Below are 251,111 nucleotides of genomic sequence, written 5' to 3'. Positions count from 1 at the left end.
GCCTATGTAAGCGTCTTTCCTCCTCTCCGCTGTGCGGATCACCTTGGGGATAAAAGCCAGGTTAGGACGCAACACCGATCTTGTTCGATCACCTGAGATGATCAAACAATCTGCGAGTGTTGACAAAGCACACAAGTCACTCACTCGCTTAGCCGTAGTCAAGGCGAGGAGCACACGGAATGACACACTGTCTATAGCAGGCTTGAAAATGGGTCAGGGGTGAAAAAGGTGAGAAGGATATTACCCCTCTAAGGGGGTCCGGGTGCATGCTCCCCCATAAGAACAATTTAAATATTCCATATTTTAAAGCATCAATCTGATGCATTTTGAGATACTTTTTTGGTATGGTTTGGTAATCTGAATCTGGCTATTAAAAACAGGCTTGATCGGCTTGTCAGAGTGGCCAGTAAAGTCATTGGGGTAAACCAAGTCCAGCTCTCTGAGCTTTATGTTCGGCAGGTCGCAAGGGAGACCCAGGCCATATTGGCTTGTACTGACCATCCCCTGAAGGGGGAGTTTGAGCGCTGGCCTTCAGGAAGAAGGTGTAGAGCTCCCACACCCAGAACAAAAAGATTTGGGGACTCTTTTGTTTGTTTTGTTATTGGGAGGCTAAATGTGCATAAATGAATGGCATGAAGTTTTTTATGGACGGAATTTATTCTGGGTTTTCAATATTGAGTGATCCTTGTACTGTATTGTGTGTTGTCTTGTGTGGTGTCAGGTATGCTGTTCATTTAGTATTTTATGATGGATTGAGTGTTTTAATACCTGTCTACAAGCAAATTCCCCTAGTGGGATCAATAAAATTGACTTGACTTTTTTGCCAACCTGGGGAGAGCTGGAGAAATGTAACTTAAGCTATGAGTAAAAAAATATCATAGTATCCTTACTACTTATGCAAGCCATTTCATGCCAGCTTGTCACTGGGTCTAACATTTACAGAGGCACAATGTGTTAAGGGCACCACAAATGGCTTAATGCATAACCCCCACGAGAGACGGTGGACATGCTGTAACTTAACTTGTCTACTCTTCCATCATGATTGACAACCAATACAAGTACCAGCGTACTTTAAAGTCAAAAGGCGTATCCGCTACAAAAATTGCATACAGGTTGGCAGGTCTGCTTCTTGATAAAACGGCAGGGACGGACAGGGAGTAAAAAAAGGCCCTGGACTTTGATCCAGACCGGCTCACCAGAACCGGTCCAGTATACGCCACCACAACAAAAGCCCTGCTAATGCATGCAAATTCTGTGCCTGATGTGATAATAGTTAGGGACTTCCATGCTTAATGTGAGCGCGCGTAGTGCGCAAGCAATTTTTTTAGGCTGATTTGAGCAAAAAATCGTTTTTGGAGCTCGATGTAAAACAAACAAACATAGCCGTTTGTCCAATTGGTAGAACATTGTCTAATGAAGGTAATTACGTTTACGTTTCTTAGCCTGGTTTTCCATCTTTATATTGTGTAGCTAGCCAGCTTTCGATCTGTCAGTGTCACTGTTGTGTGTAAGCGGCACCAAGGGCTGCATTCGTTCATTTGGAATAGACCAACCGTCCTGGGGGAAAGGGGGGCCGGCCAACCGTGTTGCTGGCCAAACGTGTTGCTGGCCAATTGTGTCGCTCAATCTTCTTGCCGAAAGGCAAGCGGCCCTCCGGCCCAGAAGTGTTTCGGCCCATTGGGAATTCTCCCAGTGTTCCCTATGGCCAGTCCGCTACTGTAGAACGGTGGACCACTTTACCTTCTGGAATTTTCCACCGGAGCTTTAGCTAGCTGGCTAACATTGCTTTCTCTCCGGCTGTGTTCAATGACTCAATGTATCAAACTGTAGCTAACGTTATCTAAGTATATGTCAACAGAGTTCCTGGGTAACTTAACTTATACCAAAAAATATTAAAAAAAATTGAAATTCACCAAATTTAGTCAGGTAAATCACCGAGGCCAGGAGTGCTTTCAGCTTCTGATGGTGGTATGCACTGGTGATGCAAGGCACTTCGCGTTAATATTTCCATGCACTCGTGCTCCCTTCTGACACGCGCACCTGTTCGCAGTTCACTGAATATGAATTACCCCCCCCCCCCCACCCCCAAAAACAATTTCTCATCGAATCTACACGATTCACGTAGGTCACCTATTTTGGTTTCAAAACGGCAAATTTCGCCGAAAGGTGAGGTATTTTTATTTATGCTATGGGATCGAAATGCGGCCCACACAGTCTCTAACACCAGAGATAAATACCCTGTAAGTGTTGACGTTCTCGGAGGTGGCCTGAGCCTACATACCCCGGCCAGAAAATGCTTGACCAGCGGGTGGCTGAACAGTGTTGTCTTGGCGAACCCTTCTTGACATGCCGAAATGGCAGCCGCGTAAACACAAACAGTGCTTGCAGCCAAGCCCTCGTCAAACAACGACTGTAAGAAACATAAGAACGTTTCGACCCAACATGAGACCAGGTCAAAGTTCTGTTTTCCACACCATTGTGAAAAGGCTCGCCAGCGCGACGCGTACCCTCTAGCAGTAGATTGTGCGCGCGCACTCTGAATGGTCTGAATGACAGCATCAGCTCTGCGCTCTAAGAGTTCCCTCTCAGTAGCCAAGCCATAAGTGGGCCTCCGATCACTGGAGGGCTCTTCACCAGGCCTCTAGCCTGAGAGCGCGCATTCATCTGGTGAGGTATGTGCCGAGGCCCTCCTACCAACATCCCCATCATCTCCGGGAACCACGGGGCTCCGGGGCGATCAGGGGCTATCAGAATGACCGACAGCCCCTCCGACCTCACCCGAGCTAGCAAGTGGAGGATGGAGACCCTAGGTAGAAATGCGTACAGTAGACCTCTTGGCCAAGAACGGTGTGCGAACGCATCGACTCCAAGTGGAGGCCTGTCCTGTGCACGCAGCGAGAACCATAGCTGACACTGTGTTGGTCTTGTGACCCAAACAGATCCACCTGTGCTCGGCCGAAGCGTGCCCAGATCAGAGACACGATGGACGGTTTCAACCTCCACTCGTCCTTTCTTGGGCCGCCCCTTGACATCAAGTCTGCTTCTTCTGCAGGGGCATATGCCCTAGCTGGTGCTCCCTCTGCTCCTCCAGTCGCGAGAAGCGTTTAGAGGCTGACGCCACAGCCAGTCCAAACAAACCCTTGCTAGCCACTAGAGCATTGAGGAGGGGGTTGTGTCCGCCTCCCTCATGGCTGTGAGAAACAACCAGAGGTGGCGATGTACCACCACGCTGTTGCCCATCACTCTACCAGCGCAAATCGCTGGCCCCTGATTCAGATGTAACACTGGGGACGCCATCCTGGCGACCCACAACTTTTCCTCAGCCGACAGCCCCTCAGGTCTTTCTGTGGAAAGCTTCGAGACCACCACCGTCAAAAGGGCAATGTTTCCGGAGGCAGCCTGCGCACCCCGGACATATGCCTTGTCTGTCAGAGAGGCAGTGAGCTTGTCAAGGGGGGATGGCAAGGTTGCTTTCCTCGCTGTCTTCCAGGTACTTGCCCAAGTACACCACAAGCAACGGTTCCAGGGGTGGGGGACCTGATTTAACTGTCTCTCCCAGACTATTCACTGTCTTGAACGTGAGAAGCTCCTTGACTGGTGCGTTAGCCAGCAACGAAGCATCCCACAAACCCTGCACATAATTAGCCAAGGGTTTTGAGGCTCTCATGCATTTAGCATGGGGGCCAACATCCCACGGGTCCTCTTCCTCCACAGGATGAGAGGCCGGCAGGGGAACGCCCATGATTGCCGCTGCCTTTGCTATGACAGCAGGGAAGTCGGCTCTGCGAGACAACATAGAGGAGATGGGAGGGGCGGGAGCCGGCTCCTCGTCATCCTCTGAGGCTGAGCTCAACACGTGCCCTTTTCCCTCAGAGAAGGGCGAGGGTGTCAAGTGCAATGCGTCGGGGAAGAAAGCCTTCACAGGAGGGTCCCGTGTAACAGACGTGGTGTTGCAAGGTCTGTCAGAGGCATACTGGCCAATGTTTGCTCCCACAGGGAGTTGAACCTGCCACCTCTCGACTTACAAACGCAACCACTACCAACTACGCCAACAAAAAACTAGCTATTCGTTGACATGGGTGGCCTGTTATATACTTGAGTGAGCTTCACCATACACCGGCTACACCAACCCAGACGGTTGCGCCTCATTAGCCGCCTCGAGGTGATCCTCAAACTCTGAACTCTCCTCGTCGGAAAGCAGAGCAGAGACCACACCCTCAAGGGGCTCCTCCACCTAAAAGAAATCGTAGCACAGCCACCTCTCCGAAACGGAGAGACCAGCGCACGACTGACAGACAGGGGAGTCCACCAAACCGTCCCTGGCATGCCGTGGTCCCATGCATACAAAACAAAACGGTCTCCATCGGCATCCAAGTAACGGCACCTGCATTGGGCTCCTTAAAGCGTCTTACGCGGGAGCAAAGGAATGGAAATCCTAATTTAGACAATTCTTCAAGCCACCAAATTCAGAACTAACCCGTGCAGACTTTTTTGGGAGAATCAGTGACAGCTGTCACCCCCTTATATAGGGCACCAGTGTGAGTGACAGGTGCGGATACATTTTGATCTTCAGTCATTAGTTGCACTAGGCAGCGGGTAAACCAATAGGAGCAGAGCTCCCTATAGGGCGGAGCTCCACAAAATAGAACCGTTCCTTCTCCCACTTATCAAGGCTTATTAGCCAGCAAGCTACCTGGTGAGCGTGGACAAATATTTTATTCAGTCCACATTGTCAAGTGACGTTCAGCCCAAACTAGCTAAATTGCGAAAATATGACAACAGTTATATCAAAGAGTATAGAAGAACAATATAAGTTATTTGGTTATATTGAGTTATTTTATTGAGAACAGCGACGGGAGACCTAAATGCGTCATGTCCTCGCGTGCTAGCAAACGAAGCCATGCAGCCAGCCAAGCTAAAGCGGCATCTGATGCACAATACAGACAATGCACCCGGAATATAAGGGCAAAACAAAATAGCTTTTGAGTCAAAAGCTTGGAATTATTTCTCTGAAGCTAGCTATTGAATCAGTTCTTGTACATTCGGGATTGCATATCAATAAGGCACCACTAAATGTGCAACATTTAGACCAGAACCAAACATTGAAGAAAAAAAAACTACAAATAAGAAAAATATGAAAAAGGCAACAATCAACATTAAGTTTTTAAATTATAATTTCAGAATATTTGTCAGGTAATTTCCCACTCCAAATACCCCAGTTTTTTAACTTTTTGTTCCTCACTCAAAATTGTCCTCAACTTTTTTTTTTTATGAAAGAAAAAGGTGCAGTGGTCTTTTTCAAGAGCTGTATTTGTCATATACTGTTGGTGCACAGTGCTTACCTTTTTTGGAGGTCAATGGGAGATTAAGGCGAGCGGGAGTTCAGGGATCGTGCCGATTTATCGGCCCACAATGATGACAGGTTGAGGATATCCGAAAAGCCATTCTTTTGGACCTCTGTACTGAGTGAGCTGGGCCCTGTGTTAGAATGCCCAAGTTAAAGTCAAGCACATCGACTGTGAAAGTTTTCTGCAACTAAGACTTTTCAGCTGGAACTGGTAGACAAGTCAGGGAAAAGACAATCCACCCTGTGGGATGACATGATCTGCCTGTCCCCAAGGTACATTATTCGCTTTCACTGCAGAGTTGACGAGGCCAACATTAAAACGGTTTCCTAAATGTAATCAGTGTTATCGACTGCACACATGCTACGTTAAGGGCAGGGTTGATTAATTATTTTTTTGTAAATTACCCAATCTCAGGTCAGTGCCTATCAACAGAAGTGCTACTGAAGCTCAAATTGCAGAAAAGGTTTATCCTAGTTCTGATATAAAGGTGTCAGAACACCTTTATAGAAGAAAGAAAGCTGGCAAAGGCAGAGCAATGCTTTGAGCAATGTTCTGAGGTGGAACCTTGGGTCCTGCCATTCATGGGGATGTTACTTTGACACGTACCTCCTACCTAAGCATTGTTGCAGACAATGTACACCCTTTCATGAAAACAGTATTTCCTTATGGAAGTAGGATAAGGCTAGCCTGGTCCTAACCAGATTCTCATAGGTTTCATTTGTACAGAGTCTGGGATCGCTCCATTGACAAGCGTTAACTTCCTTGAAGGCGGGTACTCTGTTGAATTTTAGAACTATTGGATCTGCCCAGAGCCACCCAAACTAGGGCACGACATCCACGTCCTCGTTCTCAGCCACTGCCTTTGCTCGCTGATTGGACCACCAAAAATACGTCTGGCAAAAACCGACTAATATACCAAAAGTCCAGACCTAGTACAGAAGCTAAATGAAAATTAAGCAGAAGTACGTAGGAGGGCAGAGGCAGTCAAGGATAAGGCACCCTACCATAAAGCAAAAATTGATCTGAAATGTTTTGAGGGACACAAGTTTAAGGTTTTGACTTAGCCTCCAAGATCTCATTTGGAGATTTTGGACTTACATGCAAACAGGTCAGGGGTAAAAAAGGCGAGAAGGATATGGCGAACCCTGACCCTCTAGGGCAGGGGTGGGGAACGTCCGGCCCGCGGGCCGCATACATAATATGGTCCGGCCCGCCCCGCCATGGCACTGCAGGAACCATATTTGGGTGTGCTTTGCCTTCGGCAAGGGCACAACCATTGTTATCTCACGTATATATTATTATTTATTTATTTTCCCACCCCTAAAACTTTGTCAATATTTGGACTACATAGGCAACCTAGGTGTCAAAAGTTTCGTCTTGGTAGCGATTGAGTTGCTTGTATCGGGATTTACGTTCCGTTGCACGGTTTAGTAGAAATTACGTTTTTGTGACGAAAAGTGAAGCTAACGGTGGCTAACTTGCTAGCCACAGTCACTGACGCCACTAACGTCACTAACGTCCCAGTCACTGACGCCACTAACGTCACTAACGTCACGAAAACTCGCGTGACTATCTCTAGCTGAACATTAGTTTAGCAGCTGGTTAACTTCTGGGAGATGGCTAGGCTTAGGCTAACTTCTTTACAGCAAGGCAGCTGCAGAAACGCCACAAACAAAGAGGCCTGGGTGATAACTATTTGCTCATTTTACTTTGTGATATGACACACAATTGTGATGTGTAATGTACAATATAAGGTAATATTATTAAGAAAGTACATCTACTTTCGGAAACGGTAGTCTACAATTTCACTGAAGCATTAGCATCATGACATTAGCCTCTGTTGCCCGGGCAACACATACTACTGCGGTCTATGATGCATCTGTTTTCAATCGTTAAAATAAACATTCCTCACAAATACATTTTCGTTGTAGGATTTATTATGACATTAGATTACAACTAAACGATTTGTTGGTGAAATTATCATTACCTGTGGTTTCAAACCAGTGTAGCTCACTGCAACGCTGTAGCCTACCCGAGACACTAATGAGTAGTTAGCTAACAAAAACATCTCCAGCTGTTTAGGAAGTCAAACGGCGACGGAACATGTTCGGCTTTCCCCTTACTCAAAAGTTTTTCAATAGGTGAAAGTATCTGACTACTAACCTGAACTTCATTGCCACAGCCTAAACTTTGTCAATGTCAAAACTTTTGTCTGTTCATTAAAATAATTCATGTCAGCCTGCTTCAGCCTTGCTTAGCTGTAGGATATACATTTCACTGGGTCTTGCAGCGCTGCTTGATTTTTTCTGAAATTATTATGAAATGTTATGTTTTACTAGCCATTTGCCTTCTTCACAGTATTTCCCACCCCTCATAGTGTAACTGAGACGACCGTAAATAGCCAAATTCATCTTCCAAGTAATAAGCCCCCGTTGAAGTGTTGAGCAGAAAATTAGCTGGTCTGTATAGATCTTGGGTTGGTGGTTTTACTGATTCAGAATTCGCTCAAATAAAATCGATAGACGTAATGAGTGGCACATAACGTGAAGTAGGCCTAACATTGCATTTTATTTTGTTTGAGTTTTAATAACTTGTCCAGTGCATTGGGGCAAGTAGCACTAGCCTAAATTGATCTTCCAGACTTGCCGTACAAAAAAAATCGACTCTTCCCGGACAAGCCTTAGCTACATGGCTACTGTTGATACAGATCAGAATCCATCATATCTTGGACACTCAAAATCAGCGAATCTTGCTGCCAAATCAAGTAGCCTATATATATATAGGCCTTTATATGGCTACAAACTTCTGCTCGGTTTCTAGCTGGCTACTTGTTACCAAGTTACAACTTTGTTGCAGGAGCATTCTTTGTCTACATTGCGAGCTAACAGTGTCCGGTAATGATGTCGCTATAAATAATGATGTTAAACCGAGACCACTAAGCCCTCAAAGAAAATGTAAGGTCATAGAAACAAAATAAAGGTTTGAGGTTACTCTGAAAATTATTAATAAAATAGGCTTGTAATAATAAAACTACTAAATCCTCATGCATAAGGAAACTTAACGTTTTTTAAGTAATCAATAAGCCTGCGCTTGCCCTCATTACTCAAATGATGCCGTTCAGGGCGTTAAAATTACATAATAGGACGAGTGTCTCAGAAATAATATAGAGCTATATTTGTCTTCAAGGCCAACCAATGAGAATATTGTGAATAAAAACAACACAGACACAGGCGGCAAATAAACAGGCAGATGTTAGCCTTGCATTGTTTGAAAAAGAAGAAGCGGGAAGCCAGCTAGTATATAAGAGGCAGATGTTGGATGTTGGATCATATCACACCATGGAAAACCAAAGTTGTCCCCACGTCTGGATCGTTGGCAGCTCGTTGGTCTACTGGCTTGCGCGGCACGCGGAGGAGGTCGGACTGTACCCCGACCTTGCACTGGAGTGCCATATTGAATGGGTAAGGTTGGGGGGCATGAGGTGGGCAGACCTTGTGCCTATGCTCCGTGAGAAGTGTGGCATGCTTCCCAGCCCGGACATAATGGTGCTCCACGTCAGGGGAAACGACCTCGGCCAACTGACCGGGGTAGACCTGACGAGGCAGATGAAGCGAGACCTGGGGGCCATTATGGAGATGTTCCCAAACACTCTGCTGGTGTTTTCGGACATCCTGGAACGCTGCGTCTGGAGGTATCAGAGGAGCACCAGCGCTTCTGGTATCGACAGGGCAAGACGTCGAGTCAACGCAGTGGTGTCTAGCTTCCTGGCCGACCGTGGGATGGGGAGCATTCAACACCCCCAAATAAGACACGGTTTCGTGTGGATGTACCGACCCGACGGTGTCCACCTTGATCACGTTGGAAACAATGTGTTCTTGGGAAACATCCAAGACGGTCTCCGACGACTCCTGTGCTAGCCACAGCACACACAACAACGGCTCTTTTAAGACCCACCCAAAAAAAAAAAAAAAAAAAGAGCAATTAGACCGTTCAAAGTGCCGTTGTAATTTTACAACCATGGGGTCTTACAGGGTTAAATCGCACCATCTTTGAAGTGTGTCATAAAAAGCGGCGTCACGTAGGCTAGGTCCGGTAGGCTACTCTAGGCCTATATAGCGAGCAACTTTACATTCATACGACTCTGAGCTTGCTTTAAAATAACAGAAAACATTAATATATTGACGTTGATAGGCTACATTTAGATGCTTTTATGAATCAATATGTCCGAGGCTACACCAGCTTGCGATCCACTTTTGGGTCGGGAATCGTTGACCCACCACTTGAGAAACATAGTCCTACACATTATTAGACAAACTGGAATATTAAACGTCCCATAGCCTACAATTTACCCTTTAACCCTATAGCAAAGACGGCTATAGGGTTAAAATCCACTCGTCCCGGACAAGCCTTAATGTCGAGCCCTGTAGCTACTGTTGATACAGATCAGAATCCATCATATCTTGGACACCCAAAATCAGCTAATCTTGCAGCCAAATCAAGTAGCCTATATAGGCCTTTATATAGCTACAAACTTCTGTTCGGCGTCTGGCTGGCTACTTGTTACAACTTTGTTTCACGAGCATTCTTTGTTGGCTACAAACTTCTGCTGGGCGTCTAGCATATGGTCTAGCTAGCTATTTGTTACTAAGTAACAACTTTGTTGCTGGAGCATTCTTTGTCTACATTGTGAGCTAACAGTGTCCGGTAATGATGTCGCTATAAATAATGATGTTAAACCGAGACCACTATAAGCCCTCAAAGAAAATGTAAGGTCAAAGAAACAAAAGAAAGGTTTGAAGTTACTCTGAAAATTATTAATAAAATAGGCTTGTAATAATAAAACTGCTAAATCCTTCTCTAACTAGGCTCCTCTATCATGCATAATGAAACTTTTTTTAAGTAATCAATAAGCCTGCGCTTGCCCTCATTACTCAAATGATGCCGTTCAGGGCGTTAAAATTACATAATAGGAGGATAATAGGACATAATAGGGCACCCAACAAGTTGTTTATATCTGATTACAATTTAATAAGTTACCTAGCGCTGCACCTTTATGAGCTACATTTGGCCTCCTTCTCTTCCAACCAACCAGTATCACCTCTCCTCCATCTGAGTGATGCATGTCATTTTTACAAACTTATTATCAAGGAAACACAATGGTCAGAACTGTAGTCATACACTTAAATGCTTTTTGAAATGTGTAAACACCAGGAGAGTATGGGCAGCTGGGGCAGCCGCAAGCACACCCTCACAATTTCCCCAGAAATTGTATGCTCTCTAGTATTAGGTGCATTATTCTTTGGCAGCAGCACTATTTTCAAAATAGTTTTTTAGCTTTGTGTAAAATAAACAGCCATTTTTCGATTGGTAAAACCTTGTCCAGTGAAGGTAATGTTTTTTTGTCAACATTTTTCAGCCCCACCCTTACGTTTCTTAGCCTGGTTTTCCATCGTGAATTTATAGTAGTCCGAAGGCTGTGGGTGCTGAAAACAATTCACTGCCAGAAAAGTAGGTGGCGCTGCACGGCGATGCTAGCTAGGTTATTGAAAAGTCAAGAGTAAATTTACAAATTAGCCGTTTCATCAATAAAACAAGCACATTTTCAGCAACTACACTGCCCATTTCTTGTCACATTTTAATTCAGATGCTGATTTACATGTACTGTTTAGCTGAAATATGAATTGGAAACTTACAGCAATGGCAGTCAAAGGATTCTGTTCGTCTTGTTGATCATGACAACCCCGCCCCTGACAAGTGGTTCTTAATACGGACCAATCACAGCCAAGGGGTATCTGTAAAATGACGAACGGAACAGGAAACCCCCAATTTGCGCTCTTGGTGGGCCTAGGGCGCCAAATGTGCTAGGACCGGCACGGCATATCAATATGTACCACCAGCAGATTTCTCAATAACCCTCCAAGCCACTGAAGTGTGAACCAGATGTGACAAACCTGCTCTCTGGGGTTCATAGGGTGCCCCAATACAATTGTTACTGAATAAAGTGCTATGTAGGCTCAACTTTATTTTAAAACAAAATAAAATGGAATGCAAGGTCACTGATTCTCAGTACAGACATTTATTTTAGAATGAATCTAGGTACATAAATCAAAAGAAGAAAAATATACAGGTTTGAGAGACTTGGCGACAAAGGTCATGAGCACTGAGCTGAAATTGACCCAAGGTATTTACTTCCACAGTTTCTTGATAGACATGTTCTTCTCACTGTCCTTCTGCATCACCTGCAGCACATACAACATGAGTGTAGTTATTAGTCGGTACGTGTGAGATAAAAATTATTATAACATTTTGCACATAACAATCAGACATCCCAGACATATTCCTATATTATCAAGCAAATTGGCTTCTGATACACCAATGAGAAAGAACAGAGCGCCTATTTAGGCATTGTACTATAATTTAAAACATGGTCAAAATAGCCAGTAGTTCCTGTGGTGTTCATTTAGACCACTACTTTGCACACAGTTCACCTTCTACATCACCAGTCAAGTGTTTTAGAAGATCACTACACCAGTTAGGAAAATTCATCCCAGCCTGTTAAAATATAATGAACAAGAGACAAACCTTTGCAACAGCCATCTCAAAATCCTCTTGGGTGACATGCACTCTCCTTTCTCTGAGGGCATACATCCCAGACTCTGTGCACACCCCCTAAGAAACACCAACACAGTGAGACAGGAAATTGTGTATTGTTGTTTTTTATCCTACTTGGTCTCGTCCCCAGTATCGTCCAATACTAACAGTTTTCCAGCATCGTACCTTAACTTCAGCCCCAGAGGCTCCTGGCATGAGTTCAGCGATCTTCCTCAGGTTGATACCTCGAGTCAAATTCATTTTACGAGAGTGGATCTTCAGAATGTCCAGTCGGGCCTAGGAGGGGGACAGAGAAATAACATGGAGTCATGAAAACCATTATACCTGCTATGATTCATAGAACTGAATACATATACACAAGCCAATTTTATTAGATACTGCATTACAATATAAATCCAAAATAAAATAAAAAAGTCTGGACTGTACCAACCTCCTCATTAGGAGGGGGGAACTCAATCTTCCTGTCAATGCGTCCAGGTCTCAGAAGAGCGGAGTCCAGAATATCAATGCGGTTGGTGGCCATAATGACCTAAAGGACAATTAAGTGATAATAACAAACATTACATTTATGCATTTGGCAGATGCTTTTATCCAATGCGCCCTCCAAGAGAGAGCTTTACAAAAGAGCATAGGTCACTGATCATAACAACGACATGGCCCCAAACATTGCGAGCAGCCAAAACATGAAGCAGACATTGTAAAAAAACAAACAAGTGCCATAGGGAAGAACCATAAGAGCATGCAGTTAAACAACATGAAACTGCAAGAGTGTACCTGTAGAAAAAACAATCAACAGTAAAATAGTTCACAGCAAGTACAAGAATTTTAAAAACCTTTACATATAACCAACAAGAGCAACAAGTCTCATTAAGAGTCATTGTGATCCTGGAGGAAACTAACATCAGGTCCAGCATCAGGTAACATTACAGATGTTACGTTAATTCATTCATAAATTAATAATTTAATTACTTTTCAAAATAAATAAAATTAAGCAATCACAATAGTTACAAACGATTCAACTACATTTATATCAAATAATGACGGAGGTCAACGGAAATCAATAATAAACTATTAAGTTCTGCTTTTCCTACATATGCCCCACTAGTTAGCTTAGCATTGAGACATTTACTAGCAGGCAGGTTTATGTCCAAAAGGCTACTGCTAACCTAGCTATGTGCACTGTGATGTCATTGTTAAGCACAGTCTTGATTTACCTCAGGTGTAATGCTTGCCATTAACAATGACTTTTTCTTGTTTCGCTAGCAGTGCTTCCTATGATAATTATTTAATGTGATGTATGTCTCTGCCCTTTGTTGTTGTTCAAGTCCCTATGCACAATTTACACAACACACATTATTTTCCTTTAAATGCATTTATAATTTTAGTTGATTTAGTTACCTTGAAATGTTAAAGATCCTGTAAAGTAAATTCCATGTTTTGCTTCTAAGTACTTTATATACGTGTAAAAATTAGTTCCTGAAAGCATGTGTAAAGGGCTAAAACGTTGTCGCACTGAAATGTGGAGTTAGACCAAAGAACAGTTTCTCTTCCGTTTTCAGATCAGGTTGTAATGAGCGGAGCCAATAAATGCCCTATCTACGTCATTTTGTCCCATCTACGTCAGATCACTGAATGGCTCCTCCTGCTGTACTGTTATTGTAGCTTACATCAGCTAGCTAGCTAGCTTCAGGATGTCTCCCACCACCCACAACTGCATCTTCCCTGGATGCAAGAACTCCAGCTGCGCTGCAACGCCATTTAAGTTCCCTGTTGATAATGAAAGGAAAAATAGGTGGATAGATGTTGTGAAGAGCAACGCTCATGGAAAGCTTCGGATAAACTCCAACAGCCGCCTCTGCGCCAGTGACCATTTCACAGCGGACAGTTTAAACATGGACCAGAGACAGACGGGGTTCACTAACAAACGGCTTCTCTTGCAGCGCGGAGCCGTACCGAGCATCGCCCCCCAGCCATTCATCCTCCGGTCGCACCTGGACCATCCACCGCCGCCAGCAGTTCATCACTCAATTCTGTGTGCTTGTTATAATTATACTAGATCACTTTTCCAGAAGTATCTTTGCTATAATTATTGCAAACTAATTATTAGTTTATATTATTATAGAATTATGGTATTTTGGTGAAATGGTAGCTAATGTACTAGAAGTAGTTGGAGAGCTCACTGTCTGCTGTCTCTGCTGTAAATGTTTACTCCTGTGTTACAGCTCAGGGGAATATTTCATTTATATGCATCCGTATGTTTCACTCATTGAACAAATACATTATAATTTTATACAGTTTTGTTCGGCTTGACGTAGCATCCATTATCTGGGTCGTAGGTAGATTACTTGAGAGGCGGCGCCTTCCAGCGAGGGGGCCAAGCTTCAGCTCCTTCAGGCGACACGCCCCCCCCAGTCTTGAACAGAAAAGACTGCAGATTTGCTTACAATTTCAAAGCCTTATTTAACATACTTGTCTGTTTTTTTTCATTCGAATTTGGATGGGTAGTTAATAAAACATTATTCTGTGATGTGGTGAACTTGAAACTCATTTTTAATTCCACTTTTACAGGATCTTTAATAGTATTTGTATCTTATTTAGCTATTTATTTAATTGTTGCAACGTTGTTGATCAGAGTCTCATCTTTCTCAGAGTCTCAAGTATTTCACTATCCAAGTGTCACTCTATAGTAGCAAATAAAACACCTATAACACAAACTTCATTCAAATAACACATCCAATATACAAAATGTGCATACAATATAATCAGGGCCGTGTCTGCTGCAATGTCTGACTCAGCTGGTCTACAATCCTTTAATTCATAAAGGGTTTCTGCAGGTTTCAGTAAGTCAAATTTAAGACATTTGACATTTTAAGACCATAAAGATTGAAATTTAAGGCCTACATCAGCTACATCACCTTTTTTGCGCCACGAACCGGTTTCATGTAAGACATTTTTACAGACTGGTCTTAAAGGTGTGGCGGGTAACTAAAATCAAATGATACGACCAGCATGAAAACAAGTTTCTAATAATATATAGCCTATAATATGAAAACAAATGCATGAAAAACATAAACGATGTATTAGTGGGAGCCCTGCACTGGTTTCTTCGCACCAAATGTCCAGTTTATTCCGTGATTTTGCTTTATTTGCCGTTACGGCAGAAAATCAACGGATCATTTTTATAATAAAAAAATTATTGTATACATTTTTACATAAAAACGAATGTCACCAACATTTTAATCGATCCCGCTGCCTCAGTCATCTTGTCTGCTTTCTGTGTCGAAAGCGTAGGCGGGACTAGCGTCTCCACACACACCGACAGGTGAAGAGAAGGCGTGAACCCACTGTGTTATAAAGTGTTCTGTTTCATGACATCTACAGCTAGTTAGGAAAAACAAGCAGTGCTTGAAGTGGAGAAAAAAAGGTGCCGGTACTCTCTTGCATTGGCAAATCATTATGGAATTTGAGATTTCTACAGTGAAAAACTAAACTTGGATTGCTGAAAAAAAAAAGCCTCGGGAACAAATTTTATCAGGGGGGTGGCTTAATGTTGTGGGGCGGCAGGGACGGACTGGGAGTAAAAATAGGCGCTGGACTTTTATCCCGACCAGCCCACCAGAACCGGCCCCCGTATAGCTATAGGCATATGCCACCACAGCTGCCTGCTAATGCATGCATAATCTGTGTTTGATGTGATGCTAGTTTGGGAATTCGATACTTAAAGGCCAACTTTTTTGGCCTTTATTTGAGCGCAAAATAGTTTTTTGAGCCTTGTGTAAAATAAAAATGGCTGTTTTTTAATTGGTAAAACCTTGTCTAGTGAAAGTTATGTCTTTTTTCTCTTTATTTTTCAGCCCAACACTTACGTTCCTTATCCTCGTTTTCCATTGTTATCCGCTACTGCGGGGCTATTCCGCAGTGGTGGATTTTTAAGTCATATCATTTTTAATTCTCGTGCTGTCAGGGGGTGCTGCAGCACCCTCCTAGTTCCCGCAGCCATACATAGGGCCTGAATGTATATATTTAAACAAGTTTGAAGCTCATGATAGCCTACCCGATGTTTCTGGTTGGACTTGGACCTCTGTTGACGTGTCTGGCTCTGGCACACGCGTTCTTTTAGTGCCTTTCTGAAGCCAGGCTAACAATTAGGCTACTTACAAACGAAAGTCGTTTAGTTTATAGGTTTGAAAAATCTGTTTTACTCAGGCATCAGTTGATGCTGTCTAGATAACTTTTTAGAATCTAGCGTACCGGCACGCAAGAAAAGGTGGCGGTACGCTTAAGAGTAAAATGTAGAGGTGCCGGTACTGCGTACCGGTGAGTACCGGCCCACTTCGAGCATTGAGAACAAGTAAAAATTGACTTGGTTTTAAAGCCGCAATCTTCAGCTCCGGTGTGGGAACATTTAGTCTTCAAGCCGAATGAGATAAGAGGCAATTAACGTGAACAAGCCGGTATGTCTACTGTTTGAAAACAGTGGAAACGAAAAGAGGCAACTAACCTATCATCTTACCTAAAACATATCCCACCCAGTTGTTCAACCTGTGAACAACAACTGCAGCTAGAGCTGGAAAGGGGTCTTCCATACAGGTATATGTTACATACGCCTTTTCCCACAGTGCAAATATAAACGTGACAGCACAAAATGGCGCACACTCACGGATAGCGTAACTCGCTATACAGCCAAAGAAATGCAGCCATTAAACACAGTTGAAAAACCAGCATTTACAAAAATATAAAAAGTTGTGAACATCAACCTAAGCCAGTTTCTCTTTTTTGGTAACCTGCTGTTGAAAGTCAAGTCATGGCTGCTTGGCTGGTGTCGGCAACAATGGCAACGCCAACCTTTTATCGGCGTCAGTGTCACTCAGGGTCCGGGGATCTTTAGCTACTAGTCTTGAGTTAGCATGTTGCCTTTCAAGATGCTTTGACAGATTAGAGGTTGTGTTCGCGGCGGTGGAGAGGTGTTTTTGGTTGGGCACAATATACATTGTACAGTTACGCGTTTGTCCTTTTGCGCAATTAATATGAAGCAATGTGCATACCTCCATCCCTCAAAAGACGTCCTAAGCGACTCTGCCATTCTTGTTTCGCCTTTCGAACAATGGGGCTTAGTCAATTGACGAGTGTTCCGCAAACATACGTACGTTTTATTTTTCTCCTGCCGATATGCAGTAATGCAAGTAACGCAGTAATTTTATTTATTTATTAGTAACTAATGGAATTACTGAAGTTAAACAGTAATGCGTTACAGACAAATGTAATCTGATTACGGTAACACGTTACTTTGTATGTACTTTGTAACGTGTTACCCCCAACACTGGCTACAACACAATACTTTTTATGCTACTTTGTAATAACTTTCCGCGGCCAGCGTTTCTGGAAATGAACGAGGGTACCTTTTTTAGACCTGACTAAATTAAATTTAAGACCTCAGATTCAAATCGGGCTGTTTTTAAGACGTTTTAAGGCCTTGAATTTAAAGTTCCGAATTTTTGACTTTTTAAGACCACGCGGGAACCCTGTTTATAGTAAGCCATGATGTGTGATTTTGCCTTTATAGCAAGGTGTATCAAATAATATGTCCATTTCTGTTCCACCATCCCCCATATACTGCTCCATGTTCACTCACATTCCTCCTTACATGGAACGACAGGCCCCGTGTGTGTACGCACCTTAATGTTCTTAGTGGCCTCAAAGCCATCCAGCTGGTTCAGAAGCTCCAGCATAGTCCTCTGTACCTCACTGTCACCCCCAGAGCCACCCTCTAAGCGCGAGGAGCCAATCGAGTCAATTTCGTCCATGAAAATGATGGAGGGTGCATGCTCCCGGGCCATCACAAACAGCTCCCTTACCATGCGGGCACCTGGGCAGAAAGTAGTGAAGGCACACAATATGTATCTAGTCTTTTGGTATCAAAGATGTTTACGTGAGGTATGAGGTACCTTCAATCACAATAACAATGCAGGTTGCCTGCCTTAATTGTGAATTAGTGACTTACCCTCGCCAATGAACTTCTGCACCAGCTCAGAGCCAGACACCCTGATGAAGGTGCAGTCAGTGTGGTGAGCCACAGCTCTGGCCAGCAGAGTCTTCCCTGTGCCAGGAGGCCCGTACAACAGCACACCCTGGACACACAAACACACAGATGTACAAATCATTCACCTTTCAGTTCCACAACTTCTGTTTTAATCTGGGCCACTTTTGTCATGTTATTATTTAACTTATTTCCAATACTTACAAAATGTCAGAAAACCTGTTTATAATTCAAACAACTGTAGGGCTCAACTCGGTGGTGGTGGTGGTGGGGTTTCTGAAGGACAATTGTCTAAAAAACCTACTGTCAAGCTCTGATTACAGTCTATGGAATCAAGTATTCAATAGAATTACTTCAATGGGCATAAGGACTTTTCGGGCCATAAGGCAGGGACATTAACAAAAAGTGTTATATTTTCCCAAAAATCCATTATTGTTGTAGACCAAATTATGCCAATTTAACTTTTTTGTGGAACCAACAATGTATAACACACAAAATGCAAAGCTTAGAACTCACTCACTGTGGTTACATGGATTCGAATTACTGGCTTATTTGGACTGAAATAGAATGATCCCTTTCTTGTAAACGCCTTAGTTTGAATAATTGCGGTCCGACCGTCATCTCGAGATAACTCGAGTCAGTTGACAATTAGAACATTGCATGCATGTAAACGGTGAATTGGGCTACTAACTGGACTCTGCGTCTTTGAGCATGCTTGAGATCCCTCCCTCCCTCCCAGGTCATGACCTGAAGTCAAAAGAGACGATAAGTTTTTGCTGCCGGGAGCCGGTCATGCAGAAACACACAAACAAAGCGAGCATTCGCAGTACTCCTATTGTCATCATGCACGAAATGTAGAGGGACGTAGCTTCACCTTGCTCTCCGTCTTTCTCGAAATGTTGATGTTGTTGGTAGCGGTGAAGAGGTTAAGCGGAAAGGGCTGTATCACCTCTAGTTGTAATGAAAACAGCGCCACGTATCGTACTGGGATATGACATGCTTTCGGCCAATGATTCTGTTTATTCACTGCCATATATATTAGGATAATAGCAGTTGCCCCAAAAAATAGCATTGTCCGAATAAGGCTTGATTCGAATTGATACCATCATGGAAATGCAGTGACTGCCTGGCCCAGTTACCCACCTTTGGCTGTGCAATACCCAGTGCCTCAAAGAGCTCTGGGTGCTTGACTGGCAGTTCTATCACTTCCTTGATCTCTTTGATTTGCTTGTCAAGGCCACCGATCATCTCGTAGGTGGAGTCAGGCACCTTTTCTACCATCATGAGTGACACCAGAGGGTCAACTTTATTTGGCAGGATCTTGTGAAGGGTGTAACTATCATTGCGTAGAGCCACACGGCAATTTGGGGTAACCTTGTGTGATAAAAAAAAACAACAACAAAAAAACATGAAATTGTTATAAATATTTTGTTAAACACAGTTTAGTTTCTTCTTGACAACATCAAAATAACAAAGCAAAAAAAACATTCACAGATTCTCCACATTATTTTATACAGCTTGATAATTTCAAGTAATAATTGAAGAACTACCTAAATCTAGCAGGTTTTCCCAAGAACACATACTTACATCATTGATGTCAATGTTCTTATCCACATCAACAACAAACTTTCCCTCTGGATGCACCTAAAATGGACAAAACCGTAGTCAGATTGGTGAATTGTGCACAATGAAAAATAGTTTGCACAATAAGTAGCCACAAAAAAAATGCTCACTTTGACTAACACTTTCTTCTTGTCCATTGCCCTCACTACCTCTCCCACATAGGATCCTTGTTCCTGTAGCAGCTGCAACTCCTCACGAAGCAGGCGCACTGGAAACATATTACACAAGACCGATTGGTTTGTTATACATTAGTCCTTTTGACCTTAAATAAGCAATTGGTAGCTATTATGTTTTTTCTTTTTTCACTTCAAAACCAATCTAAACAATGGAGTATATATAATGCACACCTTTTGCATTAAGCTCATTCCGCTGGGCCTGCAGACGTCTCAGATTCTGGCTCTTGTCATTCACGGTCAACTACAGAATGGAGACACAAGGGAAGTTTCTCATCTCAAGAGTTACGTTTTTGCTGTGCAAAATGTTTTGGAAAACCTGTTAACTCACCTGCAACTCCTCAATTTTGGAAAGATAATACTGCCTGAGACCAGAACCACCTTTATTGTCCTCCATCTCCATCTGCCAATAAAAATCAGGTCCACAGAGTTTAAAGTGAACTAATTTGGCTGTTCTTTTTATGAACACTTGACCGGTGGGGATCTCACTCTAATATTACTGTAATTGTTAGCTGCTCCTGGCACTCTAATTCCTGCTCTCCTCTCTTATTTTTTGTGTTTCAACACCCATTGACACTTCCCTGCTGTATGACTATGTTAAGCCTGTGTTCTGCTCCTCTCTTTCACCAACCATTTCTGGAGGAGGGGATCCCTCTCTGAATTGCTCCTCCCAAGGTTTCTTCAAAAAAAATTATTCTCAAGTTTTTCCTTGTCTTCCTAGAGGGTTTAGGTTGGTTGAGGGGAAGTTCTATGGGTGTATGTGAAGCCCTCTGTGATCTTGGTTGTAAAAAGGGCTATACAAATACATTTTGATTTGATTTGACAGCTCTGCGAATCCCACAGTCCTAAGTAGCCAACTGGACACTTGATCTGGGATTGGATCAGCCTGGTTGGGTCACCTGGAGGTGGGTGTGTGATGTTGAAAGACCCAAAGTACACTATATAAAATAGTTTCCATTGACAAATTATTTTTAAACACCAAATTCTGTACCCTATCAGCATTATATCAGTTATCACCAAAATGTCCAAATAAGGTTACACTTATCTGTGAGAGAAATAACTACCATAGATGGTACTCCTGAGGTGACACGGGCAAACATTTTAACAACCCAGTTCATGTAGGTGTTCTTTAGGTGTCTATCTTTCACCTTATGATTATTTATAACATATTTTTACCTGTGTTTACTTAGAAATAGGTACTTCGTAGGTAAGTTGTTAACCAGGGGCGAATCTAGGTTCCCCTAGATAAAACGTATTATTTTTCCTATGACCCAGCAAAGCTAGGGGGGGTCTGGGGGCATGTTCCCCCAGCAGAAAGTTTTGAAAATATCCTTTTAAATATCCTTTAGTGTCCTCTAGTGGGTTTTAGGAAGATAAATTAACACATTTACATTTAAAATAAGAACGTTTATTTTTATTGTTATTATTATTATATAAAAATATGGGGGGGGGGGGGGGGTAATGAAAGTGTTGTTAACCCTCACTGCAATAATATTGGCGTGGAGACCCTTGGTCATAGATTGTACCTGTATCCTTAGGCATATTTAAGACTAGACAGATGCAGCTTTTCGTTTATGAAAATGTAACAGAAAGCACACACCAACACCATGTTTTAGCTATGCTACTAGTTAGACAGTTTTCCCTGTCGTTTAATAGCATCTTGGAATTAATGCAGCGTTTGAGTTGTCTATAGACTACATGGACATTTTTAAATAAGTTGTACATTGTTTAGGGATTTTTATTATTATTATCATTTTAAAGAGTTTTTTCGCTTAAATGAATACGGATGACGACGTTAGGTACCCATCTGAATCTAAATTCGACAGAAGTAAACTTAATACCTTTTAAAACAGAACTGTTTTTGTTTTTTTGTTATATAGCTAGAGTAATATCTGTACTTTATAGTAGAGCTAGTTACATTATACATGGTTTCCCTGGGAATGACTAAAACCCGCATTTCTCTCAAACTTGTTTTTCGTCCCTAACTTAGAGCTAGTTTGGCTTTAACATTTAGGCTACCAATTTACCAAACTACTATGAAGATCACAATAATCCACAATCATGCATGAAAGTTAGAAAGTTAGTAACAACCATCCAGTAACACAACAATGTTTAGCTACTGTAGCTAGCTAGAACGCTTACAGTAGTACTAGAACTAGCTAGTGCTAGCTGTTTAGCTTAGTCAAGCTACAATGAGACAGCAAACCGTCAGGATCCATTGTCATGTTCACTATCCTCACACTAGACACAAAAACCAAACATGTTACGAGCACCAATTTAAAGAAAATCTTGTTTTTTTGTTAATTATTCATGTTTAGCTATTCAATCAAATTGTTTAACTCTAAGAATTTAGAATTTACAACAGAAAATGACTTACATGGTCCATTCCGTCCAACGCCATGTTGAAATCTTTAGCTTCCGGTATGGCGGAAATCTTCTTCTTTTGAGTTTGTGTCAGATTGCACAATTGAACGTTTATGAGGTGCATTGCCGTCTCCTACCGTTAGGGAGTGTACGGTCGGTCCTACAAAGTCGGAAAAGAAACCAAACAACCAGAAAACCCTAAACTATATTCTCACCCCTGTTTCACGAAGGACGGTGAAGAAAGCCCTACACATCTCCCTGCTGCTAAAAGGAAAATTCACCCCAAAAGTTAGGTGTTATTAAATAACTAATTTTGTGCAATTTAACTGGCAGTTGTCAGCCATCTTCAAATTGTTCAGTAGGCCACTGCAACCTGTATGTAAGTCTATGACTGCAACCAATTGGGCGGGTGTTGCAAAAAGATTTATAGAATAAATGGATAGGGTGAACTGGTGTGGTGTCACAGAAAGGGGCAGGGGCAGGGCATGAGTCAATCAGGAAGCTCTATGAGAAAATGCATGCACAAAATGTCCCAGATTACCCGAATTCACCCTACGTAAATAAATACACAAGGAGGTGACTCCCAGATACAAGAGTGTTGACAGCACAGAGATCCTCACAATATTACAAGGCCTGACCTGGTGAGAGTGGGACCTGTGTAGCAGGTCAACCTGAATTTGCAGGTAGGCTACAGTAGATGACTGTCGTGCCTAGTAAAGGTCAGTAAAATATAGGGAGTAAAGATATGTCGTCCCAGGGTTTTTAAATGAGCCAGGACCAGCGGTTCCATAGCCTTCAGTTGGATATATTTTCATCATAATAGATAAATATTGATATTAATAAGATATTCATTTTACAAAGGTTAGTTTCTAAAAACACAAAAGCAAGAACAATGATTTTAAAGTAGGTTTAATTTTCAGAATATACCACATTTACAAATTGATAAAATATGAAAGCTTTTGATTAAAAATATAAAACAAGCAAAATATGTTTAAAGTGTTTCAGCTAGAAATTTCCTGTGACATAAGCACCACCACTGTCAAGGCAACAATTTTGGCACTGGCTGAAACTTTTACTTGGAATGTTACTGAGCATTTGGAGATCTTAATCCAGTAAAAGCTTTTTTGATTATTAAAATGTATCTGACAAAATGATAATTTAATACAACCACTTTTTGCTTTGTTAAGTAAGTTACTATGGTATGAATTCATGTTTCAACAATAACAAATTCAAATTTAATGATAATCACTTCATTAGTTCAACTCTTTGTGTTGATTAGCCCCACCAAAAAAACACCCAGAAATTGTATGCAACTTCACGCCACACTCTTCCCAGTTTAGCAAGCGGTACACTCAATTTTGGTGTATGAATAAAAAACACCATTACACCATTTCAAGATCAACAACAAAGAATTACTCTGCTCAACATGTAACTAAAGTTACGTGTTGGTCACAATGCTTGTACAAATCATACATTTTCATCAAGTTATGGGAGATTTACTATGCCAACATTGGTTATTAAACCTGTGTGGTGTTGTTAAGCCATTTTAAATGAAATGTATTCCTTTTTTAAGTACACCCTTATATGGCATACAGACAGTGAAAAACACAAACATCCAACATCCATACAACATTCAAGGGGTAAATATAAAAATACTCTTAAACAGTAAGCACATGGTCTGGTTTCCTTACAGAATTTAGATTTCCTGTGTGCCCTGTCCAAAACTGATTCTAGTATTCCTACTTTTAACAATCAAACAGAATGTAGGTATTGGTTTGAAAGATTATCTTAACCACTTCCAAAATGACTCTCATTTAAACAACTTACAGGGCTGTTTCAAACACGTTTCAAAACAATTTAAGCAACATATTAAGGACAATGCTACAAAACATTTGAAACAAGTAATAAAGTACAAAATAACCAAAAAGTTTGTCTGAAGAAAGGGAAAAACATTAAAGACATGGCTCCCATGCAAATTGACCTTGAATAAATACCAGAAATTTGGGATGAACTTTGACATTTTGGGAGATACAGTGCAAGACATATTGGCTAGATTATTCAGGCTGAGACCAGCAAGCCTGTCAGAAACAACGATGGGTAAATACCTTTGTTCACCTTTCTTTGGTGTGCACAGACATATTTAACATGTTGAAACTTCCCCCAAAAATGTAACTTTGATTATATTAAGAGAACAACTAGCTAACTTGACAGTAAAAGTATTTTTTATTTTTTTTTAGGCCTGAACAATGCAACTACCTGCACAGTGACACATTCACGTGCAATATTTACAAAGAAACTAACAAGATATTTGCATTTGCTACACTGCACAATGGCAAAGGATGAAAATATCTAAATTGGACATGGCTGTGAAAATGTAAGTTGTGTGTTAGTTAGGTGTTAATTTCAAGCTAAATGTTTTTGTGATGATTTTTTCCAATTCAGATAGGCCATGTCAAACTAAATGAGGGCACAGCCCCCTTCTTTATTGATGCAGTGATTCAACAGCATCGCGGATGTCCCATTTTCCCTTCGTGAAATCTATATAGGGGCTTGGCTGACCCCTCAGCTGTGGACACACTTTGGATCTGGAGGTGGACAGTAGACAAAATGAGATAAAGAAACAGCAGATCTAAATTTATTATGTTACATACTGTGTGCGAGGAAAGGCTTAAATTTGACCCTACACCTCAGCTATTATAACCCATTGGTGTCTTTTGGTGTGTCAGGATGTGAGTAAACATTAAGATCCTAGCCGGTTCCATTTCTGTGGATGACATGCCGATCTATGATTGTGAAGGCTCAAGTGAGCCGTATTCCCAGCACCTGCTCCAATTCTTGTCTTCTTTGCTGCACCTTAGCAAACATGAAAAAAGGTGATCAGCCTTTCTACAGGTGAAATATGGTGTACTAAACATGTGGGTCCTCTAATATAATAATACTTTATTTATATAGCACATTTCATACAAGAACTGAAGCTCAAGGTGCTTTACATAAAATCGATAAAAATAAAATAAAAAGTATTAAACCCTTCTGAACACAGGCCACATTCTTTGCGGTATCTCGAGCCACAGTCTTTGTGGTTTCCCAATATAAATATAACTCAGCAAAAACACAGGCCGCAGTCTTTGCGGGAATCCAAAACACACAAGCCAGTCTTTGCGGTATCTCGAGCCACAGTCTTTGTGGTTTCCCAATATAAACAAGCTGCAGTCTTTGCGGTATCTCGAGCCACAGTCTTTGTGGTTTCCCAATATAAACAGGCTGCAGTCTTTGCGGTATCTCGAGCCACAGTCTTTGTGGTTTCCCAATATAAACAAGCTGCAGTCTTTGCGGTATCTCGAGCCACAGTCTTTGTGGTTTCCCAATATAAATACAAATATAACTGACTTCTGGTGACCGCTTCCGGTGACCTCTAATAGGTCTGCATCTGATGATCGCAGTGTTCTAGGTGGTGTGTAGTTAATAAGAGAGTTGGCAATGTAGCTAATTCCTTGTCTGTTTAGAGCTTTGTATGTGAGGGAAATGACCTTAAAGTCAATTCTGAAGGTAACAGGGAGCCAGTGTAAAGTAGCTCCTTTTAGTTTTGGTTAATAATCTAGCTGCAGAGTTTTGAATGGGCTGTAGTCTTTCAGTGGTTTTCTTGGGAAGACCAGTGAAAAGTGTGTTACAGTAGTCCATCCGGCTGGATATAAAACTTCTCTGCATCCTTTTGGTCTATGAATGGGCGTACTTTTGCTATATCCGAGGTGAAAGAAAGCTGTTTTGGTCACTTTATGAATGTGAGAGTTGAAATTAAAATGTGAGTCCAAGATTACACCGACACTTGTCACCTCTGGTTTAAGTCAGGGGGTAAAACCTCCTAGATTATTAGTTAGCATCTCTCTTTTGAATTTGGGAACACATAGTAGGACTTTAGTTTTGTCTTCATTTAATTTAAGAAAGTTAAGATTTAAGATTGCCGACAAGCAGTTGGTAATGGAATTTATGACTGTTGCATCGTTGGATTAAGAAGATATATAGTTGTGTGTATAGCTATGGAAATCTATATCATGTTATCTGATTATGTCACTGAGTGGTAACATATAAAGAGAAAAAAGTAATGGACCGAAGCAACATCCTTGAGCAACCCCGTAGCAGTTCTAATGTTTCTTAGACCTATGGTCTCCTAAACAAACATAAAACCTCCTTCCTCTAAAATATAATTTCATCCAGTTCAATACACTATCCGTGAAACCAATAAGCTTTTCCAGTCTATTGATTAGCATGTTGTGATCAATCGTATCAAATGCTGCATTAAGATCTAACAGGATCTTTATTTGCATCAGAGTTTAGTCTGAGGTCGCTAATTATTTTGGTGAGAGCAGTTTCAGTACTGTCATATTTCCTGAAACCTGAGAGACTTCCAATATGTTATTTTCTTCAAGAAAATAATTTAATTGGACTAATACTATCTTTTGCAATACTTTACTTATAAATGGGAGGTTTGATATTGGTCTGTAATTTGCAAGTGTATACTGTTATCCACTGTTAATAGGGGCTTTACAACAGCTGTTTTTAAGGCATCTGGGAAAACGCCAGTTTTAAGGGATGTGTTTATAATCTCTAGCACCGGACCTGAGACACCATCAAACACCCGCACCCACATTTTCTGTAATGTTGGAAAAACATTTCCTTATAAGACGGATGGTTTTGTTCAAGGTGGTTAGTGCATCTTTATATATACTGTAGTGGATAGTCTATAATATAGTGTATTTTATCTTCCTGCAGCCGAATTCGCAAGCGGCTCGCGAGTAACTAGCTAACGAAACGATAGCTGCAGAGTGCAAGCCGATCACGGCTCCTTGCAGCGTTTCACAGCCTGCGTGGCCGGTCCGATTTGATAACATGGGCGCCAAAAGGAAAAGGGCTGCGCTTCCAGGCGCTTGGCAGCCAATTGCAGCGGTGTGCAGCCAGTGTGTCCCAGACTTTTTTCCTTTCGGCGCCAAACAGGACAAATTTTCTCACCTCCACCTCTGTTGTTAGAACCTCGATCTCACAGTCTGTGAAATGTTTCTTTTTTGAGTGTTTAGCCATTTTAATTCAGACAAAGAAATGACCTCAGAAGCTCATTTATAGACCATCTGTATATTCATTTATGGGAGGAGGCAAGGCGGGGTCAGTGGCTCGTTCACGTGCGGTCAATCTCACATTGTTTGTTATTTATAAAGGAAAGGTGACCATCTTCTGGTATGAAAGCTGCGCAATCGTTTATACACAAGGCCCCAGGTCAGCTTTGGGAGTTCAGGAGTCTGATAGCAGAGGGGAAGAAGCTGTTATTGAGGCGCGTCGTTCCAGCTCGCATAGATCTGTAGTGTCTTCCAGAAGGCAGAAGTTACAATAGGGCCACTTTCTGAACCGGGCGATGGTATCGGAGGGGTGTTGCTGTCTATGGACACTCTTTGAATGCCCAAGTGTGTCCCGACATAGTGCCGTTGTCTCTCTTTCACGTCTCACTCCAGCTCTGGTACATCTTCTGTGCCTTCGTATCTCCACAGAAATATGGAGCAGGGGAGTGCTCGCAGCCTGGCATCTTAGGAGCGTCTCTCTAGAGTAGCACAGCATTATTGGGGTGTGCTTGCCTTTGGCGAGCACAAACCATTGTTATCTCACATATATATTTATTTATTTATTTATTATGGGCCAAGCAGCGAAGCTGCGAGGCACCTATTGTAATTGGGGTGTGCTTGCCTTCGGCGAGCACAAACCATTATTATCTCACATATATATTATTTATTGTTTCTTTTCGCCCCCCCTAAGGCTCAGTCAATATTTGGACTACACTGACAACGGCTGTGTCAAAATGTTTGTCTTGGTCTCGATTGCGTTGCTTGAATTTGGATTTACGTTCCATTGCACAGTTAAGGAGGTTACAACGTTTTTGTGGGGATAAAGTGTCTTACGAAGGGTAACCTGTGCTAGCTACGTCACCACGTCAACAACCGTTAGCAACGACGCATGGATACAACGTGATAGGCTTTCTAGCTCGCAAATTGGAGCTTGGATTACGAGTGAAAAATACCACCCACAAAAAATCACAACCATTTGGCTTTGTAGAGAAAGCGATTTAGAGTGGAACTGTGATCTCGGATTTTTGATTTAGGTCGTGAAAGTCTTTGAAATTTGAGCGAGTGCGGGTCACCCGTGAGACCGCCTAGCCTTTTAGGCGGCAGCCATGCTAGAAATCGTCATAGTAGTATTTTTTGTAGCTAATTTTTTAGTTCATTTTTACACAAAAAAAACAGAAAGAGGGAAATGTTATGACGATATGACTATTGCGAAAACAGCCAGGTGGTGAGATTTTAATGTAAGTTGCTGTAAAAACTTTGATTTGTTTGCTATGTGAGAGCCCCGTCAGCCTCCATTGACGATTGCGGAAGCAATGTTGTCAACAGTGTTGACACTCAGTCAACTGTCGATCTGCGTGTGGTGAGTATTTTCTTAATTTTGTACCAGGGTCAATTCTACATCTAAATGGACAGCAGTGTTAAAGATATGGCGATTGCGAAGACAGCCAGCAGGTCAGCATAGTCTGTGTTTTGTGTAAAACTTGGAATTTGAGTGAGACTGCGTCTTGTTTTGACGTTAGCCACAGAGTCGGCTCGCCAACTGGCAGTGTAGCTACTGTACAGTCTTCAATGCCACAGCTATGGCTAAACATTATTATGTCTTATTACACGGCTGTTCTTAATGCTGTAGAATGCATGTTATGCATATTTGACCGCTGTCAAGGGAAGTGGCCTTTTTGCCTCGGATTCACGTCTTTTGTAGCACTCCGCAAGTCGTCCGGTAACTTTTCAACCCCAGGGTACTCTGTTGCTTAGCGACGTCAGCTGATTTGAAGCCTAAATAATGCTCAAGGTCTATGAAGTTCAACGTCTTTGGCAAACTATTTCTCTGCTGATCAATACGAATGGTAAAAAGACACACTGTGTTAAGTTATTTTTGTTGGCAAGTAGCCGTGTAATAAGCGGGATAATGTATAGAACGCCGGTCATTAGCGGGGAAATAAGCCCCTTCATGGCGAAACAAAACTGGCGAAAACTCCGCTTTGCGTCGTGCCTGACAACTCCCCTTACCTGTTCTAAAATCAGCGCAAACCACGGCCTCTTGGGGCTTATTGCTTAATTATCTCTTACAAAAGAAACGTTCTAATTTCCTGCGCTTTCAAACAATCAGTGGAGTGTGGATAGCAACGGCAGCTTGCTTGCCTCTAGCAAACTGCTTTTGAATTAGCCATGTCCCCCTAAATTAATATCAAACTTATTTACGCTTTGGGGGGCTTATTTTCAGTTAGCAGACGGTACTATTTGAATCGCAATTCCATCTGAAACACTGCCAGTGACAACGTTGTTACAGTAGCTTGTTTCAAAGGGGGTTCCTTGTTTCAAGGGTGTTCTTAATGAATTATGCAATATGAGTAGGCTAAATGCTTGAAAATATCACTAGAAGGGAAAACGGACCCACTTGCAACTGAAGCAAGCAAGCACACCCTACAATTTCCCCAGAAATTGTACCCTCTCTCGTTCAAATACACGCTTCACCTTGAAAAATGCTAAAATAATCTAAACGATCTATACTGATCAAACTCGTTGAAAACTAAAACCAAAAGTATCAGATGATATAAGTTCACAGTCCAGCAAAGTACAACTACAGCCGTGTTCAGGGAAAAAACAATGAAAATAGTGAAAAATGCAAAAAAAAAAGTAAAGAACCTACTGTAACAGGGTGCCATCCAGGCACCTCCATTATGATGTGTATATTACATGATATGATATATTTGGATAAACAAACATATAATGGAGCTTGAATTGTGTTAGTTTTAGGCTATAGCCGATCACTTTCACCCAACTTCACTACGCTGGCAACAAACGGCCAACCATGTGTTTACCCCGATAAAAACTCATCAATTCTAAAAATTACAACATTTTAAAATGAAAACCCTGAATGATGATGGCGTTGACTGTGCATAACAGGCTATTAGTTGTTTCTAAACAGTAGAGCCCCACCGACACTGCCACTAACACCGTTATCCACATTAACTGTGTAGCGGGGTCTCGTCGTGTTAAAATAGAAATACTTAATTTATCATAGAGTTCGGGGCACCACCCTAATATTGGTTTAGGACATTAGGGAATCCTATATTTAACATGTAATAATTAGTCTCATCTTTAGGAATGAATTCGTTCTAAGTGTAGAGCCAATCGTAACATCAGTGAACACGCACGTCAAAATATCTGTACAATGAATTTATTCAAGTAAGGTAAACAGATCTTATGAACAACTTAGATTATGAGTTTGATATGAGTTATTGGTTTCAATGAACAGAATGAAATGGTCTAACTTAAAGAAAGACAGAAATGGTAAGTCAATGATTACATCCTTACAAATCATAAACAGAGCTCACGCCAATGCCATGTCTGGGACGAAAGAGCGTTAGCCATAGTTACGTTGGATCAGGGGTTGATCAATGAGGTTGAGGGCGGTTTGCGCCAAAGGTCCATTTGAAGAATCGGAAGTGAAAGCGCGGCTGCACTGCTGGGTCATGTGGCTGAGTCTGCGGGACCTCAATCAAGTCGCAATGATAATTGCGTTTTTGGGTTGTTCTGTTGAAACCTCCAGATAGTGTCGCGATCACTATAAAGTTGAATCTCAGGAGAAGCTTAGGGATTTCCTTTGGAACGCCAATCCCGATGGCGTTCATACCATGGTTGGTTTCGCTGGAGTTCGAGATTGATGGTCATCTCAGATATTTATACAGTTCAGAGTTCAAGGGAGGACCTGTCTGGGGTCAGACGTTGATTGGGGGAAGCTGGGTTGTCAACTCCCCCCCCTCCTTCCTTCACACCTACCAAAGGTGTGATCTGGTCTCTGGCTGGTTCCAAAGATCATTCAAATATTGTTCTGTACAGTTACAAAATATAGTTGAATGATTGTTTTATTATGAGAGCTTTGTGTAGATACCAAGAATGACATGGTTATCTTTCAGGAAGAAGGAGTAGTTACTAGAATCAAGATTTCAGTGAACACAACATTAAAACAAAGTAACAAACATGACACAAATATCCCTCTCATAATTCTCCACCTTGTACTCTCGTGGTAAAGGTGAAGTCTGAAGAAACTTTCCTCAAAAGTTCTGATTAAGGTATGTTCTTTGTTCAACTGCCGCCAAAACGGATAGCAAATGGTTGCTGGAGACGTGTTGTCTCAAGGAAGCCCTCTGAAGCTTGCAAGCTAGCAGGAGGGTTGAGATTGGGAAGGTCCCCCCCCAATTCTATGGTTCCTTTGCATCGGCGTTTGGTGGGTAATCAGCATACTGAGGATGTCACAAGGGCTGATTAGGTTTGTCTGATGTGATTAAATCACTCTTCAGGTGTGGCAAGATGTTGGCTCTGTGTGGTCTTGCTGACCTCACTACAGCTGCATCACTCGACACTCTCTGTCCCCTGTCAACCAGGCCCACGCGATCTTGTCCCTCCTGCCCGTGGCTCACAAATGTTATTTGTGAAGAACGGTCCATCCTTTGGGCAGCTGGGAGGAGATGGCGCAAGTCCAAAGACGCTCTGGACCTTGGTAAAGTATCAATCCCTTCTCAAATCCTTCTCTGCCCGCATAACTGATGCTAAAACCCACTACTTTCTAAACAAAATTAACTCTGCCTCAAACCCTCACAAACTTTTCTCCACCTTCTCCAACCTTCTTAACCCCCCTCCCCCACCCTGACAGCAGACGACTTCTCCTTTGAGAAAAAAGTTGCTGACATTAGCAGTCGGTTCCCTGAACCCACCTTTCCTACCCACTCACCCTCTATGACTGACCCAACTAAATGTCTAAACTCTTTCTCTCCCCTGTAAGAGGCAGATCTCTAACCTCATTCTCTCTCATCGACCCACCTCCTGTCCCCTTGATCCAGTCTCCTCCTCTCGCTTTCAAACCATCTCTCCCTCCATCATAAATGTTCTTCTCCATGTCTTTAACTCTTCTTACTTCCGACACTTTCCCCTCTGCCTTCAAACAGGCCAGAGAATGCGCTGTATCTAACCAACAGTCAAACTTTCTCTCTCAGAACAACGTGCTTGACCCCAACCAATTGGGCTTCAAGACCGGCCACTCCACAGAAACCGCCCTCCTTTCAGTCACCACTGCCCTACTGTTTGCCAGAGCGGCTTTGAGGTCATCCGTCATCATTCTGCTGGACCTTTCTGCAGCGTTTGATTTGGTTAACCATCAAATCTTGCTCGCCAGACTCTCTCAGATGGGCATCACGGGTACTGCACTTCGGTGGATCTCATCCTACCTGTCAGGAAGATCCTACGAAGTCTCCTGGGGAGGCAAAGTGTCAGGCCCCCGCCAACTCTCCACTGGTGTCCCACAGGGCTCCGTCCTTGGACCCCTCCTCTTCTCCCTGTACACCACCTTGCTTGGACCAATCATCACCTCCCATGGCTTCTCCTACCACTGCTACGCTGATGACACGCAGCTGTGTCTGTCGTTCCCTCTGACTTTCAAAGGCACAGTTGGGGCTAGCTCTCGCGGGCTCCCTTAACGCAACCAAAGTTATTCTAAGGAAATGGAAGATTACAAGTGCGCCATGTTATAAGGACTGGATTGAGCTCATGACGAGTACAGCCTCTTATGAACTAATGCTGGCCAAGGTTGGAGATTCTGTGTCAAAGTTCTCTGCTATGTGGGACAGTTTCCTGACATATATTAAGGATGGGGGATAAGTAGGAAGGATGTTAAGATAGACCTAATGTACTGTATATCATGGTATGTGTCATGGGAGGAGGAGGTATTGTGATCTGTATCGCTGTTTTTGGGGGGTTTGTTTTTGTTTTGTGTTTGTGCTTTGTAACAATGTCCTTGTGTAATATGGTAGTTGGAGAAAACATGGATACTTATGTCATTGTTATGTTGCATTGTGTGTCAAAAAAAAAAAAAAAAATTGAATTACAAAAAAGAAAAATCCACTGCTAAAGTGAAAAGAAAATACCACAAAGAGTACATACAATTTGGATTTTTTTGGGACTGGGGACAAAGAGGATCCTAAACCACATTGTGTTTTGTGGTATGAATCGTTAGCAAATGAATGCATGAAACCTGCTAAGCTCAAGCGGTATTTTGAGAGAAAGCACAAGGAGTACATGGAGAAACCTATAGGAATTTTTGAGAGAAAACGGGATGAACTGAAGAAACAGATGAAGAAGGAGCCCTCACAGTTTTTTTTAGCTGGAGAAAATGAGTTGACTACAGAGGCTTCATACGACATATCCCTGATGATGGCAAAACTGGGTAAATCTCATTCGCTTGGTGAAAAATGTGTTAAACCAGCTGCGAAGCACATAGCTGAGCTTTTGTTAGGAGGAAAAAAAGCAGGTGATATAGTTCACGAAATAGCCTACCGCTGTCTAATGACACAGTCCAGCAGTGAATAGAATCTATGGCTCAAAACTTTGAAGATCAGCTGTTGACATGCATACGCCAAAGCCAGTTCTTTTCTCTACAACTGGACAAGTTCACCCACATTAGGAATGAAGCAAATCTGCTCTCTTATGTAAGGTACATATATGCAGGAGAAGTGCATTATGATTTTCTTTTTTGTCGTTCCCTCCTGACCAACACAACAGGAGAAGCTATTTTTGACTCACTCAACAATTTCATTACACAGAATGACCTGGACTGGACAAGATACGTTGGCATTTGTACAGACGGTGCAACTGCGATGAATGGAAAACATAGAGGACTAACAGGGCGAGTACGCGCAGTATCACCATTGGCCACGGCAACACATTGTTGCATTCACAGAGAACAGCTGGCTGTCAAGAGGATGCCCCCGTGTCTCAAGGCAGTACTGGACCAGTCTGTGAAAATGGTTTACACAATCAAAGCCAAAGTTCTGAACTCACATCTTTTTAAAGTGTTGTGTGAAGAAATGGGAAGCGAACATAAAAAACATATTTTTCATACTGAAGTTCGCTGGCTGTCGCGTGGAAAGTCCTCACCCGTTTATTTGAACTGCACGACGAGGTGATGTTATTCCTCCATCCTAGTGATAAAGTGTATGACCAAGTGCAAGATTTTCAGTGGCTGGCAAAGTTGGCTTACCCGGCTGATGTTTTCAGCACTCTCAATGCTGTGAACTTACCACTGCAAGGAAAAGCTGTCACAGTCTTCAATGTCCAGAAAAAAACAAAACACTGCACACTTCAAGATGGAATTGTGGTGTGGCCGTCTCGAAGGCCAGGAATATAACAGTTTTCCGACACTCGCAGATTTTCTTCTTACCACGGAAGAGCAGCTGGATGGCGACACTGTTGCAGCCTTCAAGGAACATCTGCAAGACCTTCACTCGCAGTTGGGAAGATATTTCCCAGAGTTAGATGCAGGGCATGAGGGATCAGAAGTCCATTCGGAGACAAAGAACACATCAAACATGTCTGCTCCATGCGTCCACCCAGAGAGGCTGACAGCCTTGTGGAAATCACATCAGATGGGACTGTGAAGGCGACTTTCAGAGAGAAATGTTTGACAGACTTTTGGGTCCATGTCCAACTTGAGCATCCTGAGCTGGCTGGCTCGGCTCTTAAAGTGTTTATGCCGCTTCCAACCACCTACAACTGTGAAGCTGGATTTTCCACACTTGTTGGCCTGAAAACAAAGCAACGCAACCGGATCAACGTGGAGTCAAATATGAGACTGAAACTCTCCAGTCTGGAGCCAGACATCACTCGGCTCATGTCTCAGCAGAAGCAGTGCCATTCTTCCCACTAAGTCAGAGGATGATGGTTGAGTAAGCTGTGCTATATAAAACTTGCGTCAATTTTTATGATTGTGGGGGAGTGGTGATGTTCTAAATGGCTTATAACCTGTGTATGTTTGTTCCCTCGGTGCAGTGAATGACGGTGGAACGCTGTAACAGTGGGTTTTGCGGACAAGGGAGACCCACACGCAGCGAGCGGCGACAGACCAAGCAGCCGAAAGGGTTGAGAGCGTTGCGGCAATCTGGACTTTGTTATTATTATTTGGGACTTGGGAATACCAGCACGACTGGTGGGGGTGTGCTGAGGTTGGATTTAAGTTATTTTCTAGTAACTTTATTTTATTATTAAATACACTGTAATAAAAGGGTGGATCCCAAACTGCAACTTGTTTGTTGACTTCCCTCAGTGCCCTACATATACATTTTTCTATATATATATACTGTTGTAGAAATTTTGGTCATATGCATAGATGTATGTGTATAAAATCTATAAGCTTCTATGTTCATTGGTAAGAGACAGGAAGGGAAGATAATTAAGTTTAGTTCAAAGGAATGTGAGGTGCTGATGGCTCTGTGGGCATTTTACTCTGGGGGATGGGTGAAGCATCTTATATGGCCTTCTGTCTGCTCAGTGTAAGGGGCTATAGAGGCAGTTGCTCTGAACTTTGGCTATAGAAGGACTGTGTCCTGTTTCATTGTTTGTGTTAATTAAAAGTATTGTTTGAAGATGACCACACAAAGGACAGTTGACCATTTGGCTGGCCAACTCCTAGGGCTTTATTATCTTATACCCTGGAGAGAGATGCCACATCAAAGAACAGTGAGACAATTGATGTGGAGATGTATTGTTTCAAGCTGTCACTAAGTTGAGTTAGCCAATCACAGAGTTTGCTACATTGATTGATTGACCTTGTAGAATGCCATTTGATCTAAAGTTTATATAAGGCTGCGCATGTGTGATAGTTCTCTATCACTCTTGCGAACAATTTGTGACTAGCGCACCCTTCGTAATGACTGATCAGCAAAGCTTTGTTTAATCATATGTAATTGTATAGTCTAAATAAATTGTATTGAAACCGCCATCTTCGACTATTCAAATCTACAGTCCAGCTAGAATTTTCTTTCACAATACCTTAAGCGCTGTTGTGGCCAACTAGAAACTCATCATATCTATAACTAGCCTACCGCTATGTAAAAAAGGAGTGCCCACCCGCGAAAATCATGTGCTGCTAACAATTGTATGGCGCCAAGTTGGCATGTTGTCCCAGGGATATACTATTTAGTTAGATGGTCTGCAAGTTTTTTTTTTATTGGCTAAGCTAACCCTTGGTCTGAAAGAGTTTGAGAAACACTGCTCTGCAACATCTGGAAGATCAGGAGATACCTGTCTGAGCATTCCACCCAGCTGCTAGTCCAAGCACTTGTCCTCTCAAAGTTGGACTACTGCAACTCGCTGCTCGCCTGTCTCCCAGCATGTGCAACCCGCCCTCTCCAGAGGATTCAGAACGCAGCAGCCCGTCTGGTCTTCAATCTACCCATACGCTTCCATGTTAGACAGCTCCTCATCTCCCTCCTTTGGCTTCCCATCACGGCCGTATCAGATTCAAGACTCTGGTACTGACGTTCCGAGCGGTGAACGGGACTGCATCCAACTACATCAAGTCTCCTCCAGCCTTACACCCCCACCCGCCACCTACGGTCTTCTTCTGACAACCGTCTGGTGGTCCCACCGCTCAAGAGCGCCCAGACACAACACATCTATTCCTGTCTGGCCCCCCAATGGTGGAATCAACTCCCAACCTCCATCAGGGACACTGACTGTCTCCCCACTTTCAAGAAAAGGCTTAAGACGCACTTGTTCCGGAATTACAACGGCACTTAGGAATGATTGGCTGGACCTGATATTAGTTCCCTCCAGGATCACAATGACTCTTATTGAGAGAACCAATTCTTGCTGGTTTGTTGTAACTATCTTAAAATGATTGTACTCGCTGTGAAATATATTATTGTTGCTTGGTTTTTCCACAGGTACACTCTTACACTTTTGAGGTTCTTGCTGTTTAATTGTAACTTGTCTAACTACGTGCTCTTATTGTTCTTCCCTTTGGGACTTATTTGGTTTTACAATGCATGCTTCATGTTTGGCTACCCGCAATGTTTGTGGCTATCTCGTTGTTATGATCAGTGACTTATGCACTTTTGTAAAACTCTCTCTTGGAAGTTGCTTTGGATAAAAGCGTCTGCTAAATGTATAAATGTGAAAAAGAGCGAGATAGACGAGCTGTCATTGCCTACAATCAAGCAGAAGAGACACAAACCCATAGCCTACATCACAAACCAACTGAGACATTTTGGAAGATTGACGACAAAAGTTAATCATCAAAGTGTAGTAGGCTATGACCCACAGTACATAGCCTATTTTATCGGGCTGGGAATCGATAACAAATTGTAATAATAATAATAATAATCGCACCCTATGGTGTGATTAATTGCATTTTCCCCAAGCTCATTATCCTCATGTACAACACTGAATTAAATCAATTAACACAATTGAGTATATTTTAAATAGAACATATTTTGACATTTCGTGAACTGTAAAGACAGGGAACTACAGAATAGTCATACTTTTTTCTATTTATTGTAACATTGTTTCAAACTGATATTTTTCCAGCTAACAGCCAGTTGTCAGCACATTTAGAGACATCAAACATTTCCATGGAGGGCGCCTATGTACTGATCTGAATGAGGTGCTCTGTGGTGGATGGGTTCAAACTACTCATTAATGGGAAATGTAGTTTTTATGTTGTATTTGCACCGGTGTTCATGTAGGGTCGCAAATGTGCTCTTGCTTTTCAGCATGGCTTGCAGTTGGACAGAACGGGGGTCAGTTGGTGGGTTAATTTTGTTGATCGAATCATTGTTTAAATTTCTATTGTTGAACTTGTGTTTATTTTGGTATGTGTCGTGTTGGACGTTAGTTTGCTTAGTTCTATTGTTCACACTGAGTGTGATGGTTAGCAAGCTAGATCGCTAGCCAGGCTGTTACAGCGCAGGACAGATGCAAAAGGGTATCGCAGGACGCAGCCTATGAGGTTTATCCGAGTCATGATTATTAATAGGCCACAGAATATCCCCTCGGTGGTCACTCTTGAAGGAAGTGAAATAGAGGTTGTTGACTCTTATAAATATCTGGGTATTTTGATTGATGACTCCCTCACTTTTCAGCCACATGTGCAGTACCTGGTGAAAAAGTTTAGATTAGTGATATTGTATAAATGCATGCCTCTGATAACTGTCTTCGTATGGTGGACACAGCTTTCCATGCTTCACTGCGATTCATTACAAATTGTAAAGCTGTTACTCACCACTGTGAGTTATACTCTCGGTTAAGATGGCCTGCTTTGGCCACCCGTAGGCTCTGTCATTGGTACACTTTCATTTATTAGGGCAATACTTGATCTACTCCCAAAATACCAAAAGTGCTGGGCTCCTTGCTTTCTCAGAACTTTGTTATGCTTGCTGTCCCAAATGCCAGAATGGAAATGGGAAAAAGGGCTTTTATGTATTGTGCACCCTTATCATGGAATGTGTTGCAGAATGATTTAAAACTTAGAGAACTGATACCACTTTTAAATCTAAAATGAAAGAAATGGAGGCAGGTTCCCAAAAATATCAATGTTTTTACATCAACCAGGTTATATAACTGACTCAAACTGTTTTTTTATTATTATATATTTTTTTTTTACATTTCTCATTCTGTGTTTTTCTGTCTGTAACTATGTGTTCTTATGTTGCTGCCTGCCTTGGCCAGGTTTCCCTTGAAAAATATTTTTAATCTCAATGGGACATTCCTGGTTAAAAAAAGGTAAAGCAAGAGAAGAAATCCCCCCCAAAAAGGAGGAATGAACATTTCCGGTTGCAAATAATAATGGTTTGAGATGCAAAAAAGGTATTGCGTTAATAGTGGTAAATGTATTTTGAATGGATTAATAATTCGAATTAATTGCTCAGATTAACGCGTTACCTTTTCCAGACCAACTATTTTACAAAGACTAGCCTACGGAAAAAAAGACAAATGTTGTCACATTACGTTGGGATGCTTTTGCGATGGCTGTTGGGGCAGTAAGTTGCATAAATAAAGCCTATACAATGTTTATGATAGCTTTCAATGCGAAAAAGGAAATGTCAGAGGAGGTGAAAGGCTTGGTGACCGGCGCGGAGAAATGCGCGTCTAGTGTGAACAGCATCGCGCCATTCGTAGCCAATTGTGGTGCTTCAGGGCACTTCACAGCTAGTGTGTCCCAGGCTTAACGCTACAACTTGCTCACTGCTATCACAGATGTTTGAAATGTGTAGCACGATTTGTTTAACATTTCAACCGACTTGAATTGTCACAAATCGAATATCAATTAGCTCAGAGTGCATTGTTACATCCCTATTCAAAACCCTTCTGTACACCTAACTCAATCTGCTAAACTTAATATGTGCATTTTAGAACGTTTTTAAGACGCATTCCCTCCTACTCATTGCCTCTTATTATCAAATATGTCAAAACTTTCATTTTTAATATATAAGCAAAAATAGCAAAAAACATGTTTTCAACTTGTCATAATAGGGTATCATATGTATGATATAAATCAAAAAACAAATCTAGGCCGTGATCATGCGGTAACATTTGATAAATTATTAACAAGCCACCAAACCAAGACATGGATAAGTACTGTTGAATGGTGGTTGGCCATGGCAAGGCTGCATTGTTTTGACATTATTGATTTGACATACCAACTCACAAAAACAAAATAGGTGGATTTGCACATTATAAAACAATGAGATCAGTGTTTCCCCTAGGATTTTTTTTTTGCAGTGGGGGAAGGTCTGTCCGACCCCCCCACACACACACACCTTAGGCCAAAATAAAGTTCTAACCCTATATTTTGGAGTAGGTTAATGTAATAGTCTAATAACAAATGTAATATTGCATATATTTGTTCCTATTTTCCGTAAAGCAATACAGTTAGGCTACTTAAAGTATGTTCTAAATGGCAGAAATACCAACACTGCTGATAGACGGCCTAAAATCTTGTACAGCCCTATTTCTGATACCGTGGCGGCAGAAATTTAGCCGTGGTGGGCCGCCACGACAAAATCAACATAGGGGAAACACTGGAGATATTGAAAGGTGAAGGTCGGAATACTTTACGTTCATGGCTAAATGTTCTTCTAGAAGCAAACCTTTGCGTTAACGTATCTGCCCACAGCCTCAGGAACCCACGGGGCCTGGTAAAATTCTGTCCGCCTCTCCTCCTCTGGGTTCCCTGCAACATCCATCATCAGCTGTAAAACAAACACAAATATGACATTATGTAGTATAAAATTTGTAAAGAGGACTTAAAAAATCCTACTTAAAGGGCAACCATTAAATTATTTTAGTTGTATTCTTTTAATCTAACATTGATGTGCTCTCGTACTGTACATAAAAATGAATACTGGATATCGCTAGAAAAAAAAAAGGGAAAACATGGTTAAGGCGGCAGGCGTGTATGGCTTAGGCGGCCGCCCAAACTGAAAAGTGCTGCGGGAAACCCCGGCAGTTTGTCAACAGTCCGAATGTAGCTCTAAAACAGGGGCACTCATTGGACATGGGCTCATTCTCAAAAGTCCCAACTGGAAAATGGCTATTTTCACAGCCCTGTAGAGGAGATCTTTGTGAACAGATTGGCATCAAACTCATTTTCAGAGAGGGCCACATCAGCATTATGGTTGCCCTCAAAGGGACAGTTGTAACTACGATGTAACAATGTTTACAATGTAAACACATTGTTTTTAGCTGTAACTTTTGTGAACATATTCTGCTGCGATTGCAGTCTGGCTTTTAATTCTAAGACAATCTAATGTTTTTCTCGGAAGATAAATTTGGCATATTTATCTCTGTGTTTGCTGTCAAAATGCTGACGGAGATTGTACTCTTTAACAACCGACATTGCCTCATAACACAAAATACATACCGTTTATTCTCCTTGAAGCACAAAAATGTAGGCTATTCCCAGGCGTGGACTAATGCACAGGCTTGCCTAGGCTGCAGCCTAGGGGCCCCACGTGTGCAGGGGGCCCCGGATTGGCCGGACTGTTTTTTAATATTTTAAATGTACTTCAGCTGGAACAAAATAAAGACCCTAATTGGCCGATACAAAACTTTTTTTTATTTTTTATAAGCAAGTTATTGGGTAGATGTGACTTGGGTCACATCTGTCCAATCAGCTGCTGCTGGTCAAATCATATCAATCATATTCATTACTCACTGCTATTGCTAGATGGCACAGTGGCAGAATGACCGAAAGAAAGTATTCAAGGGGTGATTGACTCTTTGATGATTCTTTAACCTTTAGATATGTGAGTTCTAAATATTTCCGACGCTTCCACCAGAGTGAGTTTTTTTTCCAGAACGGAAGCTAGCTAGCTTTAGTTAGCTTTCGTTACCTAGCAACCGAGCATAATACTCGTAGCAATGCTACTACCTGCTAGTGTTACTCGTTAACCTCCTAATTGTAAATTTTGAAGCCATACTATAGTGTTTGTCATATAGTTTTTGTCTATCAGAAAATCGTCGGTTGGAATTTTCTGAATCACACATGTGCGACTTTACTCTGTGAGACCCGCATTCGAACGAAAACAGTCACGGACATCCACTGCTTTTTGGAAGGCCAATAAAGACCCCTTTCCTGTTCTCGCACAAGTAGCACGAGTCTTCCGCTCCTTGTACAAGTGTAGATAGGGGGCGACTTTTCAGCACAGCAGGACATATTTTAGATGAGAAGAGGAACAGGTTAACTCCTAAAAATGCTGATATACTTATACTCATTAAGGCAAATCTGCCAGTGATCCTACTTAATCAGAAGTAAGGTTTGAATACTCTAGTATGCCCCCTTTCCGAGTGAGTGAATGCGTCCGTCCTGAAGAGAGTGAAGTGAGAAAGTGAGTGAATATGAGAGTGAGTGAGTGAGACACTATGCAGATAAATATACACGTTTAGTATTTTTGTTTAATTGCTGACTTCCTGTGCACTATTAATCTTTATTCTGTCTAGCCTGTTTATGTTGCAGTTAAGTTTGTATTATTATTTTTCCACGAGAAAGCTACTGTATAAGATTTTTGGTGGCCAAGCCGCGAAGCGGCGAAGCCACCTAGAGGGTTTCTACTTATTATTATTATTATTACACATCTTCTTCTGCCATGGGAGTCTATGGCAGCCCCTAGAACCACATTGTCAGAAGTTGTGAAATTTGGCACACTCTTTGGGACCAGTCCCCTCATCAATTTCACCAAGTTTCATGTCTCCCATGCCAACCATCTAGCGCCACCAATGGGTCAAAGTTGAAGGTGTGTTTACACATGTTACTTTTGAACCATATGCCCCATTGTCCAAAATGAGTTATTGTTGGATTCCCTGGATCAAGACGATTTCAACGCACTGTATGACATCATACCCAGTTCTATAGATTCTCCGCCATATTGAATGTAAAGAAAAAACATTTTTTCGCTACTCCTCCTCCAATATTTGCCTCACAAAAATCATCCCCTGGAGCTTAGATTTTTGCAACAGTTTGGTAGTTACAGCCACATCAAATTTATGTGGCTGAATTGATGTGGCCGCCATTTTAAATATAACGTTTTTTCGCTACCTCTCCTATAAGGTGTCAGAAGACAAAACTTAGTATTTACCTGGAAACTTGTAAATATTACTACTTAAATACCGCTGGTCGTAAGTTGGTATCTACAGGAGATATATATGGTAAATTATAATGTGTTATTGGGTAAATACCACTGCTACTAAGTAGGTAAAGACGGCCAAGCTCCAGCAGAATTACGAAAAAAAAACTCTATTATTACCATGCAGTTACCTAAGGTTAATGTCGGTAACAGTCCACGTCTAATGAGAATATAAGATAGTACTTTCCAATAAAATACCTTTTCAGATACATTTATCGATGATGGCCTCATTTACTTGGCTGGTATAGCCTACCTACCTTCGTGGGAAGAGTTTTACTCTACTATCATGGTAAATCTTCTTGGATACTGGGTATGTTCCTGCGCATGTTTGGACTATTTACTCAGTAAGTAATCTGAAACTGGACTGTAAAAGGAAGCCGTGTTTGTTTCTATGGTGTTACCAGGTTCTTACCATATTCTTTGTGAGCGAATACCGCTTTGTCAATGTTACCCTTAGTATGAACTTGTACTATACGTTCCAAGGCGACGCCAGGTAAAACATGGCTATGTATTCAGTAAGTAATCTGAAACTGGACTGTAAAAGGAAGCTGTGTTTGTTACCATGGTGTTATCGGGCTTTTACCATATTCTTTTTAAGTGAATACCACTTTGTCAATGTTACCCTTAGTATGAACTTGTAATATAAGTTCCAAGGCGATACCAGGTAAAACATGGTTATGTTCTTAGTAAGTAAGCTGAAACTGGACTGTAAAACGAAGCCGTGTTTGTTTCCATGGTGTTACCAGGCTCTTACCATATCCTTTTCAACTGTTCATTCCCTTTTCATGCAATAAACACAAACTTGGATTATGTTTCAAAGGAAAACGTGACACTTCACTCTGTAAATTGTAACATTATTGACCAAACATGAACAAATACAAAGGTTAAATCTATACAAACCTCCATATAAAAACTCAAAATTCAATAACTTCATACCATAGAACACGTCAGTATTAGTTTGGCCCCTATGGTTTGTCTTTCTACAGCTCCTGTAACATAAAACATAGTCTACAAATATCTAAGATTCTACCTATTTTAGAATAAAGAATAATCGATTGCCACATTTATCTGAGTGTATCCTGTGTGGTAGCCAAGGATGCTGTGGTAGTTTTGGTTCTTTAGAAGTGGTTGCACACTGTGGGCATCATTTTTTCCTTGCCAGTAACCTCTCCCTTTGGAGCCTTCTTAATAAGCTTTTACCGCCTTGAGCCATCCTCTGAAGTAATATTTTTGTAAATGTCATTCTACTAAAACAGATGTTCAATGAGTCTAAGTTGCATTAGCACTCACAAGCTTCGTTTCTTAGCGAGAAAAACTGTGGACGCAGATATCACGCATCGTGAGATTAAAATGGCTAGCAAAGATTTAAATGGCTAATTTTGGCCTAAAAATATGTTCTGGACCAATCATCGTTGTACTGGTAGGTAATGGACGATAATAGACCGATGGTTCATCCAATCACCTAACTAATATATGGAAGTTCCGGGTTTTATTCTGAAAAGTTTCTGTCATCAATGAGTGGTTTCGACAGTTAGTTTGTTTCGTGAGTTAACTCCAGCAGCAGCCTTGCATTACTAGGTAAGTCACAAAATAACACACAGGCTAATTACATCATTTATTTGTCAAGAAAAAGTATAGAAATCCATATTAAATTATTGCATTTTGATCTTGTGCTAATAACAATGTTATTAGCACAAGATCAAATAAAGTTAGGCTTTGGTTAATGATAGCACATTGCTAGACAGCTAACGCTACCTCAGTCGACATTGCCTGGTTGCTCGTCCACGTTGCTAACATGTTTATTTTCTTTTTATGATCTGTCTTGTAGTTCACAGTCCAGGATGATATCCACCGCTATCGTGTTCGGCGCACCAGGAGCATGACCCTCTGCTGAAAACTAAATGTCGACAAGAGCACATATCTTTGACTGCCATCATTGGGGCAATTGTGATTTAACCTTTGTATTTGCTCATGTCATGCCATGGAAACAGTGCTCTAATTTAAAATAATGTTACAATTTACAGAGTGAAGTGTCATGTTTTTCTTAGTAACAATCCAAGTTTGTGTTTATTGCATGGAAAAGGGAATGAACAGTTGAAAAGAATATGGTACTAAGAGACTGGTAACGCCATTGAAACAAACACGGCTTCCTTTTACAGTCCAGTTTCAGATTACTTACTGAGTACATAGCTATGTTTTACCTGGTATCGCCTTGGAACGTATAGTACAAGTTTATACTAATGGTAACATTGACAAAGCGGTATTCGCTCACAAAGAATATGGTAAGAACCTGGTAACACCATGGAAACAAACACAGCTTCCTTTTACAGTCCAGTTTCAGATTAATTACTGAGTACATAGCCATGTTTTACCTGGTATCCTTGGAACTTATATTACAAATTCATACTAAGGGTAACATTGACAAAGTGTCGCTTACAAAGAATACGGTAAGAGCCCGGTAACACCATGGTAACAAACACGGCTTCCTTTTACAGTCCAGTTTCAGATTACTTACTGAATACATAGCCATGTTTTACCTGGCATCGCCTTGGAACGTATAGTACAAGTTCATACTAAGGGTAACATTGACAAAGCGGTATTCGCTCACAAAGAATATGGTAAGAACCTGGTAACACCATGGAAACAAACACAGCTTCCTTTTAAAGTCCAGTTTCAGATTACTTACTAAGAACATAACCATATTTTACCTGGTATCGCCTTGGAACTTATATTACAAGTTCATACTAAGGGTAACATTGACAAAGTGGTATTCGTTTACAAAGAATACGGTAAGAGCCCGGTAACACTATGGACACAAACACAGCTTCCTTTTACAGTCCAGTCTCAGATTACTTACTGAGTAAATAGTCCAAACATGCGCCAGAACATACCCAGTATCCAAGAAGATTTACCATGATAGTAGAGGAAAACTCTTCCCGCGAAGGTAGGTAGGCTATACCAGCCAAGTAAATGAGGCCATCATCGATAAATGTATCTGAAAAGGTAATTTATTGGAAAGTACTATCTTATATTCTCATTAGATGTGGACTGTTACCGACATTAACCTTAGGTAACTGCAGGGTAATAGTAAAGTTTTTTTTTTGTAATTCTGCTGGAGCTTGGCCGTCTTTACCTACTTAGTAGCAGTGGTATTTACCCAATAACACATTATAATTTACCATATACATCTCCTGTAGATACCAACTTACGACCAGCGCTATTTAAATAGTAATATTTATAAGTTTCCAGGTAAATACTAAGTTTTGTCTTCTGTCTTTACCTAATTAGGACCAGTGAAAATTACCCAGTAATAACCAGCACGTTAGTAAATAGTTAATGGGTAAATACTTCAAATGATCTCTGTATTTACCACCTTGGAACCAATCGGTAATACCCAATAATACAGAAAACATACCCAGTAATGACCAGCACGTTAGTATTTAGTTAATGGGTAAATACTTCAAATGATCTCTGTATTTACCACCCTGGTACCAATCGGTAATACCCAATAAAACACAAAACATACCCTTTACTTTCTATGTAAATAGAAACAATAGTAATAACAATATAAATGACAAGATATGTTTAAAAACAAACCAGTTTTAGTTAAATTACAGTTGAAATTACTGTAATTACAGAAAGAATCACTAGCTGTGTCTACTACCGCGCACTTGTGCACTTCGAACACTGACTTTCAGTGCTTAGGGCGCTTCACTCGCAATACCAGCAGAATTCAGTGCACTGAACACTACTCGCCCTAAACGGACGCCATCTTGGATACGTAGTGGAAGAGGAGGAGCCCTTTCGGCAGCTTTTTCCACTTGGGGTGGAGAAGCACGTTCATTTTGCCAGGTTTTGCGGGTGTTGTGAGCAGATTTGCGTCCGTCACTTCCGCCAAGTGTTTAACGTAAGTGTTCCATTTCAGACAGCACTTATCAGCGACGGAGTGCACTGAATATGTAAGTGCACTGTTTTGCAGTGCACTGTATTGCAGTGTACTTCATAGAGTGGAGTAGACACAGCCACTGTTGACGGCTGGCTGGGATTAACGTATAGCAAACCGCAACTTCCGCTACTCAACGGAAGTTGCACCCATAATCATTTCTACAGTAGACCCCCTGAGAATAAGGTGGATACCGTAGCTCTAGCGTAAAAGATCCCCGTGCAGTTTGACCCTCAATTACACATTTGCTCAAACCATTTTACCAAGGACGGTTTTGAAAACCTGGGACCATGTAAAGCAGGATTTGCTTTGAAGCTGTTGCTGAGAAGAGGTGCGTTATCCAACATTAGTTATGTCATCTCAAGCTGTAGGATGATTTTGTCGGTACAGTTATTAGCAATGCTCACGTATCCTGCATCTAGCACCTGCCTTTCTCCAGTTCTTTTAAATGATGATCTATACAGGCGTTAGCAATAGTCTAGACTGCTATTCGTTTTCTGGCTATTTTTTCGGAAGCTTCCCTTCTAATGCCGAATACAGCTAGTCTAGCTAGAGTCAGTTGCTAAGTAATGTATGTTGATGTGTTTAGACACGTATTTAGCATTCTACCTATAGATACAGGAGACATTAGCATTGCTAATAGGCTAACTGTTTGCGATAAAATCATCAATCATAAAAGCTTGCGTTTGTGATGAGCATACGGCTGGAACCGCACCTCTTTTCAGCAACAGCGGCTTAGCAAATCCTTCTCCTGAGACCCCGCCCATTAACTTATGTGCTCTATACTGGACATTTTGTTCACATGCATCTTGCTTTTTTCTTTTGAGCTACTCTATCAATCCCTGTTGTATTTGAAAAAGGACATCCCGGGCTTTCCATTGATATGTCATGTAATAGGGTGGGACTTTGGTAACTTCCTTTTTATTTCCATCCAAAATGGCCACCATTGCCGCAGGCACATTTTATGGAAAGAGGAGAGATAAGTCAATATCGTTTATCTATTTTGTTTTTACTATGATAATTGTATATTTTATTATTTATTAACTTCTGAGGAAATATAGAATTTTAGTTTTGAAAGCAATTAAATTATTTTTGGCTTGAATTAATAGGCCTTCCATGAATGTCAATTATAGTGGACACCAAGATCATCTTAATGTAAAATTGTTGTAGGAAACAGAACTGAAGCAGAGAGGATTCTTTTGTGGATCGTTGAGGGAAATTTAGATTTGGAGCTGTCAGATGATGAAAGAGATGAGGATGAGTTTGAGCCTGGAATAGAAGATGATGATAACAATAGTAATACTTGTCTTTGACTCTTAGTCCATCAGCACCGGATCACCTCAGAGCTGCATCCTTTCCCCTCTGCTCTTCTCCCTGTACACCAACAGCTGCACCTCCAATCATCTGTCTGTCAAATTTCTGAAGTTTTCGGACGACACCACCCTCATCGGGCTCATCTCTGACGGGGACGAGTCTGATTACAGGTGGGAAGCTGACAACCTGGTGACCTGGTGCAGCCAGAACAACTTAGAGCTCAATGCTCTTAAGACAGTGGAGATGGTTGTGGACTTCAGGAAGAATACAGCCCCACTCACCCCCATCACCCTGTGCGACTCCCCAGTCAACACTGTGGAGTCCTTCCGTTTCCTGGGCACTATCCTCTCCCAGGACCTCAAGTGGGAACTGCACATTAGCTCCCTCACCAAGAAAGCACAACAGAGGATCTACTTCCTATGGCAGCTGAAGAAATTAAACCTGCCAAAGACAATGATGGTGCACTTCTATACAGCCATCATTGAGTCCATCCTCATCTCCTCCATCACCATCTGGTACGTTGCTGCCACTGCCAAGGACAAGAGCAGACTGCAGCGTATCATCCGCTCTGCTCCCACCCTGGACACTCTGTTTCAGCTACTCCCCTCAGGCAGAAGGTTGTGGTCCATCAGGACCAAAACCTCACGCCAGTTTCATTTATTAATGTTTTTTTTCCTTCATCATAATAGATTCATATGGGCTTCCTGACTGTCAAGATGACCCTACCACCCGTATTGTCACTCTACAGCCATAATATGTTCCGTTTTTTTCTTCTTCTAAATTTGGCTACCTCTTCACACTACTATGATCCCGTGGTCCACTACAGTGGACATGCTATTAAAAAATATATATATATATACAATTTCAAAAGTCTAAATGCTCAGATATTCTTTTAAGCCTAAATAAACAGGAAACTTTTACTTGGTTCCCAGGAGGTTAAATTGTCCAAAGTTTTCATTCAAAACTGTCCTCAGTGAAATGGTTTGAGCAAATGTGTAATTTAGGGTCGAACTGCACAGATCTTCTCATATAGACAATTACATGACATAGCCCATATTTGGTTCCTTAGGAAGACTCTGAAAAGTGTCAGCATTCCCTGTACAGTCTGGAACACTGCATTTATTCCAGTAGTCCATTTTCAATATGCTAGAAAAACATTCTTCTTTGTAATTCTGTGGAAGTACATAGAGCAGCACGCAGCAAATTTTGGGGCGTGACAAAGGTACAGACCAGAGCCAAAAAAGGTGGAGCCCAGTTGGGACATCACAACAGGGAATTTTTCAAGGACTACTGTTTCACAGCTACATTTTTAAATTGTGAGATTTACATAGGAAAGAGGTGTCAATGGACTTTGAGGTTCACTGTATGTCCATTTTACCCACTGAACTGTTGTTATTCAACTGTGACAAGGTAAATTCGGTTCTGGAATCTATCGCCCCTTTAAAGTGGAGCACAAAAACGCAAAATACAAAGGTTAAAAGAACAACATGACCAAGACATCCTGAAACAAATCTCGAAATTGAATGGATACTTCAAGGCTGCTGAATCTTCATCCAGTCGAAGACGAGATCCACAGCAGGAGGACTGCCAGCTAGCATCGGCCATATTAAAGCGAATTTGGAAGAGTTACGGTGCGTTCACACTGCAGACTTTTTTACCGCTCAGCACCGCCGGCCTTCCCACAGTGCACCACGCTCGGGGGCGTGTCAGACAGATTCATTCAGAGCTGTAGTTCTCTTAAATCACTGTTGTAGTTCGTATAATGTCATGGCAAATGTGCAGACAAAATACAACTTTTACACACATTAAGCAAAACTCCGATACGCATTCTAGATCTGACATGATCTTATCTACAGCACACAATAGGTTACCTTTTTCCACACTTTTTTTAGGCCGAGTGAAAGATTAAATGCCACCCGCACTCTATGGAACGGGTCTTGTGCCGGCTGGAATACAGAGATGGTCCATGTTCTATTTGCGCTCATTTTTATTATTAATGAATTGTAATAATTTCTACAAGCTAGCTAGCACTTTAGCAATTTTTCCAGTAACATTGAAAATAGTTGTATGCATAGGTGAGCTGGATTTATAACCACACCCTGTATTCAAAACCAACGAATTAAATTCCCTCCCGCTCTTTATATATTATTGGAGGGAATACACTGGTATAAATATAGATGCTCTCCATCAATATAGTATCAGTCATCATGAACAACCGTCAGAAGATTGCTGTCATCGCCCTGCTCTAATGTCGGAGAAGACGCCGCCGATGCTTTTGGGTTCATCCCATTCGCCGTTTGCGGGTAGACAACGGAGCTCATCACCGGCTGGTTCAGGAGCTGCGACTGGACGACGGCTTGTTCCAGCGGTACTTCAGGCTGAACCGGGCCGAGTTCGATGACCTGCTGACCAGAGTGGGACCCCGGATAGCGAGGCTAAACACCTTGTTCCGCGAGGCGATCAGCCCAGCTGAACGTCTCGCTATTTGTCTACGGTAAGCTTTAATTATTATTAGTATTTCAGTATTCTCAGACTAAAATATAGTGTAGTTATTTTCTATGCATTATTTTAAATGTATGGTATTTCTTTGTAGATACCTTGCCACGGGGGATTCGTTCATGACGATCAGCTTCAGTTATCGTGTGGGCTCAAGCACTGTGGCAGGTATTGTTGGGGCTGTGTCCCAGGCCATTTGGGACTGCCTGGTGGAGGAGTACATGCCTGTGCCGACCAAGCAGGACTGGAGGGACATTTCTGAAGGCTTCCTTCAGAGGTGGAACTTCCCTAACTGCCTGGGTTCCATCGATGGCAAGCACGTTGTCATCCAGGCCCCTCACAGCTCAGGGTCACTGTACCACAACTATAAGGGGACATTCTCCATCGTTCTCCTTGCGGTTGTGGACGCTGACTGCATGTTCCGGGTCATCGATGTGGGGGGTTACGGTCGCAACAGTGACGGTGGGACCCTGGGCAACTCTGCGTTTGGTTTGGCCCTGAAGAATGGAACCCTGGACCTCCCAGAGAACTCCATCATCCCTGGAGCAGAGCCACGTGGACCACTGCCACACGTCTTCGTGGGAGATGAGGCCTTTCCTCTGCGGAGCAACCTCCTGCGCCCCTTCCCTGGGATGAACCTCTCCAGGGAGAAGAGGCTTTTCAACTACCGCCTCAGCCGTGCCAGGTTGACAGTAGAGTGTGCCTTTGGCATACTCTCCAGCCAGTGGAGAATGTATCGGCGTGTGGTTGGTGTCAACCCAGCAAAGGCGGAGATTTGTGTGAAGACCACTTGCATCCTCCACAATTACATCCGGAGGTCCAGGATAGGTGCCAGGGGATCTCCTGTAGCCAGTCCTGGTCAGGAAGGGTCTGCTGCTCTTCAGGAGGGTCCACGAGTGGGTAGCAACAACAACGCCGCGCGTGCAGCCATTCGTGTGAGAGATGCATTCACTGCATACTTCAATGCAGAGGGTGCAGTGCCCTGGCAGCAACATGTCATATAGCCTGTGGCATTGAAAACCAAAGGTTCTTTTAAGAGCCACACATACTAATCACAAAAAAAGCAAACAGTTCCTAAATGTTATTTTCATGAAATCAGTGTATGGTTGTGTAGTTTCTTATGATCTAATTTGCACTTATAAAGACAGTTACAAAAGCAGTAGCAAACATGTGCTCCTAAATAGTTAAATACTGAACAACAATATTGAACACCCTCCAGTCCAATCATTACAGATTCTTTGTGTATGTTTAAACAAAAATTATACCAACCATTCATAGTACCAATTACATAAAATGGACACAAGGTCTGTTAGTGACATTTTTATTTTGTATAGTAGGCCTGTCACTCTGTGGCCCTCAGCTCAGCCTCTGCCTCAAAAAACAACCTGTGGATGTTAAATTTCAGCTCAGAACGCTTGGCTGGTGGCATTCTCTTTAATGAAGGGAGGAGGCTTTTAAAAAAAAGCTCATCCTCGTCTTCCTGTTGTGGTGGTGGTGGTTGAGGTGCAGGTGCTTGAATCGCTTCAAGCATCCTCTCCTCAAAACTAGTGAGCCTCTCCTTCCGCACCCTCTTCCTAGCCTGACTGTGAGAGGATGCTTGAGGCTGGCCCCTAATTACAAGGGAAACTCCAGCCTCACTGGCAGGCTCATCACTGCCCTGGGTGTCTTGCCCGTCTTGCGTGGCTGGGGGCTCTGGCTGGCTGGCTGGGGGTTCTGGCTGGCTGGCTGGGGGCACTGGCTGGCTGGCTGGGGACTCTGGCTGGCTGGCTGGGGGCTCTGGCTCGCTGGGGAAGTTGCCACTTGTCTCCCTAAATTCAACAAATGGAGCTAGGAAGCTCATGGCCGCAGCGTACTTCCATGGTCTACCACTCCCCGCACCTGCTCCACTCCTGCACCGATCTTTCTCCTTATTTTTTTCTTTTTTGTATCCTGTCCTCAACGTCTTCCATTTCTTTTTGCATACATCGACTAGAAAAAAAAAGGCATCAGACATAAACGTTGCCATGTGTAACCTTTTATTATATTACTCGAAATCTCTGCAAATCAATCGCTAGATTATGACTTGCCACTACACATTCACTGTATGGATAGCGAGTGGCTGCCAGCCAGCATTTCATCATTGAATGTCAATCGTGTGCCGGGTGATCTAGCTAGACTATGCAGCTAGCACAGAAGAAAGTTACGTAATGTGTAGAAACTGAATTAAAGTACAAAATACACACCAGGGACGCCAACAACCTCTGCAACCTTGCGCCAGGCATCATTTTTTTTGTTTACGTCTCTGTAATCGAACAAAGACGTATCGTACAAAACTGGGTATGAAGACACACATACGATGATTAGCTCTTCCATCTTGAAATTGTCAAACCTAGAAATGTTTACCATGAGCAACAGTTGCTACGTTACAAGAAACAAGAAACCAACCCGATTGGCCATCGCTGGCGTTTTCACGCTCCTCATTTACATAAAGTTGAGAAAATCCAACTTTCGCCACCCCGCTCGCCTTCCCACAATGCCCTACGCGAGCGTCGCCGCCCCGCTCGCCTTCCCACAATGCCCTACGCGGGCGTCAATGCCTGGTTTCATTGAAAATAAATGGGAAGCCGACGCCCCGCTCAGCCCGCCCCGCTGCAGTGTGAACGCACCGTTAGTGGTATCGCCCAGAAAGCACACATACGTCTTGCCGACGTCGGCGATCGAAACGTGTGCTATTCATAACGTTGTATAAGCATCGGCAAATGATCGGATTTCTTCACATATCTGTGCTCCATCTCAAACGTCGCAGATACATCGGCTCATTGTCAGCTCATCACTGACTGTTTCAGGAAGAACGTTCCATTATGCTCATTCCGTGTTGTATTGCAAGCATATAGAGCCAGAGACTCGCGAGTCGGAGGCGTTCACTTTTTAAACCGTCATTTATCTTCACAAAGCAGGAGCAGTCGTTGTTTGAGAAGTAAATGAAAGTAGAAAAATATCAACAAGTTTTGCGATAAGTAACCTATGCCTACAAAAACGTGTAAAGTTACTGTAACGAGCTAGGTTTGAGTGAAATTTATGCTACAGAGCTAGAGCAAAGGGACTCCAACCGGCTAGGCTAGTTCGACACGGGTCAGACATTTTACAAAAATGTAGCTACTAACTAGAGCAAAATAACATACACTGTACACATAGGCTAATACATTCTGGTTTAACAGTAGGGCTGTCCCCGACTAAGATTTTCTTTGGTCGACCAAGACTCGACTAAAACGTCTGAAAATCTAATAATCGAAATATGAAATAAACACTTTTGTGATCTGACTCAATGGCTGCTGGACATTGCAGATTCGCTAATAGCCTACTAATAATAAAACTCTCAGGTACAGTGTTCATTTTAGGACATCCTCAGATCTCAGACTCAATTGTCAGACTCAAACGAAAAGGCGTCAAGTCTCATACCAAAAGTCATCAGACTCAGGCGAAACGGCTTCAGTCTCCGAAAAACTCATGGCCTATGTAGCCAATTCATCTCATGTTGCTGGTTGGAGCAGAGATATGTCGGTCTCCTAGCTGTTTTGCCGGATCAATCTACCCAGGTGCAGACTCCCTTTAGTCTGAGAACGATGGCGTTCGGTTTGAGAGCGTTTTGTCTGAGAACGATGGCGTTTGGTTTGAGAGCGTTTTGTCTGAGAACGATGGCGTTTGGTTTGAGAGCGTTTTGTCTGAGAACGATAGCGTTTGGTTTGAGAGCGTTTTGTCTGAGAACGATGGCGTTCGGTTTGAGAGCGTTTTGTCTGAGAACGATGGCGTTTGGTTTGAGAGCGTTTTGTCTGAGAACGATGGCGTTTGGTTTGAGAGCGTTTGGTCTGAGAATGACAGAGGTTTTTCTGACGGCGTTTAGTTTGAGGACGTTTTGTCTGAGAATGACAGACGTTTTTCTGAGACTGAAGCCGTTTCGCCTGAGTCTGACAACTTTTGGTCTGAGACTTGACGCCTTTTCGTTTGAGTCTGACAATTGAGTCTGAGATCTGAGGATGTCCTAAAATGAACACTGTACGCAGGGCTGTACGTTCATGTTTTCACCAAGGAGTACATGAGCACACAACATTTTTTTGGAGCACAGTGTTTAATAATTTATTAATTAATTAATAAATGTTTGTTAAACATGACTTAACACAGGCGCGTGGTTAGACCCTTTTTAAAGGGGCATGTGCCCAGTAGAAATTTGCCGAGCCCTAGTAAAATCTAAAGTTTGAGTTTTAACAATTTACTTTATTAGTCAGTGCATTAATTAAGGTTGATAAACCCCCCAAAAATAAACAGAATATCTCAATCAACGCTTGTAAAATCAAAGCAGTTTAACCGAGAACACAAAGCTTGCATTAAAAGGCTTGGTAGTCAAAGCTAGGTAGACCCAGAGCCATATAAAAAGAGAGTTGGGACACTTCCATAGACTTCCATTGTAATCGAAGAAGGCAGATGTTAGCGTGTCATTTGCGACTTATAGTCCCAAACATTGTATTTTGCAACGTTCAACCCCATTCATGTTCAGTGTTACGAATCAAGTGGGCTGTTTTGAAAATAGTTTTTAAAGTAATGCAGTAATTTGATTGTAATAGTTTGTGAAAGACCCAAAAAAACGGACATTTCCGACAGGGCAAAATCACAGACAATTTTGGAAACCCTGCCGGACGCATTTTTTAGGTCTCAAAAAGAGGACATGTCTGGGTAAAAGAGGACGTCTGGTCATCCAAATGTTATACAACCAGCTTTATTTAAAGTTTATTGTAAGATATAGCTTATTAGATTCTAAATGCACATCTGATTAGAGCTAGCAATACAATGAATTGCAAATTAGAGGTGTCCCCTATCGTCCAGCTAGCTTTTGATGCTCGGCAGGAATTTTAGGTCCACCCACTAAAAATAAACTTGACCCTCTCACTGGACATATTGCATAATTAAATGTTTTATTGAATGCAATTGGTTGCCTTGTATATTCTGTTCTATTTACTAAACTCCTTTCTTGTCTTAAATTGAGCTGGTGTGAGTTAGGTTACGGTATGGTAGCTAGCATAGCCATTTCTAGCTCTGCTTCACAATATTGCTGCCTAGTGTTATGAGTTAATGTTATACATACATGTTAGTAAAGTATCAGACATATACATAATACAACACACCAGTAACCAATTGATATTATGTGTTAATATACCGAAAATGTCAGTAAATCGAGATGCTGCTACTGTCTATCCCGTTGAAAACCATTCAAACAGGTTGCCAGTGCCAGCAGTGTTTTTTTACGAGCTACTTGAACCAAGTGATCACGTGTCGGCGAGATCAGAGAGTGTTGTAGCTCCCTTTTTATATGGCTCTGGCCCATTGGTTGCAAATCGTCGCTCACTCGTCATTATACTATGTTCACATCGTGCAGTCGCGACTCTGTCACTTGCTTTCCATGTGAAATCAATGGTATGCTTCACTTCATCACGCTGTTGTTCTGTTTATTGACAACAGCCTGTCACTCACGCACTGTGCTCCTAAATTATTTCGCACATACCTATTTTTAGGCACAAATGCGAGTGAAATGCTCGCACTGTAGAGCCCTGACTCGTATCACTGTTGTGACCGAATGCCGTTGGTATTTTGTATCTCTTACAATGTAGCACGGGCGGAAATCCCGGGGGGGACACGACCCCCCCAATCCTGGGAAGAATATGATTTGTCCCCCCTAATAAATCACTGTAAACATAACTATGTAATTTCAATAACACTTATAATAATATGCAATGAAAGCGCTTTGCTGATTATGGACACAATGGCGCTTTTTAAAGTTTTAAATGATTGCGAACCCCGCCCTTGGTCCCACAATGGTTTGATCCACAGTCCCAGCCCTCAGCAGTGATGCAGGTGCATGTGTGAAAATCGGACAGTATCTGTTTGTGTCGTTGGTGGCTGATGTCCAGTAAGTAGTTTAGTAAGAAAGGATTGGTTTGACAATTTATTTCTAGCACTCAATACAATAAAACATTCATATCTGTCACAATTTTCCCTGCATTTATCACTATGTTAGCTAGCCAGCTAAGTAACATCACCAGCTTTTTGCATTATAGTCAGTAACTGAGAGAAGCTAGCAATGCAGTAGTTGTGTTCCTTATCTGACAAGGTGACATGAGTGTCTACCATCTGAAATGCACGAAGCCAACGTAAAATTAATCCAGTTAATCGCACCAAAGCGATTTCACTATGTTTGCAGGGTTCACACACACTAAACTAGCTGCATTTGCACAGCTACCAAACAAACCGATGGAGCAAACATTAGCACCTACTCCATTTGGCGTTGTCCAAGATGAAAACTTTGCTATCGTCAATTTAATCCAAGATCAGCACGGATATTGTAGTTCTTCGAAATCCATTTGCCATGGTTAGCGATACTGAACAGAACTATACTATATTCTACCATTTTCATAATTATCTTAAATGGTCTCATTGCAAAAGCTAAATCGTCTCCAGGGACTTCGAGGCACCTGTGTGCCGATCTGGAGTAAACTGGCGATAGCAAAAATGATGACAAATGCCACACAAACGGAATTGGGGCTCGTTAGCTCTGCAAATTCAGCTATTCTGGGTTAGTAAAACCAAAACATGAATTATATTGATATGACAAAAGGTTGCAGTTTGCGTTGTGTAAAAGGTGAACTCATACAGCTGTCAATCCTTGTCAATGCAATCCGTTTCACCTTTCCTAACTGTCTAGCTACCTGGTAGATCGAAGCCTATTCTAGAAGAATCTTAATAAATGATAGAAGCCCATCTCCTACTGTAAATAAACAGCACATTGTGTGTGCGGCCAGCATGGTAGAAAAATTGCAGAAAAAAGAAAGACGGACATCAGAGCATTTCAGGACACCAAAACGCAAAGAAAGAACCCTAGTGGCCTAATCTCAAAGACTAGTTGATAAAATGTTCATAAAAATTATGTGAAATGTGCTAATTGAATGTTTCATAATGATGCCATTAGGCAGAGGAGGCACCAGATGACAAACAGACAATAGAGCTGGAGGTAGGCAGGAACAAACTGGCAGAGACGGGGGGTCTCGGGTAAGTTTGTTGAGTCTCTTGTTTGGCAACATGATGGGTTCTCTTCTTCAGACTTGTAAAATAGGGACATAATTGGACAATGCCATGGATACCCCCACTCTCTACTTGAACTGATGACTGAACCAAGATTAGTTTGAGGCAATGGTATTGTTGTTGTAATTAATTGTGTAGTATTGGGTACTGGTAGTAAGTAGGATGGCAAACACCTTATGTCTTTTCTAGGAGACAGACTGTGAGTCAGTGAGAGTGGTAAAAGGGAAAGAGCCAGAGAGAGACTTCAGATGACCGTGTCACAGCCATGGCAGGACTGGGGGTCAACCTTTTTGCCAGCAGCACCAGTATAGGAGACAGTGGCACAGCACTGTCTAGTCACCTCAGTGGTGGCACAGAACCATATCAGCCACACCCACAATTTATAGAACCGCAAACTCTTGCCAACAAAGTGTTGACACTTCAAGAGGTTTTGCAATTTTCCCCGATGTTATGATGGTTCAATTGAGATTATTTTAGATAAGACTACACCACGCTCTTTGCAATTACATAAACTGCACCCATACAGTGTACAGTACATACGGGCCTTTCTTGGTATTGCTGGTTGTAAATACTGTATGCCTGCATTCATACTTGACTGATAAGAAACACTACTTATAACTACATTGCAGCAATCATTTTGGTGTCCCCCTCAGAAATTGCTCTTGAGAAAATGTCATATAATTGTCCCCCCCAAAGTTGATAACAGATTTTCGCCACTGCAATGTAGGGCCTACTACAAATTAAAAATATTGATTGTTTAGCATGCAAATCATCAGAGCGCGCTTAGGACTATGGACGTTTATAAGACTTTTTTCAAATGGCAATGCATTTGTCAAATGGCAATTCAATGCGCAAAGTGACAATGCAATCCGCAATTCAAATGGGTAGCAGTTGTCAAATGGCAATTCAATGTGCAAATGACAATGCAATCCGCAATTCAGTTTGTATTATTTTGAATACAAATTTTAATGAACGCTTATTGCATTGCATTTCATATTGACAAGGTTTTTTCCGACTCTTTATTCAAATGAAAATGCATTTGTCAAATGGCAATTCAATGCGCAAAGTGACAATGCAATCCGCAATTCAAATGGGAAAGCAGTTGTCAAATGGCAATTCAATGTGCAAATGACAATGCAATCCGCAATTAAGTTTGTATTATTTTGAATAACATTTTGAATGAACGCTTATTGCATTGCATTTCATATTGACACGGTTTTTTCGACTCTTTATTCAAATGGTGATTCAATGTGGTAGCAAAACAGCGCCCCCAGTCTATTGCATTAGCATTTGCTTGTCATCACTCTCTTTTTGTTGCAAAATTCAAATGGCAATGCAATCTGTCAGTCAAGGCGGGTCCTCACCCCGATTGAGGGTAAGACCCAACTCTACTCTGCTTCTGAGTGGCTACCTCTAACACTGACAACCCATTAATTCCGTCGAAACCTAACCTAGCCAACGAAGGTAACAAATACCAGCCAATCAGAGGCAGAGTAGTCTATTGGGAGGGGGGTGGGGGGACAGATAAACTTTGTTGCTACTGTGGCAGTTTTCCAAGCACAACACAGTGAGACTAATGAATGCAGGACAGCTTCTTTATTTTTACTCAAAAAAAAAAAAAAAAAAATGTGCTTATCACAAACCAAAATCACAAATGTCTGTGTCCAATAACCTTCAAAGGGCATAATTACAATTAAGAAAGGCTGGTGGGATCAGCCAATAGGAGACCGACTACACTTGTCAACAGACTTTTATCAGCTTCAGTTATTAGAAATGACGGTTGGTCTTCTGCAGTAGGCTAATACCACATTAAGTTATTTTTATGCTGGCAATCTTGAATTTAGTGAAATGGTGCATTCATGATAAAAGTAAGTTGTTTGGTTGTTGTTCTTAGTCCTTTGATTGTTTAATCTTATTTAATTCTGTAAAGTTTATAAATAGTCTATGTAGCGGTCAGACCAGTGCTGTGGAATGTTTAGTTTAGGACAGTGGTCGGATTTTATTAATATAATGTTAATAGACAGTACAATATTTGTTTAATTATGAAGGCATTGTTAACATATTATTTGTTATATATTCTATAATATGCTGTGTTGGGAGTGTGATGTTAATTGTCTACGTTCTGTGTTGTTTGAGCACCACCACATTCATTCATGTATGTTAAGAAAAGGAAAACTCAGCTAATTTCCTAGCAATAAATCTGGAGCTACAAAAGAAAGCCGTGTCCGAGAATTGTGTTCTAACAGACACCCGGGAGCGAACACAATGCACCTACCACCTATATATATTTCATTTCTCACCTACACCATTGTCATAATAATACAATTAAATAAATAAAAAAACATGAGGTATCGGTCTTTGGTATCGGGGGTATTTTACAAGTACTTGAGCTTAGTATCGGGTCCGATACCGGTGCATCCCTACTTTTTACCTCTTTTGTAGATTTTTTAGAAGTTTGATGTCTTTTATTAGAAATGTGGTTTATTTAAATCTACATCAACAGAGGTCAACTTTTGTTCATATGAAAAAACTCATATGAAATAACATTATATTATATATCATATAAACCATCATCATTGACAGCGTTGTGCACATTCATACTCTTATCACCCAAATAAAGTACCCCCCCGGACAAATCCTCAAAATCTAATAAAAGTAAATTCCCGGGAAATTGCCAAATCAGCAGGCAAACTGTATCCATATGCTATCAAAATGTGTTCCTACCAGTGTAAGTGTGCATCTTTTACTGTCACTTGCAATCAGGAATATAAATGGACAGCAAATGTACCATTGCTAGGAAAAAACTTAAACACTTGTAGTTTGGAAATACATAGTAATTGTTGGAAAATTTCAAGAGGCTGTCAGGTTACAAACATACATGTACTAGTACTATCACTTTTCCTAAAACAGCTTAGAGTCAACATGACAACCACTACCAAATAAAGCATTGCTAGCAAAATGCTTCAATACCTGTAGCTTGGAAATACATTGTTACAAAGCTGTCAAATAAAAAACATGCCATGACTACTGGTACAACCTCAACAAACTTATAGTAGACACGACTGCCGCGCAGCACAATTGCAGGTGCTGTGATATTTCTAATGACATCATCTCGCAGCACCTCATATTGTTGTGCGGCATACAATCCTGAACTCGCACCAGTACTAGTTACACCTTCAAAGTATCTAACAACAAGTTTGCAAATATAAAAAAGTAAATACCCTGGGATTTTTATTTGACGATGAGAGGCTCGTTGTCGATAGGTTGTGACTGTCATCCTGGTGTGCTGAATGGGAACCGTTATGTGAGTGTACAGTAGCTAGAGCAACATCAGAGCCATAATGAGGCTCTGGCTAACATTTACTAGCTTGCACTGACAACCTTCAGTTGGTAGCTAACATCGTTAGCTAATGTAAGCTACTTGCCAGTAGCTAGCTAGCTAAGGTAGCTAACGTTTTCATATCAAAGAGTTCAAATTTATCTTCCCTTCCCAAAAAAATGCATGGAATTTTCTAAAATGATGTCTCAATTTTTCTGCCCAAATTAAACTTACCGTCCAAAATAAGAACGTACTGGGTATTTTTTGGGTAAAAAAAAAAAACGTACAGGTATGTTTATTAGGGAGATAAGAGTACCTCTGATGAACTTGTTCAAAGTTTAGTTCATACAAGTAAACATGAATAGTTCACGTTTTAAATTCTGAACTTGTTCATAGTTCATTTAATTTCATAGTTGTAAGGTGTGTTTACTGTGTGTAAAAATCCCCCCCCAAAAAATAAGGTGCATCAGATGTAGTCGCTGAGTCTGCGTCTCTGCTTTCACTTGCCATTTTTATGAGACCCGAGACCTGTTGTCTTATACGTTGCTTGTTTGGTTACGTGTGTGCGAAAAAAGTTGAGTTAGTTGGTTTAGGTTAGGCTACATGGTGAACATTTTAGCATTCGATTTAGACAGCGTCTCTCCTCAGGAGAAGGAAAACATTCCGTAAAGCTTTAGCCAGACCTCAAATAGAATGAACATGTTCACCGTTCAAATTCATTATTTGTCATTAAGTTGCGTTCAGTTCAGCATTCTTTTGAACTTGTTCATGCACAACACTGATCATTGAGTATATATATATATTTCAAATATAATAATACAAATATAGCTGCAAGCAGCGATGCGGGTTCCTCCGCAAAACATTATCAGCATGTACACTGTAGAAGATCGAGAGTTGGACAACAACAGAGCAAAACTACTTCATGTTTGGCCAACAACAGGCTGAATGGGGATTTGAACTCATAAGCATAAGGTTACAAGTCAGTCTCTATCCTCTCTCCTGCACATCAACTGTTGAGATTGTATGAATAGAAAGGGCAGAGTATTAGCTTTGGTCAGCTTTGGGACAAAGATTAAGAAACGGTTGACATTTCAAGGTGAAATTGCATGAAATTGTGCACGGTATTTCAGAATGATGTCATCCTGTTTAACTAACCAGATAATCAAAATTATGACAGACCAAAACAGACCTGCCCCCACTGCTAAAAATAAAATCATAGGGGAAACACTGCACCTTAAAGCCTATTAGGTTTGAACCATCCTTCAAAAATACATTTGATTTAGTGATACAAACATATTGAGGCAATGTGGACATTTACATAAATACACCCCTTTCAGCCGTATTGTATTTGATTAAATTGCCTGAAGTAACGTTTTTAAATACGTCAATGATACATATCTGTAAAAAATTTCAAGTCAATTAGACCTTTGGTTCAAGAGAAGAGGAATTTTTAAGGTTTTCAAAAATTATCACTGTACAGGAAAATCCATCATGGCGGACCTTATGGGTCCTTGAGGCTTTTTTTGAGGCATGCACAATTCAGAACAATTGGAAATGCCATCACTTAAAAAATTGGACTTTTGGGCGTGGCCTGTCTTGCCCCCTATGGCCCGATGTGGCCCATATTTGGTGTGGGGGTACCCACTTGGATGTAATATAAATGTGCCAAATTCGAAAATTTATGACCAGGGATTTTTTTAGATATTGGGGCGCAAGGAGAAGAGAATAATAACAAAAACAATCGGTTCTCCTACCGGAGGAACCCTAATAATAATACTAACAAAAACAATATGTTTCCTCCTACCAAAGGAGTCAAGCGGCTGAGCAGTTAGGTAATGGGGCTAGTCATCTGAAGGTTGCCAGTTTGATTCCCAGCCATGCCAAATTACGTTGTGTCCTTGGGCAAGGCATTTCACCCTACTTGCCTTGGGGGAATGTCCCTGTACTTACAGTAAGTTGCTCTGGATAAGAGCGTCTGCTAAATCAGTGGTTTTCAAACTTTTCTTTTGGCGACCCACATTTTCAAAGTTACAAACCATCGCAATCCTAATGATATAAAAACTGGTGTTTGCAACTTTACAATTTCCCCATGTTATTATTTATTTGTTCAAGTTTTAACAAAATAATTCGTTCTAATTGTCATCAGTAATAATATACGCCACCACAGCTGCCCTGCTAATGCATTCAAAGTCTGTGTTCGATGTGATGCTAGTTTGGAAAGAAAGATAGGTACTTCCAGACTTAATGCGAGCAACATTTTTGACCTTTCTTTGAGCGCAAAATAGTTTTTTGAGCTTTATGTAAAATAAACATCCATTTTTTCCATTGGTAAAACCTTGTCAAGTGAAAGTGATATATTTTTGTCTCCATTTCTCAGCCCCACCCTTACATTTCTTAGCCTGGTTTTCCATCGTTATTCTTTTCCTGGTGCTCCCAATGGCCTATACTGCGGGGCTGTGAAGGTGGATTTTAAATTCTCGTGCTGTCAGTGGATGCCGCAGCACCCCTAGTTCCCGCGGCCATGCATATGTATGTATTTATTTAAACAAGTGTTTAAATAACTAAATAACTAAAATAATAACTAAATAACTAAATAACTAAAATAATAAATAAATATTAGGTCGTTGCCCCCGCGACCCGATCCCCGGACAAGCGGAAGATGACGAGACGAGACGAGATAAATAAATATGTTTTTGGTTGGACTAGGACCTCTGTTGACGTGTCTGGCTCTGGCACAAGCATTCTTTTAGTACCTTTCTGAAGCCAGGCTAACATAACGACTTACAAACTTCGAAACTCAACACCCTTTTTCGATTTCTAGGTTTTCTGCAGTGAAAAATCTGTTACGCACTTATGCAAACATCAGACAGCTTTGTGGACTAGCGTCCTTGGAGAAGCAAACTTCTGATAGGGTGGGTCAACTGCTTGCCTTTACATGATTCGTCAAGATCTGAGGTAAGTCACGTAGTGATAGGGTCATTGCCAATCTCTCTGACGCTGACGCTTTCTCTGTCAGTGGTAGAGTACCGGGCCGGCTACATGAGAGAAGTAGCAGTACGCAAGCAAAAGTGCCGGTACGCTTAAAAGTAAAATGTATAAATGCCGGTACTGCGTACCAGTGAGTACCGGCCCACTTCGAGCACTGCCCATGACAAAATCATTGTGAAAACATATTTGCAGACCCAATTTTCATCCCCCAGACTTTGAAAAACACTGTGCTAACTGACTAAATGCAAATGTAAATCACCAGCAGTAAAACATGTGGTAGTACTAGTATTGAAGTACAAGAAGAAAGACAGTTGCAAGCCTTTAGAGTTATGTAAGGCTTTGGATGGGACAGTTAGGCCCTATATTTGTGGCGACAACAACTGTGCACAGGGGGACCTAAATTCCTGGTGGCGCCCATGGATATATCTGAAGTCTGTAACTGGAACATATGCATGGATAATATGAGTCAAGAAGTACCTTAAGGTCTCGGCTTTGGGACTTGAGCCAATCCTGGATGAAGTCTTGGGGGTTGTTACTGAAGCTCAACATGAAGTCTCTCTGAGTCTTCAGATGGTTGATAGATTCTATGGTTTCATGGATCTGTGAGGTGTTGAGTGAGACCAAATTCAGACATTGTGAGACCAAATTCAGACACCTCTTTTGTATTTTTTTAAAATTTGAACAGTTCAACGACCTCAGTGTGATATATACATAAACTATTAACCAATTAACATGGGACATTATTGAAATGAAATTTATTGAAAAAACTTTGGGCCACATTTTTCATCTTGGACTACAATGAAAAGACTGAGTAGTGTCCATTTAACGTCTTACTACATTATTATGTACTATACTTATATTACTATACTTATTACAGAAGGACAGAGCTTTGTGGTACTTAAACTTTTTGAGGGAATATACTTCCTGCAATATTTTGCACCAAAACAAAGATGGACGCCACAGCTCGCAATCACTGTTGTTTATGTATTTTAATTTTAATAGCGTGCTGACATTATTCAAACCTTCATAAGTTTACCACAACTCCTAACATTGATCCTTTTTCCATAGTCCACACTTGCCGACTAGTCCATTTCTTGCATTGTGCGTTTCTTGCCTCAAACTGTTTCAGTTTTTCCCTTGGGTTTTAAAACTAAGTTCAGTATGTTTACTCTGGAATTATTGGCAACCCTGATAAATATGACTAAAAAGGGTTATAAAAAATTTACATTTTAGTGATTGAGCTCACCTCATTTCACCCTGAGAAAATGTAAACAATCGAAAAATCTAAACTCCCTTTGCAAACGAAGTGCATAACATCAAGTGAAGAGCCCTGATCAAATTAATTGTGACCTAGCTAACTGGGATTGATTCTTGCACTCACACACACACATTTATCATTACAGAATGATTACCCTGGACTACCGTAAATCATTCTAATAACAAATTGTTCCCAAATCTGACAATTAAAATCATGTAGTGTGGTCCTAGTTTGAGGCAAATCCAGTTAAGTGTGTGGTAAACTGTAAGTCTTCAATAATTTCAATGAAAGAACCAATGTAATGGACCTAGCCTGGAAAGAAAAGGCTAGTTTATCTGGATTTGTCAATGCCAAAGTTTAAATAAAGCGGACTTTGACATCACTGTAGTGGTTGGCTTAATCAACTGTACCTTCATCTCAAGAGCAGCAAACTCCTGCTGATTAGTTGCAGAGGACAGAAAGCTGTTCATCTGAACTTTGAGCGGGTCGTCCACCTCCACGTCAATGTCATAGCATGCGGTCTTCTTGAGGTCATTAGGGTCAACACTAGGCAATAGTGAGAATTTGGCAGAAAAGTACCAATCATTTGATTTTGAAAATTTCTTCCAAAATCACAACCACCATGTAATGTTGATGTATTGACAAACTTGGAATACGCACACATGTGCCCATGGACAAACCTGATGACATGATGGATGATTATGGGGTCAGGATGCTGCAGTAGCCCAGCCAGCTTCATGGGAATCTCAGTAAATCTCAGACGAGGACAGACAAAAATCTAAAGGGCCATCAGAAAAACCATCGAATGATCACCACAACCCTAGACCTACCTACACCTATGCACAAACAATATTACCTTTGTATTCTATGGAAATCAACCATCAATCCCTCTATAATTGCACCCATTGTGTTGTTTCTTGGGGCTAATCAGATCACTTCCTAATAAAGAGGCAATGCTAATACAAGTAATTTTCTGTATTTACAGTAAGAGGAGCATATTAAACACAACAAATTAATGTGAAGTACTGACAGCACAAACTTCATTGTTTGACAAAAACTAAGATTCAGGAACACATTCTAATACACAATTGTTTTCTGCCTGGTTGCATGTCTCATGTTGGTACCTGTCTCAAATAGCGGTTGCAGTTAATGTACTCCTTCTCCTGGCTGTCCTGCAGCTGGTTGACCTTGATGTAGAGCCACAGAGCCTGCATGATGCTGGCACGTGTCTGAGTGTGGATGCCTAACAGTCGGGCCAACCTGGGGTCCAGTTTATATTGAGGTGGCTGTACCAGTGGACGAGTTTGAAAAGCAAACAAAGGCTGGCTTCATTTAGCGGGCTTGATCAACATGTTTCATTCAACATTTTCCAACATTAGAGTGGGTGTTATTAATTGCCCTGTTGAGTTTTTCTTAGAATATGAACTCCTGTGTGCCGCTTTCATTTTCGTCTTTAAAAAAAAAATTGCATAATAGCAAGATTCATAAAATGTATAATTAGTTATTTACCTGGTGATCAAGCACGAGGAGTAAAGTGCATTTTACACTTGAATCTCCGGGTCTCTTCACCTGGAAGCCATCAGTTTCCTGGGTGGTAGGCATCCTGTGCCACTGAGACAAAATAATTAAAGTTCAGGCTTGAACAATTAAATTACACAATTGAGCCAATTATAATTTATGCAATTACATATGATCGTGTATATCCTTATCAAGCATGTCATACCTCTACCAAGTGGTTGTCTGGCCCATACAGCTCCTTGTCAAGCTCAATTACCAGACTTTTAAAAAAAGATGAAAACTTCCGTTTTTGCTTTCCAGTCTATCAACAGAAATGTGAAAGATGAGAGAGAAAGAAGTTTACAAGCATTATTTTGTAGTTGAATGGTTTAATGACGTTTAATGACATCTTTTTTTGTCATTTGTACAGAGCATTGTTTATAGAGCTGCAATTATTGGATCTTACAACTTAGACTCATGAATAGAGGTTAGGGAATCGGGATATTAATCAGAAGGTTGCTGGTTCGATTCCAGGCCGTGCAAAATCACGTTGTGTCCTTGGGCAAGGCACTTCACCCTTGTTTCTTTGGAGGAATGTCCCTGTACTTACTGTAAGTCGCTCTGAATAACAGCATCTGCTAAATGACTGAATGTAAAAGTGACGAAAATTATGACTAAATATCGTTGTCAACAAACCTTTACCATGTGGCAAAAATGAGACTAGATGCAACGTAAATGCTGGTCATGTGACGATGAATATAATTAAATGTATAATGCAATATTGTTGACAAATAAAAACGAGACTAAATGTGGTTTACAAAATCAAAAAGAGACAATGTTATAACGTTATTTTGTCTCGTTTAGTTGCGTTATTATTATTAGCCAACTCATGAGCCTGTGGTTAAAGGGGTCATTGATTGCAGAACCGAATTTACGTTGTCACATTGAACAACAACAGTTCAGTGGGTAAAATGGACATACAGTGAACCTCAAAGTCCATTGACACCTCTTTCCTATGTAAATCTCACAATTAAAAAATGTAGTTGTAAAACTGTTCACACACAAAATCACAACAGGGCTTCACCTTTTTCGGCTCTGGTCTGTACCTTTGTCACGCCCCAAAATGTACTGCGCGCTGCTCTGTGCACTCCACAGAAATACGAAGAAAGTTTTTCTAGCATATTGGAAGTGGACTACGCTGGTAAGTGCAGTGCTGTACAGGGAATGCTGACACTTTTCAGAGTCTTCCTAAGGAATCAAACACTCGACGGGCTGTGATGTTTGTCTATGAGAAGATCCCTCTGCAGTTCGACCCTCAATTACATATTTGCTCGAACCATTTCACGAGGACAGTTTTGGATGAAAACCTTGGACAATTTAAAGAAGGATTTGCTAAGCCGCTGTTGCTGTTGAAGGAGAGCCTTGCCACTCCCTACAAAGCCCCATTGTACCGAATTTTGTTGCAGCTCCACCAGAGTTCCACTGAGAGTGATCGCGGTCAAGTGCAAAATGAATGGGAGTCTATGGAGCTAAACGGCTAAATTGGTCTCTTTCGCCTGATTGTCATTGAGATATTGCAGATTTTATTGTAGTTTTTGCATGTTCAACATGGATTACAGGTCAACAGTTGAATGAACGAATTCTTAGGTCCTTTCGATTTCTTACAGGGTAGGTTGTTGTTTCCCACAGGACTGACTACAACCAGAGATCCCGCTTGATGGCTTCCAAGGCAGAACCAGAATGTCAGAGCATTGGCAACATTAGCAACAACATTAGCAAGCCAAAACTCTTTCTAGCATGTGTATTGACTAGGAGAACCTGTCAGCTGTGTTGTCGATGCCTCGAGAGAAAAGTGGAAGTAACCAGAGCTTGCCGTCAAGCAGGAACTCTGGTCGTACAATGTGTATGACGTCAATTACATTTTCAAAGGCTTTTTAGAACAGAAATGCGACTTAAAAAAAATCTAACACACTTTTTTTTTTTTTTGCCTCCCATTTCGAATTCAGAATTCAAATTACTAGACAAAAATTATATCCTGAGAAAAGTGGATTTTTAGGGCTATAGCTCCATAGACCATAGCTCCATTCATTCTGCACTCGACCGTTAGCGCCCTCATATGGAACTTGAGTCGAACTACAACCAGTTCAGAACCCGGAAGTTTCTCGAGAGTGGCAGTTCTCCCTATATTAGACATTCTCTGGTATGATTTTGTCGCTAACAGTTGGCCTATTAGCTAAGCTAACGTCTCCTGCATCTAGCATAGGTAGAAACCTAAATACTGTAGCGACCATGCTCTTGGCACCCAGAATGCACCGCGGCAGGCAGAAACGCTAAGAATTAAAAGATTTTAGCGTAGTTACATAAGCATTGTTTACAATTCTATTGTTGTGTTCGTTCTGTTTTGATGTGTGTAATGTGATAGTCTGTTTTGGATAGGTTGAGTGTTCACCCTGATTGTGAATGTTGGCTAGTTTGAGCGCTATACGAACTGTCCGATGTAAAAATGTGTGTGTGATAATAAAGAGTTAAAAGCAATATTCCTTCTCCATTCTTGTATGTTAGCCGGCGCTACACTGGTGTCAGAAGTGGGATTGTCATGACGACGAAACAAACACTCGAAGAAGAATTATGGAAGATGGAGGAAGACGTTCAGTGGCTGAGGGATGAGCTCCTAACCCTCCAGATGGCAGGAGAAGGCGGCTCATCAACAGCCCGGCCCTGCAAGCGAGGATCGGCGCCGGGAGAGTCTGCCCAACGCCCAACGACCGGACGACGGAATAGCTTGCCAAGGCGCGAGAAGAGCAAAAGAAAATCCGGGGCGGTAGACTCTGCTCCCGTGTAACAACTTGGAAGCATTACTACTTGTACAACTGCACTTAGGAATGCTTGGCTGTACCTGATGTTAGTTTCCTCCAGGTTCACAATGACTCTTATTGAGAGACTTGCTCTTGTTGGTTAGTTATAACGGATTTAAACTTTTGTACTCTTTTACTGTTGATTAATATTTTACTGTTGATTGTTCTTCTACAGGTACACTACAGGTACACTACAGGTACTCTAGCACTTTTTGGGTTTCATGTTGTTTAATTGTAACTTGTTTAACTGCATGCTTTTATATTGTTCTTCCCTCAATGAATATCTCTACTCATTAAAACATACTTTTTCTGTAATTGCGTCTTGGTTGTCTGAAATTTCAATCCAGAATTACAATATACCCGGCTATAAAGGTATTCATCACTGCAGACAAAGTAGGAGGAGGTGTTTCTCTTTACATAAGAAATGACTTATCATATGTAGAAAGAAATGATCTGGAGTTTGAAAATGTTGGGTCGGAAACTCAGTGTATTTTCATTGAATTGTTCTCAAGTGGCGGTAAGGGAGGAAAAATTATTATTGGCTGTGTTTACCGGCCTCCCAATACAGAAAGCAGTTCAATGACCAATTGTCAGATTGCATGAATAAGATTAACAAAGAAAAGAGTACTTGCTATATACTTGGTGATTTTAATATAGACTTACTTAAAACCTCACATTCCCCTTCTGCTGACCATATTAATAACCTTTTTTCCTCCTCATTCTTCCCTCTCTTCCCCATTCTGCCACCTTAATAGATAATATATATGCAAACACACTTCCAACATAATGGCTGGAATCATGGTAACAGACATATCAGATCACTTCCCAATATTTTTTTATCTGTTATATATATCAGATTTTTTTGTTAATGTTGGCCCTACCCTAGAAAACAAAATATCAGTCGTGGCGAACGATCCTCTAGATCAACACACACTTGAATAGTAAACTAACGTTGTTTGAACCACCATCCATTGACAACCTTTTAATTTCATTTAATAGGAAAAATGCTAATATATTCTTAAAGAACCTTCCACTTTTACCAAACTTGCCAATGCGCTAATTTACATATCCCCCTTCTCAGAACCTCTTTTGCCCAAATTCAAGTGTGTCACATTATGGAACGTTCCTCCCCCCTCTCTCAAGAATTTTACTTCCTCTTTTCTGACCTTCAAAAATGATCTTAAAACATACCTGTTAAAAAATCGAACAACCAAACAAAACCCAAGGACAAGCCTAAGACGCCATTCACCATTGGCCAAGAGCTCTGGCAGTTCCGGGTCATGCCGTTTGGCCTCTGCATTGCCCCTGCCACCTTTGAGATGTTAATGGAGCAGGTCCTGACAGATGTTCCCCGGAGCCAGTGTGTGGTCTACCTCGACAACTTGCTGGTCCACGCCACTGACTTTGGGAAGGCCTTGGAGAACCTCCACCAGGTCTTCAAAGAGATCTGGGGATCCGGACTGAGCCTCAGCCCAAAGAAGTGTGACCTCTTGCGGCAAGAAGTTTAAGTATTTGGGCCATGTAGTCAAGGAGGAGGGTGTGGCTACCGACCTGGCAAAGGTGGAAACAGTGAGAAACTGGCCGGTACCTCGACAGGTCGGAGAGGTGCGCACCTTCCTGGGGCTCGCCTTGTACTACAGATGTTTTGTCCAGGGGTTCGCATGCATCGCCAGTCCCCTCCACTGCCTCACCAACAAGGGGCGGGAATTAATGTGGGACGATGATTGTGCGCTGGCATTCGCTCAACTTCGCGCCGCCTTGACGGATGCCCCTGTCTTTGCGCTGTCAGATCCCAAACTTCGATCGTCGATACCAATGCAAGTGATGTGGGGATTGGGGCAGTGCTGTCCCAGGAGGGAGATGGTGGAGAGAGAGCCGTGGCTTACTACAGTCGGGCTTTGAGCCGCCCTGAACATAACTACTGTGTTACCCGGAGAGAACTTCTGGCGGTGGTCTCGGCACTTTATCACTTTCGACCCTACCTCTAAGGTCAGTCCTTTATACTGCAAACTGATCATGCCTCTCTGACCTGGCTGCTCCACTCTAAGGGCCAAAGGGCAGTTAGCCAGGTGGATTAAGGCACTGCAGAGCTACGACATGGAGATGCAGCATCGGGCGGGACGGTTGCACAGCAACGCGGACGCCCTCTCCCGCCGCCCCTGTGAAGAAGCAGACTGCCGTCATTGTCAGCGCCAACAGGAACAGTATCGCCAAACTCCCCGGGTGGCTACAACTCGAACGGATGAGACAGTAGAAGGGTGTCTGTCAGCAGTGAGTGACCTGGAGTGGCTGGCAGTACAAGCAGACAACCCCATGTTAGCTGCGGTGGGACACTGGGTTGAAACTGGACCAAGGCTTACTACTCACAGTGGGCTTCCCTAGCCCGGCGAAACAGACTGCTCTACTGGATTTGGCATGCCCCGGGTCTCGGGGGCAGCACATGGCAGCTATTGGTGCCCAAGAACTGGCGTCTGTGGGTGCTGGGAGCCGTCTACGGTTCTGTGGGAGCAGGCCACTTTGAAATGGCAAAGAGCCTGAACCGACTGCGGCAACGGTTCTACTTGGGTTGGGTGCAGGCAGGACACTAAACTGTTTGTGCATTGTTGTGATGCTCGCACCGCCAGGAAAGGACCCTCCGGGCGGTCACATGCTCCCCTGCAGCAGTACCATGTAGGGGCACCCATGGAACAGAATGGGGTGGACCTTTCCCTACCACTGACGCCGGAAACCGTTATGTCCTGGTGGTAATGGACTACTTTACCAAGTGGCCTGAGGCATATGCAGTCCCCGACCAGAGCGCCATTACAACAGCGAAGAAGCTGGTGTGTGAGATGTTCTGCCGGTTTGGGGCTCCACAAGAGCTTCACAGCGATCATGGACTAAATTTCGAGGCACAGGTGTTCGGAGAGGTGTGTCAGCGGATGGGGGTGAATAAGACCAGGACAACACCCCTCCGCTTTAATAGAACGCTGGTGGGACAACTAGCTATCGTCACCTCCTAACACCAACGCGACTGGGATTGCCACCACCTAGTCGTCCTGTGGGCATACCAATCAGAAGTACAAGAGAGCACCGGGTGCACAGAAGCTGCTTTAATGTTCGGGGGAGAGCTGCGGATTCCGGTAGACCTTGCTTTTGGAACACCCCCCAACACCGAACTGCCCACCATACCTGGGTACGAGTATCTGCGGGACCTGCAACAGCGCCTGGCTTTGGCGCATGACTATGCTCGACAGCACCAGGCCGAGGCAGGAGTAGGGCAGAAGCAGGGGTATAATAACCGCTGTCAAGGCCGCGCATTCTCATCTGGAGAGAAGGTCTGGGTCTATCAGCCAATACGAAAGAAGGGTGTCTCTCCTAAGATCATGAGCCAGTGGGTGGAACCCTGTGAAGTGTTGGAGAAGATTTCGGATGTAGTGTATCGGGTGAAACTGAACATCAGGAAGCGGATAGTGGTGTTGCATCGGGACCGGTTGGCACCTTACCGTCCCCTGGCTGAACAACATTCTGTTAAGGCCCAGCCCTGCTCACCCGACACAACCTCACCACCACCTAATACCCTGCCCATCCTACCTGACTTGGAAATTGTTGGTGGTGGGCAACAGACTGTGACTCCACGGGCACCAAGACGGAGGGCACAGCTTCCCCCTCACTTTACTGACTTTGTTCTCAGGTAGCATTTTTGTTGCTGTGGACAGGCAACATGCTAGAGGGGGCCATGTAGCAACCATGCTCTTGGCACCCAGAATGCACCGTGGCAGGCCGAAACGCTAAGAATTATAAGGTTTTAAGAATTATAAGGTTTTAGCGTAGTTACTAAGCATTGTTTACAGTTCTATTGTTGTGTTTGTTCTGTTTTGATGAGTGTAATGGGATGATCTGAGTGTTGAGTGTTCACCCTGGTTGTGAATGTTGGCTAGTTTGAGGGCTATACGAACTGTCCGATGTAAAAACGTGTGTGTGATAATAAAGAGTCGAGCAATATTCCTTCTCCATTCTTGTACGCTACGCTATAGACCAGGGGTGGCGAACCTGTGGCTTTCGAGCCGCATGCGGCTATTTGCCTGCTCCTGTGAGGAACGGTTATGCTTTGTATTATGACTTCGTTAGACTTCATCATTAGATCTGAAAGCCGCTGTTGTAGTGCGGGCGTGCAGGTGTGGCTCTTTGCTATGGTGCGTTTTTTGGGGGGCTCTTTATGCTGGACTGGTTAGCCACCCCTGCTATAGACAATCAGTCGCGTCATCAGACCGGAAGTCGCCATATTGGAGGCACTCCGCATCACAACAAAGCACAGGCACTGAAGTATATACCGAATCTCGTCAAGGAAAATTGATACTTATTGCCGTGTTTCAAGTTGTACCAATAGGAAAGATCGAGAAAAACATTTGCAATATTATCGACTTCCAAAAGTTATTAAAAACCAGGGAGAGGAATGTCAGAGATTATCAAAGTAAAGGTTCGCTTGTGGTTGGCAATGCTCAACCAGGATCTACCAGGGAAAAAACACGATTGAGAATCACTTGGCTACACCTTGAGTATCACAATGATATCATACAGTTAAGGTTAGGTTGGTTAAAGACGTTATTGCATTACTTACTTTGGCCTTCACAACACAACGGTCGTTGATAACTTAGTACTGCGTCACACCCATCCACACACCATCTGGCTATAGGCCTCCAAACCTTTGTAGGATTTAAGGTCTTCTGCTGTGTATGGGCTCGGCGAGAAAACCAGGTAGTTGACTATATCGGGATATGCAACTGAATGAAGAATCACCGGGTCGTCACTGATCCAAGAGGGAGCTAATGGTGCGTTCACACTGCAGCGTTTTTTACTGCTCTGCATCGCTGGCCTTCCCACAGTGCACCACGCCCGGGGGCGTGTTAAAGTTAATACAGAGTTGTAGTTCTCTAAGGTCACTGTTGTAGTTTGTGTAAAACGGTGTCATGGACAAATGTAACACACCAGGGACACCGACAACCTCGGCAACCCTGCGCCAGGTATACATTTTTTTGTTAACGTCTCTTTAATCGTACAGAGGCGTATAAAACAAGACTGAGTGCATAGACACACATACGATGAGTTGCTCTTCCATCTTGAAATTGTCAAACCTAGAATTGTTTACCATGACCAACAGTTGCTATGTTACAAGAAACAAGAAACCAACCCGATTGGCCAAAGTTAGCGTTTTCACGCTCCTCATTTACATAAAGTTGAGAAAATCCAACTTTCGACGCCCCGCTCACCTTCCCATAATGCCCTACGCGGGCGTCAACGCCTGGTTTCATTGAAAATGAATGGGAAGCCGACGCCCCGCTCTGCCCAACCCGCTGCAGTGTGAACGCACCGTAACACGAACTCGTAGGGATCTGCACCGCCAATAAATAGTTATATCGAAAAATATCGAAATATCGCGTGTGGTCCAAATCCTTCCCTATATGCTTTTGCATCTTGGACGCGTTTTGATGGGCTTTTCGGTTGTTTGGACATGACTACATTCACTTAAAGTATCCAAAGCGCATAATACTCCATTGGACTCCGTTCAGTTTTTTACACCTCCATAATAGCCGCGCATCCGGGTTACCGCCCCGAACGTGACGTTGGTGAAAACCCTCTATTATTAAGTGACTTTATTTGGTAAGAGTACAGTGCCTTTATTTTGAAGGCCTTGGAACACTCGTGAGTGAGAGAGAGTCAACAAGCTAAAAGCAAACAAACGACAGACAATTTAATGCTCTGACAAAAGTTTAAGATTGTTATAGCTGATGTTAGCGATTGGGGGAAACCTCTAATTCTCTGTGTACAGCATACAACCAACGAGGTATGTTGTTTTGTGTCTGTATTTTGCTTTGGTGAACGTTATTTAGGTTACATGCTGGGCATGTCATTGTATGTTCATATTAAGATAATGTGGTCTTTATTTTCTCGTTATACTGTGGGTTTAGTTCACGGTTGATTTGGATAAGAAGCTTAAAATAAACCTGTAGCAAGAAAGCCACTTGTGTCTGCCAGTGCTTTGGGGGAATGATAGTACACTTTACATGTGCAATAAATACTGTGTTTTAATTTAACCAATTAAATAACCGTTTTCAGATTTTTTTGATGCAGCGTTTAATCGAAGGCAGCGTTTATTTGAGGGCGACGTTTAACTGAAGAAATACTACGGAAACTCAGTTGGAGGTAAAAGGAGGGGGGAACTGTTCAAAGTTGACTGAAGAAACCAAGGAGTTGATAGTGGACTACAGGCGGCTGCAGGGAGAACATGCACCCATTCACATCAGGGGCACGTCTGTGGAGAGAGTCAAAAGTTTCCGATTTCTTTGTATCAATATCAGCGAGGATCTGAGCTGGACACACCATATTGGTGTGGTTACAAGGACAGCGAAACAGAGGCTCTTTTTTCTGCGGCGACTGCGGAAATTTGGCATGGACTGCACTGTACTGACCAATTTTTACCGCTGCACCATTGAGAGCATACTAACTGGTGGAATTACAACATGGTTTGGCAACAGCACTGCCCAAGACAGGAAGACACTACAAAAAGTGGTCAAACCTGCACAGCGTATTACAAGGACTGCATTGCCATCCATTCAGGACCTTTACAGCCAGCGCTGCAGGAGGAAGGCCAAGCGGATCATTTCTGACCCTAGTCATCCCTGCCACAGTCTTTTCTCCCTCCTGCCTTCTGGAAGGCGATACAAGAGTATAAGATCCCGTACCAGCAGATACAGGGATAGTTTTTACCCACATGCCATCAGGATGCTGAACTGTCCTTGAAAAATCTTCTTGCACTACAATTTCTTTCTCTTTTTCCTACCCTTTTTCTCCATTCTCCAGTATTTAATTTATTTATTCTTTAAATTGAACGGACATTGAGCACAAAGAATTTAATTACTGATAAATGCTGTTTATGAGTAAATGATAATAAACTTGAACTTGAAAATTTACAAATGGCTGTTTCAGTTCCTTATTTTGAAGGGAAACTGATCTGTATAGACATCAGGTTGCATGGTGGAAGACAAAGGCCAATTATTTTTTTGAAATTCAAGGACTTGAGGGAATGCTTTAAGGGACTTGAGGCATTTTCTTACAAATTAACATCATCCAAAATACATTTGAAAAGCCTATGGATTCTGTCACACTTTAAATTTAACAAGCAACTTTCAAGAAGGAATATGCACCACAGAGATTTGTACATATATTAACACTCAAATACCTTCGACACAAAATGGCTAATATGGACAACACCATATGCAAGTACTCTGAAACAAAGCAGGTTCTTGCAGGTCACAAGATAACAAAATATTTCAATGGTTAATACTGCTATATTTTCATCAACACTTACATCCTCTAGTAGTTTGCCCTCCATCCTTAGTTCCCAGGATGAAACTTGATCAATTTCTTCACCTTCTGGCTTGCCAGGAGTATAGGTGTTGGATAGGTAAATCCTCAATTTGCGTTTTTGCTGTAGTGGATGGAATTCAGTCATAGAACAAACACCAGACCATGTGAACAGAGCGTCACAGTAACCCTCCTTGGCCATGGCACTTTAAATAACAAATTCAATACAAAAAAGTGGCTAATTAGTTAGCTAGCAAAAGTATTTGAGAAAGGGATTCTGGACAGATGTTCCTCATTCAATTTGAGTGTTGTGTTCCAATATGGGCTCCTATTTTCCGCTGTTTTTTTCTGGGCTGAACTTGCATCTAGAAGTAGCGTTTTAAGTCTATAGAAAGAGCCACACTGGTTTTTCAGATGTTCAAGTTCAAGTATTTTATTGTCAGATGCACAGAACAACACAGGGTCAGACTGGGCACTGAAATTCTTAAGACAAGACAAAGCAAAGCAACCTGGCATAACATAACATAAGTACACAGAACATAGATTACATCTATGATAAGATAAAATATAGTTTACCTCCTAATATACGAATAATATACAATATTCAATACAGTATACAGATGTGTTGTTCTAAGTGAAAATACAGAGCAATATTAGTGCCAGCTCAAATGTAATCTGAATGTTAGGCTGCAACAACAAATCGATTTTTTAATAATAATTTTTATGAATATAAAACCTGAAACAGACAACAGAATATCTTAACAATGTCTGGTATACTTCCACAGCCTTAACTTTTTCAGTTAAGTTTCAAATAAAATGATAGAACATCACAAATCTTTGAAAATAGCTTAATCCTCGCAAATCTTAACTTTTTTCAAAATTATGTCAAAAAATCTTTAATATACACCAGATTTTTCTAATAAAGTCTGGCCTACTTCCACAACCTTTCAATTTACAATAAAGTTTTAAATAAAACTCAAATAAATTGCTCATCCCTGAAAATAGCATTAAATCCACGCCAATATAAATAACTTTTATAAAATTGTGTGCCTGTTTGTGCACATTCAGAAGATTTTTGCACTGTGAATTTGCACTGTCAGCTCTGTTTTTGAATAAAAGGTTGGAAATGAATGTTTTTTTGTTTTTTGATCCGATTCATCGAATAATCGAAAAAAGAATCGACAGATTAATCGATTATTACAATAATCGTTAGTTGCAGCCCTACTGAATGTACTTGTTTTCGATTTTTTTTTATTTTTTTATTTGAACTGTACAAACTGTATTGTATGCTAGATTATGCTATTTGGCAGGTTGAATCTAATGGTTTCAAATCAAATTTCGACATTATATTCGACTTACATGTATTTAATTTTGGTGTAGGCAAATGCAGCCAGCCTTTTCAGTCACAAATGATTTGGTAGTTGACAACACTCTCCCTCTTCCAGAGTGCTCAGTATGAACATATTAGGTAAGCCAATGTAGCCTAACACATTTTTCTCAAACACACAAATCGTTAGCTAGCATATGTGACAGGTGCTGGTATTAGTCCTCATGTACAGTACTGTGCAAAAGTTTTAGGCAGGAGTGAAAAAAATCAAGAAGGCTTTCAAAAATAGACATGTTAATAGTTTATATTTATCAATTAACAAAATAAAAAGTGAGTGAACAGAAGAAAAATATAAATTTACATGTATTCATTTAGAAGATGCTTTTATCCAAAGCGACTTCCAAGAGAGAGCTTTACAAAGTGCATAGGTCACTGATAATAACAACAAGATACCCCCAAAAAATTGCGGGTAGCCAAACAGAGCAACAAGTCTCTAAGCAAGAGTCATTGTGATCCTTGAGGAAACTAACATTGGGACCAGCAAACCATTCCTAAGTACGGTTGTACTCCCGGAACAAGAGCGTCTTGAGCCTTTTCTTGAAGGTGGGGAGACAGTCAGTATCTCTGATGGAGGTGGGGAGTTGATTCCACCTCTGGGGGGCCAGGCAGGAGAAGAGCTTGTGTTGGGACCGGGCGGTCTTGAGCGGTGGGACCACCAGGTGGTTGTCTGAAGAAGACCATAGATGGCGGGTGGGGGTGTAAGGCTGCAGGAGAGACTTGATGTTGTCGGGTCCAGTCCCGTTCACGGCTTGGAAAGTCAGTACCAGGGTCTTGAATCTGATGCGGGCCGTGATGGGTAGCCAGTGGAGGGAGATGAGGAGCGGGGTAACATGGGAGCGTCTGGGTAGATTGTAGACCAGGCGGGCAGCTGCGTTCTGAATCCTCTGAAGAGGGCGGGTTGCGCATGCTGGGAGACCGCGAGCAGCAAGTTGCAGTAGTCCAACTTGGAGAGGACAAGTGCTTGGACTAACAGCTGGGTGGAGTGCTCAGACAGATATCTCCTGATCTTCAGGATGTTGTAGAGGGTGAATCTACATGACCGGGAGACTGCAGCAATGTGAGCTGTGAGGGAGAACTCGTCATCCATGGTAACCCCAAGCTTCCTGGCAGAGGATGAAGGGGTCACCACTGCAGATCCCAGTGTGATTGAGAGATCGTGGGAGATGGAGGGTTTGGCCGGGAGGATGAGAAGTTCTGTTTTGGCGACGTTCAACTGGAGGTGGTGCTTGGTCATCCAATACATGAAATCAATATTTGGTGTAACCACCCTTTGCCTTCAAAACAGCATCAATTCTTCTAGATACTCTTGCAGTCTTTGAAGGAACTCAGCAGGTAGGTTGGCCCAAACATCTTGGAGAACTAACCACACTTCTTCTGTGGTTTTAGTCAACTTCAGTTGCTTTTCTCTCTTCATGTAATCCCAGACAGACTTGATGATATTGAGATCAGGGCTCTGTGGGGGTCATACAATCACTTCCAGGACTCCTTGTTCTTCTTTACGCTGATGATAGTTCTTAATGACTTTCACTGTACGTTTGGGGTTGTTGTCATGCTGCAGAATACATTTTGGGCCAATCAGATTCCTCCCTGATGGTATTGCATGATGGATAAGTATCTGCCTACTTTTCAGCATTGAGGATACCATTAATGCTGACCAAATCCCCAACTCCATTTGCAGAAATTCAGCCCAATGCTTGCAAGGAACCTCCACCATGCTTAACTGTTGCCTGCAGGCATTCATTCGTGTACCGTTCTCCAGCCCAGTGGCGGACAAACTGTCTTCTGTTACAGCCAAATATTTCACATTGTGACTCCAGAGCACCAGCTGCAATTTTTTGCGCAACGTCCTGACGTTGCCCGTTTCTTTGTACTTCCTCAAAAGAGCTTGGACAGCAAATCTGGAAACCCCTGTCTGCCTTGAAATTTCTGCCTGTGAGAGACCTTGCTGATGCAATATAACTACCTTGTGTGTTGTTGCTGTGCTCAGTCTTGCAATGATTTATGACCTTTGAAAATAAACTGTCTTCAGCAACTTCACCTTGTTAGCTGAGTTGGGTGAGTTCCTCACCCAGTTGTATTCCTCCTACACAGCTGTTTCTGTTTCAGTTAGGGATGCACCAAATCCAGATTTTTTGGGTTTGGCCGAATACCGAATCCACTGGTTAAGATTTCTGCCAAACCCGAAACCGAATCCTACTCCCATCCTCAGTCCATTAACACAGTAAACACATAAATGAAGTAAACAACTTCCACAGCAGTGTATTTTTCTTCTTTTTTTTACTACAAAAAAAAGAATTGGCAACATAATGCCAGGAAGACAAACTATTTAGACAATTACCATATGCCTATGTTTACCCTATCTTAAGATCCAATCAATATCCAAAATATTAAAATTTTAGATTTCTTGAATTTCTTTTGGATGTTTCATACGCAAATGTTTTAACAGCGGATATGTTGTGTATTGTTTAGGGTCCTTGCCACCACGAGACAAAGCGGCATTGCATATTGAACATGTAGCTCGACTTGAATCGCCTTTTTTTGACTGAAAGTAGTGCCGAACAACACTTTTTCTGCTCACAAGTTCTATTTTCACTTTCTCTCAGAATACTGAATTGAACGGTCCACCTACGTAAACATCTTCCCGTAATCAATGGCGGCGTCATTATGTCGACCAGCGTAGCGCGCAGTGATGGGCAGCTTAACTACGTTTGTCAGTAGCTTGGCGGTAACGTCTCTATTTCCGAAACCAAGTAACTTTTCAGTAGCTAAGCTCTTTTATTGATCAAGTAGCGCAGTAGCGTCCTCGGAAGCTACTTTCTCCTGGACATTTCTGATGTTCATACAGGTTGGTGGATTATTGTGTTGACAAAGCACTGAAAAAGCATCTCACATATTCCGTTCTGCAGTTCACGTTACAAGCGATCTCACGAGAGCTGAGTACTGCGAGGGCTGTCGTCGTCTTATCTCTACTCACACAGCGCCTGCGCCGCCAGTCTGACTAGATTATAGCAAAATACACGCATACTCATTTTTATGAGTGGTAGGTTCTGTGTAGTGAAGCTGAATTTATAGTAGAGTAGCTGGTAGCTTAGTTCACTACACATATCAAGTAGCTTTCCCATCACTGAGCGCGTGTAGTTCAAGCATAGGGTTCGGTTCAGTGGAAAAAAATTCTAAGGTTCGGCCGAACCAAACCAAACCCTATCAAAAAGCCCAATATTCGTCCGAATCCGAAACCTGGTTTTGGTGCATCCCTAGTTTCAGTTAATTATTTTTGGTACTTTTGCACAGTACTGTAGGTCTTGATACTGTTTCACCTAATGCTTGGGACACACACATTTTTTTTTTTTACCTTATAAGATTTTCAAACTGTGAGAGACCACAAACATGAGGACAAAAAATTCTAGATTTAGCCATTTTCTCCTACAGTGTGTTGTGTGCCATGATTTGACAAAGACAGCACACCACACACAAACAGATTTCCAACCAGTGTCCCTACTGTTAACACAATAAATTTCGCAAAATCTGTTGAGACTTAAGAAAAAGCATGACGGACTATATGCAGGAAGAAATTGTGATGATAGTGTTTGGAATTATTTTCACAGAAAATTCACGGAAAAAAGAAAAGGGTTTGCTGTTGCCACAAATCAATTCCATTTAACTTTGTGTTGCGCCGTTACTCCATTTGTTATGTTTCTGTCTTCTCTCATCTTGCTTTCTGATTGGATATTGTTTCGTTTTACGTGATAAACGTGAACAGGGTTTGTCCTCGGCGTTCCCCCCACACATCAGGATTTCTGATCGCAAATATTTAGCATGTTGAATATTTAGGATTCGCGATCAGAGCGCCACCGACGTCCTTCAGAGCAGATTCGGTCACTCTTGACACACCTCACACCAAGGAAACATCTGATAAAATAATCAGTAGAACCATCAAGATAATCGAGACGTTACCTAGGATTGTCGGAAGGGGCGAAATTGGCCAGATTATCCTGTGGTGTGTCCCCAGCATTAGGAAAGTGCAGCATGTAAGCTTTCAAATGATCTATTATATATTGAATTCAGAACATATTTGAATGAGATATGCTCATTTGAATGTTGGTACCTCTCAAATCAACTAGCGTAGAAAATCCCCATGAAAGATTTTTAACTTTTACACACTTTTGGCGAGTAATGGGTGGGGACAATAGCTTGTTAACTCTACCCCGAACTATATGGACATCTGCACTAGCTAACTAACATTGCTAACAAATGTTTGGGTAAGAAAGGCATACAAACGCATGGCTGTCGATTATCTGCATGTTTAGCACATAATATGCACATCTGGGCATGTCTTTGAAATGTGAGTGTGTTATACTCAGTTTCAAACCCGGCAACAACAAAAGGATACAGAGAACGGTGACAAATTTTAAACTGAAAATGTGTAAGCAAAACATTGTAAAATAAACATTCAGACTTTTTAAACTTTATGTAGATCTTATAAAACTTTTTCAAAGTTTCAGATGAGAATAGAAAAATTTAAAAAGACATTTCAAAACCTTTTTTATACTGCCCGCATAATCATACAGTAGGATGAAATATTGACATGTCCCCATGTCCCCCCATAGAATTACGCCTATGTTGTCAGTCAAATTCTTTTTACTGTTTTTTTTGTGGCATTTCTGCCTTTAGTATTTTATGATGGACGCAGTGGGCCTCATGTACTAACGCTCTTGCGCCCAATTCAGGCGTATTTGTTTCGCAATTTGCACGTAAAAGCATGGCGAGGTATTATATTTAGTCATTTAGCAGACGCTCTTATTCAGAGCGATGTACAAACAGGTATGTACAAACATGCCGCACTGAGGGTAAAGTGCAGACTGCTTGTCGCAGGAACTGAAAATGGCAAATTGCGCTTTTCTGAGTCATACATATGCATTCACGGGAGGGTCACGGTGACAGTGAGAGTTCCCATAAAGAGATGGGAGGAGATGCGTAAAGTACTCCTAATTATGTATTCCGCGGTATGTACAGAAACCGCCCGTGAAAGCGTGCTTCCATTTTGCGGTGAAAGTTATCGCCTTTTAAAAGCAGGCGTAAACCAAGCGGAACTTGTTCATGCAAGGGGACGCGAGACATAGTGCCTCATTAGCAGCGCGTCACTGGCAGCGCGTCATATCACGCAGTAGGGGCACACCTTCTTAGCAGGGCGGGCTGTTTAATCAGGATATCGCTGCACTCTGCTTTGCTAGTGCGACACAGGTTGCTTTCTGTTTAATCTGCTGCCTCCGCCTCCCCTGCCTCCACCCTTGGTTCTGTGTTTCCTGTCGTAGGGGGAATGCATCGCTGCTCGGAAGTCGAGACGGTGTCCCCGTTGGGTGCGGCAGGAAGCCGATGCAAGCAGAACCATAATGCCAAATCAATTGTTACAATGATGTGTTGTACTGTGTGAATAAAGTATCAAGTAAATACTATACTGAGTCCTCCTGCCTGAACCAGGATGCGCATATGCCTCCTGGTGAAATGGCGGCCGTAACCCGAGCAATACGAAGACATAGGCCAAAGGATTTTTGAGTTGAGTGAACACAGAATTAGGGCTGTCCCCAACTAAGACTTTCTTTGGTCGACCAAAACTCGACTAAAACGTCTGAAAATCGACGAATCGAACATTGAAACGCTTTTTTTATTCACACAATCGTACACAAAAACGTACAAACATTTTCGCGATCTGACTCAATGGCTGCTGGATATTGCAGATTCAGCCGCTAATAGCCTACTAATAATAAGATTCGTATCACCACTCCTGTTGTAACCAAATGCCGATGGTATTTAGTATCTTTTACAATGTACTACAAACAAAAAATATTGTTTGTTTAACATGCAAATCATCAGAGCGCGCTTATCACTGCCTGAAAACTTGCAGCATGCGAATTTACGTAGAAGCTGAGTGGGGAACGATGCAACAGAGAAATATTTTGTTGTCTTGGCCGGAGAAGATAATGTCATTCGATTTGGATGTGATTCTTATAATAGGCATATTGATTTTTCAACCCAGCGCGTTAGCATGAGCGAAGTAGGGCTAGGCCAACTTACGTTTTTCAGGTGGTAGGCTACATCATATTCAACGTCAAACTATGAAAAATAAACCGTTGTTGGCAGAGTTAGCGTTCAACGTTTTTCGAGTCACCCAGTACTTTGTAAATGTACTTTAATGAAATGCTGCCATACCACAGATTTCTTTGCCCTTAGACTAATAACACCGAAAAAGTAGGCTACGGCAAAGTTTGTAGTTCTGCAGCCAATTGTGCTTGTGCCGTGTGCAAAATACCAAACCAAAACTAAGCGCAGATTAACGAACACACCTTTTCTTTTAAATTATATATTTTTAGAGTTGCTTTTAGTGTCTTAAATTATATAATCTACAATTTTTGTAGAATATTTTGTTAATGCATCAATGATGCGGGACAAGCGGGAATCAGATCTCACACTGCCATTGGGCAGCTCGACAAAAAAAATCTTAGTCGACCAAGAGCATATCGACCAGAAATCGACTAGTTGACTGAGTGGGGACAGCCCTACACAAAATCATTACACGTTACAGATTAAGCAACCGTGCAATATTACAGTTACTGGAAGAAATCAAAGATTACATCGAATCTCCGACTCAGCGTTCACATTCCATTCCAGCAGTTGTTAAACTCCTCGCTACATTACAAATATTGGCATCATGATCATGTCTTCACTGTTATGTCGTGGCTGATCCATGAAAGAAAGAGAGAAGGAGGCTCATTCAATTGTGCATTTAAATGCTCGCAATGTACGGTGTAGTGGCCGGAGAAAGGCGCTGTTTACCCAATGACCTGCAGGTTTTGTAAATACGACGTAAACTGAAGTATCACAGCGTGCGCAAATTGCGGGTTGGCCATGGCGCTAATAACGCTACGTTTGCAAATGTACGTACATGAGGCCCAGTGTGTTTGGACAGGAAATGTGGGGAGAGAGAGAAAGGGCACAGCCTACATGGTGCGCGCATTAGACTGGTGAGCCACTGGGAAGCCCGAGAACTGCAGTCAAATTCTAGTGGTCTACCCTATACTATGTCTACCATAATTTTTCATTTTTAATTTTCATAAGAATTATTTTTTAAACCACTAACAAGACCTAACATGGTTGGCTGGTGATTGGCAGGTGCTAATGTCAGCTGTAATGGCCCTTGTATACACGTAATCATCAAATTTGTTTGGAGTAGTGTGGTTAGTATGTTTCTATAGAATTGGACAGTTCCAGGGAACAGTTAGGAAAAGGTTGAATTGCCTACCCATAATACGTAGTTAGAATATTAGCGTTACCGTGATAGGCTTCTTGATGGCTTCCTGAATTTCTATGCGCTTGCGTGCGATGGTCTGATCCAGCTTCTTTTCAAAGGCAAGAAGATCCATGTAGGCTTGGGACTCAGGAACAAGGTCTCTGATCTATGATGAAAACAATTGTTTTCAATAACAGAGCTCCGGTTGTCTTTTCCAGTGTGTAGGTCTAATTAGACATGTTAGCAGTATCTTCTTTTGAAGGGAAGAAGTTCGACTCACCCTTTGTGGAAGCACCTTGTCAGCCATCTTGCGCCTTTTTCCACTTACAGGACAAATACACCAATTACAGATATTATTATTTAGAGGTGGGTGGTATGAACAGTATAGAAAGAAACCAGTTTAAATTTAGCCTATGATATGGATTTAGACTATATTGTGTAACCGCGGAAGAGCCTTCTAGAAATAAATGTGTCACAGACCCATTAACGCCAGGCACGACACACAATTACTGCCCAGAACTTTATTGCAAAAATTGCAATAAATCTACGCAAACATCGCAAGCAATCTTATGCATCCTCGTAAGCGGTATTGCACAGATTGAGTGGAGCATAATGACACAACGTTCTAAATTTAGACTACAAAAACTTAAACGTCAAAGATTCGGTATGAAAGAGTATAGCCATGCAAGAAAAAATGCCAGGTTGGATAGAATTATGAAATGTTTATTGTAGGCCAACAGAATTATATTCATCCATGTAATGACTTGTTATCTAGCTCAATACAAATATTGAACTAAGTTCTTGTGATCCCGTAAACGTACTGTTGAAAACTACATATTAGCTATTTTTCCATGGAAAAGCACTGCAAAAATGTAACTTAGACCCACCTGCCGTACCCCATCCAAATAGTAGCCGATGCGGTGCATATTACATTGTCATGACATTTTAAGAAAAACTAGAGTGGGTAAAATTTCTGGGACATTGTAGGGTGTGCTTCCTTGCGTCGGTTGCAGATGGATCCGTTTATTAACTGTAATTTTTACTACTGATATTTCAGTATTTTTTACATAAAAATGCCGACTTATTGTTTATGAAGGTTGCATGGATTTAAAAGCCTACATTTGTTGCTGCTCATTTACAAAAAAAACTAAACAAAAAAAGAAGTGTAGAATGAAGAATGGGAAGCCACCTACTTGAAATGAGTTTTTGCAAGTTGGGATGTCTGAAACAGTACCATCTGCTAACTGAAAATATGCCCCCAAAAACGTAAATAAGCTTGACATTTATTTAGGGGGAAAGGGCTAAGTCACGCTTGTGAATCGTTCGTCTCAGTTCAATCTCTCCGCTCAATCTCTCCGAGCGCGACTACTTAAAGTACCACCTACGCCAACAAAAATCTAGCGCTCCTCTGGCCCGCGTGGATTTATCTTGGGGACTAAATTTACCAATCCACGTCGGTTACGCAAGCACTGGACAAATTATTGTACAGTACTGTAGTTCTAAACTAAATAAGCACATTCTCAGATTGCTCTCCTTCCTGTGTCCCTTGTCACGACATGTGAAGCACTAGCTCTGGTCCCCTGGTGTTCCCCACCACCCTCCACACGTGTGTTCACTATGTGTGAGATAGGCCTAAATAAAGGATTGTCATTTTTTTGTCTATTTTTGTCTATTTTTGTCTAAAGAATCGAAGAGGAGGAGGGCCTACACCCCTCAGGAGATGGAGGAAAGAGTGGTAGAGGTGAGTGGGGGGAGGAGTGTTAGGGAAGTGGCCAAGCAATTTGGCATGCCTGCCACAACCCTTCAGAATTGGGTGACTGGGAAATACAGGCATGGGCCTCACACCAACCTGGCCATCACTCCGGAGGAGGAAGGAGAGCTCATCCGGTATGCCATGAGGATGGCAGACCATGGGTGGCCATTAAAGGGACGGTTGACTGGGTTTCACACTTTTCCTTAAGGCCTCCGAATAGGGTGTGTAAGATTGTTTGGGCGGAAAATTGCCCGGGTGCTGTTCTATGCCCCCTGATACATCCTAAAACATTTTCCCGGGAAAAAAATGCTGGATTTTCTCCTTTTATGGTATGCTCATTAATATTTAGATGAGCTACGCGCTGATTGGTTGGTTTTCAGCGAGTGAAGCTGCGGAAAAAAAACGCAACACGGCCAACAGCACTCACTGAAACACCGAAGGTGGAGACGGAGATTTGAAATAAAAACGTGCAAATAAATCTATTGTGTCTACACAACACTGTTTTCAACGGATTGACTAGATATCATCTGAAATGATAACGTTAGTTTTTTCCACTTCTTTTGTCAAAGCAAACTGGATCGACTTAGGTGGGTAGAACTTTACAGCTTAGCGTCAACCAAACAATATCATGATTCAACTCAGCTTCAGTTACTGTAGCTAGATATCTTGCTGAAAAATAACCTGACACAGATCTGGACAAATATGCATTGTAAATTGTAGATTTACATGTAACACAGGTTATTTATTCGAATGAAACACAGGAACATGAAATTACGTGTTAGCCCCATTGCCAATAAACTAAATTATCACACATTTTACCTATGCTCTTGCGTTGGCAGGCTAAACTAGTTTACATGCCTACAGTCTAAGTGTTTTTGCTATCTAGCTGTTCTTGCATTCCTTGCAAATCAGCGTTGACAAAAAGCAGATGAGCTAGTCTTGCTAACATTGACTAGACAGGCATGGCTGATGTATACTGGAGCTCTAGTGTAGAAGATCCCTGTGCAGTTCGACCCTCAATTACATATTTGCTCGAACCATTTCACCAAGGACGGTTTTGAAAACAGGAAAAGCAATGTAAAGCAGGATTTGCTATGAAGCTGTTGCTGAAAAAAGGTGCGTTCCGACCTTATGTTCATCACACCGCAACAGTTATTAACAATGCTAACATATCCTGTATCTTGCACCTGCTTTTCTCCAGTTCTTTCAAATAGATAATCTAGACAGGCATTAGCAATAGGCTAGACTGCTATTTGTTTTATGGCTAATTGTTTTACTTCCCTTCTAATGCCGACTACAGCTAGTCTAGCTAGAGTTATTTGCTAAGTAAGGTACGCCATGTGGATGTGTTGTGAAACTTATTTACCATTTTACCTATACAGGAGATGTTAGCATTGCTAATAGGTTAAGTTTAGCGACAAAATCATACTTGCAGCTTGCGTTTGTGATGAGCATACGGTCTGAACAGCACCTCTTTTCAGCAACAGCGGCTTAGCAAATCCCTCTTCTCAGGTCTCTACACTGACTGCTGTTTTTTCAGAGAATAGATTTTAAAATTTTACTCTTTGTCTATCCATAACATGGCTCTTCTCTACCTGTCTGAACTTCTTCATCCCTACTCTCCTATTAGAAGTCTTCGCTCATCTGACCAGACTATGTTAGTGATCCCCCGTGCACGGCTCAAGAGGAGAGCGTGCCTTTTCTGCATGCCTTTTCTGTGGCTGGCCCTAGACTATGGAATTCCCTGCCACTGGAGATTATGTATGATCCTATCTACACCCAGCACGGCTTCCACACAAAACCTAATTTGTTTTTTAATGCCGATGAGACGGGGTTTGGGGAGAAACCGAAGTCCAGGGAGCGGGTGCTGGCGCCTAAAGGCAAAAGGCACATCTACCGGCAGCAGGTGACCACACGGGAGCACATCACTGTGCACAGCTGCATAAGTGCTGCAGGGGCCTACATACCCCCCCTTTATCATTTTCACTGGCTACCTCCCGAATGCTCCATATGCCCTGGAAGTCCCCCCTGGTGCCATCTATGGGAGATCAGAAAAGTGGTATATGGACAGTGCCCTGTGGCTGAAGTGGTTACGCCACTTTATAAAACATGCCTCCGCAGAGAGGCCTCTGCTACTTATGGTGGACCAGGCGGAACCCCACATGAACCGGGAAGCCATCCGTTACTGCAGGGAGAACATGGTGGTGGTTGTGTGCCTCCCTGCGCACACCACTCATGTCATATGGCCACTGGATGTGGGGGTGTTTAGTCATCTAAAGAGGATATTTGACCGGATGCTGCCCGCCTTGGCCTGGTGAGGGGTTTCCCCCCACCTTGAGGAAGCTTGGCCTAAGGCTGCAAAGCCTGAAAACATAAGGGCAGCCTTCAGGAAGACAGGCCATAGTTCAATGTCGAATATGATGTAGCCTACCACCTGAAAAACGTAAGTTGGTCAAGCCCTACTTGGGGCCCAGCTAACGCGCTGGGTTGAAAAATCAATTGGCCTATTCTAAGAATCACATCTTAATCGAACAACATTATCTTTTCGGCCAAGACAACAAAATCTTTCTCTGTTGCACCGTTCCCCACTCAGCTTCTACGTAAGTTCGCATGCTGCAAGTTTTCAGGCAGTGATAAGAGCGCTCTGATGATTTGCATGTTAAACAAACATTTTTTTTGTAGTAGTACATTGTAAGAGATACTAAATACCATCGGCATTCGGTTACAACAGGTCTGGTGATACGAGTCTTATTATAAGTAGGCTATTATAAGTATGCTGAATCCGCAATGTCCAGCAGCCATTGAGTCAGATCGCAAAAATACGTTTTTTCTTTTTTTTTCTTTCAAAGTTTGATTAACGATTTTCAGACGTTTTAGTCGAGTCTTGGTCGACCAAAGAAAATCTTAGTCGGGGACAGCCCTACAGCCCAGCCCCCTCCACCGGCCCGATCGGGCCAGTGAGTTGAAAAAAAAATTGCATTGTAAAACTTAACATCCTGCATATGTTTTTCCTGCATATGTTTTTCTATCTGCTGAATGCATAAGAAACTCTCGTGGTGCATACTGTTGGTCAATCGAGAGTTGCTACAGTAGTGAGTGAAGAGTGGTTGTCAAATTCTAATCTCTATACATTGTTTCAACAACCGGCACAAAACTGGCGCAAAACACTTAAGTGAATATCAGAAGATGGCATCAAAGGAGACCTACAAGCTGAAACGCAAGCAACTTTTTATACCCCAGTGGAAAAAATAATTGACCTGGGTTGATTTTGATGGAACTATGATGCACTGTGTCACATGTCGTATGTTCCCGTCTCAGGCAGACAAAAGTGGTCCATTTTACACCGGCACCGACAACTTTAGAAAGCAATCACTGACCAGCCATGCTAGTAACAGACAGCACCTGGTTTGCGTGTCAGCTATGAGGCTAGTTTACAACCCATCTTCCGGGCCGCTGACAATGCTGGTCGGACCAGCCGTTCGCCTCGTTCCCCCAGGTTATTGAACTTCAGCAAAAAAATCGTGTGGACTTTGGGACTCAGTATCATACTGATGTGGCGTGTCGCAGGTAAGTAGATAACTACTTCTATTAATTATTTTTTAGGATGGGCAGATAATGGTTAAAAACATTTAGCTAATTTGCTTGATGTTATATTATAGTCAACGTTCTCTGTGTTCGTGTAGGTGTAGCCTATGACTTAACTCTGCTGAAGTTAGCTTTTTAATCGTCAATATCTTGTCAACTATACCTGCCAGAAAGACAGAAACAGGGGCGGTTTTAGGCACAGACCGACCGGGCAGCCGCCCGGTGCGCCACAAAGTTTCCGCCGAGAGGGGCGGCTCTTTCCGCAATTTTTGGCCTCTGCTGGCCAAAAAATATATTGCGATTGTGTTCGTGCCACTAGTACCGTGCACTCTGTTGGGTGGCACAAGATTTATTCGAGCGGAGCATCGGCTTCTAATTCATTTTTAATGCAACCAGGCGTTGACGCTCCCACAATGCCCTACGCGAGCGTCAACGCTCGATTTTATTGAAAATGAATTAGAAGCCGACATGTCTAGAAATGTTTTATTTTACGATTTAATAACGGAGGTGGCTGATTAAGGCTGAAAGAATTTTGACGGAAGAATGATTTGTTTTCAATTGTAGGTTTGCTATGGTCATCTTCCAAGACCTCTGGGAACCCTTTTTGGAGGACCTGAAGAAGGCAAAATTCATTTGTGTGCTGGCAGATGCCGCCACTGATGCAAGTGTCCGTGACCTGGAAGGGGTTTACGTTTGCATGCTAAAGGAAGGGAGGTCTAAGAATATTTTCTTGGCTGTAGAGGAGCTGCACCATGCGAAAGCAGTTGGTCACCGTGAAACTTTAAATGCAGGTCAATTGCCCATTGTCCCTGCATGATTATTTTTTATAATGTGTTATTTTGTTAGAGTGAAAAGTCAACTCTTGGGAGTCCGTGATAGAGAGCCTCACAACCAGATTCAAGGACCTAGAGACACACAAGATCCTTCAAGCGGCTACAAAGTTGGTGGATCCCAGAGAGTGGCCAAGAGACAAGGCTGAGCTGGCCAGCTAGGGTGGAGAACATCTCCGGGTCTTGACAGACCACTTTGCCAGTATCTTGGATGTTGTGGGCTGGGACAGGCATCAGGCACGGTACCAGGAGTGGCCCAATGCAAAGGTTCTAATTAAACAGCTGCCCCAGGCCCCACAGAACACTGCTTGGACAAACTTCATGGCTGACCCAGACAGACTGGAGACCTTCCCCAATCTACTGATGGTAGTTGAACTCGTCCTGGTGCTCCCTATGTCAACAGCTGCACGTGAACGAGGATTCAGCGCGATGAAGAGAATCAAAACTGATTGGAGAAGCAGCCTTTCAGTATAAATGCTGTGGAAGCTCCTGTATGTTAGCATTGAGGGACCAGAGGTTGCACAGTTTCAGCCAGACAGAGTAGTGCAGAGATGGCTGTCAGCAGGGGAGAGAGCACGTCATGTTTGAGGATATAAAAGTAAATCGTTTTTCTGATTATTATTATTATTTTTCATTAGAAATGTGATTAATAAATGGACGGTTAAACAATGTTAACAGAGCCTGTTTGATAAATTGATAACAATGATAAATTAAACTTTTGAAGGGGGGCCAGTAGAAATGGTCTTGGGGCCAGTAAGTTCCAAATCTTCTGAAAAAAAAAAAATTGCTCAGTTCTGTTTAATGTATTCAGTTTAGAGTTTAAATTTTTTCATTTAGCAGACTCTTTTATCCAAAGCGACTTCCAAGCTAGAGCTTTACAAAAGTGCATAGGTCACTGATCATAACAACGAGATAGCCCCAAAACATTGCGGGTAGCCAAAACATGAAGCATATATTGGGAACAACCAAAATAAGTGCCAGTAGAGTAATAAGAGTTCAGCCAGAAGGCGGAGGCTCCTGCCGCAATTATAGAAGTGTCGCAGTTTCAAGATGGGGTGGAGAAAGGGGTAAATGACGGACAAGAAGATGGCAAGAAGCGCGTTCATTTTGGCAGGTTTAGTTTTCGCGGTTATCGATAGCAGATTTGCGTCTGTCACTTCCCGCTAAGTGGTTAACGTAAGTGTTCCATTTGAGACAGCACTACTCAGCGACGGTGCACTATAGATGTAGGTACACTGTGTTGCAGTGCACTGTATCGCAGTGTTCTTCGTAAAGTGTTCGGAAGTAGAGACACCCCGTCTGTCTGTCACTCACGCGTTTTCTCACTTACGTAGGCCTACTGTCAAAACGTCAGCACACGTTAGCAACAATACATACCTACGCCGTTCTAGTAAGACCGACAGCAATATCAGCGAGCCTTCAGCATTAGTGCCGTAGCTAGAGGTCTAGGAAAGTTGAGGCTACTTTTCGCTAGGTACCTACGGACATGTCTTGATCGAAGGTTCTCTTTCGTTCTTTTGGTGAGAAGTCTCAGGAGCTAGCTACTTACCCGGCGTCATGGCCAAGTGTGCAGACTTGGGTTTACGTACTCGCAACATCAATCAAAATACACAACTGTTTAATAGACATACACGTTGACGTGTAAAAACTAGTGGTGGGCATAGATTAATTGTTTTAATCTAGATTAATCTCGGCTAATCTTGGCATTAATCTTGATTAAAATGGCTCATTTGAATTCCACCGAAGGCATTCAGAATATGTGTGCTACCCAAATAATGACTAAGAGTAGGCTAAGTCTTTGAGAACGGGTTTCTCAAGCTAGGTGGCGCATTAGACCAGGGGCTCATCTCCTGTTTCCAAAATGCATCACAAACTGCTTTAGAAAGCTGTTCTACTATGATAATTGGTGTTGAAAATAAATTATGTTCAATAAGATGTACTTGTGTTTATTAACTGTTTATTAGATTAGTTAGCTTGGCCGATAGAGCTGTGCTGACGGGTAGCCTCGCTTGCACTCAAACAGTAGTTTGACGACAACTCTTCCCCTGCGCTACATCAGTGCTTGGCCCGGCATCTTCTGCATTAGCTAAGGTATACTTTGCGTTTAGGTGGCATTTGAGACTGGAAGAACTACAGTAAACTAATTCCGCATAGCACATAGCATAAGGTGCAAACAACCTTAGTCTTGTCGAGGTTTCCATTGGGAAGTTTCTAAAAAATAAATTTTCCCTGAAGCAAACCAGGCGGCTTCTTAGCTATATCCATGTTAGCACGTCACGTTTGATGTGATAATTTCATACACAAGGCATACACACAGGTTTGAAGACTCGTTCTCGCCCCTTACAGTGCAATTCAGCTAGGTATACATCCACGCTTAAATATCAAGGTGGAAGTTATCATAGCTTGCGTAGTATAGACCCAGCTCCCAACCCATCTTTGAGAATAGATTAACGGCAAAAAAAATTTATCGCCCGATAAGAGTCTCAGTACGCAGCACGTAAACGCCGATAACGGCCCACCACTAGTAAAAACAGTTTATTATATTACTCAAAGCACCGACAACGACGGCAACCCTGCGCCAGGCCTCATTCTTTTTATTAATGTCTTTGTACAAATACAGAGATGTATCGTACAGGACTGGATATGCAGCCACACAGGCAATTAGTTTCTCCTCCATCTTAAAAACTGACAGCTGGAAATGTTTACCCTGGTTGCTACGTTACGAGAAACAAGGAAACACTCCGATTGGTCATCGCTAGCGAAAATCGCTCCTCATTCGCATCAAGTTGAGAAAATCTCAACTTGAATCGCTTGGATTGCGTCGCGTCGCTACCCACAATGCACCATGCAAGCGATTTGCCTGGCTCCATTGAAAATGAATGAAGAGCATGTTGTTGCATCGCTTGCGTCGCTGCAGTGTGAACGCACTGTTACAGTAAGTACAGGGACATTCCCCAAGGGAAGTAGGGTGACGTGCCTTGCCCAAGGACACAAGGTCATTTGACACGGCCAGGAATCAAACTAGCAACCTTCTGATTATACATTTTTATGAGTGGTAGCTTCTGTGTAGTGGAGTCAGGTGGCTGAGTGATTAGGGAATCAGGCTTCTGATCCAACCTGAATCCAACCTTTTGATTACTAGCCCAGTGTTTCCCCTATGTTGATTTTTCCGTGGCGGCCCGCCACCGGTATCAGAAATAGGGCTGTACACAATTTTAGGCCGTCTTATTAGCCGTGATTGTTTGAGCACATGTCGGATAATAGCACAGACGCGCTTCACAGCGCAGTTGAGATTGCGCGTGTGGTCCTTGAGAACTGTAAGACGTATAACTTATGTTGTCAGTTCATTTAAGCCTGTTATTGTATTAGTCTATAGTTCTTGCAAATTTAAATGAAGTTAACTGGTGATTTTCGTTGTTTGTATTCTTCCCCTGCTAGCGAAATTGCACGTCTGTTGATTCGATGGCGATTGCTGCCCTTGCTCACGTTTGTATCTTAGGTGCATTATTATGCTTAAGTAGTTTTAATGAATAAATAGTGGGAATAATGAATAAATACTATATTGTTATTATTTGCTACAGAATGCTTAACCTATCAAGATCAAATGAAGCAGTGACAGTGTACATGCTTCTGAGTGGCCTACCTTAATCAATAGGCTAGGCCACTGACCATTAATAATAAGTTGTGACGTCAATTATTAATTGGCAGCATTTATGCCATTAGAACATATTGAACATACTGCAAAAAAAATGTATAGGGGAAACACTGTAGCCCGATTCCCTAACCACTCAGCCACCTGACTCCACTACACAAAAGCTACCACTCCTAAAAATGTTCGATTCCGCGCTGTGTCAAATGACCTTGGGCAAGGCACGTCACCCTACTTCCCTCTGGGAATGTCCCTGTACTAACTGTAACAGTGCGCTCACACTGCAGCGACGTGAGCGACGCGACAACATGCTCTTCATTCATTTTCAATGGAGCCAGGTGAATCACTTGCGTGGTGCATTGTGGGTAGCGACGCGACGCGATCCAAGCCCGATTCCCTAACCACTCAGCCACCTGACTCCACTACACAGAAGCTACCACTCATAAAAATGTAGCAAGCCAAGTTACAAAAATCTGTCAAAAGTAGTTTGATACATTAGTAGCTACTTTCAGTTTAACAAACTGCATGCCAAGTCAATGCAATTTTTAGTGATCAAAACACCCAATAATAATAATAAAACTAACAATAACAATAGATGTAGAGCCCCTAAATATACAGGTCTCGACAATAACGATGGGCCGATGGCCCGGGGCCAGTAAAAGGTTACGTCGGGACTGTTAAACGAGCAACTCACCGATCGGGCCACTGCAAATTATTGATTGAAAAAAAAATTTGCATTGTAAAAGTTAACATCCTTCATATGTTTTGCTATCTGCTTTGCATAAATAACTTTGCAGCTCGTGGGGCGCACAGTTGGCAAATCAAGAGTTGAGCAGTTACGAGAGGTTGTCAAATTGTAATTCTCTAATCTCGATACATTTTCTAACAACTGGCGCAAGACTGGCGCGAGACAAGATGGCAGCAAAGTAGAGCTACGAGCTCAAACGGAAGCAACTTTTTTTATGGAACGAAGATGCACTGTGTCCTTTGTCGTATGTTCCCGTCTAAAGCAGACAAAAGTGGATATTTTTACATGTTACAGAGGCACCGACAATTTTCGAAAACAATACCTGGCCAGCCATGCTAGCAGTAGCAGACAGCACCTGGTTTGCGTGACAGCTAAGCGGATGGTTGACAATCCATTTTCCAGGCCGTTGACTATGCTGGTCAGGAATTTCAATGTAGATGCCCATCGTGTTATTGCACGACTTATAACGGCACATCACGTAATTAAGACGGGCCAGCCGTTCGCCTCGTTCCTCCAGGCTATTGAACTGCAGCGGAAGAATGGTGTCGACTTGGGTACTTAGTAGGCCTATCATACTGATGAAATGCTATGGAAGCTTTTATATATTAGCATTGAGGGACCAGAGGTTTCAGTTGTGCAGAGAGATGGCTGTCAGCAGGGAAGAGAGAACGTCACGTTTGAGGTTAAAAGTCAATTGTTTTGCTGACCTTTTTATTATTACATGGCTGTTCTTAACGCTGTAGAAAGCTCCATTCACTTGAATGAGGCTTCCCAACGTTCTGCGGTCTGATATCTTCTGATAACAGACAGTTGCTATGAATAACAGACAGCTGTCAATGAAAGTGGCCTTTTTTGCTGCTGTCTTTCTAGCACTCCACAAGTAGTCCGGTAACTTTTCAACCCCAGAGTACTCCGTTGCTTAGCGACGTTAGCTGATTTGAAGCCTAAAGAATGTTCAACGTCTATGAAGTTCAACGTCTTTGGCAAACTATTTCTCTGCTGATCAACACTACGAATGGTAACAAATAAATTGTAAAAAGACACTGTGTTAAGTCATTTTGTTGGCAAGTAGCCGTGTATTAAGCGGGATAATGTTAATTAACTCCGCTTCGCGTCGGGGTGCTGTTCGCCCTGTCGGGACTTATTTTCCCGATAATGACCAGCGTTCTATACATTATCCCTTACTTATCACTAGAAATGTGATTTCATTTTTGTTCTTTTTATATCCAGGTTGTGTGTTTAATAAATGCTTAAACATGTTAACAGAATAACACAACTTATAAGTCTTATGGTTTGTTGTAACAATGATAAATTACAACTTTGAGGGAGGGGCCAGTAAAAATGGTCTTGGGGCCAGTAAGTTAAAAAAAATGTTTTTTAATGTTGAGCCCTGATATATATGTGAGAGAACAATGGTTGTGCTCGCCAAAGGCGTGAGCACACCCAATGAGGTACATTGCTTTTAAAAAGTCACTTCTCTGTGTAACTAGGTATAAGGTATCATAATAATACTATTACTTAATATAATCCTTTTAAAATAAAAGGCCTACTGATATCCGAGGGTAGAGTGGGAGCAGGTTCAGACTGCTCCCTGTCTCCTGTGGTGTTCCGCAAGGGTCGGTCCTCGGCCCTATCCTCTTTATTATTGACATGCTCCCCCTCGGTCGCGTCATCACCAGACATGGGATGTCTTTCCACTGTTATGCCGATGAGACGCAACTTAACATCAAAACTGCCCCAAGCCCCTTTGCTGCCATGTCATGTCTCACTGCCTGTCTTGGGGAGATAAAGGCGTGGATGAGAAACAACTTTTATCCAGTTTAACAGTTGCAAAACCGAAGCCCTTCTTGTTGGCACTCCACAGCAGGTTCAGTTAGGGCTGGGCGGTATGACGGTATATACCCTGCGACGGTAGACATGTGTCTACCGGGAGAGATTTGACTATACCGTTTCAACCGTGGTATACTCTTATACTATATTTTTGTATTACACGTGTCAATTAAATGTCTGGTTGTTGTATTGTATATAAGCCATCATATAAATCGCATTCTTGCGATATTTAGAATTGTAGTTTAACTTTTATTTGATTTGCTATTTTCGTTTGACCTTGAAGCACATTTGCGTTGGTCTGACGGAATTTTCGATGTGGAGTATATTTTGTCTAAGCGGACCACATTCATGCCGATGCTAAGTAATTATATATTTGAGGACCCATTCTGCAGGTAACCAATTTGATTTGTTGTTTAAGTTGTGTCTCGTGCTGTAAAATTATTGTTGTAAAATTACACTGGTGGCGTTGCTAGCATTCTTGATCTAGGATGACGAGTGAAGGCTAACTACTTACTAACTGAGAGTGAGGTAATGCCGGGAAATATCAAACTGAGGTTTTAACGTACCGACCGAGCTTTAACAAGGTTGATCCGAAATATGGTCCTAACCAGAATCTCGTACATTTCATTTGTACAGAGAGTCTGGCCTCACTCCATTGACAAGCATTCACTTCTTTGTAGGCGGGTACTCTGCCTAGAACCACTCTGATCTGCCATGACCAATCGCTATAGCGTTTGCCTTAGCCAATTCCTTCACCACTACTGTAACAGAGCTAGCTGCCGTAGCTGGAAAATCAAACTTTTCCCGAACCCCGTGGGGAGGAGGGCCACAACATCATGGCCACCAACAAAACTCAGCAAGGAATGTTCTTGCTCCAGCTTTAGCTGTTGGATATTCGGCAGCGTTGCCACAATGGACCGAATGGCTTCGTTCGCATCTTTCTCCGCCTCCATTACGGAACTACAACACAAACTAGCGCACATCATCAACGTCATCGTTCTCAGCCACTCCCTCTGTTCACTGATTGGCCGGTTAAAAATAAACCTGCAAAATCTGACTTACGTATTGAATGGCCAGACCGAGAACAGAAGCAAAATCTAAATTGAGCGGAAGTAAGTAGGTTGGCAGAGCCAGACTAGTTCAATGTCGGTTCTATACTGTAAAACTTAAATGTTAATAATACTTGTTTCAATCACTGAATGAAGCCTGCCATATTTGGGACAAGAATTGCAACCTTAAATTGCTTACACAAAACTCTTGATCAGAACTCAGCATTTGTTTATTGTTGTTGTTCATTTTACACCGCTATGTGCAGAGAGTGCGACAGTGCGGGAGAGAGAGAGAAAGAAAGAGTGCGTGTGTGCGAGCGAGAGGTCAAGGTCTGCGGTCTTGGCCATTAGTTCATTTACTTATTTTTGTGTAGGTAATTTGTCTAAACAAATGTTTAGACTTAAATAAATTAGGCCTACCTACTTAGGGGTTTTCCTGGGTCAAAATGGGTCTTCGGTGCTAAAAAAAATAATATATATATATATATATATATATATATATATATATATATATATATATATATATATATATATATATATATATATATATATATATATATATATATATATATATATAGGGTGAGTTCAGATAATGTGGGACATCAGGTAAAGTGGGACAGTTATGCATTTTGATGATTTAATATGTGCAAAACCGACATCCAATCACCAGAGCTGATCTTGACTCGTAAATACAACACTTCTAATCACTATGCAGTGGTTTTTATTTGTCTGACATCATCAGAGTAGGCGTGATCTGGCTTCACAAGAGGTCTATACAGAAAAAACGCATCGAAAGTTCAGCGGCATATGACATTATATTTTTCAATGATAAGGCTGGCAAAGGAATTTAAATGAAGTTACAATGAGTACTATTGCAGCATATTGAAGGGGTTTAACCACTGATTGAAACACACACATTTGTAAAATAATGCTTTATTAGAAGAAAAAAAGCATTTTATGTGACTGTCCCACATACCTGATCATGTCAGTTAATGTGGGACAGCATTTTTAAGGTAAAGTGGGACATCTAGTAATGCTGTGTTTATGCTATAAAATTAATTTAATTCGACAGTTGTGAAATGTTTTATACCAATGCATCATACTGCACTTAAGTTCCCAACTAAATAACAACTTACACTGTCATTGAACCAGCGCTTTCAGACTTGTAAGCGTGACCGCAAACGGTAGTCCAACAAAATGCTAACGCAGAGGGACTAGCTAGCTAGCACATAGACTGCAGATCACTAAGGTTTACATCAGTTACACTTTATGCCTATTGTATAAGTCAACCCCCACAACTAAATGAATCTTGCCACACCCTTGCACCTATTATTGTTGTATATAAACTAATAATTATTATATCAGCAGACTAGGCCGACAGACAATGACTGTCCCACTTTACCAGACAAGCTGTCCCACATTACCTGAAAATGCTGCCTGAGTGAGAGGGGATCATGTTATGTTTTAAAGTGTGTAGCTTCTAAAATATTGTGTTTTCCCATTTCATTCCAGCATGAAAATGTTCCTAAGCCCTAAAACAATGTACAAAAACACCACTGGGGCGAGTTAACAGTTATTTTGTAAGTCTACTGGAGCCTCTACCAAAAAGTGTCCCACATTACCTGAAATCACCCTATGTATATACCTTTTTTTCTCCCCCAACCCAACATATTTTTGTCCTGTTTCCGCAAAGCAATAAAGTTAGGCTACTTAAAGACACCTTACACTCAAAATATGTTCTAAATGGTATAAATCCTGCCAATTAATAATTGACGTAACAACTTATTGTAAATAGTCAGTAGCCTAGCCTATCGATAAAGTTTGGCCACTCTGAAGCATGTACACTGCCTGCTTCATTTGATCTTGATAGACTAAGCATTCTGCAGCAAACAAAAAAATAAACCCACTTTTTATTAATTAAAACTACTTCAGCATAATAATGCACCTTAAATACAAACCTGAGCAAGGGCAGAAATCGCTACCGAATCAACAGACATGTGCAATTTAGCTAGCAGGGGAAGAATACATACAACGAAAATCACCAGTTAACTTGATTTAAACATGCAAGGACTATAGACTTATACAATAACAGGCTCACATAAACTGACAACATAAGTTATAGGCTATGACTTACAGTTCTCAAAGACGCACACACGCAATCTCAATTGCGTTCTCAAGCGCGTGTCCTTGCAATTTTCCGACAACAAAAAATTGTCTAACAATCACTGCTGATACGACGGCCAAAAATGTTGTACAGCCTGATATCTGATACCGTGGCGTCAGAAATGTTGCCATAGAGGAAACACTGCACTATATATTATCATTCCAGGTTAAGAATACCAATGGAGGCTGCGTTTGAAATCATAAATCAAACTTTTGTCAGGATTTTGAGTGGAAATTATATTTGCATTTCTACAGGTGCAGGGGCGGTTTTAGGCACGGGCAGACCGGGCAGCCGCCCGGGGTGGCATTTTTTCATGTCACGTGGGGGGCGCACGAGCATGAAAAAAAAAGAAATCTCTGCGCGTTTTTCTCTTATCGATCATTTCAGTTTGTAGGGAATTGGCATATTGGCGCCCCCTTCAGGCAGCTGCAGGCACCCCTGCTTGCCATGCAGCAGTTTCGTTTTCGTTTGTCGCAGCCAGGTAGTAGCGGTGCTCGTTCCGAGGGCGCTGTCAGAGGGCGGCCGATGGGGTAGGGGGCGGCACACGATTTCTTCCTCCCGAGGGGGGGGGGGGGGGGTAAATTTGCCCTGGGCGCACAATGTGCTAGAACCGCCACTGTACAGGTGTATTTGTGCACGTCAGGCTGGCCCTCGCAGCGGAAAGACAGTTCAGTGGCCACTCTGTCCATTCGCGCACCTCACAGTTGCGTATTGTTCAGACAAGAAGACACGCTTATCAACTCGATTACTAATTGATCTACTAATTTTTTTAAATGTATGATTTACTAATAGCCTGATTGAAACATGCTGTTGAGAACATATTCGCTGACATGCATTGCACGCGTTTTTTTTCTTTTCATTGCAGACTTTTTTTTGCCTTTGGCGCTCGGGATTTGTCATTGGCGCTCTGGAAAACGGTGCGCGCCAAAATTTTCTCTATGCAGGAAAAACCCTGCCTACTGTATACAAGTAGTTATGTTTTGTTATATTAACTTTTATTACTGTTATTGACGTACCTAATGCACAACCAGAAATTCAAATATGTGTTTTTTTAAAGGGAATATTCTAACGTCATTTTTCTGAGCAATTTTGACAGCTGTAATACTGACCTTCTTAAATCATGCACATTAGACAAACTGTGTGCACCACTCACCCATGCCTTGGGCCTGCAAGTCCCACTTGCTGGTGAAGTTGTTGCTGCTGGTGAAGAAACCTCTTTCTGGAGGCGTCTACAGGTGAGAGCCCCATTCCGGTGCGTGAGGGCATGTTCCCACCAAAAGAGGGTCCAGGATGATGACCCCCCATGGACCCCATTTCTATCCTGGGAATCAGTCCAAGGCGCTGAGGAGAAGTGTATTAATTTTTATTTTAAAGAAAGGATAATGGTGTCCCTATTGCCTTCCATTAGCATTGCAACGAAAACTAATAAAAGTGACATATCTCATCCATCAGATACTGAAGTGCAATCATGTTGAAACACTCAAGGGAATTTTCAGAGGTGCTAATTTTCTATGAGAATAATATTAAGGAATGTTAAGTAATTAACTTTGATTGACGTACTGTATGTCCCATGTCATATGCAGACAAATTTAGTAATCAGCAATATCCTAACAATATCCTAAGGGCTAGAAATGTACTTTTTTAATTGGCGGCACAGATGCTCCCAACTTTAAAAAGAGGGGAGCACCAGCAAATATTTAGGAGAACCCACTGACTATTAAGGACCACAACAAAAAATGTATGTTGTACAGCGGTTCCGTATGGTGCTGGGAATATTATTTACATCCTGGCATATATTGTGCTAGCTGTGTTATGATAGCTATTTTCATTTTGACTGGCAGTGTACTGACGTTGCTTGTCCACAAATGCCCTAATAAACGCGTAGAATAGGGTCGCTTCTCTTGCCAGGCTACCTGTTCAGGCTACCAGGTTTCTCACACTGACTTGTGAGACCTGTCACGTGACTTCAAATGAAAATGAATAGGACACACAATTTTGCTAGATTTTTACAATCTACTACCCCCCTGAAACAAATTCTATGGGAAACACTTATCTGCATTAAAGTTGAGAACTTAAAGAGGAAGTTTAATAGTTTATGTAACTTTGGACCGGTCACTGTATACACTACTGTAGTAGCGAGCGTTTTGTAAAGAAATGAACACAGGTCGCTTATCACAAATATATCAGTTCAAACAGACACAATTTCTGGAGCATATGCAACCAAAATGGTCACAATTTCAAGCCCTTTAAAAGCATTTAACATAACATGATAAATCAATTTATAACACGCAGTATATTATTGAAGGATGGCCAAAACTAGGTAGGAGAATGCTTACCTGGTCCTAACCAGACCCTCGTACATTTCATTTGCACAGAGGGTCTGGGATCTTTCCATTGACAAACGTTAACTTCCTTGAAGACGGGTCCTCTGTTGAAGTTTAAAACTATTGGATCCGCCCATAGCCACTCTAATTTGCCATAACCAATCGCAAGCGTTTGCCTTAGCCAACTCATTCACCGCTACTGTAACGGAGCTAGCTGCCGTAGCTTGAAAATCAAACTTTTCCCAAACCCCGTGGGGAGGAGGGCCACAACATCATGGCCACCAACAAAACTCAGCAAGGAATGCTCTTGCTCTGGCTTTAACCTATGGATATTCGGCAGCGTTGTCTTTCTCCGCCGCCATTACTGAACTACTCAAACTAGTGCACAACATTAACGTCATCGTTCTCAGCCACTCCCTCTGTTCGCTGATTGGACCTACAAAAAATGTGTTTCTGGAAACCGACTTCAGAACCGAGCTCCCAGACCAAGTACAGAAGCAAAATCCAAATTGCGCGGAAGTACGTAGGAAGGCAGAGCCAGGCTAGGATAATGCTAGGTAGCTAACAAATCATATCCAAAGCGACAAAGAAATAGTAAATATTGTACAGAGGATCTCACTTATTTTGAGGGTTCGCAAGAGGAGATAAGATTATGATGCATGAAGCTACATATGTTAGCCTGGGTTCTGTAGGTGGGGGGAGGCAGTACCCTGTGACACCAACTTTTGACCCCTTAAATCTTGAGTCTGAAACATTATCAACATGGTATTTTGCATGTTAATGCTTGCCTGTGAAGAGAACAATATGACAACAATAATGGTTAATGTAACTGGCCCCTCTAACAGTAAAACTGGCCTCCTGGCCGCCAAAACTCTAGGCCTGGCCTGGCCCGGCCCCTGGAGGTAGAAAGCTGAGCATGAGAGATGTGATTGTTCCCTTGACATCCCTGTGATCCTGGTTAGCTGATTTAAAAGGATGACCGTAATAAACTGATGGTGAGCAGAATGGGATGTGCTTTGGATCCTGGTTGATAGGATTCATCAGATTGTTTCAGATTTAGAAGGGTGCTGGCTGAGGAACAGCACATTTCAGAGTTTTGCACTCTGAATTTGGCACTGAAAATCATAGGGTGGCACACCACAATTAAAAGCCATTAGGCTACTGAATTTCAGAAATTATATTATGCTGTTTGAGCACATGTAGGCCAGTTGAAAAATGGTTAGACAGCCAGACTGCCGTCTACAGAATAGAAAAATATTGTATGGGCATATTTCGTTTTTCTGTGAAACCTAAATAGTGAGAACTAAACTATTGACTTATTTGATAGTAAATACCTTATTTATCGTTATTATTTTTATAAACACTGTGCTAAAGAGTGCGTTCCGATTAATCCCAAATCGACTTCAGGCTGCCATGTCTGGATTTTGTTCTGATATGCACTGACAAACTGTTCGATTTTAAATAAGCCATAACAAAGCATGTCAAATCTGTTGATTTTGCCAGTCAGACTCAGTCATCATGTTCTAGAAAAGGAAAAGTTCTCAATTTCGAGTGTCATAAAGGATTTGGATTGCCTAATTGTACAAAAATAGGCTATGTTATTGAGGACCAAAAAAAAACGTTCTGTTTTAGTATGTCAATATAGGGTATTGCGTGTAGATTGAGTATGTAATCCAATTTCCAGTAATGTAGACAACTGTTTCTGGCTCGGAATGTAAATTACCTGGTTGTATTGCGAAGCAGTATTGAAGGATCGGAAGCCTGTGTTGACCAGTGTTGGCATCCTTATCGCAGCATTCTTATGTCCGGCGATTATCGAGTTTACACTGGGGTTCATGAGAGGACCTTAGTGGCAAATTCAACAAGTTGGTTTGGTCGTTGGCTAAAAAATGTGCTCCTTAGCAAGCTGGATCTATCCAGTGAGCAGATCAAGTTATTTTCCTTACTAATAGATGCCAGCTAACTACACGATATAATCCTGCTGCTGTAGTGAAGCTACTAACTTTAAGCAAATGTTATTTCCGGGATGGTTCGTTAGCTGACCCTAACACGATAGCAAGAATCCGAGTCAGTTTGCTTAGTTCTACGTAAACTGCGAAAGGCTGTGGTGAAAAGTAGCTAGAGTAGGTCTACATGTTGTTCACTGCAATTGTTGGATGTACCTGGGCAATTTATTACATTTCGTTATCAAGAAATTGATAAACAATAACTCTAGCTAGATTATTATGTGTGCGATGTAGGTTAGTCAGCGCGACTCAACTTTTTTGTAATAGCCTACACTGCAACCTCTGCTATGCCTAGCACCGCGTAGTATGTGTTTGCTTCCAGCAGAAAATGTTATTCTCTTATTTGGGATGATAATGCGTCCGTAGCCTACACAACTTTGATTATTTTATAATTGTTTTTAGTAAATTTAAGTAACATATTATAATTTAACACTTTAAAGAAAATAGACTAAACACACACAAATGGAATCTGCAATTACATTTTTAAGTCTAAATCTATGTACTGCCAAATTACCAGAGGTCCGACCTCTGACATAATTTTGTAGTTCACGCTGTCCAGGTTGAATTAATAGGTGCATTCGACTTCATGCAGCGCCGGCGTCGCCTGCAGGCGCCTGCAGCCCGGCTGACTTGAAGAAGCCAATGGCATTCTCAGCTTCAAGGCAGCCGGCTGCAGCCGACTGTCATGAAGTCGAACAGACCTAATATTCTGAGCTCTCGAGCTCTGGCACAAGGCAGTTGGTTTCTTATTCTCAGGTTATTAAATTTTGACGCGTTGGATCTTTTAGTAGGCTTACCTACTAGTAAGGCTAGTAGGCCTGACATGACTGTCTGTTGGGTATGTAAGAGATAATGTATATTTATACATTATACAAAAATAAGCTAAAGCAACTATACTGATTTGAATCTGACTTTCTTTCCCCCTCAAAATATGAGTGGCTTCCAGGTTTTCAAAACACAACTTTGTATTGTAGTAGTTTCCGCTTGACATTTCTGTACAATTCAAAGATGGCCGCGCCCAGTTGTTAAATAGTAAAGTTTAAAACGTTTTAATAAACAAATGGAACATTTTGCTCTTTTAGTTGTCAGATAAAGTTTTGTGATTTTATTTTAATAATTATATGAGCCGTACTTCTTAGATCAGTTCAGTTCCACTTTAAACATATAGGAATATTAATACATTTAATATGAGGTCTAACCATACTAAGGGTACATAAACAATCAATACTAAGTGGATTTATTTTTAGAATTAAAATAAAATACAAAATAAATAAGTTTCCGTAATTTACAATATAAAAATACATATATTACAAAAAATACAAATTGAACAATTAGTTCAACGACTCTAAGAATGTTTGGCTGGACCTGATGTTTCCTCCAGGATCACAATGACTCTTATTGAGAGACTTCTTGCTCTTGTTGGTTAGTTGCAACTGACTTAAAACTAGTGTACTTGCTGTGTAATATAATTTTGTTCCTTGCTTTTTTCCACACCCTTGCACTTTTCAAGGTTCATGTTGTTTAATTGTAGGCCTATCTTGCTTAACTACATGCTCTTATGGTTATTCCCTTTGGGACTTATTTTGTTTTCACAATGTATGCTTCATGTTTTGGTTACCCGCAATGTTTGGGGCTATCTCGTTGTTATGATCAGTGACCTATGCACTTTTGTAAAGCTCTCTTTTGGAAGTCGCTTTGGATAAAAGCATCTGCTAAATGCGTAAATGTAACAAAATATACAATTGTGGAAAGCAATGCAAAATGCGATGTGTTTAAGACACCCCTTAGCTGACATACAAAACTTTGGGAAGTTGTGCCGGCGCATTTCCAGATAAAATAAAATAAAAACACTGGTTCTTCAGAGGCTCGCATAAAGGAACAAAAAAATACTATGGTTTTCCATAGTATTGCATTTCCATTTGTACATCTAAACACTGATCAACTTCTATGCTTCGTTCGTTTGCGAGCCATGATGTCTCTCGAGGAAAAAACTATATCGGACTTGAATGGTCATAGCTCAGTTTCTCATTGGCGGGCCAGATTCTCTGGGCGGGCAAAGCAGAGAAAGGGGAGGTAACCCGCCTCTTATGACGCATAAGGAGAAGATTTTCAAAACCGAGCGTTTTGAGTTTCCATTTTCTCCAAGGCAGAGAAGAAAACCCAGTGCTTGGTTTACACCTATCAACATTTATAGCCACTGGGGGACCAAAGGCAGGCTAGGGGAACTCATATTAATGTTAAATAACCTCCTAAAGTGGAATGTTGATGTCATGGGACCTTTCAGACTATGTGGTGTCAGAAACAGGCTTGCATAACTTTGGCAGTTACATTACTCTGTTTGAACCTCTGCAGGTTTTGCCAAACTCCAAAGTACATAAATATCATTGTTCCCTGTTCATATCAGGCTTACACATCCGAGGTAAAACATAGATTCATTTTATGGATTGTATTAGAATATATGAATATTTTGTTATGCTAGAAGACATGGTCAACAAAGGCATCATTTTTATAACCTTTAATATTTACATGATCACAACAAGTTTGTAACTGGTCACAATGTAAACATATGATATAAATTATTGTTTGATAGATAGAATCCAAACTAAACAATCTAACCATAGAGTGGAGGTTTATATGGTGAACTAAATATTTGTCAAGGATTTGAAAACATCTGGAATCATAATAAACAGGTGTGACAACAGCTGGGAATCCTTGCATGCATTGGTAAAGAGAATCATGATCTTAACTAAGTGAATCTGAAGTCTAAAATACAAAGACGCATTAGCCGTTATTGTCTGAAAAGTGGTCAAATGGAATCATATTTATGTTCACTGTCTACTGAACAGCTTAGTTTCAAAACACAAAAACCTGTCAGCTAACATTTTACACTTTGTACATAGTGGTACCTTTTCCTAGTTGTTAATTGCCCTGACACATTTTTATATAATACATGAAGTGATCAAAATGGAGCCATCTGTAATAAAGTAAGTAACAGATTGAGAATTGGTGTAAGGATTTGTGTAAATAACAAAGAGGTTAATTAAACTAACAAATACATATATTCAGCTTATTGGCTGAATATATACGTACGTACATAGCATACTGACCTATATAGAATTATAGGTCAATTTGAAAACAATAAACCAGAGATGGATTCTTTTTGGTTTTCTTGTCTGCACATTACTGTCGAAAAGTTTCATCTTTCATCATCATGTGCGGGCTTTCCTGGTTCTCCATACGACGCCGAGGGCCCATCATAGCTGGTAAAGAAGTTTTTTTTTCTTTTTTTAAACAAAACTCCCCTTTATTGCCACAAAGACAGCTCCCTAGGTGTATATTTCAAAAGTCATGTGCTCAATTGGAGAGAAAAATGTGTCCACTTACTCTTATGTTTGAATGATTTTGATCTTCGTGGTGAATTTGAATTCTGATATTGAAAAGAAATAGAACCGTTACAAAATGTGGACACAGTATGGAAGAGACATAGCAATGCACATGAAGCTTGGTCGGTTCTGTTTGTCATGTCCATATTAAGGCATAATATCTATTAAAATATTGAGATGAACCCCTGTGACAATGGGATTTTGGTTTCTGAAATGCATTCATTGTTTACTATCTGGTGAGCTGACTGGCCCATCCCACAACCTGGAAGTAGGTGAAAGCTCCAAGCTCACTACATCTATGCCTTTATTGTTTGATACAAAGCAGTTCCTCTATTGGGTATCATGGAGAGCAAAACATTGGGTGTCACACCTAAGGGGAAGAGTGAATATTTCAAATAATATACAGGTACCTTGTCTGATTTTCTCTTCTTGGCTGCAAAAAGAGGGATTTTAGTGAGACTCATCATGGACAATATGTAAGGTTCTCATAAAAGCACATATTCAACACTGGATATATGAGACCACGTGTAATCAGAGAAACTGCTCACTATATTATGCTGTGCATGCTATTAAGAATGAGTATTCTAGGTAACATTAAAGGTTTGTAAGGTATGTTAAAAGTAAGCAATCAATAATGCTTACATTAATCAGTTGCTTTGTTAAAATACTAGAAACTTGTCTGTTACCTTTTTTTTCGGTCCCATAAGACCAGTCATTATCATTGACATCATCGTTGTCCTCTTGATCACTCTCTGATTTGTTATTGGTATTGTTACCAGTCACTATTCTGTGAGAGAAAGCATGAAGTGATTCAATGGCAAAAGTTACATAGTATTACACAGAACCTCGGGAGTATAGATCAGTGGTACAAAACAGATGTGGACATGAGATTTATGGTCAGATGAGTTCTTGCCAAGAGGGCACTTGCCCCGTGGCATGCAGTTGCAAGTCTCAAGTCTCACATATTCGCCGTGAGACTCACAGTGAGACATTTCAACCATTTCTCACGCAACACCTTGTATTTCTCACCTTGAGAAGTAAGGAATAACTTGTGCCGTTAAAATTAATGGGAAAGGCGCAGGCATTCGTTGGTAATTTTCCTGCAGAGTTGATTGCTGTCTCTTGTTATACAGCCAATCAGAAGCAACACCCCCAGCACTGAACCCTGTAAAAACTATAACAACCATTGTAGTTGTGGTGCTCCTTATAAGGTGCTATAAAGATAATACCATGATTTGCTTCTCAGTACATTATATACGTGTAAAATGAGTTGCTGAAAGCATGTGCAAAGCGCGAAACCTTGGTTGCACTGAATAGTGGAGTTAGACCGTTGAACAGTTCCTCACCCGTTTTCAGCTCAGGTTTGGTTTAGGCGGGGCAAAACCTAACCTACCTACGTCACAGCCACCTATCTACGTCACAGCCACCTATCTATGTCAGATCACAGACAGTTTATATAACCTGCATTCTGTTACTCAGCTGGTAGAATGCAAAGACAAAGTAATTAACACATAAAACACTCAGAGACTTCAGGTAGGTATGTTCTGATATCTGCAATTGATTTAGCTAAGTGTTTTTGCTAAATTCAATAAATTTGAGGGGCAGAGCTTCAGCTCCTTCAGACAACACGCCCCACCAGTATCAAGCAGAAAAGGCTGCTGATTTTCTCACAATTTCAAATCCTAATTTAACCTACTTGTCTGTTTTTTTTCATTCGAATTTTGACGGGTAGTTAACAACACACTTCTGTGGTGTGAGTAACTTAAAACTCATGTTCAGTTCTGCTTTACAACCACTTTAACATGGCCGCAGGAACTAGGGGTGCTGAGGGTGCTGCAGCACCCCCTGTTGACAGCACGAGAATTTTAAATGATTTGAATTGAAATAAAGTTGTTGTTTTTCAACAGGTTCATTTTCCACTTTTAGTCATACAATTGGTCAAAATATAATTTTGTTTTATTTGATGTCAAATATGGTTTGTGATGGTTTGTATGGTTTTTGAGAAATAAATATATTTCAAAAGTCGATCTGGTGTAAATGACGTAACTATGCTAAAATTTGAATATTCAAACGAGAAAACAAACTCAGCCAACTATGGCGAGTCAGAAAAGAATATCAGATTTCTTTACAAATCCATCAGGCCAAAAGCCAAATTCAAATGTATCTGCGGACCCTACGCAGACGCGTCTGATGTTGAAGTATAAATCAAACTTCCTGTGCTCTGGTCTTCAATTCGATCTCAACCCATTTGAACAGTTATGGGAAATTTTGATTGACGTGTTATTATAGGACTTTTCACCATCATCATCCTTCCCCATTATCATCCAACCACCAAATGAGGGAATATATTTTGAAATAACAGTGTACCATCCCCTCCAGTAGAGTTCCAGACTTATATCTATACCGATCTATACCATGAACACCATACTAAGACATTTTGTTGTTTTTTCCTTTAGTTTGTAAACCATCTTTATATGTAACTTTGACAATGCATTTACTAAAAATATCTTCAAGTCGCTGTCTTACCTGCGGTTGGCTATGCGGCTGCTGTTACGTCCCATTCCCAGGCACTTCTCCAAGTGTGGGGCAAAACGTGAAGCAGCAATGCTTCGGCTGCAGTTGGGACACACACACTCCTTGTTCTTCCACTGGTTGTACACCTGTCCAAACACGTCCACCCCTGGCTGGTCCACAATTTCTGGAAAAGTATTTTATTATAGCCCGAAAAAAAACTCTGAAGAATAAACTAATGACATTAAACTCAAAGTGAATAATTTCCATTTCACACAGAGCGGTCGGCCTGAACAGTTCCGCCCTTATCAAGAACCTGTGGAAAACACAGGTTCTGAACACTTGTCGGGGCTGTGCACACATTTCTTTACTGCCCTCTTGCAGCCATGCTAAGAGCATGACCCTACTGACAAAAGCATGTGCTTTTAAAATAATTATCTGTCTCCTGCCTCACACAACCCTTGTGGTGTGGTGGGTTTGAGCTGTCAGCACCTGCCTGGTCGTCGGTCTGCCAACGCTGGACCTGGTCGTCAACCGGAAACCAGTCTCCATGACGGCCAACAGCCAGTCTCCCGGGCCTGTCCTACATCTATAAAGTTCAACAATGGATTTTGGTGTTTCAAAACCCATTGACACTGTATGACTATGTTTAGCCTGTGATCTGCTCCTCTCTCTCACCAACTGTCTCTGGAGGAGGGGGTCCCTTTCTGAATAGCTCCTCCCAAGGTTTCTTCAATTTTTTCTCCTGTTGGGAGTTTTTCTGGGAGTTTTTCCTTGTCTTCCTAGAGGATTTAGGTTGGTTGAGGGGCAGTTCTATGGGCGTATGTGAAGCCCTCTGTGACATGCTTACGTGTAAAAAGGGCTATACAAATACATTTGATTTTAAATGAATATATCCTGGTAACATTGTAACCTACATTTTTTTGTTTTGGTCCAACATGGATTACCGACATGTACTGGTTATATAACAGTCAACCCCCCGATTACAGCTCCAGGTGTGAACGAGTTTTAGTGAGTACTGTATGTGTATTTTTATCATGTGGTCTTTGCAGGACTCAAATTTGTTTTGTCATCAAAAGAGACAAATTGATCATTTTACTTAAGTCATTTATTTCTGACTTTTCAAAATACTTTTACACTGGAGCCAAGGACACTGGTAAAGATAATGCATCCAATTCAAGATCAACAATTTGTTGTTGTTTGTCATATTTCATCAACTTGTTTTAACTTGATACAGAACAAGCTCCTAACTGTACATTACTGTGGAAATTATTCAAACAGCTTTAACCTATGAGCATTTTAGCATATCCCTGCAACTGTTCTGCTGGCCAAGTGGGTAGGAGAGAGAACCTCAGTTAGACTGCTACTCGTTACATTGCTACATGTGTACGCCACTTGGGTCAAGAGCTAGGTTGAGAGTTGGATCAATTTTCTTGAACACTGGTCGCTCCTAAACATGGATCTTGTTTAGTGCACACTACTGGCCATTGCTACATACAAAAAATCATTTTGGTGACCATGTTGATGAAAGTGTGGGCAATTTAATGAACTTCTCTATTTTACCCAGTGAAACATATAGTATATCACAAACAAGATGCCAGGGCGTGTTGATTGGTCTGAGAAAGTTGGAGTTTGGTCACAACATGCATCTACTACTCTGTACATTGCTGCATTGATTTTTGGTTTGACCCCAAGAAGTTCCAGATGATGAGAAAAAATGCTTGTATTCATGCCAACAAGTGGTGTTTTTGTCACTTCTTGCCACATTCAGTAATCTGCTTGAATACAAACAGTATTCAAGGTGGGCTTTTCTCACCCTACCTCACAGGCCAGATTTGTGGAAGGATATGGTTGACACATGCATCCTAGACTAGTCTTAGCTGTGAAGGCTGTTGCTTTATCAGATCTGCGAGTGGCGTCTTGGTCGTCTCTCTGATCAGTGTCCTTCTTGCTTGGTCATCTTGTTAGGAGGGAGGGCCTGATCCAGGCAGGCTTTCAGTGGTGTCATACACCTCCTACTTCTACATACTTGTCCTGATAGAGTTCCAAAGCAGTAGAATTTTGGATGCTCATGCACCCCTGATCTGTGCCATTCCACATCTTTCTTTTAGAGATATTTTGAAAGTTCCTTCATGCTCATAGTTGACTCTTTAATTTCCAGCAGATGCTACCAACAGATATGGCTGAATTTATTCTGGAATTATGTGAATCACAACATTGTAAAATGTGGATTTAACTTGTGTATGATTTTGAACTTTTCTTGTATGTAAGCTAATATGATTGATATAAGAGGACAATAATCTAACCAACTAAGCTCATGTTCAGCATGCAGAAAAGGAAATGAGTAACAGACACATGGCCAGAACTGGAATACGACAATCTGTCAAATATAGCCATGCAAGAAAACTCAGATAAACTGAGAATCTTCTGAGAATCATGCCAGTCAACTAAAACATCCTACTGTGAGGCACTGTGCACTTACCAAAGTCCTTCATGCTTTCTTGGTCAGTGTCTTCCAAAAAGAAGTAGCCCTGCTTGACGGCCCGGTGGACTTCAAAACAGAGACCAAGACAGGCGTCTTCTACCAGCTCAGACAAGACGTCCTGAGCTAGGCCCTGACAAGCCACAGAACCAGAGTATGGGGGGGGGGGGTCACTCAGAGAAACTATTACACTGCACAACAATATAACAATTGGAATTACTTTTTACAATGTGAAATGGACAAAGAGCAAAAGAGAAAAACAAAGAGCACACCTCTAGTTTGCTGTTGTCCAGACTGGACATTGAAACCTCCTCCATTTTCATTTGCCAGAACGTCAGGATAAGCCGACACCTCTGTGTTCATACTGTTGTGCAGCAAGTGCAGCAATGGTTCGGACAGGAACAGATGAGAACTGCATGTGGACGAAACATAATAAACCTACAACATGAACCCTTTGCAACTTCTAATAAGACCATTCCTTGTGAAAGTACTTTAAGATATACTTACCGCTGCAGTACAAATTCTGTTAGGATGCGCAGATTCAGTCTATCACGTTCGTAACCTTTTAAGAATAAATACATGATGGCCTCTCAGTATTCTGGCAATATTGCGGCATCAGCAGGCCCCTGTGCATGTTATGAGACTTTTCCATTCGACAGTCCTAATTTACATTATTTTCTAAATATAAGTGATAATGTCATTACAAAATAATTTTTACGGATAACCAAATCATTGTCATTTTTGTTGAGGCAGTCCGTTGATAGAAAAATGGCATGGGCATCGACTCAATTGCAAAGACTAAACAATGGGACACATTTGTAACCCACTGAATTAACCTTTGAAAGAGGTAATTAACGTGTCCACGACCGAATATATACTGTTCATCAGCAGTCTCGTTCGTCCGACAAATGACAGATGACAGAAAATTACCACCTCGTAAATTAGCACATGCCTTGTGAAAATATAAGTCAAATAATTGACCAGAATTTCGGCTTTTGTTTACCTATTCCTGCAGACGTCCATCTTTAGACAAGAGGCTCAGGCAGTAGCAATCGAGCACGACACATGCTGTAACCTATGAAATCATTGTCCAGTCAAACGAGTAGATACCATAATCAGTTTGAGAACGAGGTTTCAATTTGCGATTCTTATTTACCGTAGACTATTTTTACAAAAATAGTTCAGTTTGTAGCATGTAATCAATTGTTAAACCACACAACGGATCCATGTGCGTAAGTCTGAGTTCTTAAAAAATAAATAAGCCTCTGATGCCGATCCGTCATCCTTTAATTCATTCAAGTAGTGTTACCAAGTATGCCATATAAACATTACGATTTGTTGTCATTTTTTTCTCTCCATCTTCCTCGGTTAATGACAACCACAAAAGCTCAAACCAAAAAAATAATAATTGTAAGGAATTTTTTTTAAAGGATTTTTATTTTAGTATACATTAACACACTGCATACAAATTTACATTTGCGAAAACTCGAGTGCCACACCATCTTAACAGCACTGGCCTGTGATTTCCGTCCCCTGCCTTCAGTCACTGTAGCCTAACCTTAAAAAAAAAATCTTCTTCAGAACTGGAACCATCACTGGAGCTCGCTGTCACGTTCTGTTTTAGGCACTCTTCTTCACTCACGTTCTCATCCTAAAAGTGCAATAATAGATCAGTTTAAATGAATGTAATGTGGTAAATTCACAAAACTATGGATTAGAGGTCTTCTAACCTCATCAGAATTGTCATCGTCACTCTCTTCACTGGACGTGTCATCGATCCCATCATCTTCTGAGTCCTATGGTAGGAAAAACATTGTCAGCCCCTAGACAGAGGATGTTGGTATTGGACTCCCCAACTCCATTGTGAGTAACAGGAATGTGTTAAATCCACTTACAGATGTTCTTTTCCTGGACCTTTGTGACTCTTTTGTTCTTTTTTTTTCTTTGCAGAACTTGGAATGATTCAAAATAGCATGTTTCTGAGGAGCAGACATTTTTTTTTAGTTTGAACACAGTATGATCCAAATATGCAAGAACCACATAGAAATACAAGTAACAACAACATAATTACATACTCTTGGGTTGTGCTTCAAGAACTCAGCTTTCTTGATGGCTGACAAATGCTGAAAAGTATAAATATTAGGGCCACCAGTTAAAGGATGTCAATAAAATTCACAGAAAATCACAATTTTAGTCTCAAGACATAACTGTATACAAACATGTGTACATATGAAATAGGGTGAGTTCAGGTAATGTGGGACATCAGGTAAAGTGGGACAGTTATGCATTTGTATGATTTAATATGTGTAAAACCGACATCCATTCACCAGAGCTGATCTTGACTCGTAAATACAACACCTCTAGTCACTATGCAGTGGTTTTTATTTGTCTGACATCAACAGAGTAGGCGTGATCTGGCTTGACAAGAGGTATATACAGGAAAAACGCATCGAAAGTTCAGCGGCATATGACATTCTATTTCTCAATATTAAGGCTGGCAAAATAATTTCAATTAAGTTACAATGAGTACTATTGCAGCATAATGAAGGGTTTTAACCACTGATTAAAACATACACAAACATTTGTAAAATAATGCTTTGTTAGCAATAGGGCTGTACCCACTTAGTCGAGTTTCTAGTCAATATGCTATTGGTCAACTAAGATTTTTTTAGTCGAGCTGGCATATAGCAGTATGAGATCTGTTTCCGCCGTGTCATCATTGCTCAATTAACGAAATGTTCAACAGAAATTGTAGATTATATTATTTAAGACAAATAAACCAACTCTAAAAATATATAATTTAAAAGAAAAGGTGTTGCTGTTTTCCCTTTCGTTAATCTGCGCTTTGTTTTGTTTTGTTATTTTGCACACGGCACGAGCACAATTGGTTGCAGAACTACAAACTCTGCCATAGCCTACTTTGTTGGTGTTATTAGTCAAAATGGCAAAGAAATCTGTGGTATGGCAGCATTTCATTAAAGTACATTTAAATGAAAAATGCCGAAAAATGAATATGCCTATTATAAGAGTCACATCCAAATCGAATGACATTATCTTCTCCAGCCAAGACAAAATCTTTCTCTGTTGCAACGTTCCCCACTCAGCTTCTACGTAAGTTCGCATGCTGCAAGTTTTCAGGCAGTGATAAGCGCGCTCTGATGATTTGCATGTTAAACAAACAATATCTTTAATTTGTAGTACATTGTAAGAGATACTAAATACCATCGGCATTCGGTTACAACAGGACTGGTGATACGAGTTATTATTAGTAGGCTATTAGCGGCTGAATCTGCAATGTCCAGCAGCCATTGAGTCAGATCCCTAAAATGTTTGTACGTTTTTTTTTAAGCGTTTCAAAGTTCGATTAGTCGATTTTCAGACGTTTAAGTCGTGTCTTGGTCGACCAAAGAAAATCTTAGTCGGGGACAGCCCTAGTTAGCAAAAAAAAAAAAAAAAAAAAAAAAAAAAACGTTTTATGTGACTGTCCCACATTACCTAATCATGTCAGGTACAAGTGGGACATCTAGTAATGCTTTGTTTATGCTATAAAAGTAATTTAATTCGACAGTTTTCAATTTTTTAAAACCAATGCATCATACTGCACTTAAGTTCCCAACTAAATAACTTTCACTGTTATCGAACCAGCGCTTTCAGACTGGTAAGCGTGACCACTAACGCGAGTCCAACGAAATGCTAACGCATCATGACTAGCTAGCTAGCACATAAACTGCAGATCACTAAGGTTTACATCAGGTACACTTTATGCCTATTGTATAAGTCAAACCCCACATACCAAGCACCTGACTCAGGCACCTGAAATAGCTGCCTGAGTCATAGAGGGGGTCATGTTATGTTTGAAAGTGTGTAGCTCCTAAAATACTTTGTATTCCCATTTCATTCCAATATATTATATTTGTATCGCCCCTCGGCCTGAGGCAACAGCCCCGGTGGATGTAGGTGGTATTGCATTTCCGATTTGCTACCCGACTCGTCCGGTCGTTTTTATTCTATTAAACCCAATCAACATATCTAAAAACATCTCCCCCAATAATTTTTGTTAGATTCTTGAACCTGGCTCATACAACTAGCTTTTTCATAGATTTTTTTTCTCCAGAATTTTGCTGAGTTTGAAACCAAACCGAAATGGTTAAACTATAGCACCCTATTTATTTACTTACGTCAAGAAAAGTTGCCTGGAAACATGCTTGCGGATACAAACAAGGGACAAGCACAAAAGGGAGCATCAGCAAATCGCTGATTTACCTGAGCTGAATGAGAACAAGGAGAAATGACTTGATAATCTACCGTTACCTGCCTTTATTGTAGCAAGTTTTACAGATGGTTGCACATACATGACGGTTGTTTGTAGAGTTAATTTCTGTTATTTTAAAGCAGATTTAACCATTTTGTAATAAACGCTATTATGCTCATGGCATGACAAACGTAATTATAGCCTAATATAATAAGTTAAAATATTGTGGCATTTTTATGGCATCATTACATATTGTTGACATGTTATTCTGAGGCAAAGACAAAGATTAATAATGTCTGATTTATTAAAATTGATTAATTACTGCCGTGTTTCAAGTTATACCAATAGGACAGATCGAGAAAAACAGTTGGAATATTATCGACTTCCAACAGTTATTAAAAACCGGGGCGAGGAATGCCAGAGATTATCAAAGGAAAGGAGGCGCTTGTGGTTGGTAAGGCTCAACCAAGATCCACAAGGGAAAAAACACGATTGAGTCACTTGGCTACACCTTGAGTATTGGAATGATATCTTACAGTTAAGGTTAGGTTGGTTAAAGACATTATTGCATTACTTACTTTGGCTTTCGCAACACAACGATCGTTGATAACTTGGTACTGCGTCTCCCTCACCCATCCACACACCATCTGGTTATGCAAACCTTTGAAGGATTTAAGGTCTTCCGCTGTGTATGGGCTCGGCTAGCAAACCAGGTAGTTGACTATATCGTACAACTGCATATTAGGGCCAGTAGATACATTTTAAAAATCGGAGCCGGAGGAGAGAGGGGGGGGGTAATATTCCCAGATGAAAGTCGTAAATTTGCAAGAAAAAAGTCAAAGATTCTCAGAGTTTATAAAGTCACAGATTTGCGATAAAAAAAACTAGTACATTTGCGAGAAAAAAAACTGAGATTCTCCCAGTTTATAAAGTCACAAATTTACAATAAAAAAATCTAGTAATTTTGCAAGAAAAAAACTGAGATTCTCCAACATTATTAAGTCGAAAATATGGATTGTTTTTTTTCTCAAGGAACCACAGTCCTTCACTTTGCATGGTCAACCTCATCACAGCACAGACGCCGTCGTTTGCCATGTATAAAGCCCAGTAATGGATGACCTGATCAAATTATACTTTTCAATTGGTTCATGGTTCAACAGGACACAGCCAAGACGCTGCTCTTTTCTAAACTGATCCGCACCTTGAGGATCAACTAATTTGAGGATCTGTCATATTGTGTCCTGATCACAAATTGAATTGCCCGTGGATGTAACTAGTGATATCCTTGCATCTGTCCATTGAATTGTAGTTCCTGATGCACAAAAGCTAACACTTCATCCAAATAATTAGCCTATGATGTTTCCTTCTGAATAGGCCCCAAATCACGACAATGTATTTTCAAAGTGCAAATGCTTATTACAATCTGGTGATTCTAGGAAAAAATCAGGAGTAGCCTATTTCCTTATTGCTGAATCCTTTTCTCTCAAATTTACGACTTTAATCTTGCAATATTACCCCCCTTCTCTCCTCCTGTTTTTTTTTTACCTACTGGCCCTAATACGCCGTCGTAATATCGGGATATGCAACTGAAGGAAGAATCACCGGGTTGTCACGGATCCAAGAAGAAGGAGCTAACGCGTAGGGATCTGCACCGCCCATAAATCTTAATTTCTTGAAATATCGCGCCTTTTCTTGTGGTCCAAGTCATTCCCTCTATACCTTTGCATATTCTCGCCCCCTACAGTGCAATTCGGCAAGGTATACATTAGGGGTACATACATCCGATACTAAGATCGGATATCGGCCCGATATTGAAAAAATAGCTGGATCGGGGATCGTAAAATTTAGCCGATCCACTGGCTGATCCACCCTTTTTTTCACAGCATATTCTATGTAATTTTTCAGCAGCATGAGTTAACCGAACCTTTAGATGCTTGAGTTCTAAATATTTCCGACGGTGCCCACAGCAAGCATAATACTCGAAGCAATGCTACTAGCATGCTAGTGTTACTTGTTAGCCTTCTCATTAGTACCAGAGCCTGTTTAAGGAGAGCCTTGCCACTCCCTAATAAGCCCCATTGTACCGAATTTGGTTGCAGTTCCACCAGAGTTCCACTGGGAGTGATCGCGAGCGAGTGCATGTTGAATGGGAGTCTATGGAGCTAAACGGCTAAATGTGTCTCTTTTGCTGATTGTCGTTGAGAAATCTCCGATTTGATTGTAGTTTTTGCATGTTCAACATGGATTATAGGTCGAAAGTTGAATGAACGAGTACTTATGTCCTTTTGATTTCTTACAGGGTGAGTCGTTGTTGCCTATAACACGCTAGCATTCTGCTAATGAATGCTGATTGGTTAGTGAAGGACTGATACGACCAGAGCTCTTGCTTGATGGCATCTGAAGCGGAATCAGAATGTCAGAGCATTAGCAACATTAGCAACAACTAGTGCTGTCAGTTTAACGCGTTATTAACGGCGTTAACGCAAACCCAAATTAACGGCGTCAATTATTTTATCGCGCGATTAACGCTCTTTTTGGCCTAGCAAACATTGTAGTTTTTTTCACAAGCTGTTGCAACAACTACCGACGTTAGAAAAACTACAACACCACACCGGATCTAGCTAGACTGGAAACAAAACAACAGGCACGCCAAACACTCGTTTGGCTTGCAAGCTGGCTAAAGAGTAGTAGCAGAGCCCGTTTACGGATATTAGACATTCTCTGGTAGTAGGCTAACGTTACGTTTTGAGTGGATGACGAGCGCGAGATGCCGAAATGGATGCCAATAAGATTCTGAATGAAAAGTTTGCTTTTAAAAAGTTGCCAAATGGTTCTATTGACAAGACCAGTGATCTGTGTGTTTTGTCGTTGTAAACTGAGCTATCATCGCAGCACGTCCAGTCTGAAATACCACTTGATGGCCAAGCACACAGCTGATGCGAATTCTCTGCCCCCTTGTCAAAGCCAGGCGATTGCAATGTTGTTTTCAATAAAAAAAATATTTGCACAAAGCAATCCGAACCACTTTTCTATGTTGATAAGAGCATAAAAATTTGTAAAAAGATTGGGACAAAAAGAAATCAGGGACATTTAGAATAGATAAAAATGTGCGATTAATTGTGATTAATCGCGAGTTAACTATGACATTAATGCGATTAATCGCGATTAAATATTTTAATCGTTTGACAGCACTAGCAACAACATTAGCAAGCCAAAACTCTTTCTAGCATGTGTATTGACAGGAAGAGCCTAACCTGTCCGCTGTGTTGTCGATGCCCTGAGAGAAAAAAGTAAGTGACCAGAGCTTGCCGTAAAGCAGTGGCTCTGGTCGTACGATGTGTATGACGTCAATTACATTTTCAAAAGCATTTTAGAACAGAAAGGTGACTTAAAAAAATCTAACATCCAGTAGTGTGTATTTTTTTTGCCTCCCCTTTCGAATTCAGAATTCAAATTACTAGACAAAAAATTATATCCTGAGAAAAGTGGATTTTGAGGGGTATAGCTCCATAGACGTCCATTCATTCTGCATCGCTCGTTAGCGCCCTCACATGGAACTTCAACCAGTTCAGAACCCGGAAGTTTCCCGAGAGTGGCAGTTCTCTCTATATTAGACATTCTCTGTTAGTACATATTGAAGCCATACAGCGTTTGTCGTATAGTTTTTGTCTATAGGAAAATATTCAGTTGGAATTTTCGAAATCGCATATGCAAGCTGCGAGACCCGCATTCGAACGATCACATATGTGCGACGCTACTCGTTCTACACTGTAGATTCTACAGTATAGTAGAGTCGTTGAGCTGCAGGAATTTGGCGTGCTCCTAGCATTGTGCTTGATTAAATTGGTACTATTGTACTCTGCAGTACTACCACCACCCCTCAAAACATTTACTTTGCAGACATTGCAAACAGCCGACGAACTAGTTGGCGTTGCAAGCGTGAAATATCTCCACACAGCCAACTCTTTGGTTTGCTCCATGTTGCTTTTAAGTTTCTGTCTACTGTTTGGACACGAGCTGTAAACCGCACGGTGCAATGCTTCAAGCTAAAAACTTCCATGGTTCACACACCAGCGACAACAAATATATATATATATATATATATATATATATATATTTTTTTTTTAACATGTTTACAATGTTTGGTAGCAGTCTGATTACTATTGTATGTTTGACCAATATACTATTTTGTTTCTACAGCTACATTTTATTTATTTTAATAGGCCCTATGTTTGATTACATTCTATTTTTTGAATTTTAGTTTTTGTAAATAACAAATAAATAAGAACGCAGTTGATTACGTCTGTTATTTTGTCTTATAGGAAAGTCTGGTGCCTTTAGTATTTTCCACATGGTAGAAGGAAGGTATAAGGTGGGAGGTATACAGTTTATTATTAATTCAACAACGGTATCGGATCAGTATTGGGTATCGACAGATACACAAAGCCCAGGTATCGGTATAGGGACTGAAAAAGTTGGATCGGTGCATCCCTAGAATACATCCGCGCTAAAATATCAAGGTGAAAGTCATCATAGCTTGCTTAGTATACACCAAGCTCCTAACCCAACTTTGAGAATAGATTAACGGCGATATTTTTTTTTAGCGGCGATAGGAGTCTCAAGATAATGCAGCGTGTTAACATATATATATATATATATATATATATATATATATATATATATATATATAAACTAAAGAAAAGCTATTCCAAAAGGATGGTGCCAGGACCCCCCTAAAAAAATACATCTTCAGAAAATGTTTACTATAACTGTTACAGCTTAAGTGTGAAAAGATAATACAATCATACACTGAACCAGGTTTGTAGCTCCACTGAGTATTTCAGAACACTTTTCTTTGCTCTCCTCTGGTAGACCTCCTTCTCTTTCTTGTTTAGCTCCTTCCATAGAGGTCTGACCATGGCCAGGCGTTGCTTGGTACTGAGGTGATGCAATTCTAACTTCTCCATTTGCTCATTGCAGAACAATGTTTGACCCCATCTGATTGAAGTGAACACAAGCAATACAGAATTTCAATTAATTATTCTAGTGCCCCTGCGTCAAAGAAGGTTGTGCACATCAAGAATCATGACCCCCACACTACACTGACAAATACATTCCTGCTTTGTATTTCAATTACACTTTTTACTAAATGAGTCAATTGTCTTATCAAAAGTCAGTCTAATTTCCCAACTTATGAAAAAAGCCTTCAGGGCTTAATGACTCACGCAGGTGGTTTCTTGGGTTCACCAGGAAATAGTGTTTTATTCTCCTTTGGGTCAGGTGGATTTGAGATGCCCAGGGAAGGCTGCGGTACATAAGTGTAAATGTAATTTTTTTACAATCAACACTTGATTGAGGACAACATGTCTAGGTTTGTTTTGATGAGGTAGTTCTACTGATAATCAATGTCATGTATTTTGATTGTGGGTTGACACCACTCATCTAACCTCTTTGTTGGCCTTAGTTGGTGTGTCCATGGGGCACTCCTCTATTGTCTGAAACAGAACACACTTTGGGTTAGAAAGATGTAACATTATGCTTGCGGGTGCGACGGAATGGGTAATGGTCTGAAAATGTGCTGGTGTTAAATTTCCAGTTGACATGAAGAGTTACTAGTGACTACTATTGTGGGAATTCTGCCACAACAGTTCTTCACATTTCGGAACAAAACTTTAACTTGTGAAGCCAGAATTGGCAGGCATTCTTTAGAATCCATCTATGACTTATTCTAAATTCTCAAATTGATGCAGAGATGAGTAGTTAGATTACTAAGTGACATAAATCATATTGATGTGCAAGCCAATGAGCAATCCCCCCATCCTGCCTTAAGACATCAATAACTAAATCATTGGCATAAAAACTGCAATTTTACCATCACCACTATGAAACTTGTCTATGAAAGTTTTCTGTGCGATCCATCATCCTCACTCAATTTAAAGTATCTTCCAATGTTTTGGTTCTCTTCCAAACTGATGCCTACAAGCAATTCCTATTTCAATGTGGACCAGAAGATACCCTTGATACTCCGACAGTATCAAAGAGGGATGTCTCCATCAATTTTACACTTTGCAATATTTGACCATTGTTCAAGTCAAAAAATTGTTCCCGGGTCTGTCAAGTTCCTTGTTAAGTGTGGAGGGACACCATCTTCAAGCCAGAACACACATTCTGGATTGGAGGTGAGTGAGGGGCTTATCTAGGATACCTAAAGAATATGATTTTATTGAATAATGGGTCCCTTTGGGCTTGGTATTTTGTTATGACATGCACATTAAGGCAGTAAATTGTTTCCCTGTTATATAGACTAGGGTCCATAAGTCTGGTTTCATTTAATCATTTACCAAAACTTAAAAAAGATAGGTAAATGTCTATTTTAGCAATCAAAGTACTCACACACAACCTACCCCACTCATATAGCCCTGACCCTAACTCCTGTGTGGGCCACTCCCAATCCTCCAGACTTCACCCAGCCATTCACATCATTTGCAGTGGTGAAATGAGCTACCCATTCAACTTGGCACCTCTCCTATAGACCTTTCACCATGGTCTCAACACGCTTCTCTTCAGGCTCAACTCTTTTTTAGCTTGGCCTAAGTCACCGAAAGCAACACATTACTTATCTCACTGAGTGGGTATAAAGTATGAAGCCTACATACAGCTGGCATTGGACAAATGTCCCTCTGCACGCATCAGGGATGTCGATTTCATTATACATGTATACATTAGACATGTGTGCATGTCTAACATGAAAACCCACCCACTTTTGGAAAAGGCTAATATGTCCCCCCTCCCAACACACTTCTTATAAAGAAAATTGTATTGTACGGCTGCAGTTATTCAAAAAAGCATTCCCATCTACATGGGGAAACAAACCTATGCCCCTGGCACACATTATGTGAGGCCAATGGAAAACATATGCTTTTATTTTACAAATTTACATGACTTTTGAGTCCAGAAATCAACTTTTTTTTTATTTATTTTTTTATTACATTTCCTAACCTAACTTCTGGGGTTTTCCATGACCATGTGGAAACCCAGAGAGTCATTCAGATCTGATGAACGAGCGAGTAGTCTTGGCAACTTGACCGTGCTCCAGGCATCTTCAATGCCTCCCTTTCACACTGTTCTCCCAACTTTTTTCACATGGAAGTTACAGACAGGGTAAACAACAAATTTAATGAAATGTCAGAGTCCAGGGGGCTATTGCACAAAAATAGAATAAAGAAATCCAGGATAACTGAAAAAGCCCAGCTGGAGTTAGTGTGATCCGTTCATCACGGCTTATTCGGTTGCACATTTGCCAAACCAGGATGAGAAGGTGAAGCTTTGTCAATCCAGATGTACATAGTTGGGATAAGTGCACCTTCACGGCTTTCTTAAAAAGACCATGGTATTGATCACAGATTGACTGATGCAGAAATGGAGAAAACGCTTGCAGCTTATTTTTCACCCGCTAAGCAGCAACTAATTACGGAAATTGAAGCATAGTGAAGCATATAAAATGTAAAAAAGGAAATACGGCTGCTGTTATTAAACAGAGAGAAAAGCCTGGCAGACAATCGCGGACCGACTGAAAGAGTAATGATTGAAAAATATCTACTACTAAGAAAGTTGTACACTGTAATTGCTTTTATGCTTGTTTATGTATTGGTTGTATTGCTGTATCTGTGTTTAATAAATGTGCTGGTTTTATTGTAAAGTGTCTTTGAGTAGCCTATCATGTAAAGCACTATGTAAATAACATGTATTATTATTTATCCTACTTTGCCTTGAAAGTGAGCAGAAGGAATACATTTACCCTAAGGACTAGGCCTAATTCCAAACCCTTATGTAAGAATATGTTTTACAACCATATGCACAAATCTCTATAAGCGGTGTCTGATTCTAAATATATTTCTACAATCAATGTTCATACAGAACAAACATGACTGGACAAAAAAGATCCTGGCAACAAGTCATGATAAAATTTAAAAACATTTTGCAGGCTGGTCAGTGCCTTAACAGTTTGTAAATGGTATGTAAAAATTACTTACAAGATGCTTGCAACATATTCTGCTACAGTCTGGTGGCAGGAGAGTAACTGTGTCGCTGGACACACAAGGCCTGAAAGTACCTTGTATGAAGAGGGCAGTTTTTGCAGGTGTTCAGTAGCTGTCCCACCCTGAATCCCTTCCATCACAGGCCTTCCTTGGTTTAAAAGAGCGACACAGTTACTCTCCTGCCACCAGACGAAGATCCAGTGGGTATTATTCATTAAAAGCACATGACTTGGCACATCCTGTCAATATAAAGTCTATTCAATATGGCAGGGGGAAGGAACTTCTGCAGTATGGGAAGGGGCTTCTGCAGCTGATGATGAGGAGACTGTGTCACTGTACTCCAGAAGGCCTGAGGTATCATGTAAATTGTATGAAAATGCATATTTAGCCCATAATGGATGAGAAGTCATTTCAGATCAGTTTATTCTCTGCTCCAGAAGGGCAATTTGTATGCAGTAAGAAGGCATCACATGAGAAAATACAACTCAAACCACACAACAATTAACACAATAAAAGTCAGTTATATAGCACTCATTATATATATTTGTAACAGGATCCAGAGGCAGTAGGCTACAGTACAGTAGCCTGACCGCCAGCCTGGCAACATAGTAAGTATGAGCTAAAAGAAATCTAAATGATGTACAATTCCTGCTGTGCTAATCAATGGGTGGTTTACAGAATTCACAAACAATCAGATGTCTCTACTCAACATCTGAAAATGCTAATTGAGCTGGCAGATGCACAGATTGCTGTCAATAAAAGTCTCCAGGATCTAGACCTTGGTATTGAAATTAAGAAGAAAACACTGAGGAAACTGTATTAGGAGATAAAGAAACTAGAAAAATAAGTGACTTAAATCCACACTTAAGCATATCTGTAAAACAATGTATTAACCTCTCACGTTGGAAAGGTGAATGGGACTTTATACACTGCTCATAAAGGGAACACTAACACATCCTAAATCTCAATGAATTAAATAAACTCATTAAATAGGCTACTTTTTTCTTTGCATAGTTGAATGTGCTGACAACAAAATCACACAAAAATGATCAATTATCAATGGAATCAAAGAAAAAGTATTTAAAAAAAAAAATTGAGCAGTGTAGGCTATATCGCCTTCTTACTGACTTCATTGAAATCACAGTTGCAACTTCATCAACCATTCCTAAACAACTGCAATAGTAGGGTTTCAATTAAACTTGTGACAGCAATAGTGACAAGTAATGCATGTTAATAAAAAATACATAAGAACACATTCAGACGACAGCGAAAATACCTGTTAAAAACGTTTATCTCGGATTAGAGCGGCAGCTGATTTAACACGAGACTCCAGAATGAATCTTAGCCTGGCTGTTAGCCTGCTCGGGAAGAATAAATCTACATGGTTGCTTGGCTGGGTTTAATTCATCCTGCTTTCGTGCAACCAACTCAAAGCTAAATTCATCCAGGATAACTTGAATATCCCGACTTCATCCCTTATCCTGGTTTTGTGCAATAGCCCTCTGTTCCATAAGGCCGCTCAAAAAAGCTGGACTTGCAATCCCAAAGCTGACTTGACTTAACCCAACAAGTCAGTCAGGGCTAAATGTCTAAACGGGGCTAAGGGCTAAATGTCTGTGAGGGCTGCCTCACAGACATCTCCGCCTGGATGACCAAGCACCACCTCCAGCTGAACCTCTTCAAAACAAAACTTCTCATCATCCCAGCCTAACCCTTCCTCTCCCACAATCTCTCAATCACCCTGGGATTGGCGATGGTGACCCCTTCATCCTCTGCCAAGAACTTTGGGGTTAGCATGGATGACAGGCTCTCCCTAACAGCCCACATTGCTGCAGTCTCCCGGTCTTATAGATTCACCCTCGACAACATCCGAAAGATCCGGAGATGCCCGTCTGAGCATCCCATCCAGCTGTTAGTCCAAGCACTTGTCCTCTCAACTACTGCAACTCTCTGCTCGCCGATCTCCCAGTATGCGCAACCCACCCTCTCCAAAGGATTCAGAATGTAGCAGCCCGACTGGTCATTAATCTACCCAGATTGTTACCCTGCTCCTCATCTCCCTCCACTGGCTTCCCATCACGGCCCGTATCAGATTCAAGACCCTGGTACTGACCTCCTGAGCGGTGAACGGGACTGGACCAGACTACATCAAGTCTCTCCTCCAGCCTTACACTCCCACCCGCTACCTACGGTCTTCTTCCGACAACCACCTGGTGGTCCTACCGCTCAAGACCGCCCGGTCCCAACACATGCTCTTCTCCTGCCTGGCCCCCCAGTGGTGGAATCAACTCCCCACCTCCATCAGAGACACTGATTGTCTACCCACCTTAAGTAAAGGCTCAAGACGCACTTATGACTTATTGAGACACTTGTTGCTCTTGTTGGTTAGTTGTAACAGATTTAAAATTATTTTCTTGCTGTGAAATATATTATTGTTGTTTGCTTTTCTACAGGTACACTCTTGCACTTTTGAGGTTCATGTTGTTTAATTGTAACTTGTTTAACTACATGCTCTTATGGTTCCTGCCTTTGGCCTTTTTTCACAATGTATAATTCATGTTTTGGCTACCCACACTGTTTGGGGATATCTCGGTGTTATGATCAGTGACCTATGCACTTTTGTAAAGCTCTCTTGGAAGTTGCTTTGGATAAAAGCGTCTGCTATATGAATACATGTAAAACGCAATGTTTACGGCCACATGACTTCATCCCAAAAGAACATTCTTTGTAAGCTAACTGACATAAGCCTGGCTCATTCGGTAAACTGGCTTTATGGAACAGGGCTTACTTACAAAACAAAAAACTCACTTTTGTGGAGGCCGGCAAAGACTCCTGTTCATCGTTGTTCGGGAGTCCATGAAGGGTCACAGGACTGCATAAACCAATAAAATCCAGACACAGATTTCTGAAAAACAATCGGTTTACTTGATACTTTTAATATCAATACAATGGCACATACCTTTCTAATGTAAGCATAAAAGAAGAATAAGTACAAAATAGTGCATATCATTAAGAATTTTACAAGTGAGAATGTGAAGGAAAAACCTGAATAAATAAGAAACATAACGACTGCCAATACTTCCATACAGGTGTACTGCATGATCCAATTAAGCGATTAACACCTTGTCATGCTCTGACATACAAAAATGCTGAGAATACCCATTTGACTTCAATCAACAGGAAACTACGTGATTTTAAAGAGGCTAAATTATTGGGACTCAAATGGTCAGAGCTACAATCACCAAGACTGCTCAACTGATTCATAAATTCAGTTCAGTGACAAAAGTGCCATTGTATCTACAGGAGGGACAACAAGACAACAAACTCAATTTAGTTTGCTATTTAGTAGGCTAATTTAGTGGGCTATTATAGCATGTACTGCATTTGCAACAATTTTACATTCAGCGTTGAGCATACATCTGCTCCAACACGCTCCCTGATGGGTGAATAGGCACGTTCTTGCCAAGAGGGCACTTGCTCCTGCATGCGTGGCATTGAGTGATGTAACAGTAAAAGCCAGAATGTTTGACCCCTACAGTAAGGGTCCTGGGGCTCTGTTAAGCTGTGTGGGTATTTCCCTGGCATGGTTTGGGTCCACTTGTCTTGTTAGGGTGAAGGGTCCTTGCAAATAACTATAGTTGTTCTGAGTGATAACCTTTATCCTGTGATTAAAGAAAATGGGCTGGTGCGTATGGAGTTAGTTTCATACTTCACAAACGAACGTAACACAATTCACAAATGTATTTCATATAGTGGTGGGCATAGATTAATCATCTAGATTATTCTCACTGTAATCTTGGCGTATAGCTCATTTGAATCCCGCCGAAGGCATTCAGAATATGTGTGCTACCAAAATAATGACTAAAAGTAAGTCTTTGAGCACGGGTTTCTCAAGCCAGGTGGCGCAGTAGACCAGGGGCTCATCTCCTGTTTCCAAAATGCATCACAAAACTGCTTGAGAAAGCTGTTCTACTATGATAATTGGTGCTGACAATAAATTATGTTCAATAAGATGTACTTCTGTTTATTAACCGTTTATTAGATTAGTTAGCTTGGCTGATAGAGCTGTGCTGACGGGCTTGCCTCGGTTGCACTCAAACATCGTAGTTTGACGACGACTCTTCTCCTGCGCTACATCAGTGCTTGGCCCGGCATCTTCAGCATTAGCTAAGGGATGCTTTAGGTGGTATTTGAGACTGGAAAAACTCCTACAGTAAACTAATTTCGCATAGCACAAGGCATGCGCGCAGATGGCACTGGGGACGGGGGGGACATGTCCCCCCCAGATTCATAGCGACCCTGATCCGTCCCCACCACTCTCCCTACGTAAGACGACAAGCATCAGTTATAACTGCACAGCTGATTAGGCGATGTTAGCGTGTGTAACGTTGGCCACACAAAAGTACTACAACACTTGAAAGGAAAAAGTGTCTTATGCTTATTTTAAAGTATTAAAGTAGTGCTTTTAGGCTTGGCGTCTTCCTAGTTGTCATGGAGATGACGTTAGTAGGCCCGATCTTTTGGCTGCTTAAAATTGTAGCCTAATGTTTGGCTCGCTCCTTTTCATTCAGTGCTCGAATTACGTGGTAGCCAGAGGGAGCCGAGCTTCCATAGAGTGAGGACTGGCTCCCATGAAAGCAACAAAGTCAAAAATCTTAGGGGGTCTCTCATATCTAAGGTGTCTGCCGTATGTTGCATTGTAATTTTGATCTGAAACAACGCTCATTACCCATCCCTGTGCGCCACGGTCTCTTACCATTAAAGAATTAAATTATAGGCTACTACAGGACGTACCAGATGCAGATTTAGAATCAGAAAATATAGCACTAGCAACAGCTAGTTCTAGCCAGGCGACTAGCTCTACCGAGGTAGAGGACCTGAAGAAGAATTTATGAAGGTAAATATTGCTGGTCTGGTTCAAATGAGTTACGTTATATTTCATTTTTAAATTGAGAATATCTTCTTTGTTTTGCGAAATTGAAATGAAATATGGACTATTGCTATACTATATATCAATAATATGTTGCATGCATGCAAACTCCTCACCTAAACCTCACAGCCAATCAGGGTCTGGTTAAAATACCATGATATTGTTTAGAAGAGCACAGATTCTACATTGATCTAGCCTCTTAATTTTGCTCTCAAAGTGCACTAGATTGATGCGTTTAACTTTACATTTTAAGAAATGTTCTTCCGGGGGAGCATGCCCCCAGACCCCCCTACAGGGTCGGGGGATTGCAGTATCATTCTAACTTTTGTTACCTCAGTATTGCACTTCAGTAGGCCTATATATACCGAAGCTGCAATAAACATTGCATATATGTACATGTATATTACACAAAATAACAAATGGAGTTGGAATCATTTGCTGACAGCTTGGTCCCCCCCAGTTCAAAAATTCCATCTGCGCCCCTGGCACAAGGTGCAAACAAGTCTTGTCGAGGTTTCCATTGGGAAGCTTCTTAAAAATACATTTTCCCTGACGCAAACCAGGCGGCTTCATAGCTGCATCCATGTTAGCCAGGTCACGTTTGAATTTCATACACAAGGCATACACACAGGTTCGAAGACTCGTTCTCGCCCCCTACAGTGCATTTCGGCTAGGTATACATCCGCGCTAAAATATCAAGGTGAAAGTCATCATAGCTTGCATAGTATAGACCCAGCTCCCAACCCAACTTTGAGAATAGATTAACGGCGATAATTTTTTTCCCGCCTGATAGTCTCACGTTAACGCAGCACGTTAATGCCAATAACGGCCCACCACAAATGTCATGATTCACAAATAAAAGTAACGCGATTCACAAATGCATTTCATGATTCACAAATAAATGACCCCATTACATTTGTTTGCAACCTGATGACCGGACTAAATGACTACAGACCCGTCGCCCCCACCTCTGTGGTAATGGAGTCTTTTGAGCATCTGGTGCAGGCAAACCTCAAATCCATAATGGACCCTCTTCTGGACCCCCTGCAGCCTAACAGGTCTATAGATGAAGCAGTAAACATGGCCCTCCACTTCACCCTCCAGCACCTGGACTCCATGGCATCCTATGCCAGGATCCTGTTTGTGGACTTCAGCTCTGCCATCATTTGACACCAATGACACGATCATCCTGGCCCTGCTTTTGGAAAAGCTCTCCCAGCTGAACGTGTTTGACTCCACCTGCAGGTGGATCACAGACTTCCTGTCTGACAGGAAGCAGTGCGTGAAGCTGGGGAAACATATGTCTGACTCCCGGTCCATCAGCACTGGATCCCCACAAGGCTGTGTCCCTTCACCTTTGCTTTTCTCACTGTACACCAACAGCTGCACCTCCAGTCACCAGTCTGTCAAACTCCTCAAGTTTGTAGATTATACCACCCTCATTGGGCTCATCTCTGGCGGGGATGAGTCTGACTACAGGTGGTAAGATGAAAATCTGGTAACCTAGTGCAGCCAGAACAACTTTTAACTAAAGCCTCTCAAGACAGTGGAGATGATTGTGGACGAAGAATACAGCCCCATCACCATGTGCCACTCCCCAGTCAACGCTGTGGAGTCCTTCTGCTTCCTGGGCACTATCCTCTCCCAGGACTTCAAGTGGGAACTAAACATCAGCTCAAAAAGCACAACAGAGGATGTACATCCTATGGTAGCTGAAGAAGTTCAACCTGCCAAAGACAATGATGGTGCACTTCTACACAGCCATCATTGAGTCTATCCTCACCTGCTCCATCACTATCTGGTACGCTGCCACTGCCATGGACAAGAGCAGACAACAGCGTTCCATGTGCACTGCTGAGAAGATGATCGGCTGCAATCTGCCTACCCTTGAGGACTTGCACACCTTGAGGACCTTGAGGCAAGCGAGAAAGATTGTGTCTGACTCCTCCCACCCTGGATGCACACCATTCCAGACACTCCCCTCCAGCAGGCTGCAGTCCATCAGGACCAAAACCTAACACCATAAGAACAGTTTCTTTCAGTCTGCAGCTGGCCTCATCAACAAGGCCCAGGACCCCCAACTGACACTAACACTGACACTCAATTATAAAATACTTAGCATTACATTAACGCTCCTCTGACTCACAGCCTACTGAACTCTCGTTACTTTATCTGTTATTATATACTGTACAGTTTGTCAGTATTTTGTTGTAAATATCAACAATAAAAAATACATTTAGTACTTTTTATATTTTAAGACTGCACACACTTTTAGAATTCTTCTATGTTTACTGTATGCACTGCCCCCACCAAAGTAACTTCCTTGTTGTGTAAACTACTTGGCTATTAAACTGTATTCTGATTTAAATGTAACTGCAGCCATGCCATGGCCAACCAACAGAGGGCAGTTCTGCTTGTGTTGGCAAGTGGCTTGTTATTGGCCTATGGTTGTTTTACAGCGTAGTTCTGCTATGCATTATGTACAGTACTTTGGATCAATTTGTATTGTGTTAAATGGGCTTTATAAATAAAGGTTGCTGTTGTTATCGAAGAAAGTGTTTCAGGAAAGTCATGCAATCCCTCCTGTCCTTCCAGAAGCTCGCCCTATGATGACCCCTCGGGTCATTGAATGGTTTGATGAGTATGAAAATGATGTGCCTCATGTGCTAGGGCCTTCAGTGCCATCAGATCTCAACCTACTTCAGGGGTAGGCAACCCTGGTCCTAGAGAGCCGCTGTCCTGCATGTTTTAGATGTTTCCCTGCTCCAGCACACCTGATTCAAATGAATGGGTCGTTATCAAGCTCTGTGGAAGCCGGGTAATGACCATTCATTTGAATCAGGTGTGCTGATGACAGTCACCGGTCTATGATGTAGCATCCGCATGCCTATAATAACAGACACAATTTAGACATGTTATCTTTGTTTTTCTCCATTGACTATAAACCCCATCCTCTGACCTACATATTTCAGAGAGGCTTTGCTTGTACCGGTTTGTCTGAACAGATCATGTTCATGTGGAGGTGTTTGTTAATCTCTCTCTCTCTCTCTCTCTCCATTCAGCTAGTTGTCTGATACTTACAAGATCCAAGATCCTAAACTCATGGTCACACCGTTCCAGTGGATATGGATTGAACATTTTTCCACAGTTGCCATTGTAAAATTCCTTACACTATTTCAAGGATATTTCTACTTGCCTTCTGTGTTCCTTTTCTTCTGTATACTGTTTCTTTGCTGCCTGGAACTTCTCGATGTATATACCCTATTTACAGAAACAAAACAAGCATTACTTAGTAACAGGATTACCTCTGTCAGGCCTTTCACTGGACACAAAATCTAAAACGGTTGGTGGTCCTGGGAGTCGAATGGTACGCAAATGAAACCAGTTAGCTTGAGGAAGAAACATCATAGATGGGTTGATACATTTGGGACAAAGGCAGCGTTTGGCTGCAAAGATATCCCAGCATGAAAAACACCAAACTTAAATACCCAACGGGTGCACCGATGTCTGCTATTTTGTTCTCATGAGTTTTATTTTTATTGTCAAGTTACATTTATTGTACAAGGTAATTCTAGAATGTGAGTGAGTCAAAGCTTTGATTTCCTTCCAAAGGTCAGGTTTGTGTGTTGTTTTTCTATTTGTACTAACCTTCTCCTCCTCTGGAAGACCCTTGTACTCTTTGTTGGTCAACTTCAAAATTTCAACAGCATTCATCTCTGGGTGCTGGTCCTCAAACATTCTGTGCTTTTCCTGATAGAAGATGGCGTTTGGAGGACATGGTCTTTTCAGGCCTTTAGCGTATACCTATCAACAGTACAGCAAGCCATTTTTCTTCAAATGATCAACATCACAGGGAGACAAATGGATTTTAACAACATATTTATATCGTAGCCTATTAACAAGGGCGAGAAAAAAAACCCGACAAGCCTCATGTCTCATTGCTACCAATTTCAGGCATTTTTGGAATGAGTGCCTTTTCACTTACCTTCAAGTTATCTCGCTTGAAAAGACTGTCAATGGCAACCTCAGCATCACTGATCAATTCAGAGAGAGTACGAATCTTTCGAATCTGCCCAGAAAAACCCACAAGTTGCTTTACTGACACCATTTGATCACATCATGCATGATTTTGTGTAAACAAAATAAGAATAGAAATTGTCACTGAAAGGGCTGCAAAATGCCATCTGAGATGAGATTTCTAGTACTTTTGTATACATCAGCTCACTCAGTATTGTCAATATGAAAATGTTTTGTGCTGTAAATCAAAGCAAGTTAGTTAGAAGCATTTGTGCAGGTGTAAATAATCGTTATGGTGCAACCTGTTTTAATTTCTTTATAAACGCTGGCTAATGAGGCCTACTTATTTAATGGACGAGGCGCAGGCATACGGAAGTGAAGTGTCTCGAGTTAAATGCCACCGACCAGCCCATCAGAAAAAAAAATGTCCTTTAGTCTTCAGTACACTCTGGTTTTTCTTCAGCACACACAAGCCTTTCTCCTTTTACTTAAGACTTCCGTGGAGGAACATCACAAGTATCAACCCATTTTTTGATGCCCTGCTCAGGCGGGGCTGCCTGAACATGAGATGGTGGTATGGTATGATAAGGTATGGTAATCTCACGCCAAACTTTTGATAAAACTTGAGAACCCTGTAAATCTATAACATAAAATGTTTTGTTGTGGTACTCATTAATATTCGGTGAGTGCTCCAAAAAATTTGCTGGTGCTCCTAACTTGTTAAAGTTGGGAGCAACAGTGCCACCATGTAAAACAAGTTCATTTCAAGCTGAGTTTGAAAGAAAATAGCCAAACTTTGTGACAGTTTTGACAGTCATTGGATTGACCATAAAGCTCTCACATACCAGCAGTCAAATCACCAACCTTTTTTGAAAACTCTTTCCACTTCCCCTCACACATTTCTGCTGTATATGGATGGAATGCCACCTTCTCCCAGTTCATTTTCTTTTGCCTGTGAGTGTATACACTCATGTCCCTTTTTGGTATGTTGTCTTTCATAGCAGAAAATAGCCTCTGAAAATCTTCCTTACTCCAGGCTGTAATGCAAGAACATATTTAATGCAAACATCAGCAGCAGTAACAGCTCAATGCACAAGTACATGCTTTTTGGACTGTTAGGACAATGTTAACGTTAGTGCTGGTTGGTTGAGACTGCTCTGAGGGAACACAACGATTTGATTTATGTTCAGTGATTGTCTGTTGTCTGTCAACGCTCTAACATTACATGTTTCTAGTTCAGACTTTGGCAAGAGATAGTAATGGCTGTTTCCAAGAGGTCCTGGTACGCAATTAACATTTCTGGTACTCTGAATAACAAAAAAGGAGAGGTGCTGCTAGTGCATACTGAGAGGAACTGTCCAGCTTTCAGAACAGACTATAGGAATTAGAATTGGTCAGGTTTTGAACTTTTTTCACTTGCCATTCAGGTCAGAGTTCAGTGTTAGTTTCATCAGACCAGAGATTCTCCTGTGTTTTTCCGGACCAACAGTAATTGGAGCAGAACTTTTTCAGTAACCATCAAGTTCTTGGTCATTTGCCTGACCAATGCATTTCTCCCCCAAATGCTCAGTTTAACCAGATGAACAATTTGTTTGGTTTGGTGGACTCAAACCTTTTTCCATTGTAGAATGATGGAATCACTCGACTTAATTTCTAGCTAACAGGCTGGAATTAAGCAAATATTAATTAATTTAGCTATATAAGCTACAGTATTGAAACATAACCATTCAACTCTACCAAAACCAAATGATATGTCTCTGCCTTTTGTATTGAGTGAATAACTGATCAGATTATTGAGCAAATTGTGGTTATTTGAATAAACATAAGAAAATGTACATGAGAACGCACATTCTGTCTGGTGAACTTGAGAAATAGGGAAATGTACGAGAGAAAGGACGAATGTCTAACCAAAAGAACTATAGCAACCAGTAGTAGTATAGTGGCCAATTCAATTCATGGTGTGGGGTTTTGAGGTACTGTTTAGCTAATGTTGCACACATGGTAACTTTAAGAGTTGGGTTAGCCACTACACCACTGAACGGTAATTCATTTTGGCAATAAACTATACAAAATAAGAAAAGCCCCTCATTGCAGTGAGCAGATCGGTGCATGGCTCAACGTGGGAGAGGCTCAACATTTTGATTGATACTTGGTGGCAGAACAATCACAAACGTCCAAACTTGTCTCCCTCGTAAATCTGTCATTTGTCAAGATAACAACTTGAACTATCAAATGAGAGTATGTGGCCATGACTTCTTCATATTGGGTCAATGTGAAGAACCAACGATTTGTCTTGGACACACAAAACATGCCTACACAATTTGTCATTTCACACATCATGAATTCCGCCATTTGTGGCTTTGTATTTGTAACGTCGTGTGACTGTGCATGAGCAGACAGGCATGTCACGCATGTAGTCCAGAATTGAGAATTGGGTGTTTTCTCCAAATATTACTGTAGGCTTCAGAAAAATCAATGATGGTACACAAATGGAATCGAACTTCTCGAATGGATTGTAAACTCGCTTTAAATTATTTACGTGGCTACTAAGCAGCATTCTCTCAGAGTGTATAAAGTTATTGTTATTTTATTACCAAATGCATGGACGGTAGGTAGCCATATGTGGCCTTCGCCTCATCGCAATTCCCCCGAACCAGGTAGAAAGCCTACGTTTTTTTCCTTGAGTAAGAAAGCCTCCGAATGAAGTTATTAGTACGTGAAATTATATTTACCTTGTTCGTTAATAGGCAAGCATGTCTCCATTTTTGGGTTTATTCTAATTCTTAATACGTTATTTTCCAAGTATGTTACAGGGGGTTTGAATCGTTGAATAGACTGATATTAAACCCACAGCACCTGAAGGTATTTGTCAGCTATGTGATACGGGCTACATAATGTCTCAAGTGACCGTCTGAATTTACGAAATTGCAGGTGATGTTTAAAAATGACGTTCACATCCACACACCTAGGCTAACCATAGACTATATTATATACAGAGGCTAACGCTTGTAGCATTATTGACTTCTTCTTTTCTTGAGGTTATGGGAGGCGAGGTGAATCACCGCCACCTACTGTTCGTGAACAGTAGTGTGAACCGGTGGACTGCACTATGTCAATCCTGTCAACCACCGAAATCAGCTAAATAAATACATCAGGATATAAAACGAAAACCTATATCGACACACCCACTTTCGTCTTCTTCTTGTTTAACAACGTTTGGTCCCCAAGTAATTGGTGCATTCCTTCCACTTTCTGCTCTGGAGTATGGATTTGCTTACTGGACAACCCTTACTAAAAAGAAGTATACTTCAAGTTTATTTTGTAAGTATACTTTGTATAAAAAGTATACTATTATCATTTTACTTAAAGTATACTAGCAGTGTACTTATTTATATACTATTTTTGTACTAAGTAAACTGAATTGGCCCACTTTTTAGGTCATTTAGTACACTTTAAAGTACACTTATAGTGTATTTCAAGGTTTTCTTTTGAATACTGTAAAGTAGCCTGTGTAGTACACTTTCAGTTCATCAAGTATACTTCCTAAAGTACTTTAAAGTATAATTTGGAATACTCTGAAGTAACCTGTGTCGTGCACTTTCAGTTCATAAAGTATACTTCCTAAAGAGCCTCAAAGTATACTTTGCAATACTTTCATGTCAATTAATGTAAGTACCTCAAGAAGTAAACTTAATCAATTTAACTTCACTATGACTTAGTAATAAATTAAAATGTTTAGGGGACCCTCAGATGCCTCAGATCAGATTGTGCGTCACATGGCGAGAACGGGGGCCCTCTCAAAGTCACATTGCAGGTTCTGAAGGGCGCTACTTACAGCATAGACAGCAACTAATGACGAATCCAGCTATTCTGATGAAACGTAACAGTTATTTAACTCATGGTTACAATGGTAAACCAGCACAACAATGACAATTATCACGCAACAAAACACTACATTCTAAGCAGACACATTTAAAAAATGAAATTCATGAAGTTACATTTGTATGTCGAACAAACGGCAAACTTGTCAGCAATTTTTTACTCTATTTACCGCCTTGCATTATGGGAATTGACTAGCCAATGAGCCACACTATCTTCATTAATTCACGTTGTTATTTCGTTTTTCAGTCAGTTTGACAGTATAACCTTCAAATTCTCAAGTAGCTTTTTCATTTTTTTTTCATTAATACTCCAATTGATAATTATTAGTATAAAAGTATTGGGCTTCAGAATGTTTTCGCAGTAATTAAGGTTACAGCTTCAGTAACAAAAAAGATTCAATGTGCAATGCATAATAGATTTTCATAGACATTAATAGTTAGAATGAGATGGATCTATTTTTTTGACTGCTTTTGCTGTATCATAATAGAAAACGTACATCTTACTCCAGAAGAAATGTATACCATTTTCTGTTTCTAAGCATACTTCTTAAAAGTATATCAAAAGTGAACTATGTCCTGGCACACTCAGGGTACTAGGGGTTGTAGACCTGAAAGGCAGGTTTATGAATAGCTGTTACGCTTTGAGATTTGAAGATGGTCTATCTAGTCATAATAAACACTGATACACATTGGACATGTCTAAGCATGTAATACAGATAGATGTCGCTACATGTAACTGAACCACCCCACTAACCCATTAACTAACAATGTTACCCTCTAGCTAGCATCAAGGAGAACTCTGACAGCCTTATCAGTCATTAATTAAAAACTCGCAAACAAATTGCTTTGGAAAAAACTTCTGACATTCATTTCCTGATTTTCTATCCGGTGGTGTCCCAAGCATAGATATATATAAAGGCCCAAGAGAAAGGCAAGATGGCGCACTGAGCGGTCGTATTGGTTAAGTACTCTTGTCTAAAGTCCCTCAAAGTAAGACTATACTTGAAATAACTATATCTGAATAACCCCACGGAAGTTTTTGATTTGAACAAAGGTCAATTTTCCAGCAGGAAAAAAGGTATAATGTCTCAATCTGAGCTTAAAGAAAGTAGTTGGCTCTATGCCATCAACTCCATCAAAAGGGGCACATTCTCGGAAGGTAATCAAACCAAATCAAGATGAGGTAACAAATTTTGCTATACTTACAGCAATAAACACATTGGCTGCTAGATTTGACACAAGAAAAAAAACTGGAGGATCTCAGTATGCAACTGAAGCAAAATTGCATGCTAACTGCTAGCCTAGCTAAAGCATTAGAATTCAATGCAGCTGAAGTCAACGACTGTAAGCAAAAAATCTAAAAAATGGAGAAAGAAATAGAATGTCTGAGATCAGAACATGTTGAATTTAAAGAAAAGGCGCAAGAACAAGAGAAATATAAACAGAGATAGAATTTGAGAATCAAGGGCATGATGGAAAAAATGAATGAAGATACTGAAATGAAGATGGGGGGTCAGATGGCTGACCGGTTAGGGAGTCGGGCTATTAATCAGAAGGTTGTTGGTTCGATTCCTGGCCGTGCCAAATGACGTTGTGTCCTTGGGGTAGGCATTACACCCTACTTGTCTCAGGGAGAATGTCCCTGTACTTACTGTAAGTCGCTCTGGATAAGAGCGTCTGCTAAATGACCAAATGTAAATGTAGATACCCGGGGAGACGTTATACAGTTGCTTGGGAAGATCGCGCCTCACTGGGCGCTGCAAATGGATGATATCGTTGACACAGTTCACCATGTGGGTCAGAAGCTTACCAACAAGACGCGCTACATTATTGTACAGTTTACAAGACAACGACACAGAGATGTTTTTTGGAAGCTGACGAAGGATTCAGCTGTATGTAAAGAGGCTGGGATCAAATTTGTTGAAGATCTGACAAGGGAGGACAGATTGGCTAGAGAAGCCTTGTGGCCACGCATTAGCCAGGCAAAGAAGATCGGAGAGAAAGCATATTTCCGCAGGCAGTTTGGATTCATCAACGGTAAACGCATCTATGCGTGAGTTTAACATTTGGAACGAGACTTGATGGAAGTTGAACATTTATAAAGGGGGTTGATAGCCTGACGTTGTCATACTCATAATTCTAGTCAGAATATGAGTCTGAGAACTCTCCGTTGCGCTTTGACTACAGGGCGTGTTTCAAACAAGCCTGGAAAACAATTCCCTTTTTCGCTCAATTGGATAGACCTACAACCAATCAGAGCAACGTAATATGTTGTTTGTTCAAAACGAATTCAACTTAAGCGCTCTTTTGTGACGTTGGTGATTACGTTACTGTTGATCATCTGTCTATCATCGTATAAAGCCCGCCCTGGCAATATCATTGGTCCGTCCCGATTCTGGGTTTTCTGTAGTTGTTCCCCAATACGAGACCCTCCAGACCAGCGGTCCCCAACCCCCGGGCCGCGGACCGGTACCGGTCCGTGGGTCATTTGGTACCGGTCCGCAGAGAAAGAATAAATAATTACATTATTTCAGTTTTATAAAAAATAAAAATAAATGTATTTTTCATGCACCTTAAATATTTGTTTTGTGTTGCGTCTTATTTTGAAGGCATGTTTAAATATTACCATAGCGACCAGAGAGTGTTTGGGGCAGAGCGGGGCAGAGCCGCAGAGACATGGACATAATAAGGGCAGAGAGGATTCATGTTATGTTGTTGGCACGATGTTACGAGGCCGCTGCTAATAAAGTTGCATAAGAGTACACAGTGGATTCACGTTTATTATTGTATTTAGAAAATGCCACCGTTTGTATGCCGGTCGTATCATTTTATTTTATGTATTTATGCGCCACGCCTTAAAGGCCGGTCCGTGAAAATATTGCAACATTAAACCGGTCCGTGGCGCAAAAAAGGTTGGGGACCGCTGCTCCAGACCCAACTTCCCGACCAAATTTTTTTGTGGGCGGGGAGACGTTGGGCTGGCAGCCAGGCTAGGGGGTTGACATTTGAAGAGGGAAAACCCTTAATCGTTCTTACACTCGTAGAAAGCAAGTTTCTTGGTTCATCTTTTTTGTTTACTTGTTTTTTATTTATTATTTGTATTGCTGCTCGTTCAATCAGCAAATGTCTTTTTTGAAAACCAACTGATCTCTTCTCTTGTTGAATACAAGGGGTCTAAAGGACAACGTAAAGCGAAAAGCTATTTTTTTGTTTTGCAAAGGACAGAGAACACAGTTTACTTTCCTACAAGAAACTCACTCAGGCGCCTCTGACGCCACATTTTGGTCAAGTCAGTGGGGAGACAAGATTTTGTTCAGCCATGGTACAAATAAATCTGCTGGAGTTACGATTTGTTTTAATAGGAACCCTGGAACAGTGGTTACTCACAAAGCTGATAAAGACGGTCATTGGTTGGTAGTTATCATCAGTATAGAAGGCTCTTTCCTTCTTGTGTTAAACATTTATAGTTATAACAATAATACAGAAAATATAATGTTATTGACAGAGATTACTGATGTTGTTACTCTCTGTATCACACAGATTTGGTTTTGATGGGTGAAGATTTTAATATGGTACCAGATGACTGGCTTGACAGATGGCCTTCTAAATGTACCAATAATCATTATAATCTAACATTTCAAAGGTTTGTTAATACCCATTCACTTATTGATATTTGGAGAAGTAAAAACCAGGGTCATATACAGTTCTCATGGATAAAACCTAATGGGAGTTGCAAGTCTAGAATTGATTTATGGTTATCGACACCTGAAATAGTACAATATGTATCACAGGTGTCAATATCAAGTGCACCTTTAACGGATCACTGTTTAGTACGACTTGATCTGGAACCACAAGCTGGTTTTGATAAGCGGCATATCTATTGGAAGTTTAATGTGGACCTTAAAAAGTGTGGAATATTGTGACACAATCAAGAATTTTATATTAGACATTCGATGTGATTCATCAATTGGAAGCTATAGCAATAGATGGGAATTGTGTAGGGTGAGACAATTTTCAATCCAATTTGGGAAAAAGAGAAATAAAGAAAGGAAGGCGTGTGAGGCGTCAAACTCATCCAAGACATTGATGAATGCTGTAAGGAGATGTCAATGTCGGAAGTAGAGCCAAATAAATTTATAAATCTGCAATCTAAATTGGATGAGCTATATCTGAATAGAGCGCATGGAGCTTTTGTAAGGTCAAGAGCAAGATGGTTAGAAGAAGGGGAAAAAACACTTAATGTTTCTGTTGATTAGAAAAAAAGAAGACAAAAAAGGAATGCTGTAAATGTACTCATGATAAATGACGTGGAATGTACAGATCTTAAATTAATATCTGAGGAGGTGTTTAGATTTTATGCAGACTTATACTCTTCCTCTTATTCCAGGGTGTATTCAAATGTTTTCTTTGATAAAGTAAAAACATATATTCCTAAAATTAATACAGAGTTTAAGGCACTATGTGATTCTGAGATTCACCTACAGGAAGTAAGTAAAGCAGTTACAAGTATTTCATTAAGAAAGTCTCCAAGTCAAGATGGGTTGACCTCAAATTGTTATAAATTATTTTGGGAGGATATAAAGGATTTATTGTTTTATGCTCTGAAGGAATGTATTGAATATAAGACACTGATGCCTACAATGAGACATGGACTAATACAATTTCTTCCTAAACCTGGTAAGGATAAAAGATGCATAGATAACCTTAGACCTATAACCTTACTTAATGTTGATTATAAGATATTTACCTGTGTCATTGCCAATAGGTTGAAAGAGGGTATGTCACAAATTATTAGTGAATGGCAATCGGGATTCCTTCAAGGGCGATCTATCCATAACAACATAAGATGTATTTTAGATTTTTTAGACTATAGGGACAAAATTGAAGAGGAGGGTTTTATTCTGTTTTTAGACTTTGTAAAAAAAAAAAAAACATTTGACAGGGTGGAACATCCTTTTATTTTGAAAGCATTGGAACATTTTGGTTTTGGTGAACATTTTCAGAAGGTGATAGGAATGTTGTATGATGATATAAATAGTTCAGTACTATTAACACTGGGTGCATGCAAAAGATTTGAGTTGAGGAGGGGAATTAGGCAGGGGTGCCCAGCCTCACCTCTTCTCTTCATTATGGCTACAGAACTATTGGCAATTTGGATAAAGCAAAATGACAATATTCAACAATTGAATGTACTGGGAAGTTCATTGGTTATCAGTCAGCTGGCAGATGACACAACTCTTTTCCTTAAGAATGCTTCACAGATACCATCTTTGGAAGCCATTTCGGTCTTCTCAAAGGCTTCAGGGCAATGCCTACATTTGAAGAAATGCGAACTAATGGCAATACATGATACACCATTTACAGCTATACATAACATACCTATTAAGAATGAAGTAAAATATTTGGGAATTAATATTTCTAAGGATTTAGATCATAGGACAACATCCAATATTGAAAGTATTTTGAAGAAGAATAGGACAATTCTGAATACATGGTTACAAAGGGACTTATCTATTTTTGGTAGAATACTATTATGTAAGATGGAAGGCCTTTCGAGACTCATTTATCCAGCGTACTCTCTGGCTGACCAATTTGATCACAACCAAATTATTTTAGATTTTATTTGGAAGAATAAACATCATTACATTAGAAAGAATGATTTTATTAAATCGGTGGAAGAGGGGGGACTGAATGTCACTGATTTTGACCCAATGAATGGCACATTAAAATTGTAATGGTTACAGAGCTTTGTAAATCAATATGAGAGTGTCTGGTTCAACCTACCTTCAAAAATCTTTATGGATTTCGGATGTATATAATTTTTGCTCAAATTACTTTGATATCCTTAAACTGACAGTCAAGTTGTCAGATTTTCACCAACAAGTCCTCCGTCATTGGAAAACTAATCTACAAGCATAACTTCTCTCCTCATAACACACCAATTTGGAATAACAGGTGTGTACTAATTAAAAATAAATCATTTTATTTCAAAGAATGGAAGGAACAAGGGATATGGTCTGTTCAACATATTATGGATGCTTGTGGTAACATGTTGGATTATAATGAGTTTAAACTTAAATATAATGTATTGTGTACTGATAGAGAATATTATAACGTGATTAAGGCAATTCCACCAGCTCTTATTTGTATTATCAGGGGGTCCTTAACATATTCAGAGCTAGTACCTAGATTAAACTCACTGAGAATTGAGGGGTGTTCTTTTTTGGACAGGAAATGCAACAACTAATTCATAAGATCATGTCTTACTGTAGAATGTTTTCCCTCATCCTTAAAAAGAAGATATATGTTAAAAGATTACACTAGCAGTGAGAAGAAAATTATCAGGAATAAATATCTACTTTTCTCTATATCCCTTAAGACAAAGGAAGTACACTTGAAGATAATCAATGACATTTATCCCTCTAATGAATTTCTACGCCTTAGATTTAAGGTAGGCTCAAATTAATGTAATTTCTGCAAAATAAAAAAACTACTGAACATTTGTTATTTTCCTGTAATAGATCTGCCTTATTTTGGAAGTATTTTCAAACTTGGATATTAGATAATAATTTAATAATGCCACCACTAAATTACAGTTATGTCAGATTTGGGTTTATAATGCAGTGAGGCAAGCGAGAGCGCCAAATGGACCGCGCCATCTTTCCAGACCGACTCGTCCGGTCTTGCGCAGAAGCTTGTTCCTACCTCTGAAACTCGTGCATGCTTGCCACTAGCTGTACACGTCATACTTTGCGACAACCAGTCGCGAGCTTGTGAGCTGGAGCCAAGCCCCCACCCCTCGCCCCTCGGCTTGAAGCAACGGCCCCGGTGGATGTAGGTGGTATTGCATTACGGTTAGGTTTCCGACTCTTCCGGTCGTTTTTATTCTATTAACTCCAGTCAACATTTACAAAACTATCTCCCCCAATAATTTTTGTTCGATTCTCGAACCTGGCTCATACTACTAGCTTTTTCATAGAATAATTTATCCCGATTTTACGTAAGTTTGAGACCAATCCGAAATGGGTAAACTAGTGTGACGGGTATGTAACGGACGTGATCTTGCGAGTTCCGCTTTTAAAAGCATACTACTCATTTCACACTACATTTGATAACATTGTGGTTCCGTTACTCTAACAGCCTCGTTATGGGACAGATGTTCCCAATCTTTTTAAAAATGAAGATGGAGTTTTCCTTCTGTACCCAACCCCTAAAGAGCAGTGTGACTGTGGCAGGCAACTGAACATCATCCCTCAAAAGGAGGTTTCTCTATACACTAGAAACCATGTGTACAGAGTGAGAGGTATTTTTGACAATATACATGTAACTAAAAAACCTGTTCTCAAAGTTTTCTAGTTCATGTGTCACCATTAATTCATGCTCAATATGGGCACCTACATGATTCAACCATCAAGTCCTGAGAGATTGCATTTATCACTTTCTCAACTCAAGGCAAGTTTACCTAGAATAACTCATGTTTTTAAAGACAACAACATAATCGTAATTATGTAAAAACCTTTTCAACTTCAAATGTTAGTTATTACTAAACTTAGTTTTAACTCTGTGTTTTGTTGATAAATTCCAGCACTACCATGTACAACTTCTTGGAGGTCCTAAATATGAAACTCTGGAAGACACTGGAACACCAGATCATCTGCTTTTGTCTTACCGAAACTTTAGGGATGTCGTAATATCCTTCTTGCATCTTTTTTCGGCTGATTTTGCAGGGGGATTTAAATGTCCAATTTGTAAAGATGACTGCAAGTAAGCTCATGAACAAAGTTTGGATGCGTCACCATATTATTTTAAACCACATTTAAAGTTCATTGTTTTGAAACTATGTTGAAGTTTTTGGAATGTTTTTAATCTTTATTGTCTCACAGTGAGGTTGTAATGGATGGTACCTCTTTAGGCTATCACCAGCGATATGCTTTAAAAAAAGGCCGAGTGATGAATAGCCGACATTTAATGGACACAGGAAGATACGTTTTTTTTTAATTATGTTAGTTAGCTTTTGCATTTTACATCCAGTGGTTTCTCCAACTTTTGAACAAAAGATCAAAACTTAATTTCAAACACTTGAATCTGTCAAAACTATGGCATTTACTGTTGATATTTAAAACGTATTTAGTTTGTTTTTATTCTATGTACCAGCCACAGAACCAGAACCTTAGTTCCTGATCCAGGACTAAGGAAGCTGTTGCAGCGTTACAGCACTGAAGGGCTTTCCATAATCGAGCAAACGGAAATGATGACCCAAGCGGCCAAAACTACCCCATTCCTCCTGCCTCTCCTGCAGAAGCTGGCTTTGACTGCGCCCATAAAAGCAAGCGAGCCATACCAGCCTCTCCTCAATGCAATCAGCAAAAACTCTCCAGCTTGTGCTCTGCTGCATTCCACTCACGAGCTGGAGAAAATGATGAGTGAGATGGAGATGATGCAGTAGAGCGACATCCTGTGCTCTTGGGGAAGCTTGCAGAGGAGTGCCCATTGTTTTTTAGTTTGGTGGGAATAGAAGGAACCTTTCCTCCAGAGGTGGTTCGTGTGTTCCAGGCTATTTACACAAAGGCACAGGACACACTGTGCACAACACCTGTGTCTACACCCTTAACCTCATCTGCTGATCCTGGGCATCTGTCTGCCTGCTGTGAGGAACAGGGGATCATACAGCACTGACAGGTGCAAAAAGGAGGCAAGTTACTGTCGAAAGACAGCAGGGAGACATCCAAATCTGATCCCAGGGATTTTTACAATGTTCTGCACACATGGTAAGATGTACTTTGTGTTACTTCATAATGTTATTCTTTTTACATAAATTGTTTGTTGAGATGAAATTAACAAAAAGCAATGGCATTTGAAATATTCTTCAGGTGTCTGTCTTGGATTCTCGACCATGGAGGAAGTGGAGTCTGTGAATGTTCCATTCACAATTCTCTGCACACGGTTTAAACAATGTATGTTTATTTTAATTGGTCTGTTAAGAATTATCTTTAAAAATGTGTAGTATAATCCAGTGTATACACGCCATTCAGGCCCGAAGATTGTCATTTATGACAACGCCTGTCAGCTGCATACATTCTGCTTGCGCAGGGACCCAGGGTTCTTCAAAGAGATCTGGTTTCTTGTGGACCGTCTGCAGTGGCGGAACCACTAAGGTGATTTATTTTCCTTAATTACAGAGTAAGTAAACATTCCTTAATAAACATTTATATACAACTGTATCCTACATTGTTAGGGTGCAACATTGGCTACAAACTGGACAGCTATCCACAACTTCAGGAGATGATTTCTCAGGTGGCAGAGCAGAACAACTCACTCCTAAAAAAGTTGAAAGGCCAGTTGTCCTACATGAACAGAGACAACTTTTTCAGCATCTTATCCTTTTGTTGTGGCACAGATCCTGCAAAGTAAAGAAGAAACTTGGAGGTAAACTAATGAACTAGAGTTAACCCCTTCTGATTCTGATTAATATATAATGACAGTAACACTTGGCACTAACACGCTGGGACTGCATTTCCATAATTGTCTTGTTTTTTTTATTTAATTTAGCCCAATGTTGAATAATTCACCATAATAATACTAATAAATCACAAACTACACTTGCAAATGATACTGTTGTTCCAGATAATGCTATTGTGTTGGTGTAACCTAAAGTAAACCATCCACCATTACAGATGTCAAAACCCAGCAACCCTGGCAGGTTGGGCAAAGTCATCCAGGAGGCGCATGCATCCCAGTGCAAGACTGTCACCTCCGCCCATGCTCACTGCAACAAGAGCAACAGAAAGCAGAGTGGACAGGTGTGTGTGTGTGTGTGTGAGAGAGAGATAGAGCAAGTAAGGTCGAGTTGTGATAGGAAGTATTTGTATGTGTATAAGAGAGACAGTGTGAAATAATGCATTTGTTTTGATTATCTGTGCATGTGTGTTTGTGTTGAGGACAGGGAGAGAGAGATGGCAGCAGATACCCCTTTAGAGCGCCCTCTGGAAGACGAGCCCTGGATGCCATCAGCCAGAGAGAAGCACAAATGACCAGGACAAAACCCCCTAAACACCTAAAGCGAGTCCTCAGACAGCGAGTAGACAGACCCTTCATCGGGACAGACCCAATAATAAAAATACCATATAATAATTTGAAAAATAATTTGATCAAATAAATGTTGGAATAAATTGTTATTAAGATGTTGATGCTACAGAGCTGTTGATTTAGGTACCCTCAGCTTATTTTTCTCCACAGCTCCACCCTCACCTCCACCACCTAACCATCACCCTCATTTATTTGTGTTGTGTGTTTGTGTTAAAGTAAAGATGTATTATTATCAATTTTAAATAGTCATTAATTTCCATTCAGTCTTCCTCTTTTGTTCAGGCAAGAAATGTACTATTTATATGGTTAAGGGCCTATTAGCAATACCCCCAAAAAATGTTTTTACCATGATCCATTAATCATTGAAGGTTCACTGTATCTAATAGCGGGCTACGAGCGAGTACGGAACGACAACGTCTTATGCTCGCCTTGATATCATAAAGGTTATAGCAGGTAGGTAGGCTGTATAAGTCATAAATGATCTATTCATATTATGGGGATAATAAACACCGGGTGTGATTTATACGTTTTTAAAGTAACTTCATATTTATTAACTTTATATAATCAGCGCTACAACCAAAGTGAACAAACCGGACCAGAAATATGGTGCCTATTATTGTTCAAACTTGTTGGCGGCGATCTGGGAAATAGATAGATAGATACAAACTTTATTGCCACACAACAATGTTGGTGGTATTCTTTTGTCATAGGTAGCTCAGTCCAGTAAGGATGGTACGTTAGTTTTCTTTTTTGAAAACTCATTATCTTAAACATCTTTGTCAACAATTAAAATGTAAATATACATGCAAGCCATAATTTATCAATACTCATCAAGTCAACATTTTACTGTCTTTATATGCAACCTTCACTTTGCATTATTTAATATCATCATCTTCGAAAGTGGTTCCCACATTATGTGAAGTGTCATTTTTGGTCTAAACACAAAATCCCAGACAGGGAGTTGAATTTAGCCTCTTAATAGTACAAGTAAATAAAAAAAATATATATAATTAAGGAATATAGCCACTATGTGCCCAAAATCAAATTTTATGCATTTTACCTTTTTGTGTCTCTGTGAAATGTACGCCCGACACAAGGTCGACCTCCAACAGGGTGAAAATTAAAATGTTGTCATACGACTACACCAAATACTTCATTGGAAAGGTCTTGATCAGGAGAGTAACATGCCAGTCTGAAGGCTCTACTTGGTTCCTGATGTGAAATATGGACATCTGAACTTGGACTTTTAGCCCAAAATTAGGGATTCTAGGTGGCGCTGTTGAGCCCCTGTTGATTGCCCAGGATCAGCAGCGCTGGATGCAGAGCAGGAGGCTGGGACCAGCGCTAGATTCTGGGCAAGGATTAGTGGCAGGAAACCAGGACCAACACTTGATGCAGAGCAGGAGGATGGGACCAGCGCTGGATGCAGAACAGTAGGCTGGGACCAGCGCTAGATTCTGGGCAGGGGTTAGTGGCAGGAAACCAGGACCAGCACTTGATGCAGAGCAGGAGGATGGGACCAGCGCGAGATTCTGGGCAAGGATTAGTGGCAGGAAACCAGGACCAGCACTGGATGCAGAACAGGAGGCTGGGACCAGCGCGAGATTCTGGGCAAGGATTAGTGGCAGGAAACCAGGACCAGCGCTGGATGCAGAGCAGGAGGATGGGACCAGCGCTGGATGCAGAGCAGGAGGATGGGACCAGCGCTGGATGTAGAACAGGAGGCTGGGACCAGCGCGAGATTCTGGGCAAGGATTAGTGGCAGGAAACCAGGACCAGCGCTGGATGCAGAGCAGGTGAAAGAGTAAGGAGGTAAAAGGCAAGCAGTCAGCTGGTGGGATCAAAATCTCAAGCCATCACTGGCAACAGCAGGAAGCACGCTCAGGGTAGCAGGGGTTGTGGACCTGAAAGACAGGCTAATAAATAGCTGTTCTGCTTTGAGATTTGAGGATGGTCTAGTCATAATAAACACTAATATACATTGGATATGTCTAAGCATGTTATACATATATATGTTTTTACATGTAGCTGAATGCAAAAAGTTGACTAACAACGTTAGCATCAACCCACTAACTAACAACGTTACAGTAGCTACTAGTAGCATCCGAGGTCTCTGATGGCCTTATCACTTATTAACTGACAAATCGCAAACAAATTGCATTGCAAACAACGTCTGACTTCAAAAACGACAACATTTTTGTAATAAAATAAACATATTTTGACAAAACTTGCTACTTTAAGTACCTGTTTTGTTTGATGCCGGTTCATACATTTCAGAATTGAAATTTGCGCGGTTGTTTTTTTCTGAATGCCATGGCAATACTCAAACCAATGAAAATCGATTTACAGAGCCGAAGTCACACGAAGTCTCTTCGTTTGGGTACGTCATTTCCTGATTTTCTATCCGGTGGTGTCCCAAGAACCGGGACTACGTTATTCCTCTTCTCGTTACGTATTTCTTCCGCTTCAGGGAACTGGCGGAAACCTTCAAAATTGATATTTTTGCAATGATTCTAGTGACTGAAGTATTTGAAAGACTCAAATTATACCACCCATATATATTTTGCACGATACTGAGATGGAAGCATGAACTATTGTATTTCACGAGGTGATCTTTTTGCCAAACTAGCTAGCTCTTATTGTAGTAAAGAGTCAAATCAACAAGTTAGCTGTCGCTAATTTACTAGGCTCTGTTACTTTGTGTGGTCGGATTATAACGAACACACAATAATTCAGATACATCCAGTCAGTCTAACTTGATTGCTATGCATCGTTTTGTTCTCTAGCTGGCTTCCATCTCGTAAACCTACTGAGTTGGCAACACATCCCGTGTTCACAAAATAAGTAAGAAAAATAAAACGATGCATTACAATCCTAGCAAGTTAGTCTGTCTGGATGCACCTGCATTATTTTGTATTCGTTTTAATCTGACCACACAAAAAACGTAACATAGCCTAGTAAATTATCAACAATGTCAACTGAGTTGAGCCACACAGGCTAGGTTGGAAGATGACTCCCAGACCCCTCGACCAAAGGCAATCAAGCAAGCTCATGCTGCTTGGATACTTCCAAACCTTTATGGTTGGCTTCTACTTTTCTAGGAAAACCTTTCTGGTAAGTAGACTGTTTATACAAGTTATACACATACCGGTGGCATGATATTGAGATGAAGGCATGAGCTGTTGTTGATTTCCACGATCTGATGTTTTTGCTTGCTAGCTCGTAACTTGCTATAGTCTAATTAAAGCAAACATAATAATGCAGATATACATTCTAAATTGATGGCTATGTTTTGTGTTCTCTTGCTACCATTTACTGCCATTCATTTCCTTGTTGATGGAACATTTAGTATTCCTCAGGCCACAGTTCAAGTATTGCAAAAATGTCAGTGGAAAGTCTAGGTTAGAGCTACTTGATGGACGACATAGAATAAACCAGACTTTATGCTATTCAGTAAAACAACCTATTGAAATGACAAGACAGTAATGTATGACTGTAATGTTTCATAGGGTTATGAACACACCTCTTGTCATACCACTTGACTGCCTGCTGTTGACCGTTTTCTATATATTGAACATCTCCCTTTCTAATTTTACAGGTGAATGTGAATGTTGGCCCACACAGGCCCCGTTCCAAGAGACAGAAAATGTTGAAAGAGGGTTGCACTGCTGTACAAATTGTCCATGTATAGTACTACATTGCCATCTCTCAGGTGTGCAGAGCAAGTCAGGTCAGCACAAAGCAACCCATCCCTGCTGAACATCAACTAAACCGTTGCTATCCCACATCTTCACCACATTGTAAGAGGGACTAAAGAGAGCATCTCGAGGAGCTGCATTACAGCCTGGTTTGGGAACTGCACCGCTTCGAACCGCAACTCTGCAGAGGATAGTCAGGACAACCAAGAATATAGTCGGGGTCTCTCTTCCCTCACAAACATACCTAATGCTGCATCCACAAAGCCACACGCATTACTGACAAACCCATGCACCCCATAGACTCCACTCAACATTTTAGCATATGGATGCTACCTCAATAACTGATGCTCACATATGGTGTTAGTATGTTATGTTTACATTCACATATTGTATATTTATGATGGTCCCTATATTTTAGCTTATCATACATGTAATCTATGTTCTGTGTACTTATATGTTATCTAATGCCAGGTTGCCTTGAGTTGTCTTGTCCTAAGAATTTCAGGGCCCAGTCTGACCTTGTGGTGTTCTGTGCATCTGACAATAAAATACATGAACTTGAAGTATCCCCACCTCTTTGTGTCTTGGGGAATTTGTCACAAATTGAATCTCGTCTTGTTGGACCAATTTTATTTACCTAATTCTATTGAGTTGTTGTAGTTCTGGAAGAATGTTGTTTCGTTTCATTGTGTAATGTAAGGGTATGATGATAATAAATGCCAGTTGACTTGTCAAGACAACAGACCCAGATATCCCAAGCCCATCATGATCCTGGATGTCCATAGTGGATCCTGTGTAAAGGTCCTAAATATAGCCAGCACATCACACAACTCAAACATGCTCCTTGATATGTAACGTGAGAGTGACGTGATTGTACCCTTTCCTGGACATGTACCTGACAGGAATTCAAGGATGCTGTGGTAAAAATTAAGAAACGTGTTTTTTACAGGTTGTTGCGAATTAGGGGTATAGGTTATTACTGTAATTACTGTTCCGAATTTGAAATATTCATATAAGTGAATCCACAGTGATCTAATATGGTATAGGATCGTATGTAGCTGTCGACAAGCTAACTTGGCTATAACCGATAATTTGGGCTGCCATGTTTTTTGTTTTGATCAGTACTCAATGCATTGTGGGTGTCAAAGGGTCAACGAGATAACCTATTCTTCTCACGAGAAAATAATGACAGAGCCTGTTTATATTAGACAATAGGGGCGTTCGACTTCATGCAGCGCCGGCGGCGCCGACAGTCGCCTGCAGCCGGCTGCCTTGAAGCTGAGAATGCCATTGGCTGCTTCAAGTCAGCCGGGCTGCAGGCGGCTGCAGGCGACACCGGCGCTGCATGAAGTCGAACGCACCTATTCTCTGATAATGAGGTGTACGGGGTCAAGTGGTACATCATCAAAGTTCATCTTTGTTGCCGGAACACAAAAACATCGATGGCCGCAAGTAAATACGAGACGAAAGACAGACGAATGTTTTAGATGCATATTTGTGAATTTATATCTATTATTTTTGATCTATGGTTGGTTATACAATTGTAAAACATGTTGAAAGTGATAGCCGAGTCAAGGAATACGGATATGGTTTACTAGGTGGCGTGAGTAAAAGCATGAGTTATTTTTGGTTAGCTGTTAACATTAGCTAAACTACATTGTCTGAACTTTTACATAGATAATAAAGGTAAACTTTCTCAAAATATACAGTAAATCGAGTCTTATGTTCATAATACACGTAGGCTAATGTTGAACTCTCTATAATGACGTTTTTAAGCAAAACTGGACGTCCTAAGGACGGGTTCTAATCACACCTGTGTGATCGTATGCTCCTGGGCCCAGCCAGAACTGATCACACAGGTGTGATCGTACGCGTCAATATGTCCTTTCTTGGCTATAAATAGGAAGATCGGTTGAATACGGGAAACTTATATTATGAACTCGTTTTTTATCACTTAAAAATTAAAACAAAACCTTAAATGAACACGAAAACATTTCACCATTGTGTTGCCGAGGTCACGAAATATTCTCTTCATTGAAATGCACTGGTTGAAAAAACGTGGCATAGTCACGAAAAAAGTGCACATTTCGTGAACGTGTCACGAAATATTAGATAATTTTTCATGACTGGGATCACTATATGAAACGATCTACTGCCCCCGCCTACACACACGACTTGGCATATCATTAGACAAATCGAGGAATTCCAACCTTCTAAAAAAAAACTAGTAGGAAAGGAGGTGCCCTACTACTACGATTCAAATGGCTGATTCTTTTTGTCATTTTCTGCGAATAAATCGACTGATTCATACTGTATCGGGTGCACCAAACAGCAGCTGCTGTACAGTACTAGTACTATAGTAGCATTTTTTCTAAACCGCGTCGCGTACAGCATTACAGTGGGCAACACTGGTTTAAAACTACAGGTATATAAGGACAATTGTACCCATTAATTGTTTGCTAGTAATATAATGTCATATTAAATCATAATACGTTCATCGATATGTGAGGCATATCGTTTATTATTTTAACATTGAAAACGGATGTATCACAGACCGCTATTGTATATGTCGTTCAACAGAGGCTAATTATGCTAACGCCTCAGTCAACAAGCGAAAATTGACAACTGTTTTCGAAAGTAAATGTACTAATAATATCAGCGTACATCGTATAGGCTACATTAAATATCACAATTGTGTTTTTTATCACAATGTTAAATGAGCAATAAGTTCAGTTTTGCATTTTTTTGACGCTTGGAACCCTCCGTTGTGATTACATTGAGAGCAGAACGTTTGTCCTCCCTAATCATAGCTGGCATACTGTCTACAGTGTAGAACGGCGAAACGAGCTAGGCTACGTCTATTGTTCGTTACCTACAAACAAATGCTTTGTAACAGTATTTACTTTTTATCGGCGATAATGACAACAAAGGTTAAGGAACTTGTCTTTAATCAAAAGATCGTCTCCGTTTTCAATTTGAAGCAGTATCTGGCTTACTCTAGCAAATCTCCCATTGCATCCTCGCTCTAGCTTCTTCGGCTAAAGTCCGATGCTAGATGGAAGACGATGACGATGTTACTGTACTGTAATACAGTCTGTAAAAATACCACTTTGACACACTTGCAAGAAATGATCCGCTGGTTAGATGTAGCATGATCTTATTTACCACCCACAATAGTTCCGATTTTTTGCAGCAGCATTCTGAGTTTGAGTAGGTAGCTTTTGCAGTTTCACAGCAAAGTCACCTAATGTGACGAGATTGAATTAAAAGTATTTAAAAAACTCACCATGCAGGGACAACGACAACATCGGCAACCCTGCACCACGGATTATTATTTTGATGTCATCTTTAAATTCAGTGTCTGAACAGGACTGGGTGACTGATTAGTTTCTCCTCCACCTTCAACTTGAAACGTAGATTCTAGCTTCTAGGTTTGCTGACAATGACCAACCGTTGCTACGTTACAAGAAATAAGGAAGTGAACCAATGCGATTGGCCAACGCTGGCCGACTGCTATTTTATGTAATACCAAAAGAAAAGGAAAGAAGAAAGAAGTGGTTAGCTGCCATTCGAAGAGATCATTGGTCACCCACTTCTAACACCTTACTATGCAATGAAAACTTCGTGTCAGGTAAGCCTTCGCCTCAACGGCTAACAACAAGAGCTAGCATTTTAACATTACAGTACGTTTGGAGAACCTGTCTTTGGCAGGTTGAATTTCTTCAGCTGCGTAGGAAGTAGGCCTACATCCTCTGTTGTGCTTTCTTGGTGAGGGAGCTGATGTTCAGATCCCAATCGCGGCAGAACTCCAGTGATGACTGGGGTTGCAAAGGGTAATGGGGGTGATTGTCTTAAGAGCATAACATAACGCTTTAACATTTATGAAATTATGAAAACATTTTATCATTCTTTTTCTCCTTTTTCAACCGTTAGAAAAGATTGCAATGCATAACAATGACAGATATACCCTTAACACTGTCTCACCATTTTGGTTTCAAAGCAACTCTTTTTGTCACCTTCATACTGCTGACATACTTTTGTCTGCTATGTTATCGATAACTGTTTTGCAATATAAATCTTAATCAGTAAAACTGGTAACTTTTTTCAGTTTCTCAGTCTTTCATTCTTGAATACTTTTAACGCTTAAACATGTATGAAAGTCAATAAGATGCTGTTTTCATAACTTTTTTTTCTAATTTTTTAACAGTAAGAAATTATTGCAATGCATAACAATGACAGACATACTTTTAACACTTTTTCACCGTTTCTTTTTAAAGCACATACCTCTTTTACAAACTTTTAACGCGGGCCGGATTGGGACAGCCTGTGTTCCGGTTGTGGCCCGCAGGCCGTACAATGCCCAGGTCTGCCATAACTGATTCTCTGGTGCTCAGTTCGTAATTTCAATCACACAGGACGTAGCAGTGTAGGCCTGCAGGAATATCTGGACCACAGCCAATCAGAGGCAAAGACCCGCCCCATCTGTGTCTCTGATTAGTTTAGACCACGATATGATCTAACCATGAGTGTGAGTTCCGTCAAAGAAGAAACAAATGCTTTGTTTCTGGAGAGGCAGCGGATGCGAGGAGGTTAGGTGCACCGGTGCGACCTAGGAACATTTTTAGTCGCACCCGTTCAATTGGTCGCACTCTAGAGCCCTGCTAGTAGCCTATTGTTCACATGTATTCTGTCAGAGTAACTTTTGACCTCAATAATTAATATAGAGATATAGATCTACTAAATACTGCTTTAAAATTAGTGTTAGTCTAATAAAATGTATCTTTATGTCTCCGGTTTCAAGTTCCTGGCTGTCCACATCTCTGAGGAGCTCTCCTGGTCCCTCAACACCTCATCTTCCGAGAAGAGCCTGTGCTCGGGGCATCACCAGAGACCCCACCTCTGCTCATGCACCAACAGGCACTGAAACTGCACCACCACATTACAAAACTACACTCAGACCACATATCTAGTCTTTATATTTACATGTAAATTATATTCATACTCTTCACTACATATAATTATGTATTAACCTATAATGGAGTTAGGCATGAAAGGGTTAACTGAAGTTTGAAGGAAGGATGGACACCAAGACTCCTTCTCCAATCAAACTAATAAGCATCAGCCCAGTAAAGCACAGAAGAATGCGACCAAACTCCCCTTGTATAAAGTATCTTCCATTCCTCCGGTCCTTATGCTAGCATGTTGTTCTCACCCTCCAACCCTTCCCTTTTTTCTCTGCTTCTCCCTGTCATCCATCCAGGCTTACCAGGGGATCTTCTCAAGCTGCTGCTTGGCCGTGACCCATTAGGACTCTGCCACACTCGAGTCCATGCCCGGACCCCAGGCCTGGCTCTGCTACCGGCCTCCACCAACCGCTCCAGGCTTGTCTCTGCAACCAGCCTCCTCCACCATCGGGCTTGGCTCTGCTACCAGCTCTGCTTCAATAAAAGTTATCTATTCAATCTATGGTGTGATTACTGAACTTGTGAAGTGCATGTACAGTGAGGGGAAAACATCACCCCTACTAATTTTGTATGTTTGCCCACTGACAAACAAATGATCAGTCATTTTTAGAAAATGATTTGCATTTTAAGGAGTGAAATAAGTATTTGACCCCTCTGCAAAACCTGACTCAGTACTTGGTGTGACACACAAAATCAGAAGGGGATCAATTTTTTCCCCCCCACTGTGTATCTCTATGTCGGTATCTGTATAATACTACACATACCTGTGTAAATGCAATTCTGGTCTGATGCTTCAAATGTTTTGTTTGTTTTAGGACCTGAAGGCGATGTTCAATGACAGTTAAATCAGAATTACATAAGTATTTTATGTTTCAGTATTTATTTATGGAGCAAGCTAATATAATTACTCACTTGTTCATATACTTGTAGAAACAGGGACCAGGTGTCATTGTTGTAGATAGTAAACCTATGGAAATGATCTTGTATTAGAATTCAAAGAATGAATATCATATCTAGAATTAGCTGCAAATTTTCTCATTTCTCATTCTTTTACCTGGTCTTCCCTCTGAGCAGCAAGGGAGAGCTCCAAGCTTCTTGAAAAGGTGGTATTGACAAGAAATAACCCACTGTTAAAACTGCTGGAAGATGAAGGCTAGCATGGGAAATTCATGGCCAAGAGGCTGAATTCCTAGATTGCATTGGCATCCATTTACAGTTATGCATTTAGCAGACACTTTTGTCCAAAGCGACTTCCAAGAGAGAGATTTACAAAAGACCATAGGTCACTGATCATAACAACGACGTAGTCCCAAACACTGCAAGCAGCCAAAACATGAAGCATACATTGTGAAAAACTAATCAAGTGCCAAAGGGAAGACCCATAAGAGCATGCAGTTATACAAGTTACAAATTAAAACAACATGAACCCCAAAAAGTGCAAGACTGTACCTGTAGAAGAACAATCAACAGTAAAATATTTCACAGCGAGTTCAAGAGTTAACTTTGTTATAACTTACCTACAAGAGCAACAAGTCTCTCAATAAGAGTCATTGTGATCCTGGAGGAAACTAACATCAGGTCCAATCAAGCAAGCATTCCTAAGTGTCGTTGTACTCCCTGAACAAGTGCGTCTTGAGCCTATTCTTGAAGGTGGGGAGACAGTCAGTGTCTCTGATGGAGGTGGGGAGCTGGTTCCAACATTGGGGGTCCAGGCAGGAGAAGAGCTTGTGTTGGGACCGGGCAGTCTTGAGCGGTGGGACCACCAAGCCAAGCGGTTGTCTGAAGAAGCCCGTAGGTGACGGGTGAGGGTGTAAGGTTGCAGGAGAGACTTGACGTTGTCGGGTGCAGTCCCGTTCACTGCTCGGAAGGTCAGTACCAGGGTCTTGAATCTGATACGATACAGCTGGCATCCACTGCCAGCTATGCTGCTTCAATGTTGCTTCAGTTACTTTAACAGGCCAATTTCTCATGTATTATTTCCCAAAATATTACAGTTAGGTTCACTAATGAAGAACTGTGATATCCTGTGATTATTGGTCTTTGGAAATGAAACTCTTGGGAGATTCACCCTTTTACCACATTGAACTCTTAAATTATTGGAGCTCAAATTTGTATTGTGTATGATTTATACAGCTTTGGTATGCTATACAGATAATGTTTGCTTAATAATGTTACACATCACCAATTGATTGCTTTTATACTTTTTTATATTCAAGAATGGAAGACTAAATTATATTCCAAGTTTTTTTTTTGTATTTTAGCTGTTAGCCTAAATTGTTTCTGTAGATGAGAAAATGAATGACTACTAGGACATGAGGCTGCATTGCAAATTAATTACATGACATTGCCTACATTTCTACCTGCTGGGATGCAACACTTACTATTGTGCATGATTGAAATCCATGTAGTTGGTTCCTATATTTCAAAACTGTCACTTGCAATAGGTTAAAAACTTTAAACAAAAAATGCACTCGAGATCTGTGGTCCAATAACCAGAACTATGTCATCACGGCACCAACCTATATTTATCACTGTAATGCAAATGGTTTAAGGAATTGCCATATTACATCAATTTCGAATAGAATAAGGTGATAGATGAAGTTGCCTGTCTAGTTGGCATGTTTATTTTTAGGCGTGTTCCCAATGTAGAAAAACTAACCAAGTATAAAAGAATCTTGTAAGAATCTTGCATAATTCTGAAATAAATTGATTGTCAAGATTTGGCAGAGAATTTTCCGTCGGGTCACTACCCGAACGACAGACAAATGCGCACTTCCACTTTGCAAACCATAGGCTACCATTCAGTCGAATAGGAAACATGGTAAGTAAAGGCCTACTTGCGATTTTAACAATCAAAACCCTTAGCACATCTAGTTTTCCTCTAACGTTGGAGCGCAAGTGCAAGGCCTAACATCAGTTTACATTTACTTCGATAATGTTAATTAAACTAGTCTTTGTTTTGATATGAAGAATGACACAATAAACCACGGGCAAGCGACCCATCTTCTTCGGAAGAAATTCGTGATCGTGTTCGGTGACTCAAGTAAGCTATAGCCTCATCTTGAATTAACAATTGAGTTTCAATAAAAGTGTTTTTGACTGAGCAAATCGATTCCTTTTCACAGTCCAGCGGTCGGTCTACAAGGATTTAGTTATTTTACTTCAAAGGGACAACCTACTAACTGTGGCCCAGTTGAAGAAAAAGGTGAATTTGACATACACCGTTTATATTTGATTCAGGAAAGGTACTTCTACAGCCGTTAGACCAATGTAATTACAGAGCTCAATTGTACAGTATCTCACAAAACACCTCTCACATTTAAAAGTAAATATAGAAGTACAAGTAAATATTTATTACCGTATTTACATTTAGTCATTTAGCAGACGCTCTTATCCAGAGCGACTTACATTAAGTACAGGAACATTCCCCGAGGCAAGTAGGGTGAAGTGCCTTGCCCAAGGACACATCATCATTTTGACCGCTTCGAAATATAAGCCTCACAAGCATAAGAAAACCGTAAAATTGGAGTACAAGCCAAGGCATATTTTCAGTAAAATACGACATAAATTCCCATGACAACACTGAAAAAATTACACTTTGGTACAATGTAAAGTAGTGAATGTACAGCTTGTATAACAGTGTAAATTTGTTGTCCCTTCAAAATAACTCAACACACAGCCACACATGCCCCACAGATGTTCAATAGGTGATAGACTGGCCAAGCATGTCTCCAGACCTAAATCCTATTGAGCATCTGTGGGGCATCCACAAACGGAAGGTGGAGGAGCGCAAGGTCTCTAACATCCACCAGCTCCGTGATGTTGTCATGGAGGAATGGAAGAGGACTCCAGTGGCTCACAGTAACCTGTGAATCTCTGGTGAACTCCATGCCCAAGAGGACTGAAGCAAAATAATGGTGGCCATACTGTATATATACAGTTAATACATATATGTATTAACAAGTAGATTAGGTGTGTTTGAATTGACTCAGTATCTTTGAGACTGATAATTTCATTGCATGGGGTGAGTCAAATCAAGTGCATCTGAGAATTTGTCCTGGTCTGTAAAGGGATTCACATCATTTGGTTGCTTGTTTGTTTTCCATACCCCTCATCCTCCTTTTCTTCCACTCTCTCCCCCTCATCCTCCCCCTCTTCTCTGCCTCACCCTATTCCTCATCAACTACCTTCTCCTCCCCCTCTTCTTCCTCTTCAAAGGGGGAGATGGAGTTTGAACATGACTGCATGTTGGAGGGGGGTCAAATGAATAACTCAACTGGCTATAGGGAGGTGCGTGACTATCGGTCAGACAACCACCATGTCCGCTTTTACTTCATCACCCGGATCTTCTCTAAGTACGTGGAGGGCATTCTGGAGGACATCCGGTGTGGGTTGAAACCAGACCTGGTCGTGGTCAATTCCTGCATCTGGGACATCTCCAGGTGAACGCCTTGTTTTGTGGTGGTGTTGAGACATGCGTACACACACATGTAAACATGCACAGGACGTGAAACTTCCTACCCCAGGGTTGAAAACATTTTGAAGCATGAATAGAAATGAAGGAAAACATCACAGTGAACATTTTTAGTTAATTAGCAGTTTATTTTTATTGCATAAATGGATAGTAAAATAGCCAGCTAGTAAGCAAGCTTAGATTATTGTTGCAAACTAAGCAGGTTAAAACAGACAACATCCTACTTTTTATGAAACGTTTAGTCATGTTTCACTTGCACTGACACGTGTCACATAATAAACTGTGTTCACCTTGATACTTCATCTTCCTCAAATCAGGGCTCTTTGATGAAAGTAATCTATGATCTTGCATGTTTGGTGGCAAATGTATTTGTCGTCTCACACAATCAAACTTCCTTTGTCACTGCCCATTAGATCAGGGGTGGGGAACGTCCGGTCCGCGGGCCGTATGCGACTGACAAAATAATTTGGTCCGGCCAGCCATGGCACTGCAGGAACCATATTATTAGGTGCATTATTCGTTGGCAGCAGCACTATTTTAATATGTGGAAGAGGACCGTGGAGGCGTGCAGCGTTGCGTACCAATGTACGCGTTCTGGGCGCAGTGTGGAATTCCTTTCAAGCAAATCAAACCCAGAATACGTTGTTGGTTTGGGCTAAGCCCCGAATGTCTACAACGTATGGCTTCGCACCTGATTAACACTCAGATCGATAAGCAGTCTCAAAAATTGTAACAATGTAAAAAATAATACGATCCCTTTCCGTAATCATGTGTGAAATAAATTTTGGGCGTATGTACAATGAATGTGTTTTAGGAGAAGTTTACAGATGGATAAGAAGCTTGATACAATGTATGTTGATTCAACTCATTTGGTAGAGACGCCACCTGTAGCTTTATAACACCGAACTAGGAGATGTGAAGTCTAAGAGATGGGAAGTCTGGGTGACCTGAAAGAGTTCTTGTCACCTGGGGGGAAGAGACAGTTGTTCCGAAGACAATATGGATTCAACTGTATTGTTCTAAGGATTTAACCAATGACAGAAGAGATTTGATATAGCGTCATGTCTGTAGGATGGACCAATCACTTTTGAGAACTGTCGTATCTATAAAATGGTCTGTTGAAGAATGTTCTGGGGGGTTCAGGGCCATCAGCTGGGTAGTGCTGGTGGGCTGGATTCTCCCGGTTCCATTCTAGAATGCTAGATGGAGCTGTATGGAATTGTCTTTGTGTTATTGTCTTATGTTTGTTTGCTGATGATGTTATGTTGGTAACGTTATTATCTTTAAATCTACGTCAAATAAACATTAACTCTATACTTCACCCGACTTCAGCTTACGATTGAATCTCTCCAAAACTTCCACAACAGTTTTGGAGGGGGCACTAGGATGTTCGTTGAGGTGCGACCTGGACTCGTGAGTGACAAGAATGAGATTCTTCCTCAGTGTCAGGTGGTTCAATGCGGCATTTTGAACAGGGGAAAGTGGTGAGTTACTAAGATCGATTACTTTGAGTGAAGTTGTGGTGAGGTTAAAGTTATTGTTAAATTTGACAGGGTTTTGTTGGAATGGTACAATTTTAGTCTGATAAATAGATGTGCAATTCTATCTTTTACATTTACTTAATTTGCGTCCAAATTGTGATATTGCTACATTCCTACTGTGAATCCTCTGTGTTTAGTCTTTGAGTAGTTCAAAGATGCAGTTGTGGCCAGTTTATTTGTTGCTTAGCCAGTTGTCATATGCATAATGCATATGGTTGTCCATCCATGGGTGTGTGGATGAGTGTTTGGGTAATGTGAAATGTTCTTGAAATTCACAGTGGATGATCTGTGAATGGATTGGTTGAAATTGTCATATCTCGTTAGCAATTTTTTTTACTTTCTCACAAATACATGTATTGCGATATTTTAGGGAATTGTATGAGCTATCTAGGTCTATTGAAGTCATGTAATTGCTAAAGTATACTAATACATGTTAAAGGGTTCGAGGCCCGTTGCGTTGAAGTCGTACAAAGGATCTTGAGTCCCATTAGGGCTTACGAGTTCTGCATGAGTTTATTGCTACTGAGATGTGTGTGTTATGATTAATTCTTAGTCTGGTGGTGGACCAATGCGTGGGAAACATTGATTAATAAATCTTAACCAAATTGACAAGTTGCAGATTGTCAACCAGAACTGAGATGGATGTGTAAACGGCTAATCTGATGTGGTGTTTTCCATGTTGAATTTGAATCCCAACTTGTCTTTTATGTGAGGAAAGAGAAGTTAAAGAAAAAGTGAGGAAATTGTATAAGTTTGTCTTTTGTGTTAAATGTTTATTTGAAACAACGAGGAGTATAAGATAAGAAAATAACTAAGATTCCATGAAAATACACATAATTTTATCTTCTGAATGTGCTAGTCCGCCGTCTGTTGAAAATGTCTGCTAAAAATGGCCAGAAAGACAGCGCTTGGATCGGAAAGATCAAGGCTGTGGTTTCGTGAGTGTCCAGAGAGACGGGAAAAATTGCAAAGGGATTTGTCACAGTTTACAGACAGAATCAACAGCGATGGTGGCGAAGGAAGGAATCGCAGTTTCAAAATTGATACTACGGAAGGGTAATTGGCTAACACATGCGCACACACGACGAGAGACGACAACTACACTATGACATTTTGTATCCTGATTAGGAATTGTATTGAAGCTAGATTTTTTTTGTTTTTAAGGAACTGTTTACTACTGTTGGTTGACATTAATTGTACAAAAAGAAAAAGTGTGGAAATGTGAAATACATTTTAGGCGTATGTACAATGAATTTGTTTTAGTGTTCAGTTGGATAAGAAGCTTGATACAATGTATGTTGATTCAACTCATTTGGTAGAGATGCCACCTGCAACTATGGTCAACTATGACCTTGATTCACTAACTAGGAGATGTGAAGTCGAAGAGACGGTAAGTCTGGGTGACCTGAAAGAGTTATTGTCACCTGGGGGGAAGAGACAGTTGGTCTGAAGACCATGTGGATTCAACTGTATTGTTCTAAGAATTTAACCAATGACAGAAGAGATTTGGTATAGCTTCATGTCTGTAGGATGGACCAATCACTTTTGAGAACTGTCGTATCTATAAAATGGTCTGTTGAAGAATGTTCTGGGGGGATCAGGGCCATCAGCTGGGTAGTGCTGGTGGGCTGGATTCTCCCGGTTCCATTCTAGAATGCTAGATGGAGCTGTATGGAATTGTCTTTGTGTTATTGTCTTATGTTTGTGTGCTGATGGTGTTATGTTGGTAACGTTATTATCTTTAAATCTACGTCAAATAAACATTAACTCTATACTTTACCCGACTTCGGCTTGAACGATTGATTCTCTCAAACTTCCACGACACATGATACCCCCCAGAAATGTTCGATGCACCCCTAGTCAAAGCAGGCTGCATCTGTGCCTGCTAACAAATCTCTAACAAATCACAAACCTCATCAAAGAGAAGCAGTTACAGCCATCACATTAAGGGTGAGTTAATTAAATGTTTGACCAAATATAGCAGGTGTGGTAGACTTCAAAAGCCCCAAGGGTTCAAAAAAGGCTAGTCAGAGATCGGATTACAAAGGCTTCGATTTATTGCAAAAGGACTGGGAATACATTCGCTAGACCATCTCCGCCGAGATGTGTCTAACTAAACATGGATCCAGCCGACATTTATACAGAAAGTTACACGTCATACAGGTATATTCTTGGTTAAACATTGACAATCAGTCTTGGGTGATCTCAGGAAACAGATGGGAAGAATGTTTGTTTGGCCTTGTTAATGAGTCCCTAGGGTCCGTTTACTGATGCACGTCAGTATGCATGATGGTCAGTTTTGATGTCAAAATGACCTGACTCTGTACTGTCCAAATTCGGAAAACCCTTGTCAGGACAAGGCATTTAATTGAGGATGACGTCAATGAGAACACTAAATAGCTTATCACAGGACATGTTTATGAGAATGCTTTGCACAGACAAGTGATTCAGCTAGTTCTATGTCAAAGTGTACAGCCTGGTGTCATACCATAGGCTGCTGACAGAGACTTGTGTCCTGATCTGACCTCAACATATGCCTAAAATACAGGTTTTCGAGGCCACAACAACAGGCACATTTTTAAGTTGATAATTCTGTATGGCCCCCGGATGATTTTATAAATATCCAAATGGCCCTTGGCAGAAAAAAGGTTCCCCACCCCTGCAATAGATCCGTTTCAAACTATTATCCTTGAAAATGTTGAAATAGCAAAGTGTGTGCGTGTCCTTGTGTGTGTTCATGCATCTGTGCGTGTGTGTCCCTGTGTGTGTATATGTGTTACTGCATGTGTGTATGTCTCAGACACAGCCGTCCATGGGAGTTGGACTACACTGTCAACCTCAAGCAGTTCTTTGGGCAGCTGAAGAGCATCCTCCCGAAGGAGAGCTTGGTGATTTGGACCCTCACTATGCCCATCGGCAACAACATCAGGGGCGGGTTCCTAGTGCCCGAGGTAAACACACGTGCATATGCATGTACACACACACTTACTTACGCACAAACGCACGTATACATACGTACACAGGAAGTCAGAAGTTTACAAAGGGTAATCAATATTTCCTTGATTGTTTGATTCATTAGTTGAATTCATCAAACACAGGAAGTACTGGCAGGTCAATATGACCTTGATTCATCAATTAATTCCATTGTTTATTAATTGATTTATGTTTGATCCAAGGAACAAATAAATCAATAAACAATTAAGGAATCAAATCAATCAATAAAAGGGCCTATTGAACATAATCTCCAAACCTGCAGATAGCCCACCTAGGCTCGACGATGCGCGAGGACATTGTTGAGGCGAATTCCATCTCACGCAGCGTGGCAAGTGGGTTTGGACTGGAAGTGTTGGACCTGCACAATCATTTCCGCTCCCAGCTGCAGCACCGTGTAAAAGACAATGTGCATTGGAACGCCCAGGCACACCGCCAAATAAGCACGCTGCTGCTGCAGCACACTGCACAGGCCTGGGGTGTGGCCATGCCAGGCCAGCACACTGTACTGGGTCAGTCACACACACACACACAGGGTTAGTCAAATAATACACAGGCTTAGTCACACATACTCACACCACACCAGCCTGTTTCAGTTACACACACGTGCATGCACACCAACACACCACATCCCTACACATACAGTATACGCACACAAAGACACACACTTCACATGCACATCGCACACACCTACAGCTAGCCCTGACTAAAGTGGAATGTATTTCTCTCTCTAGATCTCCCGGATGGCCCCAAACATAAGCCGGTCTGTGAGAGCCACACCATGACCTCTGGTGAGTGGCCCTGCTGTGTGTGTGTGACTACCCCCTCCTACCCTCCATGCTACCCACCTCCACGTACTGGTGTGTTGTGTGTTGACCTTGGTCATATGTTATGATATGACCCTTTGACACACTTCCTGTTTAGTGACTTTGGGAGCTGGAAAGACCACACTTAAACCTCTAAAAATCATAACACAAGAAGCGCAGAGCTGGTTTTCCCTACTTATAGCGCGGATGGGAGTCAAATTGACTTACACTTATTGATTGCTGACTATCAACACTGAAATTAATGACAGAATGAATGACCACAAAAAATCTTATATGAACACTTGCATTTCACCTTTACTGACAGTACTGTGACTAAATCTGGAGAGGTCTTTCGTAGCCCAAACACCAAGTAGGATGCGGATTTCCTCCATCGGCTTTTTGTCCACAAAATGAACGAGTACACATACGATAGTGTTTTGGGTGGTCTCTTCATGGCTAGGTTTTTCAGCTACATTCTTTTGTAGTCCTCATCTGTTGGCAGGCGAAGGAAACTGTATCGTTTGTCACAAGAACAATCCCTTTTTGTTGTGGGTGTGTGTTCAACACACTGTCGTTGAAGCCACAGATTTAGCTAAATATGGTTGTTAGCTAGTTAAGCCGCGAACAGCGCAGTAGGTAGCCTACCAGAGCTCCGCAATGATATTTTATAACAATGATAATAACAATCAAATGACAAGATATGTTTAAAAACAAACCAGTTTTAGTTAAATTACAGTTGAAATTACTTTCGAAAGAATCACTGTTGACGGCTGGCTGGGACTAACGTATAGCAAACCGCAACTTCCGCTACTCACCGGAAGTTGCACCCATAATCATTTCTACAGTTGACCCCCTGAGAATAAGGTGGATAGACCTAATCAGAAAGTTTGTAAACAAAGGTTGCCAAGACACTTCCGGGTGGATAACTGTCATCCTGTCAACAGCCGTTAGTATGGTAGCATAGCATAGTAGTTCATAGTAGTTCATTTAAAAGATTAGATCGAAAAGATTAACGTCATGCCAAAATCTTGTTGTGTTTGGGGTTGTAATGTCAAATGTACACAGGCATGTAAAGGATAAGGCTTTTTCTGTTTTGCTACGGTTAAATCGAAATCGACCCAACGGAACCTGTGGATAACGTTAGCAGAGATCCAGCTATAGTAGCCTAGTCTACGTTTACCGGGCGGTCTCGCTGCATCTAACGGTACTAATGGACAGGCTGGCAACCAACCATTCATGACCGGATTTAAGGAAGACATTTCCTCACAGATAATTTATAAAACATTTTTGTTGGGTTGCTGTTGGGTAGCATAACTTGGGGTAGCATATTGTGCAAGCTTGCTAGCGTGAGAGTACTAGTCTAGTTGATGTAAATAAACAAACCACACACAGTGGCGTGATCTGGCTGGAGTTTTTCATTTACAGGCCATTCAATTTCAGGCCTAGGGCCTAGACCTCAGGTCAAACTACAAACATCATAACACACTCAAGGCTCTAATAGGTATCAAGCCCTATGGCTCAATATTGTGTTTTCTCCAAAATGTAGAGGAGGAAGAATATCAGACAAGGAGATCAGTTCACATTCTGACTTGTACACTAACATCAATTCAGGAGATCAGGTTATGGCAGACAGGGTTTTTTTGATTGTTGAAGAACTGGCTTAATGTGGTGCCACACTGGTCATGCCTTCAGTCCTCCTGGGGAGAAAGCAACTAAAATTTAGCTAGGCCAAACACTATTATAAAATGGCCATGAAAGCAAAATACAAATATTTCATAATTTACAGTCATTTCTACAGTACACACACAGCAAACACAGTATTTACAGTAAGTACAGTACACACAGTATTGACAGTAAACATAGTATTTACAGTAATTTGTGTTGTATTATTTATAGATATCTGTATAGTGAGGAGGTTTACTTATTTAAGCTTAGCATAGATGTAATTTATGTTCTGTGTAGGCTACTTATGTTAGGCCTGTAAATGCCAGGTGCTTGCGTTGTCTTAAGAATGTGCATCGGACAATAAAAGACTTGAACTATATGAAAACAATATATATATGCTATATACAGATGTATATGAAACAATCAGTATTTAACTGATAAGAAATCTCAATGTTTGCTTTATCCAACATTTAACTTTCTACTGTCAACTCTGCTTGCTCATCGATTCACAAATCCTCAAAACTGCTCATCATTACAATGATAAAGTGTCCATAGTCAATAAGATAGATAGGTAGCCTACTTAATTAAGCCCAGAAGGAAAATTATTGTGTTCTTCAGACAGATAGCTAGAAAGCTCACGCAGTCCAGAAAATCTCAAATCGTTAAGTTGGATATTGTAGCTACAGCAGTAGCTAGCGATCTCAGTCACTACGAGTTTGATTCACCGTTACAATATTACAGTTATTCGCTAACAATATATATTAAACGTGTTATAATCATAATAATCATAAAACGTGTTTGTGGTTAAATTACATGGAAAATCCTGTTGGCTTCAACGGCTTGTTAAGGTTAACTATATGGACATAGCCGTATACTTAAAGTGTACTAAGTATACTTAATTCCACTTTAGCACGTAAAAGTGCACTTAATATACTTTAGATTGTGCTTTAGTACAATTTAATTACAACTTAAATATCTTAAGTACAAAATAAGTTGTTCCAAAATAGCACACTTCAAATTAACTAATCATTCAATAACTTGAAGTATACTTATGATTAATCACTCTTCAAGTATACTCAAGTTTGCTAAGATTTAGTATACTTAACAATTTTTTTTCTTTACCTGGGCAACATAGGAAGGTAACTAAATAGCTACTAACTACCCAGCTATATCAGGGGAACAATCATTGTTTTATAATTTAATCTTTAATTATTCTACTTTAAACTTTAATGCAATCATTGTTTCGTTTACCAATTGTTTCCAGCACTGCAAGTGAACAAACCACAATTTTCCGTAACGGCGCCGTGTAGTACAAAATATGCAAAGCCTATCTACACAACAAGGCTGCAGAAATATAAATGCTAAGCACGTCTCTGCACACCCTCTTATATACACCCCCACATTAAGAACGCAGACCTGTGAGAATAAAGATCACATTATAAAAATCACACCAAAAATTAAAATGATGATATACTGTGTACATTTCGACTTGACCACTTCTGACTTTTCGTTTAATTTCTCTCTGACCTCCCTTTCCCCCTCGCTCTCCCTCCCTCTTGATATGCATCTCCTCTCCAGGTTTGGTAGCCCTCAGGCCAGCTCGAGCCCATAAGCGCAAAAACGATTACTTAATTACCGATAACAGAGAAGGCAAACTGAAATGGAAATGTCAATTCAGTTTGGAATCCAGGAGGAGATACAGGTTGTACACCATGTACACCAAGTACAGCAAGCGGAACCAGCCCAGCTCCTAGTTCTTTGCAGCAGTACAGTATATGATATACATACAGTGTATATATTCAGGATATTTTATTTGTTATTAAACCACCGACTTTTAAGTTAAATGTGTTAAATTAATTATTGTTATATGTTGTTTAAATATGTTTCTGTTTAGTTTGGAATCCAGGAGGAGATACAGGTTGTACACCATGTACACCAAGTACAACAAGCGGAACTAGCCCAGCTCCTAGTTCTTCGCAGCAGTACAGTATATAATATATATATGTATATACCGAATATTTTATTTGTTATCAAACAACCTACTTTTAAGTTAAATGTATTAAATTAATTATTGTTATATGTTCATTTGTTTAAATTGTGTTTCTGTGTTTATTGCTCTTAGTTTAGTTTGAAGAATAATACAACTTGTGGTGCAATATTAAAATAAAAAAGCTAAATCTTATTTATGAATCAAAATTTATGGTAAGGTTTATAGTAAGGATGATGATGGCTATGTAGAAGTGCACCATCATCTTTGGCAGGTTGAACTTCTTCAGCTGCCACAGGAAGTACATCCTCTTGATGAAGAAAGTGTTTTTTCCGTCTCTTAATGGAGTGACTTATCTTATTGTGTGTGCTTTGCCTGTGGCATGAGTAGGCTGCCGCTGGTAAAACGATGAGCAAAACACCAGCCAGCTGCTGGTGGGCCGCTGCTGGCCCGTCGGTCACATGTTGTTTGGGTAGTAGGTTGTGGTAGTTCTACTCAGCCTACCTATTACCTAACACTCTGTAAACTACATACACAATGTTGGTTCCAAACATGTATCTAGGTATGTTTCCAGGATGTGATATCAACACCCTGTATTTTTGTATACTGGTTAGCTCCTGCGATTCCCACACAGCAGTAGTCAGCTGGTCCACACAGGCCTCTAGACTGCGACCAAATGGTCGCATTTTGCTTTACCTTCCAGTAAACTTTTTTTGAATAAGCCATTTTCCCCTTAATAAATGTCAAGCTTATTTAAGTTTTTGTTGGCATATAGTTTGCAGATGGTAGGCTTACTGTTTGAATTGCAGTAAGGGGTTCTTTATTAATGAATAAATGCAATATGAGTAGGCTAAAAATGCTTGAAAATATCACTAGAAAGGAAAAACTTAAGGGACGTTTAAGTCATAGAGGTTAGGACCATTTTGACACTGGATTGCCCAATTTCTTGAACCTTCTTGAACCTCACTTTCTTCAACCAAAGAAAGCACACCCCACAATTTCCCCAGAAATTGTACCCTCTCTAGTTCCCTCTTGTTCCCTGTAGGTGGTGAATTGCAAGGCCAGAGACGCTTGGTGTTTGGCCCTGGCTTGGGAACCACAATTCACTTTTGGTTAGATTCTCAGGGGGATAATTGACTCGTTAATATCCGACTCCAATTTTAGAAATGTGCACAAGTGCGTTACCTGTAACCTTGAGCACTAAACAGTTAATGACATAAAACTCTGATGTAGGTAAAAATTGTCTGCTTGATCAGAGCACCGACCTTAAAGTATGCGTGTTCACTAATCAGTCGTTAATCTCTACTATGATATAGATTTAACCATAGTAGATCTAGACTAGTAGGATATGTAATCAATCACTCAGAGGCTCCGCTAAATTCCTTTGGAGCGTGGAGACCCACTGTAAGTGACTCAGAGGCCTTAAGTTAAAACCTACTCCAAAAGTCTATGTTTATAATCAGTTAGCCGCATCAACCAGACTAGATCAAAGTTTTCACCGCCGTAGCTTGATATATACGTTTCAAGGAGAACAATAAACTTCAAAAATGCACAATAATAGTTTATTATCTAAATTGTAAGATAATCAATACAATGATAATGAAATATCATCAAATACAAAACATACCTTCAGAGCAATGGTTAACAAAGGTATTCACAATGAGAACTAGGCGCCTAACGCACCGGGGCTGTATCGTAAACAGAACTCCAAGTGATTGGTAAAAACTTCTTCCTATATACACCCAAACCTGACTAAAATGGGGACATCGGCCATATGACTGAAAAGTTGTCTAATGCATACAAATTCAAATTGGATCATTAATCAAGGCTGCAGTAGACCAACTGGTTCCCTTGCAAGACAAGGGAATATGTTAAACACATGTTGGTCTGCTGCAGGCACAAACTCTGTAAACCCTGTACATGTACATGCTATTACTAGAATGTAATACCTAAAATAAGAAACAAAAGCATATCAAACATGACATTAAAAGCTATTTAGACTTATATTTACAAGAACACAACTTTTAATGATAAAAAAATGTCTTCCTCGGCCCACCTTCCTCTTCAACGGTTGAGATCACCTCTCCAGAAGTGTTTCATTAAGGTGTGATTGTCTTTTTAGCATTCATGCCAATCAACAACTGTCCCAGATGAGTGTCTGGGTGACCAGTGACAAAGGGGCTACCAAAACAGCCCTACATCCCCCTCTAGTTATTGTAGTCAGGGATAGTGCACTATAAACCATTTACATGCATAATCCCATCCACAAATGGAAACAATGACAGTTGAAATCTAATTAAATTATAATGATTTTGAAATGTCTGACATAATTCCGCTTTTAATAGCCAACATAATGATGTGGAAATCTCAGAAGTTCCTCAGATAGGAGTGGATCAAAAATAGGGTCAAGTCTCAAAGTTTAGTTCTCAAGTCCAATGAGGCGGCTTGATGGTATTTATTCAGGCAGATGGTTGGATACAAGTATACACTGTTACAGATGAAAAAAGCACCCAATTCTCCCCAACACTTGGTAATATAGGCATAATATTTGGCGCACACCCCTTGTCCCAAGAGATAAGATGCAATATGGAACCTTCTAGAAGCTTCTGGAAGATGAAGTCACCCATCCCTTTCCTGCGTGCGCAGCCTCAACCTTGGCTTAGGGGCTAATTTCACCTCTAACACAGTGTCCTGAAGTAGCATGGTCCCCAAAATCTCCACTATCCTCGCCCCCAACCATGTTGTTCTCGCAAACCTTCCTGCACCCTACTCAGCCCCCTCCTCACTTGACGTCACTGCTCCCACCCTTGGGAGTTAGAAGCTCCTCAGTTTCTACTGAGAACAGCTGGAAAGCCTCAATAACCATAGCAACCCCTGCTCAGGGATGGATTAACGAACGGGCCTACCGGGCCCAGGACCAGGCCCAGAGGCCCATGAGCTCAGGGGGCCCCCAGGCCTGTGCCTTTGCGTGAAGTCACTGTTATTAACTTTGTATGGATATGATAATATAACACAATGCGCTGTAGCTGGTATATGCGAAGCTTAAGTCATTCATGTCATTAACAGTCCCACTGAAAAATTAAAGAATAGCCTAAACATTCACTTTGAAGATGTCACAAGATGTGTACAACTCTAGGGTTACAACTATCAAATATTTTTGGAATATAAACATTGTTTATTTAGTTGATTACTCGAGTACTTTTGCGTTTTTAAACAACAATGGCCACGTTTCCCAGATTTGTTAAGAAGCTCTTAATGCTAATAGCTTCTTAGGAGCGTTCTAAGAGCGTTCTGGGAAATGCGGCCAATATTAATATATATATATATATATATATATAGGCTATATTTTTTTGCGGGGAGTGGGGGGGCCCTTGACACGTCCAGGCCCAGGGGCCCGTGGTTTCTTAATCCGTCCGTGCCCCTGCTCCCTTGTCTCTAACTGGTCCAACTTAAGCAGAGTGTTCCCATAACAAGATAAGCATACTGAAGAGATCCTTCCATATGAGACAGCCTTGTCACACACCCTTGGCCCACTCCTGTCTTCAGTGGCAGACCTAATGTCTGCCATTACATTCCATCCTGCTCAGACAGGCCTTCTCCTAACATGGGCTTCAGTGTGACTCCATCTATCCTTAATACCCTACCATACATGAATTCAGCTCTGCCATACAATAATCAGCTCGCCACAAGAGACCCCCCTCTGGGGGTTATTAACCCCCAAACCAACTAAGGGAATGATTATTGGCACTGAACATACTATCCAAACCATTAACATTGAATACAAGCCAACATAAATGAGTATAGAAAATAATAAAGTCGGATATATGGAAATAGCACTGTAGGCTAACCAGCACTAGACATTGAATATAATGTGTCATGATTTTAACAAAATAATGCTTGGGTATAAACAACCCTAACTTGTATGACCAAAATATCTGTGGTGTACAGAGCATCATTTGTTTAACATGATGCTCAGGTGCTAACTAAAAAATCCTTGTAAGGGATATGTGGTTATAAGCTGAGTAAGCAAAATAAACCTTCTGAAAAATCCCTTCGGATGTAACTCAAACAGATAGTTTTTTCACGTCCATAAGTCCAGTCGTATGTTACTCAACAGAACCCAACATGAAACGGTTAATGAATAGGGTATTTCAACAATTGTCTCCATGCACACAACACTCCAATAGCATCATGCACACAATGAACACAGATTGATAACAACCCTCAGTTCTATATGAATTGTACTTATTTCACTCAGGATTTCTGGACTAAAATCCCAATGGCTCCAACACCATCTCTCTTGGGCAAAACCGTGAAATCTTGACACAGAGAAAAGCAATCCTTCTCATCATTTCATTGTACAATACAAATGAATGTTGTGATCTGCAACATTGACCACTCGATGTATGTGTGGTGCATTTTGAAATCAAAGAAACCATAAAACAATCAAAAGGGGACATCATGCGTAACCTGATCTCGCCGTGTCAATGGAGGGACTCTGCTTAGACTTCACCCCCCTCAGGGGCCCGATTGACCTCTTCAGTCCTACCCCCTTCTTTTTCAGTTGTCAAGGGGATGAGACAGAGATCTGTACAGTAGTTGGGGAACACTTATCCGGGACAGAATCAGCGTAATACATGGGGTGAACCACTGTCACGTGGGAGGTAAGTTGTGAGGTCACAAGGACTTCAATCTCAGCCCTGACCCCTCCCCTCTCTTACTCCATTCGCCGCGCTGGGAAGGTCATAGAAATTCGGATACACTGGGGCGTCCAGGTCTGTGAGAAAGTCAGAGTTAGTTTTGTACTCCATGTCGTGAATCACAGCTAAGGTCGAGGGGCGTTGTGAGACCAGCGGAGATCGGACTGTAGGAATGCAATAACTTGACCAGCATTATCACTATCCCTATACCTTAAACAGATCAACACAGCTACCCCCATTTTTGGCAAACTGAAATCTCAATTTTTCCCCACTTCTTCTCCCAGGAAGAGAAAATCCTTCCCATGGCTGGAATCCTGTCCGAATGATTTCAGTTTGGTCATGATCAGTGTGAAACTGTCATGTGGAGCAGTGGGATCAGGTATATAAATGCAGCATACTCACCGAGTGCCAGTAGTGCATTATCTGTGTAGTTCATAACCCTCTACTGACCGTAGACGAGGCATAACCCATACAGCGTTCTTTGTCTATGGCGATCCCTGGAAGAATGGATTAAACCATTTCTGGCCCTAACCTCTTCAGGGATCCCTTGGGCTGCTTATTGCCTGACTTACTATGCCTAAGATGTTAGGCTCGTTTTAAACCGCTGGGCCATCGGATGGTTTGTCAGGGGTTCGTTCAACTTTAAAGCATCCGATAACAACTTTCACACCTCTATTAGCAGGTTTAAAGTTACAAGTAATTGCTGTCACTGATGAAATTATTTTGGTTCATAAAAACATTGCTGTGCATTCCATCTTCCATTACAATCCCCTCGTTCTCACTAACCTCCACCTCATCCTCCAGCCACAACGTGGGAGGAGAATGGTCAAGCTATAGGGAAGTTGATGGCCAGGAACTCAGAAGTTGAGTCTCCGCTCTCTCAGCTGGCACCAGCTCAAGTGAGTCATTTGTTGACCTTAAAGGGGGACTAGTCACTAGTCATCAGGCAGTTGTCTCCTTAGCCCACATGGCCTCCAGCAGTTGCATTGTCCGGTCTGCAGGCAGAGACTGATAGTGTCTCCGACCTTCACTGTGCCTCGGCCCTCCAGCAGAGATGTCCCCAGATTCAGCACAAATCTGGGTCCTGCACCTTGGTCCTCCTATCAACTTATACGTCTGGGATTTTTTAAACGCTTGGAATAAACAGTCATTGGTTATTCCTTTCCCCAATAGTGGCTTCATGCGACTTATTATTGTTAAAAATCCATTTTAAATGTTTTACCTTAATTTTTTACTTAACAAATCCTATTTCGCTTTACTTTCCTCTTATAATATACCTCCTCCATTATGCACAGTCCTAGCCATGCGCACGGAAGATTATAAGAGACCATAAATCAACAATTAATCCTTCCCTAAATTCTCCATATGTTGTTAGGTCCTCGGACCGCCCCCCTCTGACCCGATAACTGTCCCACAGCTATAGTTGCTGGTTCACAACCCTCAACAGAGTTAACTCCGCAGTCAATTCTACACCTGTCATCATGACAGCAGGGACGGAGGCCCTCACTGCCCATTTTCCCAACTCTGCCATGTTGTTACCAATAGTCTCTAAAATGTTAACTCTTTGCTAGCCTTGCACCTTACCACAACTATGTTGTGGTAACATGGCCGAGATTTAGAGAAATAGCCCCGGGCATGGTGTTGTATGGGGATCCAACAATTAATATGCATCGCTGGTTTCCCAGAGGGATCCAACCATGTGACACACCCTATGGCAGAATTGGCTAACATAGCTACTGTCTTGCCTTGAGCCAATTTACATGCTTTGGTTAGCGCACCTCCTCCACTGACTGGAGCACTGTTGAGAACATGGTTCAGATAATAGCGTGATCGGTACCCTCTCTTCATGCATCTGCACCACTGCAAAGCCAGCTTCCAGCCTCCCTGATTCTCTGTAACAGGAACCATCTATAACAAAATGTAATCAACACAGGCAAGCGGTTCTATACTCAGGTCGGATCTTTATTTAGTATACTCTGTGACCTGTGTTTCACAATCATGAGGCTCATCCCCATGCGGAAATGGGATGCTCTCTGCTGGATTTACAGTGGTGTATGCTCCTATCATTACATCAGGGTACCTCCACATAACGGAGTATGCTTTAATGCTCAGTTTGGTTAGTACAAGTTTCACCCCTCTTGATAAAGCCCGTCAACTGATGTGTATGCATCGTTATCCCATGCCCCATAATGATGATAGTGGCTTTCTTATACACTTACTTGAGAAAGCCCTAAACCTTTAGCCTTCTGATATCATGGTGGGAACCTCCTCTCTACTCTGACAATACTACAGATTATTGAGCTACGGGTTGCTTCCTACCCCCCTCCCCTGATACCTGCGTGAACATAACAGTGACATAGTGCTGGCAGTTTAATACATACAAATGGAAGGGTTGGGTGTAGTCGGGTACGGTCACTGCAGGTGCCTGGTGTACGAATGCCTCCTCGCCCCTCGCCAGTCCAGGTCAATTTGGTCAATAGCAGGGTAATGCCTGCTTTCACGATCATGTCTTATAATGGTGCCACCTTGCTCTGGTGCTAGTTCCAAATCCTCTCGCCAGGTGCTCCTTTCTTATAGTCTCTTTACGGAGGTGTTTATTTATAAATTCAGATTTCCGGGTGATGGGGCCTTTGGGGACACTTAGGGACTGAACTCAAAAGGAGCATGTAAATATACATAAGAAGGGTGTTGGAGAAAGTACTTTGGTCATCGCGGTACATTTTAGCAAACTCGGTGCGTGAGTTGGATGCTACTGTCTCAAGTACATCTGAGTGAGCTTTCTCACTTCACTTCTGGCCTTTTCCAATGTCTTTGCCTCCTGCTCTCTGAACTTTTCTATAGCATGGACCACATGATCAGAGAATTTAGCAGAAGTCATAGATGTCAGACCCACTACCTCATCCAGTCTCCCTTTCACCTGGGCTGGGAGCTTGTTGATCACACTCTCTGAACATTTGTCTCTGGAGTGCATCCTTCTCTGGGCTGTCTCCCAGCTTAGTTCTCCATATCTTCATGGTTTTAGCAATGTGAGCTGAGGGAGTTTCAGTGTCTCCCAGGAGCTCACCTGAGTGGGGAATTTGTCCCTACGATGTTGCCACAGTCCTGGACGGTAGGCATTGAACAGATCACCATCATGTGACTGCTTGAGGGTCAACCGGTGGAGTGGGCTCCCCTCGAGCATCTCCCTCGTGTCCCCCACTCCTAAGCTCTTGCTCAGGATGGCCTTGATGTCACCAATGGCCAGCAGCCGTCCTACTGTCTCTTCATCAAACGCATATATCCACCTCCCAGCCCCTTCTCTCAGGTCTGGGATCCACCCCGTCAATCCAACCAAGTCCATGTGTGCCCAGGGAGTGTAGTGGAGGCCCCTTCCCTTGACCAGGACAGGCACTTGATACTGGACTGGTGGTCTGACATTTCTCCATGGCCCCAGACGCTTGGTTTCCTCTTCATCAGTACTGGAGTCTTCTGTATGGTCACTTTCTAAACCTGTCTTTCCCTGGAGCCCCCCCTTCCGCATGTCTTTTTAGTGCGGGGGCGTTCAGCTTCTTTCAGCTCAGCTCTGACATGAGCATAAGCTCCCTTACTAACCCTCACTCATCATTATCAAAGTCACTGGGCGTGGCATCTTCTAGGTCAGAGACAGTAATTTCTCTGACTTTGCCACTGAACTTGGCCTCTTGGCTCTAGCCCCCGTACGACCATCTGCGGCCTTCATGGTGACAGCTTCTTTGGGGCTGTGGGAGTAAGTAATGTCTTAGGGTCCTGAAGGCTCTTTCAACAGGCCTTGATGGAGGCTCTGTAGTTTTCATTCCCCCCACCTCCACCCTCCTTGAACGCACACACCAGCAGTGCGTGTGTGCTGTTAAGAAGTGGCATACAATAGTTAATCTCACCCAGGGTCTTATACCTCAAAACATTCACTTTAGTTTTCCTGTATTCAGAAAAACGACTGCTACTGCTGCTACGGCTGCTACTTTGTCACTCTGCAAGTAACTCTACTTGTTACTCTTAGACGTATCTGACTCCATGTTTACAAAAAGACAAAAACCTGCTCCATTCACATCCTACCGATGTCAACCAAGCAATCCTGACTCACCATCCCCTCTCAGGAATGTCAACAGACCATTCCTGATAGAGTCAGGTCTTCTCACTCAAAACTTCAACTTTGCTTTTGGTTAGAGAACTCAGTCACCCTTGAGGCTGCAGTTCAAAATCCCCTGTCTTTCCCAACGTTCCAAAACACTGTGCTTAGCAAACCCTTAGAAAATAGAACAATCCAAGATAAAAAAATAAAAAGAAAGAGAGAAAGAGAATTTTGACATGTTCTTCCTCTGCTGGCCCATGTCAGAGACCAGCAGCAGGGGAACTCGTCACCCGGATTTCATGGGAAACTAGACATGTTGGTTTTTGAGGACGGGTCTGCCCGAGGAGCGAGCGACACTGTGCCCAATGCCGGGTCTACTCATGGTGGTTTAGTCGGGCAGTTGGCCTAGCTGGCAGCGGCTGCACCCTAATGATGCACGACTCCCCGGATGGTTTCGGCCTAGGCCTACCTCCACCAGAGAGCTGAACCATCCACCATACTCAGCCTTCCACCCGTCCCTCACCAGTAACCCAGCCCTTGTGTCAGTTCCTCCCAAAACAGGCCTAGCCTAGCCTTCATCCCATGCTCACAGAGTGCTGACCCAGCCGGAAGAGCGTCCGCCATTGGTAAGTGCCATATGGGAGACCCCCCCATAGACTGAGCCACGCCTCATTGTGCAGGTACTCAAGCTTGACCGGACTCATTGGGATTTCTCGCCCTTCTCCAACAAAAGATAGAAGTTTGGGAGAGTGAGAGAGAAAAGGGAAAAAACAAGAAAATAACTCCAGCAAGACTAGAAACAGCAAAAGCAAGCGTGTGTGTATGTTCCTAAATAGCTTTTGTCTAAGTCCGAGACAGGGTTCCCAGAGCTGGCTTTGTTATTCCTTCTATTTTCCTTGTTCAAAGTTGCATGGTATTATACACTTTGGGCAGTCACACGTTACAAAGACCCAAACAGTGGCTATACAGCTGTGTGTGTGTGTGTTCAATGTGTATGTGTGTGTGTGAGTGGTGTGTGAGTGTATGAGTTGATGTGTATGAATGTATGTGTGTGTGGTGTGTGTGTGTAAGTGTATAAGCAAAACCAAAAAGCTTTTGCACAGCACAGCCATCAGAATTTTTTTCCAGACCAGTTCTCAAAAAATTCACATCTTACTCTTCTACCTCTCCGTAACAAACATAAAACATTTACAACACTTTTGAGTACTCACCAACATAAAAAGCCAGGTCGTTTCTCTTGAGCATGAGAAAAAACTCTCATGCTGCAGCCCTGTGGGAAAAACTTTTCCACAATCTGTCTATCCATGTTCTAAAAACACAATTTACCGGAGAGATCATTTTTCCTGCGTTTAACACCAAATTCAGACACAAATTATGATTGAAGTTTGTCTACCATGTTCTAAAAACATAATTTACCCGAGCTTCTCCTTTCCCCGTGGTTACACGTTAAAAACCAGAACCAGACAGATCAATTTTCTGAGGCAAGGGCTCTAAGCGTTTCTAGTCCCCCCCTCCCTTACAGAGGCACTGAGCTGAAAAGCCCAGTTTTCTCAGAACATGTGAGACAGCCCCTGGATTGTGTGTGTGCACAAGCAAAACATTTGACAGCTTCCATCTCATCCACAGTTCTGTCTCCCCTCCTAATCTATCTCCTCTGGCTTTTGGCCTTTATAAAAAAAACAGAGGGGCTCCCAGACTTTGTTACATTCACATACACACACATATAGACATACACAAACCCAAGACACACTTCCATCACCTGTACATTTCAAACCACCTCTCTGTGAAAAAACTTGGTCCAACTCTTAAAACGTGCTACTAAGCCCATCTCCCAAAGAATCCCGACACATTCAGTCATACCAGTTTATTCTTTACGTAGGTCCTGAAGTGTCCAAGCGTTCTCTGGATGGAAAGTAATCGGGTCGGGGTCGACAACTGATGTGGAAATCTCAGAAGTTCCTCAGATAGAAGTGGATCAAAAATAGGGTCAAGTCTCAAAGTTTAGTTCTCAAAGTTTAGTTCCAATGAGGCGGCTTGATGGTATTTATTCAGGCAGATGGTTGGATACAAGTATACACTGGTACAGATCAAAAAAGCACCAATTCTCCCCAACACCTGGTAATAATGCACCGACTGGTTACAAGCCTTCCATAGGTTCATGTTCATAAATTGAACAACTTTGGTCACCCTTTGTTCTCACAGGTAGGCTTCCATTTTAGAAATGTCATGTTCCCATTAAACGCTTGATAGAACATGAATACATCGTCATCAGGAAGAGACATATTGTTTTTGTCCTTCACTTTTTCCATTTACTTTGAACTAAAGTTAAAGGTCACAAGTTAGACAATTATTTTTAAACTTTCTGGCACCTGGGGTGCGTTTCCCGAAAGCATCGTAAGCCTAAATTGATCGTAGAGTCCATCGTACGATGGATCTTAGTTGTACGGGCCGTTTCCCGAAACCATCGTAGCTAAAGAGGCATTTGAAAATCGTCGTAGATTAACAAGAGCTCCAGACCAGTCGTAGATCGTTAAGTGCATCGTAGCACCGAGACTCAGTGGAGACACGTAGGCAGACCATGAACTACATTAGACTAATGCTGAAAGTTACTTCCGATGGAAAATAAGATTATTTTGGTTCTTTTTTCCCACCAGTTGCATTGGAACTGGGATATTTGTTAGTGAACCATAGTAGTTTAAGTGCCGAAACAAAATCAGAATCCGGTTTATTCTCAAATAAATTTAGGTTACACAAAATAATTTGATTTGGTGGGTTTGGCGCATGCAATAAACAAAGGTAGATTTAACAAACAAATGTCAGTCTTATTCAAAATACTATAACATTGAAATATGGCTGTTGTAATGTGCAATAGTAACTAGAAATGCATTAACGCAACGCGTTTACTAGTGCAATAACACAACAACAATTGAACATTGAAGATGTTTATTAGAATTATAGGGCTGGTAGCATGCCAAGCCCGGTGGATGAAGAGGCTGGTGGCACAGCCGAGCCTGACGTTGGGGAGGCTGGTAGCGAGGCCGAGCCTAGTGTCCTGTGAAGACAAGAGTGTCATTCTCTAGAATATGATCAAGACTGAATGAAGTGGGTAAGGATGGGATAGTTACTGGGCTGTAGGTGTGGTGGAAGAGTCCTTGAGGGTCACGACTGAGCAGAAGCACGAGCAGATCCCCCTGGCGTGCCTGATAGAAGCAGAGGGTGGGAGGGTAACACAACATGTGAGCATGCAGACAGGAGGAAAAGAGTGTGTATATGCGGAAACAACAGCCTACCTGGGAAGAGGGAGGTGCAGTCTAATTCTCCCGTACTTCACCATCATTGTCTTTGACAGATCAACTTCTTCAGTTGACACAGGAAGTACATCCTGTTGTGCTTTCTTGGTGAGAGAGCTGATGTTACATTTACATGTATTCATTGAGCAGACGCTTTTATCCAAAGCGCCTCTAAGAGAGGGATTAACAAAAAGTACTGGGAGAAAGAAGGTGAGAGACCCCCTGAGCACCTCTGCACATCCAGAGGGGCCTCCAGGTCTTCCCCCAGAGCTGCCCCGGCTTTTCACCCTGCCTCCTGGCTGGCCTCCAGAACTGCCCTGGCCTTCGTCCCTGCCCCCCGGTCGTCCTCCCGACCTCCCCATTGTCTCTTTCTCCCCCAGTCGCCCTCCAGACGTCCCCCCCCCCCCCCCCTCCCCAAAAAAAAATTCAGGAGAGAGGAGGATATCTCCCTGAGGATCAGGTCAAGGTGAGTGTGTTCACAAGTTCATACTCACAAACCCGTGTCTGGAATAATACAAAATCCTGTAGAAAACAATTACAGATCACAGAGCACAGACCCTGGATCCAGAAAAGCTGTCAAAGGAAGGTTGGAACAAGGTTCTTATGGAGCCAGCTGAACACCGGATTGGATGGGAACAGACGTGTGAATGATGTTGAACAGAGATGAATGAAGCTGAAAAGTCCATGGAAAATGGACACCTGAATGAATGATGCTAGTGTGGAGAAACAGAAGGGAAGACCAACACACCGCTACATACATACATACAGTACAGGTATGTTCCTATGGTGTACGTAACACCAGGAGAGAGGAAGACATCTTCTAGAGGATCAAGTCAAAGATATCTCCCTGGGATTTCCAAGCCGTAAGACATTCATCCACACGCAGGAAACTACATGCACACTCACCCGAGACACACATTGTCTTTATCTAGCTGACCACAATCCCCTCCACTCCTCTCATATTCTCTGCTATCTGTCTTTCTCTCTTTCCTTTTCTCTCTTCAGATCAGGTTCAAATATGAACCTACAGAAGGAGACGGTTTGGCAAAGACCTGCCCACTCTGGAGGGAATTCTGCTCCACCCTTGGCTGCAGTGGTCCAGCCCCTCCCCTTCACCTCTGGGAACACACCATGGGTCGGTGTGCAGCTCATCCACTGCCTCACCACCACAGACCACCTGGGAGAGAAGAACACACATTTTTTTCAAACCTCCCAAGCATATTTACTATACACTAAATAAACAATACATTATATGCTTAACTAGTCTGTTTATTTCTAGGAATTTAAATGTCCAAATACTGATTTCAAGTGATCTTCTGTCCTTTTTAGCTCATACTAGAATAGTGCCCATGTCTGTGATGCAGACGGTGATTGAGATGTTGATCATTTAATTTGATGACACACAGGCAGCCATTATCAAGTGATCTGTTGCAGTGCTTGTCACCGCTCTCGCTACTGCAGTGTCAATCTGATATGACAGATTTCAAAAGATATTACAGATTGCAAAACTTTTCTACAGATGCAAATATTTCCTACAGATGCTAAATATGTTTGGCCCTTATTTGATAACATACTGCACAGGCCAACCTCAGAGCCATAGTTTCTTCAGAGCCAACTCATTGCGATACTATGAATCTTACATTGTCAGTATTTATGCAGTGCCCGTGATGTCAGACTGAAGAACTCCTTGCCACAACCCACCTCTGCAGAGTGCATCAGTGTCGGACAGGGTCTGGATCGTTTTTAATATTTTAAACCTTTATGTTAATATTCCCTGTTGTCACAATCATGATGTCAACCCCCTCTTGCAAATTCTGCGGAAACGATTGGAAATGTTTAGATTTGATTTTATTCTCCTAATTTAGGCTCTATTAGCATGTAGCCTCAACAGAAAAAAACTAAATGTCAAATGAATGTCTTTTGTGAAAGAAACACCTCATGTGTCAACACAATCATCACATGTTAAATACAATTTGTCTGAGCAGGTGGTTTTCTTTTTTCAATATTGCACCCTATTTAGTCCCACTTCTCACACCACAAGTATATCCGATGGGCCTGGATTGTAGGTGGCCTATATTATTTTCATTTCCTTTTATTTTATCTAACCTGATTTTGATGTAAATTCCTTGTGGACAGTATTGGATTTGCCATGTGCCTTGGGGCACACGGTTGACACTATGTCATTATGACATCATAATAGATTTAATGACATCAGCATACAGTTCCACAAAGCTGTACATGTGCATCATTTTAAAACCACCAGGATCATTGCTGCAAACTTTTTGAAGTAGTCTACATTTCTAGTCAATTTTCTTATGAACTTACTAGATAATAATTATTCAACGATAACCTTACAAATCAATGCACTCTCCCACCTCAAAATGAGTGAGTATTACAATATTAACTGTTGTAGTAATGCCTTCAAATATTGTACAACATCATCACATGTCACCCCCGTCTGATTTACACTCTGCCATGTCACATTTAGTGCTTGTACATTATTAGAAAACACTAAGCACCATTTTTATACATCATATCATTAAAATGACTTGAAAACCACAAAAACACGATAACTTCACTATGAATGTCAAGTCCGTCATCGCCCCGTCACCACCATCAGACTAAAATATGAACTATTTTAGGTTTTAGGTGTCTGATAGTGTTGACACAAAGTGTCAAGGTAAAAAAAACTTTGATAAAAAGAGAAAGGTTGGGAGGTTGTATCAAAGAGTAGCTAAGGATCTTAGTACATGTTAAATACATTGGCTACTCATTTGTCTGAGAAAAGGGTTTTATGTAAATAAATAGTGCACCTTGTTTATTCCCACTTCTCATGGCACACCCATTGAACTAATATATTCTATGGAGCTGGATTGTAGGGTACCTATATGATTGTTTTATGTTTTACAATGTTATCTAACCTGATGTGAATGTCACTTTCTTGGGGATTTTATTGAATTTCCCATGTTTCAAGAGGCACAAGGCTAATCCTAAATATTTGACATCATAATGATTCCACGACAACAGCATGCCATTCTACAAAAAACTACGTCTGCATTTTACGATCTCACTGCAGATCAATGCTACATTGCTTTTAAAAAGTCAAATGTTAATTAACTCAATAGATAGTAATGATATCAAAATAACGTGTATATCAATGCACTCCCACCTTGAAACATGAGTGAGTATGACCATATTGACTGCTGTAGTATTTTTTTTCAAATGCCTTAGAATATTGTAGAACACAAAACATTCAATTAAATGACTATAGGTACATAGTGATGCATATAGTAACAACATAGTTAAAGACGATAGCTAAGGTAGCTAGATTTAAACATACATAATAATAAAGACAGAAAAACTGAGATAGATGGATAGGCAAAAATATTCATTATTCATGAATGTGTGTGTACTCTCTAGGGTCGTTTGAGGAGAAGTACGTGGAACTGAGCTGTCTGGGCCAAGGTGGCTTTGGCTCAGTCTTCGCTGGACTCCGTATAGATGACAATCTGCCTGTAAGAATGACATAACACAAACATAGAAAAATATACACATACTCACACACAGAGCAGTATATCATTTTTATAAATCAACATGTTGTATTTCGCCCCACCCATCTCTTTCGATAGGTGGCAGTCAAGCATGTTCCCATTGATAAGGTGATCAATACAACTGTGGTGAGTGGACCAATCCCCCTTTTACAATTCATGTATTCCATTTTAGATTCTCATTCTGAATTACCTGTCATCTAAAACTAGTCTTCAAAACAGATAACATCCCTATTGCAGCATGAACTCTAACTGGTTGTCTGTGTTCTCTGTGTTTAAGACCCTGCGTGGGAAGCTCCGCCAGCTCCCCCTGGAGGTGGTGCTCCTACTGATTGTAGGACAGGGTGGGGCAGACATGGCTGAGAAGGCCAGGAGTGAGGGGGTGAGGGGTGAGGCCAGGTTTGGAGACGGTCAGGCCGCAGTGGAGCTGCTGGACTGGTACGAGCTGGACCAAGAGCTCATTATAGTTCTGGAGAGGCCTGTACCCGCCGTGGAACTGTTTGACTATATCCAGGAGAGAGGAGGATATCTCCCAGAGGATCAGGCCAAGGTGAGTGTGTGCAGACAAGCTCGTCGCAGCCATCCACCTCCAAAGAGCTATTTGTGAAAGTCAACATTCATCACCATTTGCCCTCCCTCTCCCAACTGTCCTCCGTCTTTCTCTCGGTCTCTTTCTCTTTCTGTAGATCATCCTGAGGCAGCTGGTTGAGGCCATGGTCAATTTTCACTCTTGGGGTGTCCTCCACCGAGATATTAAGCCAGAGAACCTTCTGGTCGAGACCGGATCTGCAGTTCCACGGATTAGGGTTCTGGACTTTGGCTGTGGCTGCATTATTCAAGAAGCACCCTACACCGAGTTCCTTGGTACGTTCCCTACTGTTGTATTTTCTCTGCCCCCCCCCCCCACCCCCCACAATCGATATTAAAAAGCAATATATCATCGAAGATTTACCATGATGACAAACACAAGGACTTGAGCAGAAATAAAGAAGGGACTCAGTTGCAATTGCACCCTATGGGACACACACTTCCGTGTGCGGTTTAACTAAGGTTGTTTTGTGTGTGTGTGTCAGGGACCAAAATGTACATCCCTCCTGAATGGTACCTCCATGGTTCCTACCAGGCGGTTCCGTCCGCTGTCTGGCAGCTGGGGGTACTGTTATATAACGTGCTGTCTGGGATATTCCCCTTTCGCACACCCGACCACGTCCTTCATTGTGATCCTATCCCTACCATGGATGGGTTTTCCAGCCGTAAGACACGCATCCACACGCAGACGAGAAAAATAAACATACACATTCAAACAGAGGCACACACATGTTTTCTGTCTGTATCTAACTGACCACAGTTTCCTCCACTTCTCTCATATTCTCTGCTATCTCTCTTTCTCTTTCTCTTTCATTCTCTCTCCAGAATGTAAGAACCTGCTGAAATTGTGTTTGGCAAAGTGCCCCGAAGACCGGCCTACTCTAGAGGAAGTCCTTCTCCACCCGTGGCTGCATCCAGAGGAGGAGAGGAAAGCAGGGAGACAGAAAAAGAGAAAGAGAAAGGAAAGAAGAGATGCAGAGAGCAGCAGAGGAGGGGAGAGGAAGAGGAAGAGAGTGCTGGAAGAGAGACAGGGAGTGTTTGACGGCACAGTCCCTTGAGGACTCCTCGTCTTCGTCCTCCCTCTCCCTGTCCCAGGGCAACACCAAGAGGTGTAGGGTAGATACCAGGAGCCCCGAGGTGTCCCCTAAAAACACCACTGCCACAACAATGACTCCACATGGTCCACATGGAAGAGGTAAGACACACAAACACAGACAGTCACAGCCATGCACCAGTTTAAGTTCTCCTGGTCTTCCTTGCCCCTCGTGTTTTCTGTCTGTCTCCGTGCGTGTGTGTTCTGGTCTTGGTCTCTCTCTCCAGGCTCCCTGCACTCCTGTGTCTCATTCCAATCAACCTTTCTAGAGGTTGGTAAATAACTACTTTGTTGTTTTAATCCTGTCTTGCTTTTCCCTGCTTTTGTGTCCATCCCCTACTACTGACAGTGGGATGCGGCCAAGACACGGACCCAGAGGAGAAGCAGGGCTACATGGAAAGGGAGACAGAACTTGGCAGGTCAGTGGTAAACCTCCTAAACTTTGAACCTCATCAACTGAGTTTATAGATGAAGCATTGATTCTGAGAAAGGCCATGAGTGAGTAATATTGTTCTCCCCAGGGCCCGTGCTGTGTCCACCATCCCAGAAATGAGTGATACAGCACTGCTGCCCAGAGGACCTCTGTCTGTGCTGCCCAGAGGACCTCTGTCTGTGCTGCCCAGAGGCCTGGTGCCTGTGCTGCCCAGAGGCCTGGTGCCTGTGCTTCCCAGAGTCCTGGTGCCCGTGCTGCCCAGCACCGAGCCCTCTGCTCCTCCTGAGCCCCCAGCAGAGTCCTGGTCGACTCCAGCACCCCCAGAGCTCCGTGCACATAAGAAGCCCAGCCTTGGTCACCACCACCGACCCCCTGAGCACCTCTGCACATCCAGAGGGCCCCGGCTTTTCACCCTGCCTCCTGGCCGGCCTCCAGAACTGCCCTGGCCTTCGTCCCTGCCCCCCGGTCGTCCTCCAGACCTCCCCATTGTCCCTTTCTCCCCCAGTCGCCCTCCAGACGTCCCCGTCCCCCCTCCAAAAAAAAAAAATTCAGGAGAGAGGAGGATATCTCCCTGAGGATCAGGTCAAGGTGAGTGTGTTCACAAGTTCATACTCACAAACCCGTGTCTGGAATAATACAAAATCCTGTAGAAAACAATTACAGATCACAGAGCACAGACCCTGGATCCAGAAAAGCTGTCAATGGAAGGTTTGAACAAGGTTCTTATGGAGACAGATGAACACCGGATTGGATGGGAACAGACGTGTGAATGTTGTTGAACAGAGATGAATGAAGCTGAAAAGTCCATGGAAAATGGACACCTGAATGAATGATGCTAGTGTGGAGAAACAGAAGGGAAGACCAACACACCGCTACATACATACATACAGTACAGGCATGTTCCTATGGTGTACGTAACACCAGGAGAGAGGAAGACATCTACTAGAGGATCAAGCCAAAGATATCTCACTGGGATTTCCAAGCCGTAAGACATTCATCCACACGCAGGAAACTACATGCACACTCACCCGAGACACACATTGTCTTTATCTAGCTGACCACAATCCCCTCCACTCCTCTCATATTCTCTGCTATCTGTCTTTCTCTCTTTCCTTTTCTCTCTTCAGATCAGGTTCAGATATGAACCTACAGAAGGAGGCGGTTTGGCAAAGACCTGCCCACTCTGGAGGGAATTCTGCTCCACCATTGGCTGCAGTGGTCCAGCCCCTCCCCTTCACCTCTGGGAACACACCATGGGTCGGTGTGCAGCTCATCCACTGCCTCACCACCACAGACCACCTGGGACAGAAGAACACACATTTTTTTCAAACCTCCCAAGCATATTTACTATACACTAAATAAACAATACATTATATGCTTAACTAGTCTGTTTATTTCTAGGAATTTAAATGTCCAAATACTGATTTCAAGTGATCTTCTGTCCTTTTTAGCTCATACTAGAATAGTGCCCATGTCTGTGATGCAGACGGTGATTGAGATCCTTGTAAGTTGATTCAATCATAAAACAGGCAGCCATTTTTATCAAATTATCGATCCATTGCTCGTCACGGCTCTCGCTACTGCAGTGTCAATCTGTGTTTGTTGTGTGTCGAACTTCTTCCATGTTTGAAATGTTCTATAGTACATTTCCCTAGTTAAAAATAACTTCCTCTTTCATGGTTGCTCCCGATGGGCAGGCTAGCGCCTTGCATGGCAGCTGCACCGCCGTTGGTGTTTGAGTGTGAGTCTTCCTTCCTGACGCAGAACTAATGGGACATCTCCTATCCATCCAACACAATTACAGTGATTAAAATAACACTGTCACTCGCAAATGAGTCTGAGTTAATTGTTTTCTGCTTGGCAGGGTCCTCGGGCTTATCCCACCAACACCTGACTCCCTCATGAAGTTTATGTATGGTAGCTGAACCACCCTATTCCCAGGGTCCACAGTTGGTTGGCCACTCCTTCTGTTTCTCACCCTCAATTTAACCTTAAAGGGATCATAGAATGCAAAACTGGGTTTACCTTGTCATAGTTGAATAACGACAGTTCAGTGGGTAAAATGGACATACAGAGAACTTCCCAATTCCCATTGACATCTCTTTCCTATGCAAATCTCACAATTTGAAACTGCCACTGTAAAACGGACGGTTTCCAAAAAAACACAGAGTTGACGTCAACTCGGTGGCTCCACCTTATTTGGCTCTGGTCTGTACCTTTGTCACACCCCAAATTTTACATTCAGCAAATTAATAAATGTTATGTTGCTTACAGTGCTACGAACAAACTTAATACAAAGTTATGCTTAGTCTACGACACTGAAGTGCAGGTATTACACTAGTATTACAGCTAACAGGTGCTGTTAGCCATGTTGCGTCTTTGCTCCGCAGCTTCGCTAGTTGTAAACCAACCAATCAACGCACAGTCCATCTATATATTTATGAGCATACCATAAAAGAGAGAAAACCTCTCCCATTTCATTCTAGGGCGATTTCACAGGGTTGCATCAGGGCGAATAGAACAGCACCTGGGCCATTTTCAGCCCAACCAATGTTACATACCCTATTTGGAGACCTTAGGGAACAATGTGAAATACCCGATAAAATCATTCTATGACCCCTTTAAGGTATTCTACATAAATAATGCAGTGAGGTAAACGTATCGAACTTTCAATTTTTCATTGATAAAGTAAATAAGAGTAGATCACTCAGTGCAGGCCAGTCAGCACAATGTTAACGGTTACTTACCAAAGCAAGGTAGAGGGTTCCCAGGTTACAAAGGTGACTTTTTGTTATTTATTAATTTGTTTGTTGATTGATTGACTTATCTTTCATGTGCCTTGTTTAGTATATGTCATTGACGCTCCATTCATCCACTGGCTCACCACAACGTTGTGTACTCTCTCCTCTTCTTTATATTCTCTCCACAAATAGTTGCCAGAGTAAGTGTGAGAATAGACACATCATAAAGGTTGTAGATGACATGGCCATAGTCAGCTTGCTGAAGGGAGGGGTCAGGGATCTGGTTCATGGGCTGGTTGTCAATGACTTTGTGTCATGGTGTAAGGAGTTTCACCTTGAACTGAATTTGTCAAAGACCAAGGATGTGATAATTGACTTCAGGAGGTCGGTGCCCATTCCCAGATTCTATTGAGGGGATTGAGATTGATTTGGTTGAGAATTATAAATATTTGGGTGCTTTGTTTGAAAACAGGTTGTGCTTTCAGACCAACACAGATGCCATCTCTAAGAGGTACAGCAATGTCTCTATTTCCTGAGAAAAAGGAACTCTTTTAAGGTGTGCACCAAAATGATGACTCTGTTTTATAGAACTTTTATTGAGTAGGTGCTGACCTTTTGTGTTTTGGTGTGGTTTGGGAATCTGAATCTGGCGAATAAGAAAAGGCTTGATCGGCTTGTCAGAGGGGCCAGTAAAGTCATTGGGGTAAACCAAGTTCGGCTCTCTGAGCTTTATGTTCGGCAGGTTCTAAGGAAGACCCAGGCCATATTGGCTTGTACTGACCATCCCCTGAAGGGAGAGTTTGAGCTTTTGCCTTCAGGAAGGTGGTTTAGTTTCCACCCACAGACTAAAAGACTTGGGGCTTTTGTTTGTTTTGCTATTGGGAGGCTAAATATGCATAAAAGAATGACACTGAGTATTCATTAACGGAAACTATTCCTGGGTTTCAACATTTAGTGATGGTACTGTATTGTGTTGTAGTCTCTGCGTGGTGTCAGATATGCTGTTTATGTAGTATTTATGATGGATTTAATGTGTTTTAAGACCTGTCTACAAACAAACTTCTCCTAGTGGGATACATAAAATGGATTTGACTTGGATACAAACCAACGACTGTAAAATATTTTTTTAAGTCAATGATACAAACACTCGGGATGCAGTTTGACATTTGAAACACCAGGTAGCACAAGGACGGTAAAAAGGCTACATTCATAGGCTTTGCATATTCATATTTGTATTCATTGTTGTATTAAATCACACACTTGAACTGTTTAGACCAAATTGAAAAGAAGGGCTTTCTAATTACATAAATGTATGCGTGATTATTTAAGGAAAATCATTCTTTATCAAGAAGATTTCAAATAGCAATTTTTACAATAACCTCAGTCCATACAACTTAATTTTCAACCACTTTTATTACAAGATAGAGGAAAACTTAGAGCATATGAAATATACATAAGTATGTGGGCAGTGTAGAACAGCAAATATATCCTTTTATTTAAAAGTTATGACCATTGTAGTGATAAGTGGAATAACCGGAATCCCCCCCTCCTCTTCATAACTAAAAAGGTTAAACTTTTTTCCAAAATCAAATTGGTCAAACAAGTAATATAAATAAAAGTATTAGATTCAGCAACTGCAGTCTTTTGTTTATAAATTGGATGAAAGCTTTATCATGTATTATGTACCCAGGATCAAATATTTGTCAGATTACCAAAATGGAAAGGTTTTAAAACAAATAGCCAACACAATTATAATTTGTCAAAAGTCGATTCGATTGAAAACCTTTGCACAAAAGATAACAAACAATATTACACAGTGCGGAGAGAGGGAGATTACCCATACATAATGCAAACAATGTCACAATAGTATACAGTACACAAAAATAAATGTACAGAAAAAAATTATATGACTACAGGAAAGTGTTGACAAACTAACAGCAACAACATATATTTAAGCAATAAGCCCCAAGAGGCCGTGGTTTACGCTGATTTTAGTGCGTAAGTGCCGAAAACCCCCTTAAAAAAAAGAGTAAGCCTGACATTGTCATACTCATAATTCTAGTCAGAACATGAGTCTGATAACTCTCCGTTGGGCTGTGACTACTGGGCGTGTTTCAACCGAACTCGTAAAACAAATGCCTCTTCGCTCAATTGGTTAGACCTACAACCAATCAGAGCAACGTAATATGTTGTTTGTTGAAAACAAATTCAACCCAGGCACTCTTTGGTGACGTGGTTGAATTTGCGGACTTTGCCACAAATTTGCTTGAATGTGCCATGTTTCATGTGGCACAAGGCTAATCCTATGTCCTTATGACATCGTAATTGATTGACATGACAACAGTATAGGCCTACCATTCTACAACATTTTACAAGCTCACTGCAGATCATTGTTACATAACTTTTTGAAGGAGTGAAGTGGAATTATATCACACTGTTGTAATTATGAAGATGAAGAATGAGTATGGATTTTATGATGAAGAATGCCATTTAATCACTTTTATACTTTTATACTTTATACTTATACTATTTATATCTGTATATGTTATATCATATACCTTTATATGTTACACTACTGAAAAAGCCTGATTCAAAGTTGTTGACTGTTTAGTATTTCCCCTAAAATATAGAATTAAGCAATAAGCCCCAAGAGGCCGTGGTTTACGCTGATTTTAGAACAGGTAAGGGGAGTTGTTAGGCACGACGCGAAGCGGAGTAAAATCAGCGTAAACCACGGACTCGCGGGGCTTATTGCTTTTATAAAACTGTTACTACAAATATTTGATATGGTTTCATCAATAAAAACAATTATAAAAATTAAACAATAGCTTAATAATAAACCGTCATTCTTCCGCTACTACAAAGTATAGTTCCTACATAAATCGTTGCCACGCAACAGCCAGATGGACACCTTTGCCGTCTTTTTCAATTTGAAATATTCGATGCGCAGTAATATGGAATGTTAAAGAATGTTATGAGGACAACCTGTGAGGTTATGCTGGATTTTACAACGGCATGGAACGCAATATAGCCAATCACAATCAAGGATGGGAACAACCAGTTTTAGAAGGAAAATTAAGCCCAAAGTGTTAATCTGGATGATTGTGGATGGGTGTGAGATAAATCTATGTGAGCAAGTTCCTATCATAAGAAAAACTACAAGACCCAGCAATAATGAGGCCGGCGCCCAGTGTGACTGGCGTCAAGGTCAGAGAAGGTCTACAAAAAATAGATGAATTCTCATGCACCTGCAATCTGAATCTCTCAGAGAGATCCAATAAGAAATACAATTAATTGTGACAAAACAAATATTGTACCAATAGTAAACTTACAGAACTGACAAGGTTTTTTATATAAAATAGAGTGTTTGGAGAGGATTTCTTCAGTCTGGTTCTGCAGAATCACGCTCACGTTTTTTTTTTAAATCTAATAAAACACTTTGCATCAAACTCTGTCGGATTTCCTGAACTGTTTCAAACTTATAGAACTTTTGATACAAGACTTAGTACGTTGAATTTAACTTCATCAATTGGCGACAAAGGGGATAGGACCAGTCCTGTCTGGAGGGACAAGCACTTCAAATAAACGCAGTGGCCACTGAAAAAATATATAAGGTAAGCAGAGTTTTTTCTTTTTAGTATCTGCTTAAATTCTGAGCGTTTATGGTGTTTGGATCCGCCCAGTTTTGGTAATTGGTCTCCTTTTGTCAAAAACCCTATTTCTTTAAATTGGACTGAAAGTTTTAGCGCATGGAAACCGGAGTTTGATGCAAAAACTTAGCCCTATATGTATATTGTATGTCTTGTTAAAAGAAAGAATGACTGATTAATATCTCGCTCAGCTATAATTTGCTGGCTTCTCGCTTGTTTAATATTCGCACTTTGTTTAATCTGGCTTGCCATAGCTGCCAAACGCCGAGAGTAGACTAATCATACTGTGTGACTAATCTTTGCTGAGCGCTTGACTTGGAGCCATCTGCCCTGAGCGCTGGAGTGCATATTTGTGATTTGTGAGCACTCACTTGAGGCTCAGGGACCTTGGGTCGTCCGTGTGTAGAAAATAAGTTTAGTTGGCTATATTTTGTCTCCGGACAAGAGTCTATTAAGGAAAAAAACAAGCAATTTTAGTATCGTAAATAACATGTTGTAAAGGTGTTGTACAGTTGAATTTAGTGTTTGAAATAATATGTTGCAAAGGTGTTGTACAGCTGATTTTAGTGTTTGAAATAATATGTCGTAAAGGTGTTGTACAGCTGATTTTAGTGTTTGAAATAATATGTTGTAAAGGTGTTGTACAGCTGATTTTAGAGTTTGAAATAATATGTTGTAAAGGTGTTGTACAGCTGATTTTAGTGTTTGAAATAATATGTCTTAATGTGTTGTACAGCTGATTTTAGTGTTTGAAATAATATGTCGTAAAGGTGTTGTACATCTGATTTTAATGTTTGAAATAATATGTCGTAAAGGTGTTGTACAGCTGATTTTAGTGTTTGAAATAATATGTCGTAAAGGTGTTGTACAGCTGATTTTAGTGTTTAAAATAATATGTTGTAAAGGTGTTGTACAGTTGATTCCCATAAAGGACAGGAGTTCCTCAGAGCTGGGCACTAGCTCTGTTATGAGCCGGCTTATTCACTTAAAGGAAAAGAGAATCAAAGTACTTTGTTAGATAGGAAACCGTGCGCATCGCTGGAATAGCGATAGATAACACCGTTGGCCAGAATGCCAACTTGTTTAATGCTTGTAAATTTGCTGAGTAGATAATTCGACAAAAGTAACAAAGTGTTGTATAGTAGGTTGTTGAAATAGAGAGAAAAATACAAAGTGAGGCTGCGCTTTGCACAGCATTATAAATATACAGCCAGGAAAGGGAAAGCGGTTGAAGGTAATTGGCTGTGAGATAACTGAGTGTAGCAGGCGAGAGAGACTCGGAGCAGCGGTGGCTCCCCGAGAGAGACACGGCCGGTAGATAGACGCTGTCCGTCTTCTTGGACGGGGCAGCAGGTGAACTAAAGAATAGATTTATGTAAAGTGGTTTAAATATTGGCTAATAATCCCCGATATTTCGTAAGGATTTTGTAATCTTATTTTGTTTTAAAATAACTGCAAACCAAAGAGCATTTGGAAAAATAGGGAGCTAAAATATAAGTATTATTTGTACTAAAGGCGGAACACCATATTTCTGATGTATGAGAGATACCTTTGTGTTACTAAAATATAAGTGTTATATAACGGGAAACGTAGAAAAATAGGCTGATATATTTTTTCCAAGTGTTTGTGTCCAACCTTAAAGTATATGAAATTGTTTAAAACCGCCAGTCGCCCCAGGGGATGTAATAGTTTCTCCCTAAACCCGAAGAAGTATATTTTAGAGAAAGGCCGGTGAAACTCGGTGTATCTGTGTAATTTGGTCCGTGCGGCGTGGGGAGGGCAGACGTTCCGCGACACTCAGGCTGGGAGATGGAGTTGGGTCAAGAAGAAAGGTCTGAAAAATCGGCAGATAAACGTTACTCTGCCCCCGACAGACACACCATAAAGTTATAGATAAACGACGGACAAATTGCTGTGTGAGACCCGGCGGAAATCTGGTTCAGTGTATCATGAGTTTGAGAGTTCTAAGATCGGAGACACATAACAGGTGGATTTCTGGAACAGTTGAGCACAGATACAGTTGTGTGGGGAGATTGTCTGAACTTCGGCTTCAGTTGCCATCTGCGTACATTTTGATCTCTGCGTGCTGACCCCTCCGATTTCCCCCTCCTTCTTTCTCTCAATTTCACTTGCCACCAACCGAGTGGCCACGCCCATCTTACTCTCCCGAGCTGGGTTGAGATCCTTCCTCTCTCCTCTCCTCTCCTCTCCTCTCCTCTCCTCTCCTCTCCTCTCCTCTCCTCTCCTCTCCTCTCCTCTCCTCACTCCTATCCCCTCTCTCCCCTCCTCTCTCCCCTCCTCTCTCCCCTCCTCCTTCCCTTCCTCTCTCCCCTCATCTGTCTTATCTCCTAACTCCCTTCTCCTCACTCCTAACTCCTATACACACCGATACACATACTACCAGCTCTCTCTCTCTCTCTCTCTCTCTCTCTCTCTCTCTCCTCTCTCTCTCTCCACTCCTCCTCCTAACCACACACACACACACACACATCCCCCATTCTCACGCCACACATCTACACACACCCCCTACACACACACACATTTACTCCCTTATCCTCACTCCTAACCTATCCCCTCCTCTCTCCCCTCCTCTCTCCCATCCTATCTCCTAACTACCTTCTCCTCACTCCTAACTCCTATACACACACACACTACCAGCTCTCTCTCTCTCTCTCTCTCTCTCTCTCTCTCTGTCTCTCTCTCGCTCGCTCTCTCTCTCTCACTCTCTCACTCTCTCCACTCCTCCTCTTACACACACATACACACGCACACACACACAGTCCTATAACCATTCCTCTCCTAAACACACACACACACTACCAGCTCTCTCTCTCTCTCTCTCTCTTTCTCTCACTCTCTCCACTCCTCCTCTTACACACACATACACACGCACACACACACACACACACACACACACGCACACTACCAGCTCTCTCTCTTTCCCCACTCCTCCTACACCCACACCCACAAACACACCCACCCACACACCCCATTCTCACACCACACATCTACACACACCCCATTCTCACACCACCCATCTACACACACCCCCTGCACACACACATTTACACACGACGCACACACATACTCACACACACATAATCACGCTCTCTCTCTGTGCCTTTTTGCCTGTTGTTGCTATCATTGAGTTGTGTTGTGATGTACGGAGCTACAAATAGATAAGGAAGGAAGGAATTTTTAACGAGCTTGGGAAAGAGGCATCAGAGGCAAAGTTTGCGCCAAGCATTGTTCATAAGCTAAAACAAAGCAATTTTTGAACATTTCAGAAACCTGAGACATCCAGTTTAAAGACAACGATTTGTGTGACATTTCATAAATGTATATACTGAATTAGAGTGATAAAACTCCTTGCTAATTATCTTTGATTAATACAAATGCACACACATACTCAGAAAAGCTGAGACTTTTCAGCTGATAAACTGAAAATTTGGCAGATCACCAAATCACTAATACAGCCCCAAAGATTATTTTTTTTCCTTGGCATGTCTTGGCAACATGCATTATATAATTGGTTTGATTCTACAGGTCTGGCCCAGAGTTTGGAACAGACTGCAGTAGCCTCTATTCTGGTGACTTTTGTTTAAAAGGGCCCGTAAGGCAGACCATCGCAGTACGGGACAGGCCAGCCACATATCCATCGCTGAGTATTACCGTTGTTCCCAGTGGGTTAAGTGAAGGTAGGAAGGTGGGATAAAAACACCCAGACCTCCAAGAAACAATAAAAGAAAGGCTGGTGTAAGACCCCCAAGCCTGACTTCAATAAACTAACTGGAACAACTAATTAGCTATTTAGTGAAGATAAAAAAATAGTGCTGTCAAACGATTACAATATTTAATCGCGATTAATCGCATTAATGTCATAGTCTCGTCTCGTCTCGTCATCTTCCGCTTGTCCGGGGATCGGGTCGCGGGGGCAACGACCTAAGCAGGGAGGCCCAGGCTTCCCTCTCCCCGGCCACTTCCACCACCTCTTCCTGGGGGACCCCGAGGCGTTCCCAGGCCAGCCGAGTGACATAGTCCCTCCAGCGTGTCCTGGGTCTTCCCCGGGGCCTCTTCCCAGTGGGACGTGCCCGGAACACCTCACCAGGGAGGCGTCCAGGAGGCATCCTAATCAGATGCCCGAGCCACCTCAGCTGGCTCCTCTCGACGCGGAGGAGCAGCGGTTCTACTCTGAGCCCCTCCCGGATGACCGAGCTTCTCACCCTATCTCTAAGGGAGAGCCCGGACACCCTGCGGAGAAAGCTCATTTCGGCCGCTTGTATTCGCGATCTCGTTCTTTCGGTCACTACCCATAGTTCGTGACCATAGGTGAGGGTAGGAACGTAGATCGACTGGTAAATAGAGAGCTTCGCCTTTCGACTCAGCTCCTTCTTCACCACGACGGACCGATGCAGAGCCCGCATCACTGCGGACGCCGCACCGATCCGCCTGTCGACCTCGCGCTCCATTCTTCCCTCACTCGTGAACAAGACCCCGAGATACTTGAACTCCTCCACTTGGTTCAGGATCTCCTCCCCGACCCGGAGATGGCACTCCACCCTTTTCCGGTCGATAACCATGGCCTCAGATTTGGAGGTGCTGATTCGCATCCCAGCCGCTTCACATTCGGTTGCGAACCGCTCCAGTGAGAGCTGAAGGTCACGGCCCGATGAAGCCAACAGGACCACATCATCTGCAAAAAGCAGCGACCCGATCCTGAGGTCACCAAACCGGACCCCCTCAACACCCTGGCTGCGCCTAGAAATCCTGACCATATAGGTAATGAACAGAATCGGTGACATAGGGCAGCCCTGGCGGAGTCCAACCCTCACCGGAAACAAGTTCGACTTACTACCGGCAATGCGGACCAAACTCTGGCACCGGTCGTACAGGGACCGGACAGCCCCGATCAGGGAATCCGGTACCCCGTACTCTCGGAGCACCCCCCACATGAGCCCCCGAGGGACACGGTCGAACGCCTTTTCCAAATCCACAAAACATGTGTAGACTGGTTGGGCGAACTCCCATGTACCCTCCAGGACTCCGCGGAGGGTATAGAGCTGGTCCACTGTTCCACGGCCAGGACGAAAACCACATTGCTCCTCCTGAATCCGAGGTTCGACAATCTGGCGGACCCTCCTCTCCAGGACCCCCGAATAGACTTTCCCAGGGAGGCTGAGGAGTGTGATCCCCCTAAAGTTGGAGCACACCCTCCGGTCCCCCTTTTTAAAGAGGGGAACCACCACCCCGGTCTGCCAGTCCAGAGGCACTGTCCCCGATGTCCACGCGATGTTGCAGAGTCGTGTCAACCAAGACAGCCCTACAACATCCAGAGCCTTAAGGAACTCCGGGCGGACCTCGTCCACCCCAGGGGCCCTGCCACCGCGGAGCTTTTCAACCACCTCGGCGACCTCGGCCCCAGAGATCGGAGGGCCCCCCCCGATGTCCCCAGACTCTGCCTCCACGTCGGAAAACGTGTTGGTGGAATTAAGGAGGTCTTCAAAGTATTCCTTCCACCGATCCAGGACGTCCCCCGTCGAAATCAGCAGCGCACCGTCCCCACCGTATACAGTGTTGACAGAGCACTGCTTCCCCCTCCTGAGTCGCCGGATGGTGGTCCAGAACCTTTTTGAAGCCGTTCGGAAGTCATTCTCCATGGCCTCGCCGAACTCCTCCCATGCCCGGGTTTTTGCATCCGCGACCGCCAGAGCCGCGTTCCGCTTGGCCTGCCGGTACACATCAGCTGCCTCAGGAGTCCTACCAGCCAATAAAGCCCGATAGGCCTCCTTCTTCAGCTTGACGGCATCCCTCACCTCCGGAGTCCACCACCGGGTCCGAGGGTTACCGCCGCGACATGCACCGACCGCCTTGCGGCCGCAGCTCCGGTCAGCCGCTTCAACAATGGAGGCCCGGAACATGGCCCATTCGGACTCAATGTCCCCGGCCCCCCCCGAGACATGATCGAAGCTCTCCCGGAGGTGGGAGTTGAAGCTCCTTCTGACAGAGGGTTCCGCCAGCCGTTCCCAGCAGACCCTCACATTACGTTTGGGCCTGCCAGGCCTGACCGGCGTCCTCCCCCACCATCGGAGCCAACTCACCACCAGGTGGTGATCAGTTGACAGCTCCGCCCCTCTCCTCACCCGAGTGTCCAAGACATGCGGCCTCAAGTCCGACGACACGACTACGAAGTCGATCATCGAACTGAGACCTCGGGTGTCCTGGTGCCAGGTGCACATATGGACACCCTTATGCTTGAACATGGTGTTCGTTATGGACAAGCTGTGTTTAGCACAGAAGTCCAACAACAGAACACCACTCGGGTTCAGATCGGGGGGGCCGTTCCTCCCAATCACGCCCCTCCAGGTCTCACTGTCATTGCCCACATGAGCATTGAAGTCCCCCAGGAGGACGAGGGAATCCCCGGGAGGAGCGCTTTCCAGCACCCCCTCCAGAGACTCCAAAAAGGGTGGGTACTCTGAGCTGCCGTTTGGTGCATAAGCACAAACGACAGTGAGGACCCGTCCCCCCACCCGAAGGCGGAGGGAGGCTACCCTCTCATCCACCGGGGTGAACCCCAATGTACAGGCACCGAACCGAGGGGAAACAAGTATTCCCACCCCAGCTCGACGCCTCTCACCAAGGGCAACTCCAGAGTGGAAGAGAGTCCAGCCCCTCTCAAGGAGACTGGTTCCGGAGCCCGTGCTGTGCGTCGAGGCGAGGCCGACTATATCTAGCCGGAAACTCTCTACCTCGCGCACCAGCTCAGGCTCCTTTCCCGCCAGCGAGGTGACGTTCCACGTCCCTAAAGCTAGCTTCTGCAGCCGAGGATCAGACCGCCAAGGCCCCCGCCTTCGGCCGCCGCCCGTCTCACACTGCACCCGACCCCCATGACCCCTCCTGCGGATGGTGAGCCCACTGGAAGAGGGTCCCACGTTGTCTCTTTGGGCTGTGCCCGACCGGGCCCCATGGGAAAAGGCCCGGCCACCAGGCGCTCGCCATCGAGCCCCACCCCCGGGCCTGGCTCCAGGGGGGGGCCCCGGTGACCCGCTTCCGGGCAGGGGCAACTGGGAACCATTGTTGTGTTTCTTCATGGTTGGTTTTTTGAGCCACGCTTTGTCTGGTCTTTCACCTGGAACCTGTTTGCCTTGGGAGACCCTACCAGGGGCATAAAGCCCCCGACAACATAGCTTCCAGGATCACTAGGACACGCAAACCCCTCCACCGCGGTAAGGTGGTGACTCACGGAGGGGTAATGTCATAGTTAACTCGCGATTAATCACAATTAATCGCACATTTTTATCTATTCTAAATGTCCCTGATTTCTTTTTGTCCCAATCTTTTTTCAAATTTTAATGCTCTTATCAACATAGAAAAGTGGTTCGGATTGCTTTGTGCAAATATTTTTTTTATTGAAAACAACATTGCAATCGCCTGGCTTTGACGAGGGGGCAGAGAATTCGCATCAGCTGTGTGCTTGGCCATCAAGTGGTATTTCAGACTGGACGTGCTGCGATGATAGCTCAGTTTACGACGACAAAACACACAGATCACTGGTCTTGTCAATAGAACCATTTGGCAACTTTTTAAAAGCAAACTTTCCATTCAGAATCTTATTGGCATCCATTTCGGCATCTCGCGCTCGTCATCCACTCAAAACGTAACGTTAGCCTACTACCAGAGAATGTCTAATATCCGTAAACGGGCTCTGGTACTACTCTTTAGCCAGCTCGCAAGCCAAACGAGTGTTTGGCGTGCCTGTTGTTTTGTTTCCGGTCTAGCTAGATCCGGTGTGGTGTTGTAGTTTTTCTAACGTCGGTAGTTGTTGCAACAGCATGTGAAAAAAACTACAAAGTTTGATAGGCCAAAAAGAGCGTTAATCGCGCGATAAAATAATTGACGCCGTTAATTTGGGTTTGCGTTAACGCCGTTAATAACGCGTTAAACTGACAGCACTAATTCTGCCTAATCAAAAAGGTAGTGTCAAATTTAGGTTACCTTATAGCCTAAGCACACAATGTTTATTTACATTATGTAAAGGCTGAATTGTGTATTGTATCATACATTCAGTGTTGCCTGTCCAATCCTTACATGTCCACCTTATAGATCCATGTGAGGGGCAGGAGCAGGGAAAACAAACTCCCATTAATTAATTAACTCTTCTTGGTACTACACTTTCCATAGGCAAATATATATATATATATATATATATATATATATATATATATATATATATATATATATATATATATATATATATATATATATATATATATATATATATATATATATATATTCCTATAGTCCTATATTTACTACTTGATTGAATCACAAGGTTGAAAACCATGCATGTAAATGGTATCACACATGGCATGTCCCAGCTAGCAGCCTAAACAATTCAATGTACAAATACAAGCATCTCAATCCAACATATTTACTGTCTTATTTTCTGGTGCTGACTATATCTACAATCTTGCATAGGCCAACAGCTTTTCAAGACCATGTTTGCAATCTCATAATTCTCACATATTGACCACAAATGACATTGTGACAAATGACAAACACATAAGTAATGAATACCCCATGTCTTCAACATGGAATCATTGTTTCTGACATGAATAATCAACTCTACTTTAATTGATGGTTGATCAATTATACTCATTATGAGTGTAAGATATGTCAGATGACATCATGATATCATGATGCTCCTGAACCACATAAAAGCAGACCTGCAGAGGCTAATAAGGAGGTCCTTTGCAGTGACCCCTGCAACCCAACTACTGGAAGTGTTAAGGTTCTATGCCACTGGCAGTTTTCTGGAAGTTATTGGAGATGGACATGGGCTCTCAAGGCCTCAGTTTCAAGATCTCTGCAGGCTGTCACAACTGCATTACTTTGCCACATCCCAGACCACATCCAATCCCCCACAACCAGAGGGGACAAGTCTGCGGTGCAGGACTTATACTACCTTCAATGGCTTTTAAGATTTTTTTATTTGTAGTAGTTTTCACTCCCTCCTGGCCCCTTCACCCTGTGTGACTTCCCAGTCAACCCTGTGGAGTCTTTCCATTTCCTGGGCGCCACCATCTCCCAACATCAAGTGCCTCTTTAGCTACGATGGTTTCGGGAAACGGCCCGTACAACTAAGATCCATCGACCGATGGACTCTACGATCAACTTAGGCTTACGATGCTTTCGGGAAACGCACCCCAGAACAGTGCGGAAAATACGATACGAAGGAACAGAGAAGACAGGGAAAGAAACCAATCGCACAACAACAGGGGAAGTACAGAGACAGAGCCCCACCACACCAACATGGCCTGTGGAGCCACCTCCATATTTGGACAGTAAAAACCCATTCAGAGTGGGACAATATCCGCTCCTGAACACTGACCCTGAGGGAGAGAAAGTGAAAGGACAATTAAAAGGAGATTGCACTTTCACCCTCGACAAAGTACCAGAAATCTATTCTGGGCACAGAATAGCAGAGATATCAGACAGTTGAGAGCTGTTCGAGACTGGCATGGGACAAGAAGACAATAATTCAACATGCAGCAGTGAACAATCACAAGACTCTATCTGTTGTTGCTCTATCTGTATGCTATGTCTTGCTTGTCCTATGTTGCCCTGCGTGTGTTCATTGTTCAATGATTGTCTGTATTGTAACTGTTTTTAATAATTTTCCCAAGGACTGCGTTTGAAAATTAGCCGGCTAGCTAAAACCGGCACTTTTACTTAAAACGTTGATTAATGTGCACTGTCTCTGTAAAAAATAAACTAAATAAATACAAATACAAATCTATATCTACTATCTGTCTAGATAGACTGGAATACCAGAAGAAAGCTGCAGGAAAAGCAGAATTGGCAGCCTTGGCTGACAAACTAAAAAAACAATCAAAGACTCCACCGAAGAAGAGTGGAGAAAGCAAAAACAGCATGACCATCAAGACTCCAGGAAAATGGAGTGCGAGGACACTGACACAGTACCTTCAATGCAATCAGATCAGTCATTTGGGGCACGCCCAAAACAAAAAAACAGAGATCAATCACTGAAAGAGTGGGGCAAACAAAAGTGCCAAGACTGGGAGGAGTCAATACACAGAATGGAGAGTGAAATACACAACCTATCAATCAAAAAAAAAAAACACAGAGATAAGACATCAACTCTCAGTATAACACTTGAATTTCAACCAAACGAGGACCCCCACAATGCATAGCAACATCCCAGCAGTAGGGGGGTAATACAAATAAGTCTAAACGGCATGCTAACTCCACAAGACAATAGAGGTGGAGGAAGCTTTAAACGGAAAGTAACAACAGGAGAAGAACAAACACAGCAATGGGTGAGGGATGGAGGAAGGCTGGTGAGAAGATCCAGCCTAAACGGCTACCCAGAAGAAATAGGAGCAGAGGATCCAAACAATCCATTCCCGCAATGCCCCCTAGTGGTGAAAGGAACCGGACAAGATCCCTTGTACGTACAGTGGTCATTCATGGACATGATCGGCCTGGCAGGACGGCTGCCTACGCTCACTGATGGAGCTAACAAATGGATAACAGCACTGCAAGAGAGCACAGCAGGGGTGACATTGGCTCTGGGAGACATAAAGGCCCTGTTAATGCAAACGGCCGGAAAACAGATAACAGAAGAAGTTTTCCATAGTGCACATCTGCCAAGAGTGCTGACTGGAAATCAAGTGGACAGCGTAGGTTTCGGAGGTCACCACACCCTAATATAGGCAGAGCTAAGAAAACACTACCCAGAGAAGATGGATCCCTCCAAGGTCCACCCCCACAGCAGGAAAATACAGCCAAACCCCAATTCGACTGACAATCAGCAAGCATGGGGATGGGGATGTGGAAAACAAGGACATATAAGAAAAACCTGTCCAATAAATCCGTATGTGGCGCCAGCTGCAGACTGGCAATAGAGGTGCCAGAAAAGCCTGAGGGGGAAACATTTTCGCCAGTTATCTCATTACAACCATGAGAAAACCCACCATATCAGTTAAAGTGCAAGGCCGAGAACATGCCTTTATGGTGGACACAGGAGCGATATACTCATGTATTGGAAAAATTAATTCAATCTACCCCTCTCGAGTTCATCCATCCGAACCGTAGGCTTTTCTGGGAAAACACAAGTAATACCACTTACGGAGCCACTCACAATGAAAATCTAAGGAAAAACTATTGTAGCGCCTCTTCTGTATTTGGCACACACTCCCATCAATCTATTAGGAAGAGACATTTGATGTATATTAAAAACCAATATTGTGTGTACCCAAAGCAGCCTGCGAATGGAGTTCCATGAAGATCCCACAACTAACCAGATAATGCCAGTAATGGAAGAAAAATAACTACAAAACGTTTTAAGTCCACTAATGAATGCAACAGCAGAAGACTCCCTCAGCCAGATGCCACCGCTGGCATACTGGCTACAATTGCCCCCCCAGGAATCTTCACTGATTCAATCATGGAAAAAATGGGAGCCGTGGGCACAAGCGTTAGTAGGGAAACCGAAACCGCAACTCATGCCGCTTCATTGTACTCTTCTATATGACGAACATCAGAGCCACACAGACTATGCTGACTGTTGGAGTTAATCAATAAAAAACAGTATTCTATCATCAGCCACTTGCAAGAATGGTATCAAATACTAAATTCTACTCCACACATTACACTAATGACAACTGAAGGACATAGGACTAGAGAATTAGGATCAATGGATAATGTCAGTAAACTGATACAATTAGACCAAGAGAAAAATAGACCTACACATTAAGTTTATTTTTCTCTTTATATTGATGTGACACATTCTTTAACAGAAAATTAATATGTACAACTTGTTAAATGTGTCAAATATGTTGTTTGAAATGAAATGGTTTTGAGGTGATTTTTGTTGTGTTATTTCTTTAGATTCAATACCTGAGCCTTCTTGGAGGCAACAATATTGGAGACGGTGTTCTTATGGAAGGGGTTTAGTTTGAAGGGGAGAAAGGGGAAGAAACCCTTCAACCATTAATTTATGATGTGGTGACACGTAAGTTAAATCACACACACACACACCCACAACCACACCCACACCCACACACACACACTAAACATTCACTGTAGGCTACAATGCTTACATAATACACTGTATTATAGTTTTTCCACAACTCTGCTGACAAATACAGACAAACAAACAAACCACAATGAAAATAAACTCCTTGGGCAGTAATGGAGATTGCCCAACACTTTACTACCACCATTACAAGTTCAGTCATATGAATATTTTTGTTTAGGTGCCTGCAGCCGTTCCTTTCCCAGTGTGGACTGCCAGAGGGTGGAGGAGGCCATTGCGTTTACATGTAATGTAATTTTATTTTTGTTCATTTTTATGCAGGAGCTAATATCAGAAACTAGTAATGTGTGTACCTAAGGAACCAGGTGGGACACATAACATACATTCTTCAATGCTTACTCACCGCACCATGGTTTGAGATGCCGGTTTCCCAAATTGTAATTGAATTGCTCGTAACATATTACATCATGGGGTCACCAAAACTGTAGATGGTTTAAGATTTGGCAAACAATCAAAACAATTCCCTTAAATTTAAAAGAAGAGGTGTAAACTCAACAGTGTATTAACATTTTAAAAAAAATCTGAAATTACAGTTATTTGAGAATATGGATTCAATCAGAATAATAGTGGTCAAAGTAAGATAAATGAAATAGATATTTAAAAACATTGCTTATTAATTAAATAAATTAGAAGGCAAACATGTTATAAAGTGAAGGCTTTGAATCTTACCTACTCTACCATGATTATTGTAAATCTGAGAGAGAAGGAATAAGAGATGAGGGGACTCCATCCAGCAACTCCAGATTTTAGCAAATGAAAGGTGGGGGGTAGGGTGACACCCAGCCTTACAGGGACACATTATTCAGTCACATGTTTGTGAAATTTGCATATTTTACTTAGGCCTATAAGCGTGTGATTGTAGCCTATATGTCACCTTGGTTTTAATCATATTTGACATATATACAAAGTAAATATCAGTTGGTGCCTATTTCAACCTCAAGCAGTAACTCCCAACAGAATCCTTTTCATCACAAGATGATGATGATTTAGGGTGACCAGCAGGGTTCTAAATTAACACCCGCCAACCCGCCAAATGCGGGTTAAAATTCATTTTGGCGGGTGTTAATAAAAACTCACGAGCCAGTTTGGCTGGTGATACATGAGGCCTTACATGAATGATACATAAGGCTCTGTTCTCGGCATGGTTCTCGGTCATTTATCCCCCTGGCAGTACTTCCTGAGTTTTCCATGAACACTGTGCCGTAATGCTACGTGATAACGTTTTATACGCCCATTGGCTGCGCGCAGTTGAAGTGAAACCGGCGCGAGAAACCGTGGAAACGCCTGCTTAGGACAAAACGTTACTGTAAATCAGGGCTGCCAACTCTCACGCATTGGCCATGAGACACACGCATTTCAACCATTTTACACGCTCTCACGCCACACCTTCTATATCTCATGCTGAAAAGGCAAAGGCAACCAAGTGGTGGGTAATCGGGAGAATCGGGATAGTTCCCGGTGGGCCGCTTCACTTTTGGGCCGGTGGTCCGCTTCACTTTTGGGCATGTCGAGGACTTTTTGTTGTTGACATTTGTCACATTAGTATTATCTATCTTCTCTTAAAGTAGGCTACACACGTTCCGCATTCTGACACCTCAGCCTCTCCATGGATTGTACCATGTGAGGGAGTTCTCCCCTCCCAAATCGAGTTGGTTGGGTCTATAGCCTGTCTTTTCCAAAACGTTTTCTCAGATGGGATACCGATAGCTGGGCCGGGGGGGCCTATCACGATACGCTTCAGCGAGGATGGATGGGAGCAGGGTCAGAGTGATGGCATCACTACACAAGGTTTTACCAATTGAAATAGGTCTATGTTGATTTTACATAAAGCTCAATTAAACTATTTTGTGCTCAAATAATGGCCAAAATGTTTTGGTCACGCGCTATGCACGCTCGAATTACGTGTGGTGGTTCCCATCTTGCATCACATCAAGCCCATACGTCCTAGGTTTGGGCTAAGCCCAGAATGTTTACAAAGTCTGGCTCCGTGCCTGATTAGCATTCTGATCGTTAGCAGTCTCAAAAAATGTATCAATATAAATAATAATACGATCCCTTTCTGTAATCATGATACCCCAGAAAAGGCTGTATTCCATTTGGCGTTGTCAAAAGTTGGAAACTTTGCTATCAAATTTTAAATCAATTTAATCCAAGATCAGCACGGATATTGTAGTTCTTCAAAATCCATTTGCCATGGTTAGCGATACTGAACAGAACTATACTATATTCTACAATTGTCATAATTATCTTAAATGGTCTCGTTGCAAAAGCTAAATTGTCTCAAGGGACTTTGAAGCACCTGTGTGCCGATCTGGAGTAACTGCCCAATTTATCCCCACCCACAAACAAATGTGGTCGGGAAGTTGGGTCTGGGGGGGCACGTTTGGGGAAAAACTATGTCCGAACAGGAGCTGTTCGGACCAATTAAATTGTCAGGGCGGACTTTATACGATGATGGACAGATGATCAACAGTAACATAACAACATACTACGTTGCTCTGATTGGTTGTAGGTCTATCCAATTGAGCGAAGAGGCATTTGTTTTACAGTTCGGTTGAAACACGCCCCGTAGTCACAGCCCAACGGAGAGTTATCAAACTCATATTCTGACTAGAATTATGAGTATGACAACATCAGGCTAGTAAACTGGCAAATAGCAAAGATGATGCCAAATACCACACAAACGGAATTGGGGCTCGCTAGCTCTGCAAATTCAGCTATTCTAGGTAGCCAGCCAATATAAAACCAAAAACATGAATTATATTAATATGACAAAAGGTTGCAGTTTGCGTTGTGTAAAGGGTGAACTCATACAGCTGTCAATCCTTGTCAATACAATCCGTTTCACCTTTCCTAACTGTCTAGCTACCTGGTAGATCGAAGCCTATTCTAAAAGAATGGTAATAAATGATAGAAGTCCATCTCCTTATGTAAATAACCTGCACATTGTGTGTGCGGCCAGCATGGTAAAAAAATTGCAGAAAAAAGAAAGACGGACATCAGAGCATTTCAACACACCAGAACGCAAAGACTAGTTGATAAAATGTTCACAAAAATGAAATGAAATGAGAATTGAATGTTTCATAATGATGCCATTAGGCAGAGGAGGCATTAGATGACAAACAGACAATAGAGCTGCAGGTAAGCAGGAACAGACTGGGAAAGACAGGGGGTTTCGGGTAAGTATGTTGAGTCTCTTGTTTGGCAACATGATGGGTTCTCTTCTTTAGACTTGTAAAATAGGGACATAAGTGGACAATGCCATGGATACCCCCACTCTCTACTTGAACTGGTGACTGAACCAAGATTAGTTTGAGGAAATGGTTTTGTTGTTGTGATTAATTGTGTAGTATTGGGTACTGGTAGTTTGAAGGATGGCAAACACCTTATGTCTTTTCTTGGAGACAGACTGAGTCAGTGAGGGTGGTTAAAGGGAAAGAGCCAGGGAGAGACTTCAGATGACAGTTTCACAGCCATGGCAGGACCGGGGGTCAACCTTTTTGCCAGCAGGAAACAGTGGCACAGTACTGTCTAGTCACCTCAGTGGTGGCACAGAACCATATCAGCCACACCCACAATTTATAGAACCACAGACTCCCCACATACACACCCATGCAAATCTCAGAAACGATTTGAAAAACTCATGGAACATAATCAGTGATATTGAACAAAGTTGAATAGATATCAAAAAGCTGAATAAAAAAACAGTTTAGGGTTTTGTCAACATTTTAAAGTTTAAATGGTGGCTGTAACTAAAATATTGAGGAAGAAGAAGGATTTGAAAGTTGAAGAAGTGTAAGAGGATTGAGAGGATAAAAAAAAAAAACTCAATTGGAAAACCATGTAAAAAACATTATGAATATTGATTTATATTAATTCAAACATAAGAGGAAGAAAGCTGAAAAGTGATAGCAGTCATAGCCTGAAACTGCTGAATTTTTTGGTAGTTGAATGGTTTAAATAGCTGAAGATTTGAAGGCGCTGAAGGGTGTCACGGAAGAAATAAAAGAAGTTGAATAAAGATTCAAAGAACAAAACTTGGAATGTTGAAGCAGTATTCCAACAACAAACCCGTTGGTGCTCTTCCCCCCCCCCCCGCCCAATAAGAATCGATAAGAAAATCAATAAGGAATCAAATTGATAAGCAGAAAGTGAAAAATAATCGGAATTGTTAAAATCTTATCTCATCCCTAATCCTCACACAAACTATCAAAATTATTTTAGATTCTCAAAACGGTTTGATCGGTACAGCCAATCAAAATCTGTGGCATAGCCTGCAAACAGGAAGTTGGGTCGTATCTCAGCAAACCTTTGATGGATTCAAAAGTGCATTTATTCAGAACCCTGTTCTGAGGATGTCTAAAATGTTTTTCGTTCTTTTTACCTGCTTTACCAGCTTGGACACCTCTTTGCTGCTTGCAGCTATATTTGTCTGTGTTGTTAACTGCGGAAAGCCTCGTTCACACTCAGCTGACGTTGGGAGATAAGTGCTACTTGTTATGCACAGTCTTTCCAATGTTTTCCCCGGTGCAGTGCCCTGTAGTTTCCAGTCTCGAAACTGCTCCACGGCCTCCCTGGTTGGTTCTCCAAGTGCTTTCACAAGGCTGTGTATTTCTGGTTCGCCATGCAAAATCAGGTACTCCTGTTCACGTGGCCAAAACTGCTTGTCAAGAGCTTTGAGCATCAGGACCAAATTGGACCTGAATCGCTTAGTTAGATACCCAATCACTGATTCATGAAACCAAGACCTGTTTATTTTCGCCCTGCCTTCACTCAGCTCTACACGCTTAAAAATAAGTCAGATAGCTGAGTGGTTAGGTAATCAGGCTAGTAATCAGAAGGTTACCAGTTCGATTCCCGGCCGTGCCATATGATGTTGTGTGGGGAATGTCCCTGTACTTACTGTGGGTTGCTCTGGATAAGGGTGTCTGTTAAATGACTAAATGTAAATTTAAAAAGGCCAGATGAGAAGGACTGTTCAGCCTTCTTGGTTGATTTCCCCCCACCAGTCATCTTCATGGCCATCAAAACATTGATGGTTTGTTGGATGGCGATACTTTAATCCACGAGTGGCATTTCTCTTTTCTGCAGCTTGAGAGACAGGCTCTGGAGTTACCGCATGAAAGACCGCTGTCTTTCATGACAGCCAAATCGTCCACAAATCCTGAGTTGGCAAGGTGCTTCAGAAGTCCCTCGTATTTTTGCCTCTCAAGATCATTGCGTGATGTGTCCTCACTGGCTGTTTTAAAATGGAATCCTAGAGCGGGGAAATCTTTCCATACTACTTTTACAGTTTTAAAGCTGCTGGAAATCCATCTGATAGTGAAGATTCGACTTATTTTCTGTATTTCCATGTCGAGCTCGGACGCTGCTTCTCTAAGCAACTGGCGTTCCTAGTTGACTGATTGCAGAGTGAGTATAACTTGGAAATAAAGAACTCAAACTGATTAGTGCCGACACTTCTTTAAGAGCATCTTTGACAGCCAGTTCTAATCTATGCTCCAGTCAGTGAACAGACTGCACGTTCGGAAACGTTGTTTTCAGTCTAACGACAAGCCCACTGGCTTTTCCTGTGTTCCACCGGTAGCAATGCTTATCAGGTGTGTCTTCAAAAAGTCATCATCCATTCCAGCTTTATGTAGACTCGCTTTATGTAGACTCTAATTGAGTTATAAATGGATTCAGCATCAACCTCATCTCTAAGTTCCACTAGATCCAGGAAAGCGTTGTCTACATCCTTACCGCTGACATCACATCTTACATAGATTATTAGATAGGGTCTGCCAGGAATAGTGCTTTCATCAATTGTGATTGACCCCTGTGAATCAATTTCTTTCACATTGCAGACGAATTTGCGGCGCATTTCCTTGGCAATGTAACTGATTATTTCTGCGCATGCATGGTCAGATTTGTGGATATTACCAACTTCGGCTCCATTAAGCTCCTGCATTGTCATGAGTGGGTTGGGCTTTTTGTACGAGAACCTTTCCTTTGCCACGGTGTAAGCTGTTCGGAACGAGATTGTGGTTTTCTTGAGTAAATCGGACTGTATATCAATGAAAGTGTTTGGGAGGGTGTCTTTCTCTTTCATCTGGGCTATTCCCACTGACCTTGTGTGGGCCTGGCTGTCCCTGTGTTTGTATATCTTATAGCTGCTTTGCTTCAGAGCAAGTAACATCACCATTGATCCATTCTTCTGCAAGGTGTAAACCCGGTCCCTCTTTTGAGAGTAGCAACGTTTTTGCTTTTCTACACACAAAACACCCCAATTTTCCTGCCTGAATGTCAAGCCAAGGTTGCGGTCTTTCCATTCGCCCGCCTGCTTTGTTGTCCAACTAGCCATCGAGCTCGTTCAGCGAGCTGGTAGATTGCTCGAAACCCATTAGCTGCCTTCTCGATCCCCTCCCTGCCAAACTTTGTAGGGAACTTCTCCCTATTATTGGACAACCCATGCTTAGTATTATTAATGAATCTATTGTAACTGGACAAGTCCCTGACAATTTCAAACAAGCTATTATTAATCCCCTCTTTAAAAAACGAAACCAGGATCCAGGTTGTCTTAGCAACTACAGGCCAATTTCAAATTTGCCATTTCTCTCCAAAAATTTGGAAAAAGCTGTGGCACAACAGCTGATCAATGATCTATTATTAGCCTCTGACGCGGGCTCTATCTCTGTTCTGGTTCTTCTAGACTTAAGTGCAGCATTTGACATTGTGGATCATGAGATTCTCCTAGAACGTATGGAGAACTATGTTGGGATTTCTGGTACTTCACTTCAGTGGTTTAGAAACTATCTGATGGATCACAATATGTCCACAATGATGGCTGCTCATCCAGGAGCTCCACAGTAAAATACGGAGTACCACAGGGTTCAGTTCTAGGCCCTCTGTTATTTTCACTCTATATGTTGCCTTTAGGAAACATAATTATAAGGTCTGGGGTACATTTTCACTGTTATGAATTTTATCATGAATGTTGTCATTTGGAGGGACAGTCAGGAACGTCTCTTACACACTGATCACCAACACAGGCACCCCACAGGGCTGTGTGCTCAGCCCTCTCTTGTTCTCCTTGTTCACTCACGACTGTGCGGCAACGCACAGCTCCAACCTCCTTGTTAAGTTTGCTGACAACACAACCATTGTGGGCCTCATCTCTGACAGTGATGAGTCAGTCTACAAAGAGGAGGTTGATACCCTGACATCATGGTGGCAGGACTTGTCAGGTTACACACTGTCACTTTCAGCTACTGGTTGCACTATCAGCTATATTGCACTATTGTACTTCACTTGTCTTAGGTTAGCATAGGTTTATAAGCTTAGTATAGGTTATTTCAGCTACTGGTTGCACTATCAGCAATTTTGCACTATTGTACTTCACTTGTCTTAGGTTAGTATAGGTGTATAAGGTTAGTATAGGTTATTATGTGTATTATGTGTATTTAGAGGTTTAGTATTGTAAGGGTGGGGGTCAACCTGCCCCCACAGTTTCCCATCTTCCTTTAAACCATAGGGGAATTAGTTTTGGTTGTTTGGACAATATTTAGCCCCTACAGTTTACTGTATTGAATATTGTATATTAGGAAGTTTACTATATTTTTGCTTATCATAGATATAATCTATGTTCTGTGTACTTATATGTTATGTTATGCCAGGTTGCTTTGCATTGTCTTGTCCTAAGAATTTCAGTGCCCATTCTGACCCTGTGTTGTTCTGTGCATCTGACAATAAAAGACTTGAACTTCCACTTGGATGAGTAGAGTGATGTTTATTTACAGAGATGATAAATGTACTGTGATATGGGTGTGGCTCCAGAGGGTGTGACGGTAATGCCACACCTACGGCTTCAAACAAGCTATTATTACGCCCCTTCTTAAAAAACCTACAGGCCAATTTCAAATTTGCCATTTCTCTCAAATTTCATAAAAAGCTGTGGCACAACAGCTCACTGAGCACCTCTCCTCAAATCAGCTTTATGAACCTCTCCAGTCTGGATTTCGTCTTCACCACAGCACTGAAACTGCCTTAGCTAAGGTAGTCAATGATATATTATTAGCCTCTGACGTGGGCTCTATCTCTGTCCTGGTTATTCTAGACCTAAGTGCAGCTTTTGACACTGTGGATCATGAGATTCTCCTGGAACGTATGGAGAACTATGTTGGGATTTCTGGTACTTCACTTCAGTGGTTTAGATCCTATCTATCTGATAGATCACAATATGTCCACTATGATGGCTGCTCATCCAGGAGCTCCACTGTAAAATACGGAGTACCACAGGGTTCAGTTCTAGGCCCTCTGTTATTTTCACTCTATATGTTGCCTTTAGGAAACATAATTAGAAGCTCTGGGGTACATTTTCATTGTTATGCAGATGATACTCAGCTATACATGTCCATAAAGCTTGGAGAATTTCCACATGCTATGGAAAAATGTGTTTCCAGGTTGAGAACTTGGATGAGAGCAAATTTCCTTCTTCTTAATTCGGATAAAACCGAGGTTCATATTTTCGGCCCTAAAAAAACAGAAATAATTTATCCAATCTGACCTTAGACTTAGAAGGCGTCAAAGTATCTCAAAGCCAGCTGGTAAAAAATGTATGAGTCACATTGGACCCAGACCTTTCGTTTGAGTACCATATTAAACAAATCACCAGAACCGCATTTTTCCATCTACGTAATATTGCCAAATACGAAAATTCCTCTCAAAGGATGATGCTGAAAAACTAATACATGCTTTTGAATACCAGTTCATTTTCAATTTTTGTTCAATTTAAAGACTGAATAAAGGAAAAACCTGTATAAGTGGAGAAAGTAGATGAATACAGATGATTCCATACAAATGTGTAGGCCTTCTGCATTATACAATAATACCATGACTTTCTCTCCAACTGAATCCGTTTCCATGATGGTGTCAATTCGAATCTAGCTTTATTCGGACAATGCTATTTTTGGGGGCAACTGCTATTATCCTAATATATATGGCAGTGAATATACTGAGTCATTGGCCGAAAGCATGTCATATCCCAGTACGATATGTGGCGCTGTTTTCATTACAACTAGTGGTGATACAGCCCTTTCTTCTTGACCTCTTCACCACTACCAACAACATCAACAACATCAACATTTTGAGAAACGGTGAACGGAGCGCAAGCTGTAGCTACGTCACTCTACATTTAGTGCATGATGACAATAGGAGTACTGCAAATGCAAACTGCGCTATTGGCCTGCGTTGTTCGTTTGTTTCTGCCGGGCCGGCTCCCGGCAGCGACAACTTATCGTCTCTTTCGTCTTCCAGGTCACGACCTGGGAGGGAGGGCGGCGGGATCTCAAGCATGCGCAAAGACACAGAGTCCAGTTCATAGTCCAATTAACCGTTTACAAGCATGCAATGTCCGAATTATCAACAAACTCGGACCGAGTTATCTCGGGGTATCGATCAGATCGTAGTCGGACCGCAATTATTCGATTGGTTTACAAGAAAGGGATCATTCAATTTCAGTCCAAATAAGCCAGTAATTAAAATTAAAATTCCTTTATTGAGAGTACAACAAATATTGAGTAGTAATCCTAATGGATTATTTACACATTTACCAGCAATTGAAAAAAGAAAGAAAAAGAAAATTTTAGACTGATTTAAAATGCTGAGTATATAAATGCTGAGTATATAAATCGAACTTGTGATGGCAACATGAAAGGATGTAAGTGAAAGGATTCATTAAGAAGATTCAGAACGACTGCTCAACCACGGCTGTTTATCAATCCACGTTTTATCCATTCTAGTGTTCTTGCGAACTCGTTTGACGTCATCTTTCATTGCCCAAGTACGGTTCCAATCCAAAGAACACAAGTCACCAAGAACGCCAAAAATGACCCGGAAACGTTCCTGATCCGCCCCTTTTATCGAGCATGCATCGGATGGTGACTTGACCAGTGAGAACGCTTTGATTTCCCAGAAGTCTTTGCAGACTTGTAAAACCATTCTCGCAAGGACGCTTGCAAGAACGTTCTTCAAAAGAATGTACTTGCGTTCTCAGCGTTCTTCGGATTGATAAACAGCCTATGTCTCCTTAAGAAGTGCCACTGCCTATCCTGATGGGAGTGGTGTCTTCCAGGATTACAATGCCCCCCTCCTTAGAGGACAAGGGGTCACTAAATGGTTATATGTATGAAAGTAATGTGAATCATATTACGTGTGACCAGATATTAAGCCAATTAAATGGGAGATTTTAGCCAAGCTATGGGAGATTTTGGACCAACCTGCCTGTCTCCACCATCACATGAGGTCCTCTGGAAGAATGGGTCCCAACCCTCCAGTAGTTCCAGAGACACTTGTGGAATCTGTGTCATTGTGTATTAAACCTGTTCTGTTGGCTCAAGGTACTTCATTCTGTGTTTTTCCCTTTAATTTGTCGCCCATCTGTATATTTATACATTGTTAGTCTTACACATTCAATTGAATCTGAATGTTTTTACAAGGCAGTTTCTTTTGAGATGCATTCACATTTATACTATTGGAGTACTGTAAATAAAACAAATATATAAACAGAAATATTTCTATAGACTATTAGCTGCCTGTATGTACTTTTTGGAGTTGTAAAGAAAATACTTTTATAGCAGATGAATTCAACAATGAAAATGGAAATTGTGTATATTTGATCAGTTTCATCAACAGGGGGGTGATGTCAAAGATGCATCATTTGAGCAAAGCATTTTCAAAACATTTTTTAACATTTCTATAATGGCATCTGTGATTCGTTGTATACATCCTGTCCTGGTTCTTCTTCAAAAGTAACTTTGGCATCATCAGCGTCCAGCTGAAACAAAAAAACAAGAAGTCACAATTAGTCTAAATCATGAGGACCCTGTCAAGGAAAACATACATATACCTCACAATTCACACACAGATACTTTTTACGTTGACAGAACTTGAAATGCAATGTACACTCAAGGTTTTATCGTGGGAACATTTGACCAAACACAGCACAATATAGCTAGTCAACATAGTGCAATACCAAATACCCGGCAATATGAGCTGCACTACCAATAGGTTATTTTCATAAATGTAAGACAAAAACTGAACATGTTATATAAAACCCATTCCTGAGCCAACCTTCACGCAGCAAGAGGAGGCGGTTGAGCACAAAATGAGATCATCACAAGAAATGAGCTCCTTATTATATGATATTTTTGTGGCTATAATACTGTTATAAACTATGGCATTCTCGTCCTTGTGTTGTATGTATGTATCTATATCTGTATCTGTTGCCATTCATTGTAAATGTAATACAAAAACATCTGTAAATCACCTCCAAAACTAACCTAACTAAACAAAATGTATTTACATATGACAACTTACACATTTCATCTCCAATTCAGTGAATAGGCGTCCAGTCATGAACATGCGTAGGGGGATGGTGAGTATAAGGACAAACGGCAGACCGAGGGAGGCTGGGCTGGATTTAATGATCCACAGAGCCGCCAAACACACCATCTGGATTATGGTGAACAAGTTCATCCTGCTAGTGCTAACCTGCAACAGAAATGTGGAGGTTATTTCAGAATTAGAATGTAGTAGTGTACATCTAAGAAAAAACTAGCGTCAGACTTTTAAACGATATCTGACAGGCTTCATTTGAAAGCTGACATGGAATTCGCATACACACTATATACTGTAGACCGCTTTAAATACTTCTAAACTTGTGTCTATTACTAAATATAATACAAATGTTAGGAATGTCCCTGGTACTTTTTTAAATGTGGGAACACTTTATTGAAATGTTCTGCCACTATCCTAATGGTCCAGGACAATACAGACTTATGGCATGCTGGCCCTGGATAGTGTGGTCCAAGCGGTCAGGTTTACCCTTGTGGCATAGGGCTCGTTGGGATGATACTTCTTGGGAACAAACAGAAGTAGAATGCGATCCCACAGCTGGATGCCGTTGAGAGAAGTGATTCCCATGTAAAGGAAGATCCCAAAAAGAGCTGCCATGGGTATCATCTTAAGAATAGGCTCCATGAGGATTGAAAGCCCTGAGAAAAGAGGGGTGATCAATGTGCAGTATTGTCTTCAAAATGGCATGTGCTTTTATGAATGTGCTATATGGCACAAGTTTGTTATTGACCCTAGTCAAATGAGTAGAGATTAACATCCAAATACGTACCAACAAGCAGGGCCACCAAAATCCCACTGATTCTTTGCTCCAACACCTTCTCAATCTCAGGCTTTGGTCCTTTGCTCATGATGGTTAGGGCGTTGGCATGGGTGACAGAACGTACTGTGGCTGCACTTAGCCATGGCACTCCAAGTATTGCGCTGCACCCTCCCATGCCCACCAGGAGGAGCAGGTCAAAGTGAAAGCCAGACCCCTTAACCATCTTCCTCTCTGGTTTACTCACAATCAGCCTGAAGAATGGATGGATCATTACAAAAAGGTGTCAGATTATGAGTACATTAATCCTCAACTTCATGGACAAAAAAGTGTTCAATGTAAAGTGTGCCATCTACAATTGTTTTGAATTATTTATTTCTTGAGGTAATTTTGAATGAATCACTACCATGTGTTAATGTTGATTTCACTCACGTGGTGATCTGTGATTCAAGGAAGATGAGGATGAACACTAGCAAGGCAGGGACAACACAAGCAAACATAACCCACACAGGGAAAGGCTTGTGCTCCCCAAAAGGATTGATAAACCATCCTCTCATTTGTGGATTAGACACCATCAGGCCTTTGGGCACCACTAGTTTCTGCCCAAGAAAACACAGGAGTTGGCCAACATTAATAAAATGTAATACAATCTGTTTCTAGCATAAATTAAAGAACAGCAAATGTGAATTCACTACATTTATACTAAATTATGTTTTTTATAGGACAGTATTGCCTTGAAATGAAGAAATTGTGTTTCACCCTGGAATGCAAACAGTTTAGGTGTGTACGTATACATCTAAGCACGAAAATGGATGGTAATCTTATTTAACTTGTGCTTTGCTAGTGTTGATTTGCGTTCCTGTGTGTACATCCTCGCATAAAGCATAAAGTTCCTTCAACAATCCCTGTTCTAGGGATGTATTCCAATCCTTTATTCGGAAGAACATCAATAATATGATGTGATCAGATAATTATTCTATTCAAAGTTTATATATATTATTGTGATGCTGATGATTCTAACATGTTTTCAATGGCAACTGCTTGTCAAGTATAAAAGCAAAAGAAAAGTAAAGCAAAGTTCATTCCTGTTGCCTACTGATAATTATAGCGTAATTTGATGAGTTGTCTGAAACCGTTCTGACAGTAATCACTGGCCTATATTCTCAACAGGAAGCTGAGAGTAATAGACACAAAAAGAAAATTGACAATTGAAAATTGTATTTGGATGTCGGTTATGTATAAAATTCAAGACACTGCAGAAGGCCATGGTTTGGACTGTGGGCGAATAATGTTTTTGTCTTCACATCTTGAAAAAAAAAAAAAAACTCTGACACACACATTTATTAACTGATAAGCTAAATGCTGAGCTTTAAAATAAAAATGAAAGATGACCATGACTAAAATGGGGATTTACTGAAATAAGTATTATTAAACAGATCCAGCACAGACATCTAGATCAGAAGGTGACCCAAACTGTAGCTTTTAGCATTTTAAATTGCTTAGCATGACTAAGAATATTTAATTATTATATTACACATGCACATTTAATCCAAATACAATTATTACCATTCTGTCGTAGTGTATGGACAGCTGCCCCATAATCTAAATGTACACCTGTACATGTAGGCAATGGAAATATTTCCAATTAATATAGTCTGCCTCCATAGGTCCAGATGGGGCATGGACAGTGGCAGACTGGTTGTTTGAAGGGCAGGGGCGGAAAATTACTCAGCCTTCTTTGGCAAAGGCAAAAAAAGGTTTAGCCTTTTTTTGTGTGTAATTCCAGCAGACTACATAGTCTAGACCTACCTACATAGACTGCAGTCTACTACCCTCCTTTCTACTATTATAGTCTATTATTATAGTCCTTTCTACTACTTTCTACTAAGGAAAGTAGGCTGCTCTTATATGTGTTCATTGCCACCCTTAAGAGTTGCTAAAGTGTTTTTCTATATGTATATTTTTAAGAATGACAATCAAATCTATCTCGATAAACTATGCTGGGCCTGCTGAACCTATACTTCTTCCACAGATACTGGTCAGGGAAGCATTACTTCTGTCTCTGAAGACCCTTAGGGCTCGTGGGATGAATGCTCTTTGAGTAATCTGAGCACCGTCATTCACAGGGTTGAAGATACGCCATAATTTACATAATTTACAAAACTTGTCAAGACACACTGCTTAGTTTGGGCCTTGTTTTATGTCAGTTAACCAATGGCTATTGAAAACAGGGAAAGTGACATTATTTGTTAGCTTGTTTATTTAAATTAATACATTCTTTGGAGATCAAGTAGAAATGTAAATTAATTAACGCTGGGTCATATTGAGAAAAAAAGTCTGCACTGACTTTCCGAACACGGAGAGAACAAAAATGTTTTGCGGGCTGTAATTCACTCGACAGAACTGTCTTTTGACATTCTATTTCCACCTGTTTCAAATTATTTGCAACACATCTTAATTTAGCTAGACTTTTAGCCTGACACAGACCAGGCTAGTTCAAAAGTATAAGTTACCTTGGTTACTTAACTAGAACTAGAATAAGCCACCTTGAGGACTTGGAGGTGGTGGGTTTAATCATCAGCCATGTGTAGCTCTGACAGTGGCACAACCACGTCTGTTAAATATACAGCCTTGCAGTATCTCTTGTAAAATCCAATATCTTAATATTCCTCAAAGAAAACTGAAGTTTTAAGGACTGTATTGTAGTGTCTCCCTTCCCGATCTATCAATGTTCATGCACCCAAATTTTCTTGAAACTGTCTGCCAGCCAATGACTGCCGGAACCTCTTAGGTGGTGGGCCGAAGCCCCGTATCTGTTCAACTTTATAATTTAAATTGGGACTTTTTACTATTTGTAATAGAGCATTGTAAAAAAAGCGAGATGTCTGAACTAACCTGAGTGTAGGTGTCCTCTATATTTATATCCACAACGATCATGAGGAAAATGGCAATGGGGACACCAAAGTCCCCAATCAAGCGACGGACCTGAAATAAAAAGTATATGGACCTGCATAGAAAGTCCATGTAAAGTGTTCAGCTTCACTGTAAAATACAAGTGCAAGGATTATGTTTGCTGACCTTTCCAGGCAAGAAGGTTCCATTCTTGAACTGTCTCAGAAAAAAGGCAATGAAGAAGCAACCTAACATGAGGCACATGGAGAGGAGGGCAGTGTTGGGGTAGGCTTGGTTGATGATGCTGGTAATAGTCGTAGTGTTCCCTGTACTGTTGTCAAAGATGTGGTCATGGATGACGACAGGGTGCCAGGGATTTTCATTTGTGTTATTTAGATGATCATAGTTCAGGATCAGTGGGTGGGTATTGAATGTCTAAAAAATAATACAAATATTTTAGTTTTAGATATATAAAATGTATTTAGAACATCAACATGTGGTTTTAAATGATGGCTGAAGGCCAAGTTATATGTACTGCAAAGACCATCGTGATTACAGAACTCGCGTTCCTTTGAATATACAACAGTCCTCCACATAAATATCACCACAAATATCAGCATCAACAGTGAGGAGGACTCCTAGTCTGCAGTTAACTTGGGACCCCCACAACAATGCTCTATAGTTCCACAAGGCATTGTACGTTCCTGAATACTTGTCATGTCAATTAACATGTTATTGAACACTTGAGGTCAGTTGAAATCAGCCTTAAGCCAGCGACACATTGATCCAATACTTCTTTCATATGAATTTTTTAATGATAATTATGAACTATGAATAGAAATGATCGTAAATTAAGGTACAATAAAAACATACCCTGCCCAGCTTGGCGAAGGTCTCATAGATAAAGATGAGGGAGATGAGGATGGAGAAGATCTCTTGGGTGAAGCGTGAGATAAAGCGGACCAGAAAGCTGCCTTCAAAGGCTACGATTATTGTCACAATGATCACCAGCCACGCACCTACCCAAACGCGCCCCACAATGTACTCTATTTCCTGTGATTTACAGAACTGGATGGGGAATGAAGTTTATGTTAGTCTGTGGCTGAATTACTTTTCAACTGAAACCATGAACATTACAATATAGAGTTATTATTAACATATAGGTCATGGATGGAGCAAATCTTCATCTACTGAGACTTACATTTAACCTGTTTAATGCAGCACATGGATTGTCAATTAAAAAGTCAAAATGAAGGTTTTTTGGCATCACTTACAGCAAAGAATGCTTCCTCAAAAACAAGCAGTGGACCAGAGAAGCCAATGACCAAGACAGGCTGGGCAGCTACAAAGCAGAAGATGATTCCCTGGATGCTGGTAGAAATTAGGAGCTCTGAGACCCCCATCATGTTGTCCACCTTATCAGCTGTAGGCGGGGTGGAAAAGGGTGGAGGGAGGGGCAAAGGAGTGTGTTTACAGACCTATATGTACATGGCAGGTATTGAATTACATGCTCGCTGCTTATGTGTCACATGCAGACAGCCTACTGTGCAGGAGCTTTGAAATATCCATGTCTAATTGGTCTAACAGACTTATCATTGTATTCTCTATATGTTCATGGTAAACACATAACTCACACAAGTAAACACAAGAAAAAAATTGCAACAGTACCAAGCAGACCCCCAAAGGTGATGGCAGGGGACAGAGCAGCAAAGTAGATGAAAATGACAGCAGCAAGGACTTGGGCATTGAGTGCATCTGTTATGTCACTCATGTAATACTGGTAGCGTCGTTTCACATCTCGTATCATTCCACCAAAAGGCTGACCAGTACGAGCAAGAGGATCCTCAGACGGCGTCACAAATCGTTTAGATACTGGGAAGACAAATGTCACAAATATTTAAACATCAGCATCGTATACCAGATTTCTTTTTTTTTTACAAATAGTTCTAATGGATTACAGTGAGAATTATTTATGTTTTTAATCCCCTGCTAATTTTGTATATTTGCCCAATGACAAATAAATGAATAGTTTATAATTTTAATGAAAGGTTTATTTGAACAGTGGGAGAACAGAGACAGAATAACAAATATAAATCCAGAAAAACTGTCAAAAAATGTCAAAATTGTTATTAATAGATTTCCATTTGAAAGAGTGGAATATGTATTGGAACCCCTCTCAATCAGAAATATTTCTGGCTCCCGGGTGTCTTTTATACAGATAACAACCTGAAATTAGGAGCACTCATAACAAACTAAGATTAGGAGGACTCCCTTTAAGAGTGTGCTCCTAATCTCAGATTGTTATCTGTATGAAAGACACCTGTCCACAGAAGCGATAAATCAATTAGATTCTAAACTCTCCACCATGGCCAAGACCAAAGAGCTGTCCAAGGATGTCAGGAACAATATTGTAGACATACACAAGGCTACAAGACCAATTCAGAAAAACTAATGTCAGAATTGTTATAAATGTATTTGCATTTTAATGAGTGAAATAAGTATTGGACACCTCTGCAAAACATGACTTAGTAGTTGGTGGCAAAACACTAGCCAATCACAGAGGTCAGATGTTTCTTGTAGTTAGCCACCAGGTTTCCACACATCTCAGGAGGGATTTTGTCCCACTTCTCTTCGCAGATCTTCTCCAAGCCATTAAGGTTTAGAGACTGACGTTTGACAACTCAAAGCTTCAGCTTCTTACTAAGCCACTCCAGGACTGTAATGTGCTACTTCTTGAGCCACTCCTTTGTTGCCTTGGTCGTGTGTTTTGGGTCGCTGTCATGCTGGAATACCCATCGATGACCCATTTTCAATGCCCTGGCTGAGGGAAGGAGGTTCTCACCCAAGATTTGATGGTACATGACCCCATCCGTCGTCCCTTTGATGCTGTGAAGTTGTCCTGTCCCCTTAGCAGAAAAACACCCCCAAAGCATAATGTTTCCACCTCTGTGTTTGACGGTGGGGATGGATGTTCTTAGGGTCATAGGCAGCAAACACGGCATGTTGAGTTGATACCAAAGAGCTCGATTTCGGTCTCATCTGACCACAACACTTTCACCCAGTTCTCCTCTGAATCATTCAAATGTTCATTGGCAAACTTCAGACGGGCCTGTACACGTGCTTTCTTGAGCAGGGGGACCTTGGGGGGCGCTACAGGATTTCAGTCCTTCACAGCATAGTGTGTTACCAATAGTTTTCTTGGTGACCATGGTCCCAGCTGCCTTGAGATAATTGACAAGATCCTTCCGTGTAGTTCTGGGCTGATTCGGTTCTCATGATCATTGCAACTTCACAAGGTGAGATCTTCCATTTGCGAATTATCGCACCAACTGTTGTCACCTTCTCACCAAGCTGCTTAGCGATGGTCTTGTAGCCCATTCCAGCCTTGTGTAGGTCTACAATATTGTCCCTGACATTCTTGGACAACTCTTTGGTCTTGGCTATGGTGGAGAGTTTAGAAAATTCCACTAATTAAAATGAAAATCAATTTATAACAATTTTGACATGCGTTTTTATGGATTTATTTGAGTTATTCTGTCTCTCACTGTTCAAATAAACCTACCATTAAAATTATAGACTGATAATTTATTTGTCAGTGGGCAAACGTACAAAATCAGCAGGGGAGCAGATTTGTTTTTCGGTAACTGTATTTCAGTGCATGTGCATCTACAGTAGCTTGTGGCTTGTTGACTAATTTGGCTTAGAATGTGAATGCCCAAACCAAATGCAATAGGTTATATTGGTGGAAAAATGTTGATAAACATCTAACGTCTGCGAGGCTGGATGTCCAGACGAAGCGACGGCTCCGAGGGACGGAGTCTGTCCTGCAGCAGCTTCTTCTGAAAGCCGATGATCGAGGAGAGCATTGCCTCGTCTCGGATTTCTGTAGGTGGAATCACGATGCTGCAGTCCATGAAGTCAGCTACAGCCTCAGTCAACTCACGGTTACTCTGTGCCTGGAATGCCCTTTGGTTGAACACCTTGGGTGAAGTGAAGGAAGGAAAGTATTTTTCTACATAATTTCAGATACTAGAGATCTACATAAATTGGGACAGGGTCAATATTAGAACATGGGTCTCTCAGTGTACATTGTTTACATGTAGTTATTCAGCAGACGCTCTTACTTACTGTAGACTTACAGTTAGTACAGGGACATTCTCCCCTAGGCAAGTAAGGTGAAGTGCCTTGCCCAAGGACACAACGTCATGTGCACCGGCCGGGAATCAAACTGGCAACCTTCAGATAACTAGCCCGATGCTCTACCCACTCAGCCACCTGGTTTACTTTTAGAACACTACTATTTGCCTATCAAAAAGTAAATTGCTCCTGTCCTTTTACATTTTTCATGCCACCTCAGGTGTGTTTTGCAAAGTCTCTGCAAAGTTTGGAGTAGGAGAAACTGATGGGATTGTTTGGTGGTTGAAGGAATGTCGCAAGTTTTAAAAGACATTGAGAGAACAAACAATTTGAAAAATGGTTCCAAATTACTATACCAAGGGGTAGTCTTGACTGATGATTGTAATTTAATATTAGGTCACAGGATATAATATATTTATCTTACCTGCGAATGTGTAAAATATTTGTGTTAGTATTGCCTCAGATTATCAGACCTGATTAACCCTATAAATCAAACTAAATTTTGGGAATGGAATGTGCATAGGCAGTAACATGTGCAGCAACAAGGAGCAGAGTTTGAAGTTGTATATTTCTATAGAATGCAAACCCATTCTTAAAATATGAAGCTGTTTTAGTGGAGGACAAATAACTTAGATAACTGGGACCTTGGTCTGTCAGGGGAAGCAAGCATTTGCTTTACATGTTGTGGGCTGACAAATATTCATTAGACTTTGGAAAACACACGGAGGATTGTTTGTTTATAGGATTTGTGACAGATATATTATGTTTCAAGAGGACAGGAGAAGTGGGGAGAGAGAGAAGGGGGATGACATGCAGTAAAGGTCCTGGGCCAGATTCAAGCCCAGGCCACTTCCTCAGAAATCTTCATACGAACACATTAAACTACATTAAGCTTATGTCAATTATCAATATGAAAGAATGCTCAATGCATCTCCATGTCTCCTGATATAGCCTAGGTGGTTGAGATTGAGAGTGAGTCAGAGGCAGGGGCAGCATGCAGGGGCAGTGGAGACAGCTCTGTTGCTGAGGTGAGTGCTGAAAGATGACAGGTAGTTGAAGATGTCCCATTGCTTATTGGGAAGTTTAGTTTTCAAAATATTTAAATGTACAGCCCCTCAATATATGTATAACAACTATGGTAGTAATAGTTGTGGTAAATGCACCAGAAAGCAGGAAATTGCATCTACATCTTTAAAAAAATTGGCTTAAAATTGGACCCCCCGGCAAAATGTGTCCCCCCCACTTTCAAAACGCTGCAGTACTAAGCTTATGCAGGTCATGTGAAAAACAATCCAAAGATCCATATCCGAAGACCCAGTCAAATATAACAAATGGTTTCAGTTTTTTCTAGCTACCAGTACTGAGCCTATGCAGGTCACGTGAAAAACGATCCCAAGACTCGTACCCGGCAAGGCGCGTTATGGAGGCGGCGGCACTGGCTACTAGACTACACAAACACAGTTTTTGACGTGATTTAAAATAATATTTTGATTGAACGAGTTGCAATAAAGTACTCACATTAAGGAAAGTTAGGACTGCGTTCATAACGTGATATAACATTTTAGTTGACATTGTCCAGGGCCCCCTAGATGTCATGTGCCCCTGGGCAAGTGCCCAGTTGCCCAAATGGTTAATCCGGCCTTGTGGATCCGATGTTAGTTTATTTCCTCCAGGAGCACAATGACACTTATTGAAGGACTTGTTGCGCTTGTTGTTTAGTTGTAACTGAGTTAACTACTTGTACTCGCTGTAAATAACATATACATATACATATGTATGTATATATATATTTGCTTGCTTTCCAACAAGTACACTCTTGCACTTTTGAGGTTCATGTTTTTTAATTTGTAATTTGTTCAACTGCATGCTCTTTTGTTTCTTTCCATTGATACATATTTGATAATCACAATGTATGCTCATGTTTGGCTACCCACAATGATTTTGGGGCTATCTCATTGTTTATGATCATTGACCTATGCATTTTTTGTAAAGCTCTCTCTTGGAATTCGCTTTGGATAAAAGTGTCTGCTAAATGAATAAATGTAAATGTGGCATTAGGAAATAAAAGTCCCATGACATAAATGTGGTCTTTTGAAAAACGTAATTTTGAAATAAGTAAATGTATTTATATATTTATTTAGGTGAATATTTATATGATGCAATATTTACATATTTATTGCCATCTTTTTTCAGGGTTTATTTCATAGACATATTTATTCATGCATTCACCCATTTATTCACCTATTTATTTAAATGAACTAATTATTATTTAATTATTTCATAATGATTTAATTTAGATTCAAATGGCATTCCATATATTGCAGCCACTTTATTCAATGGTGCAGTTCAAACCCTTCTGCGTTTCAGAAGTGTCCCAGACGTGACCTTCTGCGCAGCTTTGCCAAAGATAGGTAGCTTTTCTATTTTTGACAGAGTTCGCGTCCAAGCCGTAAGGAAAAATACAAAATAAAAGTGCCTGTTCCATAAAACGAGTTTACCAAATAAACTGGAAAGTAACTGACATGCCTGGCTTAAATTCGCTTTTTGGAATATGGCCTGGTCACTTCAAAGTAAAAACAAAGTGTGCAACACTGTGTGCAGACTCCCGATCATAATTCACTTTACTACATCGGTTAAAGTTTCGCGATGGACAAACTCCTACCACACATGTTGTATTTGTATAATGCAGCACAGTATGGATAGACTGGCATGAAAGGACTGTCTGGGGGACTGGCAGTAATTGCTTTATAGATGCGGCTGCCGTTTATAGCATTAATTGACCCTCCTTTTTCCACCCGGGATGTGTATCTCTCATATCCAGCATGGTTTGACACGTTTCTAAATACGTCAGCTTCGAAACGATACAGTAACGATTACATAAGTCTGAAACAATTTGGTGCAATTTGGTTTGAAAGTGAAATGACTCAGATTCAGTAAAATTTTCTACATTCATGTGCGAGATGAATTAATTTAAAACTGTATATTTTCAATCAGTAAACCTTTGATCTAAAGCGATGCACAGGGAGAGATTTGAACCCGTGACCACTAGATCTGTTAGGGTGGCAAACTAACTAGCTAACTAGCGAATGCTGCAGATGTTTGGCCTACTGCGGTCCATTTTCTGTATAGGAAGTGTTCCAGTATCAATAAATATAATACAGTTGAAGCTATGTTTACAGTAAGTAATTACTGTAGATCTATTTGTCAGCATGTGAAAAAATGTACAAGCTGGGACGCACCTATAATACATAAATGTTCATGGACAGAAACAAATAAACTTAAAGCAATTCTGTTTGGGAATTTAAATTGACATTAATATGAAGAATAAAAAAATATGAATGAGAAAGATTTAGACAAGAATATGGAAGTAAATCAGTGACATAATGTTTTGAATTTTATAAGGCATTGAATACTTAATATTGAAATATAAACAAGGCCAAATTCTCATGTGAATATATTTCAATGTAAAATAAAATTCAGGTTAATGTAATTTGAGTAAAAAAAAGGATATCTAAATAATCTTAAATTCAAGCCCCAAAAAATTTGAGCCCAAAAATTCGAGCCTATCAAATTCCAGTTGAAAAAAATTGAGTTTGAGTGAATTTGATAGGCTCGATTTTTTGGGGCTCAAATTTTGGGGGTTTGAATTTGTTAATCTCAAATTTTTTAAGATCAAATTTTTTGTGCTAGAATTTGAGAAACCAGAATCCTATTTTATACTGAAATATATTGAGATGAGAATTTGGTGTTTTTCAATTTTTTTATTTCAATATTTAGTATTAGATGCCTTTTAAAATTCAAAACATCATGTCACTGATTTGCTTCCATATAATAACCTTTATTGACACAATTACACTTATGTAAATTGTAATTATATTGTGTATCCAGCACGCCTCCCAACACTTAACCTACTTTGTGGCAAACCTTTAAAAAATTATGCAAATTTACCTGAGATGGCAAAAAAAAAGTTAAATAGCCAGTACATTTTCTTTTTGTTTGTGGTCAATTTTTATTTTATTTAAGAAAAAAGGTATTTTGTTTGAAGCCTACAGCAAGCCTAAGATGAAAAGAGACATGCCTTGCACCCTTATTTACACAAATAAAGAGGTGTTAATTTGTGTCAACTCAGTTCAATAGTTGTGTATATACTTATATATAATACTATATATTATTATTATTATATAATACTATATAACTAACTAGTTTTATTATAAACGTTTTATTTTATTTAATGGAAAAGTATTCTCTATTTCTCCCTTGTCTTGCTTACTTGTTTACCTTCTTTCACTCAAGCACTCACTTTGTCAGCCATTAGCGCTGCCATTGCTCGACCAGTCTCATGGTAGTCCATTTCACTCTTTCTTGGGCCCACCAGGACAAAAACAAATCGGACAGGCACAGGGGCTTCCAGAGCCGAGTCCAGGACCACCGCCTCCTTCAGACGCATAAATGCCATTGTAGGGCGCTCCAGGAAGTCAAGAGCTCCTGGAGTCACAAACACGCACACATACACACACACACACACACGCACACACACAAATTAGTCAGGTAAGAAGAGCATACAGGACTACAGGGCACCATTATTTGACCAAAAGTTGATCAATGAAGGCAATCCTGTTCATCAGTGAGATCATGTCATCACATATGTTTACTTACCTACTAGTACCATGGAGGCTTCTATACTGTCAGATACATCTCTCTGAAAAAAATATTTATGATAACAACTTTGAATAAATAGATCATAGATAATAATAGACTAGTGAGTGAGGTGCCACAGTACACTACTGAACTTACCATCTCTTTAACTGAGAAGGTCTGCATCTCCGTTCCAGTCATCAAGGCTTGGCTCTCTGGAGTGCTTGATTGACTAAGCAGAAATAATTGCACATTGAATTAGCCTTGACTATCCATTAGATTCAATACTGGGATAAAAACTAGTAGCTCTAAAAAACAGCTATAAGATCCTAATGTTACTTCAGGTTAGTTAAGTATACTTATGCTAGTCTAGTTACACCTGTATTATCATATTTGACCTGCGGTTCTGCAGTAGAGCTCTGAGGACCCCGTCCCGGTCACCAGATCTGATTTCCTTCTTGCTGACTAGAGCATCCACCATTTTCTCAGCTATACTGGATAGACTGCTCTCTTCACGATCCAACATCACAACACCTGAAAATATCATTACCACAGCAAATGTCAAATGTGCGGAAGTCTCAATAGAGATGGAAAGATGCATTCCACGAGTGAGAAAGAACGTGTGTAGAAAAGAGGTTGGAGCCAGATTGAAAATGGAAAGAACTGTGTTTGAATACCTTACAGTGTACTGCCAGGTCATAAAAAATAATAATATATGAAAAACATTTGCCAAATACACATTGGCAATAGTGAACCTGCGATCTGCAAAATGGTCATAGATTTCAGGTCTGTAATCTGCACTGGTGAAAAATGCCCTGCAGTCAGTCGGTGTGTGTTAATTACATGGATGGAAACAATTTATTAATTTATATGCATGATCTACATGGTAATGATATTAATAGAAAATATGAATCTATATTAGTTCTATAGTATATATTATCTATATTATGCTGGAATAACAACTCTTGGAATAATGTAATTGCAGGATAATATTACACTACATAGTTTTTTAGATGAATTTGGATAAACAGCCAAATGATACACTTGTATATTTGTTCTTGTAGTCACAACAGTGATTTGAAACTAGAACATGCATTTCCTTCTGAAAATGCGTTGGAATGCTGAAATCTGAAATTATTATATTTAAATGGCTGAAAATACAGAAATTATCAAATAACTGCAAGCTGAAATTAATTTAAAAAAATGTGTGACTCACTCTAAAGAGGCAATGTGGTAGCTGAACAGCATCATCTAACAAAGCTAAGAGCTTAAATAGCCTACAACGCGGGAGAAGCTGAAAGTTGAACTGTTAAACAAAGGTAGGCTAGCTAGATGAAACAAGAATATTATAGTTTTAACAGCTGAAATTAGTTGGGATAGTAAGCTAATATCAGTAACAGATGTAGCCTATCATTGAGTGCGTTTACTCTGCTTTCTTAGTAGGATTCAATGTGTTGATTGAATGAAACATACAACAGTAGGGCCGATACAGGAAGACACGGCGACACTTTGATGCAGAAGGATGATGGTGCAAGTTTTGACCGTGGAGCATACAACGATTAATACAAAGAATCTTGTAGACGTATTTGAATAATCGCATAACTAATTACACATGTAAACGGAGTAATCGTATTATTGGCATAAACCGACAACGGCTATTGGGTTTCTCATGGTCAAGTGAACGCACTCAGTGGCGTAGTAGAACAAAACAGTACCATTAGCATAGTAGTTAGTAAAAGAGATATTAGCAGCATCTGCAGAATTAGTAGTTGTAGTGTGGCATAAGATATAGCAGTATCAGTAGTGGTAGTAATTGTGTTGTGGTGCTCTTAGTCTTTTAATGAAACGAGTTGACTGAATAGCTTGTGTCTCCAATCAGCTAATACCAATCACCTGTGTTAGTGGCGCGTGTTTGTGTGGTTGCCACGGTGATGGTGCAGCTATGATTGCTAACGTTCTGAGGGCAGAGAATAACAGAAATTTAGCTAGAATCCACACCTCAAACAAGTTCACCTAGACGCAAAACTATACGTCCAATCCAAAAAATAAAGATATTTTCCGAGACTCTGCCAAAACCAGAGATGTCCTTTATATGTCTGTACGGTCAGAAATAAGACTCTACCGGCAGTTTTTACATTTTGGTTTCTCTGACGAATTTGTCACCAGATTTGCATTGGACTCAATGGGGCGAGAGTTGGACTTTGTCTCGCTTTCGTGGGGCTCTGAACAGTCTTTTGGATTCCACAGACAACTGTCTACGACCAGCACAAAATTAGCTATCTATCGCTCCAAAAACGAATCATGAAGAGCGAAAATTGTGGCAATGCTGGCAAATTAGAAATACTTTTTGAAACTGATTTTGAAGCTCCCCTCCACTTTAAGCGTTTACGTCTGCACTCTAGGTACGTACACACCCATGTAAATCTCAGAAACGGTTTAAAAAACTTATGAAACATAATCAGTGATATTAAAAAAAGTTGAATAGATATCAAAAAGCTGAGTTTAAAAAAAATAGTTTAGGGTTTTGTCAACATTTTAAAGTTTAAATGGTGGCTGTAGCTGAAGGATTGAGGAAGAAGAAGGATTTGAAAGTTGAAGAAGTTTTAAGAGGATTGAGAGGATTTGAAAAATAAAAACTCCATTGGAAAACCATGTAAAAGATTTGATGAATATTGATTTATATTAATTCAAGCATAAGAGGTACAAAGCTGAAAAGATATAGTAGTCATAGCCTGAAACTGCTGAATATTTTGATAGCGGAACGGTTTTAATAGCTGAAGATTTGAAGGCAGTGACAGGTGTCACGGAAGAAATAGAAGAAGAATATGAAGAAGTTGAATAAAGATTCAAAGAGCAATGCTGAAGCAGCTAAAGCAGCATTCCAGCAATTATACAGGAATGCAAAATAATGTAAGTCATACATGTATTTTATAAAGACCAATTTCAATAAAGGATTGTATCATTCAAAATCCATTACACTTTTCAACGCTATATTTAAGCACTAGTTGCGCAATTTTAATAAACTAGGTACTTCATGGACACAGCAACTTTGAATGATAGAATGATAGAATGATGTACAATAGATTACAATAAATATATGCATTCCATGAAAAGCTGACACTACACAACACGGTCGTAGTTATGGGATAGAGTTTAAAGTTAAAGAACTCCAATATATCTACTATATCTTGGAATAATTTATGATTCTACCACCGCTGAATTGAGACGTGAGAGAGCGTGTTGCTCTCCAGTAGGTTAAAGAAGTACTTTAAAGTACTCTATTCTGAAATCTCAAGATGCAGTTACTTAGTATGTGAGACAGAGCATCATGTCAGAGCCAAAGTTGCTGTGTCTGTGTGTTTGTAATATGCGCTGTGAAAGCAAAGGAGACGAGAAGTATTCTGTAACACCTAGACTTCTAAAGGCCAGTTTGGGGACTGTCCAGCAAACGGTGTCAAGCTGATAAAAAAAGCAGGAAAACAATGCTTTTATAGTGCAGTTGAATCCTGACCTGTGTTCATGGTGCGTCGGAGCTGGATCAGGCTCTTGAATGTTAGGTATGAGATGTGTGAGGGTCCCCATCCTCCAGCATCAGGGTTGTAGTTCTCTTCATAGCCCATCCATCGGCCAGTCTCCTGCCAGTAGCCCTGCTGGTCCTGCTCCTTCATTAGCTCGTTCAATTCCACATAAGCCTGAAGAAACATGCAAGTTCAGAGGATTCAGAACGCGGCGGCCCATCTGGTCTTCAATCTACCCAGACGCTCCCATGTTACCCCGCTCCTCATCTCCCTCCACTGGCTTCCCATAACGGCCCCGTATCAGATTCAAGACTCTGGTACTGACCTTCCGAGCGATGAATGGGACTGCACCCGACTACATCAAGTCTCTCGTCCAGCCTTACACCCCCACCCGCCACCTACGGTCTTCTTCTGACAACCGCCTGGTGGTCCCACCGTTCAAAAGCGCCCGGTCCCAACACAAGCTCTTCTCCTGTCTGGCCCCCCAATGGTGGAATCAACTCCCCACCTCCATCAGGGACACTGACTGTCTCCCCACCTTCAAGAAAAGGCTCAAGACGCACTTGTTCCGGGAGTAAAACGGCACATAGAAATAATTGGCTGGACCGGATGTTAGTTTCCCCCAGGATCACAATGACTCTTATTGAGAGACTTGTTGCTCTTGTTGGTTTGTTGTAACTGTCTTAAAATTATTGTAATATATTATTGTTGCTGGCTTTTTCCACAGGTACACTCTTGCACTTTTGAGGTTCTTCCTTTGGGACTTATTTGGTTTTACAATGTATGCTTCATGTTTGGCTACCCGCAATGTTTGGGGCTACCTCGTTGTTATGATCAGTGACCTATGAACTTTTGTATAACTCTCTCTTAGAAGTTGCTTTGGATAAAAGCGTCTGCTAAATGCATAAATGTAAATGTCGGTACTAAAAATGACTGGCATGATTTAGACAATGACATATTTCCAGCAAGACCAAGGTTGAAGCCAATGTGTTCTGCTGGCCAATATGTGAATGGCATGTTCCTATGTTCTTGACATGTATGCCAAACACATCTACTCTGGACATTGCAGCACAAAACAAGTTCACTAGTTAAGCAATGATTTGGGTCATTTTGAAAATGTACTGGGGTGTGTTTCCCGAAAGCATCGTAAGCCTAAATCGATCGTAGAATCCATCGTAGGGCGAATCTTAGTTTTACGGGCCGTTCCCAAAGACATCGTAGCTAAAGTGTCTGTTGAAAATTCGTAGCTCTTTAAAGCGCATAGATTACCCTACTCCTTACGAGCATGTTTGGGAAACGCACGTAAGAAATATCGAGGGTTTAGTTTTTTGCTCGATCGTTGCTACGATCCATCGTTATCGGGAAACGCACCCCTGTTCTTCATGATAACCTACAAGGTAGCCATTTGCTATTATGTGCATGAGTTAGCTCCATCATTGTTAAACTGTCCCTCCCTAAAAACAGACAGTCTGGCCAAAGTTAGGAACCAGAGAGAACCTGCCAGAAGGGTCCATTGTTTTGGTCATATTTATCTTCTAAAGCTGAGAACGGCCTCTTGATTTGTTGTTTAGATTTGAGTTTGATGTGGAAAAGGGAGAAAAAGACTTGTCGTTTTTTAGTTATACTAATTATACCAATAATGTATAACTTGTTTGCTTAATTTGAGTTATATTAGGAACATTTGAAAACTACTTGCCTATGAATAAATGCCAAATGCGAGTGGCATTGCAGATTTTAACAATGCAACACACCACAGCTTAACATGCTTTTTGGCTGTTCACATTTTATTCTCTGAAGGAAGTGAAGTTGCATTCATGTTCTCAATAAAACAGTGATAGGATAGTCAGGTATAAAGCAATGATGCCTTTATCAGGTTTTTAGTAGGCTTCAACCATTGCATGACATTGAAGTTGTTGTCATGGATAACAGACAACTTTCTGCAACCAAAAGGTATTGGCTTCAGTTGACTAACTAGCTCGCCAGCTAACGTGCCAGCTGGCTACACTTGGTTGGGGTGGTGTATGATGGGTGCTTTATTTATCTGGCTAACTTGCTATTGTTTGTCAGTTTTTTCTTCCTCTTTCCTAAAAATACAAGCCAGCCAACTACACTCATGTGAATATATGAATATTTGTGTTCAAGTAAAGATAGCTTGTATTATAAACATTTTGAGTTCAGGCAAACAAAAAAACAGACACTATTCATTGGCACCTTTAATTAAACGTGAAACATTAGTACAATCAAAGCCAAAAGTATTGGCACTGACAAATGTTTAGTTTTGCAAAGTTTGCTGGATCAGTATTTGTAAATTGTTTTTATGGTATACTGGAAAGCAATTATGTGCATTTCATATGTTTTAATAATTACTTACCAACCGAGAGTGAGGTCATGCCGGGAAATATCAAACTGAGGCTTGAATGTATCCGAGGTTTGATATTTCCAGGCATGACCGAAAGGTCGAGGTTAGAAAGTTGTTTATTATATGGGATTTTTAGCACTTTTAATTTTGTTAATGAAAATAAATGGTAGGCTGATTGTCGCTAGCTCTCAAGTCTTCTCACGGTGTGTTTCGGATGATACCTAGCACCCAACTACTTTTGATAGAAAGCGGACAACACCGTTCTGCTAAAATGGCTTGAACTCCAACACAAATAACGCGTCTTTTAGAAAGTTAACAATTTCTTTGTCGCTGTTGATGTCTTCAGTATTGTCTGGATAGTAAAACTCAGCTGATACCTCGAAATCGCAGATTTTGAAGATGACGTCAGAGGAGGGCAACAATAATCCGGATCAGACCGCGGACCGGCGATGAGGTCAATACGCAGCTGGCATGACTACCCATTAGCCAGAGCGCTCGTACTGTTGTTGCCATAATAAAGGCTTTTATCAGCAAAACCATTAAATCCCTTACGAAAAAAAAGTATACTTAAAGTTTAATTTGTAAGTATACTATTATCATGGTACTTTAAGTTTACAAGCAGTGTACTTATTTATATACTATTTTTGTACCAAGTAAACTGAATTGGCCTACTTTTTAGGTCATTTAGTACACTTTAAAGTACACTTATAGTGTATATACGAGGTTTACTTGTGAATACTGTAAAGTAGCCTGTGTAGTGCACGTTCAGTTTGTGAAGTATACTCCCTAAAGTACTTCAAAGTATACCTTTGAATACTATAAGTAACCTGTGTAGTGCACTTTCAGTTCATGAAGTATACTTCCTTCAGTACCTGTGTATGTACATAATACTCCAGAAGAAATGTATACAATTTTTATTTCAAAACATACTTAAAAGTACATCAAAAGTGAACTTTGTTTAAGTATACTTCTTACAAAATTGAACTATTTTCAAAGCATACTCAAAAATATATCAAAAGTGAACTATTTTTTAAGTATACTTCTTAAAAGTATATCAAAAGTGAACTATTTTCTAAGCATACTTCTTAAACGTATATCAAAATTTAATTAAAAGTGTACGATCCATATTTTAGTATACTTATAGCATACTTTAATATACTTCTTTTTTTGTAAGGGATTGTTATGCAGAGCCCCTCGTTTACAGAAACCATTCAGTCAGCACTGCTAATCTGGCTGTATCGTCGTTAACTTCTAAATGACAGTATACCCCAAAAATGTATTTGTGAATTGCCAATTGAAAGGTTGGCCAGCAAGTAGGTCCTCGTTTGATGACGCCTTAAGCAATGGAAATCAGGCTAAACCATAGACGGTTGTTTGTGTTGACTTAGTCTACACAACAACAATTGTAGCTAATAACTTTCCAGCTGTACCTACTGAAATAAAGTATCCACTTTAAATATTGTCTTAGTGTGGTGGAAAATGGTGCTGTAATTCTGCTACAACATTAGATAGCCAGCATTTCATCCAAACTGAAATCCATAGCTCACCTGGCCGTTTTGGCATTCGAATCTTTCGCTTGTCTGCTTTTCTTTAATGAGTTTGTCATACAAAGCAATTCACTTTGTAGGACTATTTAATTTCCACAAAGCACTCATCAGTGCAATACATAGGATTTCAACTCCACACAGTATCACGTGAGATCAGTTGTTTAATCACATCGTAGCTGATAATTGGGTGTGATTTGCCTTTGGCAAGGGCACAACCATTGTTATCTCACATATATATTTATTTATTTTATTTTTTGCCCCCCCTAAGGCTCAGTCAATATATGGACTACATAGACAGCGGCTGTGTCAAAATGTTTGTCTTTGTCTCGATTGAGTTGCAGGGTTCGACATAAGCGATGTCCCGGAGCCAGTAAAAAGTAACGTCGGGACAGTTAAATAGCAACTCACTGGCCCAATAGGGCCACTGCAAATTATTGATTGAAAAAAAAAAAAATTGCATCATAAAGGTTAACATCCTTCATATGTTTTTCTATCTGCTTTATTTTATTTTTTATTTAACCTTTATTTAACCAGGCAAATTGCTTGAGGTCAAATGACCTCTTTTTCGAGCAAGGCCTGGCCAAAATGGCAGCAGCTAGAATGAATCAAATACAAGACAAACATAAAAAGAAAGCAGACATGAGAAAACAGAGACAAAAGCACAGACATGAAAAAACAGAGACCAATACATTCCAATGGGTGAAAGAAAAACTATTTTGAGGAAAAAATACTACACAGTGAAACATTTACACACTCCAAAATTCGCCATTAAGAAACACGTAATTCGAGTTTTAAAATCATTCATGGTGATGAGTTCCTGTAATTTGAGTGTTTTTTGTACAGTGTTCCAGGCGGAGGGAGCAGAGTACATGAAAGCCCTCTTCCCAAACTCAGTAAAGGTTCTGGGGACAGAGGTGGAAAGAAAGACCAGAGAGCGTAAACTGTATGATGAGTCTGAATTAAAAGTGAGGTATGTGCAGAGATATGAGGGGAGTAGTCCAGTAATTGCTTTGTAAATGAAGGTGTACCAGTGAAGAAGCCTGCGAGCTGACAGGGACAGCCAGCCTACTTTGGAATACAGGGTACAATGATGGGTGAGTGATTTATAGCCGGTGATGAATCTTAAAGCACAATGATATGAAGCATCAAGCATATGAAGTGAAGTGGAGCAGGCATTCATGTACAGTACGTCACCATAATCTAATAATGGAATAAAAGTAGCCGCAATTAGCCTTTTTTTAGAAACAAAAGAAAAACAGGATTTATGCCTGAAGTAAAAGCCCAGTCTCACTTTGAGTTTCTTTGTCAGGTTCTCAATATGGGGTTTAAAAGACAATTTATTGTCAAGGATAATACCAAGATATTTAAAAGTGGTGACAGTCTCAATCAGTGTACCTTGAGCTGTAAATAAAATGGGCCAACAGTTAGTTGTATCCCTGGATTTAGTGAAGATCATCATTTTAGTTTTGTCTACATTAAGTACTAGTCTTAAAGACAGGAGTTGGGCTTCCATTTCTTTAAAAGCAGCTTGCAAGTGTTCAACAGCCATTAACACAGATTCTCCAAAACAATAAATAATAGTATCGTCAGCATAAAAATGGGCATTTGCATATTGAACATATTTTCCCAAATCATTGATATAAATTGTAAACAACAAGGGGCCTAATATAGAGCCTTGTGGCACCCCCTTGGGGACAGTCAAAGAATCAGAGGAGCAATCATCAATTTTGACACATTGAGTCCTATCTGAAAGATAGTTAGAAAACCAACCAACAGCAGAATTAGACAGTCCTATATTAGCCAATCTTTGCAATAATACCTCATGGTCCACCGTATCAAAGGCCTTGGAAAAATCAATAAAAAGAGAAGCACAGTGTTTTTTGCCATCCAGGGCCATAATAATATCATTTACTACTTTAGTAGCTGCTGTGACTGTACTGTGTGATTTTCTAAAACCCGATTGAAAACAAGATAAAATGTCATTAAGATTCAAGAAATCCTTCAATTGATCACTAACCAGGCTTTCTAAAATCTTGGCTAAAGGAGACAGATTTGAAATAGGCCTGTAATTACTGAGGCTGGACGGTTCACCGCCTTTTAAGAGGGGAAGAACGTTTGCCGTCTTCCATAATCTTGGAATTTCATTACTAGTTAGAGTTAAATTAAAAATGTAGGTCAGCGGCTCTGCAATAAAATCTGTGGCAAGTTTTAAAAAATAAACACCTATATTATCTGGCCCTGTTGTTTTTTTGGAATCTAATTTAATAAGGGCTTTATGTATTTCCGAAACAGTGAAGGGTCTAAAGTTAAATTTATTATCCAAAGGGAGTTCAGCAAAAGCAAGTGGAGCCATTGTAGTATTCGGCGTATTTAATTTATCAAAAAGAAAACCAGAAGCTAAATGCATAAATAACTTTGCAGCTCGTGGGGCGCACATTTGTCAAATCAAGAGTTGAGTGAGTGACGAGTGGTTGTCAAATTGTAATTCTCTAATCTCGATACAGTTTTTAAGCCTTGTGTTCTCTTCGGGTCATTCTGACCCATCAGTCATTGTGACCCACCGTCGTTTGCAACAACTTTACCGCATACAAAAACAAAGTGAAGCATTTTCTTTTAACCGTTGGGCTGTCTCAGACCCTCCACATTGTGAAGGTTAAAAGAACATTATTTTTATTTGCTTTTGTATTGGGTAAAATTGGGTAAACACAACAATGGTTTCTTATGAACCTTTTGGTCATGTGACCCGAAGGCAACACAAGGGTTAAGAACTGGCGCGAGACAAAAGTGAAGACGAAAGCAAAGTAGAGCTTTGAGTTCAAACGGAAGCAACTTTTTTAATGGAGCTAAGATGCACTGTGTCGTCTGGTCTAAAGCAGACAAAAGTGGATCTTTTTTACACAGGCACAGACAATTTTCGAAAACAATCCCTGACCAGCCATGCTAGCAGGCAGCACCTGGTTTGCGTGACAGTTAAGCGGATGGTTGACAATCTATCTTCCAGGCCGTTGACCATGATGGTTAGGAATTTAAATGCAGATGCCCATCATGTTATTGCACGATTTATAACAACGGCATATCACGTAATTAAGACGGACAGACGTTCGCCTTGTTCCCCCGGGCTATTGAACTGCAGCAGAAGAATGGTGTCGACTTGGGTACTTAGTATCATACTGATGAAATGCAATGGAAGCTTTTATAAATGAGCATTGAGGGACCAGAGGTTTAAGTTTCAGCCAGACAGCCGTGCAGAGACGGCTGTCAGCAGGGAAGAGAGCACGTCATTTTTGAGGTTGGAAGTCAATTGTTTTGCTGACTATTACCTTATTATTTTTTATCACTAGAAATGTGATTTCATTTTTGTTCTCTTTATATCCAGGATGTGTTTAATAAATGGTTAAACATGTTAACAGAATAACTTATAAGTCTTTGGTTTTGTTGTAACAATGATAAATTAAAATTTTTGGAGGGGGGGCCAGTAAAAATGGCCTTGGGGCCAGTAAGTTTCAAACCCACTGGCCTGTGGGGCCAGTTGCAATTTTTTTTTTATGTTGAACCCTGAGTTGCTTGTATTGTGATTTACGTTCCGTTGTACGGTTTAGGAGGTTATAACGTTTTTGTGGCGAAAAGTCCCTTTAGTCGACGAAGGGTAGTCTGTGCTCGCTACGTCACCACGTCAACACACGTTAGCAACGATGCATGGATACAACGTGAGCGATTTTGAGTGGAACTGCAATCTCTGATTTTTGATTTAGGTTGTGAAAGTCTTTGTAATTTGAGCGAGTGTGGGTCGCCCGTGAGACCGCCTAGTCTTTTAAGCGGCAGCCATGCTACAAAGCGTCATAGTAGTATTTTCGTAATTTCATAGTTCAATTTTACACAAAAAAACTGAAAGAGGGAAATGTAATGACAATATGACTATTGTGAAGACAGCCAGGTGGTGAGATTTTAATGTAGGTTGCTGTAAAAACGTTGATTTGTTTGCTACGTGAGAGCCCTGTCCGCCTCCTTTGACGATTGTGGCAGCAACAGCAGTGTTGTCAATCTGCGTCTGATGAGTATTTTCTTAATTTCGTACCAGGGTCAATTCTACATCAAAATGGAGAGCAGTGTTTTAAAGATATGGCAGACAGCCAGGGGGTCAGCATATTTTTGTAAAACTTTGAATTTGAGTGAGACCGCGTCTTGTTTTGACGTTAGCCGTCAGACTCGGCTCTCCCACGGGCAGTGTGTAGTAGTAGTAGGCTACTGTACTGCCTTCAATGCCACAGCTATGGCTAAACTTTATTATGTCAAAAGAAACATTCTCATTTCTGGCACTTTCAAACAATCGGTAAAGTGCAACAGCAGCCAGCTTGCCTCTAGCAAACTTATTTTGAATCAGCCATGTCCCCCTAAATTAATGTCAAAAGTATTTACGATTTGGGGGCATATTTAAAGGGTGTTCTTAATGAATTATGTAATATGCGTAGGCTAAATGCTTGAAAATATCACTAGAAGGGAAAACGGACCCGCCTGCAACCGACGCAAGCAAGCACACCCTACAGAAATGAACGTGAATTCCCCAGAAATTGTACCCTCTCTAGTTTTCCAGTTACACTGAAAAAAGTATACATTTTCAATATTATTGTCACATACAATATTATTGTCTTTCTCTTAGTTAGCTAGCCAGCATTTCACCTAGCCAGCATTTCATCTATAAAGACAACCCTGTTGTTTAAGAGCTTAGTTGAGCTATGCTAAATGCTTCGTAGCCTGTGGTGCAGCTCAACGCTATCTATAGTGCCTGCTCAACATGGCTGAAAGGGATCCATTGCGAAACTAAAAGGCATTTTTTATACCCCAAGTGTTTATCTCATCAACGTCAACCCCAGGGATACTTCACTCCCTTGGTTGCTGAAAAGGACACCTGCAAAATGTGAACTTTGTACAGTGCCTTGTCCTTGAGATAATCGTGGGGAACTCGCTGCCCTAAAATTCCATTATAAAAATACACAGACACATGCACAGATTTCTGGCAGATTAGATAGATGTGTGAGAAGTGGGAAAGGGAATTAAGCACCTTCCGCAAATCAATTTGACTAACACATTGACAGACCGATTACTGTTTCAAACTATGCAAGAACAATTCCAGTTACTGTCCATTTTGCCAGTACCGTTGGTCAAACAACATTGTTTACTTTAGACAGCACCAAATTGCTGCTGCTTTTCCAAAACATATTCCAAGATGATCATGCAGGTTCATTATGTTTTTATTTGCATGTATGATATTTTTGTGCAACAGTAGTGATGTTTAGTTTTTATTAATACTTTAAAAAAAAAAAAAAATGTTAAAAAGAGGACCTGTCAATTTCCTGTTTTGGGTATTATACTTCAGAAGGATTTATAAAATGGTAAATCAAATGTAAAATATATATCCATATTTGCCTGATCTACCGAGTAATAAGTAAAAACAAGTTGTAAAAAAAGTTGTAAAAAAAAAGTTACAAAACAAAAAAGTTTTTAAAAGTTTAAAGTTTGGTGAATCAATAGTAGCTATAATTTTCAATGTATTCAGGATGAGATCATGTGAGACCGTGATCACTCAAGGAACCTCCTTTAGAACTTTCAACAACGTGTTTGTTTTCTACACAGTCCCTCCGACATGGAGAGAGGAAAGTGAGGAGGGAATTGACCAAGGAACCATCATGCTCAGCTTGTGGTCACGACAACAATGATGGCCAGTTGTGTCTCTAATGTAAACATGGTGGCAGGGTGACTTTACACAACATTGTGACTTTTTGCCAAGCTTGTCACAAGCGACTGATGCTCTATTGCTCCACCAGTTTCTGATATAGAGATGACTGATGAATTGCTGAGCATGTTTGGACTGTAAACACAGAACGTGTGCCTGTGGCTTCAAAGGACAGTGGTGTGTTTGACTTAAAGGGCCCTATCTTGCACCCAGCACAATTGACTTTGTCAACGACGCAAGTATCATTCCTAGTTTGTACTCGATGCAAAGCAGACTTTTACCTCCAAAGACGCACATCGGAATGCGATATAAATAAAGTCAATGGCGCGTCATTCAGATGCTATTTTAAGGGCGCAAGCTTGGCCCGTGCGCACTGCTGGCGAAGCCAGGGTCTTCTTCCTGCGAAACTACGTATTGTTTTGTTTTATTGTATGGCTAGCTGTGTCATATTAATTATGTCAACAAAAAAAAAAGAAAGATTTTCGTGAGAAATCTCTATGTATGTTAACTTGATTTGTAACAACTGTGGGGATTTCCTCCCACACCTGTTTAACCTAAGCTAATGTGAGTAGGTTTCTTCTCCAATGCCCATCAGAATCAGAATTCGATTTATTCGCCATGTAGCCTATGTTACACAAACACAGAATTTACTGTGGCAGGAAGGTGCAAACAATAAACATATACGGGTCTTAAATTATCTAAAAAAGTAGTTCTAAGAACTAACTCTAATTCTAAGAACTAAACAGTTAAAAAAATATAATAATTTAAAAAATAAAATATGCGTAAAAATAAGAATAATAATTTGAATGAGCAGCGTGGGCAAATTAGTGCAATGAGAAAACGGCTCTACCTTTCCCATACAATGTCACTTCTCTATCTTTTACGGCCCTGACGAGAACGTCGGTGTCCTCGGCTGCGAACGATGGCGTGCGCCTGGAAAATCCGCCGTTTTAATAGCAATCCGCCATGGAACAAGCGCTGCTCTTAAAGGGAATGTGAGATGACGCTCTGATTGTTCTATTGCATGTTACGCCCAAACCACACCCATTAGTGATATAGCTACTTCAGACCAACCCTTTTTAGATTTGCGCCAGGTCATTTATCCTGCCAGAATCATTTATCCAACCTTGCCGGAGTCCCGCCCACAAAGTTACTTGCGCTTTGTGTTTTGATACTTGCGTTTCAGATCATTAAAATAGGGCCCAGAATGTTTATTGTGTGTGTAATTGTATTCCTGTGTTTGCATGGGGAATATTTGTGTATGTGTAAAATAGTGTATTATGGTCTACTGTGGCACAAGAAAAAATAATTGACACTTCTTCTATCTTTTTCAAGCCTCCCATGAATAGGCACACCAATTGTAACCCATCAAAGCCACCGTGTATCACAACCTCACCTGACACTCTCCTCTGGGATTGGCGTTGGTATTCACGTTAAGAGCAGCTGGAACACAGGAAGAGAGAATAATTTTTTAAGATGGACCCTCATCTTCTGAAAAATTGGGTGCAGTAGAATGTATAAAAAGTTCAGGATAATTTAAAAGAGAATATTAAATTCATTATATTCGGATGCAGTAAAATGGATAAAAAATGATGAGTTAATTTTGGGGCAGATTCAGATGCTATAGTTTGGTTTTGGCAAATGGCATGTGCATTATCTGCTTTGTTCCATCTTCCTTGTTACATACATTCTCCAATGGCATATCATTACATCCAGAAATCCTTTTCTGTTGTATCTGACAACAGGATGTCTTTCTTACAACACAAAACAAAGCAAAGTCAAGGTTAGGAGAGACAGATCTGACTGACTAGACTGTGTTCTTGGTGTGTAGCTGCACGTCTTAAATGCCCCAACACTGGGTGAGTGAAGAAAGATCCATAATGTCTGCTTTGAGAGAATGTGTGGACTTCTGTTGTAATACATTTTTTATAAAGAACACATTTTATTAACTGCCATGAAAGACATGGTTTCTTTCATGGTTTCATTGTTTCTCTGGATTTGCTGTGTGTTAACAATGGATTTTGGTGTTTCAACACCCATTGACACTTCCCTGCTGTATGACTATGTTAAGCCTGTGTTCTGCTCCTCTCTTTCACCAACCGTCTCTGGAGGAGGGGATCCCTCACTGAATTGCTCCACCCAATGTATCTTCAATTTTTTCTCCTCTAGTGAGTTTTTTCTGAGTTTTTCCTTGTCTTCCCTAAGGGTTTAGGTTGATTGAGGGGCAGTTCTATGGGCGTATGTGAGGCCCTCTGTGACAGGCTTGCGTGTAAAAAGGGCTATACAAATACATTTTGATTTGTTAAATAAAGTAAAACAAATGCCCCAAATAATTGGACCAGTTTATGACTTGAGGGAGCTCTGCCCATTGCAAGCTTACCATTTTTGAGGCAACAGTGATGGTATGGCTTGCTAGCATAAATCGTTGATTAGGATGTACTCTAATTTCACTAGCAGTGCATTCCAAATAATATTTGTACACTATATATTTAAATGCTATATTTGCATTTCACTTGTGTTCATTAGCTGCAATTCAAGCATGCTTCCCACGAGCAATATGAGCTCTGGATAAGAGCGTCTGCTAAATGACTAAATGTAATAAACACTCTTTAAAAGCTGAACCTCTTTGCCCCTCCAACAATATGAGGTAAATAGAATTACTGTCTCACTGTAATTATACATCATATTTGATTTCTAATCAATATTAATTAAAACATCAAGAGTAAAGTTATTTACATTTTGCCCCTTTTATTAAGGACACTACAGCAACCAAACATAGTGACATTATCCCTATCTGAAATACAGTATAAATCCTATCAACTATTGTTTAAATTTCCTATCCACTCCGACTACTGTAACTTGTTGCATGCATACATGAAAGTATAACCTGTTGGAGAAGTGAATTCTGCATTTCAACTGACCAAGAGAAATACTGAGTAAACATGAGTACATGATTCTCAACGCAGCTGTATACTAGGATTGTAAAGGATGTGTACATGTAATTGGTGTTATGGTTGCTATTAACTTCACTTTTCTTTTGAGGCTTTTTACAAACCCAGACTTAACACAAGGAGATGAACAAATGTGCTGTCCTAAAATCTACAGGATCCGACTGGCAGTCCCCTTACTCAGTTCCCTCAGCTCATCTCAGTGCACAACAGAGATGTGAGAACCGTCTATCTATGTCTGTCATTTTAAATTACATTTTTTGTTGTTGCAAATCTACAGGTGTTGCAATTGGTTGCAATTATGTTAGGCAAAGCTCGTCACCACATCATCAAGAAGTAGCTGATGGAGCTTCTGTGTGATGACAGCTGTAAACTTACAGTCAAATGGTCTTATTTAGACCACTGCAATCTCTGAACAAGGCTCTTTAATATTATGGCTAGTGTCTAATGTTATATTTCATACAGTATAATGAATCATTGATTTTTGTGGAAGTCCCTAAGTTTCATTGTCACAATACTAGGAGTAGGACAATAAAATGCCTTATTATTGAATTCACTATGTATGACATATATCTTAATAACCTTTTAGTGACAGACTCTTGTGTTAGTACATGATAAGAATAATACAAACAAAAGTGATTTAAAAGTTTGTCCTTACCTGCACACTAATCCAACCACAGTGACTAGGGGAATGACTTTTCAGAATAGAAGCCAACTTTATAAACACCTCCTCTTTATAACAGAGTGTACTTTCCGACTTATAGGATGAATGGAACACATACACACACAGAGGGCATGTGTTCCTCATCTCACCCATAATATTGATAGTAAATAGGGCTCTTGATAACTATAGACCAGACGTACTGTCCCATTATCCCACCTCCATCTTATCATATTTGTTGGTCATGTTTGGGATAAACAAAGGCTAGGGGCTACCCTAGACATGTTCACCTTCAAGATCCTGATAGATGTTGAATCTTTGAAAGAAGGAGTCTCTGTCATCCTCCTCCATTCCTTCCTCATCCTGCCCCATTGACATTTTATAGCAGTAAGATTCCCCAAACTGAGACCTGTGTGACAAAGACCAAGTTAATGTGATAACCATCAAATGTAGATGTATAAATCTGTCATAAAACTGTTTAAAGGTGTCATGAAAGGTGGCATTAAAAGGTGCCTTTTATATGCATGCGCATACACATGTATTTTTACAAAACAAGTGCAGTCAGTATGAAGAACTCCATGATTCTGGTGTAGCAGAATGGGCAGTCAGTTTCTTAACATGATCAGTTTAGCTGTAGTCTACTGCATCTTCAGGTTTTTTACTAAATCGGCCAAAATGTGGAGTGTCATTTTTCTTGACAATTCAACTTCAAGTTACTTAAAGGAGCACCATTGATCATATGCACCAATGAAAGTCTCCACCTGGAGCCAAGTGGAATGTAGACAAGAGGACTGACTGATGTCTCACCTTTTGAAAGGTAGGTTGAGGAAAGAGTCCTGCTTCTTAAGAGCCATGTTATTACACTGGTGAGATGGAGCGAGAGAGCATGACATAAAGAGACAACATGAAAGAGGAATGTTTGAAGTGGATTTATGGTATTTTGATGTGGATTATTGGTATTTTAAAAATAACTGAACTATGTGGATTGAAAATGAGTGAGCAAGTGTCGTCTTTATGCATACATTTATAGTGAGAGCATCAACACTGTTTTTACACAATCTACCATAATCCCACACAAGCAAGTGGTGGAGCGATGAAGGCAGGAGCCAGTTATCCACTTGGGGCGACCGCCCTAACAGCAGTTACAAATAGTGAATGTTTTTCTAACAAACAATTTTTGAATTTTTATCGAATTACACAATTTAAGTATTCATTGTCACTACATAAATATACATATTGATTCACAAACTTGAAATCTGTTTCTGTAAGTGTCATTGCCTGCACCTTTTGTTATGTATTGTTCTGTGGCTTGCACACTGTGCAGCTGTGTACTAAATATGCTAACCATTATGAATAACAATAAGGTGCTGAGTTGATGTTAGTCAGTTAGCTAAAAACTTTGTAAGCAATTACAGGTTTACCATTGTAGCAGTCTCAGCCATTAGTTAATCAGATATATTTTCAGAAAGGTGACATGCACAGGCTTTTATATATATAAAAGAAAGAAATGTTGTTTCTGCTGTATAGTACTCTATTTTGCTCTGAAATTCAATTACATTTTCAGAAAGCTGATGTGTTTTTAGTCTGTAAAAAAAGAAAGAAGAATTACAAATGGAAAACTAATGAAGTGTATTATTGTTTTATGATCAAATATGTCTTAGACTTTCATCAGTTTCTCTAAATTTTGTAGAAGACCAAAACAATGAAAAAGGATCGATGTGTGGATGATGATGTGGTATTATTCTAATGTACAACCCTAAAGCAATGACAAATTATCCTGTTATTTTTACAAAAAAGTACTGATTGCCATAAAAAGGACTTTGACATATACAATAAACAGATTTCTAAACACATTGAAAAACATATATTAATAAACACATATTAAAATAAATTCTACCTTAGGCAGAGGTGTTCCAGATGTGGCCCCATGCATTTGTGCAGCTCATTCTGTGTGGGTCACTGATGAGACTGCATGTACATCCAGCCCTCAGGGAACGCTCTTTGGAGGGTCTTGAACCGTCTCCCTAATCACTGAATCCAGGTCTCTAGTTAAATTTTCAAGTTATCATATCAAAAATATAGATAGAGTTTGAACAAACTGATTCCAAGACAGTGCTTACAGATGGACAGAAGTTCATTGACATCCCCTTCCCCACACAGGCCTCCATGGACGAGTTGAAGATAAACCTATGTCCAGGAGCGTCCATTATCACCATCTTGCATCTGGCTCATACAGTCTGCTATCCCACTAGCGATCATCCCCTCCCTAACCACGGTCCACCCCACAGAGGGGCCATACGAAGAAACACCACAGAGGTAAATAACTCAGATAGATGGCTAGATGTAGGCCTGCATGCTATATTAGTCAGGGGAGTAGATTACATTGAAGTATCTTTAAGCAGTATTCTGTGAGATTCTCTGTGATACACACTGAGCATCATACATTTTTGAACAATGACACACTTTCAGTCATTCCGGTTCTGTTCATCACTTCAGATATTACAATTAATTTGACGTAAAAGAACAAACCCTATTCCACCTAGTATTGTCGATACCATTAAGTTTGTGGTGTATTAAGAGTTTTCTCATCCAAATGAGATACTGTTTGAAGTTCCAGCACCTTGTGTACATAGTATTCCCTTTTAAGACCACAGCCACATGAGTATTTCCCTCTATACTGGTTAAGCTACAAAGATACTCATGAACCAGAGGAGCCGTGAATCTAACACCAGGTCACACCTCACTTTGGGTGTCACTTCACAGGACTTCTTCAGGGCATGGATTCTACAAGGAGACGTTTACATCAATGTTATTCCTTGCTGAGGTCATGGCATACACTTGCATCAGATTTTTGTCAGTTATGCAATTTAAGTTTACATATTCCTTAGCCATTTACACTTGTTTTTCTGAATTCCTGACATGTAATTGCGATAAAGTAGGCTTTTGGATGAAAGCGCACAAGGTCTTTACTTGAAAATAAACAGGGTTTCACAAAACAAAGGTCAGACGCCACACAGCCATTAACATGAAACAAAAATAAGACTCCACAACAAAGTCGGAAACATCTCGGCTTATATAGCTGTCCTAATTAGTCCCAAAACAAAACAGGTGCTTATTAGAATT

General features: G+C 41.2%; 9 protein-coding genes, 2 long non-coding RNA genes and 1 other non-coding gene across 23 annotated transcripts; 7 read left to right on the top strand and 5 right to left on the bottom strand.

Annotated features, from left to right (window-relative positions):
- Positions 1–11,408: 11,408 nt before the first annotated feature.
- psmc5 (proteasome 26S subunit, ATPase 5) lies at positions 11,409–22,296 on the bottom strand. Its single transcript, XM_084669895.1, has 12 exons — positions 22,171–22,296; positions 20,125–20,196; positions 19,968–20,037; positions 19,731–19,828; positions 19,585–19,641; positions 19,141–19,371; positions 17,962–18,088; positions 17,636–17,826; positions 12,391–12,489; positions 12,126–12,236; positions 11,931–12,017; positions 11,409–11,587 (listed from the first exon to the last, which is right to left on the bottom strand). The coding sequence occupies exons 1-12, from the start codon at positions 22,279–22,281 to the stop codon at positions 11,534–11,536; spliced, it is 1,308 nt and encodes a 435-aa protein (XP_084526021.1). The 5' UTR covers positions 22,282–22,296; the 3' UTR covers positions 11,409–11,533.
- Positions 22,297–23,050: 754 nt separating this feature from the next.
- Positions 23,051–106,402, bottom strand: smarcd2 (SWI/SNF related BAF chromatin remodeling complex subunit D2). 5 transcript variants are annotated; one of them, XM_084669807.1, is made up of 13 exons: positions 105,169–106,401; positions 102,275–102,462; positions 85,794–85,836; positions 85,557–85,679; positions 76,846–76,965; positions 66,869–66,964; positions 66,655–66,756; positions 66,270–66,431; positions 65,826–65,923; positions 65,556–65,691; positions 64,365–64,487; positions 40,154–40,287; positions 23,051–25,010 (listed from the first exon to the last, which is right to left on the bottom strand). In XM_084669807.1, the coding sequence occupies exons 1-12, from the start codon at positions 105,280–105,282 to the stop codon at positions 40,174–40,176; spliced, it is 1,419 nt and encodes a 472-aa protein (XP_084525933.1). In that variant the 5' UTR covers positions 105,283–106,401; the 3' UTR covers positions 23,051–25,010; positions 40,154–40,173. The 5 variants fall into 5 exon arrangements, with proteins under 5 accessions (XP_084525933.1, XP_084525932.1, XP_084525929.1 ...); XM_084669806.1 differs by having other exon boundaries at positions 40,186–40,287; positions 105,169–106,400; XM_084669803.1 differs by lacking the exon at positions 23,051–25,010 and adding an exon at positions 37,573–38,193 and having other exon boundaries at positions 40,186–40,287; positions 105,169–106,402.
- LOC146260534 (uncharacterized) lies at positions 55,993–60,017 on the top strand. The gene is made up of 3 exons (XR_014729547.1): positions 55,993–56,411; positions 57,468–57,547; positions 57,770–60,017. It is a non-coding gene; the product is annotated as an uncharacterized LOC146260534 (long non-coding RNA).
- Positions 106,403–107,951: 1,549 nt separating the features above from the next.
- atxn7l3b (ataxin 7 like 3b) lies at positions 107,952–114,915 on the bottom strand. Its single transcript, XM_084669808.1, has 9 exons — positions 114,831–114,915; positions 114,335–114,389; positions 114,100–114,239; positions 113,828–113,960; positions 111,361–111,532; positions 109,521–109,621; positions 109,245–109,267; positions 108,836–108,878; positions 107,952–108,711 (listed from the first exon to the last, which is right to left on the bottom strand). Exons 3-9 carry the CDS (start codon positions 114,148–114,150, stop codon positions 108,632–108,634), a joined length of 603 nt encoding a protein of 200 aa, XP_084525934.1. The 5' UTR covers positions 114,151–114,239; positions 114,335–114,389; positions 114,831–114,915; the 3' UTR covers positions 107,952–108,631.
- Positions 114,916–115,096: 181 nt separating this feature from the next.
- Positions 115,097–156,174, bottom strand: LOC146260529 (upstream-binding factor 1-like protein 1). 3 transcript variants are annotated; one of them, XM_084669581.1, is made up of 13 exons: positions 156,017–156,174; positions 135,930–136,102; positions 135,034–135,117; positions 134,697–134,852; positions 134,245–134,309; positions 128,927–129,023; positions 123,527–123,574; positions 123,305–123,384; positions 122,888–123,077; positions 115,903–115,950; positions 115,723–115,806; positions 115,558–115,623; positions 115,097–115,478 (listed from the first exon to the last, which is right to left on the bottom strand). In XM_084669581.1, exons 1-13 carry the CDS (start codon positions 156,036–156,038, stop codon positions 115,371–115,373), a joined length of 1,221 nt encoding a protein of 406 aa, XP_084525707.1. In that variant the 5' UTR covers positions 156,039–156,174; the 3' UTR covers positions 115,097–115,370. The 3 variants fall into 3 exon arrangements, with proteins under 3 accessions (XP_084525707.1, XP_084525706.1, XP_084525708.1); XM_084669580.1 differs by lacking the exon at positions 156,017–156,174 and adding an exon at positions 137,798–138,078; XM_084669582.1 differs by lacking the exon at positions 156,017–156,174 and adding an exon at positions 137,798–138,078 and having other exon boundaries at positions 128,927–128,990.
- On the top strand, positions 135,509–135,620 carry LOC146260531 (U5 spliceosomal RNA). The gene has a single exon (XR_014729635.1). It is a non-coding gene; the product is annotated as a U5 spliceosomal RNA (small nuclear RNA).
- On the top strand, positions 146,451–149,268 carry LOC146260530 (uncharacterized). 4 transcript variants are annotated; one of them, XM_084669584.1, is made up of 6 exons: positions 146,451–147,714; positions 147,817–147,900; positions 148,037–148,101; positions 148,344–148,372; positions 148,621–148,746; positions 148,885–149,268. In XM_084669584.1, the coding sequence occupies exons 1-6, from the start codon at positions 147,699–147,701 to the stop codon at positions 148,919–148,921; spliced, it is 357 nt and encodes a 118-aa protein (XP_084525710.1). In that variant the 5' UTR covers positions 146,451–147,698; the 3' UTR covers positions 148,922–149,268. The 4 variants fall into 4 exon arrangements, 2 of the variants coding, with proteins under 2 accessions (XP_084525710.1, XP_084525709.1); XR_014729482.1 differs by having other exon boundaries at positions 146,510–147,714; positions 147,979–148,101; positions 148,182–148,372; positions 148,890–149,268; XM_084669583.1 differs by having other exon boundaries at positions 146,512–147,714; positions 148,890–149,268.
- Positions 156,174–158,196, top strand: LOC146260528 (uncharacterized). 2 transcript variants are annotated; one of them, XR_014729483.1, is made up of 3 exons: positions 156,174–156,361; positions 157,532–157,647; positions 157,991–158,194. It is a non-coding gene; the product is annotated as an uncharacterized LOC146260528 (long non-coding RNA). The 2 variants fall into 2 exon arrangements; XR_014729484.1 differs by having other exon boundaries at positions 156,317–156,563; positions 157,991–158,196.
- A 2,462-nt stretch (positions 158,197–160,658) lies between these two features.
- On the top strand, positions 160,659–170,925 carry LOC146260527 (PC-esterase domain-containing protein 1A-like). Its single transcript, XM_084670575.1, has 7 exons — positions 160,659–160,737; positions 160,820–160,899; positions 161,913–162,136; positions 166,510–166,660; positions 166,966–167,194; positions 167,435–167,491; positions 170,750–170,925. Exons 1-7 carry the CDS (start codon positions 160,659–160,661, stop codon positions 170,923–170,925), a joined length of 996 nt encoding a protein of 331 aa, XP_084526701.1.
- Positions 170,926–186,267: 15,342 nt separating this feature from the next.
- On the top strand, positions 186,268–188,402 carry LOC146260526 (serine/threonine-protein kinase pim-2-like; the record flags this gene model as incomplete). The annotated part of the gene is made up of 7 exons (XM_084670571.1): positions 186,268–186,416; positions 186,656–186,750; positions 186,865–186,912; positions 187,064–187,333; positions 187,470–187,647; positions 187,857–188,036; positions 188,197–188,402. Coding segments are annotated over exons 1-7 (981 nt in total), but the record flags the coding sequence as incomplete, so codon positions are not given.
- Positions 188,403–188,407: 5 nt separating this feature from the next.
- LOC146260525 (uncharacterized) lies at positions 188,408–190,017 on the top strand. The gene is made up of 3 exons (XM_084670186.1): positions 188,408–188,566; positions 188,814–188,883; positions 188,986–190,017. Exons 1-3 carry the CDS (start codon positions 188,539–188,541, stop codon positions 189,470–189,472), a joined length of 585 nt encoding a protein of 194 aa, XP_084526312.1. The 5' UTR covers positions 188,408–188,538; the 3' UTR covers positions 189,473–190,017.
- A 26,990-nt stretch (positions 190,018–217,007) lies between these two features.
- Positions 217,008–245,818, bottom strand: slc4a1b (solute carrier family 4 member 1b (Diego blood group)). 2 transcript variants are annotated; one of them, XM_084669967.1, is made up of 17 exons: positions 245,776–245,818; positions 234,736–234,916; positions 231,623–231,758; positions 231,384–231,456; positions 231,246–231,288; positions 230,890–231,074; positions 226,222–226,432; positions 224,121–224,324; positions 223,727–223,875; positions 223,326–223,520; positions 222,639–222,887; positions 222,456–222,545; positions 219,993–220,159; positions 219,573–219,814; positions 219,272–219,441; positions 218,765–218,938; positions 217,008–218,222 (listed from the first exon to the last, which is right to left on the bottom strand). In XM_084669967.1, the coding sequence occupies exons 2-17, from the start codon at positions 234,890–234,892 to the stop codon at positions 218,142–218,144; spliced, it is 2,526 nt and encodes an 841-aa protein (XP_084526093.1). In that variant the 5' UTR covers positions 234,893–234,916; positions 245,776–245,818; the 3' UTR covers positions 217,008–218,141. The 2 variants fall into 2 exon arrangements, with proteins under 2 accessions (XP_084526093.1, XP_084526092.1); XM_084669966.1 differs by lacking the exon at positions 245,776–245,818 and having other exon boundaries at positions 234,736–236,733.
- Between the last annotated feature and the right edge of the window lie 5,293 nt (positions 245,819–251,111).

Source organism: Hypomesus nipponensis, chromosome 13 (genome assembly GCF_054491055.1).
Source record: "Hypomesus nipponensis isolate SF chromosome 13, ASM5449105v1, whole genome shotgun sequence".
Taxonomy (NCBI): domain Eukaryota; kingdom Metazoa; phylum Chordata; class Actinopteri; order Osmeriformes; family Osmeridae; genus Hypomesus; species Hypomesus nipponensis.
The sequence above is the reverse complement of the archived record's forward strand: the minus strand, read 5'-3'. Positions and strand labels throughout refer to the sequence as shown.

Excerpts from the sequence above, each read along its gene's own strand:
- psmc5 (XM_084669895.1), bottom strand. The coding sequence starts at position 22,281 with ATGCACCTCATAAACGTTCAATTGTGCAATCTGACACAAACTCAAAAG. Across the intron at positions 19,642-19,730 it reads AGAAGAAAGTGTTAGTCAAA|GTGCATCCAGAGGGAAAGTT; the intron begins GTGAGCATTTTT and ends TGTCCATTTTAG. Across the intron at positions 12,490-17,635 it reads AGGCCACTAAGAACATTAAG|GTCATTATGGCCACCAACCG; the intron begins GTGCGTACACAC and ends ATTGTCCTTTAG.
- smarcd2 (XM_084669803.1), bottom strand. The coding sequence starts at position 105,282 with ATGAACCCCAGTGTAAACTCGATAATCGCCGGACATAAGAATGCTGCG. Across the intron at positions 85,837-102,274 it reads CTTGCAGGCCCAAGGCATGG|TGGAAAAAGGCGCAAGATGG; the intron begins GTGAGTGGTGCA and ends TTGTCCTGTAAG. Across the intron at positions 76,966-85,556 it reads CCATCAAGAAGCCTATCACG|CAAAAACGCAAATTGAGGAT; the intron begins GTAACGCTAATA and ends CATCCACTACAG.
- atxn7l3b (XM_084669808.1), bottom strand. The coding sequence starts at position 114,150 with ATGAAAATGGAGGAGGTTTCAATGTCCAGTCTGGACAACAGCAAACTA. Across the intron at positions 111,533-113,827 it reads AGAAAGCATGAAGGACTTTG|AAATTGTGGACCAGCCAGGG; the intron begins GTAAGTGCACAG and ends ATACTTTTCCAG. Across the intron at positions 108,879-109,244 it reads AGAAGAGAAAATCAGACAAG|AATTCAAATTCACCACGAAG; the intron begins GTACCTGTATAT and ends TTTCAATATCAG.
- LOC146260529 (XM_084669580.1), bottom strand. The coding sequence starts at position 137,828 with ATGGAGACATGCTTGCCTATTAACGAACAAG. Across the intron at positions 134,310-134,696 it reads GTCTTCCAGAGGAGGAGAAG|GGTATATACATCGAGAAGTT; the intron begins GTTAGTACAAAT and ends TTCTGTAAATAG. Across the intron at positions 115,479-115,557 it reads ACGATGACAATTCTGATGAG|GATGAGAACGTGAGTGAAGA; the intron begins GTTAGAAGACCT and ends TTGCACTTTTAG.
- LOC146260530 (XM_084669583.1), top strand. Across the intron at positions 148,373-148,620 it reads AGTAAAGAAGAAACTTGGAG|ATGTCAAAACCCAGCAACCC; the intron begins GTAAACTAATGA and ends CCACCATTACAG. Across the intron at positions 148,747-148,889 it reads ACAGAAAGCAGAGTGGACAG|GGAGAGAGAGATGGCAGCAG; the intron begins GTGTGTGTGTGT and ends TGTTGAGGACAG.
- LOC146260527 (XM_084670575.1), top strand. The coding sequence starts at position 160,659 with ATGAAGAATGACACAATAAACCACGGGCAAGCGACCCATCTTCTTCGG. Across the intron at positions 160,900-161,912 it reads TGGCCCAGTTGAAGAAAAAG|GGGGAGATGGAGTTTGAACA; the intron begins GTGAATTTGACA and ends TCCTCTTCAAAG. Across the intron at positions 166,661-166,965 it reads GCGGGTTCCTAGTGCCCGAG|ATAGCCCACCTAGGCTCGAC; the intron begins GTAAACACACGT and ends CCAAACCTGCAG.
- LOC146260525 (XM_084670186.1), top strand. The coding sequence starts at position 188,539 with ATGACTCCACATGGTCCACATGGAAGAG. Across the intron at positions 188,567-188,813 it reads ACATGGTCCACATGGAAGAG|TGGGATGCGGCCAAGACACG; the intron begins GTAAGACACACA and ends TACTACTGACAG. Across the intron at positions 188,884-188,985 it reads AGGGAGACAGAACTTGGCAG|GGCCCGTGCTGTGTCCACCA; the intron begins GTCAGTGGTAAA and ends TGTTCTCCCCAG.
- slc4a1b (XM_084669966.1), bottom strand. The coding sequence starts at position 234,928 with ATGTTTCTTCAGGCTTATGTGGAATTGAACGAGCTAATGAAGGAGCAG. Across the intron at positions 226,433-230,889 it reads CAGCGCTAATGGCTGACAAA|GTGTTCAACCAAAGGGCATT; the intron begins GTGAGTGCTTGA and ends ACTTCACCCAAG. Across the intron at positions 218,223-218,764 it reads CTGAATTGGAGATGAAATGT|CTGGACGCTGATGATGCCAA; the intron begins GTAAGTTGTCAT and ends TTTTTGTTTCAG.